Here is a 243793-nt window from a genome sequence, read left to right as displayed (position 1 = left end):
ATAATAATGAGAGTTAACATAGCCAAAAGGAATTAGAGAGGAAGCCCTGGAAAAAGCAACATTTAGCTGAGCTCTGAAGGATGACTGAGTTGGAATATTCTAGAAAAGGGAAATGGTGAATTTGAGGTTCTGAGGTGGGAAAGAGCTGGGCCCATCTGAAGAAAGGCTTTAAGGACAGAGCCACAGGAGATGAGGCCAAAGAGGCAAATAAAAGGCAGTCACGCATGCTCATGTAGGCATGTTAAGAATTTTGGATTTTATCCTTCAAACAATGAGAACCCACTGGAGGATTTTAAGCACCAGTCTAGCTGGGGATGGGGGTGGAGAAAAGACTGGAGAGTACATCTGGGAAGGGCATGGGGAGAATATAAGAGACTAGGGTTCAGAGCAAAGGTTGGGCCTAGAAACAGAGACTGAAAAGTAACTGGCCTGTAGAAATAAAGCACAGCCCTGGGTGTGGCTGGAGTGCCCCAGGTAAAGATTGTGGACAGAAGAGACAAAACTCTCTCAAGGTGGGGTTGAGTGAGCAAAGAGAAAGAAGATCCAGGGGATGCAGCATAATCAGGAAGTTACTTTGGACTATCTTCATTATCTGGCAAGACTGGCTTCCCTGTAGAAGAACCAAAGGCCTGATCAAAGCAAATCTATTCCCAAAGATAAATTCAAATTTCCAGGCGTGGCAAAGACAAGAACAGCATGAAGTTTTTAAAAAGGCAGCCGTACTCTCCTCACCATCCACTCACTTTATAGCCATCAAAACTAATCAGCCAGAGTTTCCTATCCTTTTCTAAAAAGTTGAAAATAATATTAGCTATAATCCCACTTCCTAGAAATACCCATGTCGTTATTGTCTCTGGTGGAATCTTTACTTAAATTACCCAAATCTAAACTCGAAGTAAAAGGTCATCCCCAATTCACCTTTTTCTCCACATCTCTTGGCACATAGAAGGTCCCCGGCCGTGTTTACAGAAATGAGTTTCATCTCTAAACTCTTTCCAGGGCTATGCAGTATTTCTGAGCAGGGCACCTGGGTGGCTCAGTTGGTTAAGTGTCTGCCTTTGGCTCAGGTAATGATCCCAGGGTCCTGGGATGGAGCCCTGCATCCGGCTCCCAGCTTATGGGGGAATCTGCTTCTCCCTCTCCCTCTGGCCCCTGCTTGTGCTCTCTCTCTCTCTCTTTCAAATAAATAAAATAAAATAATAAAATAAAATAAAATAAAATAAAATAAAATAAAATAAAATAAAATAAAATAAAATAAAATAAAATAAAATAAAATAAAGAGGGACACTGAGCTAATGACATCAACCCGCAAATCATCCCTGCCAAGTTCTATGTCAACAAAAGTTTTCTTAAAACACCTTTCTTGGGTGGCCGAGGTGGCTCAGTGGTTTAGCACCACCTTCAGCCCAGGGTGTGACCCTGAGGTCCTGGGATCGAGTCCCACGTCGGGCTCCCTGCATGGCACCTGCTTCTCCCTCTGCCTGTGTCTCTGCCTCTGTCTCTTTCTCTGTGTCTCTCATGAATAAATAAATAAAATTTTAAAAAATAAAATAAAACACCTTTCTCACTTTGGGAAGATTATTTTTTCTAAGTTGTGGCTTTTTGCTCCTTTTTCTTTCTTTCCCAGCACCTGAGGAAAGATGTCTTCCTGCCATGTAAAGTCTCTGCTGCAGCCTAGAACCCACTGACTACAAAAACAATACCACGCACACACACAACACCCCTCAAGAATGACTGTGTTTAATACATATCTCCACAGAGCTCAAAAGCAGTATTACAGCCTGTTTGTGGACAAAAATGAGGATTCCAGCAGAAGTTACTTCCACTAAGTGCCCTTCTATTACTTCATGCCCTTAACATTAATGGGCTACTGGCACTGTCCATCCCAGCAACCCCAGGATCTAGCAGAGAAGCAAAGACCACAATGGCTCCAGTCCAGCTGTCTCTCCAGCATCTGCAGGCCACTCTGCCAATGTGTCAGGCTAATTCTGGACAAGTTGAGATTTCTAGAAGTTAGCCTTTTCAAGGAAGGCCACATCTCTCCTTTCTGAAGATTAACTTGGTCACTTATAAATGGGTCTTTCCTCTGGCTGCTTGAAAACTTGCACGATTTACTTCACTGCATTTTTCAACTCCTGAAAGAAAGAAAGCAGTAGGGGTGATTATAATTCCAAATAGTTGTGTTTAACCCCAAACTCTAGATCCACCTTCTAGATCCATCGCCTTAAAATCATTTGCGTGTGTGTATGGTGTGTAGTTGAGAAGTAGAGTCATGCACTATGTGTGTGCTCACCTGCACACATGAGTGATGGATCTTCTTTCTCCTGGAATCAGTTTTCCTTCACACTGCCAAGTTCATAGGGCCTAACTTTTTTTTAAAATCTTTTTTTTCCTTTCTTTTTTTAAATTTTAATCCAGTGTACTTAACATAGCGTTATATTAGTTTCAGGTGTACAATATAGGGATTCAACAATTCAGTACATTACTGAGTGCTCATCATGGTGAGTGTATTATCCCCTTCACCTGTTTCACCCATCTCCCCACCCAAATCCCCTCTGGTAACTACCAGTTTGTTCTCTGTAGTTGAGTCTGGTTTTTTGTGTTTCTTTTTTTCTTTGTTTTATTTCTTGAATTCTGCATATGAGTGAAATCATATGGTATTTGTTTTTCTCTAACCTATTTCACTGAGCCTTATACCCTATAGTTCCATTGATGCAGTTGCAAATGGCAAGATCTCATCTTTTTTATGGCTGAATAATAGTCCATTGTATGTATACCACATCTTCATCCATTCACCTATCGGTGGACACTTGGGCTGCTTTTATATCTTGGCCGTTGTAAATAATGCTGCAATAAACATAGGGGTACATATATCTTTTCGAATTAATGTTTTTGTTTTCTTTGGGCACATACCCAGTAGTGGAATTACTGAATCATATGGTAATTCTTTTTTTTTAATTTTTTTTTATTTATTTATGATAGTCACAGAGAGAGAGAGAGAGAGAGAGAGGGAGGCAGAGACACAGGCAGAGGGAGAAGCAGGCTCCATGCACCGGAAGCCCGATGTGGGATTCGATCCAGGGTCTCCAGGATCGCCCCTGGGCCAAAGGCAGGCGCCAAACCGCTGCGCCACCCAGGGATCCCTCATATGGTAATTCTATTTGTAATGTTTGAGGAACCCCCATACTGTTTTCCAGAGTGGTTGCACCAGTTTGCATTCCCGTGAACAATGCACAAGGGTTCTTTTTCTCACATCTTAGGCAATACCTGCTGTTTCCTGTGTTTTTTATTTTACCCGTTCTGACAAGTGGGAGGTACTATCTCATTATGGTTTTGATTTGCATTTCCCTGATGATGAGTGATGTAGAACATCTTTTCATGTATCTATTAGCCATCTGTATGTCTTCTTCAGAGAAATTCTCTTCATGTTTTCTGCCCATTTTTTAATTGGATTATTTGTTTCTTGGGTGTTGAGTTGTATAAGTTCTTTATATATTTTGGATATTAACCTTTCATTAGATATGTCATTTGCAAATATCTTCTCCAATTCAGTAAGTTGCCTTTTAGTTTAGCTTTTCTTTTTTTCTTTTAGAATTTATTTTCCAAAATGTCTACAATGAACATGAATTACTTTTGTAAACAAGAAAAATAGTTACCAAAAAAAAAAAAAACCCTAAATATCATACTGAGCCAAATTGAACAGCCTTTCTATTGTTTTGTTTTTTTTTTTACTTTTTTTTAAATTTATATAAATTTTAGACAGTTAATATACAGTGCAGTATTGGTTTCTGGAGTAGAATTCAGTGATTCATCACTTACATACAACACCCTGGTGCTCATCATAAGTGCCCCCCCCTTAATCCCTATGACCCATCTAGCTCCTCCATCAACTAACTCTCATTTGTTCTCTATTGCTAAAAGTGTCATATGGCTTATTTCTCTCCTTTTTTAATTTTTCCCCTTCCCATATGTTCATCTATTTTCTTTCTTACATTCCACATATGAGTGAAATCATATGGTATTTGTCTTTCTCTGACTTACTTCACTTAGCATAATACACTCTAGCTCCTTCCATGTCATTGTAAATGGCAAGATTTCATTCTTTTGATGGCCAAGTAATATTCAAGTGTGTGTGTGTGTGTTTGTGTGTGTGTGTGTGTATCCCACATCTTCTTTATCTATTCATCTATCCATGACATTTGGATGGACATTGGGGCTCTCTCCATAGTTTGGCTATTGTTGATAATGCTGCTATAAACATCGGGGTGCATGTACACCTTCCAATCTGTATTTTTGTAACCTTTGGGTAAATACCTAGTAGTACAATTGCTGGATCATAGGGTAGTTCTATTTTTACCTTTTTGAGGAATCCCCATATTGTACTCCAGAGTGGCTGCACCAGTTTGCATTCCCACCAACAGTACAAAAGGGTTTCCCTTTCTCTGCATCCTTGCCAACCCCCATTGTTTCTTGTGTTGTTAATTTTAGCCATTCTGACAGATGTGAGGTAGTATCTCATAGTTTAGTTTATTGATTGTTTCCTTCACAGTGCAGAAGCTTTTTTTTTTATGAAGTCTCAGTAATTCATTCTTCCTTTTGTTTCCCTCACCTATGGTGACATGTCTAGTAAGAAGTTGTTACAGCCAAAGGTCAAAGAGGTTTCTGCTTGTGTTCTCTAGGATTTTGATGGTTTCCTATCTCATACTAAAGTCTTTTATCCATTTTGAATTTATTTTTGTGTATGGTGTAAGAAAGTGATCCAGTTTCATTTTTCTGCATGTTGCTGACCAGTTTTCCCAACATCTTTTGTTAAAGAGACTTTTTTAAAAAAGATTTTATTATTTATTTATTTATTTATTTATTTATTTATTTATTTATTTATTTATGAGAGAGAAAGAGAGAGCACGAGCAGGGGGAGGAGCAGAGAGAGAGGGAGACACTGAGCAGGGAGCCCGACGTGGGGCTCGATCTCAAGACACAGGGATCATGACCAGAGCCGAAGGCACATATTTAACCAACTGAACCACCCAGGCACCCCAAAGAGGCTATCTTTTTTTTTTACTGGATATTCTTTCCTGCTTTGTTGAGGATTAGCTGACCATATAGTTGTGGGTGCCTTTTAATTTTGTTGGTTGTTTCCTTTGATGTGCAGAAACTTTTTTTTTTGAAACTTTTTATTTTTATGTAATCCCAGTAGTTTATTTTTGCTTTTGTTTTCCTTGCCTCAGGAAACATACATAGAAAAAAGTTGCTATGGCTGATGCCAGAGACATTACTACTGCCTGTGCTCTCTTTTAGGATTATTATGGTTTCAGGTCTCACATTTAGGTCTTTCATCCATTTTGAATCTATTTTTGTTTATGGTGTAAGAAAGTGGTCCAGTTTCCCCAACACCATTTATTGGATATTTCCATTGGATATTCTTCCCTGCTTTGTCAAAGATTAATTGACCATATAATTGTGAGTTTATTTCTGAGTTTCCTATTCTGTTCCACTGATCTATGTGTCTCTTGTTGTGCCAGTTCCATACTATTTTGATTACTACAGCTTTGTATTATATCTTGAAATTGGGATTGTGATACTTCCAGTTTTGTTTTTCTTTTTCAAAATTGTTTCGGTTATTCTGGGTCTTTTGTGATTCCATGCAAATTTTAGGATTGTTAGTGCTAGCTCTGTTGGTATTTTGATGGGGACTCCTAAAGATTGCTATGGGAACTATGGACATTTTAACAATATTCATCCTTTTAATCTATGAACATGGAATGCCTAACTACTTGTTTGTGTCATTTTTACTTTCTTTCATCAGTGTTTTATAATTATCAGAGGTCTTTCACCTCTTTGATTAGGTTTATTCCTAGGTATTTTATTATTTTTGGTGTAATCATAAATGGGACTGTTTTCTTAATTTCCCTTTCTGCCATTTCATAAGTAGTATATAGAAATGAGATGCAAGTACATTGATTTTGTATACTGCAAACTTATTGAATACATTTATCAGTTCTAGTAATTTTTTGGTGGAATATTTAGGGTTTTCTATGTACAGTACCCTGTCATCTGCAAATAGTGAAACTTACTTCTTACCAATTTGGGTGGCTTTTATTTCTTTTTCTTGTCTGACTGCGATGGCTAAGACTTCCAGTACTATTTTGAATGAAAGTGGTGAGAGTAAACATCCTTGTCTTGTGCCTGACCTTATGGAAAAGCTCTGTTTTTCACCATTAAGAATAATGTTAGCTGTGAGTTCTTCTTAAATGACCTTTATTATATTGAGGTATGTTCCCCCTAAACATACTTTGTTGAGAGTTTTTGTCATGAATGGGTGTTGAACTTTGTCAAATGCTTCTTCTGCCTCTATGAAAATCATCATATGGTTTTTATCCTTTCTCTTGTTGATATGACGTGTCACACTGATTGATTTGCAAATATTGAACCATCCATACATCTCAGGAATAAATTCCACGTGATCATGATGAATGCATTTTTAAATATATTGTTAGATTCAGTTTGCTAGTGTTTTGTTGAGTTTGATGAGAATTTTTACATCTATGTTCATCAGAGATATTGGCCTACAGTTCTCTTTTTTGATAGTATATTTATATACTTGGTTTTGGTATTAGGGCAATACTGGCCTCGTAGAATAAATTTAGAAGCTTTTCTTCCTCTTCTATTTTTTGGACTAGTTTGAGAATAATAGGTATTACATTTTCTTCAAATGTTTGGTAGAATTCACCTGTGAAGCCATCTCGCACTGGACTTTTGTTTGTTGGGAAGTTTTTTTTTATTATTATTACTGATTAAATTTCTTTGCTGGTAATTGGTCTGTTCAAATTTTCTATTTCTTCCTGATTCAGTTTTGGAAGATTTTATGTTTCTATGAATTTATCCATTTTTTCTAGGTTGTCCAAATTGTTGGGATATAACTTTTCCATATAAATTTTTTGCTAATATTCTCTTACAATCCTTTGTATTTCTGTGGTGTTGGTTTCTATTTCTCCTCTGTCATTTCTCTCTCTGATGAGTCTAGCTAAAGGTTTGTCAATTTTGTTGATCTTTTTAAAGAACCAGCTGGTGGTTTCGTTGTTCTGTTCTACTGGGTTTCTTTGTTTCTATTTCATTTATTTCTCCTCTAGTCTTTAAAATTTCCTTCTGGGCAGCCCTGGTGGCCCAGCAGTTTAGCGCCGCCTGCAGCCTGGGGTGTGATCTTGGAGACCCGAGATCAAGTCCCACATCGGGCTTCCTGCATGGAGCCTGCTTCTTCCTCTGCCTGTGTCTCTGACTCTCTCTCTCTCTCTGAATAAATAAATAAATCTTTTAAAAAAATAAATAAATAAAAATAAAATTTCCTTCTACTGGTATTAGATTATAGGGTTTATTCTTTTTTTTCCTAGCTCCTTTGGGGGTAGGTTAAGTTGGTTGAGATGTTTCTTGCTTCTTAAGGTAGGCCTATTTAGCTCTAAACTTCCTTCTTAGAACAACTTTTGCTGCATCCCAAAGATTTTTGAGCCCTTGTGTTTTCATTTTCATTTGTCTCTAAGTATTTTTTATTTCATCTTTGATTTCTTAGTTGACGCATTCACTGTTTAGTAGCATGTTATGTAACCTCCATGTATTTGTGTTCTTTCCAAATTTTTTTCTTCTGATTGATTTCTAGTTTCATAGTGCTATGGTCCAAAGTGATACATGGTATGACTCCAGTTTTTTTTTTTTTAATTTGCTGAGCCTAATATGTGATCTATTCCAGAGAATGTTCCATTCTCTGCACTTGAAAATGATGTGTATCCTCCTGTTTTAGGATGGAATGTTCTAAATCTATCTGTTAAATCCATCTGGTCCAATGTATCATTCAGAGCCACCATTTCCTTGATTTTCTGTTTGGATGACCTCTGTATGGATATAAATGGAGTGTTAGTGTCCCCTACTATTATTGTATTACTATTGATTAGTTCCTGTATGTTTGTTATTAGCTGCTTTTTGGATTTGGGTGCTCACGTGTTGGGTGCATAAATATTTACAATTGTTATATCTATATCTTCTTGCTGGATTATTCCCTTTATGATTATAGAGTGTCCTTTTCTTTCTATTTTTTTAGATTTTATTTATTTACTCATGAAAGACACACAGGGAGAGGCAGAGACATAGGCAGAGGGAAAAGGCAGGCAGAGGGCTCCCTACAGGGAGCCTGATGTGGGACTCAATCCCAGGACTCCAAGATCACACCATGAGCCAAAGGCAGATGCTCAACTGCTGAGCCACCCAGGCATCCCTATAGTGTCCTTCTTTCTCTCTTATTATAATCTGTTTTAAAGTCCATTTTGTCTGATATAAGTATTGCTACTCTGGCTTTTTTTTCCACTGCCATTTGCATGAAAAATGCTCTTCTATCCTTCGCATTCAATCTGCATCTGACGTTCGCTCTAAAATGAGTCTCTTGTAGGCAACATATAGATGGGCCTTCCTTTTTTATCCATTCTGTCACCCTGTGTCTTTTGATTAGAGCATTTAGTCCATTTACACTCCAAAGTAGTTATTGACAGGTATGTACTTGTTGACATTTTGTTACTTGTTTTATGATAGTTTTTGCAGTTCTTCTCTGTCCCTTTCTTCTTTTGCTCTCTTCTCTCAAGGTTCACTGGCATTCTTTCTTTCTTTCCTTCTTTTCTTCTTTCTCTCTCTCTTTTATGTAAAGATTTTATTTATTTATTTATTTATTTATTTATTTATTTATTTGAGAGAGAGAGAAAGAGTGAGAAGGGAGAGGGGCAGGGGGTGAGAGAGAGAGGGAGAGAAGCAGACTCCCTGCTGAGCATGGAGTCCAATGTGGGGCATAATCTCACAACCCTGAGGTCATGACCTGAGCTAAAATTAAGAGTCCGACCCTCAGGGGATCCCTGGGTGGCGCAGCGGTTTGGCGCCCGCCTTTGGCCCAGGGCGCGATCCTGGAGACCCGGGATCGAATCCCACATCGGGCTCCTGGTGCATGGAGCCTGCTTCTCCCTCTGCCTATGTCTCTGCCTCTCTCTCTCTCTCTCTCTGTGACTATCATAAATAAATAAAAATTAAAAAAAAAAGAAATTTCATAAAGAGTTGGACCCTCAACCAACTAAGCCACTCAAGCAGCTTGCTTTTTCTTTCTTTCTTTCTTTCTTTCTTTCTTTCTTTCTTCCTTCCTTCCTTCCTTCCTTCCTTCCTTCCTTTCTTTCTTTCTTTTCTTTCTTTCAAGATTTATTTATTTTGAGAGAGAGAGAAAAAAAAATGGGGAGGGAGGAGATCTCAAGCAAAATCCCTGATCAGCTTGGAGCCCAACAATACAGGGCTCAATCTCACAACCCTGAGATTATGACCCAAGGTGAAACCAAGAGTCAGATGCTCAACTGACTGAGCCATCCAGGCACCCCATCCCTGGCTTTCTAGAGTGATAGAGTTGGATTATTTTCTCTTTATTTTTTACATATATCTATTACTGGTTTTTGATTTGTGGCTACCATTAGGTTTTGTATTTAATGTCTTATGCATATAATAGTTGATGGTTGCTTAAGTTGGAAGCCATTCTTTGGTCCTCTCCCACCATGTTTTAAGTATATGGTGTCATACTTTACATCCTTTTATTTTGTGACTTCCTTAACTGATTTGCATTTTTAATTTTTTAAAAAAGATTTTATTTATTTATTTGACAGAGAGAAACTGTGCCAGCAGGGGGAGAGGCAGTGGGAGACGGAGAAGCAGACTCCCTGCTGAGCAGGGTGCCCGAGATGGGGCTTGATCCTAGGACCCCTAGATCATGACTTGAGCCAAAGACAGATGCTTCACTGACTGACCCACCCAAGTGCCTGTGATCTTTATACATATAGTTATTTTTATTGCTTTTGTGTTTCCTACTTTTCTTACTCCTACTTATGGTATTTCCTTTACTATTTCAGGAGTCCCCTTTAACATTTCTTGTAGGGCTGGTTAAAATTCCTTTAAATTTGTCTGGGAAACTATTTAGCTCTTTCTATTCTGAATGATAGCCTTGATGAATAGAGTAGTCTTGGCTGAAGGTTTTTTTTTTTTTTTTTTTTTTTTTCCCAGCGCTTTGAATATATCATGCTACTGTCTTCTGACCTGCAAAGTTTCTGCTGAAAAATCAACTAATTGCCTTATGGGGTTTCCTTTGTATATGACTGTTTTCTTTTCTCTTGCTGCTTTTAAAAGTCTCTCCTTATCACTACTTTTTGTGATTTTAATTACTATATGTCTTGGTGTGGACCTCCTTTGGGTGATTTTGTTGGGAGTTCTCTGTTTCTCCTGCATCTGGATTTTTGCTTCCTTCCCCAGATTTGGGAAGCTTTTAGCTGTTAATTACTTCAAATAAATTTTCTTCCCCCTTTTCTCTTACTTCTCTTTCTAGGATCTCTGTAATGCAAATGTTATTGTGCTTGATGGTGTCACCGAGTTCCCTAAGCCTCTTTTCATTGTTTCTTGTCTTTCCTTCTCTCTTGTTCATCTTTATTACTTTCCATTACTATATCCTCCAGGTCATTGATTTATTCTTCTACTTCTTCAAGTCTACCATTTATTCCATCCGGTGTATTTTTAATCCCAGTTATTGAGTTCTTCATCTCTAATTTGTTCTTTTTTATGTTTCCTATCTCTTTGTTAAGGGTCTCACCAAGGTCCTTCACTGTTTTCTCAAGTCCCATTAAGTATCTTTGTGACCATTACTTTATATTCTCTATCAGGCACATTACTTATCTCCATTTTATTTAGGTCTCTTGTTATGATTTTGTCCTGTTCTTTCATTTGGGACAAATTCCTTGGTCTCATTTTATCTAACTCTCTGGGCCTGTTTCAATGTGTTAGAAAAGTCAGCTATGTCTCCTGTTCTTGAAACTAGTGGGTTTATGAAGAAGAGGTTCTGTAGTGCCCCGTGGTGCGGTGTCCCCTGTTCACCAGAACCTGGCACCTCAGGGGTGTCTCCCATGGGCATTGTATGTGCCCTACTGTTGTGCCTAAGCAGCTTTTGCCTTCAGACCAGCTGTCTGCAATAACTGGGCAGGACTTGGTCCCTGTGGATGTTAATGGGCCAGTCTGGGGCTGTCTTGGGTTTGAGCTGAGTCAGACCAGACATTTGCCAGAGATGTGTTAGCACCAAACTGCCGGGTGCTTTCTCTGTGTTGTCTCAAGAAGCTTTTGTGGGTGGGCAGACCCTGCAATCAGACTCAATGTCTGCTCCCAAGCTGCGGCTCAGACCTCAGCAGGACTGATGTATATGGACATCTTTCCCTCTTCTCAGGGTAGGAGTCACTTTACAGCAGTGCCGGCCCCTGTCAGGGCTGCCTGCACACTGCCAGGTGTGTGGCACGCTTTGGATGGGCTCCAGCCAAGTGTGTATTGGAGGGGGTGGGTCCACAGGAGAGCACAGCAGCTGGGCTTGTGGTGCCAGCAAGGTCCCCTGTTCCTGGAGAAGACTCCCAATAATCCCTGCCCATGCAGCACATGCTCTGAGCTTAGTAAACAAATCTCCTTCTTGTATACTTCAGGCAGTGTTTTTCAAACTGCTGTTTCTTTGCTGTATCTCCACAGGGCTGTTTGCTCTACTGTCTCTTTGAGTTAATTATTTCTGAATCAAATAAAGTATCTATTATAATGCTATACACCTTAAAGATGTCCAGTCAATTCTTGCTTACCAGATGGTTATATAGACAATGTTTATTTTCACTGGAGCCTTCAGCATAGGAAATGTGTTTGCTGAACACATAAAATTTCTGTGAAATGTAAGACTTACAGAACATGAGCATGGCTTTTCTCTCAAGTTTCTCTTAATGGCTCTGAGTTCCACTTTCTCGATTTCCTCATCCCCATGAAACTTGCCCTTGGACTTCATTACAGCTTTTCTGGTTGGACTCTTCCTGAATTCCTTTTACTTCTTCCCAACCCCATTCATTATAGTAAGACTTTTCCACTCTCCTGTCAGTAGCATTGTCTTCCTAACCTCCTGTTAGATACATGCTGCTGCTACTGCTTCTTACCGAAAGCACTGGCATGTGGGTTTTGGATGCAACAGTTCTAAGTGGGCCGGAAGAAAAGGAGAAACAGATACACTTCTGCTTGCTGACAAGGATAGCTTACGCCACATTTGAAGCAGAAGGTTGTTGGTGTGGAGTCATCTGACATATGGACAGGATCTTTAGAAGAGAAGTGAGCTTTTGAAATTTACCTAGAGAATGGACTTGGCAAAGATATTAGACTAGCAGCTTTCTCCTCGTAAGCAGAGCTATGAAATCATTTCAGGTATACTGGTGTATAGTTGAATAGGCACAAAAAGAGCTCCTCAAAAAGTTACAATTTGGTGATGATATACAATTTTAGGGCTTGGGTTTCAAAACTAGGGTATTAAATGAGCTAAAACATGACCTGGAGCTCAGATTTATATGGTTGTCCATTTTTTTTTAAAGAAAGAAAAAGTCTCAGGGTGTCCTATAACTATTATAGTGAACATTCATCAAATATGTCATATATGTCACCTATTTATGCATATAAGGAACATACATATTGCCATGTTGGTACATATAGACTTACCTGATTCTCTTAACAGCCTTATCCTATTGCATTTAAAAAAAGGAATTTACAAACTTTAGTGATAGAATGGAGAAATAATGTCATGTAGAAAAAAATTTGCTTTTTAAACTTTGTGTCTAGCATATAACAAATACTTATTGAATTAACAGATACAGAATGAATAACCCTTTATTATCTTAAGTTAGAGCAAGAATACCTTGAACTTATAGCTATTCATTCTTTTTTTAATCCAAACTTTCTAACCACAAACTTTAAATAAGCCACAAGCTTTAAAATCCAAATTTCAGGCTTTTAAATTAGATTTAGTTTTCAATAGGACTATTTATAACCTTTCCATAAGAGATTAGATTTGTATCATTACACTATAAGAAATAGGTTTCCATTAAAAAAGAAAAACAATTACATTAAAATTTTGTCTTTTAGGGACACCTGGGTGGCCTAGTGGTTGAGTGTCTGCCTTTGGCTCAGGGCATGATCCTGGGGTCCTAGGATTGAGTCCCACATCAGGCTCCCCACAAGGAGCCTGCTTCTCACTCTTCCTATGTCTCTGCCTCTCTCTGTATGTCTCTCAGCATCTGCAGTGATCTTCCAAAGGTAAAGGATTGACGAAATCTCTCTGCCCTCAATTTTTCTCCACTATGGTGGAGAATTCTAAAAATACTGCTATCTTACCATTTTTCCAAAGAGAAAAGAAAGAAAGAGAATATAGTGGTTGTCTACTCTTTATGCCTCTGGAACAGTTTGCTTCCTTCTTTACCCCCACCCTTCATCTCCCTCTCCCAAGAAGGTACAAAGAACCACATTTGTGTATTTTATTATTCCATGTCATTGGAATGAGAGTCCCTATTTTAAACAAGCAGCCCTGAATGCAGGAGACTACACAGAAGCTCAACGCAGGGGGCTGCTGTCCTGGCTTTCTCAATTATCTGCAAATATGTACTCCTTGCTCAGCAATGCCTCAAGAGAATCTATAGAACAATTTTGGTTCCTTTTAATGGGGTAGACCCAATTTGTCACCTGTTTAAGAAAATTTCTTTGTGGGAATCCCTGGGTAGCTCAGCGGTTTAGTGCTGCTTTCAGCCCAGGGCCTGATCCTGGAGACCCGGGATCTAGTCCCACGTCAGGCTCCCTCATGGGGCCTGCTTCTCCCTCCGCCTGTGTCTCTGCCCCTCTCTCTCTCTCTGTGTCTTTCATGAATAAATAAATAAAATCTTAAAAAAAAAAAAGAAAGAAAATTTCTTTGTTAAAGCACCATTTTCTATAACAAGAGGATATTGATAACTTGTGTGGAGTCCTAACTCAACTCGAAATTTAACTGGGAAATGCACCCACCTCGATTATTATTATGAGCCAGCAGCGCTCCTGTTGTTACCTGCTCACACGGAAACCTGAGGCGGTCCAGGTGTACCTCCTGGTGAGGGAAGTGGCTGGGAAATCTGCCTTTTGTCATTGCAATGAGGTAATGAGAAACATGCGAGGAGCCCTCTCCTGTCTCATCAGCACTGTCCCAAGGGCAAGCTGAGCAGCCGGGTGACAGACCACAGTGGTACAGACCATTACCCCAAATGCTCCCAGCTCCTGTGAAGAGTACATGAACAAGCAGCCCATCAGAGGGTCCCCCCGGGCCATCCACAGCCTCAGGGACCACCACCCGCTCCTGGAAAGTTATACTTTGCTCCTATTTTATTCCCAATCCAGCACAATGTTAGTAGTACAAAGGCTTACTAGTGGAGGAAGACAAAAAACAAAGTTCAAGAGAATGATTCCTTGCTACCTAACTCCCACCCCACCCCCCTCGGGGGCCGGCCCTGTCCACTCTCACCTGCCATCTCTGGACTCCCTCATCGTGTCTTCCTCCCTACCTTAGACAGCGGCCTCCATGCCTCCCACACCGCTCAGCCGCCTCTGACCCCTCCTGACCTTCACTCCCACAACCACTTGGTCTCCAGCCTTCTCCTTGTCACCTCCTAAGGCGTGTCCAAACCTCTCCTCCTCCCCACCATTCCCACCAGAAGCCCAATCACCACAAGTTCCTGGTAACCTACTGGAGTTTCGGGACCTGGCAAAGTGATGTCCGTCTGTGAACACCTTCCAGGGCCTGTCAGGGTGGAAGGAGCTCTGTGCTTCCACTGCACTAGGACTATTGCTTCCCCTCCCTAACTAGACAGTGGACCCTAGGGCGGGGGTATACTCCTCATCTGTGAAATGGGATGTTACTTGATGTTATTTTATTTCATGTCATAAGTGAAATGACAATAATGTTACTTGTCTGATGAGGTGGTTACAAGACGTAAATGATATAAATGGTCTGAATCACTGAGCTCAGCACTTGGCAGAGTAAGCGCTCGGTAAATGTGAACATGTCATCAGGCTGTGGATCTCCTCTCCCCAGGTTAGTATACACTGAGGGTGGCGGGCACTCTTCCTGAATCAGGACGCAGAACATCATAGCTCGTCTCACGAGTGGACTGTTTCCTCCCTCTGTGGAGCTGTGTCCATCTCTCGCAGGGCACACACGTTTTGCAAAGCCCTGTGGAAACTGGATGCTTTGTCCCCACGGGCAGGAGTCTCTAATTTCTTTCCCCTCTATCACACCAGCGTCTTCTATTCGTTAGCATAACTGGGTTCTGAAAAATCTCCTTCTCCCCTTTTCTGCTTTCATCTGGGAGCTGCTGGTGGATAACTCTTCCTTGCAGGCTCAAGTTCATCTTCATCAGAAGGTGGATGAGGAATGCTGTCGGAACTCTATAGAGATGACAACTCTCACCTCACCCTCTCTGCTTCCCAGGAGAAGCTACATGGTTAGTGGGGGCTCCTCTTTAATAAAAATCCAATGCCCTTCCTTTTCTGGCCATATTGTATTGTGTCATCCCAGATGTAATTACACTAGGAAATTTCTGTAAAGCACTGACCATCATACATTTTCAAAGAAAGTGAACGTCAATATACCTGGAAGGAGAAACCTCTGTGTGTCTGTGCAAACGTGTGTATGCATGCACCCGCAAGTGTGTTCGTGCACACCCACAGCCTAGTATAACAGCTAGCAGCCCCTGCTGGAGTCAGAATGTCTGGTTTAAATCCTGGCTCCATGTCTTACATGAGTTTTGTGACCTTAGGAAATGACTTAGCCCTCCAAGCCTGTTTCCTCATGTATAAATGGGGACAATAGAGTATACCAGATGGAATCGGATGGGGATTAAATGAGTTCATATCTGTAAAGCACACAGTAAGCACCACATGTTATAACAAGCCAAAAACAACTACAGAATTCCTTTATCCTAATGCTTTCTTTTCAACATATTTTCAAACACAAAAAATAAATACTATGTGGCACAGTGTGGGCTGTGTCCGATGTAGGTGGTCTTTATTGCTCTTTGATGGATTGATATCCGAATTCATATCAACAACACAGCCCTGGCTTACTCTGTGGAACAACACAGATGACTTTAGCACAAAACCAGCATTGCGTAAAGAAACTCAACTGTATACTTGCCTAGGGAGAAGAAATTCACAGACTGATGATAAACTAACATTTACTGAACATTTACTCGGTGCCATGCACTAAACTCAGTGATTCAGATCATTTATTTCATTTGCATCTTGTAACTACCTAATAAGATAGGTAACATTATTGTCCCATTTCACAGATGAGGAGTTACCTGGGTTGTAAGAAGGATGAGCCACCTGCCTGTGGTCAGAGAGCTGCTTATCAGCCGACCTAGGCTGGATGGGTCTGATGACCAATTGTATGGTGAAGACAGGACTCTTCATTTTACTAATGAACTCCTTTCCATTTTGAAAATATAGTTCCAGAGCTCCAAGTTAATTATCATTGTTACCACATGGATGTTTATTAAATATTGGCTGTTGATTATAATGACCAAGCCCTAGACCAAATTGGGAAGCTGGGCAAGGCCTTCTGTGCCCCTTCCCCAATATCTCCTCTAGGTCCCAGGATAGACATCACACAATAAACAACCACTGGCTGTTGCTAGGAGCTTAAGCCATGAACTTTCTTAGGGGATATTTGTACTTTAATTGAAAAACTGACAATGCCTTTGAGAATGAAAAGAATGATGAGACACCATGGAATCTCAGACATTCATATAAGCAACGAGGGTGATTTAATTGAGGAGACCTCCCCACAGCCCATCAATCACTCCAACAGATCGACCCTGATGGTACACATTCATATGAGATAATATTGTGACTGCACTGAGTAATTTCTGTAATTCCCTTCCTGGTGAGACCTTGGCCTGAGTTATCCTTTGTTACAAAGTACACATGGTTGGAAACTGTGTCTATTTCCTCAATTGGTGTCAATTCTGACTCAAACCAGTTTAGGCTAGTAATGAAGTAAGAACCAGAAAGCCAAAGCCCCCTGACACTTGAGGCAATTGATACCGGGGTAGATATAAACCTGAGAACTCCTACAGGGAGAGAGGGAGATCTCTACATGAGGACACAGGGTCGCCTGAATCCCCCTTGCAAGGAAAATATAGGTTCAGATCCTGAGTTGAATATGAAATGTGGGAACAGGTCCAGAGATCTAATTATCTTTCCTTTTCCATTATTGAACTCTACTCAGTACACTAGCCCCTGTTTCTAGTTAGTAGTTGTGTTAGTTTGCTAGGCTGCTATAACAAATGACCACACGCTGGTGGTTTAAATAACAGAATTTTATTCTCTAAAGATTCTGGAGACAGGGCAGCCCGGGTGGCTCAGCGGTTTACCGCTGCCTTCAGCCCAGGTTGTGGTCCTGGAGACCTGGGATCAAATCCCACATCAGGCTCCCTGCATGGAGCTTGCTTCTCCCTCTGCCAATCTCTCTCTCTCTCTTTCCCTTTCTGTGTGTGTGTGTGTGTGTGTGTGTGTGTGTGTGTGTCTCATGAATAAAAAATTGAAATTTAAAAAAGTACCTTCAATTTAAAAAGAAAAAAAGTATTCTGGAGACTGGAAATCTGAGATCAAGGTGTCAACAGGGCCGTGATCTTTGTTAAGGCTCGAGGAGAGAATCTGCCCCATGCCTTTCTGGTAGTTGCCTGCAATCCTTGGCATTCGTTGGCTTGTGAACACATCACTCCAATCTCTGCCTCTGCCACCCCGTGGTGTTCTGCTCCTCTTATAGGGACACTAGTCATGTTGCATTGGGGCCCTGTCTAACGACCTCAAAACTTCACTTGCTACCTCCGTAAGACCTTATTTCCAGATGAGGTCACATCCACAGATACCAAGAGTTAGGACATCAACCTATCTTTTGAGGAGACACAATTCAACCCACAACAGTAGCAGGACACTAAACCTCAGCACCAAAGAGATCCAGTCCCTTCCAACTTAGAACTCCAGTCTCTGTCAGACACTTACTTAGTTAATGCGAGATTCTCCCCAGTTCCCTGCTCCTTTTCTTCTCTCTGGATATAAAGTAAGGTCTAGGAGGAGGCTGGGTGGGGGCAGGTGAGGGGTTCTGAAGAACGAGGGCAGAGCTGGCCCAGTATGAGGGACATGTGATTGGCACAAATGCCTTAGTGCTCTGAGTCCAGCCAGCCTGGACCTGGGCATCATGCTTGGCCTTACAGCTGCACCAGCCCCCCACCAGTAGAACTCCATAGTGTTCTCCTTGCCTCGACCCGGAGTCCTCTTCCAGCCTGCTGGGCCATCTTTGGTCCAGCTCTGTGCCTTACTCTGGGGAACAGACAGATTTGGGAAGTCCACCTCCCACAGCACTTGGGGCCCTTGGGGTACACAGGACCTGAAAGCTGTCCTCTGGCTCTCAGTCTAAAGTTGGCTTTTTTTTCCCCCAGTTCACTGCTCCACTGGATGGGAGCTTCTCAAGAGGCCCTAATTCTCTGGAGGCTGACCCCCAGGGACACTGCTTTGGGATCTTCAAATCTTCTCTAGGTTATTTTATCCCTATCCTCAGGGACAAGGGCACAGCCCAGCATAGCAACCAACCAGCTAAACTCTCTGATCCTCTATGTACCCCAGGCCCCCTCACCCTGGCCCTGTGCCTTAGCCCAGGACAGGTGTTTATCTCCAGCCTCAAAGTACATTTGTGCACAGGGAGCTGCTGCCCTTAGGATATCACATAAGCTTCTCTATTCTACAGTTTTCCTTTGAAATGCCCAAAATGAACCAAATGGTTCTTAATTTCATGCTTCTCGAAACAGAGGAGGAGCTTATATTAGACCAACCCTTCTGAAGCAAAAAACTAGCACTAAAGCCAGATATATAGGCACATGCACTCTTATGTTTGGAGTCATTAAAGAGCTGCCCAGACACTGAAGTCTAGGACCAAAATCTCTGAGAAAAGTGAATTTTGGAGAAAGGAGCCCAATATTCAGCTTCCTCTTCTCCTAGAGGTGTTTTCCAATCACTAAACTGCCAAGACAGCCAGAGAGAAGGTATCTGCCTGAACTGGGCCCCGTAAAAGTCTAGCATCCAGATAATGTATAAACTTAGAAAAATCAATTAACTTTAAAAAAATAAGTCATTGCAATTAAAATATGGGCAAATGATTGGAACAGTTACTATACAAAAAAGATAATCAAATAGCTCATAAACATGAGAAAAGATGTTCTATCTCAGTCACCAGGGAACTAAAAAACTAAGACAACAAATAGACCCTACAGCACACCTCCAAATAACTAAAACTAAAAAGATGATAATCTCAAGTGTCAGCAAAGATGTGTCTAAGTCTCATAAATTGCTGGTGGGAGTATGAATTCATACAATCACTTTGGAAAAGCTTTATGACAGTGACTACAAAAATTAAATAGTTGCTGAATCTATGACGCTTCAATCCTACTCCCATGCATATCCCCAACAGAAATGCACTTAAATGTGCTCAGTGTAGGTACAAGAATGTTTATAGCATCATTACTTGTGTGTGATAATCCAAACAAGGCACAACCCAAGTGTCCTGCAACAGTGGAATGGATCAGGTGTGATAGATTCAAATTATGGAATACTATACAGCATAGTAAAAGATCAACCCTTGGGCAGCCCCAGTGGCACAGCGGTTTAGCTGTGCAGCCCTGCAGCCCAGAGTGTCATCCTGGAGACTTGGGATCGAGTCCCACGTCAGGCTCCCTGCATGGAGCCTGCTTTTCCCTCTGCCCGTGTCTCTGCCTCTCTCTCATTTAAAAAAAATAAAAAAATAAGTTAAAAAATCAACTCTTATATGAGTCTTACAAACGTAATGTGGAGGGAAAGAAGCCAGACATAAATTAATTGGTACTAGACAGTTCCATTTCTAGAAAGTTAAAAACAGGTGAAACTAATCTCTGGTATAGGCGTCGGGATGGTGGTTACCTCTGGTGACCGTGAAGGGATCAGGAAGGGAGGTGTTCTGGTAGTGTTTATTTGTTGGACTGAACTGTGGTTACACAGATGTGTTCATTTGGGTAAATCCACAAAGGTGTATCTTATAATCTGTGCATTTTTCTGTATTTATGTAATTTTAATAGAAATGTTAGTAAAACCATCATTTATCACACAGACTCTTGACATCAAAAGTCAGAGCTATAGCTTTTAATGCATGTGGTCCTTGTGTAAAATAGGACATAAACATCGTTAGGACTGGAATTCCTTTTTGGATCTAATCATTAGACCTGCTCATATTTGCCTGTTCGTAAGGCCTGCTCATGTTGCTCACCATCAAACCAAAGTTCTTGAGGTGAAATTCATAGGTCACACCACCTTCATGAGCTCACCTCCAGATTTTGCTTGTTTTAATTTGCTATGAATCGTCCTCAATTCCTGCTACAGTCCATCAAGCCAAGTAATCATTCTCCCCTGAAAAGCAAACTTGCTCTCAGTGTTCTTTTCTCCAGCACGGGGAACAGAAAGACAGCAAGCTCCTGTAAAGAGGAGTCCTGGAGACCAAGAACCACCACTCCCAGACCTGACCTCGCAGCCACCTTGGTCTTTCTTTATTTTCCTTTGCCACATAAAACTTCTCCAGTGTTGTCAGCCACCTTCTGATACTGCACCCTGTCTTGGCGACAGGGACTGTAGGTCCTCAAAGGCAGGACTGGACCTCACGCTTCTTTTTAAATGCCGGGGCCTTGGCATGGTATCTGAGCAAAGCCGCAGCTCAGAAGCATCTGCTGTGGATGGATAACAACACTTTCTTCCATCCTGGCCTCCTGAGGGGTGAGGTTGAGTAAAGAAGAATAGGAACACGCTGAGCTGAGTTGAATCCTTTTGAGACGAGAACCTGCCACACTCACATGACTCAGGCTTCATTGTACAAACCCGTGTGTGGGTCACAGAGGTAGGAGAAGTGGCAGAGAGGGGTGAGGCTGCGGCAGGGCTGCAGTCCAGAAGCAGATGGGGTGCCAGGAGAAGGGTCTCGGGCTTCAGCAGCACCTGCACAGCTGGGCTGGGAGCAGACGCTCAGAGCTCCTCCCTGATGAGGAAAGAGCCAGGGTCAAAACTTGGTTCTACTCAAGAGCATCATTACTGATGACAGAGGTTGACATCGGTGGTTATAGCATGCCAGGCATCATGCTATCTCAGTTCATCTTCAAATCAACCCAAAGGGTTAGAAACATTTTGCAGATGAGACAACTAAAGCCAAGACTGGAGAAGTAACTTGTCCAAGTTTTCATGGCTGGTAGAAGTAGTAAAGCCAGGATTCAACTCCAAGTCTCCTGTCCTCCTAGGCAAGGACTAGGGGAAACACGAGCATACAGAACTAGTAACTAGAGAGAGCAGCCGATAAGGATGTGATAAGATGTGCACACAACTAACTCTCTTCCCAGACAGGCTGATAAGTGCCACAGGAAGAGGACAAACAAGTGTAACGATCATTTTTTAGCTGCGGGGGAGTCCATCAGGAATACTAAGGTGAGAGGGGACATTTATCTCTACCTTACACGTTATGAAAGACTGGATTTTCAAATTGGGCCTTTTTCTCTAATGACACAGGGTGGGCCTGAACTGAGCAGACACTTTCAGAAGCAAGAGCTGTCTCTGGGATGTCCCCTCCTGGCCACTCCTCTGCTGGGTCTCTCCTGGTACCACGTCCAAGACCTACAAAGACCGTGGGGGGCCTCTGGGAGCGCTGGGGCAGTGCTGTGCATGCTGGCCAAGTGCCTCTCGGGCCACGGTATGGTCATGAATTTTTATGGCAGAATGAGCAACCACTTATCTGTTCGAAAGAAAAGCAAAATGGGAAAGACTGCTTTCATAAATGATTGTGGGGTGTATTATTATCTATAGAAAATAGTAATTTTCTTTCTAAACAAAGAAATGACTTCACTGCCATTACCATATGTTTATGATAATATACCATTTGTGGAAGTTGCTCTAAGTTGCCCCCCAAGACTTCAATATTTATATTCAGCCATTTAATATTTATTTTTGGGTACTGTGGTTTACTTAATTTAGCACACACCAAATTAGGGCTTCAAATTTTAGAGCAAGGGCTACAGATTTAGGGCCAGCTTAAAGTACCAAAATTTGGCAATGGGGAAGACATGAGGAAAACTCCTATTCAAGCAATATTTACAATTTATGTGTGCAGACCACTTTTTCTTAGAAAACTTCTAAATTTCCAGTTCTCTTATTGATGCCTTACTTGAAAGTCTGGCCCATGGGTTCCCAACTTGTGAGCTGAAGCATTTTTCTACTGTAACACTTTCACAAAAATAGTGTGATATCAAGAAGCAGAACCCATTGCATCTCCCATTTGCTCAAATAGTACACATTTATTTATTTGTTCCCACTCATCAACTAAGCATATACTCTGTGCCAGGCACAGCACAAGGCCCTGAAAATATAAGGACATGGCTGCCACTTAAGAGGAAATTTCAGAGCATAATGAGTAAGGCTTATCACACTCTCGGACATTTTGGGGGCTAAGGAAGTGGGGGCAGCTAAACCTAATACTTAGCATGCCATCAAACAAGACGGAAGCCAACAAGCCCAGCCTGGGGAATGGGAGTCATCTGTCCATCATTAGCCTGGTGACTTTCAGACAGCTAAAGCCTTAGCTTGATGCCCAGGTGACACAGCTCTATCTGAAGGCCTGTTTGAATTGCCATTAGACAGGACATGGGGATACTTAGTAAAATATTGAACTCTTACATCAGAGCCTGAATCAACTGGAAAACACAAAACTATGTTGCATTTCAAAGCTTAATTCTGTAACACAATCTCCAAAGTAATATGGTATTTGTGTTTTGTTCATTCAGTTTTTTAAAAAAGATTTTATTTATTTTTTCATGAAAGAGAGAGAGAGAGCGCCAGAGACATAGGCAGAGGAAGAAGCAGGCTCCCTCTGGGGACCCTGATGCAGGACTTGATCCCAGGACCCCAGGATCATGACCTGAACCAAAGGCAGATGCTCAACTACTGAGCCACTCAGGTGCCCCTTGTTTTGTTTTCTGATTACTCCCAAAAACATACAGACTTTTTTTTTTTAAAGATTTATTTATTTGAGAGAGCACGTGAGAGAGAGAGCACATGTGCCAGGATGGGCAGGGTAGAGGGAGAGGGAGACTCTCAAGCAGACTCCCCACTGAGTGTGGAGCCTGACTCTAGGCTCAATCTCAAAACCCTGGGATCATGACCTGAGCCAAAATTAAGAGACAGACATTCAACCGACTGAGCCACACAGGAAACCCTAGATATTAAAATGTAAGGGACAAATGTGGCTATTGATTCAGTGGCTGTGAAAATGGTGACAAAATTAGACATAAGGAGTAGAAAATATTCCAGATAATAAGAGGATAAGCAAGCAGCTCATGTTCTTACTAAAGAAATGAAGGAGCATTAGATCTAGTGGCATAAAAGTGCTAGTCAAAATAAAACACGGGCTCTAATCCTGCTTCCAATTAATTTTTAGCTGTTTGACTTCAGATAAATTCCTCATTTTCCTCCGGCTTCATCAGTTTCTCCATATGTAAAGTGGGGACAGTCCTACCTCACTGGGTTGTTGCGAAGAGTTATACCTGCTATGTTAAGTGCTTTGTCCTGCCAGTGACAAGTATATGTGTATATTGTAATATGTGAACATCACTAGTATTTAAATGTCAAATGTCCATAAGTATAACTTGTGTTATATGTAATTTGCTATATATTTATATATATATATATATATATATATACATATAATTTTGAGAATTTTCAAAGGTTTTGAAGGAGATGATTTTTAATAAAAAATATTTTAAAAGCTGGGCTCCTGGGTGGTTCAATTGGTTAAATATCAGGCTCTTGATTTTGGCTCAGGTCATGATCTTGGGGTCATGAGATCGAGCCCCGCAATGGCTCAGAGCTGGGCATGGAGCCTGTTTAAGATTCTCTCTCTGCCCCTCCCACCCCTGCTCAGGCTCTCCTTCTAGTAAAAAAAATTTTAAAAGCTGGCCTGTACTAGCTTTTAAAAATTGCACTCCACAGTGCTTTATGTTGGAGTTGCTGCGTTTCTCTGAGGAAGTGTGAAGCATTAGTAAAAAACAAATTTCTAAAAAGCAACTGCATCTCAAATACTGCTCTACCTCCCACACAAGCACCCATTTTTGTACTTTCTCCAGCAGTATGAGTCTAGGTTTAGTCTTTAGAAAAAAGCTTCCTCAATTAGACAAAATTAGTCATTCACCACATAGTAAGAAGGCACCAGAAAAGAGCATTCAGGATTTCTATTTCATGAGAAATGTCCAGAAAGGTCTGAAATCAGGAACAGGGACTGCATGTGACAACAAATGCCCAGGAGGACCCAAGGCAGGCTCTGGTGCCACCTGCCCAGAGTCACTTCTGAGTCCTGTAGTGGCATTTCTTCCTTACGGACACAACAGTTTGGCTGATGAAGTAAGAAGGAGTTCACATTTCTGCCATCCTTCTTGGGAAAATGCTTCCAGCTGCCCCAGGACAGGACACTTTCCTCCCTCTCACGGTCACCTGTGAAGGTTAGCTCCCCATTGACCTTGGACCGCACAGACCGCACATGGCTTTACGCAAACAATGAAGCCAAAACCTTTTTTTTTTTTACTTGTTTTAACTCAGTAATCATGACAGATGAGGTTCTCTGTGATGGGGAAATGCACATGGCAGTGCAGAAGAATCTTCTAAACCAAGGAAGAGGAACAGCACAGAATGTATGTCTCACATCTGAGGATGGGGAGGGAGCCTCCTACTGCTCACCCATGGCTCTTCATGCAAAACAAGGGTACAGTCTGTTGATGTCTTTCTGTGGGGGAAAAGGAGTTTGCATCACTTATATGGTGGCTTGCCTGTCAACCTTAATTAAAAATCTGTTGAAATTGTGTGAAGTGATCAATGGCTGAGTAAAACGGCTTCATGGTAGAGTTCTCTCCTGGATATAAAATTGATCAAGAGGATACGTGCAAGTACCTTTTTTCCCCTTAAATCCAAGATATACATAGAAACTCATAGGTCCAGGTAACTCCTTAGTTTAAAACATTTAAGTCCTATCAACTGAGCAAGAAGAATTTTTGAAACACAATAACCCTTTCATGAGTTTTGTCATGAAAAACATTCCAATGCAATTAGGGGAAATTAGCTTAAAAAACATTTTTTAGAGTGAGCATGCAAGAAGAGCATACTTGTGAGGACTGGGGAAGGGCAGAGAGAGATAGAAAAAGAGAAAGAGAATCTTAAGCAGACTCCATGCCCAACATGGAGCTTGAAGTAGGGCTCAATCTTACCACCCTGAGATCATGACCTGAGCCAAAATCAAGAGTCAGGCACTTAATTGACTAAGCCCCCCAGGGCCCTGAAATATTTTTAAGGGAGGATTCTTAGAGGTGCCTGGGTTGCTCAGTTGGTTAAGCATCCAACTCTTGATTTCAGCTCAGGTCTTATCTCAGGGTCACAAGTTCAAGGCCCAAGTTGGGTGCCACACTGGGAGTGGAGCCTCCATAAAAATAAATAAATACACACATACATACATGAATAAAGGAGGGTTCTTATAGGCAAAATAGGTAAAGGGGATTAGATATAAAATAATGGGGATGAAATAAAGTAACAGGGATGAAAAGTTCAGCATAGGAGAAATATAGTCAGTAATATTATAATAAGGGTAGGAAGACAGATGAACTGTTGGATCATTACAGTGATGCAGTACTGTACTGTTGTACACCTGAAGCTAATATAATATTGTATGGCAATTATGCTTCAATTAAAAAAATAATAAAATAATAAAGAAGGAAATTTCTTTACCTGTTATCCTCTGAAGATTTACTGCCATCCTCTGAAAGCTATTTACAAAAATAGGAAATGAATCCATATAGACTTACTATTTGGAATATAGTAGGTGTTATAAAATGAGCAGAACCATCTCTATTGCTAGAGATTGAAAAACTTAAAAAAGTTCCACCTGCCTAACTTTGTTCCCAGGGAATATTATTATGGATGATGGGAAAGGCTAACACATGATATGGCTATGGCTTTTATTTGTTCACTCATGTGGACAAGGGTGATAGGTGACTGGGTAGGATTTGTCTTTCGAAATTTTAGGTTTGAAATTTAAACAATTAGATAAGGATCCAAAAGGAACTAGTCTTAGGATGCCTGAGTGGCTCAGTCGGTTACATGTCCGACTTTTGGTTTCGGCTCAGGTAATGATCTCATTATCATGAGATTGAGCCCTGTGTTGGGCTCTGTGCCAAGCATAGAGTCTGCTTGAGGTTCTCTCTCTCTCTCTCTCTCTCTCTCTCTCCCTCTGCCCATCCTCCACTTGTCTATTGGTTTTTTTTTTTTTTGTCTTTATGTTTTAAAAATATTTTCTACATCACTCTTTCAGGAGGAGGAATCTAGAATTGAAAAGGGTGTCAATGGACTGTGGCTAAAGTACACCTATTTTAGGCAAGAGAAGACCGTCTGAGGTCAAACTATTTGTGCATTTCTATATCCTTAGCACATGGCCTTGTCCTGGGATATACTGGACACTTCTGCATGTTCAATGAATCAATACATGAATGAATCACTTAAAGTGATAAACTCAGTCACTAACAGAACAAAGACTATTATTTACTAGAAAGAAGATAAGACAAAATAATTAAAATTACAGTCTGGAGGCATAATGTACTTAAGACATGTTTCTGCTGTGTTTGTCCTGTTTCTTCTTTCTCTGTGTCTTAATCTCCTGGTGGCCGAGGAAGGTGGTATAGATAGGCAGAGGTAAAAGTACTGGCCACCACCGCAGGTATCTGCTCAGTGTGTTCACATTGACAAAAAAGGTGCACGAAGATCATTAAGTCTAAGTGCTCACACTGCAGGTGAAGAAAGTAAGAAACCAAATGACCCGACAAAGGTCCTTGGCCCAACCAGAGCTGAACATAAGCGATATCATATCATTATTTAATTGCTTGGGAGGGGAAGGGCTATGTGATGCCAAAGGAAACTTCATAGATCTATCTGATATCAGCTGCCTACCCCAAATGCTGGATTAGTTTGACCAATTGATTGATTCCTTTTGTGTTGGTTTTAATGAGAAAAGCTCAAAAAGAATACTTCTTTTTTTAGAGCGTGTGTCTGGGTGTGTGCATGTGCATGCGTGTGCATGCATGTGCATGCACAAGCAGGTGGGAGGGGCAGAGGGAAAGAGAGAGAGCATTCCAAGCAGGCTCCATGCCTGGTGCAGAGCCTAACGTGAGGCTTGATCTCATGACCCTGAGATCGTGATCTGAGGCAAAATCACGGGTGGAACACTTAACTGATAGAGCCACCCAGGGGCTCCTCAAGAATAACAGTCTAAATTTTACTCTGAACTAAATGACTGAGGGAGTCCTTGCCAGAAATGCATATGTCTGATCCCAACTCCTGAGATTCTAATTCTGGGGACCTGAACTGAAGCTAAAAAGTGGGAATTTTTACAAACACACGCAGCTGATTTGGACGTAGAAACTACATTGGGACACAGTCTTAAAGAAAGTGCCTTAGCTCAGCCAACAACTAATGCAACACTTGTGGGAAGTCCACTGACTGATTTATGAAGCTGTTCAAATGACGCATGACACGTGGAAGTAACATGTGCATATCATGCTTTGAAGAATACAGCTGTATCATCACTATTAGAGAGATATATTCAATTATATGTAATTAGATGCTGCTGACAAGTGCTATATCCAACACCATTTATTTTGCTTAACTGTCTGACACTTCGTGAAAGTTGAATTCACTTCCCAAGACCAAGCTGAATTCTGTGCTCTTAGCATGACAGAGAGACCGAGATGCAACACAAACACTTCAGAAGATCCTTGAGAAAAGGAGCCAAGCGGGTTAGTTCTGCTCACGACCGCATCCCAGCACCCCACATTTCTTGCACACTTAGTAGGTGCATGGAAAATAGACTCTTACAAATTAACCCAATACAAAGGGATATGAAACAGTGTGGACACTTGGGTAATGCCTCTGTATATGTAAATGCCAAATAGTTGCAATTATAAAATTGGTGAATCCTTTCTTAGAAAAATAATTGATACGTTTGAGAGGGAAGGAACTATAAGTCTGGGAGGAAATGGAAGGCAAAGAAATCCAGTGCTGGAGGGGAAATTGGATCTTTTTCCCTGGGATCAGTCTATGTTTCTGATTCCCTAAACTTTCCATTATTCCAAACCACAAGTTTCTGCAAGGCTCAGTGTATTTTAATTAAACCCCAGTGATGAACACAGACTTGCCAAGCTTCGTGCTGGTTTGTACCACTGTGCTTCAAAGCAGGGTTGAGAGAAAACAGTGAGAAGGGGATAACACCTGCACACTCGTGGGGAGCTTGCATCACCCTCACACAAAACAGAATCGCAGAATGACGGGGTTAAGAATGACCCTGAGTGTGTGTAATGGCTCTTAGCAATAATCCTTCCCCTGTGTTCCAGAATCGGCATTCTGTTCTCTACTTGCCTGTTTTGTGTTCACAGGCAATAGTCTGTCTGTGTGACTCAGGCTATGAAAATGCTTCATTTGGCAGCTGACGTGGGCATTCCCCACTCCAGCCTCAGCACAGGCCAGGGGAAACAAGGCCAGCAGAGTCAGCGTCCCCTGCTGCCGCCTCTAATGGTCCCGGTGACCTGTGCCAATGGCCCCAGTGGAAGGTGGAGGCTGGAAGGGAAAGTGTGGCCTGAGCTAAACTCTTCTCAGAGAGGCAGCCTTTTAAAGTGGGTGGGCTTGACTGGGAGATGGTCTCTCTTTCTTTCTTTTTTCTTTCTTTCTTTATTTCTTCCTTTCTTTCTTTCTTTCTTTCTTTTTTCTTCTCTTTTTCTTCCTTCCTTCCTTCTCTTCCTTCCTTCCTTCTTTGTTTCTTTGTTTCCTTCCTTCTTTTCTTTCTCTATTTTTTCTTTCTTTTCTTCCTCTTCCCGTTTTCTTTCTTTCTTTCTTTCTTTCTTTCTTTCTTTCTTTCTTTCTTTCTTTCTTTCTTTCTTTCTTTCTTTTTCTCCTGCCTTCCATCCTTCCTTCCTTTCTTCCTTTCATTCTTTTTCCTTTCTTTTCTTTTTCCCTCGATCCCTCCCTCTCTCCGCCCCTCCTTCTTTCCTTCCTTTCTTTCTCTGTGGGTGTCTTGTGAAAATGAAAGGATCAAAAATTTCAAAGAAATATTCCACTGGCAGAGATTTCTGTGAACAGCGTTGGCCATTCCCCACATCTGTCACTCTGACCAGCTTGGCCCTTTGCGTCGATGTGGGAGACACAGGTGCTCCTATGAAAAAGTACGAAGAAACACAGAGAAAATTCACCCACTAGCCCTTACAGGATAGCAGCATGTATACACTCATTTGCAAAACATCACCCGATGGGAACCTATAGGGTCCGTTCAGATCATGCACACGACACGCCAGTACCAGACAGCATCCTTGGCACCATGTAACACCCACAGGGGTTGGCAAGATAATCCTGGTTCAGGACATTGAACCATATTATACCTGAAATACATACTGCGAAATGATTTGTGGACTCTGAACTCAATTATGACATTCACCAACTCTGCCAAGTTTATCAGGTAAATAGGGGGAAGAAATAGGTAGTTTAAATTTAAAACACTTCAGGTTTTTGGACAATTACCTCCTAAAATGGGCCCAGAAACTAATTTTCAGTCTGCACACGTTCATTTCACAAAGAAGGGCGGGTCTCAGCTAGCAGCCATCCCAGGACTGATAGTCCCGAGGGACACACCAGAACCTGGATGGTGACAGTGCAGCCTGAGGGCCACAGAGTTAAAGTCCAGGAGGTAAGCTGATATCTTCATTGTAGTCCAGGTCAGCATTTGCTGATGAGTTTTAAACAGGAATTCAAGATTTGGAGACAGCTCTAGGCCTGCATTTCCATGTTTCGAAGTCATTTTGCTCCTGAGTGGCCATCATCTCAAATCATCCTCAGCGTCCCCGTGCTGCCATCTGTGAACAGGTGCACTGAATGGTAGCAGGTAAATGCCAAGCGCTCAGCCCAGAAAACTGTCATCTGAATGATTTACATGCACGCCTTGAGCCCCATCAGGCACTAAAGAGATGTATCTTCACTAATAAATCTCACATTTGTCAACATTAATTTAAGGCACTCTGAGTTGGCAGTTAGGAGCATTCTTTTCAATATGCCGCCAACTTTGCTTCTATTAAATCTTTAGGAGAATATATTACCAACTTCTGGGAAGTACCATTTCCAAGAAGCTGAGCTGGAGCAGGTTGAGGAATTAGCAGTGTAAAGCTGCCTATCCCAAACGTGATCAGACCATGGATACATGTGTGATCAGCAAGTCATGGCCTACAAGGCCTCCCTGGTAGTCTCTGCCCAACTGCAACCACTGAGATGGCTCAGGCTGCCCTGCAGATTGTGCCACTCTGGGAGGAGGACCGAGAAGCACTACTGTGACAGAGGACAGTTCAGAGTGTGTGCTCAGAGCAGGCTATGAAATGAAGAAGAAATTCCTGGACCATGAAATCTTGAAGCTCATAATCCAGCTGAAAAAGAAGTGGTGCCCATGAGAAGACGAGCAACACTGCAGAGCAGCAGGTGACCGTGTACCAAAATATGGGACAGAACTTCGAGTAGGGAGGGAGATCATGTTGGAGGGTTAGGCAAGGTGGTGCTGAGTCAAGCTAGAGGCCCAAGAGCTGCAGGTGAGGAGGAAGGGGCCCATGAGAGTCATCAGGAAGGACAATGACTTGATGTAGAGGTCATGGTGGGACATGGAGTGCCCCGAAGGTCAAGCTGGCAATTGGTCTGTACTCTGGGCAACTCAGAGCACCAAAGTTTTCTAAAGAAGGGGGAAGAAGAAACCAAAGTTTTATAAAGATTGATACAGAGGCTGTGTTATATTGGAAGGCAAAGCAGAAGCCTGGTGGCAGACAGAGCCATTAGGACGTTGTAGTTATCAGCTAGGCCCATGGATTTGAATGACAGGTGTGTCCTCCCCCATGTGCTCAAGGTGATCCACTAAGACAGTGGGAAGAAAATATGGGAATTCTTATTTACATTTATTTTTAAAATTCCCATATTTTTAGCGCATATTTTATGTATTTTAAAGTTTAATAGAAACTGCTTATGTCACCAACTGACAGGTGTCCTTGCCAAGTTCATGTGCTGAAGCTCTAACCTCATTTTTTTTTTAAGATTTTATTTATTTGTTGGGGTGAGGGGAGAGCACAAACGGATGAGTAGCAGGCAGAGGGAGAGGGAGGAGCAGGCTCCCCCTTCAGCAGGATCAGGACCTGAGCAAAAGACAGATGTTTAACTGACTAAGCCACCCAGGTGCCCCAAAGCTCTAATCTTTAATGTGATTGTATTTGAAGATAGGAGGTAATAAAGGCTAAACAAGCTCATAAGGGTGGAGCCATATTTTGATAGGACTGGTGTCCGAATAAAAAGAGAAGAGACACCATATCTCTCTCTTTCTCCTCTCTCCTGCACCCCTAGCCCCCCCACCCCACCCCTGCACACACACAGAAGAGCCCATGTAAAGACACAGTGAGAAGGTAGCTGTCTATAAGCCAGGAAGAGAGCTCTCACCAGAAACCAACCATGATGGCACTTTGATCTTAGATTTCTGGCCTCTGGAATTGTGCAAAAATAAGTTTCTGTTCTTGAGGCCACCCAGTCTGTGGCAACACCAATAGAGATAACATATGAGAGATAGCATATAAACAATTGAAAACTGGAAGAGTGAATTATATCTCAAATAAAAAAATCTTTTAAAATTTGAGGTCCATATATGAACCTATTTTATTAATGTGCATGATCCAAAGAGTTTGGAGGGGAATGCTCTAGGTGCTAGGGGCCTGAGTTGAGATGACAGTGGGTGTCAAGAGCTGCTTCAGAGGGAAGATAGAAACTCAGTCAGCCACTGGATGTAGGAAAGGAAAGAAAAAGAAGTATGGATATAATCTCTGAGATTTTCAGTCTAGGAACCAGGGGGAGCTCTCTGTATCCCTGGCAGAGAAGGGATGGTAAGCCTTGATCCCACAGGAGGATCAGAGAAGCTCACAGACCACAACGGCTGGTGGAATTCCTTGTGGAATGCCCACAGAATGACAAAGAGAAATATCACCAGAGCGGTGAAAGGAAAATGGGAATTTCAGGGCCACAGAAGTCAAAAGAAGAGAGATTTTCAAGGAGGAGGATAGTTTGGGCCACAGCATCAGGGAGGTCAATGGCAATGACCTGAGAAATACTGTTTGGAATTGCAGGAGGTCATTGAAAACTTTTAGGAAGTGAATTCATGGAGGGAAGAGGGTGCGCATTGGATGGTAGGGGGTTGAGAAAGGACAAATCGAGAGGAAATTAAGGCAGTACGTAGTGTTTGGATTTCAACCATGAAAATGTCAGTATCAGAGTCAGAACTGGGCAGAGTGGGAGGCTATAATGTGCAAGCTTTTCCCTTCATCTACACACAGATTAGCAGTCTGGAAATTTCTTCCAAATTTCACATTTTATTGGATAGTTAAATGTCAGAAGATCTAACATGAATGGTGGGATGAAATGGTGGGAAGAAGTTGGAGTTCATTTGGGCATCAGTTTTAGGGTCTCACCCGCCAGCACTTGGACACCCAGGAGACCATCCATTTCAGTATTCTGGCTTTGCCTGGGTGGAAGTGTTTACCATCCATTTCCCAGGTGTCCAAATGAATTCAAAGTCACACGTGTGAACTAACTGATGCCATAAAATTCTTTGAAATCCACAGATGGAAGGTGCCATTTAAATAGAGTATTATCAGCTAATTGTGGTGCACCCTGAACAAACCAGATTCTCCCAGAAAATAAATCGTGTCCTGGGAATAAATTCAGTAATTTTGGAAACAGCATTAAACATTTTAGGTGAGGGATCCCTGGGTGGCACAGCGATTTGGCGCCTGCCTTTGGCCCATGGCGCGATCCTGGAGACCCGGGATCGAATCCCACATCGGGCTCCCGGTGCATGGAGCCTGCTTCTCCCTCTGCCTGTGTCTCTGCCTCTCTCTCTCTCTCTGTGACTATCATGAATAAATAAATAAATAAATAAATAAATAAATAAATAAATAAGTAAAAAAGTAAAAAAAAAAAAAAGCATTTTAGGTGAAAAAGCAGTAACAACTGATAATGCATCACTAGCCAATTCTATCTCTAGAATTATCTTCCTAGTTCCACATCCTTGGACATTTCTGACCTCTTACAGAACATTTACATCTATCTGGTAGAAACATTGATTCCCAGGGCTAGAGGGATCTCCTAGTCCAGCCACCCCTTTACTCATTTAATCTGCTAAATCTCTTGTCATGTTCATCTCTGCTTACTTACTCTTCTCTTCCTGTATTTTTGTGCATCATTTTAAAATTGAATCCTACTAGCAAGGCCCCAGATTTTCTGGAATAACAGTTGAAAACTATTAATGGAAATGTGTGTGCAACCTACCCAATGGTTTTTGTGCATGGTGACTTGCCTGAATTTGGCAAATAAAACATGACACGGCTGTAGGGTCATGTGGCTTGTATATACCCTCAGAGAGTTGTACAACTGGTCACTGAGTGTTAGGTAATGAGGTCCTCTTTAGATCCATGAGCTCTGATGCTACAATATAGGTTCCTGGCTTAGGCCATTCATGAACTACTAGTATCAGAGCATGACAGGTTAGAACAAGCTAATGATGGGGCTCAGGGCTGGCTCCCTGTCCTGAGCTTAGCTTTCTCTTGCCTTGATGGTCCGATGGACTTGCCAGTGTCTCTGGTTATAAGAGGGAGGGGCAGAGTGTGGATGGCTCAGAATAATTGCTGGAAAAACAGATCACAGTAGCATCTGCATGAGGGATACCTCAAGCTGGACTTCTACCAGGAAGAGAAGACAGTGACAGGAGGAAAGACAGGAGCCGTATGAAATAAGGACTCATGGAAATATGTCTTGGCTAAGGTAAGGGGGGAAGGGTGAAGTGCAGAAATAAAAGAGAGAAACACTCAGAGATTACTCAAGATGTGCCTCCAGACAGTCTCTTTCCATACTTGGACTCTCCAGGCAGACATCCAGTGGATGTTTGAAGAGAGCCTTTTATAAACCCTCAAGTATGTGTATGCATGCTTGGGGGCAGATGGTTGCAGGCAAGTGTGTACATGTGTGCTTGTATGAGTGCCTGTGTGTATGTGCATGTTTATAAGCTAGGGCTGCCCATTGGGTAGGGTGGGTGGCACTTGTCTGTTTATTCTCTACTGGCTCAGATTTCAGGTGAGGGGAAACGTATAGGTGAGGCTGGAATGAGGAATGGACTAAGTGTGAAGCCAGGGATCTACCCCTACGTGCACTCTTGAAATCTCTCTTAGAGTTCAAAGAGGTAACAAAAAGTGTATGCACCCAGTGTGAGTTAGACACACATGAAAACATATACCCAACTATTTACCTTCTGGAATTTTCCAGCACAAGTTAGGAAGCTAGTCCTAACAGTGTGGCAACAGAGAACATAAAATGTTTAAGCTATGTTCTCTCAGCAGGCACGGGAAAATGGTTTATCTTGGGTCCATGGGCAGCCATTGAAGCAAGGAGAAAGTACTAGAAGGAAGAGCCATCCAAAACAAAAATTTCAAGGTCACAGAGAATTCTTCTTCTCATCCAAACACAACAGAATCTCATGAATGTCAGACCATGAGCACAGGCTGGGAAATTCCACAGAAATGGAATTCTCTTGATGTGAATTCTTCTTACCAGAGCTTTAGTTCAGAGAAGTTTTCACCTCAAATTTATCTGTGAGGATCACACAGGAAGCAGCTCAGGGGTGCTCTTAAAACTAGAGCACTTCATGGAAAGCACGCAAAATTGACAACCAATCTCACCTTACCTGAAACCAGTCATTTTTTACTGGTAATGGCATTTGACAGAAAAGAACTCATCTCCAAGGAGACTATTTTCATTTTACCCCAGTATTTGACTTTGATATTTATATAAAATTCAAAACCAATACAATTTAAAAGAGCTCGTTCAAAAATAGAAATTCAGGCAAAGTGTAGCCCCTCCCAAATAGTGACAAAAAGGCACATCCTTCTCAAACGACCTCAAAAATCAACTTGTTTGGGGGGAAAGTACTTATATTTTTTCTATTAAAAAATTATTGAATAATCTCGATTCCCAAGAATTGTTTAGATCTGTTGCTCAGAAACATTGATATGCCTTAAGAGACTATCAAAGCTCAGTATAGGATATGTCTACACCGACGATTCTCTTCCCTAAGTCCCCATATTACTTACTATACTTTGGACAATGTACCGATATTTAATTAGAATTTTTGTGCCTGGCAAACTCTCTACCTCCAATCTTCTACCTCACTGTGAAGGGCTCAGAGCAGAGGGCCTACCCTCTTCATCCTTTGATTCCTCTAGAAACCAGGTGAATTCCTTGAAGAAAGCAGGTATTCCATAAATGTCTGGAGAGGGTGTGGGAAATATGTTAGATGTGGTAGGTTGGGATCAGGTTACATGGCACTTTGGGATCTAGACAGAAGAACTTGGACTTGATCCATCACTGGCCAGAAAGAGCTGCTTACAATTTTTGAGCAGAGGGTGATATGAAAATTGTACTTCAGTCCTGCATTGGGGCACCAGGGTGGGAATCTAGTGTGGAAGATGTTGCTGGAGGCAATAACCATAGAGATTAAAGGCAAATCTAAAGTGTTCTTAAAGAGAAGAACTTGGTGACATTTTCAAGGGGATGGAGGACGTGAATATGTCCATAGTGGCTGTAGTTATGAGATCAGATGGCTCAGAGATCTCTCCTAACAGACATTGGGATGCAGACGTTGGGGCTATAAGGTTGGTTGGTCACATTGAAACTGAAAAGATCCTCCCGCCAAGCTAAATGGTCAGACAACAATTTTAACTCAGAAAAGGAGTCAGGGCTAGAGATTTGAATCTAGAAGTCACACTTGCCATGACTTCTCTGAGGAGAAAGATATCACTGGAAGAAAAGTAGTGAGTTCCTGGGCATGCCCTCAATCCACCTAGTGGGTGGGGAGAGAGAGATCTGCCTTCCAGGAGCTAAGGAAACCAGGTAAGTCTCCTCAGGTGAGTAGAGGGAGATCTTCCAGATGAAACGGAGGGGGAGGGGACAGAGCAGCAGGATATCAACAGTGACAGCCTTGAAAGAAAGGAAAAAGAGAATGAAATGTGAGGAAAGACATGGCTTTTTGCTTTTTTTTTTTTTTTTTTTAAGGAGGTCATTCATGGCCAGTTAAACACCAGCAGAATGGTGGGAGCAAACATCTTCACATGGCACGGAATTGTAAAGTGCAGGGGTCGGGGGTGCTTCGGTCTGAATGCCTCCAAGTTCTTTTATTGGAATCCTAACCTCAAGGTATTAAGAGGGGAAGCCCTTGGGAGGTTATTGGGTCATGAGGGTGGAGCCCTCCTGATTAGGATTAGTGTCCTTACAAAAGAGACCTGGGAGAGCTAGTTTGTTCCTTGGACAGTATGGGGAGCACTGAGAAGGCGACATTGTGAGGAAGCAGGCACTTGCCAAACACAGATCTGTGGTGCCATGACCTTGGACTTCTCGGCCTCTAGAATTGTGAGAAATAAAAGTGTGTTGTATAAGTCATTGAGTTTATGCATTTTTGCTACAGCAGCTCAAACTAAGACAGGCTTTAAAGGAAACTAAAAAGGGCTTCAGAGATCTCTAAAAGGCCTCTATGCTTAGAAGCATCTGGAATCAAAGCAGTGGTGATACCTTCCTAGCCTGGCAATTCTACTGTTTAATGAAGAATAACTGAAGAAACTCTGAGATTTTATGAAATATTATATTTCCATTCAGCTTCCTTCAGCCAAATGTTCTAAAATTTCCAGAAAAGATCCGTTACCAACAAATCATTGTTGCAATTTGCATGGCACTAATCTTCAAGGGAAAACACACAGTTTCATTGAGCTTTGTCTTTAGTAAATAATGGTGATAGACAAAACGTATGTATAGCTCTTACCACGTACCTGGCACTGTCTCTAGTACTTCCTATGCACTTGACCCACACAAACCCTGGAATATTTCAGGGAAGTAAGACAGGAGATGGAGTCTAACACAGTCAGAGAGTGATAGAACTGGGACTAGAAACTGGGGAGTGAGTCTCTAGGGACTGCGCCCTCACCACTATGCTATATCGCCTCAAGAGTGAGGGAATCCTTGACACGCCTGGGTGGCTCAGTGGTTGAGTATCCGCCTTTGGTTCAGGTAGTGATCCTGGGGTCCTGGGATTGAGTCCCACATTGGGCTCCCCACAGGGAGCCTGCTCTCCCTTTGCCTATGTCTCTGCCTCTCTCATGAATAAATAAATAAATCTTTTTAAAAAAGAGTGAGGGAGGGATGCCTGGGTGGCTCAGTGGTTGAGCATCGGCTTTTGGTGCAGGGTGTGATCCTGGAGTCCCAGGATCAAATCCCACATCAGGCTCCCTGCATGGAGCCTGCTTCTCCCTCTGCCTGGTTCTCTGCCTCTCTCTCTTTGTGTCTCTCATGAATAAATAAATAAAATCTTAAAAAAAAAAGAAAAAAAAAAACGAGTGAGGGAGTTGTTGACTAGCAGGAGGGAGAGAAAAGTAAAAGTGTAATATGAACATGATGTGGTGAGTGCAGGATGGAGATGTGTGCTGGGACCATGGAGAAGGCTGCAACCTGGTACAGTGGGTCCCAGAAAGGCTGCCCAGAGGTGCCATCAGATGAGGGAGTCTTGCAAGGTAGGGAGGGAAAGAGGCTGGAGGTCACATCAGAGCAAGGGAAGGAGGGAAAGAAGAGGCTGGAGGTCACATCAGGTAAAGAAAAACAAGAGCAAAGACATGGAGGGACCCAACACATGATGGGAGCAAGGGTGAGGAAGGGATGTGAGAGATGAGGCTGGGGCGGGGGTGGAGATTGCATCATAGAGCCCTTGAAAGCCAGATTGGGAGGCTGGGTTGACTCCTGTGGGAGATGGGAGCCATTCAGGGACATTCTCAGGAAAGAGACACAGTGGGACAAGCATCTTGTTTTCTGGGGAAGGTAGGGTAGGTCATCGAGACTGATGGAAGGGTCAACACAATGGGTGAGATGAGCATGGGAGAAACAAGCTAAGAGAAGACTCTTGCTTCTTTTAGTCTCTATATGAGCCCCCGTGTCACTGCCCCCCCCCCCCCCCGTTGTATGGAAGCTGAATACATGTTCATTTTGAAAACAATAAAGGTAAGGGAGTCCTTCCTGACATTTTTGGGGAAGAGCTTAGCTTTTAAGTTGAACCCACTTATTACCTGAATTTCTTCTCCATCAGAGTCTCCATAGAGAGCAAGGCCTAGAGAAAGCACATGAGAAGCTTCTGATAACCTCTCCACACCAAGTATTTTATTTTTTCTAGACATCTGAAAAAATTGCGAATTTCAAACCAAGGCAGTTATAGGGGGTCCCATGCAGGTCAGACGTTCCCAATCACCCTGCTAACTTCAGGAAGGCCTGCTCATTAAGAACCTGTGAACATGTGCAGGTACCAGCTGGGAGCAATGGAATTCACCACTGACCTTCTTAAATTTAATCCAGACAGCTGAAGAGGAGCGGACTTCATATTTTGCTAGAAGTAGAAGCTCCATTATATCCTCTGAGCCATTCTGTCCTAGAAGAAAACAGGTTGGTTTGTTAAATCGCCCACATGTGAATTATCAATTCATGCCACATTAGATTAAAAGCTCACATCTCATGGGCAGGATGAAGTATAATTCAAAACAAATTATTGTGACGATTCATGCAAAAGCTTGATTTCTGAGGCTTAATATATACAGATAACAGATAACCTGACTCTTCAGCTCTCAGGTCGTAAAACACCAGTTAAAGCTTCTGCGGGACACTAGCAAGAAACTTGTTAGAGAAAAGGTTTTAGGCATCGTGCTTGATTCAGACTCTGCAACTGAGATTTAATTTAATTGGAATATTGTCTCCTCAATGGTCAACACATTCCAGCGGATATGAAATGAGGGACTCCAGAGTTTGTGTTTGGGATCACAGAATTTTGAGGACAGGTGAGATTCTCCTCATAGATGAAGAAATGGTATCTGCAGAGGCTGCCCCGCCACCAGTTACTCCTGATGGAATCAGAGGGTCACCAACCAGGGCTCTTTCTGCTACAACTGACTTAACTTAGATGTTGTGCCTCAGAAGTGAGAGCTCCCATGAAGACTTTCGATTCACAAAACACTCCGTATTTCATGGCAAGCTTAAATTTGCTTTATAATCTTTTAAAATGTGGAAGTAATTTTCATTTTAGAAATTCTAATAAGCTCAAGTCTTTACTTTTCATGGTGAAATGAGTCCCAGGCCAGGGTAGGACAAAAAGGACTCTCCCTCGTGACCTTCCCATATTTTCAGGCTCTCCCGAAGGGTAATTTGTCCCTGGCTCCATGGCAACTCAGAAAGTTGTAAAGTACTTAAGCTGGCTGAGGCCTTAGGCTAATGGAGTTCAGACCCTCATTACACTTAAAAAAAAAAAAAAAAAAAAAAAACGGAGAACAAAAAACCAACAAGCTGCAGTGCAATCAGATGGTGAATTAACGAGAGGGCTAGTCTAGAAAAACCTAAAGAAACATATGTTAATTGAGCATCTGTTGGTGCTAAGCCCTGTGTTCTCTTCACTAAATACATGATCTCACTCAATTTTTAAAATTGCCAGGCAAGGTAGATACACATGGGAATAAAGACTCAGGCTGAGTTCTTCCCTTCAACAAATATTTACCTGAGCTTCCGCTGCATGCCAGGCACCAAATATACAAAGAGAAATAGACATACTTCGTTTCCTACCTGCAGTGAGGTCACAGTCTACAAGGGATGGGCCAGGGGGAGTCAGGTGCATTAACTAGCTTTCAGACAGAAGCTTGTGACTTGTTGGATGATCATGAAATTAATTTAGTGGGTCTTGATCAGCATTAAAAATAAATGAATGAACAAATAAAGTAGAACAGAACAACACAGAATAGAAAATATCAGCATGCATGAGGTACAGATGAGGAAATTTACTTGGATTTATGTCTGTTTATCTATATCAACAGTGTATATGTCTGTATATACTGGTTTGCAGTGTAAAATATATTTCTTTTTGTACATCGTGGTGAAAAAAAGTGTGAAAGCTCTCCAGTTTTAGAGCAAAGTGACAAGTGCCTATTAGAAGTTCACACAAAATGGTGAGGGCAAAGAGGAGTGAGTGTCTGCCTGGAGATCAGTTAGCATCTGGCCCAGGAGGGAGCTGGGAACAATTCTCACCAAGGAGAAGTTCCCTTAAGGATTGGATGCCCAAACCTAATCATGCTCAGTGTTAGGACAAGCTTGACAAGTACTGGTATGACGTTTCAGGGACTGGAAATTGAAACAAGGTAGGGGTCCCTTCTCCTGAAATGTTGGGAAGAGGATAGGAAACTCTGAAGCCAAGAGAAGGAACAATACTAGTCCCGTGTTTGTACAATGAAGGCAGGCTTGAGAAGTGGGAATGAAACCTCAAAAGATGGAAACCAGATCTAGCCCTGATTGTGAGGTGTGTGGAAACTGCTGGAAGGCCCACCAGCACCAGGTAGGTCTGGAATGAATTCCCCCCCGTCCCACTGCTGAGAGAGGGCAGGAGAGAGCCTCTGGGGTCTGGAAGACCAGGGGCTGGGAAGCCAGAGGTGGGGCCCTTCATGTGCTCTTCACCTCAAGAACAGCACCCCTCTGGGATGGCAGGTTACTGCAGTCTCCCTTATCTGGATAGAATCATTACGAAATATTCTCTTCTTTTACTAAAGCTTCCTTCAGACATATTCTAAGTACCATGTTTATCATTTGAGGGTTGGGGGCAATCCACCAGACTGCCATGCGGAGGTATTTTCTCCAGTTTTTTTTTTTAGATTTTATTTATTTATTCATGATAGAGAGAGAGAGAGAGAGAGGCAGAGACACAGGCAGAGGGAGAAGCAGGCTCCATGCCAGGAGCCCGATGCGGGACTGGATCCCGGGACTCCCACCCTGGGCCAAAGGCAGGCGCTGAACCGCTAAGTCACCCAGGGGTCCCCTTTTCTCCAGTTTTTGAGTGAGGATTCAGAGCAACAGAAATTAGACCTTCCTATAGAATAAGATGAGTCACTCACGTTGTGAGGTTCTGTGAGATGGGAATTAAGTGACTACAACATGAAGTAGCTCAGTGCGGTGGGGGGCGGGGGTCATCAAATTAATAATGTTATTTTGGTGATTTGGGTATAGCATATTTATCATTTAACAAGCAATGACATGCAATGATGTCAAGATTAATTATCATGTGTGTTATTTAATCCACATTTTCCCTTGTACAGACTTATGATCATAAAGTAGAGGTTTTTATTTTAAGTAATCTCTCCACCCAACAGGGGCTCGAACTTTCAACCCTGAGATCAAGAGTCGCATGCTCTACCATCTAAGCCAACCAAGTGCCCCCAGACTTATGACAAGAACTGGGTACTACACAAAATAAATAGCCCCCCAAAATATATAGAAAAATAACAACTAGATGTTTGTTTCCTCACCCATCATGTGTGACAGAACTATACAGAAAAACAAAGTCTTTCATAAGCTCCCCTTTACTATAGGTTATGGCTAAAGAAATATGAGCGCATGTTGAAAGGAGAAATAATTAGGGTATGAGTATTTATTCTATTAAGAACAAATTAAACAGTTCATGTAGAAGTGCTTCGTGAACTACATGGCATTCTGTAAGTATTGACCATTTTTTAGTTATTATCAATGCCAATAAGCTATTACCAAGTACAAAGTTAAAAAAAAATCAGTGCTCACAAGTAAATACAATTTATTTGGTGCTTCCTGATTATGTTTTTCACACATCTTTAGTTTTAAACCAAGGACTCAGGTTTCACTGACATTCTCAGGGGTTAACAATAAGGCAAAAAGTTAATAAATAATTGTTCTCAGGGGTTCCTGATTATGTTTTTCACACATCTTTAGTTTTAAACCAAGGACTCAGGTTTCACTGACATTCTCAGGGGTTAACAATAAGGCAAAAAGTTTAATAAATAATTGTTCTTCATAAGAGAAGGAGAGATTGACTTTGGTAAAAATTATCATCATTGCGCAGAGAGAAGCAGAGTGATTTGTCTGGCATCATACATTGGCAGAACCAGAACAGAAAGTCAGACCCCTGTGACACCAGAGCCCTTGCATTTTAATTCCTAACCTCATGATCTTGGTTGTTGGTTTGCTTTCTGCTTAGAGCCATGAGCTGTTTTCTATTCTTTGTCCAAGAATATAGATGATCATATATATATAATGATTATATATCATAATCACGCATGTCACAAAATCAACAGTATCGTAGAATGAAAAGCTCTCCCTGAACATGAGCAAGACAACTTCACCTTTTCTATCGCTAGGTTTAGATTCAAAAGATTTTTTACTCCTTAGCTTTTTTAAAAAAAATTTTTTTTGGTTTTGCTATGTTTCAATTAAAACGAGGTGTTACCGCTTTTATTAGGGGAAAAAAGTCTCAAAATAATATTTCACACAAGAAAGATAACTTTTTTTTTTTTTTTTTTTAAAGATTTTATTTATTTATTCATGATAGAGAGAGAGAGGGAGAGGCAGAGACAAGGCAGAGACACAGGCAGAGGGAGAAGCAGGCTCCATGCACCGGGAGCCCGACGTGGGATTCGATCCCGGGTCTCCAGGATCGCGCCCTGGGCCAAAGGCAGGCGCCAAACCACTGCGCCACCCAGGGATCCCAAGAAAGATAACTAAAGTGGGTGTGTTGTTGGTAGAATTTAACTTAAATAGTGTAAGTTCTACTTAAAGGTTGTTCAACAGGTAATTATTCAAGGATGGAGGAAGTATATACAGTTTTTAAAAGCAGTAAAAGATATACTCAATAGTTTTAAATGGGCAAGATTAAACTTTCTAATCTAAAGATGCACATTTGGGCGGTAAAACTATTAAAAGTTAAACAAATGCAAGGAAGGGATTAGCACAGAAGTTCAGCTGAAGACTGGTTACTTGTGGGAGAGGTGGGGGGGCGGTCTGTGATTGGGGTGGGACACACAGAAGAGGCTTGTGGGGTAGCAGAAAACTTCTATTCCTTGACTGGGGTGGTGTCCGCTTACAGTAATTCATAAACCCATGCACTTGATTTGTGGGGCTTTCTGTATCTGCAGGATTTTTTTTTCCTTTTAGACTAAAGGGATTTACATAAATAAATCATTTGTTTAAAACTGTAACTAACAATACAATGATCAATTACTTACTTGTTATTCTCAGGTCTGGTAGGACAAAGAGAATGAGAATGAAAGCCCATGCTCCCTTTAGGTTTTAATCAAGTTCAGAGCAGCTCAGCATTTCCTGTCCCAATAGGCTTGGTCAAGATAAACCCCAGGCAAATTCTGCTAAGCAACAGACCAGGGCCAGCAGTCCCATTTACAGCAGAGTACCTGGGTCTGGGCTCCCAGCCAGCCCGGCAAGGGCCTCTGCTGTACCTCCTGGCCTGGCTCCATGGACGAGGAAAGAAAGCACACTGCCGGGGACACAAGCCACGGCTCTGCGATTCTGGTTCTCCAGACTCTCCCTGCGCTCCTGTTTCTGCAGCTGAATAAAATGCTTCGCCCCCTTCTGTTTATTTGCACAGAGGGCTGTTTAACATAGGGGCACAGAGGGCGGGGGGCGGGGGGGAGCCACCACCATGTGGACTAGAATGATTTCCAATCACAATAAACACGCCCAAAGAGGGAGGGAAATGGCAAGTGATATACTTCCTTTCTAACATTCTTTAAAATAAATGCACGACCCTGGAGGGGGCAGCCTGACATGCTTCCACTGGATGAGTAAGTGTGGAGAAGCGCAGGGCTCTGTGCGCACTCCCTGCTATGCCAGGCTCCCAAGGGCCCGAGTCCGCGGAGCCGGGCCACGAATGCCAAGTCTCCTGGGCTGCTGGGAAACTCGAGGGGCTCCCAACTCTTCCAGGGGCCCTTGGCGCTCGACCTCGGGGAAGATACTCCTCCTTGACACATTCTGCAAAGCCTCCTGCACCTTCTAACGGAGCCCGGAGAAAGGCTGGCATGATCAGACACCCCAGCCCCAACAGGCCACAGCTGGGCGCAAGCCAAACCCCGGTTCTGGTTGGTAGTCACATTTTGAAACTATTTCCCCTGAAGCATGTGAGCAAAATCCACACAAATTTTAGGTAACATATAATTGTTGAGAAAGGATATAAGGGATTATATTTTCTTCATCTGCTTCTATGGATTCATCCCTTTGAAGGGCTAAGTCCACGTGTCATTCTGCATGACTCACTTTGAACAGCAGGCAGGGACACTGAGCACCACGGCACAGGACACGTTACACACTGTGAAGCCTTAAAACAACCGCCAACAAGAAGGTGAGTTCTCCCATTGCTGTCAGACCGGAGTATAAGAGCATAACCTCTCACATCCCGTGAAAGGAGAAAAGGTTCTCTCATTTTCAATATGAAAAGATACCCTAACCCACCACACACTGAACTCACCCACCACACATTGAACACCAATGATCTGGCCATAGAAGGGCTCCCATCTGATGATTAAACCTTGCAAGTCTATCAAATTCCCATCTTAGCTTATTTATTTTTGTTCAAAGCAACAGTCTATGGATATGTTGTGCTGAAGCATAAGAGGGATATATATAATAGCTTTACAGGGTGATCTGTTGCTATTATTACTGGTGCCCTCTAGGGTTGCGCAGTGCACAACCTGTGAAACTACATATGGCAGCCCTGATTACACTTAACAGCATCAGAATATACTTTTTACTTATACATTTGCATATTATGCATACTATAAAGGTAATATTGATATTACATACACTGTATAAATCTGTTCGTTCTATTACAGACCCATGGAAATCCTATTGGTTCATCAACTCTTATTCACTAAGATTTGTTATTCTAAACCAACATTAATAAGCTAATTGTGTTTAGTGCCTAAGTGTCAGGTTCTTCTTCATTTAAATTTTTGGGTATAAATCTACCTGAAAGTCAGACTTAGTTTCACCTGTTCAACTAAGTAATTGATTTTCCCTCCTTATTCCATTGGTCACCCAAACTGGTGCTGGATTCTAATTCTACTTTATAAATCTCTCTCAAGTCTCCACCCTCTCAAGCCTTCTAATATCTCCTCCAGACCATTACAGTAGTTTTTCAATTGGCCTTCCAACTTCCGGTGTCTTGCATCTCAATCTGTCACATTATATATTTTTTAAAGATTTTATTTATTTATTCATGAGAGAGGCAGAGACATAGGCAGAGGGAAAAGCAGGCTCCCTGCGGGGTGCCTGATGTGGGGCTCGATCCCGGGACTCTGGGATCACACCCTGAGCCAAAGGCAGATGCTCAATCACTGAGCCACCCAGGGGTCCCACAATCTCTCACACTGTAGCAAGAATTTCTTCCTCAAACACAGGTTTAGATCACTCTGTTTTAGAACATGCAGTGGCTCTATATTCCCCCAAGAGCTGAAGTCCAGACAAGTCTCTGTAGTATGTGACCAGTCTGTAGTCCAATCAGCTCATCAGCTTGGGTTCAAATGACTTCCAATACCAACCAACATCCACTCAGGCATTCATTCCATAAGAATCCATTGGGTCCTCTTAAAAACACAGTGGGATGGAGGTGTTATCTAACGTTACGTTGATGACCATTTTGCAATATATGAAGGTATCAAAGCAATACATTCTAAATTTACACAATGTTATGTATCAATTATACCTCAATAAAGCTGGGAAAAAATAAAGTTACCAATGAAGATGTCTTAAAAACGTACACACAGTAGGATTCAGAAGACCTGAAGAAAAGTAGTAAGAGCCCTTCCCAGACCTTGGGGTGTAAATACTTTGGCAGGAGATATCAACATGTAAATAAGCAATTATAATCGACCACGGTGAGTGCAATTTGGCTGCAATCTGCTGTGCCAATCTCATATCCCGTGAACTCCCCCTCATTCATTTTTCCTGTATTCTAACCATGCTGAATTTTTTGCTATCCAAAAACATGCCAGGTTCTTTGATACCTACATGTCTTAATTTCTTTACCATTTACACTTCTTTACTCAGCAAATCTCTATTCACTTTTCAAGACTCTGCCCAATATCCCCACCTCTGTAAAGCTTCCCTGATGCTCCTAGGCACAAATATTTCCTTCTTTTTTTAGGGCTGCCTATTCTTGATTTATACCCCCACCATAGCAAGCTCTTATATTGTGCTGCAATCATTTAAGTGTCTCTCCTCTCTGCTACACCGAGGACAGCCCCTATATTTTAAGGAGCTGTGACTTCTCCTGCTCCTCTCCTACTACTTGGCACACTAAGTCCAGCAAAGGAAAACCAGGCCCCTGGGGCAAGGGACTGGAGCCACTTCCCATCCAAAGCAGTCACTCCTTTCGTCCTGCATCAGCCCCTGTTTCATTCCTGGAAGACTATTTCCTCCCCAGTGTGAGGAAAGATGTTCTCTGGGTGGCTGAGCCCAGCCCTGGCCCCAGAGGGCTGCAGTCCCACTGAGGTAGAGGTAGGAGGAGCACAGGGAAGGACTGCCAAACTCATAACAAAGTTAATTTACTGGGCTGCCCTGCACAGCAAAGGGTTCCCTGCAGCTAACTCCAGTATCTCTGTTTCTTCAGTTCGGTAACTAAGATTCTGGGTTCCATGGATGTGGTTCCATGGATGTGGTTTCTGGAAGTGGTTACCTTTGCCTGAGGCCAATATATTAAGGCAACTGGAATAAATATGAAAAAGAAATGAGGAATCATACCTGAAATTAAATACAAATTCCTTCCTTCCTTCCTCCTTCTTTCCTTTGTTTCCTCCTTCCTTCTTCCTTCCTTCCCTCCCTCTGTCCTTCCTTCCTTCCTTCTTAAACATGGAGAACCTAACTTGCATGACTAGTAGGCATTATTTTTACATACCTGAATATATTATTAAACAGTCCATTTACAAAATCCATTTCAACTAACTGAAGTTAATTTGTCATTCATTTAGTCTTCATTTATCCCACAAAAGAGGGCAAGATGTGGAAGCTGCCCTTAAGAAATTCATAATCTAGTGGCGACATTCAGCTCATTGATAGTTCTGCTATTTCCCCCAAACTGAGACATTTCAATTCCAAAGACATTTATTCTGGGGGAAACACAACTCCCTCGAGGTTAAAATTAGTGCCTTTCCCAAGAAAAATTACTGGGACAAAGCCCCAACAATAGACAGATAGACCGGAGTGGGTTTGTCTGCAGAACAGCCTTTGTGTGTAAATATTCACGAATACTCACAAAGAGACGTGGGCGAATGTGGATGGAGACGTTGCCATTCAGATCAGCGTGGGGGTGGGGGGCAGGGAGTGGGCAGAGGTGGACATCCCCGGTGCTTGGCCCACCCAGAGGTGGCGGCAGTGCGGAATATGCTTTCTGGCCCAACAGCTGGGATTCCCTCAGCTCATCACCCCATGATGTGAAAGTTCTCAACTTGCTCTGCTTCCTTTCCATGGAAAGGGGTGGGGGTGGGGGTGAAGAACCTTACATGCCTGATCCAGCCCTCTACCTGCTGCTTTCGCAGTTTACTTCCTGGCATCCCCATTTCCCCGGCAAAGGCATAGCTATGAGCTTGCCCCTTCCTTGAAACAATCTGATGTGCTCATAAGACAGGCTTCTGAGACCGGGCAGGCGTCATTTGACTCCTTATTACACCAGCTCCATCGCTGCTCCTCCGAGGGGTGGGGAGGGGGGTGTCACAGCAGCCTCTGTTTGCAGGGCCTGTGATCGGTCAGGTTCTGAGGCCTAAGAATCCCGGGAGACCTCAGTAAGTGAGCTCAGTAAGTCAGGATCTTCATGTCACAAAAGAGAAAGCTGGGATTCTGAGTGGTTTACCCAAAAGATGTTCGGTAAGTAAACGCCATGGTAAGTTATGGAGAAAACCAAAGAAACGTTATTCAAGTTTGAGACGAGCACGTTCAGGAGCAGTGGCTTCCCCTCCGCCCAGCCAAGGCCCATCTGAAGCAAAATTTGCTTTCCGTTTCTTTTCTTGAATGAAGTAAACAGCCTCACTTTTAAATTCGTTATGTAGAATTAGCTCCAGAGAAGCAAGGAGCACAGACTAATAAAGTCTGGCTGGGAGAAAACAGTTTTAAATCTACCAAGCTGAGCAGCCCGGGTGGCTCAGTGGTTTAGCACCTGCCTTCAGTCCAGGGTCTGATCCTGGGGACCCAAGACCAAGCCCCACATCGGGCTCCCTGCATGGAGCCTGCTTCTCCCTCTGCCCTTGTCTCTGCCTCTCTGTCTCTCTCTCTCTGTGTCTCTCATGAATAAATAAATAAAATCTTAAACAAATAAATTAAAAAAATGAATAAATCTACCAATCTGCCATATTGAAAACCCACAGCCTTTCAAAAAATTAAAGGCAATGTTTGCCCAGAAAGCAATTTCATCTTGCAGAATAAAACAAAACAAAACAAAACAAAACAAAACAAAAAAACAACAGTGTGGTGGGGCAGGAAGAATGTGAGTAACAAGGTGCAAGCATCAGCATAAATTCCAACTTCAAAAGGAGAATAACCCCTGTAAACGCTGCCCTTCCAGATAAACAACTGGGTCCCCAGATTGAAGATGAGTCATGCCCATCCCCAGAGTCCCCCCAAACCACACATTCCTCTCCGGTCCTCCACAGGCATTTGCATACATCCTAACCTAAACCAGGGCCACTTATAAAAGGGCTTGTGTTTAACTTTATTCTATTTAATTCCAGTGCTTTCTTCCAGCTACCCAATCTGTACGTAATTAAAATCATATGGCAGCAAACGTTGAATGGTATGAAAAGTTTTACCATATGTATACAATTGACTTGCTGTAGAATTTGGCATGTCTCCGTGATCCCATTAAGAGGGGCGAGCCTGGCTTATTTTGGAGTATATGTTATATGTTTTGGATCAGCTCTGTTTTTCACTTCTACTAATGCTGTCCATGACGATTAACCCTTTGTCGACAGTCCCCATGTTGTGTTCCTGCTTCTCCACAATGAGGATCACTGCCCCCTTAGCTTTGAAACTCTTTGCCTCATGGAGGAAGGCTCCCTTGAAAATTTTCCATTTTCAAAAGCAAAATTTGCTTTCTCGATCTTGACAAAGGCCAAGCAGATACCATCAAAGCCTCTGGGATCGAGTGGAACTGAATAGAGAAACTGCAGATGAAATCATTGCTTCCAAATCCTAAAGGCACACTCCTGGAAGCTTGAAAGAAGTAATTTTAGGACAAAAAGAGGAAGTACTGTACTACTGCAGATAATAAAAAATATGAAACTTATGTCCCAAGAGGTAGCAGATACGATATAAAAGGAATTGAAGGAGGCAGCAAAGGTCATGCTGACAGATCCTCCTTTGAGAAACATTCCTGACATTCTGAGACTGACATGAGGGAGGGAAAAACATATCTTTCCAAACTGATCACACTCCCCCCTCCACCTACCTTCCTTGCCCAACAAAACAGCCTGGATGCCTTTGTCAGAGAAAGAATGCTAGGTTGGATGGGCCTCCAATCTGACTTTCTAGGTCACTCTCCTCAGACCTGAATAATTTATAGTTAATATAGCTCTACGGTTGCAACTTTGCTTTAAGACATTCTTCAATATAGATTTCAGAATGAGTTGAAGTCTCTTTTAACATGTGACATTAAGAGACACATGTTCTTAATCTGTGGATTTAATATTGTTTTAGAATTACATCAATGAGACATATCCTCATAAGAAGAATTGGGTCACCAATCCTCAAATGTGAGAGTATAAGAATAATCTAGAAGAGGAGCTCCCAGGCTGGTGACCACCACGTGGAGATGCAGGGAGATAGCGTGGCATGGAAGCTTGGCACCGGGGCAGCCTGGGTGGCTCAGCGGTTTAGCACCGCCTTCAGCCCAGGACCTGGCCCAGGAGACCTGGGATCGAGTCCCATGTCAGGCTCCTTGCATGGAGCTTGCTTCTCCCTCTGCCTGTGTCTCTGCCCTCCCCTCTCTCTCTCTCTCTCTGTGTGTGTGTGTGTCTCTCATGAATAAATAAATAAAATCTTTTTAAAAAAAAAAAAGAAAAGAAGCTTGGCACCCTCTCCCCACACCTCACCTTTTGCATCTCTTTCTCTGGCTGGGGCCTCATACCTGCAAGAGTGAAGCCTCTATTCTGGAGACCACTCCTGTTTTGGGAGCGTGACCAGATCAGAAGAAGCCTGCAAATCCTAAAGGCACACTCTGCAGTGTGCAAACCTGACTGGCCTCACTCTGGGACACATTTTCATAAGATACAATGATGACTGGATAGTGATTGATGACTAGATGAGATTCTAGTCATGTGTCGGGAACTTTTTGACTTTTATTGAGTGTTCCACTCTAAGGGATGCATGTTTGAAGACTAGGGGGTAGGCTGTAATATTGTGATTTGTAAGTGTTAAAAAGAAAACCACAGGCTAAAATGGGGTCACTTAGGCCATGTCACCAAACTGGGGCTTCACACCTAAACTAATTGCAGTTTCAGCCTCCCCCAGAGATGGAGAATTGACTGGCCAGTCAGGAACTTTCTGATCAGCACCAGCAAAGTAATTTGTTGCAAGGGTCCTCTCCATCCCTCAAAGGAAGATGTGATCACCTGCACAGTAAGACCCACTGCTCTTCCCCCTAATGGAAGGTGATTTTGCTTGAAACAATCTTGTTTTTTATTAATAACTTCCTTGTTCCATTCCCCTTCCTATAAAACTTTCCATTTTGTACTCCTCCTCAGGGTTCTCCTCTACTTGCTAGATGCAATGCTGCCTGATTGGTGAATCATTTAACAAAGTCAGTAAGATCTTCGAACTAAAAACAAAACAACAACAACAGAAACAAGGTAGGATAAAACTTCTTTCAAAATGAATGTCTTGCAATAAATCAGTTGTTAAAATTCCTTAACAAGGAATTTTTATCTGGAGGGAAAAGAAGAGAAGAGAAGAGAAGAGAAGAGAAGAGAAGAGAAGAGAAGAGAAGAGAAGAGAAGAAAAGAGAAGAAAGAAAAGAAAAGAAAGAAAGAAAGAAAGAAGAAAGAAAGAAAGAAAGAAGAGAAGAAAGAAAGAAAGAGAGAGAGAAGAAAGAAAGAAAGAAAGAAAGAAAGAAAGAAAGAAAGAAAGAAAGAAAGAAAGAAAGAAAGAGAATGGAGCTTTGGAAAACAGTTTGTTGCTGGAGGCAGGAGTCCTGCTAAACTGTTCAAAGAGGCGGGCGAAGGCAGAGGTATGCAGCATCCCCAGAAAGGGACTTGGAGAAAGAAATCTCAATTCTTCCATCAGATCAAGTTCCCAAACCAGAACTCAAATCCTGGTGCTCAGCACCCAATACGAAGGTATAGACCCTTAAGATTAGAAACATGAACCTGAAGAATTCATGCCTTGGGACTCCTGGGGGGCTCAGTCAGTTAAGCATCTACCTTCTGCTCAGGTCATGATCCTGGGATCCTGGGATCAAGTCCCACATCGAGCTCCTTGCTCAGTCGGGAGTCTGCTTCTCCCTCTCCCTCTGCCTCCCACTCATGCTCTGTGTCTCTCTCTCTCAAATGAATAAATAAAATCTTAAAAAGAGAAAGAATTCATTCCTTAAAATAGGAAGGTACTGTGAGGTGTTTAAAGATCATTTTGGAGATAAAATCTTCACATTTGTCACTGGGCATATGGTAAATAATGAAAAACATGGTAGTTGACCAGTCGAGTGAAAGAACAAATAGAAAGAAGGAAAGTAGGAAGATGTTATAGTGGGAATTATGGCCTGAACTCAGGGAAAGGAAAAATGGGTAACAAGAAGGCCTAAATAGCTGGAAAGAAGAACTCCAGATTATAATGAAGACTAGTAAATAGGACTGTCTGACAGCTCCACTGTCCCCCAAGCCCATCACCTGCATGGGCCTCTCACCTGTAGCAGGGCCTCCTCCTGCACCTTCAAGACACAGAGAGGAAAGGTCTGAACCTCTCAGTCTACAGGCCAGGAAACTGAGGCTCAGAAGAGAACCAAAGTCACAAAATTAGTAAGTGACCTCTTTGACTTGAGTCCTGTGCTCTTTTTCGAGTAAAGTGCCATAATTTTTTTTTCTCTTTGAAAAAGAGAGTGAGTGACACATGTGTGCACGAGTGTGAGGTGGGCGGGGGGGGGGCAGAAGGAAAGGAAGAGAAAGAATCTCAAACAGACTGAGTGCGGAGCCCAACATAGGGCTCTATCTCAGGACTCTGAGATCATGACCTGAGCTGAAACCAAGAGTCAGTCACCTAACTGAATGAGCCACCCAGGCTTCAAGTGCCATGATTCTCGACACATTAAACACTTGGAAGGGAAAAGGTAAATAAAAAAAAAAAAAAAAAAAATTGCCATTTTCTCCTTTCTTACATCTATTATAGAAAAATAAGTGGGTTCCAAATGTCTTTCTCCTCTTTGGAAAATGTAATTAAATCATTAGAAGAGGAGTAACTAATTTAGGTGATTGATCAGATTATTTCTGAAATGATACCATCACCTCTCCCCTCATCCCCCATTCATTATCTAGGTAATACTAAAAGTTTGGGGGAAACGGTAGAGCCTTTCAGAAGGCTAGAGTGAAAAGACTTTCTTTCAGGTTCTATTTTTTTCACGAAAGGCAAAATGGGAAAATGCCATATTCCATCTGGGGACCCACCACTGGGACCAGTAAGGATTTAAGGGAAACACAAAGGCTTTCTTTGGCATCAGGTAGAGTTACGGACCTATCTGAGGAAACCAGATGGAAAGAACAGTAGATGCCAAGTGTACTGTACAAAAGAAACAAATACTGCATTTATCACAATCTCGATTCTAAAAATAAAAGAATTGACTTGGGCACCTGAATGTCTCAGGGCAGGGTAGGTTGAATGATGCCATAGATTGGCCTGAGTACTTAGTCTTATCTGTTTTCCATGGATTAGTCCCTGATGTTTTTCTGACTTTCTCCTGCTCTGGGTAGAATCATATGTAATGTGTATTACTGGTTAGATGAGATGAAAGCTCATTGCAAATCAGCTCCCTGTTTATTCAATACATTTTAGATCTTCTTCCCTTGCCTATCAAAGCATGATATTTTGATCTTGGATATTTCCTCTCAAATCACCAAATATGCACAATTTCTTCAATTGGCTTCTTAGTTCAGCTTAAGCTTGTGTGCCCTTATTCCCATCTAGTCCATAGAGTTGAATAACAGGAGATCTTCTATTTTCCAGCTCCTTTTAAGTTAGAATATAAAGGAATAAGCTTTAAATTGAACTAAGAAAACATTAACTCAGAAATAAGGATTATTTCCAGACCAGTCCAGAGGGTCCGGTCTCCACAGCCACACGTGTCTTAACTGATACAGAAGCATACGATGCTTTAACCTAAATAACTACTCTGTATTTTCCTGATACAGTATCCACAGTTTTTGAATCCATAATTTCTGGGAAAACTGTTCAGCTGATCACTCTAGGAAATGGAAAATGTCCCTTCTCAGGAGATGGCTAAGACGAGAATGGGCAAGTGACAGGGGAGGGGGTGGCGGCCTCTGCCTGAAGCCAGGAGCATGAGGCTGCTCCTCATGTGCCATAATCTTATTAAGCAGCTCCTCCAGCAACAGTCTGGATCTTGAAGTGAGTGGCTGTAAGATAATGGGTCTGTGATTTTAAGTGTCACTTAACTGTGTAGGTAAAACTTCAGTTCGACACTCAAGGGCTCATCAGCATAATCAAACATTCAGCATGGAGGGTCCTCCAAGGAGTCCACTTCCCTGACAGCCTGGGTTCTAGTAGTTACAGAATGCTCCTTGGAGAAAGGGGCCTTGCCTTATTTGGGCAGAAGCAATTTACTCTGTTCGCTAGAAATGCACCCTGTCTAGACTGCGGGGTTGACTGAGGATGGAGAGGAGATCTTCCTCAGCTCACTTGCCAAGGTAAAGACCTCAGGTTCACTCTCACAGCAATTATAATCAATCTCAAGGCATCCTTCATGTAACAAAGGACACTGACACAGCTGCTTCTTCATTAGTCAAGAAAATTAAATAGAAACCTCTTGTGAGTAGAGCATCCACTGGCTGACTCCAGCTCCATCCCCCAGTGGATGGCCCATCTAGATGAATGGAAATGCTTTTTTTTGTCAGGTTATTCTGTGAATTACTGACAGAAAAATGTTAAAATCCCCAATTACAATTGTAGGGTTATTTATCTCTTAAATTCTGTCAATATTTTCTTCATGTATTTTAAGCTCTATTACTAGGTATCACATACTAGGTATGTTTGTGATGTGTTCCTGGAAAATTGTCCCTCTTATCCCTGGTGATATTTATCATTCTGAAGTCTATTATCTTGCATTAGTATGGCCACTCCAGTTTTCTAAAGCATACTGTTTGTAGAATATGCTTCATCTTTTTATCTTCAACCTACCCATATTTATATTTAAAGGCAGAGTATCTTTGAGTCTTTCTTTTTTCCAGTCTAACAATCTCTGCCTTTAAATTGGAATATTTAGTCCAATTACACTTAATATTCATTATGCATATGATTGAATTTAAATCTGCTACTCTGATTTGTTTTTTATTTGTTCCAACTGTTTTTTTTTTAATTCCTCTGCTCCACCTTTCATACTTTTCTGGAATAATTGTTTCTTTTTAGAATTCCATTCTCATTTCTCTCCTGCCTTTTTAGCTGTGCCTCTACATTTTCTTCAGAAGAGCTAATATGATTTTTATAAAGAACAAAAACAAATGCCCTCACACTCTCTGCCTTGGGATACCAAATCAGTACATCAAACCACGTATAAGGATGGCTATTGAGGAGAACTGAGAATCCTGCCTCCCGCCTCTCTACTGCCTCCTCCCCAAAGTATTTTACAATAAAGGCAATTCACCCTGCCTACCTTAGAACTGTGATTCTACATACTAAGAGAATTATAGAAGTTTTTTTCATCAAGTTTCCTTTCTAGTAATTTCTGTAGATTGTAGATCTGTAGATCCCTGGATCTTCATGGCCTCCATTCTAAGAATTCAAATCCCTGCACTTCTATTTTGTTTCCTCATACCTCTTCCATGAACTTCCTATAGGATTGTAATCCATTCTCTGGAAAAAAACATTTTTTTTATTGACGTATAATTAACACTCACTTTTCTGTTTCATGTGTATAACATAAGGAATCAGTATTTATATACATTGGAGGCTGATCACCACAATAGTCTAGTTACCATCTGTCACCATACAACGTGAATAGAGTATCAGTGACTGCACTGCTCATGCCGTACATTACATCCCCATGGCTTATTTATTTTATAACTGGGAGCTTGCACTTCTTGATCCTCTTCACCCATTTTGGGCCCTCTCAATCGTTCTGGCAAACACCACTCTTCTCTGGATTTAAATCTGAAAATATGTTTAAAACCAAGTTTCAGGCCTGAAGAACCAAATAAACCTAAGGCTTGCAAGGAGCTCCCTCTTGAGGTAGTCCTTCATAAAGATGTTGACAACGGCCTTCCTTTGACTTGGTTGTGTCACTGCAGCTTTCGGGAACTAATAAAATTAATCCAGAGGATATAGTGGCTAAATTATAGATGTAAATATCTCCTTATAAGAAATAATTCTAACTGCTAAGAGGCAAGATAACCTCCAGCAGAAAAAAATGAACACAGGGCCTCACTAAATACATTCCCCAAATATAAAATAATAAAACACAGGAAATACACTACTGACCACAATAAGATAATGTGATTTCAGAATTCTGGTGGGGTCTTTGTTGGTTTTAGATATTGTTCCTTATCATGAAGAAAAGCAAGTTTTCTGCAGAGAAGGAAGTGAGAGTAGGTTTGTGTGTGTAACACAGTGGAGCTTCTGAGTCTGAGGGACCAGGATTTGGATATTGGCTCTGCTGCTTTGAAGCCAAGTGACTTTGGGGAAGTTCATAAGCCCCCTTAAGTCATCTGCAAAATGGGGTCATAAGAATTTACTTCAGAGGGTGTGAAGAGTACCAGGTAGTGGGTTGCAGGCAGCCTCTTAGCAAGGGGAGAAGCGCATGGGAAGTACTCGTAGTGCTTAGTACTCTCACTACTATCCACGTTTGTAAGACTCTTAGATGAGGCAAAAAACACCAGGATGCTTCTGGCATCCCAGATTCCTGCACATTTTTTACTTTAGCTAAGAAGAACCTTATCCCTACATTTTTCACCGTCACTGGAGAGAGACATCACCTGCTAAATCATAACGTTAGCAACCACACACTTCTTTAGCATGCTGTGCATAAGAGGCTTGAACCAACTCAGTTTTGGAAGAGTCCGTCAAATCACGGGGTGCAGGCTGGATCCCCTCCATGAGCGTGGGGAGCCTGCCTTCCCCACAGGATGCTGGAGAGGAGGAAGGGGCCGTTTCCAGGTGGGTTCCTAAGGCTGTTCCCAATTCCCTCTAACTGCCCCCTACCGGCCCTTGGGACAGAGGTGGCATCTCTCTCTCTCTCTTTTTTTCTTTTTTTAAGATTTTATTTATTTATTCGAGAGAGAGAGAGAGAGAGAGGCAGAGACACAGGCAGAGGGAGAAGCAGGCTCCATGCAGGGAGCCCGATGCGGGACTCGATCCCGGGTCCCCAGGATCAGGCCCTGGGCCGAAGGCAGGTGCTAAACCGCTGAGCCACCAGGGCTGCCGGACACCTACTCTTACACACATGGCCACCAGCGGGAGGGATGCCTCTGGGAACCTCAGCAGCAGCTCCAAGTGCCCTGTGTGTGTTTGCTTGTTGGCTTGTCTGGTTAGGGCCCCGCCTCTGCCCGCGCAAACAGCGCACAAAGCTGGGAAACTGGCAGGAAAGTCTCAAGGGCTGAGCAGTCTCGGGCAGCGGAGAGATAATGATCTGTCTCACTTTCCCACAGATTCCACAGTGGGAGCTGGGGAAACACCCAGGGGGCGAGTGGAGATAATGGCAGGATGGTGAGGTTGGGGAAGACCGACGGGCAGATGGCGAGCGAGGAGCTGGAAGGCCCAGGGGCCCAGGGTGCAAACCACTGCGCAAGCTGCCCCGAGGCCCCGCAGCCGGAGAGGGCTCGGGATCCCCCCACGTGCAACCCGGCCACGCGGTCCACGCGCCTCCGACACACCCAACATTCTTCCGGAGCCTCAGAGGAGGAGCTGTAGTGGGGAGCCCAGTGGTTTGACAAAGCGCCAGCCGTGGCTAGTGGATTGAAACACACCGGTATGTTGGACTAGAGTGCAAAGTCTGCACATGTTCTCATCATCACACAGTTTTGTGATAAGACAAGATCTTTCATGGGCACCTGGGTGGCTCAGTGGTTGAGTGTCTGCCTTGGGCTCAGGGCCTGATCCTGGAGTCCTGGGCTGGAGTCCCACACAGGGCTCCCCACAGGGACCCTGCTTCTCCCTCTGCCTGTGTCTCTCCCTCTCTCTGTGTCTTTCATAAATAAATAAATAAAATCTTAAATAAAAAACAAACCCACAAGATATTTCAGTGCTTGTGACTGGCCACTGCTGTGCCCTCAGCCCGAGGGGGATGGCAATTTGCTTTTCTTCTTTGCTATCGAGGACACTTGGGTGGGAACAAATGAGACGAGCTGCCCTCAGAGCATTGGGAAAATGCACCCCCTGCCCACCCCAGTATGATTTTGTGAAACCTCTCTCAGGCTCTCTCGGTGGCCATTGAGAGTGTGCCTCTGACACACAAGTCTTTGGGCAATGGGTGTGCTTGAAGGGTGCGCAGAACCTTCAGGAAGGCTCTTGTTCTCCCCCTCACTCCTCTAACATCCCTTGTGCAGAGCAGGCCACAAACCCTCCTGCCTGGCCTGGCTCCCCAGGCTTTGAAGGTGGAGGAATCCAGGGCAAAGCAGGGCAGGGCAGCAGGGTAGGGTGGGCCCCGGACCTCCACGCAGGCTGGGCTTTCTTTGCTGGTAAGGATGGGCCAGAAGGCAGGGTAACCTGGGTGCTTTCCCACCTTCCTCTTGGGGCCTGGGAAGGTCCCAAATGTGAAAACAGAAGCCACGCATCATATTTGCCAGTGGCTTCTCCGAGACATCTCTTCAGATCTTGAGATGGCCGAGATGGAAAACTTGAAAGGGAAAGTGATAAGTGGGAAGCTTTGAAAGTCAGGAACACATTACTTAAAGCTTGCAACATCGGCCTTTGTGAAATCGCGGCCATCGTGAGCCCTTTTTGTTAGGATTGCTAGGGAACCTCGTGGAAGTATTTGCGGTCTCATGAGAAGGGAGGACAGTGTGCATGTGCACATGAGTGTCTGTGCATGTGTTAGAGGGAGTAAAATAGTCTGTAGTTAATAAGCACCTATAGAAATGCACACAGGGGGCAGCCCGGGTGGCTCAGCGGTTTAGCGCCACCTTCGGCCCAGGGCCTGACCCTGGAGACCCGGGATCGAGTCCTATGTCGTGCTCCCTGCATGGAGCCTGCTTCTCCCTCTGCCTGTGTCTGCCTCTGTGTCTCTCGTGAATAAATAAATAGAATCTTAAAAAAAAAAATGCACACAGGGGCAGCCACTCTGGAGAACACCATGGAGATTCCTCAAAAAGTTAAAAATAGAGCTACCCCATGATCCAGCCACTGCACTACTAGGTATTTACCCGAAGGATACAAAAATACTGATTTGAAGGGTCACATGCACCCCAGTGTTTATAGCAGCATTAGTAACAACAGTAGACTATGGAGAGAGCCCAAATGTCCCTCATTTGATGAATGGATAAAGAAGATGAATGGATTTGATGAATGGATAAAGAAGATGAGGTATATATATTATCAAATGTCACTCAGCCATCAAAAGAATGAAATCTTGCCATTTGCAACAACATGGATGGAATGAGAATATATTATGCTTAGCAAAATAAGTCAGAGAAAGACAAATACCATATGATCTCACTCATATGTGGAATCTAAGAAACAAAACCGATGAACATAGGGGGAGGGGGAGAAACGGAGCGAGGGAAACAAACCATAAGAGGCTCTTCACAAAAGAGAACAAACTGAGGGTCGCTGGAGGTGGGGGGAGGGGGTAAGAGGGGGATGGGCAGGAAGAAAGGCCTGGGACGGGATCAGCACTGGGCATTGTAGTAAGTGATGAATCACTGAATCCTACTGAATTCAATGGATTCATTGAATTAACTGAAGTCACTATTGCACTGTGTGTTAACTAAAATTTAAATTAAAAAAATAAATAAAAAGCACCCGTAGGGAAAACTCAAGTTCATTTAAAAAAAACAAACATTTAGCTTTCAGTGATTACAGCGCACATCCTCTGAAATGGATAAACGTGATAATCCCCATTTTCTGGTAGGGAGACAAGTGCTACCAAGGACGACCATTAGCCCTCCGTGATGACATCTGGCTGCGCTGCGCTTACTCAGGTCAGATGCCCGTTTCACGTCAGTGGAAAGCTACTTTGAGAGCAAAGATTTCAGCTCAAGTGCCACTTTGAATTTAGAAGTTTTAAAAAGCAAATGTTTAAAACTGAGTGTTTGGGAAGAGAAGGAATTTGGGGTCACAGAGAAACATCCGGGCCCCAGCTCTCGTTTGCTTATTGTCTCATTGTTGTGTCCTCACCACACTGTGTGTGTGGCCCGGCTGAACTGGGCGAGGCAGAGGGCTTGGGGGGACCAGGCGGGATGGAGAACGGCCAGAGCCACCAGGGCACGGCAGGGCGCCCCTCCTGCAGGAGACAGAGAGCAGACACGGGGTGTGCGAGGGCAACTGCTTGCCGATGCCAGCGTCAGGTGCCTGAGGACCTCGGAGCCAAGCTAGGCACCGTGTTCAAATGCTGCTGCAGTCAAGAGTCAGAGATCTAGAAGCTTCCAGCCCATGCCTTGAGCCTGGAGGATACATGAACCCCGAGGACAGATCAACCACTGTCTATGTCCCACCTTCCAGGTTTTCAGGGATGGAAATCCACTCCCTCCTTACACTGCTTCTTAGTTTTCCCTTGGTGACCCTAAGAGGACATACAGCATTTATAGGGCCCCCAGCCTTGCCCTGCCAGCCTCATGTCCTTTCCTGTTCTGTCTGTTTTATCCTGGCTCTTATTAGGGATCTGGCCTATTCCTAATGAAATAACAGCTCCCGTTCATGAGTCATCACGATGCTCCCAGCACTGTGCCAACGGCTTTATCTCACATCCTCATTGGATTAATCCTTACAAGAACTCCCATCTCTGCTTTTCCCCATATCACCCGTGACCAGTGCACCTGCCAGTGTTCCCCGCTCTCTCTTCCCCTGGCTCTTTAGGACCCTATACAGGCACCCAAGGGCCCCTTTGCTTTGACAACTATGTTCCCCATCTAGGAAATGTCTGTCCAGTCAGAAATCCCTGAGTGGTCCTTGACTCCTCCCTCCCCACCTCCTCATACCCAGGCCACCCAACAAAGTCCTGCTAAGGCTCCCTCCAAAAACATATACCCCCTCTCTCATGTCCAGTTGTGTCATCTTTGCAGAGCTCCCCTGACCTAGGAGGGAGAGCCTCCTAGCTGGACTCCCTGCTTCCGCACATGGTCTCCTTCGGTCTCCCCTCCGGGTGGCACCAGCGTGGTGATAGAATGACAGCCTTCTGCTCCCACTCCTCAGGGGCTGCCCAGGGGCTGCCCGGACACCTGCAATGCACACCGTCTTCAGTCTCAGCCGCAATGTCACCTCCTTAGGGAGAGCTTTTCCCTAGCAATACATTCCTTTCTCTCTTGTCACCCCCAAATTCTCTCCTTCAGACTCTCGCTCTCATCATTACATTTATTACAACTGAAATGATGTTGGCCATTCCCTTGCGGCTTTCTGTCTTAGAGCATATAGATCATGCATGTCGCTGAGCATGCATCCTATGTGGGCAGGTGCTTGTACTCAGTGCTGCAATAATTATTTGTTGAAGGTTGAATAAATGACCCGTCTGGTACTAGGAATTTTTCCTGCCCCTTCATTCCACCCCTACCTACCTCATTCAGCTCTCAACTTTTGAGCACTCTTGGTTTTAGGGGCATAATCCCCACAATGGCCTGCCTACCAGAGGAATGAGATCAGACATCCCATTGGAGACTTCAGTTCCTGGCTCCTCCCAGAGCACCTCCCTCAAAAACTGCAGCATCTAAAGCCTGATATGGAGTTCTTGGGCTACATTTCTGTCTAGCCAAAGTCAGCTTCAAGATGCAGGACAAGTTATTGGCAATCCTGAAGCTGGAAACCCCAGAGTGATAAAGGGCTTCCAATGATTCATTGGATTTGACCTTTCTTTCTTTTTTTAAACCAACAGCATATTCATCATTTCCTTTACCAGACTGCCAAAATATATGGCATCTTAGGAAAAAAGGGGAGTTAATCCTGGCTGGGAACTTGCCCAAGCACTTGAAAGCCTTACCCAGCTCCTGACCTGCCCTGGCTCTGACCAGGGAACCTGAAACCTTCATGTGTTTATCTGTCCTTCTCTCAGTCTCTGTCTGGGTGATGCTGGTAGGTGGGTGGATAGGTAGGTAGACAGATGTGGGGCTCAGCTCCAGGTCCAGCCCTACCACTTAAACTAACCATGACATTGGGCAAGCTGCCCTATCTTTCTCAATTCTATCGCACAGATGAGAGAGAACACTTGGTAGATCTGTTGTGAGGATTAAGTGAGAAAATGTATAGAAATCACCTTCTGTGGTGCCTGCCATACAGAAAGTACCTCCACAAGGAAGGTCTATTCCTTGTGTGTGTGTCCCTAGTTGGGTGTGGGTGAAGGCTGGAGGGGGAGAGGGGTACATCCTTTCAGAGGAAAGCCCCAGTACTGGTGACCTCCACCCTTGAATCTACTTCTGCAAGGGGCTGGTCTCTACTGAGGCCACTTATCCTAGGTGGTCCCACGCCCTTTTCTAGCTGCCTATGTGCTCTGTTCTCTCCCTTGGGATGGTAGCAGGGGGACTGTTTTAAAGCCACTGACCGCCTGGCATTTGGCCCAAGGAATTTCATTCTGGATCTGTGGCAATGTTTTATAAACTTGTTGAGGCCATTTAGATTTTTACCGAGGTCTTGAGTACTGAGGATCAGTGGTCTCTCTGAGCCTGTGACCTGGAGGAGCATACCTCACTTGCCCTCTCCAGAGGTTGCTGGTAAAGATGTGAAAAAGGACATGGATAAAGGTGGGTTTGACTAGGGTGACCTCTCTGGACAGTTTGGCTCCGCAAGAATAATAGCATTAAATTGGTGTGGGTATTTGTGCTCTGGAAACCACACCAGCCAGTAGGCTGGTTCTCTCTAGATGGTGGAACCTCCTTTTTTTTAAAAAAAAAAAAAAAAAAGAAAAAGTTATTTTTTCCTTTGATGGGGGTACAGGAGGAGCAGAGGGAGAGGGACAAGCAGATTCTGCACTAGGCAGGGAGCCCTACACGGGGCTCAGTCTCACGACCCTGAGATCATGATCTGAGCTGAAATCAAGAGTCGGATGCTTACCCAATGGAGCCACCCAGACACCCCAAGATGGTGGAACTTCTTAATCAAAGTTGTCAGGAGGCTAATGCATGAAAACACTGTATTCAGGCTGCTGTGTCCGTGGCTATCTGATTATTCCAACAGCCATGACTGAGGCCCCCTTATGTCTCCTCTCCTCCCACTTCCTGATTTCCCAACATCTCTGCAAACCAGGATGACTCAATACAAAAGGAAAATGTGAAATTCAATCAGCATTTTTTTCTTGATTTTGACTAAAAGCCAGGTTTTCAGCCTTCTCGGAGGATTATAAATCCCCGGGTTCTTGCTCAGTCCCTAACATACTAGCAGGCTTTGTTCAGGGAAAGGGGGGGAGGAGCTTGGCCTTTCTGGGGATGAGGAGCCACTCTGCACGTCCATTCCCTGCACACATCCACATCCTAAGTGATGCATGCACAACGGAAGCACGCTGCACAAAGGATGGCAAACTAGAGAACGCTGCCTTTGCTCAACATCTTGTGTAAACATTCCGATGACTGGTCCAGAAATGAGCAACAGCTCTCTCACCATAAGTCAGAGCCTTGTCAGAGTTTTGGTTAACATATGACTGTGATCATTCTGGCTTGAACGATAAGATCATCATGGCCTCTTGGATGATGAGCTCCTAAGATACTCAGACACTGGCTGGAAAAGGGCCCCTCTAATTCCCTAAAGGCTGTCCTCGAGAGGCAGTCATGAGGCCTGGCCTGTCTATGCGATCAGATCCTCTGTTTCAAGCCGGGGTCCCCATATGGCGAGGCAGCATCTGTCCCCTGATGGCCACTGCCTCAGGGCCACTGAGTTGGGCTCAGTGGTGGAGAGGTTAAAATCATAATGATAGGGTACCTTGAGTTCCCGTGCCACCCTTCATCTCAGAGTTCCTTGTATGTAGGGGAAATGGTAAAACCCTCAAAGGGGAGCCTGATCTTAAAGATCCCCAAGGCCAGTGGCAGGGCAAGAAACTAGAAGCTGACAATTGGAAAGAGGCAATTGCCTCTTGTCACTTGCATCCCCACTCCTGCCACATTGTGTATTTTGGTCAAATATGTGAGACCCTATAAGCTAGGCACATTTTACTGCTGAAACCCAGAGCTACTCTTAAAAAACAAAAAAAAAAATTGATTATCCTTGATCTCTGCAATGCTCCTCTAATTATTATAAAAATGGAATTTGAAGGCAATGACGAAGAATTTGTCAAGACAGATTTGAGAAAAAGAGATTCATTTCCTGAGACTTTGATAAGATAATTTTCTCTACTGGAAAACTTGCTCCACAGCCCTTTCCAGCTGAAGCACAGTCCATGATTTGCTTCTCCATTGAATACTTATTTCATCCTTACTGTGGATGGAATACAAGGATCAGGGTCCTATTTTGGCCTCGGGAATACCACAGGCTGTTCCAGAAAAGAGGCCCTAGACCACTGGGGAGTTGGGGTGGGGGACGAGCACCGGGGCCATAGACAGAACCAGGACCACGCATCCTCTGGGCACTGCTCTACTGCCCTCTCACTGCAAGCACTGGCCACGTCCACTGCAAATGTCGTTTGCAGGAGGCACTGCGCTGAGGGCTTCATACCTATTCACCTTATTGACCTCCACTTTGGCGATGGGAAAATAGGCTCAGCGAGGTTCAGCCACAGGTCTGGTGGCCCAGAGCTAGTCGGTGGTGGAGTTGGAGCTGAGACCACATGAGGATGACTCTGAAGTCAGGCCTCCTACAGAGTTACTCGCAGATGCACACTCGGGAGGGCAACAGCCTTCCCAGAAATGCCCGTGTCATGACGAGGCCGCTCTGGCCTGCTCAGCACAGCCTCCTGGCCAAGCTGAACTCTGAACGATGTATTTAAGACAGTTCTCGGGCATTGGAAAAGGAGACCCACACGCTGTCAACCACAGAAACAGACACAATGGTGTCAAACAGCAAACTTCACTTATTCTCCTCTAACTTTTTCTTTTCTTTTTTTAGGATTTTATTTTTAAGTCATCTCTACACCCAACATGGGACTCGAACCCACAACTCCAAGATCAAGCGTTGCATTCTCCAACTGACTGAGCCAGCCAGGCGCCCCCTCCTTTAACTTTTTCAGTCTGTCAACCCTGGCTTATTTCCTACATTGTCCTGATCTCTAGTCAAACCAGTGTCACCTCATCAGTGACGTCCTCCCTGACCACTACACAGGAAGTATGAGCCATGGCCTCCCCCCGCCTTTCCATCCCTTCCCCACCCTAGACTGTTCTCTTTGTAGCACCTATAACCACCTAGGAGATCATATCAATGTGTCTCTTACAATTAGATTTAAAGCTCTATGAAATCAGGAACTTTGTTCTGAGCATTGTTACATTTCTGGTACAAGACAGTGACTGCCCTATATTAGCTATGATCTTTTAAAAAATATTTGCTTATTTATTTGAGAGAGAGAGAGAGAGAGCACGTGTGAGTGCAAGCAAGGTTAGGTGCAGAAGGAAAGAGAGAACCTCAAGCAGACTCCATACTGAGCATGGAGCCCAGTGCAGAGCTTGATCTCACGACCCTGAGATCATGACCTGAGCCAAAGTCAAGAGTGGGATGCTTAACCACTTGAGTCACCCAGGCTAGATATGATTTTTTAAATGAATTGATACCTTTGTAGAAATCTTAAACAAATGAACAAAACGCTGCCCCCCAGGTGGGCGGAGAAGACAGAAGGTATAGATCACGAGTGCTCAGATCACGAGTCCTGTTACTCCACACGCGGACCCTGTCTTCTCACCGAGAGCTCCCTACTGCTCCCTGCTATGCATGTCCCCCTCTCCCTGCTTTTGCTCTGGTGTTTCCTTACCTTGGAAGCCCATTCTACCTCTATCCATTGTCAAAGCTCAGCTTGAAATGACAGCCCTTCCACGAATCCATCTCCATCCCTGTCCTCTGCCTTCAAAACACTGACTCTTCTCTCCACGGCACAGCACTTGTTCCTCTAGTAAACCACTGATTGCATCTTCCCTTGTAGAAGCATTACATTGGTCCTTCCAGCCATCCCCAGGACAAGTCCCTGTGCCTCATTCAGCTTTTTATTTTCTTCCAGAGCAAGCACAGAGTTCTTTGCTTAGTAGGAACTTAACAAATGTTTCTAGAATGAACAAGATTCATTGAACAAGATGCAGAGGACACATGATACCAGCTTCCACAGGGGAGGACCAGCTGGCCAAGCTTAGAGGAATGAGCAGAATGCTATTAGTGGGACATTCAAAGTTTGATAAGACGATTACCTAACCAAATCACTTTTAAGTCTTGTCTTTTTTCTAGAAACAATCAAAATGATCAATTTGGTCTATGATTGAACATTATTTTTTTATGGGGCTAGAGTCCAGATTACCAATCAAAGCTGAACAGGCATTCTGAGGCTCCCAGTGCTTATTTGAGCAACACAGACCCTGAGGTACCAAGTGACATGAGTAATGAGTGTCCTTGGGACTAAGTATCAGACATTCTCTGACTAACCCAATATTCCCATGATCTCACTACTAACTGCCTGACAGCTATGAGATCTGAAAACAATGTACTATCCTCAAGATATGAAAAAAAAAAAGAACCCTACAAAGTTGAAATGGCTGTTTAATAAAATGCAAACAAACAAACAAAAAACACTGTCCCCATTTTGAATTAGAAATGAGTGGTCATAAATATTTTACTGTATTTTTTTTAAATCAGCGCAAGTGTGGATGCCTTCCCTTTGTGAGACTTCTCAAGCACCCAGAGGTTGTCCTCTTAAAGGAGTCACTTGTAGTCACATAATTTCAAAAGCTGAAATACGAAAGCTTTTAAAATATCTTTGCACCAAAAAATACTTAATGAAGCAGATGGGTGCATCCTAACATGTTTGATAGGATAGGAGCTAAGAGCCTTTGAAATAAAACTATGGGCTTCCAAAGCCCTTAGAGCAGGGCATCTCCCCCAGACCCAGAGCACAGCAGTGTGGCTCGAGATCTGAGAGCTGGGGCTTGTACAGAACGGAAGTTTGGACAGATGGACAGAGCCAGATCACCACAGTGACCCCCTGTGTGGGTCTCCTTAGGGATCTGAGCTTCATTCTCAAGAGCAATGGGAACAGGTGTGTGGGTGTCTCTGTGTGTGTTGTGTATTTGCACAATGAGATTTACATTCAGGAATAATTCTTTTGCGGTGTGGAAGGAAAATGCTGGAGGCCTGTGAGGAAGGTGTTGTAATAATTCAGAGAAGGGAGGATGGTCGTTTGGATTAGGAAACATGGTGAAAGTAAGGAGGAAAGCACAGATCGAAGGATCTTTGGGTCTTCCCTACGGACACGAGCTTGGACCCTTAGATGGAATTCTGTTTTGTAGTCAGTGGTATCCTAGCATTGTTCAAGTGACATTCCAGAACACTTCATATTCTACTCAGGGCTGGTATGAAGGCACTGGCAGCCACCCGAGGGAAAAGGGGATAATTACATTCGGACATAATTCAGGCTTGGGATCATGGTGTGTTGTGGATTGCATGGTGGCCCCAAAAGGTATGTTTGTGTGCTAACTTCTGAAACCTGTGAATGTGACCTTATTTGGAAAAAGGGTCTTTGCAGATGTATTTTATGGCTTCTAGATGGGATCATCCCGGATTATCTGGGTGGGCTCTAAATCTGATGACGAGTGTCCTTATAAGGGACAGAAGGGGAGAAGATGCAGAGAGAAGAGGGGTAGCTTGTGGGGACAGAGGGAAACTAACACATGGCACATACAAAGCAAGACATAGAGAGGGGTGCTCTCAGAGGCACCCAAATCTGCATTTATTCCTCACATACCAGAGGCCGCCCAACATGAGGCCAGGTACCCATGACCTGAGATTTGGTGTTCCCCTGTGCCAGGCTCTAGATGAACCTCCTCCAACCACACCCATGAAGAGGTCACTCTGGGGCCCTTGGAAGCAAAGTCATGCTTCTAGGGTTAGGGTAGAAAGGGCAAGGCTTTTGAATGAGGAAGTGAGCAGATCTTGTCTTATGGAAGAATCTGAGAGAACAGCAGTAGGGAGGGGAGAGGGATTGGAGAAGTTGAGAACACCCACAAAGCCTCAGATACTTGAAGGAGATACATTCCATGATCTGAAAAGGAATGTCCTTAACCTCTCCATCTTCCCAGTACCTTCTTCTCCATTTCACCATGTGTCCAAAACCTGGGTGTAAGTGACCAGGATCCTGGCTTTTTGGTATTATTTTTGTTCTTCCTGGCTGGGGTAGAATGGCTGAACTCCTGGGTCTGTCCTGGGGCTGCTGAGCACGGTTGTATAAGTTGTGCACTGCACAAGTGCACCTGTGAGGGGGTAAGCAGGAGCTGAAAGGCAGCCAGCCGTGCTGCTCCTCTTGCCACTCTGTGAACCGTAGGAACCAAGGGGCCCCCTTCTATAATTTGCAGAAAGGCAATAGGCTGCGCCAGCAGCAGCCCAGCCCTCTCTGGGGTCAGCCTGGCCTTGGTCCCCAGTACCACACCCCTAATGGTTTCCTATTGAGCTCCAGCAACAGTAGCACCAAATTCTCTGCCTTCATGATGAAACACCGTCCCCAAGAACAGTCTGTATCTCCCCTCTCCTTCCTCCATGTCTTCTGCCAAAGTCAGACTCTTGCACCCAACACTGCCAGAGCTGCTGGGACACTCCAGCTTTCCAGAGGTGGAAACACCCTCTGCGGAAATACTATTTCCTGTGCAAAGTTGACAGCAGAATTCCTCAATCCCTTGTCACAAGAAAACCCTGATATTAGGCGAGGTGTATTGACATGTAAAAAAGCCCAGATGCATATCACAGACATTTTCTAGGCTTTACTTAGAAAGTTTATTACTAGTTGGCTTAGAAAAACATGGACTAGTCAGTCACCTTTTACTCTACAAACTTCTGTGCTCGTTATGATCATTCATAACAAGAATGTATTCTCCTTACTTGGGTAATTAAAAAACAGATCAAAGGTTGGAGGTCAGCCACATGAGAGCGACATGAAAGGGAAACAAAAGGCGATCATTCAAGATCTTTTATTTTCATCCGAGCCTCAGGACTTGAATGATGGGGCCTGATTCCCTCCTTCCTAATGACATCAAGTGTAATTTAAAGCGACATGATTCCACACTGCAGAGTACGTTCAACAACAGCACAGGTGGGATCCGTTAGACGCAGAAACTACTTTCAATCATCTTCTCATTTTGTCCTCAAACAATCCCGCTAGGGAGGCACAGCACAGCTGTCCCCACTTTACAGCAGGGGAACGAAGGCTCGAGGAGGTGAAGGCTAGATGCTAGCACGCGCTGGAGCAGGCACGCTGATCGGGAGCTGGGCTGTTGGCACTAGATCCACTAGATCGTACCCTCTCCCGGGGGGGGGGGCCTCCAAGCCTCTCCCATAAGTGTTCCCAGTGGATCCCACACACTCCCCCACCTGCAGCTCAACCACAGCAAGCCAGCCCCGCGTGGCTATGTTTTCTCTGTCATTGTTAAGGGGGTCCTGCTGGTGGCAGGGTTTAAGAGAGTCGGTCGTCAGATTCTTTCATCCTGCCCGGCCTCTTTTTGGCCAACGAGCCCACACGAAAACCAAATCACATAGAAGAAAGGAGAAGAAAAACCGTACCATCCTTCTTCCTCTCGGCCTCTGCCTAATGCTCTAGACAATGTTTGTGGCCCCCTCCCGCCACCAGATTCATAAATTGAAAACTTGATCCCCAACGTGATGGAGTCTGAGGCCTCTGGGAGGTGCTTCGCCGGAGGGCAGAGCCTTTGTGCACAGAGAGGCCCAGAGCCACCTGCCGGTCCCTCCCCCCAGGCGCGGGGCAGGAGAAGCTGGCCCTTACCTGCCCCCAGATGTGCCGGCGCCCGGATCTGGGATTGCCCAGACTCCAGGACTGATAGAAGTCCACGTGTGCTTTATAAGGCCCCCGGTGGGTGGTGTTCTGTTACTGCAGCCGAAGGGAGACCCGACCCTCCACAGCAGGTGGCCCCGACTCTTTCAGACCCGCCCAGATCCCTGCTGGGATTCTGACCCCATGATGCCTCCTGGCAGGTTAAAATAATGAGAATTTGCCGCAGCTACGGGGGTTCCACCTTCTTCCCAAGTGCCTTCAGGGGACGTGATGTCCTCAGTTAAGGGGAGATGGGCCCTGCCTTCTGCACCCCATCAGCGCGGCCGGACCTGGGCTGAACCTGTGGTTTAGGCCGTGGCTGCTTCAGCCCCGCTTAGAGCTGGGGGGCTGGGGGGCACAGCATGGTGTGGTCGCCCTGACTCTGTCCCCTAACGCTGCTCCTAGCTGCCAGTGTGGCTCTCAAGCTTCCTTATTAAGAAATTCGGTCCCTGAGTATTAGAGGATTACCAAGCTCTTTGCAAATCTGATGCAAAGCCATGGCCCTCATCAAAGAAACATTTCAGTACATCTATGATCTCACATACAATTTCAGCGTGTTCACTGTTAGGAACCCCTGGGGTTCAGATGGCTGTTAGTTCGGGTGCCTCTCAGCTCTGACACTCTGCCTTTCTAGGGTTCTATCAGGAGGGAACATACACCACTGACCTCCCTTCTCCTCCGCCACAAAAGATACTTCCCCAGGGTCACACTAGGCAAGATGCGATGGGCTTTCTGTCCCTCCACAAAGTCTGTGTGCAGGAACCACCTTCATCCCAACAGGCAGCGTGTTTGTGGTTCTTTTTTTAAAAGGAGTTAATTTTTCCTGGGCGCCTGGGTGGCTTGGTCGGTTAGGCAGGCATCTGCCTTCTGCTCGGGTCATGAAATCGGGGTGCTGAGATCAAGCCACCCATTGGGCTCCCCGCTTAGCGGGGAGCTTACCTCTCCATCTCCCTCCGAGTCCCCCTCATGCTCTCTCTCTCAAATAAATAAAATGTCTAAAAAACCAAAATCAATGAAGTTACTTTTTGCTTATTTCAGATGAATATAAAGCAATAAATAAGAATGGTTGGAGGAGAGAAGAGATGAAATATACAATTAGACTGTACTGGGCGAGGGCCTAGGGTAGGGTGGGGAGTGGGGCACGCATGGCAGCCCCACCCCTACTTCCCTTCACATCTAACCTTATGGATGTGCCTTGGGCTGTGGTGAGGAGCCATCAGCAAATGTGCCACCAACTCATGGACCATGCTGGCCTTTCAAAAGTGTCCACTTCCCAGATTTCCTCTGATTGCTCTGCCAGGCAGATCCTGTTCCCAAAGCCCTGGGCAGACTCACCCCATCCTGGGAAAACAGATGGACACAATAGCCCTATCTCTGAGTGTAACGCTATATCATTCTTTCCAACAGGCTAGCCATAGATGAACAACTCAGTTACCGGGGACTGGAGTGGGGTGGGGTGGGCAGGCGGGGAACCTCCCATGCGGCAGGGAGCCTGGCTGTCATCCTCCTCGTTTTCACTTTCATTAAGCTGACATCACTTACTCATCTGCAGCGTGCTTCCAAGTCTTGGGAATGCATTAAGCTCAATTGTACTCCGGGGATAAATAATGCCAACCACCACTTCCTGCGACAAGAGCGTTACATGCGCTGTCACTAATCAGTTAACATAAACGGCATTTTTCCCTATGCAGAGGAGAAAACTGCCAGCATGATTGTTGCCACGCCACAGATGAGGAAACCAGGGCTCAACAAGGTTAAATGGCCACACAACCGGCAGGAGGCCGAGCTATGATGCAGGACTAGGCGTACCAAGGCTTTCCTTTCCTTCCTGTAGCCCAGCTGTTCCCAAACTCATCCAAACCTTAGGATCCCCCCAGGAATCTTTTAAAATTCCCAATGCCCACCCAGCACACACCCAGAAATCACAATCTGTAGGGAAGGGACATAGGCATCTATCATCTATCTATCTATCTATCATCTATCATCTATCATCTATCTAACATCTATCTATCAATCAATCTATCTATCTATCTATCATCTATATATTTTTAAAGCTGCTCAGGTGATTCTAGTGTGCAGATTTGGGAACCACTATGAAAGCCTTGGAAGCATCTTCAGCTGCAAGCACTTACAAATAACCCAAGAGAAAGGAATGAAAAACCAGCAAATTGAAGAGCAAGCTAAGAGTAGCTGAAGAGATGCACATGAATCAAAGAATCTCATTTCTCTATGGGCAATGGAAGAAATCTGATGAGAAGAAGCTTCCCTGATGCAGGTGTAGATGACTCAAATGGGGGGCTGGTTTTTAGCGCCTCAGTGTTTAAGGGATGAACTGAAACACACTGAGTGTCATGCTTCTATTAAGTAGAATTCCTCTCTGCCCTGCCCTTGGGGAGAGAGTGGCTGTTTCGTTCATGTCTATCATAGTTAGAAGCTGGTTCTTGATGCACCAGGCTCTGTGGCGGGTGCTGCCCACCGCCTCCGCACCAGCAAGGGGAGGCTTCTGAGGGCCTTTTGCAACAGCAAAGACTGCTGGGGATATATGCAGTAGAACACTTGTTTTCATACCTTTAAGAAATATATTTAAATTCCTTAAAAACTGGAAGCTTGTTAAAGAAGCCTCAACCCTCCACTATGCTAGGAATAGTTTATTGTGATGTTATCTTGTGGAAACTTAATTTGAAAATTTTGATGGTCAAGTATACTGAGGAATTACTGCTTTTATTGGACTGTAGGGAGAATTTTGGCTGAATGGAATATTACTGCTATGTCTTGGCTGAAGTCCAAGAAAGGATAATTAACAAATGATTTAGTGATGGTTCAACACCTACCCTAGTTCATACTTCGCTTTATTTGAAGTAATACATATTGTCCACATGGGCCTCATGTTCATCATCATTTGGAAACATTTGAATTTCCACATCAAATCTATGTATCACAAGTCTTATATTTCAGTTAGGTAAAATTCCCATTCTTAGATTTGATGGATCTTTCTTCCTCCGATAAAGATACAAGCCAACAATGAATGAAATCCACGATTCACTGGTTTTCTACTGGTTTTGTTTTCTTCTTTTGGATTTAGTGGTAATATATCTAAGTACAATATAACTAGACCAGAAACACTTGTGTCAACTCTACTTCTGGGGTTCATCCAGTTCACTGTTACAGGGATCTAGGGGAACCTACCTTGTTGTTTGTGAACTGTTAAGATAGCCCCAGGAAATTCAAACTCACTTCAGAAAAAAATGTGGGCCAAGAAAAACTTTCTCTGTATTGATTCCCACTGTCTCCATATAGTCTATCTCTGTTCCATCGTCTTTTTTTTTTTTCTTAAATAAGAGCGATCTCTCAAGAAACTCTGATCTAGTGGTTTGATAGTAGAGATGGTGTCTCAGGTGTTCTATTTATAATTTTCCAAAGACTGTAAAGCCAAAGTCATTGTGCTTGAGATTAGTTTTTCATTCCATCCACTTACATTTGAAGCTTGTCACTTCTCATGTTGAATTCACTGCAGCATTTGTGGATGGTGGTACTTTGCTTCCTCACTAATGTTTATGGATTTAGAAAATGAGAGGGTCCTGTTTAGAATCTGCTGTGAGGAATGTCCACTGAGAACATATTTCTGTAATCTTACCCCAAGTAACATTGCTGCTAGGCCACTGAAAATTGGGTAGGTCCTTGGAAATACTATACTTTTGCATAGGAGTGGTTCACTAATATAAGTAAATATAATCCTACGATTCTGAAAACCAAATAAACGATAAACTTGTTACTGGCTAGAAAATAGCAAAAAAGAGTAACAGACTGTTTTTTTTTTTTCTACAGTGGAAAGTTGAGCTCATAAAATAGTCATTTTTAGGGAAACATGTGGTTTCTATCTGCCTATGTGAGCTCTTCTGCATTCATCTTCTGTTTAATATATGACACACATCTGTCTTCCTTTTCAACAGGCAGATCCTGATGATATGCCCAGGCATTATTTAACTCCTGGCACCACCCCTGCTCACAGCACTGGGCATTTAGTAAATACCAAATATGTGTTTGTTGGATGTACAAAGGAATATTGGTATTTGAAGACAAAAGTACAGCATTCTCATAAAAAGCCAGACTCGCAGGATAGAGTCAGAGGGCATTAAAGAGATGGGGCCTTGGCCATGGCCAGCCCTCTCACACAGAGATGAGAGCCCTGATCTGGGGCTGGTGTTCCCCCAGTTCTTGTCGCAGCAGCCGGGGCTGGCCTCTCCTTCCCCGTGGTCTCCCCAGCTGGCCACAGCTTTGGAAGTTACACTTCTTTGTGACCTGAGTGGATTCTGGTCACCCTGCTATGGCCTCCAGTCCCACGAAGTGTGTGCGTGTCCGTGTGCTCACGTCCACACAGGCAACACAGAACTCTTCTAATTTCTGGCAAAAATGACTTCCTTTTCTTCATCAGCTTTTTTCCTTTCTTTGTCAGTAATAAAAGAATGGGAACGTTGTAATAAGAGTGAGAGAAGTGCCAATGGATATCTGTTAGCCATGGCTTCTTTACTCAACGTGCTCAACATGGGAGGGGACGGACTCTTAAATATTAATGCAACTCTTCATGAAGGGACTTTTAAAATCATGTAAAATAAGAATGTGGCTCAGTCTTCATAAGAAATTTTAAAGAAAATCTTCTGAATAGCAATTACTTCCACTCACTAACAGTTTTGCTGTCACCCACGATCACCCAGGCAAAATCTATAAAAGGTGCATTTAAGCTCCTTCCCAACTGTGCATAACTGACAGTCTAAGCCATCTGAAAGCCACATTTATTTCTAGAAATGTGTATCCTTTGGTGGATTTTAAAATTTATATATAATGTCTTCGTAGAAAGTATATTTGAGCACGATGTTTGAGCTTGTATATAAAAAAAGCTTAGATAATAAATGTATATATATTTTCTTCTAGTTTATAATCTTCTTTCCTAAGCTGTCTATAATAAGAGTCATTTGATGCTTGTATATTTTTGGATTAAAAAATAATTTATTTTTGCAATAACACAAGAATGTGTGAAAATGAGCTTTATTTTATTTCCTTATTGCCAATAGGTAAAATCTTTTTCTATGAGACTTAAAAAAATGCTTTGAGAGGTGCCTGAGTGGTGCAGTCAGCTAAGTATCCAACTCTTGGTTTCAGCTCAGGTCGTGATCTTGGGGTAGTGAGATGGAGCCCTGGCCCAGGCTCTGCACTCAGCACAGAGTCTGCTTCAGACTCTCTCTCTGGCCCTTCCCCAAACTCTCTTTCTGTCTCTCTCTCTATCGCTCTCAAATAAATAAGTCTTTTTCAAAAATGCTTTGAAAGAGATACATATCTCAGAACAGAAATAAGAGAAGTAAACATAAAGTTTCTCACAGCTACTAAAAGTTCAGTAAGTATCTATAAAACAATAACTATGACCCAGTCCAAACACTGCAGTAAGCTCCTCTCCTGGTAATCCTTAAGCAGCCCTCTGAAAAAGCCCAGCTGTAAAAATGATGTGATTTGATGCCAGCCACAATCGTGTGGAATATTCCCCAATTTAAAAAATTGGATCAAGAAATAGCAGATTTAGGAAAATTACTAATAATGAATGGAAAGAAGCTTTCTTCTAAAGCATCAAACTCAATCACTTTCTTAACTGCTTGTATTCTTAAATCATTTAAAACACAAATCACTTTAGGTAAAAGTAATCATCTATGTGCAATTCCCAAGCAGAGACCATTCTGAAGCAGATGTTTCAGGCTTTTTCCTCTCTGAAGAATTTATTAACCTCAAAGGAACTGCTTGAGACAATCTCATTTGAATGAGATCTTGGTATTAGAATTCAAGGGAGAGGCCAGCGTTTACTTATAAACCAAAACAACCCACATCAATGATTCTTACTAATTGTGTAAACACCAAAGAGCTTCAGTTTGTCAAAGTCACCTAATATTATTTTAAAGTCTAGCTCAAGATTTTTTTTTTGAAAGCTTTCCTTTGCTGCAGACAGAAGGTAGGGGGAAGGGGGGTGCCCGTAAATATTCACGCTGATTCACGAAGAGAACTTGCCCAGATGTTCAGGCAGAGGGTGATAGAGGCTTTGGAAAAGGGAATTCATCCAGGGAACAAAAAGCATCAACCTCTGCCCTTACCATGGTGTCTCTTGGGGTTTAGAAAGCTTGCCTCGGTCAGACACCTCCAGCTAAGTGCTAGGACCCCACATGGACTCAGTTCCCAAAATAGGATCCTATTTTTAAGTTTGTTCGCTCTTCTACTTTTTCTCTTCCTGCCCCATCTAAAGAACCCCAGAATCTTCTATTTGTCTTTTTTCTCTAATGTAAGAATTCCAAAATCATTTGCTTATAGATGCCTAAGAATGTCCATATGAATCCCCAAATCCGGGCTGTTCCTTTTTGGTAGGGGTGTAGGTGGGGTGGCCGAGCATAGACCTAGATGAGTGGCAATATCTATCTGCCAGGCGCAGCTTTAGTTACAAAAGAATAGAAGGAAAGGTATCTTTTCTTACCTTCCTATCAAATTTAGTGCCAAGCAAGGTCTAAGTTATCTGAATAGGCTCACAGGTTTGGATTTCTTTCGAGTTTTAAAGTTTCTTGCCTGAATATTGTGAAATACGCAAAAATATACTCTAGAACACTGGGCAGAGAGTCAAACAAAAAAGCCGATAGCTGCGGCCAAGTTACCCACCACCTTCTCCAATTTTCGACTTATTTACTAAAAAATATCAAAATATATTATAATAATATTATAATCAATTTAACAGAAATGTAGGCAGAAAACAAAGAAAGCAAAGGTATACTATTTCTGAAGAGGAATTATCTTTAATCCATGTTGTAGAATGCGTAATCAAAACGACCTGGGCACTCATAAATAGCTCTGCCTTTCAACAAATGACAAAGGATGGTTGTTCAAACCTAAAAATCAACAATAATTCAGGGCAAAAGACGGAACGACCCAAACCATGTGTGCAGTTCTCTCTCTAGACACAGGGCCAGAGAAATGGGTTGGCTGAGAGCAAAGGTGCAGCACGGAAGATGCGCTGAGCTCCAAGACAAAGTAAATGACTACCAACCAAACTCAGTTTCAATTTTTATTATGAATGTCCAAAGTGACAGCATCCTGTGAAAGTGTCAGGTTCTCATTGATTCAATTTCAAGAGACCACAGACTACCACATGCCAAGCACTTTAATTTGTGACAGAGCCAAAACAAAAGAAGGATAAAAAATATTCTTTTAGGTGTAAAGAGTGCTCTCATTTGAGTTTTTGTCATTGTTTTTGGTTTTCCCTGCAGGTATTGTGAACACTGATAATTTCCAAAACACAAATCCTGGTCTAGATACTTGCAGCAAACTTTTATAATCTCTGCCTGAATAAGAAGCTCATAAGAAATGTACTTATAAAGTATGTGTATAATACAATGTAATATGCCTGTTCATTGTCGTTTCTTTCCTTCCTCTCCCACTAGGTTCTCATCTACCACCTGGGTACCTGCTGTTTGTAATAACTGGACACTGAAGGCTGGAATGAACCCGAAGACTACATTGAACCCTGGATCTTCTCAAAACTGCATTGTTTTTTCAATGGAAGCTCAAGACTTTCAATTTTTGAGAGGTCCAAGGAGATGATTCATAATGGATTAAAGTCACCAGTCAAGAACTACAGTCTATGCATCTTGTGTTCAAGAAAAAATCCGTGGTTGACTAACGCTATGGTTCTATTAATCTGTAGTTCCAACACAATGTGACTTTTTTCCCCCTCCGAAGGGTTTCCTCGCAATCTGCCCTTTCCATCACGGGTACTGGATGATGCTACAGATGGAGGTTGTTGCCATTTATATTCCAATCAATTCGGGTCTGTGGAAGAGCGTATCTCTTACAGATGCGATACTGTTCATCTGAGTGCATCCTCAAAAAGAACAATTATGAACTGGAAACTCATAGAGTTTGTTTTAAAATTTATAAAATTAAACCTGCTCCAACAGGTAATACAGGGAGGCATGCTTGCAACCTCTGGATTCAATCAGAAACAATGCCTGAGAGCACAGAGCCTTCTCAATAGGTAACGGCGGGTTCCTTTTAATGCTTCCTTAAACAAGATCCGATGTGATGCACATTAGAACTTTGAAGCACGTCTCATTTATTTCTACAAGGCCTGGGACACAGGAAGCTGCCAGAACTTCATTCATCATCTTGCCTGTTGACAAAAGGAACAATAGCTGGTCATCACTGGTCAATGGAATATAACTTTCCCTAGTTTTTTTTTTTTTTTTCCAAGATAATTCCTAAAGAAGAGATGGTGTCAACACAACAGCAAATGTTTCAATATTTGATGAATTTCTGTGCTCTACAAAGCCATGTCTTCTTCCAGGACAGCAGGAAGAACCAGAGTATGCCATGTTCATCTCTCTCCTCATGCTGGAATTATTCAGGAGAGACCCCTGTCCTGGAAGTCAGCATGCCCAGACTCCAGATGAGGTTCCACCAATAGCTAACAGTGTCACCTGACCTTGCTGGGATAGTCATTCCTTCATGTGTACACTAGGAAGACCCCAATGGATGAGTTCTAAAGAGAAGGCCAATCCAATGACATTAATGGGTCCATGAGGTCCTGCCTCCATAGCTCCATTCAGAGCACAACCAGGTGTAACCACTTCAGTCTGTAGCAGTCGTTAGACTTACAAGATACCTAAACCTACGGTGCTCTGGTCCTAGTTCTGCTTGGAGTTTTGAATCGGCTGATCTTTCAGAGATGTCACAAAATATCTGATAGTGCATGAAGTCGATTACAATCTTATGTGATGATGTCACTAAGCTATATGGGTATAAACTTCTGAAAATACCCATTTCCACATCTTTTGCTGTCTTAAGATCTAAGAAGTGCCTTTGGTGGTGGTGGTGGTGGCGTACCTGCTGGTTTTCTTAAAAAATAATTCCATAAAAGCCGAAAAACACATTTAAAAAGTAGAGGAACACAGAAGCATTCTATAAGAACCTACTACATAGTCATAAAATACAACTAGTTGAGCTCATTTAAGTAGTTATAACTAGTAATATTACCAAAGCACGCATTGCCAAAGTGAGGTCTAGACACAGGAAGTCTGACCTTAAAACTCATATGCTTTCAACCACAATACAAAATGACCTCACCATAACCTGTGAAAATGATAATGAATTGGGGCTGAAAAGTTTAATGGGACTTTCATAGATGCCATAGGTACAACCAGGAATGAAGTTAAATATTTGGACATTTAGGGCAATTAGTTTCCATTAGGAACAAAATCATAAGCTTCAGCAATCGAAAAACTCTATTTAGTAATTCTAATTTGATCTTTACGCCTCTGTGGCTGGTAAAACTTAGATGATGCCAGAACAACAATTTATTTATATTATATCATATTATTGTAATTATTTTTGAGGGCATCCCAGTTGTGATGTGGGATAAGAAAAATGCTGAATAAGTTTTTCATGTTTCCACTGTGTGTTTGGCATAAGGGGAGGAGACACAACTCTGAAATGCGTTAATGATCCACACGAAACAAAATGGGCACCAAAATATCGTCTGTTACTTCGGATTATCCTAAGCATTTCGCTAATGCGTTGATCCTTCAAATGCCATTTTAAAAGCTACTCAAGAGGAAACGACAATGAAAATCAGCTCATCTTGACTATCATAGCTATAGCCTCTCAAGTCACAGTCATTTCCCGAAGTCTGGATTAAGATTGGCCAGGGTGTGAAGAGGATAGGGTTATTGTCTGGAGCAAATCAGCATCCGCATGGTAAAAGGCACCAAGGCCATACTGGGAAACAAAACGAAAAAGACAGATTCACTCAAATTGTCAGGGAGACATACAGGAATGATCTACGAACACACGCATGTACCTACCGACACAGACCGAATGTGTCTTGTGCTGCCAAGTTAGAGAAGTCAAAATTTCTGTCTTGATCAACTTGAAATAAGCCAATAGTAAGTACATTTTTTTATGGGATTCTGGCAAGTATTTCTACGCCGTGCATGTTGGGGAGGTGTATGCATCCAAAGTACCCCTGGGAACCGCTGTCACAGCGTGTAAATGATCCATCACCGGAAAGGTGGACATTCACAAGTAAACACGTCAGGTACTTGTGCAAGTAACAATCAGAGGTGGAGAAAATGGTCACAGAGCTTATATATTTGGAGACCGCTTTAGTGCTCAAAGCGGTCTTCACATTTATGAACTCTCTGGCTCTCGTAACGGGGGACCCGGCCCCCAGCCTACATGTGGAGCAGCCGAGATTGTGAGGGCTTGGGTGACTTGCCCAGCGTCACCTGGGAATGCCGGTGGCCGGGCCACCCAAGGGGAATGAGACCAGGTCCCGCTTCCCTGGCCAGTGTGTGCTCTTCTCTACGCCATGGCTCTGGCTACTGACACTGATATCAACAAATTCATTATTTATTATTAATATTCATCTCTTCTGCATAGTTTTGTTGTTACTATTACCCCCCCCCCCCATTAAGGCCCTTGTGAAGCCTACCTCGCAAACAGATCTAACTGTCCCCACGACGAAACTGAGGTTTGGACCAGCGTCTTGCCCAGGGTCAGACGGCAAAGGGCAGAGCGGGAACCGAAAGCCACGTTGGCTCCAAGTCCCCAGCTCTGGCTCTTTCCGTTCACCGTGTGTGCTGTCGCTGTGTGTTCTCCACCCCTGGGCCCCAAGTTCTATGCATGCTATGGAGCTCCGTCTTTAGGTGTAGAGCCCACCATAAGCTGCTCTGTCTCAAGCCTTGTCACAGAAGACACCTGAGCACCCACTCCGCACAGGTGGCTTCTCCAAGCTCCTTAAAGAGCGAGTGAGCTCTGTTCCCAGTTACCAAAGAGCTTCACTCTCCCCCAGAATAATGGCTATAATTTCATTGTAAAGAGGAGGCCAAAACCCCCACTTATCAGTGAGAACATGGCACAAAAGATGACTTTTTTTTTTTTTTTTAATAAACTGGGACACAGTACCTGGAGGGGAGGAATAGTTGGAAGCAATCGTAAAAGTTATAGAACTGGTCTTCTGCAGCTCAAGTTGCCATGAATGATGCATTCGCTGCAACTTAATTTTGAAATGCAGTTATTCTTTTATAAAATGGGCATAATGAAGGCAAATGGACATGGAGGTGTCCTTCTATAGCTGTAACTCACTGGTGACTGGCGGGGTCTGCTGGTTCCTGGTAATTCATATACATGCCTCACTTCGAGGCAAACAGCCCTGCAATGCCGCGAGTTTCGTTATTCCCACATTACAAGCCAGAAAACTGAGGTTCAAAGAGCTTAAGTGACCTAGCCAAGATGATACAAGGTGTCAGAGACAGACTTCAAGCCAAATATGCCTGATGTCAAGTATTTTATGCCCTTCCTCTAACAGGCTGCTTCACCCCAGATATCCAGGTTACCAGACGTGCGAATGGCCACCCCATACTGTGACCTAAGTGCAGGACTGCTGATGAGAGGCCAGCGGTGACCAGGACAGCAGGCGAGGCCCACCTGCTTCCAGGACAGCCATATCCTTTCTTACTTGCTGAAACCCCGTTCTAGAAACAGTGGTCTGGTCTCCGGGTCAATTATTGGGGTGACAGAAGCGTGAAGGAGTAAAGACCAGGCAGTGTTTACTCACTGTAAAGAACCCACCCCAGGCAGGCCAGCTGCATGGAGGAACAGAAATTAATGTCAATTACAATGTAAAGGCTCTGTGGCCTAGTTCACATTTTACCCTGTTAAAGTACACTTGTTCTGATTTCCAAATGATCCATTAGAGCAGGCTGGAAACTGCCTAAAGCCTAAAGAATCATTTCTAAATTACAGTTGAGAAAGATAATCTATAGAGAGGCTCTGACCCTCTTTGCATTAATCTTCATTTCTACCTCAGCAAAACTCTCATCAGAGCTGCCAGCGATCAGCAAAGGTGACCAACCAGAATTCACTGCCTTCGTCTCTCCTGTTCTCTCCAAAGGGAGAAGGTGTGAGATTACGAAGCCAGCCGCAGAAAACCTACCCAGAGTGCGATCTGTTCCAGCACTAAGGCATGGGATTCATCACCACTGGGCTAAGGAGATGATGGAGAAATACCAAGAAAACTAGGTCCTTGCAAACAGACTTTCAGATCCAAGCCTCAGCCAGCCTGCCCTGCCACGTCGAAAAGGAAGTGCCAGAGTTATTCATGGATGCCAGACCCCAATCTGCCTCGTCCAGCTGATCCGTCTGGTCAGCCCATATGGGAGCAGGATGGCTGGCACAGATCTGAAAGTATCAGTGTGTACAGACATGTTCTAACATCATTTGCTAATGTTTCATTGTTCTGTAGTTAAAAACCTACTTAAAATGTGTGGAGTGACGTCCCATTAGATTAGAACAGTATGAAGTTGGGTCTTTCCAAGTACTAAGTGTAAGAATAATTAAAATAAAATAAAAGCAATTATTCCCTATTAGGGAAGTTTCTCTCTATGATGACGGATACCCATGGCTCCTTTACTAAACTGAGATCACATTTTCTTTCTTGCGTCATATCCACATACGTATTGTGCGTATAATCTGTGCGCATACTTAATCCCAACATAACAGAACAATCATACTCGTGCAAAAGCAGACCTTAGGGATTGCAGGGCACAACATTCTCATTCTAAACATTAAAAAACTGAAGCTCAAAGGGCTCTCATTTGCCCAAGGGCACACAAAGATTGGGAATCTTGATGACATTCTGATCTCTTGTCCTACAAAACACTCTATGTCCTATAATGTCCCTTTCTCATTAATATAAATGTATCGGATATTATATCCTGGAAAATTATGCCATTTGACACAAATCATCCAAATATAATATAGATCTCTGAATGGCCCAACTATAAGAGACTTCTGGACCATCACAGACTGAGCTGTTTCCACAGGTGGTGAAGTCCAGTCTCATGTGAACCAGTGGAAGGGGTCACGAGATGTATCAGAACCCTTCCAGCAAACTCACTTTCAGGAGAAGCAGTTCAGCCTCCTGGCCAAAAGGTGCTCTCCAGAACGGACTCATCAGGCTTGCATCTCTGATTCTACTTTTTATTGGGTAGGCAAATCTTGGGCTCCCACTAGTTTCCACAACTGTAAAATGGGGATCAATACCCACCACTGAGGCTAGCTATAGGGATTAAGTGAGGTCCTGTGTGCCAAATATCTATCACAGAGGAGACAGGAAGGATATGGATTCTTCCATCTGCCACCCATGTTCTCAGGTATCCCGGTCGACGGAGGGCAGAGCACAGATGCTCACCCATTCTTAGGTTACAGGAGCGAAGCTAAAGGTTTGCATTCCCTCTGCCTGGTATGCTGGTCCCCTCCTTCTCTACCTTGGATACTTAGCTACTGAAGACACTCTACTTGATGGCCACCTCCTCTGTGAGGCCTTCTCAAGTGGCTGGGCCTGTCACCAGCCTCCCTTGGTCCATGGGAGCTCTGCTCCCATCATTTTCTCCCTCCTATCATGACTCTGAGCTACTCTGTGACACACCAAAAAAGTCAATGAAAAGCCCAGAGCCCCTCACCTTCCTGATGAATCCGGGTGTCAGCGATCCTACTGGCCACACACTCTGGCCATTATGGAGTCAGGATCCTTCTCTTCTCCACTCCGCCCCAACAACCAGACTACCCTCCTCCTTTCTCTTTACTTCTCAGCATTCTCTCTCTGGGCCATTCCTGTTTGCAGGAGAGAATCACCACAAGTAACTAAGAATCAGTGTGTGTGTATGTATTTATTTATTTAAAATAGGCTCCACCCCCAGCATGGAGCCCAACCCAGGGCTTGAACTCACGATCCTGAGTACATCTATATTTTTTAAAAATTCAAAGTGTATGCCCTTGTTGAGATAAAAGGAAAACAAAGGATCTCTGTTAACAATTCACATATGATCTGGTAAGTCTGCGCTTTGACACCCTGAAATCTTGAACTTGGGTGGGGACAGGGGAAGAAGACCAGAAGCAGAAAGAGAAAGAAGAAAAGAGCAAATTGTCAAGGGCAGCACTCTATCACCTTGGGGCAGACCACCATGCTTACAGGATGGGAAGCCAGACTGCAGGCTCCATGCGAGCAAGGCAAGGTCTGTCTTTGCTGTTGTCAGAGCCCCACTCCTTGGCACAGGTGTCCCAACAGCTACTCAGCAAAGGGCAGAAGGAATGAAAATGAAATAAACTGAGTGCCATCTTGGAAGTTGAATAATCCACTTGTTACACCTCCAATCACCTAGACCTTCTGGAGTAAGAAACAGCCCAGTGACACTTGCTTCCTTGGCAGTAGAATCATCTCAATTGCATGCATGGAGGCTGTAGGCTCTGGACTGATGCTCAATGCAAATGAATTTTACACAGGAGCTTGCTTTAGGTAGCTCTCCTTCCAGCTTAAAGGTTAAAAGGTTTGATTTTGGGTTTCGAAGAACAGACACTCTAAGATTCATGAGGGACAGGTCACATGATGCATGGCCTTGGTTTTAATTTAGCACATTCAAACGGTCAGTAGTAGGATGTATTATTCTTCCTCCCTCCCAGGCTGGAGCAAAACCTATTAATATTTATTGGGTAAACTTGAACCCATCAGATAACATATTTTTCATAATTTTAAAAGCTAACTTTAAAAGGGTTAATATTTTTTATAGGTATGCTCCCATCACACATAAAATATACTCTGGAAACACGGGGCAGTGATTAAATTTCATTTTTAGAGTATTGCAAAAGTTGGTGTTTAAAGAAATCCTACTGTAATCTTTTTCATAAGGCAAAGGAACCTTTTGAAAAGTGAACAATCATCATTTTTTAAAAAGAAGTTCAATTTTTCATATATCCAGTTTGCTTAAGGCAAATTCAATCTGGTGTCCTCAGCTGTCATCACAACTGAATTGGAGAGACTATATGGCCACCCAGTTGAGCAGATGCTTTTCTTTTTTTCTTTTTTTTTTTTAATAGCTGCAGAAACTAATTTGCAAACTGAATCAGTGGCAAAGAATTGACAAAAATTAGTCAAGGAGATGACAAACTACTCGCTTTTCTTGGACGCCAGAAAACGCAACCCCAGGGAAGGTGACCACTGGAGTTTCTTAGGACAGGAACGTCCACCCCCAGCCCTGTGGACTGCAAGCCCTGAAGGAGCGAGGCCCCAGGGCTGGAGGGACAGGTGGCAGGAAAAGCATTTCCAGGAACCAGCCCAGCTCAGACACAGGCTGCCCCCCATTGTGGACTCAGCGATGCCTACATCAGATCTTTCCTTTTTACGTATATGCTTTATCTGCTTATCTAGAATAAACACTTAATCAGAAATTTGCTGTTTAAAAGAACCACCAGAAGGTTAAGTGAGTGAAATTAAAAGAAAATAAAAAGGGAGAGAGACTATTACTCTTCATGTGTGTGGAAGGATTGAAGAAACCTCCCCCCTTGTAAGTAGGGCCAGCCCTAACCCAGAGGCAGCCCATCCAGGCGTCTTCCTGAAATTTTAGCAACTAAAAGCATTCTGTTTACAATAAGAAAACCATTTCCCCCCACACCCTGATTGGAATGTCCCTGAATAGGTTCATGTTGACCCTCCCCGAAATCAACCTGGATGCTACGCGACTCCCGCGGTTCTTTTGTCTTTAGGCAGTTTCTTTCCTTTAGCCTTTTAAAAGATCCCTGTAATTGCTAATCGGGGCTCTTTTCCTCCTCGGAGGCGGAGAGCCCGTTTGCGCAAACGTTCAATAAACCCTCTTGCTGATTGCATCTGCCTGTCTGGGGTCTGGGTCTCTGGGGCGTCCACCGGGCCACGTTGGCACCCGTGAGCCAGGGTCCAACAGGATGCAACCAAGAAATGTGTTCATGCCCGTTTGGTAAGTTATCTGAGTTGCAGGTATTTGTCTTTGTACCACAGTCTTTCCTCATGCGCACATAAAATAACTAAGGCACTGGGGCGCCTGGGTGGCTCAGTCAGTTAGGCACCTGACTCTTGTTTCAGCTCAGGTCATGATCTTTCTGTCGTGGGATCAAGCCCAGTACCGGGCTCTGTGCTCAGTGTGGAGTTGGCTTCAGATTCTTTCTCCCTCCCCCTCTGCCCCTCCCTGCTTGTGCATGCGTGGCTCTCTCTCTCTCTCTCTCTCTCTAAATAAATGAATAAAATCTTAAAAAAAAAAAAACCCAAATAACTAAAGCAGTGGGGCTCCACATCCCCACAATGAACACAATGCAGTAGTAGCAAGTGCAACAAGCAGGGTCATCTTTATACCTAAACTGTAGTGCAGAGAGGACTTGGACCAGCTACCCCACGGCAAACAACCATCTGCCTGACCAGGCTGTAACCGAGGCCCCCTCAGCACACAGAGTAGTAACTCTGATGTCAGGGACAAACACTATATCTGAATTGCATGTCTTTTTTATTTTATTTATTTTTTAAACAGAATGATAGCTATCTGGAAAGCACAGTGTTCTATTTAACAAGCTCACAGAGGACTCCAAACATGACCCAAGTTAATGAACCACTAGACCATACTCTTTCTCCTACAAACAGCACAGTTTCAGGACACCTATCTTGGGTAAATGTGAAAACACAGAATAGAATGGGATACGACTTTTTAAAAAAATATGAATTGAGATTGCTTTTATAATCATATTTCTCAGAAGACTTGACCAGGATTTGGGATAAGAAAATCTCTTCATCTGCACTGTTTGAAAGCTGATGTACATCTGTTGCCCACATAGAAATCCCTCTATTGCTCTTGAGGTGATACGACACAGAACATCCCAGGACATACCTCATAACCCCCTGGGCTATGGCACCTGCATTTCATCCAGCTGTCCGGAGTCCTATGTCTTTCCCCAGAAGACCTTAAACATCAGAGGAAAGATACTTCCCAGATGTTACCAGACCCCCAAATCACAAATCCCATTGTAGTATTAATTTCCCCCTCAAACAGGTATGCAATAATGAGTAGAAAAAGGCCAGGTGGGCCCGCTCACCCACAAAGTGATACGTTGCTGCCTACTTGGCTTGCAATGAAGGTTAACTCGCATCTGTGCCTTGGCAAAATTGTAGATTATTACATGCCACGAGTCAGCCTGGAATAGCTGAAACCATACATGTTAGAGCCAGGAATGCTAAGGGACTTGAGCATTAGTTTATAATTAGCTTCCTAGTTCCAAGCTGTGAGAGTCCAGTGTGTCAGACGCATGAGTGCCAAGCAGCTTGGGTAGAAGCCAGTTTTCCCAGGCCCTTATAGGATCCTGCACACTCTGACCTCACAGATTCTGGCATAAGTTCGAAGGCCACTGATCTAACATATACACAACTTTTATTGGGAAAGACTTGTCCTACAATGATTCTAAGATGTATCAATGAATCAAGTCAAATTAAAGCCATGACAAATGCAGCCTCCCCTTGGATTCACTCTAGGGATCCACTCCTGGGGGATTCCCTAAAATGAAAGTCTCTGCTTATGAACTCAGGGACTATTTTTCTTGATTAGATACCTAATGCTCTTCATTTAGCATCATATTTTGGAAAATTGAATCCCTCTCTGAAATTATAATGCATACTAAAGGAAAGCCTGATCCACTTTACAAATAATAATTCAAGACAAAATCACCCCTTCCTTTCGGTGTTAGGTGTTCTAAAAATGTCAGGAACACAAGTCGATTCTAAATAATTTAAGTCTCTCCCTCTTTCCTCCCCCAGTCATATACACACTGAGAAATAGGACCCAAAACCCCTCTCGGTTTTTAGTACATTTATCATTTGTATAAGTTTGATAGGTTAGCTGTTAAAGTAATCTCCTTGGGTCCAGCAGAAGGATGGACCAGCAGAGTCTACACCCTTGGCCAGGCATCATGGTAGAACTGGATTAAAGGCAAGGATAGGGTTAGGTGTTCTTGGCATAAGTTGTTTGGCCAGGAGACAGGGGAGCTAAGGAAACAGAATTCCAACAGGTCCCAGGACAACACAAGCACAGCCCTGCCTGTAAACTATTTATGACAGAGAATTACACAACAAGAAAAATACAGCCATCATGAGATATGGACAATTTATTAAAAGTTTGCCACTGAGTTGCCTTTTTGGAAAAAAAAAAATTTTAAGTAACCTCTATGCCCAATGGTGGTGCTTGAACTCATGACCCCAACATCAAGAGTCTCGCATGTTCTACAAGGCCAGCCAGGCACCCCTCCTTTGTCTTTTTATATCTTCAAATGAAACTGCTACTTACTGTTCCAACCACCTGCCACTCAACACAATCAAAATCCTGTGTCCTTTCTGGCAATTTCAAAGAAAATACTTCCGCCTCTCCAGACAACTTGGCCTGTAACTATTTACCCTCTTCCTTAAGTGACTGCGTGAGTTTAGCAAGCCTTTGTAAATCCTGGCAAGGGGCCTACAGTGGGGGTTGCAGGCTTATCACTGTGGTGTGGAGGGAGAGAAATGAGGACCCAACTCCTGTTCCTGAGCCTCAAGCAGCTATCCTTAACCTCTTTTCACAGATGAGCACACCAGCCCCTGGAAGCTATGTCACCCTCTCAGCTCATGCTGCTCCTACAACGTAGGGCTTACATTTGCACCCAAAGTCTGTCCTCCTTTTTGGTGATGTTTCCTCAAAGGAAACAGGAAACATTTCATCCCCCAATGAGGGCCTCCAGCTTGGTGCAGGCCGCGTGAAAGGAAATGTCTGCGAGGCGGTACAATAAACCAGTCTGACAAAGTGCTCCTCTGCGTCAAGAACCCACTGTTGGGTTTAAGCTGCCAGCCAAGCGCATGTGAGCAAATCATCTCCGGAGAATCTAGCTGCCAAAAATGTTGTCAAAATCTCTGGCTTTCTTTCTCTCTGGAATTATGACAAGTTGCAGTTGCACATCCTTTCGCATTCTATAGCTCCCTCTTTGGAACATCTCCTGGGATGCTTAATAGAGTGCCATTCTGGAGAAGCGGTCCCAGGTTTACATAGTAGTAGCTGGACATGGACCAATATACCACGAAGCAACAAGGGCATGGGGCACGGAGCCATGACATAGGGAAGAAGGCCACCCACTTCTAGTAGTTTTAATAAATTCAACTAGGTGGTCCCAGGTGGCCGTAAGATGGGTATTCATATATCACTCTTTCATTTGCATTATGCTCAGCTCCTAACCATGCTTCTGGGATGTCACAAGCATTGACAATCGATACTTGCCAACAACCAAAGGGGCTGAATAACTGGTATGTCTCTTCATTTGTTTCTTAGGAAAAAGAAATGTAAACTCAAGCTATAATTTAGGTGTGGTACTATGTTAGGGTTTGTCTTTTAAAAAAGGAAAAAAAAAAGAATTTATATAGGGGCCCTGGGGTGGCCCCGTCGGTTGAGTGACTGACTCTTGATTTTGGCTCAGGTCATGAGATGGAGCACCATGTTGGGCTCCGTGCTGAACATGGAGCCTACGTGGGATTCTCTCTCCACCCCCCCCTTAAAAAATTCAATTATATTTCAAAATAATAATTAAAAATTATCTCAGTAGAGTGGCCCCTGGCTGGCTCTGTTGGCAGAGCATGCGACTCTTGTTCTTGAGGTCATGAGTTTGAACCCCTTGTTGGGTGTAGAGATACTTAAAAAAATATGGCCCAGTGGTTTAGTGCTGGCCCGGGGTGTGATCCTGGAGACCCGGGATCGAGTCCCATGTCGGGCTCCCTGCGTGGAGCCTGCTTCTCCCTCTGCCTGTGTCTCTGCCTCTCTCTCTCTCTCTGTCATGAATAAATAAATAAAATTTTAAAAAATTTAAAAAATATATGTTATCTTAGCAGCCCAGGTGGCTCAGCGGTTTAGCGCCATCTCCAGCCCGGGGTATGATCCTGGAGACCCGGGATCAAGTCCCACGTCGGGCTCCCTGCATGGAGCCTGCTTCTCCCTCTGCCTGTGTCTCTGCTCCTCTCTCTCATTCTCTCTCTCTCTCTCTCTGTCTCTCATGAATAAATAAATAAAATTTTAAAATATGTTATCTCAGTGGAAAAAATTATCTCAGTGGAAATATGGTATATTCTTTATTTTTGGTTTATTCCAATTGTGCTTTAGTCCACTGGCATATCTGCGATATTTCTTAAACTGCCAAGACAATTTTTACCGTTAAGGAACTAAACATTTGGTGGTGGATATAATACCAAAAAAGATACTCTGGCATACCTCACCTTATTGCTCTTCGAAGATACTTCGTTCTGTCCAAATTGAAGATTTGTGGCAACCCTGCACCAAGCCAGTCTATTGGTGCAAATTTTCTAACAGCATTTGCTCACTTTCTGTTTTTGCATATTTTGGTAATTCTTGCAATATTTCAAATTTTTTCATTATTATTATATTTGTTCTTGTGACCTGTGATCAGTGATTATGACTTGCTGAAAGCTCAGATAATGGCCAGCATTTTTTTTTAGCAATAAAGTATTTTTAAATTAAGCATATACTATTTTTGAAAATATAATGCTATTTTGCATACTTCATACACTACAATATAGTGTAAACATGACTTTTGTATGCACTGGGAGACAAAAATCTTAATCTGACTCATTTTATTGTGATACTCACTTTATTGTGCTGGTCTAGAGCTGAACTCACAATAGCTCTGAGATATGCCTGTACTCATTTCTCAGTAATATAGCTTTTTGTATAAAAAGCTTTTAACTATGACTATTTAAATGACCTTGTCAGTGGGGTTTGATGGATTCCAATTTTGTTTTGTTACATGTAAAAAGGAAACTGTCAACTGACTATTAATGATATCCATGCTTGGGGTATGTTTCTAGTAATGAGGTAAGCTTTTTACTCTTCTCTCTCTCTCTAAAGGTCTTCTGTCTTCTTGAGTCCAAGATAATTTTTCTCTTGCAAAGAAAGCAATACATCTCAGAAGTGAAATAAAATCCATAATCTTCATTTTTTTACCACTAAATTCTAGCCACTCACCCTCAATCTCAAAGTCAATCTGTAATTAGCTGCGAGAGGTGACAAGTCATTTCTAGGTTTAGTGACAATAATAAAGTACAAATCTGAAAACTATTTCTTGTAAACTATAAGTCTAAAGGATTCAAAGTTACTCCTGTAACAGTCACTATCATTTATAGTCAATGCTTTTTTGAGTGGGAGAAAATGAAGGAGGAGTTAAGAGGGATTCAGACATAAACGTCATTCGTCATATGTATTTCAGTTCAAGAAAGGTTCTGAATGAACCATGGCTCTAATCAGTGGTGCCAAATCTGGGGGGCAAGGCTGATACCAGAGCTGATTTCTTCTTGGGAAAACTGTAAAGAACACTGAAACATCCTACAATGTGACAAATCAATATATATATCAGGGAACTTGACGTAGGTTTGCCAAATATAGCAAATGAAAATACATAAGAAATAATTTTTGGTGTAAGTGTGTCCCAAAATTGTATGGGACATGCTTATACTAAAAGCTATTTGTTATGTATCTGAAATTTAATTGGCCATCCTGTATTTTATTTAGCACCCTACTGGGGAGTTAGATATGTGGGTACCTCAGGGACTCTGAGCTAACATAATAGGTTGTGTTCACTTCCGCAGCAACATGGTTAATCTAGAACCAAAGATGTATTTCAAGGATGTGTATCCTTTACTACTTATTCTTGGCTATAAGAATGCTCCTTTTACAGGTTACCTCCTTTTTTTCTCCTCCAGAGAATTCTCGTGAGCTTACCACATGCCTGGGATGTTCTGGGAGCTGGAGACAAAGAGGACAGAGGTACCCTCTCTGTCCTCGGCCAGCTTACATGCCCGGAGAGAGAGAATTAAAGCAAGTGGACAGAAGTGTGCTACAAAAGCACAAAAATGGAATAAGTGAGAGACGCTCACAGGAGCTGGGGCTGGGCACTGCTTTGAGGAGCTCTCCAGAGCTTTCTCTAAATGAAGAGAGAGAGAATGCGTGGGAGTGTGGAAGAGTGAGAGGGTATGTGCGTATGTGACAGAGAGAGAGACTGAGAGAGAGAGGAGAGAAAGGAAGAGAAAAGGAAGAGCAGAGGACTGATCACCTGATACTTTCAGAGCAAAGCACCTGGGAGCCACTTAGTGTCAACAACAGGCCTTTGGGCCAACCCGGCGTCACAGGAGACCAGCATCCTGGGTAATGAGGACAGCACCTTGTTGAACAACTCTGACCAGCTGCGGCACACTCTGGGCAAGCCCATAGTTAACACTGTTTACACGTTGGGTGTAGAAGGTACACCTGTGACCCAACAGCTCCCTCGTGCCCTGACCGCGCGCCCATCAGGAGTCAGGAGCAGCGCCTGACCACCCACTGCACTCCCTCTCACGTGGGAGCACAGTGGAAATAAAGTTCCCAGGGCTCCGGAATCCCTTCTCCTGTGCTAAAGGACAAGGGCAAGTATTTGATCTCCGGGCGTGGTCACGGTAGCACTGACCAGAACCGGGAAACTTGCCATCGATTATCAGTTATAGTTGATGACATCGTGCCTTTGGCTGGCCCCCAAAGCTCTCAGGAAGGACTTCCTTTTATCTTTACAACAATAAATAAGACAAATTTTTAAAAATGTAAACTATATTAAAATGTCCATCCTTAACAATCTGCCTATCTGGAAAAAAAAAAAGTGCTTGGTTATCATTCTTTTCTTTTAAAAAAAAAAATTAAGAAAAAAGCCCCGGCTCGCTTTGACGTGCAAGAATGTGCACCGCTCCCTGGCACCCAGAAGGGTAGATATGCAAATTAGGTCCTACCTGTACCTTTCATTTCAATCCAGTTCCTCCCTGAAGGATAATAACGAATGTTCTGGAATGAACCGGGTTGAAACAGATGCCTTTTTCTGACAAGATCACCCAAACCTTTTAGTTTTGAATCATACAGCTCAAAAAGAAGGGAACAGTCTCGAATAGCACATCTTTTACAGCAACAATTCGGAATTTGCTCACGATGCCTTTAGTAACCACAACTATACAGAAGAATAGAAGACAGGTGAGACAGACTTAGAACCACAGGATTTCAAGTTGTCAGACGGGTGCTTCCTTGGATCCCCGACTTATCTCTCATCCCTGAAAGTGCCTTTTGTCCAGGCTGCCTCTCCAGGGGCTGGGCCTCTCTCCTGAGGCTTCTCTTTCTTTTGGGGGCTTCCCTCAAGGGCTTGGAAGCCTGAAATCTATGCCCTCTGGTGTCACCAAAGATAAATCCAATCTCTCTACTGCACTTCACTTATTGTAAACCAGTGGCCAGAAAACCCTTCAAATGTTCTCCAGGGTGAGCATATTAATCCTCATCTGATTTAGACAGACTCCCCCAAATCTGGATCATTCTCCTATGGACACATTTGAAACTTGTCCTTTAAGGTACAGAAACTGTGGGACACCTGGGTGGCTTAGTGGTTGAGCACCTGCCTTCAGCCCAGAGCATGATCCTGGTCTGGGGATCGAGTCCCACATCGGGCTCCCTGCAGGGAGCATGAGGACACCGGTGCCACCGCAATGACACCCCGGCCCAGACTTGTCTGCACTGGCTCATAGGGCAGTCCAGCCCCTCCCTGTTCCAGGTGTCCTTGTCCCTCACTCCCCTCATTTGTGTCCTGGACCTTCTTTTGCATCCATTTGGCTTTGCTTTCTTCCCTCTGACCAGGCTGTGGCTTCTGATCCTGCTCCACACTGTCCAGATTGGCAGGCAACCCCTCGCCCCGTGTTCTACCGTGAGATTGGGGGCCACCCTCAAGCAGTCCCACCTCTAGGGTTGACGCTGGTCCACTGGCCAGGACTCTGAGTAGAATGGTGTGAGCCAGGCCCTATGTCTCCACTCCTTCCACAAATGAATCTTTAACAACTTTCTCAGCTACCTCACTCACCTCCTGACACAGAGCATCTGTAACATTTTTCATCCGCCAGTCTAATGACCCTCTTTAAAAGCTGCAATCTTATTTCTGGCAGGAATCGCCAGAACCTATACTAGTTCCTTTGGGGCACAGAATCCACACCCTCCCCCTTATTTTAACAACTGACAAACCTTTTAATTAATTTTTTTCAGCATCATGCTCAGAATGGTGACAAGTTCACTGGCCTATAGTTCTAGGAAACAAGAACATTGCTTGAAAATCAAAAACATTTGCCCAGTTCCAAGCACAGGAATCCTTTCCTGCTCGCCTCACAATTTCTGGATCTTGCAGCAATTTTGAGGTCAACCTATCCATTCTTCTTGTTCCCAGGGATGCCATTTTTCAAGGCCAGGGTTTTTCATTGTCCACCGACCTTCCTTAGACTTTTCCCTCTTCTGCAGGGTTTGTTCTAGGTCAATTAAGATAATGTCACCTGCCCCGAGGAGTCGCATCTCCCTTCCTCACGGTTTTCACTCTGAGCAGCACTGAAAAGACAACTGTTGCTGTCTGCAGTATTTTACATAAGCCCCAATCTCAAGCCGACCTGCAGCCTCCTTGCTGGCTTTCTAGAGTGCTGGACTACTCTTTCATGTCCAATCTGGGCTGTGCATCTCCTCTGAAGTGTCCTTTGTACAAAGACCTCGTTTCTTTTCCATCGGGATTAGGGTCACTTTGCATATATTAGCAGGGTTACATTGTTGACTTTATTATTCCTCTTGAGTCCAATTCCCTTTTTGAGACTCTATCCACTGAGTTTATCTCTGAACCCTCTGAAAGCTTCTTCTAACACTGTCACGGTACAAGCACATGTGCAAGGTGCCACAACTACACATGCCCATCCACTTAGGGATGGTAACAGGTACCTGGCTACTCTCCATGGTGCCTACACTAGAAACTGCCATCAATACCCCAGACAGGCATCATTATCCCCATTTTTGCAGAGTAACTTGGAGATATGAAGCCTGTGGCCCCAAGCAACCCATGAGTGAGGGGTAAAGTCATCAAAAGCACAGCTCTGAGTGACACCAGAACTCACATGCTTCCTCTACTCTATGCTGTCTTAAGCTCTCTAAAAAGTTTTTCTTTCCTTTTTAAAACTTTTAACATTTATTTTACTATTTTTTTAAAAAGATTTATTTATTTATTTTAAGAGAGAATTCCAACCAGACTCTGCGCTGAGGCTGGAGTCACAATCCAGAGTTCATGACCCAAGTGGAAACCAAGAATCTAATGCCTATTTGTGCCCCCTGGGAGCCCCTTTCCTTTTTTTTTTATTAAAGATTTTATTTACTTATTTGAGATAGAGGGAGAGAGAGGCAGCAGGAGTCGAGGGTAAAGGGAGAGGGAGAAGCAGGCCCCCCACTAAGCAGGAAGTCAGACCCAGGGCTCAATCCCTGGACCTTTGGGATTATGACCTGAGCCAAAGGCAGATGCTTAACTGGCTGAGCTACCTAGATGCCCCTGTTGGTTTTTTTTTTTTTTTTTAAGAGTATGATTTAACAACAGCTTTTCCTATGTTTACACATATTATTTCATCCTTTTCCCAATTACATTTTTTATTTTGGTCTTTCTCCCTCTCTCCATATATTTTTTGAGGCATAGTTGACATAACATTATATTAGTTTCTGATGAAAATCTTTTTAATTTTGCAGTGTTCTATTCTACAGTATCATGTATTCTATATGGCAAACAAAAATCTGCTATATTTTAAGGAATAAAAAAAATGCCCAGATTTAGAACTACAGGTGATTTTATTTCTTTCATACTTACCCCCATCATCTCCTTTTTTCTACCATATGCATTATTTGTATGATTTTTGAAATAGAAATAATAATAGAATCTGCATATTCTGAGACCCAGTTTTATCTATGTTATCTACACAATTGGACAGATACTCTTTAGTATTTAGCAAAAGTTAAAAAAAATACAAAAGGGACATTTTGAAAATTAAGAGGCTTCATGATTAGAATTTTATTATAAAAATAGGAGAAAGATACATTTGTTTGTTTTAAAGAGGCACCTGTGAACTGGATTGGGTGCAGGGTGTGGCGGGTGTGTATTAACTGAGGTCTCCGCTCCCCACTAGGATCACCAGTACAGGGAGTAAATGCCCTCCCCTTGTGCTCCCATTTTGAGTTGACTGGCAGCTCTGTCTGGAAGTGGAGTCTAACTCCTAAAGGACTTCTCTTTACCTTCCTCACTCTATTTAACTCTACATGGGAGTAAATATAATTAATATAAATGGGCATAGAGTGGGCCTGGCCCCATATACCTTAGTAAACTCATTAACTAACTGATGTGAATAATTGGGGAGTTTTATTCTAAATATTCTAAAATGTTCTAATTTTTTAAAAAGATTTTATTTATTCATGAGACAGAGAGAGAGAGAGAGAGAGAGAGAGGCAGATACATAGGCAGAGGGAGAAGCAGGCTCCATATAGGGAGCCTGATGCGGGACATAATCCTGGGACTCCAGGATCATGCCCTGATGAAGGCAGATGCTCAATTGCTGAGCCACCCAGGCGTCCCATATTCTAATATTCTAAATATTTTAACAACATATATAGATTATATGTGCTTGTGCAAATCTCAAATGCTCAAACTGGAAGCAGGGTCTTTTTTTTTTTTTTTTTAGATTTTATTTATTTATTTGGGAGAGAGAGAGAGAGAATGAGCAAGGGGGAGGGGCCAATGGGGAGGTGAGAAACAGACTCCCTGCTGAGCGGGGATCCCGATGTGGGGCTCAATCCCAGGACCCTAAGATCATGACCTGAGCTGAAGGTAGGTGCCCAACCAACTGAGCCACCCAGGCGACCCTGGAAGCAGGGTCTTAGAGGAACCTGGGCATTCCTTAGGCATGCTAAAGAACCTACCCAAGGTCACACAGTTAGTTAAGGACTAAAGAAGTCAAGGATTAAAATTTAAATGCTATTTTTTAAAAACTTAATGTGAATTGTTTTTAGATAAACTCTGGAGTTAATTTAAATAGCTAAATTCTAGTCAAAGCCAGTCTCAGTTTGGCAATCAGATGTTTACGGTAGATAGTACAAAGAGAAACGCTTTTTTTCTCAGTCGAATGGTTATGTAGATTTATATGCATATTTCATAGTTTTAAAAAGTTACATAGATCAATGGTTTGGTAGCTGGCTGAAATAATTCCATATTTTAAAAATCTGTAGGAGGCATCTGTTAGCAGTTTTGAGTTTCTACCACAGACTAACAATTTGGTGATAGCAAGCTGTCTTCCAATTAATGTTCCAGAAAACATTTTATTTCAAGATTTTCAGGACCAGAGCCAAGATTTTCTGGGATTCAGTTATATGAATCATCACTGTAGTTTTTGCCTTCAATAAATCTTTCATATCTAGGGTTAATAAGCAGTATGTCTTGAAAAATGTTTTGATTTCCTAGGAAAGCTTAATCGAGACTCTTTAATAGGTAACCTGCCTTTAATTGTTCCTAACCTAATGGATAAAGTAAAAAAAACACTTAGAATCACCATCATCTTATATTTACATCATTCCTTTCTCAAAATTATGCAATTTCCCTTGTGTTTTTTTTTCTCTCTCTTAGCAAACTTGGAATCAGACTTTACAAATGTTCACCCTCCCAAGGAAGCTCATTGATTTTTCTGAGGCTTGCTTCCCCCACAACCTTCTTTCTATGAAATCACACCCCCTATGGTCTTCAAAAATCATGGGACTAACCTTCCTTATGAAGCCTTTCAGAGGACTTCCTCTTAGCCGCCAGACCTGGATCCCATGGAGTCACATGCAACACACTGGGTACATATTTCGTCTCCATACTTTCCTGCCTTCTGTTACTATTATGCTCAGAGCTTCTAAATGGATGACGGCATTTAATTTCTCTAGCACCCAACACAGTGCCTGGCCACTCAGTTATCTGTTGGGTGAACAAATAAAACAAAACCTAAAGCCAAACTGATGACCAATATGTGCTCATTCTTTATACTTACAACTTTTTCTTTTCCTGTACTATTTCTTTTTTTAAGATTTTATTTATTTATTTTATTGAGAGAGAGAGAGAGAGAGAGAGAGAGAGAGAGTGGGGGAGGAGCAGAGGGTGAGGGAGAAAAAGCAGACTCGCTACAGAGAATGGAACCCAAAGTGGGGCTCCATCTCAGGACCCTGAGATCATGACCTGAGACAAAACCAAGAGTTGGATGCTTAACCAACTGAGCCACCCGAGCACCACTTCCTGTACTATTTCAAATAATAATATAGAACACCTGAAAATCTATACTAATGCACTTTTTTTTTTTTCAGTTTTCAACTGAAAAAGTCTCATGCTTTGGCACTTACTTTCTACCTTGTCCTATAGTTTTTGGTTTATAAATTCTCAGCTCTATGAGCATATGAACTTTATGGATATAGGACTAATGTCTTACCCAGTCTCCTACCAACTATAAAACCAGGGTATTGTCAGGCACAGGCACCCAATAGTTATTCAGAGGAAACGCCTAGGGGGCAGGACAGGACATTCTTCCTTTCCTTGGAAAGTAAAGAGAGAATGAGAAGCAGATAGTTTAAGAGAATATGTGTATATGCAAAAGATTTTCATGACTAGAATAAGCACAAGTATAAGCAGTGAAATAAAGAAGAAATGAGATGCATAGTATGTACATTAACCTCTCAAAAAGAAAAAAAAAACAGTAAGACTTTTTACATGTTGATCCAGGCAGGCCCCCATACAGATCACGAGGAACAGCACAGTAGCTTTAGGGAGAACTGGGTGGGAAGGCATTGCAGGTAACTGGTCATTTGGCCTCCAGAACAGCCGACACTCAGACCTTCTCTAGCTCTGTGAGTGCTAAACTTCTCCTGTGTGAAGCCAAATATATATGTGTGCATGTGTATGTGTGTGTGTGTATACATACATATATGTAGCTAAAAACTATAATCATTTTTACCAAGTTTACTGTTATAAAATTTGTTGTGTAACACCATCCACACTGGTTCAGAAAGGGCATTAGGTCAATTTCCATTTTTCTGAATTCAAGGTTAGGATGAGTATTTTTACCATTGCAGGAGAAGGAGCATCTCCTGGAGTGCCTGAAATATCTGGCAGGTTCGCACTACCTGTTGGGTGAATGAATCCTTTCTTACTAAGCCCTTAACATTCAGAATACTCTGGGACTACTTCAGGTTGCCACGATGAAGTATTCCTATATTCTGCTGCCAAAGATGCTCTGTCCTTGTTAACACTGATTATATAAAATACACGCTTGATGCTGACATGCTGGCTACACTCTAAAGCCTTGGTGATGATGGTCTCATCATGGGTGACATTGCTGATGGAACATTTTATAGAGCATATGCTAGGACTGTCTCTAGAACAAGGTCTCCGCATTTTTTATCCTCGCATTTTGGCTAGACAGGTATTAAGGGAGCCTCGTGAATCAGAAACAGGCTCAGGTGTGGTCATGGTGTAAGGCAGGTGTCAGATCCGGGACGTGCACCCCAATCTTCCAATGCTCTTCCCACTTTACCCCAGCTACCTGCGAAAGTCCAGGTCCTGGGTATGCAGAAGAATGTCACTTCCCACCTTTGGTTGTTAGGAAACTATTAACGAAAATTATACACTACCTCCTTGCCCCAAACTAGAGAGATTATAGCTACAATATTATTATTTGGGGAGCAGGTAGAGAGAATAATTCCCATAGATGAGTCACCACCCCCTTCCCTCGCCTGAGTGGCTGTTTCCTTCTAGAAGAATACAAAGAGAAGACTGCCACATACACATCTGCCAGGCGACATGAAACAAATGCAGAGCCTGCGCCCTGCTCATCCTCCAAGCCCCACCATCAGGGCTTTATCGTACCAGTGAGTGCTCCCCCCATGACCACCCGGTCCACACCTGCGCTCTTGGCCAGCACCCCCCACCCCCCTTACCTGTCCCCTGGGGGGGCCTGGGAGTTACTAAACCTGTCTCCTGGCAGAGCCTTCCTGACCTCGCCCACCATCACCTGCCCTCTGTCTGGCTCCTTCCTTCACTCCTTGCCCCTCTGGACCCAGTTTTGCATTCCACAAGGAAGGCGAACTAGCATTTAAAAAAAAAAAAAAAGGGAGAAAAATCCCCCCACCCCTGCCAGCAAACACAAACATGCACAATCCTAGCACTGTTTTTACAGTGAGTGGTTCGTCCTGGGAAGGGAGGAGTACATTTACTCAGTGCTCGCTTACACTTCATAAATACAGCCACGGCTAAGCCTTAATGTATATATAAATATTCGACCTAATTGAGCACTTAGGATGGTATGTGATGAATATTTTTAGCTAAGTCTAATAAAGAGTGGTAATTTTAAACAGAATTTCCTTAGGGAGTATCAGGAATGCTTAGGGCTTTCCAAAAAAGTGTCTTTCATAAACTGCTTGCTGCCAAGTGTTTTCCCGGTGAAGAGAATGCTGCCGGCTATGCTGGAGAGTCAGGGAGATCACTGATCGCCTGCAGGTCCTTGGGGACCCACTTAAGAGTGCCATCCACTTGCCATGTAGATTCTGGAAGAGCCATCAAATCTGATGGATACAGGGTGCCTCCTGTTTGCTCCTCGGATAGCAATATATAAACATAAACACATGAACCAGAAGGCTGCCATAAAACGAAAAATGAAATATCCACCCAAATAATTGTTGTCTAGAGCAATATAAGACCTAAAGGGGGGGGGGGGGAGCGATGGCTTCCAGACAGGATCATTGAAGGTCAGAAGTGATCTTTTAAGGGAAAACTCAAGTTTGCTATGGTGTTTTTCATCTTCCAAAGTGAAAACCAAGCTCCTTCCCTTTAATAGGTAATGTCAAATATCCATGGTCCCTGTCGGCCATTGACCTCTCCCGAATGTTCCATGGCTTTTCCTTATGGGCCAGATCCCTCACGTTGGAGGGCATCACAGTGACTCCCTTCCTCCTGTCCTCCCTCCAGTTCGGGTCAGTTTGTGGTGAGAGGGTGGATTTGGGCAGGCACCCTGGGGTGGCAGTGGGGGGCAGAGAAGGGGGAAGGGGGGGCTCCTAAAATGCTACTTACAGAGATTGGAGTCTATAGCCTGGAGGAGCCTTTGGAGAAACAATCAGAATAAAATAATAGTCCTGAGTCCTCAAGTGCAAACAAGGTGCTGTGCTAAGGCTCAACACACTTGACCTTCACGCAATCCCTGAATGGCCCTCTGCAGGACGCCCTATCCCCAGACTTCCTGGTTCACACTAGGAAATCTGCGCACAGACAGTTCAAGTGTCCTCCCTGCCACCTCAACACTGTTCCACAGGAGACACTGGATTTGAATCATATCCACCCCAAACGGTCATCCTTTAAACAGGACTGGATACCTCCTGTTTTACAAGAAACAATCTTTACACTTAGTTTCAAGGAAAATAGACTTGCTACTGTTTTAATTCAACAAAAATAAACTTTCTTAATTACACTGGAAGACCTTCAAAGTGTTTTCAAAGACAATTAAGCAGTGCACGATCAAGAAAGCCATTTGGTGTTGAGAGGAAAAATAATGGCACTCAGTGTTCTGTACATGAAAGAAAGAGCCAAGGTCATAGCCCACATCCCTCTTACGCCTAATATTAAAAAGTTGGTCCCTTGAAAATCAACCAGAAAAAAAAAAAAAAGGAAAAGAAAAACAGGTTTCAAAGTTAAATATGAATTTTTGGTTGTGTGAACTAACTTGGAAAGTAAACTGATGACTTCTTGTCTACAATAAACATTAAATCTCAGTTATCTACAATGTTGAGAAATGGGATATTCCACATAAGATAATTTTTCATTACTACAAATTTGCACACGGAACATAAATGTAGCTCAGCCTACAGTCGGGTATTTGGACACAGTACAATGCAATGCCTTTGGCTGCTTTTTGCTCTTCATGCAGAGATTTCTATCTTACCTCACAATGTAAAGCTACCAACTGTTGCTACTTCCTGCTGTCACCTGCACACACTAGATGCTCCCCTAGTTGTTGGACTAGAGAGTGGAAATTTCTTGCTCCACCAGGACAGCTTATCAGTTTCATCTCTGTAATGAATGACTGTGGACTAGAATGACCAAGAATCTCAGAGCAGTGTCTGCATTCCTTCTATGATGCATATGTGGGCTTCCTGAGACCTGTCTGCATTCACATAGACCAGGAGTAAGCTGCACCTGTAGGCCTTGCCCTTCAATCTGCCTTGAAACACACACATACTCTCCACCAACTCCCAGATGGTCTGATGCCTCCTAACAAGACACTGGACCTGCTTGCTTCACCACATCCACCTTGACCAATGGTCCTGGCCGTGACCTCCTGGCCTGCCCAAACCTGTCCTACTTGGCCTAGTCCCCCCAGGCCCCTGTGCTCCTCCAAAACAGACCTTGTTACAACTGCTTTGGCTGTTCAGGAGACTCTGGAACTCGCTTCCTGGTTTTTACTGGTTGTATTTCAGAACAGTGGGGGATCCTGCACAGATACCTTTAAATCAGTCAGGATTGCTTTCATTCTTTTTTTTTTTTTTTAAAACTTTTTAGGGATGCCTAGGTGGCTCAGCGGTTGGGCATCTGCCTTTGGCCTAGGGCGTGAACCTGGAGACCCGGGATCGAGTCCTGCATTGGGCTCCCTGAATGGAGCCTGCTTCTCCCTCTGCCTGTGTCTCTGCCTCTCTCTCTCTCTCTCTCTCTGTCTTTCATGAATGAATAAATAAAATCTTTCAAAAAAAACTTTTTAAATGAAAACCTTTTTAAAATTATACAAGTAATATGCTATGATTGTGCAAATACTACCACGAGAGAGTGAAAGTCCCTCTGTTCCCTCCTGCCATTTATCTTCTGAGACTTTCTTATATATACATACAAACATACCCTCTCTGTTGATTTTCCAAAAATCTCCATAAGGGATAATACTGTTCTGTAATTTGCTTTTTTTTTTTTCACCCCGTGGTATATGATGAACACCTTTGGGTTCAGCGTACACAGACCTAACTCATGTTTAGTGGCTGGATAGATCATTCGTATTCAGGTTTTACACATAAAATGCTAAAAATATATATTAGAGACGCATTTTTTACTTGCATGTATGCAAATATTTCCGTAGGCTTGACTCCTGGGTAAAAGGGAATGCTGTCCCCTCCCGCCTTTTCCTACATAACTTGTAAATCAGTCAGGATTTCGCAGAGGTATATGACCATGCAAATGGTTTGGGACGGAAATCATTAGTTTGTTTTTGTTCTCAGGTGTTTATGGCAATGGACATTCCGACAGTCCCTTGGCAGGGATTGCTGTGGTGCTGGCACAGCCGGTACCGGGCACCCCAGACACACCGCTGATTTCTCAAGGCTCAGGTCTTCCAGATGTTTCCTCACTGAGTTTATGATCTAATAAAGTAGCACACTAAGGCTATGAGGTTGGAGAGAACATAACTTAGTGTGCAAACGATGAACACCTAGCCTATGTCTTTGGTTTACAAAGTACAGTTTTACTGTGACCTGTTTGTGCAGGTTGGATGGAGCCAGACTGGACAACTCCTGTCAGCTCCTTGAGGGTATAGGGCCGGCTCTCTCGCCTTCGCTGCTGTATCACCGTCGCTGCTGTATCACCATCGCTACCCATGGCACCGGACCTACATAGGCACTCCAGAAATGTGTTGAGATAAATGTCTAACTGGAGGTTAGAGGCCCTTCTGGGGCATCAGCCATGTGCCATTGGTCCTCCTCAAATACAACAGCAAGTTGCTATTTCGGCTTTCCCCCTCACAGGTGGTAGATGAACTTGCCGAGCTCTGACAACTTCCATTCTCCTTCCTAAGTCATTCAAATTTCATGTGTTCTTGTATGACATGTGACTTTGTATTCATCTGATTTCACAGTTAAAGGCACGAGGACTATACAACTTATTGTCCGTGGAAGAACATTTCAAGATGGAAAAGAAGCAACAGGCATAAACTGGGGCTCTCTGGGGGCAAATGGGGACGTAGGGTCATGCTCACTGTAAGCAGAGCAATAAAGGAGCTCAGCTTAGCCAAAGTGAATTCCAACTACATATCCTAAAATGATAGGAGCATTTTTGAGGATAAGTTAAATGTGACAAGGGCCCAGCAGTGCCCTGTTCTATTTCGGTTACACCACCAGAGGCACAAATGCTAAAGGTAGCAAGACGGGCAGATTCTAAGGGCACTACTACAAGATTATTGAAAAAATAAAACAGTTTGCATTGACTGGAAGTATAAAATAGTTTTTAGAGGATTAAGTTACAAGGTCTCCTGTTCCCCTAATATATAACTTTATACTTCTCTATGTAACCAGGCAGGATTCCTGCAGCCACAAAATTCCCTGTACAGTACCCTAATTGTAGTTGAATTAACAGGAAGATTAAAAAGTCTGGAGAACTGGACTCAACATTATTAGTTACTATATAAAGCTTTGGAGTAGAAACACATTTGCCAAAATGCTTTTCTATTTATATTCGGTAGGTCTATCTTTTAGTCACATCACTGTATGGGCAGGACTCCCACTTAAGGGAATAAATTCTAGCAAAACCCATTACACCTCAAAAAAATTTTTTTTAAAGATTTTTTTTATTTACTCATGAGAGACACAGAGAGAGAGAGGCAGAGACATAGGCAGAAGGAGAAGCAGGCTCCATGCAGGGAACCCGATGCGGGACTCGATTCTAGGACCCTGGGATCACACCCTGAGACAAAGGCAGATGCTCAATCTCTGAGCCACTCAGATGCCCCTACATCTCACATTTTTATTTATTTTTTTTTCACTGATTCCAATGATAAAGGTGGGATTTCTCCTACTGGAAAAATATGGTTCTCCTGGTGGAACAAATGAAATATAGTGGATAACTTTGCTGGATGATTTTTATCTATTATCTATTATCTAAATATGGTTCTCCTGGTGGAACAAATGAAATATAGTGGATAACTTTGCTGGATGATTTTTATCTATTTATTTTATCTAGATGAACAAAGTTTTATTGTTATGTCACGGGGCATAGCATGTAACTTATATACGTGCCCAGAATAGAGATATTTACTGTTATTGCATTCAATAATAATGCCTGAATGGAAGTTTGAATACAAAGTCAATGCTAATCTATAACTCCTACTTTTAAGGGCAAATTTTTTTTAAAAGATTTTATTTATTTATGAGAAACACAGAGAGAAAGAGAGAGAGAGGCCGAGACAGAGGCAGAGAGACTCCATGCAGGGAGCCTGACGTGGGACTCAATCCTGGGTCTCCAGGATCAGGCCCTGGGTTGAAGGAGGCGCTAAATTGCTGAGCCACCTGGGCTGCCCTAAGGGCAAATTTTTAATGATAGAAGTTCTGACTTCTGAGAAGAACATTTGTCATTATACCATATAAAATTACCTAGAGAATTCTATCTTACTTGTTTTGGAAAACCAGAGCAAAGATTAGAATATGGGAAAAAAAAATAGTGGATGATGTAAAATAGGCTGATAAAAAAATATTTTTATGAATAAAAAGCACAATATAAGATATATTCGTATGTCTATTTTATCATTGTCTCTTGCATTGTTTTCTCATTTTTATAGGTACCTATGTATGAAAAGGTAAGTATATTTACATGTTTTTTGAGAAAAAGCCTCTTATGAAATATTAATATTTCTAAACTGTTATCTGTCTCGGTTGTTCATTGAAATATTTTAGAACCTCAACTGTTCTATTCTTACATTCCTTGACAATCAGGGGGGTGTGCAGAGTGAAATGGAGAAAAGACTTTTCATTTTACTGTTAAAGATAAATATAAACCCTTCAACCAGAACAGTTCATTTCAATTCACAAATATTTACTGAGAACTAGGCATGGCCTGGTGCTTTGCTAAGCACCAGAGATAAAAAGTTGCATACCAGCAATATCTAAACATTAGCTCATGGATATCAACAACTATATGCACTATCATTATTGACATATGCATGTGGTACAATTCCCACACTTGCCCTACTATCATTAATGTGCAAAATCCCTCTCCCAATCATTTCTGTCTTGTGATTATTAATTCTACTTAAGAACCCACAGACACAGGAGTTCTGCAAAAATGGTATCAAATATATATCTTAAGTAGATTTCAAACTTCAGCGAATTCAAATGTACAGCTATACATGGTTGTTGTATCAGTTTATATTGGAATACTATACTGAACTGCAGCTGAGTATTTCCTATGCCCCTTAGTACAAAATGTTCAAGAGATAACTTAAAACTGGGACTGTTTTGTTGTTGTTCATTCACTTTATTCCTTAGTTAAGAGATACTGAATGCAAATGCCTTCAGCTTAAAATTTTAAAAAGATGTGGTTTTCTTATATATTTAAATTGGCTACTAAACGTCAGCCAAATACAATTTTGAGAGCAATTTCCCAAATGTCACATGCAGCTGTCAAATGCAGCTTAAAAAAATGAGAAAGATGACAAAGACAAGGCTTTGCAGGACTCAGCACACACATAAGCTCTCAGAAGCTTTTAGCTGGATTGAAAGGACAAAATTATCTGGGGAGAAGTGGGCACACAGAGGAAGCTGGTCAGGGTTCACATTATTTTAAATTCCTGTAACTAAAATCTCCCTACAAATTAGGTCAAAACTTAATCTTTAATTGCTAGAGAACTGGAACATTTTCTAGACTAGAAGAACTCATTGGGTAGGTATTAATCCCATAAATGAACAGAACATGACATTCCTTTAGTTTGACAAACTTTAATCAATGATCTTGAATAAGAATAGATCCTACATTTCATAGTCGACCAACTGTCATCTTTCTAAAATCTTTGCAGCTAAGAACACAGCAGAAGTGAAATCAGATGGAAAAGATGGTTGTGTGTGACAGAGCTGAAAGAAAATAAAAATAACTTCAAACATAATTTGGTTGATAAAATATTTTTCAACAATGGATTCCATTCTTTATTGATGTCGCTCATTTTAAAACTGTCTGTCGTGAATAGATGGTTGCTGAGCCCAGACTAACTTCTGGGGCCCCCCTAATTCTTTCTCTAAGTTGTCACGTGCATAAGGCGGCTTGAGCTCATTTATCTCCTGCTGAGAGCTACAGATGCAAGGAGGGGACCTAAGCATTTCCGAAGGGATCAAAGTGCACTATTTTAATTAGCAAGATAAAATATTATTTTAGGCAAAGTGAACAAAGGCTAAATCTGAAAAGAAAAGTGACAGAGTGTGGAATCTGAACACACAGTGCAGGGATCTGAATAGAAAGTCCCATCAAGGATAGTGAAGGAAGGAAGAGAAGACAAGCTCTCAGTAATTTCCTGGCATGGCGTTGGCTACAAGTCATCTACATCCAGCACACGGGACGTGGCTGTTAAAGAACACAGGATTTATCATTAGACACCCTCGAGTTAGGACTCCTCTTTTACTCAAATTAGCTGTATAACTTGAGCTAACTCACATGTTTTGTCTGTGAAGGGAGATAAATAATAGGATAAATAATTGATGTAAAGGGTCAAGTGTATCAGGTATTCAGTAGAGAATAACCATCACCATTATCCAACAATTACAATAACATGACACAACGCTCAATAATGCCAACGCTCCACAATTCTGGGAATGAGGAGGAAGGAGAAAGAAAAGTAGGACAACAATTACAGGTTATCTAGAATAGTCTAAGGAGACCAAAACCACTGGTGAAATCCCTACACATTCTAGGACATCAAGCCATCAACTAATGTCTTGGGTCTACCATGATTCTAGGTTTGTAATCCATTAGGGATGTGAGATAAAACACAGGATGCCCAGGTAAGTTTGAACTTCAGACATACTTACATTAAAAAAAATCATTCATGGTTATCTGAAATTCAAATTCAACCAGGTGCCTTGTATTCTTATTTGCAAAACCTGGCAACTCCATTTCTACTGCCTCATTTCTCTTCACTTAATTCACTTACAGGGGGCCAGAGTAAATTCTATTTTGTTTTCAATTCCCAGAGACTGAGAATGGGGTTTCTAGAAGTGAGACAAACAGCACCATTCTTTTAGAAAGGTTTTTAAAGTTTCCCCAAACTTCCAAGGAATTTTTACCATGATGTCACCTGATGCTTATTCTAAGCAGCTGGGATCTGCACTCCCACTTTATAGACGAAGAAACCAAGGCAGAGGTGGGCAGTCATTACTTGGCAACTGCTGCTAACCTAAACCTACTATAGTCTTTGCCCATAATCAGATTCCACATATTTCCCTCTGTCCAGAGCATGTTATGAGAAAGTTTTAATTTGCCAACCTAAGAGTTCCTCAATAAGTGAATGGATAAAGAAGATGTGGTATATACATAGGATATGATAGATATCCTATCTATCATAAAAAGGAATAAAAAGAAACCTTACAATTTGCCACAATGTGGATGGACCTAGCAGGTATGATCCTAAGTGAAATCAGCCAGAGAAAGACAAATACCTATGATTTCATTTGGATGTGGAATCTAAACAACAAACAAAGCAAAATAGAAACACACTCAAAGGTACAGGAAATAAATTGTTGGTTATCAGAGGGGGCAGGGGAGGAGCGGGGTGGGCAAAAACTGGGTGCAGGGGATTAAGAGGTACAAATTTCGTTATAAAATAAGTGAGTCATGGGATGTAATGGACAGCATGAGGAATACAGTCAATAACATTATAACTGTAGGGTGACAGACAGTAACTAGACTTCCTGTGGGGATCATTTCATAATTATGAAAATATAGAATCGCCATGACGTACACCTGAAACTAACAGGTTTCATGTCAATTATACGTCAATAATTCTATGTCAATTATACTTCAATAAGAAAAAGTTTCATTGTGCATTGTGGAACAAAGAGCATTAAATATGCTTTTCAAATTCCCTTCTCCCCAGTTTGACACAGTGGAGTTCTTATTCATGGATTAATCTGTCACGTGCCTTCCAGCTCTAATTTTCTTTGATTGACGACCCATAAAAGTTGCTGAGTCCCAAGGCCAATATTTTTAAGAATCTCAAACAGAATCTGTTTCTCCAAATTCAGCCTCACAGCCTGCTCGTCCTCACACCTCATCATACAAGACAAACTACCAAACACAAGGATGTGGTGTCCCATGCAGCTTGTCAGAGGTGTCCCAACAACCATGTTGCCTGTGCCCTGTAATACTGCGGTGTGTTCTGCATCAGACTCCAGGTTACCTAGGGATGGTGCAGAGCTGGCTCAGCTCATTGACTCCCTGGTCACCCACTTCACCAGGGCCAGTTCTTTGAAGGTCATTTTGGCTTCCCTCTGCACAAAGCACCCTCCCTTTCCTCCAGAGACTTGTCTCTACCTCTGCCTTTTCAGACAGACTGAGAATGCATGAACCATGAGCTGAAATATTCTCAAAGAATATTCTTACTGCCAGGCCCATCCAGTCCTTGTTGCTTCATTATATCTTGAATGGCTGCCCTTTTGCTCTATACTTTCCTATACGTTTATATACAGTAAGAAATAAGATGGCAGAAAGGGGGGCTGGGCAAAATGAGTGCAGAGGAAAGAGAGACACCTGCCTCCAGTTATAGAATAAGTAAGCCATAGGAACAAAAAGCAGAGCATAAGGAATACAATGATATTGTAACAGCCATGTAGTGGGGCAGATGGTAGCTACACTTGTGGATAACATAGTATAACATGCCAAATCCCTAAGTTACATACCTGAGACCAATGTAACATTGTGTGTCAAGCTATACTCAGGTTAAATAAATAAACAAGATTGCAGAGGTTGTAGCTTTTCTTGGCTTTAACTCATATCCAGCACATTATCATATATATAGCTTGTAAAATGTATGCTTTTCTGAAAGTCAAGTACTGCTAAAAAGAGAGACTTTACATCTAAAGATATCTCCCTATTCCATTTCTCTCAGTATTTTTAGGACACTTTTTCTGAAGAATGAATATTAACAAGTAGGCCCTGGTTCTCCTAATGTCTGTGGTCCTAACATCTTTTTCTCTAGAATCAAGATAATAATGAAAATAATAATAGCTATCATGTGCTAGTCTGATTCTAAATGTCATGTCGCACTATCAAGTGCTGATATAAATCCTCTTAAACAGATGAAGAAACAGTAAGAGTGACATGCTTAATGTCACACAGCTAGGGATTTGCCCAATGTCAGAAGAAGAAACAGAGTAAGAGAGGAACTTGTCCAATGTCATAGATGGGCCTGGTTCCAAAGTTATGCTCTTCGCTTACACATTATTCTAATTCCTTAATTTAAAATAAAACTCTTTAGGGACGCCTGGGTAGTTCAGCGATTGAGCATCTGCCTTTGGCTCACGGCATGGAGTCCCAGGATCAAGTCCCGCATTGAGCTCCCTGCATGGAGCCTACTTCTCCTCCCTCTGCCTATGTCTCTGCTTCTCTCTCTGTGGCTCTTGTGAATAAATTAATTTAAAAAATCTAAAAAAAAAAAAAAAAACCTCTTTAGTTAAAGTTTTATGTGAAATATATACATCTGGGCAGAAGGGAGAAGATACAATGAAAAAAGAAATGCTGAAAAGTGATCTAACTAGTATTCTCAGCCATTTCCTGACCATCTATAACAGAATACAGTGTCATTCTGGAAAACTAAAATAAATTAGGAAACTAATGTTTCTTATTTATTAAACTTATAAAAAGCATAGAATACATTGATACATTGAAAAGTCATGAAGATTTTATTACACAAAAACAAAACCTGGTAACTTAGATTTACAAAATAGATGGTAACATAATCAAGCAAGAGTTTCCTCTGTCTCCTAGCCATTGGGCCATGTGGACAAATTGATTTAATTCAACGTTCTGAATTCACCACTCAGATGTTAATATAACTGAGAGAAACATACAGGACAAAGGCCTGCCTCCTTCTCTGTGGCTGGCTCACTGAACAGTTAAAATAGTTACATGGGAGAAATATTCAGCATCATGCTGTACAATGTGATGTTCCATAGTAGGATGGTGTGTTTGTGTGTGTAGGGAAGGGGTATTTGCAGATAGGACTAATTGAAAACTGTGAGTGCAGATATCTGGGTATTAATAAGGTGTGTACTTTCAGGGGATATCTTCATAAACATTGCATTTAACATCTTTTGGCAAAAAATACATGGTTCTTAAGTTAATGGAGAAGGCATTCTAGTTTATGGCCTTTTATCTTTTCTAGGGAATCTCTCCAGCCCCTACCCTAAAGAAATACCAGATGTTTATTAGACAACACATGGAATAATAATCCCCACCCCTCCAAGTTCATATATCTGTAATACATTGTGGCAAGCGGGAGCCAAAATGTCTTATTATAATTGATTTATCCCACCTACTAAGAGGCAATAATTATGTGAATAATTGCTTAGGGGCATGGAATTTAAAAGTGTATAGTGAAAATAAAATTTTAAAATATAAATACTGGTCTTACTTTTCAAGACCAAATCCATACCTATAAAAATGTGTCTATATATTTATGCACCAGATATTGTTTCTCTCACTCAGAATTGGTATGTAGGCAATAAATTTTTATTGTGGGGAATTTGAAAGTTAATAGAGAGATCTTTTATATAAATGGCCAGGTGATTGCTTTAAATTTTTTAACTGGGTTGAATTCAAATGCCTTATGAATGACCTAAGAGATTTTTGATATGAAATGGTGTAATAAATTTGGATGTTTTTTTTTTTTAAAGGAAAGCTTTTTTTTTTTTTTTAATTTTCATTTATTTATGATAGTCACACAGAGAGAGAGAGAGAGAGGCAGAGACACAGGCAGAGGGAGAAGCAGGCTCCATGCACCGGGAGCCTGACGTGGGATTCGATCCTGGGTCTCCAGGATCGCGCCCTGGGCCAAAGACCGGCGCTAAACCACTGCGCCACCCAGGGATCCCTAAATTTGGATGTTATAGAGAATTTGTTTTTTAAAAAAACCTTGTGTCTCGTGATTTTCACTGAAACTAGGGCATTTAAATGCAAAAAAAAAAAAAAAAAAAAAGGTGTCGATATGAGTCATTAAGAACAGCAACTGAAATGTGATTATATACTCCAGAGGAAAAATTCCAGAGCAAAGTATTACATCAAAAGAAGGAAACTCACTGAATTAATATGAGACCAATTTTAAAGAAAAAAATGAAGAAAGCTTAGATCATTAGAAATGATATACACATCTGGTTTCTTGATATAGATGTCATTAATTGAGGGTTAGAGAAAACACAATGGTGATCCTCAGAGAACAGTCAAGAACAGATTAAAGCCTAAGAATTTAGCTACCTTATCCCAGCATGGGTTCAAAAAAATGAGTGTAATAATGGCAGCCTGAGTATATACTATGTTCTAGGTACTATTCTAAGTACTTTATATCCACTAATTTACTGCATACTGCAGGTGCTATTCTCAACCCCGTTCTACAGAAGAAATGAAGTACAGAAGGGGTAACTGTAAGATAACCTGAGAATTAGCAAGTGGCAGACCAGGACTCAAATCCAGGCCCTCTCCCTGCAGGATCCATGTTGTTACACTGTAGTCCACACTGAGTGCTAAAGACTAAGAATGCTGGCACTGAGGGAATCTGTAAAAACTTCTAGTGCAATTTTCTCATTCTACAAACTGAGGCCCAGGCATGCTGTGCTATAGAAGAGTTCCTTCATTCCCAACTGCTTGCTCCATTCACAACATTCCTTATCACCTCATTCCTTTTACAACCACCTTAAAAGTAAATGGCATCATTGTACAAGGCTAGTTGAACGTTTACAGATCTGCTTGGACTCTGCTCAGGGCACCAGGACAGTATTAAGACAAACATGCATTTGCTTAGTTCTTGTTTACCCTTCTGTTATTAGCAGACAAATCTACAGCAGTAACTTCATAAAACAATATTCGCCTATGAAATATCTTGTTGATATGTTCAGAGGATGAAACACCCTGAAATACGGACATTGTGGTATAAGGGCATGAGCAGTTTTAACAAGTTAAATTCCATTATGTTAACAGCAGACAACTGTACTGGAGAGAATTCCTTTGGGACTATTTTGGATTAGAAAATTAAATATTAAAATTTTTGATGTTGCATCTAACGAATGTTAAAGTTCCTTCAAACACTGAGAGTCTATGTTTTTGTTTTTTGTAAAAACAAAATTTCTGGTGCTTCAGCTAATGCACCTAAGCATACTACGGGAAGGTGTGTCATGACACCATGAAGCATCAGGCTCCCATTAGTGGAAAAAAACAGCAAGTGACTATCTCTTAGATGAAGATAGGCAGGCAACTTTGTTAAGGTGGGGGAAGGAATGTGCTTCAATTCCCAGAAATACCAACGATGAATACTAGTTCTAAGATAACCAGCTCATCAACAGGAACACTAGGTTTCCTTTCATAGGTGCACAGCGACCTCTACTGGTATCACTGGAGAATCCCAAAACGCAATTTTCTCCATTAAGTGAATTTTCAGAGGCACAATTTAGGAATATCTACTCTTTTGGAACCTTTAAAAAAAATCTTTAATTGAAAAAATTCTTTCCTCTACTAGTATTGAATATTACAATTAAAATGGTCCACATATATAATATTATAGAATGGGAAGAACTAAACAGTACTTTAATCAAAAAAAATCCTGTTGGTGATAGCAAGAATACAGTATCATGGCATTAAAGCTATTAAAAAAAAAAAACTTTTTGGAAATACCCCTAACATGCCCGAAAAGTCACCAAAGATACCAATTATAGAACAGTAATTATATATTGAAAATTCTCAAATACTCTGAAGATTTCAGTTGTCAAATATCACATGATCCATTTTTCTCGTGAATATTTTGTTTTCTTGTTTTCAAAATAATACTTAAAGCTTTGGGTTTTTTTCAAGTCTCAAAGACGATCAGAAATAGAATTATCTGTAAGCAGGTTTATCATGTGTATTAAAACTTTTGGTGGATGAATTTTGCCTACATGTGAAGAAACATCAAAGACAGCCCTCACGTGCTTCATTATGTAACAGGCACATGCGAGTATGGCTGGAATACTGTTCATGAGTTCAACGGAAAGCATGAGTTTTAAAAAACCAACAGGAATATTTTTGATACTTGGAAGCTGAAATAATCTCTTTGAAATTTCATTTTCATGACTTTCCACTGCAGAAAACGATATATGAAAACTCCCAATGATAGCCCAAATTTGATTTCAACTGTGGGGAAACACAGCCTCTCTCATCTTGTTCCTATTCTTTCTTTTTAAACAAGCACAAAAAAAGAAAATAGTTGAGAATTAGTGAATTAGTTTGGTTTGCACAGAATATATACATAGATTAAATGCAGAGTTGGAGAAATATTTTAGAGTAATAGATTGGTGGGGGGGGCACCTGGGTGGCTCAGTCGGTTCAGCCACTCATTTCAGCTCAGGTCTTGATACTTGAGGGTGGGGAGATTGACCCCTGTGTCAGGCTCTGCACTGGGTGTGCAACCTGCTTGAGATTCTCTCTCCCTCTGCCCCTCCCCCCACTCCTTCTCTTAAAAAAAAAAGAGTAATGGATTAGGGAATGAAGACATTTCGACTTAACTTTGACAACTAGGATTTCAAAGTTTCTACACTTCCTTTTATTTTCGTTTATTAATTTATCTGTCAATATATGTTGCACTACCTGTAGGCAGCACCAGGTATAAAAGGGTTTAGAATAAAGCATTGTCCTTGCTCCGGAGGAATTAAAAAGCTGGTACAGAAAAAACAAACAAACAAAAAAGGAAAACAAAAAAAACCCCAGATGATTTGCTATACAAATAGTTATAAGGACATATTTTAAATAGCTTGACTTTAATATGCAGACTTTTCACTAAAAAGCTACCTCCCTACTCTCACCCCTTACAACAGTGTCTGCAGACCTGTACATTTCCTCTCTCCCCGCTCTTTTTCTGGAGGAGAGTGCTGTGGTTGGGGAAGTGACTCTTCTGGCTCAAGGACTAACCATATTAACAGTTGTTAAAGCAATTACCATCACAGAGTTCTCCTCCTATCCAACAGTACTCACAGAATAGGCCCTGGAATCACATACTGGATGGATACACAGCTTTTAATAAGGAAAGACTAAATAAAAAGTGAAAACCCGCCAAGTCCCCCACAGCCTTGCCTGGATGTTTCAGACTCTCTCTTCTGGCCTATGGGATAAGGCTTTACTCACGTCAGGAAAATATGATGCAACAAAACCAATTCTCTAAAAATTAACTCTAATTCTCTGAAAGAGAATTTTATTTTTTAAAAAAGACTTTATGTACTCATGAGAGACACAGAGAGAGAGGCAGAGACATAGGCAGAGGGAGAAAACAGGCTCCTGGCTGGGAGCCTGATGGAGGACTCCATCCTGTACCCTGAGATCACACCCTGAGCTGGAGGCAGACGCTCAACCCACTGAGCCACCCAGGTGTCCCAGAATTAATAGCTTTTATTTTTTAAAATTTCACTTATTTATTCATGAGAGACAGAGAGAGAGAGAAAGAGAGATTGGGGGGGGGGGGCAGAGACACAGGCAGAGGGAGAAGCAGGCTCAATGCAAGGACCCTGAGTGGGAATCGATTCCGGGTCTCCAGGATCATGCGCTGGGCCAAAGGAGGCGCTAACTGCTGAGCCATCCGGGCTGCCCAATAGCTTTTAAAAAAATAAAGTCAAGAAATTCTGTGTAAATACTGAAGCCTTGACAGTACTTCAATATGTCCAAAAAGGCAAGAACATCACTTAAAACATCACTGCCATGACTGCTTAAAAGAGAAACAGGAAACAACTGAAGTATTCCTTAGTAGAAGATTAGTTAACTAAATTGTCGTTTAATAAATATTGGAATATTATGCAAGCATGAAAAAGAGTGATAGGTTTATAAGCTCTGGAAGTCTCTAGAAGGGCACATGGGGACATATTAGTGGTTGCCCCTGCAGTAGAAGAACTGGCTGGCTGGTTAATTTTGAATTTTTTACTTTATAACCTTTGGTGCTTGTTGAATTTTTCATGATGAACAAGTACTATTTAAAAAATAAAACAGAGGGATGTCTGGATGGCTCAGGCAGTTAAGCATCTGCCTTGGGCTCAGGTAATGATCTCAGGGTTCTGGAATCGAGCCCCATGTCGGGCTCCCTGCTCATGCTCAGTGGGGAGCCTACTTCTCCCTCTGCCTCTCCCTCTGCCCGTCCCAGCTCTCCTTCTCACTCACTCTTTCTCAAACAAATAAATACGATCTTAAAAAAAAAAGATTAAAACATAAAATAATCATAAAATAAATACTATTTTTAAGAATTATTTATTTAAGAGACAGCACATGCATGAGTGTGAGCAGTTGGGAGGGGCAGAGGGAGAGGGAAAATCTGAGGCAGACTCCCTGCTGGGCATGGAGCACAGTGTGCGGCTTAATCCCAGGACCCTGAGATCATGACCTGAGCTGAAATCAAGAGTCGGATGCTTGACTGACTGAGCCACCCAGATGTCCCAAAATAAATACTATTTTGAATGACAAAAAAAAAAAAAAAACCCAAAAAACAAAACAAAACAAAACAAAAAAACAGCTGCTCTGTGGAGAATAGAAAGAAAATAGGAGTATTGCTAGGTCAGTGTGAGAGTTTTTCACACCAAAAAAATAAGCAGGATGGAGTATCTTTTTTTCTTTTTTTTTTTTTTGCCAAATGGATATTTTGAATAGTTCATGTGTCAAAATAAACTAAATAAATTTGAAAAAATAAACAGTGACTGAACTGGGTTAAGTGACGGTATTCCTAAAGGAAATAAACCTTTCCATGAGAGTTATTCACTGTGGGAGTGTTACAACATTTTAGAAGATATTTTCTATGTCCACAGTTATCCCTACAAATTTACTATTTGTTTGCTTTATTCAGTGCTTTGCTCTAAATGTTAACACTCCAAGAATTATTTCTGAGCAACACTCTGTTCTTTACCTGTGGAATCTTCTGTTGCATAAACAATGTGACAGCACAGGATGAACGATCTATACCACTCCTCAAGACCCTCAGATGACAAATTCTGTGCTTAGGACAGAATTCTCCATGGAGACTAAGAATGCGGTAAAAATAATTTTGAAAATAACCTCAGTTCTGAAACACTGCTTCAAATTGTACCGTTCCAGGGGCACCTGGGTGGCTCAGGGGTTGATCCCAGTCCAGGGACTGAGTCCCACATCGGGCTCCTCGCAGGGAACCTGCTTATCCCTCTGCTTTTCTCTGCCTGTGTCTCTCATGAATAAATAAAAGTTTTTTTTTTAAAAAATTGTAAGGCTCCACAATGTTATAAATGACAGATTTTTTTTTTTTTAAAGTAATCTCTACACCCAATGTGGAGCTCAAACTCACGAGCCTGAGATCAAGATTCGTATGCTCTACAAACTGAGCCAGTCAGGCTCCCCAGCTTTTCTTTTTTTTTTCTTTTTTTTTCACTTTTTGAAGTATTATAGAAAAAACCTAGTACGATCTAATATGAAATATGAAATTCTGCAATATAAAATTTCAATTTAATATCTAGGTAGGTAGAGGTTAACTGGAACAGAGCGGAGGTGGCAGGGTGTGGGGGGAACAAAACCAAGGTGCAGTTGTGGCTGAAAACTACTTAATGCTCACTTGTTTGAAGGTCTGAGACAGAAGATCAGGAATTCAATTTGGACTTATGACCTGATCATTTTTTAGTCATGCATTTCAGTTATGGGTAGATTTTGTTCTATATAAAAATGTGTGTACTAGAGAGTGATAGTGCATGGGGGGCTAACTTTTAATCCCTGAAAGGTGCCAGGGGTAGATGAATTTTTAAATAGAGAAAGGCAGAGAAGCAAGGTAGGGAAAGGCAAACACTTATTTTACACTATCACGTGGGCTGACAATGTATTTTCAGATTCAGATTGAGTTTCCAGAGTACCTGTGTGTCTATATGCATGTGTGTGTGTCTATACCTTGCAAATTATATAAAAATCTATACACGTAAAGCAAGCAAAAATAAACCTTTCATTGAGTCCTGTCTAGACTTAAAAAATAATGAGCAGTGAGGATAATTTTACAATGCAGATGTTGTTTTTGTGGGTATAATTATGATGGACTCCATTCATTTGTCCATTTTTAAAGATTTATCATTTTAGGAGAGTGAAACAGTAACATTCTTCCATCTCCATCAAACGATTAGTAAAGAATTTGCCCTTCATGACTTCATCAGAGTCAAAATCCTGCACCAGTGAAATCACCTAGCAATGGCAAAATCCTGTTGGAATTCACCAAGTGAATGTTAAGAACTCTCCAAACCAAGTCCTTTAAAATTAAATTTTTTTGAAAAACTTTAAATGAAAAATTACAGTATACTCCAAAAGGGATGCACCTAGCACCCTATAAAGTAGGAAAATGAATTGACAATACTGAAGACAGAAGGATTATCCTTTAAAAGAGTTTAAAATGTTTTATATTCAGCTAAAAGTTTTCGTACTACCAAGTCCAGATTTGAATGGTGACATCATCTTTTCTGAGCTTCAGAGCAGAGACTGCAGATCTTCTATTTTAATAACTAAAAGCACAGTGCAACCTTACAGATTTGAAATGATCTTTGGAAAACTGATAACTGGAAAAACAGAGTATTACACTTTTTTGCTATCCTGACTTTACTTTGTAGTAATGCTGTATCATGAGCATTTTATTTTTGAAAACTAAAATGTCAAAATCTTACTTTCTACATGGAAACTTACCGATTAGGCCTTTACAGAGAGGCTCTAAGCCCACCTTGATGGGATCTGTTTAGCTACTTAATTCCTCATTTAAATATACCATTAAATTGCACACTAAAGCCCTATATGGTCCACATCATACTAACTATACTGTATGGTTTGTTGAATAATGAGTCTGCATTATGATGGAGTCTTGAAACACCATCCACTACAAAATTCTTTTCCTTTTAGAAAAACATATGTTTTTAGGTCAAAAGAAAATAATCTAAATTAAAAACTACATTTATAGAAAAAAAAAGGTAGAAGTCAGAAACAAATTTGCCTTTTTAATGCTTGAATGCACATTTGCATCTCAGGTGCAGAACTAATCCACCTAAAAAGCAAAGTGCATTATTGCTGCTTATACGTATCTTCTTAAACAAATACAACTCGGGTTTTACAGGTTAATTAGAATATGGATAAACTGCTACCTACCTATTGTTGTTCTAATATTACAAATAAGAGGTTCTAGCTTTAGTATGATTATCAGCAGGGGCACATTAGAAAGGAATATTTCAGGGGCGGCTGGGTGGCTCAGTCAGTTGAGCATTTGACTCTTGATTTTGACTCAGGTCATGATCTCAGGGTGGTTGTTGGATCAAGGCCCGAGCTAGTTGTGGAGCCTGTTTGCGATTCTCTCTCCCTCTCTATGCTCCCCTTCTATCTCTAAAAAAGAAAGAAAGGAATATTTAAATTTCAGTGTTAACCAGGAAACTAGAATGAAAAGTAGCATGCTATATGCTACAGTGATGGGGAATAAATATTTCTGAGTTCCATTCCTAACTCCATCTGACATGAACATAAAGAAATTCCTTATCTGTCAAGTATTTAATATGCTTATCAGTCAAGTGAGTACTAAAATGGTAATATTAACCAAAGGTCAGTAAAGCTAAAGGGGAGCCAAGTGCAGTAAAACTACAAGGTCAAGTGTTTTCACTCAACAAGAAGTAAACTATACATAATAATTTCCCCCTTAAGGGAATAAAGGGGAAAGGAGAAAAAATGAGTGGGAAACATCAGAAAGGGAGACAGAACATGAGAGACTCCTAACTCTGGGAAACAAACTAGGGGTGGTAGAAAGGGAGGTGGGCGGGGGGTGGGGGTGACTGGGTGATGGGCACTGAGGGGGACACTTGACGGGATGAGCACAGGGTGTTATTCTATATGTTGGCAAATTGAACACCAATAAAAAATAAATTTTTTAAAAAAATAATTTCCCCCTTAATTCCCCCCCCCATAACAGGCTACTTTCACTTGTCTAGCTTCTGACTGGTCTAGAATTCCTGTTTTAACTTTTCTTTTAAAGCCTACTTACTAGAATCTCAAAATACAGGTTCACTGATCATTATAACACACTTTAAGGACAAGTCTAATAATTACGGGGAGTTTGAAATAAGAAGTCCAACAGTGTAATAGGAGCATTGCAACTCTAGATATTGGTAATACGGACATTTTTACAAAAAAGGAATTTAATTAGATTTGACAGATTAAACACAACACAGATGGGCTACTTATGCTGACAGTTATCAACACTTTAAGGAGGGAACTGTTGGTTTTACTATACAACAAGAAGTCAATTATACTGAGCTTGGGTGGCTCAGTAGATTAAGTATCTTTCTTCAGCTCAGGTCATGATCCTGGGGTCCTGGAATCAAGTCCTGCATCAAGGGTCCCTGCTCAGCAGGGAGTCTGCTTCTCCCTCTCCCTCTGCCCCTCTTCCCATCCTACTTGTGCTCTAAGTAAAAAAAAAAAAAAGTTAAAAAGGGCAATACCTGGCCAAATAAAATTGGTAGGTCATGTAGTGTTCATTTGGCTTCCACCTGAGAATAAGATGCTACCTCTAATATAGTCTACTGGGAAATATCCCACTAGGAAAAGACCTAATGGGAAATGGAATCTAATGGAATTTCCCTAATGGGAAATGGAATCTAAGACCACTTGCTAGAATAATTCTATAGAAAATGGCAATGCCTTAATCAATGGTTCTCTAAATTCAGTATGTAAGTGACCTGATAGCAAGTTAAAACTGCAGGTTTCCTCATCTACTCTCAGAGCTTTAGCATCACTGTCTTGAGAAGGGCTCAGTCTGCATTTTGAACAAACCTTTTGGGTAGTCTAATTCAGGTTACCCATGGCCCACACTTTGAGAGACACTTAATTCTACAAAGGGAGATAGGTGGTCCTGCTCACAGTATGATCCCACTGGGCAGTGTGCCCTGTCCAAAAGTTCAAATTCCCTGCCATTTCATCGTTAACCTCTAATAAAAAGCCAACGAGAAAAAGCTCTGTTTATAAAAATCACTTCTTAAAGTTAGTTTTTTTTAAAAGATATCTAAAATCACCAACTCAATGAATAAGAGGTAATTGTCTAGCATCTATGATGAGGTAATGAAAAGAAATAGGAGAGGAAAAAGTGGAGGAAAAAAAAAAAAAGCAAAAGGAAGGTAACAGCTTACTTAGAATAACTCTGCCCAAGACCAGTCTTATGTCACAGAAAGCATATGCTACCCACAAGGGCACTATAAACAAACCCACTGGTCTCTGCACTGACACTCTCCTATCCTACATAGAACTACCACATTAATCTCTCCAGAAACACCAATCCATCAAATCACTGGCTCTCCCACTGTCTAACTGATAAAATGTGAACTTCTCAGCTCCCAATGCTCTCAAGGTTCTATGTAATTCAGTCTCAACCTAACCAACCCAACCACATGCCACGTTACTCCTAAAGGGACCTTGCCAACTCCCGCCAGATGGGTCTTAGATCCCCCATCAGCCTCTGAACGGTTGACCCTTAGGCTTATACCTTTGTCCCAGCTGGGTCAATATTCCTTCCTGGAATACATTTCACCCTTTCTTTATCTTATGGCAGTTCTTCAAGGCCTGCGCTAAATATCATTTCCACCTTAACTGTTGTCTCCACTTTCTGATTATCTGTAGCATTTCATTCCTATCTTCACCAAATACTGAAGCACTGGACTATATTCCACCTTATGTTTTATTATACCATTCGTCATGGTGTTGGTATTTCACACTCTTCTCCCTTCCCCCCACGACTCTCCAAGTTTTTTTTTTAATTTATTTATAATAGAGAGAGAGAGAGAGAGGCAGAGACATAGGCAGAGGGAGAAGCAGGCTCCATGCACCGGAGGATTGACGTGGGATTCAATCCCGGGTCTCCAGGATCGTGCCCTGGGCCAAAGGGCAGGTGCTAAACCACTGCGCCACCCAGGGATCCCTCTCCAAGTTCTTTGAAGGCAATAACGTTTAGAGAATTTCTTGGTATCTCCATCCAAACCTAGACTCACACTCAAACCAAATGCTAGTCATATTGAAGTGGCTTGATGATAGCTATCACGATTTATTTTATTAACAAACTATATCCCCACAAATAGCTATAAATTAATGTACTGAACAAATATCTTGAGTAAACATTTTACATTATACATCAAGTGCTATTACTAGGCATTTACTATACTTAGTAAACTGTCTTTGTCCTCAACTATTTTCATGTCTTGAGTCCTTGAAATTGATACTTTTCTCTGCTACTAGCATTACATGAAGCTTTATAGTACCTCTTTATTATAGATTCTGAAGCTTAGAGATTTCTCTTGTGTAAGTTACTGACACTGATACTATAGCTGAGATGAAAAGCTGATGCATCATTTCCCCTCAAGACCAAAATCACTGAATCTTTACATTTTGAGATAAATTTGAGGTATGGAACTTATTTCCTGTGTGCCCTATTCAGCACCTGTTATATATGAACACGAAGTGTTAGCTGTTAATGATTTAAAAGCTCCAAACTGAATATATAATCTGCCATCATTAAAGATTTTTATCTGTGATTATCTGAATAAAAGAAAAAGACTAACATGGCAAATAAAGACTACTTCAGGATGAACAACTTTCTTTAGACTTAGTGTTTAAATTATCATCTTTTAAATTGTGGTAAAACACACCAAGACATAAAATTTACCATTTTAATGGCATGTATTTTTACATTAAGAAAACTGTTGAAAGGATATTACAATACTAACTAGAATGTGGGATTTTTTTCCTGCAAAAAGATTGCTACAGTTAACATTTGAATTTGGGAAACTAGTGTTGGTAAATCTCTTTTTTACATCATAAACACTGCCACAGATAACAAAAATAATTAAAATAAGCTATCAGTGGTTAAACCACTTGTAAGTATTTCAGGCAGTGAAATAAAATACTAAATATTACACTTCCTACATGTTAGGCATTATTTTCTTAAAATTCACAAATGGACCCTAATAGCAATAGCAACTAATCTTTTACAGAGAGCTAATTATGTGGTATATAATTGTTAAGGGGTTGATATGTATTACTGATTTTTGTTTTCTCTTTGAGGATTAATTCACATACCATAACATTCACCTTTTCCAGGTGTACAATTCGGTAGTTTTAAGCAGTTCCACAAAGTTGCACAATCATCACCGTTATTGAATGTTTTCATTGCCCAAAAAGAAACTGTCCCCATCAGCAGCCACCCTCCATCACCTCCTCCCCCTCAGCCCCTGGCAACCACTCATCTACTTTCTACATCTATTGGTTTGCCTATTCTGAACATTTCATATAAGTAAGGCATACAATATGTGGTCTTTTGTGATTGGTGTCTTTCCTTTAGCATAACACTTTCCAGGTTCAACTGTACTGTGACATGTCTGAATATCTTGTGTTACTTTTTCAGGACCTCAAACACTTGAGCTAGATGTAATAGATGTTTGACCTTAAAAAAAAAAACAAAAACAAAAAACAGATTGAGAGATGAAATAACTTGTCCTCTTTGAATCTCCTTAAATTCAAATTTGCTGAGTTTACATTTTTAAAAAAGATTTTGAGAAAGAGAGCATGAGCAGGGGGGAGGGGCAGAGGGAGAGCGAGAAAGATTAGCAGATCCTTGCCAAGTAGGGAGCCTGACAATAACATGGGGCTCAGTCCCAGGACCCTGAGATCATGACCTGAGCCAAGTCAGACATCAGACGTTTAACCAAGTGAGCCACCCAGGTGGCCCCATTCATTGAATTTCTGTGGAGATGTATAAGCTATAAATACTATTTAATTATATACACTCACTATATAAAGCAAAGAATATATTTAAAAACAAAAAACTGCTACCTAGGTCCATCACCATGGATCCATAATCTAAGCTTTGTCTTCTGTAAAAATACAGCCAATGATCTCTATGGTGTTTTCAAGCTCTAAATACAAGTTGTTTTTAAAAACACGAGAGGATTACCCCCTTTTTATTCAACTCTGATCTGATTCCCAATCTTTAGGATTAATTACTTGCCTATAATATTTCTATATATTATAGAGAATATATGGCTTCAAGTTATAAAGTATGCAGTAAATTGAATAGGGCGTCATGGTAAGAATCTATTTCGTATTATGAAAATAAATTTAGTATTGACTTACATATCTGTAAATGTGAATTTTTTATTGCAACAAGCCAGAAAATAAAGGACATCATTTTTAGGGCCACAGAATTAAAAAATAATAATAAAAGGTCTCTTTGGGAAGATCTTGATATATGCACTTATGAGGACACTTCAGGAATGAATTACAGATAGGTTCTTGGCAAACTCCTCTGGAATGTTTGTATAACTGAACAACACTTCCACTCACTGTAAATTTGCCAGCAGCAGTCTGTGCAGAAACTTTTTGGTCTTTTTACTTTTGCTGATTCATTCAAAATTATCTGTCAGCATGTTTGTTTTTCTGCCACAAGTAATAATGTAGATGTAAATGGCAGCTGCAGTATGGAGCTCCCTAAATGAACAGTTTGTATTTGGAAAACACAGGCTGCATTGCTCAGAAAAAACAAATGGCAAATATAAGATATGAAAGACTGAAGAAGAGAGGGATTGAAGCAGTCTGTTGAATATGTTTAATCTCATCAAACGTTATCTTTAATCATAAATAACATTTTAAAGATGTCTAAAATTGTTTCACAACTTCACTGAATTTTGAGAACTCGAGATATTTTAATAAAACTCTTCAGATAATTATCAATCCAAACATAATTATAAAAATAAGAACCAAAATCGTTCAAGCATTTTAACTCTTTCAAGTCAGCCCTATGCCCAATATGAGGCTTCAACTTATGACCCCAAGATCAAGAGTTCCTTGTTCTCTGAGCCAGCGAGGCATCTGCATTTTAACTCTTTAGTGGAAAAATAACCAAGGGTGATAGGCTTTAAAAAAAAAATTTTTTTTTTAATTTGGTGAGGGAGAGAGGATTTTGAATTGTAAAACTGCTAACAAGGTAAACAGCGCACTTCCTGGGTCTTACACTAACAGCAATAGCTGTTTTCCAATAGTGCTAGAAAATAGAACTTTGTGGAAATGTTCCCCACCTACACCATCCAATTTGGTGGCCACAAGCCACATGTGGCTACTGAGAATTTAAGTGTAGGCTGTATGACTGAGAAACTGAATTGCTTTTTTTTATATGTAAACTCTATGCCCAATGTGGGGCTTGAGCTCACAACTCTGAAATCAAGTGACTGCTCTCCCAACTGAGCCAGCCAGGAGCCTTGAGGAACTGAATTTTTAATTTCTTTTTAAGTTTAATTTAAGTCATCTTTACACCCCACGTGGGACTCCACCTCATGACCCTGAGTCACATGCTCTTCCAATGGAGCAGTCAGGTGCCCCCTGAAGTTTTTTTTAAAAAAAGATTATTTATTTATTTATTCATGAGAGAGAGAGAGAGAGAGAGAGAGAGAGAGAGAGAGAGACACACGCAGAGACACAGGCAGAGGAGAAGCAGGCTCCATGCTGGGAGCCTGACATGGGACTCTATCCCGGGTCTCCAGGATCGCGCCCTGGGCCAAAGGCAGGCACTAAACCACTGAGCCACCCAGGGATCCCCTGAAATTCTAATTTTTAATAAAGTTAAATAACCACATGTGACTAAGGAGGTCCATACAGGATGATGCAGGTGTTGAATGATGAGAGGCAACATCCTGTAAAAGGGCCACACCGAAGTCTTGGAAACTTTCAAAAAAATGAAAGAGTTATTCATAGTGAGAGTGGAGCAATAAGAGAAAATAAACTTACAAAGAGATCTAGATCTGACCTCCAAGATTTGAGCACTTCCTTCAAATCCATGTAGTAGGGCTATGAATACAAAAAGAAGGAAGGGAGGCAGAAAGCACTATGCTAGAAGGAAGGATTCTCTCCAGTTACACAGTAATGGCCACAGAGTAGGAGCAGTGGCTAACATTTATTAAACAGTCTGTTTGGGTACTGTACAAAGCACTGTACACATAGTTTCATTTAATCCTCAAAACAAGCCTTCCAGATAGACATATTTATCTTGGTTTTATAGATAAGGATATTGAGATTTAGGGAATTTGCTGAAATAAAAATGTAACTTCTGGGGCACCAGGGTACCTCGGTCAGTTAAACATCTGGCTCTTGACTTCAGCTCAGGTCACTATCTCAGGGTTGTGGGATCAAGTCCCGAGTTGGGCTCAGTGCTGGGCATGGAGCCTGAGATCCTCTCTCTCCTGACCTTCCCCCATCCTCTCATAAAAAAAAAAAAGGCAGCAACTTCTAACTGAAATCTACTACTAGTAGTGAAATCTACTACTATGATTTCTATTACTACTAGCGCATCCTGTATATCCTTCTGCTGAAGCAATTCACACATTAAACTGAAATAGTTTGATTCCCATTTGGAAGGTAAACTCCTTGATGTCAAGGACTGTGCCCTGTCAGTCCTCTACTATCTTTCCCAAATCACCAACTTTTACCTATCAAAGTACTAAATGTACATACTCTTCAATAAGTATTTGAATTTACTGTGAATTTGTTTTTCCATCCCAATGATAATCCCATGGAGTAACATGCTTTCTCCAACTCTTACCCCTCAAGCATTTATATTTGAGTTTTAGAATTAAGTTTAAAATTTAGCATTTAAAATAAACTTCTTTGGGGCACCTGGCTGACCCAGTCAGTAAAGCATGTGACTGATCTTGGGGTCATGAGTTTGAGTCCCATGTTGGGTGTAGAGATAACTTAAAAAACTAACAAATTTAGGGGTACCTGACTGGCTCAGTTGGTTAAGCATTAGACTCTTGCTCTCAGCTCAGGTCTTGATCTCAGGGTCATGAGTTCAGGCCCCATGTTGGGCTCCACCTCAAAAAATTTGCTAAGAAACTTGGAACATTAAATGTCTGATCAAAACACTTCATTTTGGGTCATTGGGTCATTTTTTTCAGACCCATTAACCAAAAAAATCAGATTTTCTGTGTCTTTAGAAATTACGTTATAGGAATTTAATAGTACAATTGAAACCCTCTATTTAATACACCAATGTTGTGCCATATAACAGCATTCACCATTATATGTTCATCTTAAAAGCACAGCTGTGTTATACTGCTTACAGTAACTTTTAAATAACAAAGGCTTGATAGTTTCCAATTTTTACATCTCATTTTTCAATGACATTTTTTAAAGCCTTTCACACTTTATTAAATTGTATTCACTCCACACAGGCACAATGTCAGTATCTCCTGGTAAAGTAGGACTTCTGCCTCCAAATCAGAAAGGACTAAAGTCTAGGCATTTATCTCCTTAATACAAAAATTCATAGCACCTATAACAAGATTTAATTTAACCTACAGACAAAACAATATTCACATGAGAAATGCAAAGTTCTTCTTACGTACATTATCAGAGGTATATCAAATGAAACTCTTAAAATACACCAAAAAGCACTTCTAGTTTAAAAAATGACCTCCCCTTCCTTGTTAAAAATAAGTATTCCATTGGGCTTCTGCTAACTGCTGTCTTAAGAGAAATACATTCGTCAAAGGTACTTATTCTAATCTTTACAAATATCAAAATATTCTAGGTATTCCATTTGGACATATGGAAAACCACATCTGTTGGGAGAAAGAAAAATGAATTGGAACTTTGTTTCTCAAATTTTATCATTCCTATGAATTACCAGAAGAGCTTTTAAAAATGCAGATCCTGATTCAGTAGGTCTGAGATGGAGCCTGAGACTCAATTTCTAACAGGCTTCCAAGTATGATGCTGAACTTTTTTGTAGTCTAAGTCCTTCTGTTGTTAAGAACAGATTTTCTTCCAGATCTCAGTTATCTTTCTGGGCTCTTCTGATTTCTTTTTAATGTTTATTCTTTAAAATTAAAAGAAAATTCTTGGGGCTCAATTAAGCATCTGACTCTTCGTTTCAGCCCAGGTCTTAATCTCAGGGTTATGCCCAGCATGGAGCCTGCTGAAGATTTTCTCTCTCCCTCTGACCCTCCCCCTGCCCTGCTCATGCATGTACACTCTCTCTCAAAAAAATAAAATAATAATTATTATTAAATTTTGGTGTGCCTGGGTGGTGCAGTTGGTTGGGTGACCAAATCTCAGTTTTCAACTCAGGTCATTATCTCAGAGTCACGAGACTGAACGCCATGTTGTGTTCCATGCTTAGCATGGGGTCTGCTTGGAATTCTCTCCCTCTGCTCCTCCCCCCACCCCACAGGTGTGCATGCAAGTACTGTCTCTCAAATAAACCTTTAAAACAAATTTTAAAAATTCTTTCAACAAATTTTTACTAAATGTGTATTGACTCAGGCAGTTCACCAGGAGCAGAAATAAGATCTGATCTTGGCCTCTGAAGAACATACAAGTCAACAAATAATTGCATTATAACCACAAAGTTCTATAACAAAGATACGTAGTGAGAAGAGGATGGCTACTCAGAGGAGAACAGAAAAGATACAGCTCTTGCCCTGAGTCTTGAAGACAAATAAGAGTCTGCACAGTGGAGAAGAGAAAGAGCCCACTTGAGGCAGAAGAAACAGCAAGACAAGCAGTGAAGCACTCTGCAGGAGCTGCAGATTATATCAAATTGCTGAAATACGACGTTTATGACAGAGATCAGATAGGACACCAGGAAAAGGTAAACAGTTCAGAGAGTCCAGCATGTCATGAGGACTTTAGAAAGAACAACTTTAGTGGATTGGTGAGGTCAAAAGCACTACAGTGCAGTAAGGAATAAGAGGAAGAGGAGATTGAGACCAATGGGGCAACCTGAGCGGCTCAGTCAGTTGAGCATCCAACTCTTGGTTTCAGCTCAGGTCATGAGATCAAGCTCAGTGTCAGGCTCCATGCTCAGTGAGGAGTCTGCTTGATATTCTCTCTCTACTCTTCCTCTGCTCCTCCATGAGCAAGTAACAAAAGGTCAAGGGTACACTTACTTTTTCTAAGTGTGAGAGACTGGAAACACATTAATGAGAAAACTTAGGGTAAGTGAAGAGGGAAGAAGGTTAAGAATACAGAAAAGAGGTAGGGAGTGACATCTGCTCCTAAGACTACAGAAAAATTTCTCAGCCCCAGCACTTTTGGCATTTTGAGAAATAATTCTGTCATGGGGCAGGGGGGGCCCTATGCATTGTAGGATGTTTTGACAGTGCCCCTGCTCCTGATATTCAATGGATACCAGGAGTACTCCCAACCCCATCCCAGTTACAACAACCATAAATGTCTCCTGGGGAAAAGAGGGGGGCAAAATCTCTTCTTCATTGAGAATGAATGGTCTAGAGGCAGAGACCAGATGATTTAAAGTAAGCTTAGAGAAGGCTGCCTGAAACAAAGCAGCTCCTGTCACTAGAAAAGAGGAAGGTATTCTGCTGAGGGGAAATGAACATGCTTTATGGGGGGTGGAAATGTTTTGGGATGATTCTGTGGAGAATGGAAAAGGCATGCAACTAGGGAAAGCAAACTGCTGAGTGAAAGAACTATTTTCTCTTCTCCCAGGCTTGAAAAGCAGTGTATTTCCCTTTATGAGTTCTCCAGAAGACAGTACGAGAAAGGAGCCTGCGCATCAGGATTATGCTTTATTAAAATACCTTAACAATTTAAGGGATTGGATCATCTTGAAAGATGTTCTGACTCTTGAAAGAACCACCTCCTTGTTTGCCAGAACAAAATTTTAGGGGTAAAAATTTATTTTTCCCCCGAATATGCAATTTTTAAAAACATATTTTAAGAAATCTCTATACCCAAGGTGGAGCTTGCTCCACTGACTAAGCCAGCCAGGGGTTCCCTGAATATGCAATTTTATCATAATTTTGTAAATTTTTTAAAAGAAAAGTTTCTATGTTTTATTTGTCCCAAACCTTACCCATTAAAATCAACACATTTTTGTTAAGACACAAAAGTAATATAATCTGCTATTTTAAGTTTGTCATCACATTTGAAAACGTGTCATATTAACTTAACATGCTTCTGGATATTAGTACACATTACAATTATGCTCAGGATAGAGAAAAAAACATTTGTATCTGGGTTCTGAAAGCTTCATTGTTGCATATTGTCAGAAGTGACTGGCCAGAAGACATTGTAACTAGCCATCTCAGTTAAATTTTATTTTCTAAATATAGTCTTCAAAACTTGAAAACCTGGTCTACATTTTAATAACCTTGTCATTTCCTGGAAATGTGTACATTTCAAGTGTACTTGTTCACAATTTAAGCAGCTGGCCTCATATCAAGGAAGAGACTACATGTGCAATAATACCCCCAATGTTTGTCAACATTACCAAGGGAAGTGATCTATAAAGAAATTTATCTCATTTTAAAATCTCCTAATGGGATGCCTGGGTGGTTCCCTTGGTTAAGGGTCCGACTCCTGATTTTGGCTCATGATCTCAGGGTCATGAGATTGGGACCTGCAATGGGCTCTGCGCTGGGCTGGAGCCTGCTTAAGATTCTCTCTCCCCCTCCTGGTCTAAAAATATCCTTTAAAAAAAATAGGGAACTTGTCCCAGAAATTTCTGTTTTCTTTTTCCTGAATCCATAAACTTATTAAAGCACCTTCATGTACAGCTAACAGCACTGGATTTGCATTAAGCAAGATCTTCCTCAAGAGACCAAATGCATCTCAATACAAATAGCTCATACTAAAATATGCTAACACAATAATCCCAGATATAGTAGGCAAAGATTCATGTCTTTACTAAATAATTTTCAACATAAGTGCATGTTTGAGAGTAGGAGAGAAACCACTAGAGAGAAACCACAGTGCTGGTTATAATCTTGCTATGATTATCTAGCTAAACAGAACTCCTTTAGGCTTTGAAACCATCTGAAATTGATATTGAGTAAGTGTTTTGGGTCTGTTCCCCATTCTCTTTCAAAGAAAGAAAATTCCAGTTGGATTCACTTTTGGATTTGCTATATAGACTGATATAAGGATGAAAAATTAAGCTGGAATTCCGTATTCTAAAGGCCAATGTGAACATCATTCAAGTCTATCTCTAATTACAGTCTGATTTGTACACTTGAGGCCTGTAATATGATGATCTCCAAGAGTGGGGATTTTGGAAAATCCCATGCACTTTTCCCAAAAGCTAGTTACAAAATGATATCTAGAATTACAACCAAGCAAGTAAAAGAATTTACTTAAGGCAAACTTGTTCATACAGAAATCAGGGTTATTCCTAAGGCTGTTAGGTTATGTCTATTCCTCCCAAAAGAAATGGAAATTGTATGTGCTTTAGAAACATGCTAAGAAGCATAAGAATTAAGAAAGAGAATATAAGTATAGTTAAAGAGCAGTCTAGACATCATATAATTCAATTATAGTTAATAATTGCAAATCTTAGTTAATGTAGCAAATCTAAGGATTTCAGTGTCTGGCTCAAGTCTTAAGCTACTCATAGCAAAACAACTCTTGGGGTGCCTGGGTGGCTCAGTCAGTTAAGTGTCTGCCTTTTGCTCAGGTCATGATCTCAACAGTCCTGGGATCAAGTAACACATTGAGCTCCCTGCTCAGTGGGAAGTCTGCCTCTTCCTCTGCTCTTGCTACCTCTCTCAAATAAATAAATAAAATCTTAAAAAAAAAAAAAAACCACAACTCTTTAACTATGTATGGTTGCATGTTACTAAATCAAATTACTTCAAAGCCAAACATTAGGCAAATCAGATTTTACTAGACATTCCAATCAATTCAGAATACAGAGTTCAGTCAAGTTCCAAAGCAGACAAATTTCTGAAACTGCCTTTATTTTTCTTGATATAAACAAAATGGATTTGTTTTTTTAAGGATGCTTGGTATTAAGAAGTCATCAAGGCCATATGCATTGATTTCCATGATCACTCATAATCTTAAAGTATTTTATTCTAACATACTTGGGTTACATAAACATGAAACAAGCTTTTTACATGAAAGCTTTATGTAAAACTTCATCTTTTCATTTCAGAAAAAAATCTAGGTTATTTAGGTGCTAAATAATTCTCGCTCCTTTCTTAAACAATCTTTGTATTGGCCTCTTACTAGTTTTACTTTCTCTGGGAAATAATCCAAATATACTACTCCTAATTCCATTCTCTGAGTTATTTCCAATTGTTTCCTTTTAAATAAACTTCCTCCTCTAATGTAATTCAATAAAAATAACTGTCCCCTTAATATTTTTTGAGATAAAATTTTAATATCCGTAACGATTAACTGGTTCAAAGGTCATGCCTTAATCATGTTTCTAATAATAAATCAAAAGTTTTATTGAACAAGGTTAAAGTGAACCTAAAACCAATGGCAAAAGAAAGAATTATTCCATTTAACATCTTCATTGAGGATTCTTTTCCCTATAAAGAGTTGAAATAAGGCCAAAATATAATTAGGGTGTTATGAAAAAAATGCCTATAAAATATTAAAAGCTAATAATTTTACCTGTAGTCTTTCATTTTAAAAATACTTCAAAGATTTCAGAATGAAACATTTAATTCATTAACTTACGCACAATGAGACTGCATCTCAAGGCCAGTGAAGGCAAGGAGAGGATAATGTCCTTACAGTGTTAATGTAAAAGTAACATCACAGAACACTACCTTAAGAAGTGAAAAACTGTATACTGCCAAGTGAGAGGACACAGGAACTGGTTCTTGAGAAAGACACACAATTTTAAATGGTCAAATCCTTCAGGACCAGGATGAAGAGGTTTCAGGTCTCATATATTACAACTGACTCATAGCGGCTGCCTGGAGAAATGTGGGACTTAGCAAAAAAGAGTCTGGGATAGCTCAATTAACGGTATCCATCATCATAGTCGTGGTGGTAAAAGTATATCTATCGGGGAGGGATATATATATGTTGGTACATACCTACATTTTTTAACCTTGCTCTAGATAAAAATAGAGTGCTGTAATACAAGATGATAAATTCCATTACTGATGGGTATTACTATGTTAACTTTCCTTAGGCTCAGAGTTCTATTGTTCAAGTAATAGTTAAAAAGGCATCCCAAAACACATGAGTGCACCTCCTATAACTTACAGATGAAAGCTGTAAGATTAGAAAGATATGAGAGCAAGAAGCAAGGGTGCTAAGGCTTTTAGCAGTTCTGTTACAGAAGTGAATTCCAGATTATATTATGCTTAGCAATCAGAAGGCTTTAGGAATAATTATGGTGGCACAAAGACATTGGGAATGCTACTAATTCTCATTTACTAGAGGGTTCAAGGGTGTACATCATGCTGTCTGAGCAGAAGGACCCGAGGGGTTTTCTTTCCTGGGCTAAATTCCAAAACTAGATAAATGTCTGGGGTTTTGTTTGTTTTTTTAATCACCATCCCAAGAGATCTACCACTTGGTATTTCAAAAATGTACTCTTAATCCATGGTAAGCCAAACATTCCATCTTTATTCCCATGAATCAATCCTAGCAACACTGGCTCAATGAAATAAAATACTTCATTTTAAATTTATCAGTTTGATAAAAAGGAGTTTAGAATAGTGGTTCATAAATTATAATCACCAAGAGTATAGTATGCTCACAAAGGAAAAAGGGAAAACAGAAGAAGAAAGGTCTCTGTACTTAAACATAAAGCATCTGGTCAAAGGCCAAGGGGGCCACATGCCTGTCCCACTGCAATCACTCTCACTGCTGCACACCTCTGGCTCCTCTCTCAAGCCCTGTTCAGTCTCAATTGACTTTTGGCAGCTTTGGACTCAGCTGGTCCATGAGAGATGCTGAAGCAAATTCAGATGAACAGTAGTGCTGATGACATTAAGAGCACTGAATAATAAATGAGTATTGTTAGGCTGTAATAAATCAGAAGATGAATAGAAAATGATTTAGTGCTAGTACTTTTTTAGTCAGTTGTCAGAAATACTATTTTTTTTTTAATCTAAGTAATCTCTACATTCAATATGGGACTCAAACTGAAAACCTCAAGATCAAGAGCATATACATACTCTTCTGATGACTGAGCCGCCAGGTGTCCTCATATTACTCTTTAAAAACCATATACGGCAGCCCTGGTCAGTGGCTCAGCAGTTTAGCGCTGCCTTCAGCCCAGGGTGTGATCCTGAAGACCCAGGATCCAAGTACCAGGTCAAGCTCCCTGCATGGAGCCTGCATCTCTCTCTGCCTGTGTGTCTCTACCTCAATCTCTTTCTCTCTCTCTGTGTGTCTCTCATGAATAAATAAATAAGACCTAAAACAAACAGAAACCCTATATATATGTAGTGACTCTGTTGGTTGCTCTCATTCTCTGAGAATATATTTAGTACTGAGTATACACTTAGTATTAATTTCTGGTTATTGGAGCATTTACAGGAGTCATATGTTTAATGAAGACTGAGTAGGTCCTGAAAAGAAAATATCAAGCTTTAAAGATCTAATTCCTACAGAAATACAAGTTTGGTAAGCAGATGTGAAACTCAGAGAAAGAAAAGATACTGATTGTATAAAGTATCTGAAACACTAAATTAAAAATGTAAACAGCCAAGCAAGAAACAAAAGTAAAGCCAGACTACTTACTGAACAACAAAAATATTTACCAAGAAAAATCAACCACATCCTGCCAGAATAAGTGCTCTGTTTAAGGTACCTGAGTAGATATTTGATGACAAAACAACAATAGGCAGAGCTCAATAATCACTTTCTTTTTCCACCACACACTTAGAGCTACAAAAAGAAACGAGAATCTAAACTGCCAAGAATGAAGGGAAAAGTAGTAAAGTATTGCTTTGGAAAAACTGAGAAAATTATACCTCAAAAGACTTGACTTAATCACAAAGTGTCAGCCTCATGTAATTCTCTGAACCTAGATATCATGACTGTATTCAGGACCTGGTTACACTATTCCTATACTCTTAAAATCTTTCCATCTGATGTTTAGTGGTTTAGAAAGAATCAAGGCCATACACTTGTCTTATAACCCATAGCTAGAGGCTCATGAAGAGCTAAAGACTAGTGCCTTTATCTCCAGAGTTTCTCAGGTGAACCCTCCATCAAAAATTTTCCTTCATGCAATAACATTTCCAGATTCCTTACTTTTACTATCAGTTAAACAGAATTGCTTGTGGAGTGAGGGAAGTCATTTTTCACCCCTTGAAAACCAATACTAATTTAGTGATTGATTTAGAAATCAACTTTAGTGTACCTTGATTAAAATGTGAACTACTGGTTTCTCAGTTGTCCAGACAGAGTATGAAAGTCATACTAGAAGAACCTGAAATACATGGCTTAAATAAAACAAAAGCCTTGAATTATGAATTTGGGGGCAGGTATATTACATATTTAGATCCTTCCATGTAAAGTCCTACATCTATAGCTTTGGTTCAACAAATACAATAACCAAGGTGACAAAGATTAGAGCTGTAACATTTTAAGGGACTGCCCCCTTCCATAATTAGCTTTCTATATCAAGGTAACAATTAAATTTTACATTAGCCCTTAAAGAGTCTAGCCGTTATTTTTGTAAAGCCCTAACGAAAAAATTTACTGCTTCACATTTGGAAGTACAGATAACTACAGTTACTGTCGCATTTTGTGGTTCCCAATGGAACCAAGATCCTTACTCTTATCTTCTTAAACTGGCTACAATAGGTGACTAGAGATTCCAGAATTGGCAACAATGAAGTAAGTTTACCTCTCTCCCGAAATAGATAAATCTCCTGGATCTCAAATTTTATTTGACAGACTTATTTTAGATAAAGTGTTTTTCAAATTCTCAGTGTCATATAGGGAACTCTAATAACAAATCTGAAAATCATTTTCCTAAATGTAGTTTCCCATACAATGGATTGAATCAGACACAATTTAAGTATTTAGTTTATTTTCAGTGATTAACAACATCTTTTAGCTTGAATATATTCATGGGAAAAGTATAGATCTTTTTTATTTCAAATGAGTCAGCCTTTCTCAAGTCCCATGAAAAAAAAATCTACTTTTAAAACTTGAATTCCCACTTTATTGAAAAAAAAATCAGGAATAATACTTTTAACCACTGAATTATTACTACCTGGAAGCTTTCTAATTGTTCTTCCTGAAATTCGATCACAGACAGCTCTCCATGAAAGGTAAGCCACTTGGGCCAGCAGGATGCTTGACACTAGCCTAATGCATCAGACAAATATAGGTCGAAAAGTTGAAGCTTTGGTGTAAAAAAAGCCTTGAAAGACCTATAAAGCTCCAAGAACCACACAAAACTCCATTCTCTGTCCTATCCTCTCCTCTCCCATTCTGAATATTCAAATCTGTACAGAGTCTTAATTATTTGCAACAAACACAAAACTGATTTGCATGTCCCAAAGTCTCTATTGGTCATTATTGACAATTACAATAGTGAGCACCTATGTTGTATGACATGCCAGGCAGTGCTTTAAGTGCTTTGGTGTTTTTCATATAAAAACAAAAAGAAATGTCCAAATTTCTCTACAGTTACAAGGAGCCTTTATTAAGATGCCTATTTAGTAAAGACCTATATTCATATAACTTGGATTTTAGTCATACAAAGTTGTGTTTTTTTACTTGATCGAATACAAATTGTACTGGCTAATCCTATGAAAAAATAAGAGAAATGTATTAAGGTTGTAACACTAAGTTAAAACAGTGAACAAATTAGTCTTTACTTTGGCAAATAAAAAACTAATTCTACAAACCCACTGAAATGGCAAAGTGATAGTCATATCACTTAAGGGAAAATTTTAATGAGTCGACAAAACAGAAAATGCTATACTGTTTAAAAAATACAAATAGTCCAAATGAAATGGAAAGACACACAGCAATTTTCAGAGTAGCTAAATTTTAAAGTTAAAAAATAAAAAAACCCCTCCACTGTTAAAAATCTACTTCTTTAATGCAAGAATTTGCAGTAAATAGATTCTTTGCTATATCATACTAATAGTATTGGATTTTCTTTGCAAATTCTTTTAGTTCAATTATTACTAAAGAAATTACAGGCATTATAAGCATTACAAATTCATTTAAAAGGTAGGCAGTGCTACTGTGTTTGATGGCTTGCAATACTTGTATTACGGATTTGAATAGGATTGTTATTAAGAACCAAAGTAATTTAAAAATAGAATTCTATAAAGATGTCTTATCATTCTGAAACATACCTTTCTTCCCACTGTATTCTAAAAATTTCAAGGTCTGTTTACTTAGATCTTAAATAGTTATAGAATTCAGTAAGAGGTTGTTATGAATCGTGTCCTCCAAAAATATATATTGAAGTGCTATCTCCCAGCAACTCAGAATGTGACCTTATCTGGAAACAGGGTCACTGCAGATGTAATAGTTAAGATGACATCACACTACAATAGAGTGGGGATTCTTAATCCAGTATAACTGATGTCCTTATAAGAAGAAAATTGAAAACATACACAGGCAGATGATATGAAAACACGTGATGGAAAACCACCCATTTGACAATAGAGGCTGAGATTGAAGTGATGTATCTACAAGTCAAGAACATGAAGGATTACGGAGAACTGCCAGAAATTTGGAAGAGGAATGGAGGATTCTCCTCTAGAGCCTTCAGAGAAACAGCGTGGCCCGACCAACACCTTGATGCAGGCTTCTAGCCTCTGGAACTGTGAGAGAGTAAGTTTCTGCTGTTCTAAGCCGCCCAATTTTTGGTAATGTTGTTACAGCAGGAAACTAACTGCACAGATCATAAATTAAATCTACCTTTCCAAAACAGCATCTTTTAAAGCAAAGCATACTTCAGAGTCAGCAAAACTGGAGGTCAGACACCTGTGCAAATAAAATGTAACCACGGCCTTGAATTTGCTTCATTTGTAAAAAAGAGGTAACAGATCCTACCAAGTGTATTTCTGAATATACATTATGTCCAATATCGACAAGAAAGACAACAAAGTTAAGTCTCTCTACCCCAACTCCCTTCTTTCCCTGTAATGAGAATGCATTTTAACCTGTGGTCATTTGGCTAACAATTCAGAAAAAAATATGATAAAAAGAGGGCTAGAATTAAAATATCATTAAGTACATTTAAAAAAAAATAGCGTCTTAAATTAAGTCCTGGTGGTTTAACTACTTAAATCCTTATTCTGGGTATGAGCACCATATCTAAGATGTGATGCTTTTCAAAGTTCCTGATATATTAGGTAAATGCTACCCTCTCCTATTTAAAAGGTTCAAAGTAATTTCAATTACCACAGAAAGATCAATTCTTAAATAGTAGTTTATCCTTTCAACTTTCAAAACTTTCAAAAGTTAATTTTATTCAACACAAGTCTTCTGTTTTACTAATATTCTTATTAATATGCAAACTGACCCGAGTTCAGTAATAAACACAAGAGTCTTGTTATTGAAAAGTCATTGTTCAAATGCAGGAACTTTTTATTTCATGTAATAATCATAACATAAGCAAAATAATAATTACCTTTGACAAGATTAGTAGAAATAGAAGTATAACTCACAAATATTATAAGCATATTCCCCTGACATGTGAATTAGCCAGTAATATGGCCACAATGTTTAGGAGTCATCTTTCCAAAGACTCTGGAAAAGGTGATCAGAGGCCAGCACCATGACATGCTGTGGAATCTAAGTTTAGTGATATGAACAGAAGACTTGAAGAGAAAAATCTAGAATCAGATTGTATATCTGAGTAAAGTAAAATCACTGCAATTTATCCACTGCCACCAAAGACAACAGAGCTAGACTCTAAAACTACTTGAATTCAAGTGGTGAATAAAGACTAACACTGAATGCTTACTATGTGTAAAGACAATTTTACATATTTAACTTCATTCAAAGCATGGAATATTCCTAATATAGGAGTTTTACACACAAGAACACAGAGTACAGTTTGGGCTATACATACAGTGTATAAATGCTGAATTTTAGATACGAGCTGCCAAAGCCACAATCTAAAATATAAATTTGCAAGCAATCACTGGCTCTGCTTTACATGTTTTAAAACATTTTTAAAAATAAGTAAGTTTTGATATTTTATTTGTGGGAAAGCTGTAATCAAAAAGAAATCTTATTCAGTATCAATGCAACATAAACTTGCCTCCAAAATTTAAAATTGTTAAGAGTTAACAATATTATATCATGGTTTAACCTTAAGAAAAACCTAAATCCTGAAAATAGAATCTAAGAAAAATGAAGCTGAAGTGATTGGCTATAGGAAAAGAAAACAGCCCCACACATACTTGTAACAAGGAAAACACAAATTCAGTTTGGTGTTTAGACTGACTGATTGTTCAAGTTTGTTTTTCTGCACAAATTTATTTGCCTTTTAAATAGAAGAGGAATTAATAGTTGGTGAGCCTCTGCCAAGTATGTCTGGCACTACAGTAGATGGTACACACTTAATTTTTGAAAGTGATAGACCTGGGCTTCAATCTTTGCTCAAATATTTACAAGTTGTATAACCTTGGGAAATAGCTTAAATCTGTGACAGGTTTCACGTTAGTAAAATAAATATTAAAATAATAATACTAAAAGACTGTCATTAGACTTATACAGGTAATAAAATTATTCTAGTTCTTGTCACATAGTACATGTCATTAAGTATTAGCTAACATCATGATCAATAATAATTTAAGAAGTATAACCCTGCAGATCAGTTATTAAGAAATAGTGCTTGGAAATACAGTAACTTGTCTTAAGACATGTATCTAGCAAATGTTAAAGATAGTTTTGAAAACCTAATGGCAATGAAATCTGTGGTCTTTTTAAAGTTCCAATGTTGTTTTAGTGACTCCCTCTGTTCCTCCTGCTTCCTCAACTTTTACAGTTGCATTTACAAATGCAACTTTTTGCATTTCATAGACTCAAGGTGTTTAAATTCTAGAAATGTCCTTAGAAATCACTAAGCCTAAGGGCAGCAACCTGCTTTCAACACAGTTCCATTCAATTGACAGTCCTTGTCTGAAATGAAGGGTCCAAAAGGAGGCTGGAGTGCTAATGATGAGAAGGATTTGAGAATTCTGAGAAAGGCAGGAAAATAAGACAAAATCTAATAGCTGCCCATGGAGGTTGGAGAGGGACAAACAACACAAGTCAACCAAGTGCTTCGTATCTGCCACTAACACACAAGTGGAATGGGCTCATTAAACTCATCTATTTCTCATCGTGACTTTGGGCTCAAAGTCACAAGTTCCAAGTTTACGGTCTACCATCTAGTGAGCACTGTGCATTAAGTGCTCACTCCACTTCCGTCACTATAGATCATCCTATTATCCCAACCACCTAACACCTCCACAATATAAAGTTAGCACAATTCTACCCCTTGATCTACTATGTACAGTTTACAAATTACTTGGAATATTAATTTTGTATCATGACAAAAACAAGGCCAAGTAATTCTAAGTGTACATAAAGAATGAAAAGACCACCCGGAAAGAGGGGAGAAAGGGGAGAATTAAGTAGAGGGCAAGAAAAATGTCTGAGCAAAGCTCATGCAAAATAAACCTCTGATTTGCATTAGTTTTGAATGTGCAACCCACATGTAAGTAGTCCTACTAGTAATATTACTAGTCCTTAATAAATTTAATGCTTGCAATTTTATCCCAAAGGGGCCTATAATCAATCAAATCATTTAATTCCATGCTATCGAGTAAATTTTTCTTTGAAGTATCCTATAACAAAGTTTCACTTGAGTCAAAAATACTTCCTAAAACCATCTCATACGCCTCTTTTCATCCTTTTCTTGAATTCATTTTTAGATTAATGCTTAATGCATTTTAATGAGTTTAAAACATCTGTGATAATGACTTCCCTATTTTCTATTCATATTCCAAAACCAACTGCCACAAATTAAGTATATACTTTACTGAAATATTAAAAATAATTTTTAGATCACCAAAGTATTTAAAAAAAATTTTTAAAGAATCTGAAGTACATGGTATATTAGGTATATACATGTTTTAATATATCTGAAGTTGTGGTATGTGGGGGGCTAAAAAGTATACATACACCCAGGGAGGGGTGTGTGTGTACAGGTGTATATAAAGTATTTACCTCCACAGGGGATTCTATATTAGTAAGTCTATGGTGACCTCCCCCCCAAAACCTCCTGGTATTTTCAAATAGCTCCAACAGGTGATTCTGTTACACATTTCTTGGGAGAGAACCACAGAGACAGTGTATTTCAAATTGCTTTCAATATGGATGCCTCTAAAGTATACCACCAATCTGGGCCATTAATTTTGAATTCTAGTTTCAGACAGTTTTGTTAAACCAAGGTATCTTGTTTTTAAATCTCTCATTAAAAAGCAGTCACCTTTTTCTCTTCAGAAGTGGAAAAGAAAACTTTTAGTGCCTAAAACTTAAGCTATATTTTTTTAAGTTACAGTTTAAAAGATGTTTTATATAAAACCGCAGCATCCTCAATTAAGGAAACATTTATAATTCTCTGCCACACTGTAGTATTTATGACTATTTACAAATATTTAGTTTTTAATTTTGCCTATCTTAAAAATGAATATAAAGATACTTGCTTCTCTTCTACATTATGTAAAATATTTAAAGAGAAAAATGTTAATGTTTTCTTTCTCTGAAACAGTTAAAAGCCCTTAAGACATTTAATATAGCACCCAATAAAGTAATGATAATAAAGGCACATAAGGTATAACAAAATTATTTTTAATTGAATATTAAAATTTTTCTTTAAAGTTGTGCCCATCTAAAATATATACAATGACAAAAAACATCAAAATGTTCTTTAAATCACTTAATGAGTAAGGGATTATATAGATATATAAAATTCATAATGAATACCACATTTCTTTGATTCTAAAACACTTTACATTTTGACATTTCTGAATTAGGATGGGTCTTATTATCACTGGCATGTCATCTTGGAAACATTTTTTATTCCTGTATGGTGCTTCTGACAATCAATGGCACCTTAGGTCTAATGAACTACAGTGTTTATTTAAAAAAAAAAAAATTCTTCAAATTAAAAGAGGTAACTTTTTCTTTCTAAATGTTACAAAACTGATCCACCCAAAACAACCTTAAATGTATAGCTCCATAAACTATAATCTTTTATAAGTGAAATGGCCAATAAACTTAATGAAGCAACTAAATTATGAGGGCAAAAGAAATTCTAGTAAGAATATAAGAGCTTAAATAATGAATAATTGTCAATTAAATACTGTATAAAGTCATTTTCAGATTTCTAAGCATATAATTTTATACTATTCCATCTCCCAATGCTAAGCATTTGTACACCCTACACACTGCAATAAATTTAGCATTTCACCTACAAGATGCTGCAGATAAAGACTGCTTTGCTGTAAAATAAATTTCTAATTTCAATGTAAATTAAAGTGCATTTTATGTATTTATGCTATGAACAGAAGCCAATGTTTAATGAAATGTTTAAAGACCAAAAAAACCAAAAATTTAAAAAATAGTATCTACTCAAACTGCAGTCTATGAATACACCTCAGAAAGTCTTATCATTCTCTAACATATCACAAATCAAAACACTATTGATTTGGTGGCTAATGTAGATACTGCCTGCAGCACTTTGAACAATTTTATTAAAGTGGTTAGGGTCATTCCTTGCATATTTCTAATGGCTAGCATTCTAGTGACAATACTGGGATCAAAAGCACAAAAATGTGATGGGTCCTGTGTCAAAGTTTCTCTCCATTATTTAAGAAAATGGTGTATGTAAATATCAAGTTTGGAAAATCATTATAAGGATGAATAATAACACCCTTTCACTTAAATACTATACTACAAAGTAAGAACAAAGTGAGAACAAGTACACATAATTCAACTATTTTAAGAGTGTCACACACTCCCAAAATGGGTTTCTAGATACAGTACTGACAACTGATTAGATTGACTTTCACCATAAAATCTTCAAACCAGTGCAATACCTGAAAGTATTTTTTTTTCAAGTTTGCACATGAAGGCCCAAAAGTGATAAAAAAAAAAAAAAAAACTTGGGATCAAAGGTCACTGAAGAGTCTTACATTTTTATTGCTACTCAATTCAAGTGAATGTCACTTATTTTTAATAATGGTAAATGCAACTAAAGTAGTTTGAAATCCCAGTCAATACAATGTCCGTAAGGACAAGGCTAATCATTCCTGAACATTAATACTTTGTACCAATGTCACAGTTTTTCCTGTTATCCGAAGGAAAAGACTGAAACCAATTCAAATCACTGGACTGAATTACTACAGAAATAAACACCCAATTTCCACTCTTACCCACTTGTTCACATAACAAAACAATGTACTGTTTCTGTTCAGAACCTATAAAAAGAAATGACTTGATTTTTGGCCAGGAACCAACTGTAAAATAGCTCTTACAAGCTTATCATCAAGAGGTAAGCAAAAACAATCCAATTTTAAATGGCTGGTGTGTTTCTATTGTTACTTTGGGCACGTTTGACAACTGTAGCTTACGAATTTTAGAGAAATAGAGCAATGATGAATAGTTGGGAATGCACAGGGAACAAAAATGACTATTCATAGGAGCAAATATAAGCCTTCATCAGGAATAAAAAAACACAATGGTTTTATATGTATATATATGTAAAACCCAAAGGAATAACAAACAGCAAATAAATGAAAATTAAAAGCAAAAATAAATAAATAAATAGAAAACCAATCCCCAATTTTTCTGCTACTCAGTTTACCTTGGAGGCTAATCTGAACAGTGTTACCCACAGCCTACAAAACACATGGTGGATGCTTTGTTTCTGATATATATAGTGTTTTTAAATCCACCAACATCTCTATACATTCTGTGCAATTAAGAAATTCACTTCAGGCAAGTGACCAGTAAGTACTTTAGTACTAGCACTATCTATGCAGAATAGCAAATATAATGTGAAACAAAACAATGCAAGCATTCACATGAATTTTGGCTCCATGCTAACTCTGGTTTCATGCCTAACTACATTAAAATAGAATTGCCAAACCGCCAATGCATTTCTTTACAATATTTCTTATTTTACCTTCATAAAAGCTAAGAAGAGTTTTGACTATGAGCATAATCAACTAGCCAAATTTCTCTAATTTTCTGATTTTAAAGAATATTTTATTATCTAAACTATTACTATTTTTCTGTATGTACATGAAGACATACAGAGAAACAGAAAAATCTACATATGATTTACACAATATATACAGATATTACATACATACTAATGAGACTGCATGATTTTTATATCAAAGTACATGTTTTTCTACCATACAGTTCTTCATTGTTGTTATTAAGAATAATAAAAAAACTTCTGCAACTAAGCACATGCTGCTAACGATCCAGGGTTTTAAGAATTTGTAGATTAAAAAAATACAATTCCTAGAACACTGTTATCAAACAAGTAAGTTTTATTGGCATCTAAAAACAAAATTCACCCAACATTGAAACGTACTTTAATATTTATGTTGTTTTCTTTTTTTTTTTCTTTTTTCTTTTTTACTCACTGCAGTATGAGGAACAAATCACAAACACTTACTTTGGAGAAACAGAGACCATAGTGTAGATTTTACAAAATCACTTTTTAAAATCTCTGTATTGTGCTCCTCAAATATCTAGAGCCAGTCTTTGCATAAAATATCACAGCTTTGTCTATTACCTTAAAATTCTGCAGCAGCCTAAAGATATGGATAAGATATACCACCACTTGCTATTTTGAAATATATCTATTACCATATCCAACCTAATGGTAGTATCTAAAAAATTCTTTCTTCCATAGGAAGTCTCTGACAAGCTGTTATTCATTTCCTTGAAGTTAAAAGAATCTGGGGGCAACATTTATATTTTATCAGAAAAATAAAAAAATGTTTACCTACCATGTTCATATTAAGAACAATGTCTATACAAGTCAGTTGTACAATTATTTTAAGAGAAAGGTGAACATGAACATCAGATTAACTTAATTCTGGCAGACAAAAGTGAACAACTATGGTCCAGTCAGCCATTAATCTATTACAGAGAGATGACAACTTTACAAAAGGTATCTTTTACCTACTGAGTGATGATTATGTCCCCTCAGTTTCTGTGCTTTCTACCACTGGTTCACTTTCTATATCAGCAACTGTGTCACTCTTCTCCTTGTTTATTTCACTTGAAGATGTCAGTTTTTCATAAAGTTCAGGATCATTCTGCACTGGTAAAGGTGGTGGTTGGGCATGTCTTTCAGTATTTTCACCATTAACCTGAGGCACGTTATCACCTTTTCGTTGAGAAGTGGCCCCTTCAAAAAAATCAAAAACCCGAGCATGAGGAGGGGGGACCCAGGTGTTTTGAATTCTATCTCGTCCAAGACGGTTTCCATTAATTTCTCTGCAGAAATCAAAATCTCTGTCATCCCTATCCCTTTGCCTCTCCCAGGGTCTTCTGCGGTCATCAAAATCTCTGTGAACTTCTTGTCCAAATCCTCTGTTCCAAGGACCACTTCTAGGATCAAATCGATAGTTTCCAGATCGAAATCTACCTCTTTCTTCATGTAAGCCTTTTGGACCACCATAGACAGGTAGAACCCGATGTTCTCTCTCATCAAAATCTCTATGCCCCCAGGGCTTCTCTGGATTAAAGCCAAAATGGTCTCTTCGACCAAGATGATCTATGCCTGGCCTCACAAGATTCTCTCTAATATCGACAGGAGGTCTTCCAAAATGATCCCTACCATCTAATGGAGGCCTTCCAGGACCTTCTCTTGGATCTATAGGCCGTCCAACCACATCCCTAACATCCACCGGGGGAGGTCTACTAATGCTTTCCCTGGCTTCAATGGGAGGAAACCGGTAATCTCTATCTCCTTCCTGTTGAATGTTATCATTTCCAAGTGGTATCCTTTTCTCTGGATTAGGAACATTGTCTACACTTTGTCTTCCAGGGACTAGAAAAGGTCTTTCTGGCTGACTAAAAATATCTCCTGGAGGAAAAGGACCACGGGGTGGTGGATGAAGAGCTGAATCAAGTACTGATGGGGGAGGGATTCCCCGTTGGGGTGGAATTCCAGGCTGCATTAAAGGGAATCTTGGTCCAGGTGTCTGTGGTATTAGTCCTGGACGAATGTCTAACATTGGCATTGCGGGCATCCTTTGACTAGAGAGATTTAAAGGGGGTAAGTTTTGAGGCCCAGCTGGTGGTTGTGTTCCCAAAAGTCCAGCAGCGTTTGGAACATTCGGTGGCTGTACTCCTATAAGTCCGGAATTATTAGGGATATTTGGGGGTAGCACTCCCAAAAGTCCAGAACTACTTGACACAGTTGGTGGCTGTAGTCCCAAAATTCCAGAGTTATTCAGAATATTTGGAGGCTGGGGTCCAATAATCCCAGAACTATTGGAAACATTAGATGGCCGGACTCCAATAATTTCAGAATTACTCGATACATTTGGTCTTTGGACTCCCAGAATTCCAGAATTGCTTGTCACATTTGGCGGCTGTCCTCCTAAAATTGCAGAGCTACTTGGAATATCATTTGGAATCACTAAAACAGAAAGAAAAAAAATAACACAGACAAAAAAAATCATTCTTCTATAAAAGTAAACTATATTTGTAATTACTAATGCTATAATTAGTTGGCCTGGTATTAATTGACTACATGTATCCGAGAAGAATCAAGATACACTAGATACTAAACAAAAATTAAAATTAATACCATGCCTGGTGAAATTTAAATATTAAAACATAAATGGGATGTTACATAAAATCTTTACATAGGACATTTAAAGAAAACTGTCAGGCATTATAGTCATCCTCCACCTTTAACAAAAATATTTCTAAAGCAGAAATGAGTCTTAGTATACTAACAATGGTGCTATAAAAAAGGACCTGCTACTCCCAAATATCATATTTATCTTTTAGATCTAGCTGGAGAATACTGGGTAGAAGTTATTCAAATCTAATACTTGCTCATTCTTATCTTTCTGTAAGTATACATATTTTGTGAAACTGTATTTTGACACTAACACTTTATGTAGTCCCAATAGGCCAAAAAAAGGAGTGGGAGAGGTCTTAAAAGAAAGGTGCCAAAATCTATTCTATCCTGAACAGAATGCCAACTTTTTTCTATGAGAAATTCTAGGAGACAGTGATCTCTTTTTAAATACTGCAACATTTTAATATTGGTGCTCTGAACTGGTTACAAATACATGACATCTCAGAATTAAGTAGTGCTTATGAATTAACTATGTATTTCTGGGGAATTTGTTTTACCTGATCTTGTGTTTTCACCAGATGAAATCTGGTGCTCTATAAGATGAGGTACTTTTTCTTCAGGCTCTGCTTGTTTAGTTGGAGGATTAAAAACATTTCCAGCTGGCAGAGTGGGAGTAGCAAGATTGCTGGCAACAGAACCACCGGGTAAAACAAGACTACCAAATCCAACATCTTTCACAGTTTCTGGAGTCATGGATAATGGTGGCTGCACTAAAGCTGTTTAAAGAATGAGAAATATATTTCAGATTTAATTAGGCAATCAATTCATGTGCTAAGTTAATATTAACCGTGACCAACACTGGCCTTGCTCAAGTTTTAAATGGCTTTCTGTCCTCTTTTCCAATTGTTTGGTAAGATGCCCTGACATAAATGATTCTCTTCTGGCTCCTCTATTTATTATGAAAACTAACTACTTACAGTTTGACTGTTTCATTTATTGGCATCTATTACCTATCACAACTGATGCTCAAAATGACAAGTCATCAAAAGAGGCTAAATTACATTAGAAAGCTTTTTTTTTTTTTATTCAGGGACACAATAATTTTTGGAAATGTTTTCATAGAAAATGTTTAATAAAATAAGGACCAGTACTGAAGATGAAAATTCCAGTAATACAAAAAAAAAACAAAAAAATCCTAATTTCCAAGAATGTCATGAATTTCTAAATATATAGAAATGATTCACGTAGACTGACAAATACATACAATGATACAAATCGGTTCAATCACCTTGAAATTATAATGTACTAGTCCTTTCATTCACTACTTCTTGTCAAATGAGGTTAGAAACCGATTATATAAGAAGAGGTAAAGTGGACTGCAAATAAAAAGTATAAACACTCCCATTTTGAAGAATTAATTTTAAAGAAAGAATAAACATTTCATTTTAAAGCATCCTAAGTGTATATGTAATTTATATGTTAAAAAAAAAAAGAACGAGAGGAATATAAAATCACAATTCAACCATCAGAATTTTTAGTTCAATTTATGTCACAATACAGTTACATCATTTACTTGGGAATTTTAAGAACTGTTTTATCCTCCCATTTAACTCCAGTTTACCTGGACATACAGTTAGCATACAACGGAGCTATAGAATAGGAAAAAAAACGACCTGCAATCACGCATGGGAATTATGAGAATTAAACAAGATAGTGTAAGCAACTGGCAGAGTACTGACACATGGCTGTTATTTCTCTTTCTCCATTCAAATGATCCCAAATTTTCTAAAATGAATAAACTATAAAGAAATAATTAGGAGGTAAGCTCTAGGATGAATCTCTCTGAATGCTGAATTCAGAAATGGCTTCTAATTTTCTAATTTTTAGGAAGAATAAAGAATTCTTCCTAATTAACCAACAACAAAGATGAATCCTAATCCTGTCTAAACACTAAAATAGAGAAGAGTTCATAAATAAAAGGAAAATGGACTATCAATAGGTAAATTCTGTCACATTTAATGTCTTTATGATAAAGTCCATTGAACCAATATTGGGACAGAAACCTACGAAGTTCTCCAAGAACTGATGTAGTCATCTCAAAAGGACAGAGAAGCAACTATGAAAGGTCTTACTGTCTAAAGATAAAACAAACTGAACTTCAAAAAGAAAAGTGAATGCAACTCCTCTAAAGTAAAACTCTATTATTCCATAAACACTAAAAATGGAGACAGAGATGAAGAGGAAAGGGAAAGAAAGAAGGAGAAATAAGAAAAAGCTTCTTCTCACTCAGTCACCAGATATCACTGGAAATACCCGTAGAACTAAACTCATTATGCTGAAAAACGGCACTTAAGAGACAAGAATTAAGCATCTACCATGGTTCTCCTATAAAAATGAACCTCAACTAACTACTACTAGCTGGTAAGAGGAAGGTTTTTTTAAAAGAAAAATTCTAAGTAAGAAATGTGGAAAAATTATAAAATTCAAAGGTAGACAGTATTTAAAGCAATAATGATCAATGGATGAAATCATCAGATGAAAATTCGAAGGGAAACTTTTTTAATGGCCAGGTTCAATTACCTGAATGTCTGATCCATCTTACCACCACTGAAAATAAGAGAAGAAATTCCATGGTCCTGATGTGATGTATCAAGTCTGTAGCACCCAACCAGTTAAATACTGTTACTAAAAATGCTGAAGCACATTCTAAGCAAACCTTTGATGCTAAAAAACTTCCTGCATACAAAAATCAGAAGACAGAGGAACAAATTTGATACCACAAAGAAGCAAAAGCCAAATCCATTGTTTGGAATCTTGCATACAGAAAGGAACGGTTTCTTTGACATAAAGGATTAAGAAATAAAGGGCAGTCTCAGCAGGTCTGCTCTTTATTAAGACATTTAATACACAAACAAACCAACCTCACAGATGACCCAGAGACTCTTCTTTGAATTTTGACTAAAACTAATTGTAAATAACATTTTGAGACAACAGAACAAATATGAATATAGAATGACTGTCATATAATTATGTTAATTTTTTAGAAATCACTTAACAAAATAAGTATTTGCCTAAAACTTAAAAAATTAAAAATAAAAAAATTAAAAATTCATAAGAATGAGAATCAACAGGTTAATAAAAAAAAAAGGAAAAAGAAAAAGAAAACTCTCAAAGTAGAAAACTCACATGTTGGTACTACTGGTGGAATAGTAGGTGGTGGTACAACAGGTGGTGGAACTGGAGGTGGCATGAAACCTACGGGGGGGGGGGGGGGGAGACCAAAAGTAAAATAGCATAAGAGTTAAATTCAAAGATTTCAATAGCTATAAATGAAACTCTACATTCTTAAAAGTCTTCCATTACTACGGCCTCATATTTGTGAATACATTTTCTATTAAAAAAAAATCACTTTTAGGGGCGCCTGGGTGGTTCAGTTGGTTGGGTGGCTGACTTGTTTCTGGCTGGGTGGTTCAGCTGGTTGGGTGGCTGGCTGTTTCTGACTTCTTATAATAAGTCTCATGATCTTATTAGGGTGGTGGGATCAAGCCTTGGGTCTGGCTCCAGACTCAGCAGGGAGTCTGCTTAAGATTCTCTCTTCCTCTGTACCTCCCTGACTCACTGGCACACTTCTCCCTCTCTCTAAATAAACAAACATTTTTAAAAATCACTTTTACAAACACTACCTTGTATTTGATCCTTAGCTTAGTAAGCTAAGTGAAGCAAAGAAATCCTTATCATGATCACATTCTATTTATTTGCTCATTTGTCTAAGTCCTGCAGCACTCTCTATGATGCTCTAAAATCAAAGATTAATACAAGCTAGGCAACCTGTTTCATGTTAGCACAATGACTGCATGGGGAGTTAAATATTGTATTTCAAACTGTTGATAACACTATACGCAATAATGTCATCTGCAAAATGTGCTATTGTATTTCTTTGATATATATGCTGTTTATATCTACTAGATTAAAATATTTTCATTAACCTTGGATGTTAGTTACTACATTATGTTTTGAACAGTAAAATAAACCTTTCATTTAATACTGACTGTTTAATATTTTTGAATATCAAATGATCAAAATATAAACCTGTTTCCTTACATTTTTAAGATATAAAGCTACCATTCAATTCAATTAGAAAAACAGTGGCTAAAGGGGCACCTGGGTGGCTCAGTCAGTTAAGCACATGACTTTTGGTTTTGGCTCAGGTCATGTTCTCATGGGTTATGAGACTGAGCCTCACATCGGACTCCATACTAGGCAGAGTCTGCTTGAAGATTCTCTCCTTCTGCCTTTTTCCCAACCCCAAATAAAATCTTAAAAACAAAAACCAAAAAAAACCCCCAAAAACAAATAGCTAAAAATAAAGATATGTGATTTCCTGATTTCCAACAAATGAATGCTAGACAATGACTTTACAAATTCTATGTGGTATGTTTTTAAAATAATCCTTTAAAATAATCTTCTGAAAGGCTGCTGGGTGGCACGGTTGGTTAAGCAACAGACCCTTGGTTTTGGCTCAGGTCATGATCTCAGGGTTGTGCGATTAAGCCCTACATCCAATCCAACTCAGTGCTCCATACGGAGAGTCCTGAGACTCTCTCTTCCTCTTCTCCTTCTTCCTTTGCCTCTGCCCCTCTCTAAAATAAATAAATCTAAAAAAAAAAATACCTTCTGGGAAAAATAATTTTAACTCAGATTCCAAATACAGAAAATATTCAACAAGAATAATTTTCTAATCTTTAACAAAGAAAAAATCAATTTCAAATTATGCAAGGAGTTCATGAAGTTCAAAGAAAGATAAAAATAGCTTTGAAAAACATGTATATCATTTGATCCCTTGTGCCTCTTCCTCATTCTTCTACTCCAAGGTCTAATATTAAAAGCTCTATCTCTAAGCTATATAAGCTATTATTTATATTTGTGTTAAGTAATCTACAGTTTCTAAATTAGAAATGCTGACTCCAGGAACTTTTATCAAAAATTTGTAAGGTAAAAAAAAATATTACAAATTCAATTTGCATTTTAAATTATAATTTATAATTTCTAAAATCAAAATGAAAACCATGATTTTTTAGGAGAAACAATCTATATAACTTAATGCATACTTCTGATGAATGGGTGGTAACTACAGATAATTCTGATATGAAAAATTCAACATAAATTTTAAATTATTTTGGAAGTATTTCAATGCTTTAAAAGAATTCCATTTTTTTTTCTCTGTGCTGATCCTTCAACCATCTGCATCAACTGGGAACTTGTTAGAAATATACTTGTCTTACCCCATCTCAGTCTTAGTAAAACAAAAGGAGGCCAGGCCCAGCACGCTTTGCTTTAACATGCCCTCCAAGTGATCCCTACACATGCCAAGGTTTGAGAATTAATGCTCTACAGCATTTTAACCTGGAAAAATAACCATTTAAATGATATTGTAAGGCACCTGGCTGGCTAAGTAGGTAGAGTATGTGACCTGATCTTGCAGTCATGAGTTCAAGCCCCACGCTGGGTACAGGACTTACTTAAGGAAAGTAAATTAAAAAAAAAAAAAAATGCTTTTTAAATGAATGAATGAATGACTGATATTCTAAGTAGAGTATACATAGTAATATGAAAATTACTGGGGCACCTGGGTGGCTCAGTTAGTTAAGTGTCTGCCTTCAGCTCAGGTCATGATCTTGGGGGTCCTGGGATAGAGCCCCACCTCATCAGGCTCCCTGCTCAGTAGGGAGTCGGCCTCTCCCTCTCCCTCTGCAGCTCCCCACCCCTCGTGCTCTATCTCGAATAAATAAATAAATAAAATCTTAAAAAAAAAAAAAAAGATGATTCCTTACCAGGCGGTGGTTGTGAAGGGTTAAAACTTGCTCTCAGAAAAGGAGGTGGAGGGATTGGACTGAATCCAGGAGGAGGAACTGGCATGGAGACAGGAAATGCTGGTGGGACTAAACTAACTGCAGGCACAGCTGGCGCTACTGGAATCTTTTGTGGATAAAAAATAAAAAGTCCATAAATCACTTTATCCATCAGCAATGATTAAATCTTGAACAACTAAAGGTAAATAATTTCTATTTCTTTCTAAGGAAGACAGCAAATACCACTATACTGTTTTGTTATTTTCCTTCTTACATACTTGTAATTACTCTAACTTGGGTTTAGTAAAAGCAAGGAAGTACTATTCAACAGATAGTATACATGGAGACTAAAATCTATCTTAGATTTAAGTGATACAAACTAATGGGCACCTACTTGAATAGTTATTATCATGATCAATTTTAAACTACCACCTCCCACTAAGTTTATAATACCCAGCTATGGTATGTAAACTAATCACTGTGAAGCATGTCAGTAACAGTTTCAAAATGACTTCAGTTTCTCCTAAGTTTATTTTCTACTCTAAACATCGATATTTTTTACCATCCTAGGAATAATTCCCAAGTATTCACTTGTATTATGGGTGTATCTCTTTCCTAAATTTCACATATTATCAATAATCTATTAAACACCTCAATTTCATTGTCTGAAAGACGCTCCAAACTTCATATGTGCCAAAAAGAACTCCCAAATGTCTTTCCCATTCTCAAATAAGGATAGCTTCATCTTTCCAATTTCTCACACCAAAAATCTTGGCTCTTCGCTTTCTCACAACTCAAGTCTCACCCTGCCACAATATCTCACTGGACACACAATCAGAGTACCCCTCATTATCTAACCACTTCCTCTTCTCTCCACTGCCATCAGTCTAGTCTGAGCCACCATTAGCTCTCATCTGGACTGCTGCAACTATCTCTTCACTAGTTTCCCTGAATTAATGCCCAGTAGTCTATTCTTAAAATAGTAGCCGTGCAATCCTTTAAAACCTGATCTTTTAAAACCATTAAAGCCAGATCAAATCATGCCTTTCTTCAAAATCATCCGTGTCCCATCTCAGAGTGAAAATCAAAGTCCTTCTAAAACTCTCCCTTCTACTAAGCTGCCTCTCATTCCCTTCACTTCTAGCCCACTTGTTATTCTCGGAACACATCAAATACTTGCCTGGCCTAGGACTTTCGCACTGGCTGCACCCTCTGCCTAGAGCATTCTTCCCCAGGTAGCCACATGGTTAATTCCCTCAGCAACTTTTAAGTTGTTGCTCAAATGTCATATTCTACTGTCTGCTCTGACCATTTTATTTACAATCATAAGCACTCATCCAAGCACTCCTGAAAACCCTCATACTCCCTTTTCTTTCCATAGTATCTTACGAACTTACTTATTTTGCACTTCCTGTCTCCCCTATTGAAAACAAAAGATGCAAAAGTTTGTGTGGTTTTCTTTCCACTGATGTATCCTTATCCCAGGTGCCTAGAACAGTGAATGTCATAGAAGCAGACCATCGATAAATATTTGTGTAATACATAAAAACATTTAAATATAAATGACACCATTTCTTAAAAAATAGTTTTTTCTCCAAAATTATTGGACTAAACTTGTATTTATTCTATTTTCAATTATTTTTCCTCCAAGCTTTATGAAGTAAATACATGAGTGAAAACAGAAATGTAAGACAACATGTTAACAATAACAAAACATCCACTACTAACCTGTAACATGGCAACAGGTGGAGGAAAAACCTCTGCCTGGGTTGTGACCACTGTCTCCTTTTCAACTGGAGTTGGGCTCTGAGTTGTCTGGACTGTCTCTTTAACAGGTTCCGAGCTTTTCACAGTTTCCCACTCTAAACAAAATATTTGAAATTGATTTCCTCTGGATGGCTGCAAAAGTTTTATTTCTATGTATATGTTTACTTCATCTCTACATCCTTCATCTATTCATCTACCTTGGCACATCTTTAAGATGTGTCCACAACTACAGATGCCAAGCTAGGCTTTGCCCAGTTAAGTCTGATAAGAAACCAAGGAGTCCAAAGAAGCATGAAGCGAGACAAAAATGAAAGATACTAAAATATTTAGAGGAAACAATTAGGAGGATAGAATAGATATACATCTCAAAAGCTATCTGATATAAGAAGATCCAATCTTATTCTATATTATGTCCCAAAGTACAAAGGGAGACCGACAAGGAAGGTTATTAACTCAACAAAGAAATATCTTTCTGAAAACACAGCTATGCAAAAATAAAAGAAGCTCTAAAGGTTCCTCCAATGGTTTTCCATCTCTCTCAGAGTGAAGATCAAAGTCATTATAATGACTAAACAAGACTTTATATGACTCTGTACATATCTCTGACTTTTATCTTCAACAACTCATTCCTCACTAACTTTGCTCAAACCACACTGGTCTCACAATTTTTGAATAGACTTGGCACATACTATTCCTCTGCATAGAATGCTCTTTCTCCAGATAGCTGCACTTCTCACTCCTTTAAATATTATTCTCTCCATTAGATTTTTTTCTTGTAAAACTGTAATAGCTCCACACCCATACTGCCAATCTCTCTCCCTTTTCCCTTTCTCTTCTTATAATTTATCAACCTAAGATCATTTGGTTATAAGCATTCTAGAATTGCGTGAATAGGAACTATAGCTCTCTAGATTCTATTCCTGCCATTCTCAACATGGATACTAATCAAAATAATCAAGGAAGTTCTTCAAAGAAACTTAAGTCCCTAGTTATTATTTAAATTCAAGTAACTGAACCTCCACATATACAACTTTTTCTAAAGGAGTAAAACTTGTTTTAAAAAACATACAAGGGGGTACCCCAGGCGGGTGGCTCAGCAGTTTAACACCACCTTCAGCCCAGGGCGTGATCCTGAAGACAGGGGATCAAGTCCCACGTCAGGCTCCCTGCATGGAGCCTGCTTCTCCCTCTGCCTGTGTCTTTGCCTCTCTCTCTCTCTCTGTCTCACGAATAAATAAAATCTAAATAAATAAATTAATTAATTAATTAAATAAATAAAAGGAAAAATGCTACATTAACAGACTTCTAAATACTATATATTGTGACACTTAGGAAATAAGACACATTAAGCATGTAATCTGGAAATAGCAGTGCTTCAGTTTTTTTCTCTTTCTGGGGGGTGGAATCCAGGAAATAAAATAAGTACAACTCACCTTATCATGCGCAACTCTTATCAATTACAATCTTTTAAGCATACTTTTTTAAACAAAACTACCCTTAGTGTTCTTACCAGTATTTACAGTTTCCTGGTCAATCATGCCTCCTTCTGCAAAACCTTCCAAATCATCCACTTTAACTTTTTCCCACGGTATATATGTAACTCCAAGATCCACATCCCAGAATTGTTTATATTCTGTTTTTACACCTTTGTTTAAAGCCCAAGCAATCTATCAGGAATGAAGAGGGAAAAAAAAGCTCAGCTATACTGTGAAAACAAGGAAAACGCTCAAAATTATATTGTAAACAATGTAAACACATAAAGAAAAGAAGCTGGACAAGCAACTGTATGCTAAAAATTATACGTAAACAATGTAAACATAAAGAAAAGTAGTTGGACAAGCAACTGAATGCTAGAAAAATAGTAGGGACGCCTGGGTGGCCCAGCAGTTGAGCACCTGCCTTTGGCTCAGGGCATGATCCTGGAGTCCCAGGATTGAGTCCCACACATTGGACTCCCTGCATGGAGCCTGCTGCTCCCTCTGCCTACGTCTTTGCCTCTCTCTCTCTCCGTGTCTCTTATGAATAAATAAAGTGTTAAAAAAAAAAAAAAAGAAAAAGAATAGCAGCCAAGAAGTTTTTCTATGTATTTTCTTCTTTTTGTTTTGTTTTTAAAATAAAGCCTGCATTAGACAGCAATGGCATTTATACCACAGGATTTATTTCCAGTTCTTACTAAAACAAACAAACAAAAAAAACCCAAGCACATTTCCAGAAACAATCCAAATCTACTTTTCACCATAAAAATGTGAGAGCAATAATTAGATAATAATAATTACATTAGCAATAATTAGAACAGTTATCATAATTTAAACAAATCCTTGGTAGTCCAGAAGACACTTTACACAGAGGAAGCTTTCTGCCATGAGATGACAAAGCACATACATATAAACCTTGAAAGTAATTTTTAAGTTTTTTTTTTTAAGATTTTATTTATTTATTCATGAGAGACAGAGAGAGAGAGAGAGAGAGACAGAGAGACAGAGAGACAGAGAGACAGAGACACAGGCCGAGGGAGGAGCAGGCTCCACGCAGGGAGCCCAACGTGAGACTCAGATCCTGGGTCTCCAGGATCATGCCCGGGGTGAAGGTGGCGCTAAACCGCTGAGCCACCAGGGCTGCCCAATTTTTAAGTTTTTAACTCAGTTACAGAAACTGATGGAATAAATTTCTTCAAGTAGCAGAAATAAAATGTAAATTTAGTCACATGGAGTAAAAATGAAAAAATACATAATAAACACTCAGTTTAAGAGGAAAACAAAATATACTTATTAATAAACCCTTCACAGTGGCCTTGCTTGTGTAATACAAGATGTTAAAAAGGAGAAAATAATAATTATATAATTAAGAGGTATGAATAGGAAGCATTGGGAGTTAGAAGTGAATGAAAGATAAAATTGCTGGGGTGTCTGGTTGGCTCAGTTGGTGAATCGTGTGACTTTTGATCTCAGGGTTATAGGTTTGAGTCCCACGTTGAGTGATTACTTAAAAATAAAAACTCCTCAAAAAAAAAAAAAAAAGAAAGAAAGAAAAAAGAAAGAAAGAAAACTCAACAATACTGAAATAATAAACTTTTCTAGAAGTTTTTCCATAACATTAAAAAAGATGATGAATGAATTATAGGAACATTTTAATAATCCAATAAAACAAGAGCATGGATTCCTCCCCTCCAATCTCACCTTAATGACCTTGGACCCAATTTTATATGATCCGGAACTAAGTTTCTGAAGAGCCCGAAAAGCATCTTGTCGATGAACCATGCAGACGTAAGCACAGCCCCTGGGAGGAATCATCTATTAAAAAAATTTTTTTCTTTAGAAAGGGTAAAAATAAGGTATTCATTCTGACATTTATGGTTTAATGAAACAGATCACTGACTACTAAGACAATAGTTTTTCCCTTCTCTTCCTTTGGCTGCTTGTTGGAATAATCCATGTACAAATAACTACTTAATTTTAAAAGAATTAAAAAAACCTAGTTGGATCTCACTCTAAGTCATAACATGAACAAAATCTTGAGTATCAGATGTCAATCAAAGTATTCCTAAAACAAAAAAAAAAGTAAAAAGACATGTAAATGATACCACCAGATAAAAAGAAAACAGTATTGTATGACCAACATATTTGAAAGCATACAATATTCAAAAATTGAAAGTATTTCAGTATTTCCAAGTGGCATACTGGAAAGATTTTTTTGTTTGGGAGAAGTATCTTATCCTTAATATAAGATCTACAATTTAAAACAAATGGTAAAACTTGTCAGTTGTATAAAACTTAATTTTGTCCAAGTGCTTCTGGACAAAAGTTTTAACACAAGAAAAAGAAAACAGACTTAGTGTTTTTTACTTTCACTGAGTTCACTTCGAGCTACTTTCTAAACTTAATACCAAACTTCTCAAAAAAGAAATCTATCTAAACCCCTTACAAACTTCCTTCCTCTTTTGCAAGATAGGCCTAACTCTATCAATGCACTGAAAATTTTTCTTCAAGCTCATTAATGACCTACTAAGTGCTAAATCGAACACTTTTTTTTACTCAGTCCTCAAACTCCCCCAAGACTAAGTGAAAAGTTTATAAATTTTCCATCAAATTTTCAAATCCTAGATTTTATCACTAGCCATTCAATACACTTCAATTCACAAAATTACTCAGTGCCTATAATTCATAAGTACGACGCTCCTAAATGTTAATACACAAGAGGGAAGAAGATAAGGCAAACTAATGCCCAAATGATTACGGAACAAGCAAGACTACAAATGTCACAAGTAATGACAATCCAAATGCTACTTGGATTCAGGATCCATTCTGAGCAATGATTCCTGACTTTGCATTAGAATCACCTTATAAATTGTGGCATTCTGATAAGAATCTAGGGGTATTGGGCATCCCTATTCTTTCAAATATCAACACATTTCTGACACGGCAGCTAGAAGAAAACTAAAAAAAAAATCCAGAGGTTAGGGGTGTGTAGGTGCCTCAGTCAGTTAAGCTTCTACCTTTGGCTGACATCAAGACCCTGGAGTCCCAGGAACAAACCCTGCATAGGGATCCCTGCTCAGCAGGAGTCTGCTTCTCTCTCCTTCTTTCCCTTCCCCCCTCCCCCTGCTCTCTCAAACAAATAAAATGTTAAAAAAAAAATTAGAGGTTATATGATTAAGGACTCCAGCAGACAGTTATGTTTTGATAGGTGAAATTTAAAAAGAAAAGAGAGTAATAAGAAAAGCCTAAAACATTCACAGTGTAGAAAAAGAAACAGGACTCTAAATTGAAACCCTCAACCAATCATCTATTTACTGTCTGTACAACTCAGGCAAATCACTTAGTCTCCTCACTGATAAAATAAACAATGGGAATTACTTAACCAGCTTCTTGTGAGGTTCCAATGAGATCATATATAGTTGAAAGTAGTATACGAAATGCTCAAACATTTCATATGAAGAGTGCTTTCATAAGGAAAAGCCAAGTTTAGTCATTTAAGGAATGTTAGGATCTAAGACTAGAAAGGAAAATCAGCCAATTTCCCGGTAAATAATGATAAAAGGTCTAACAGACATAGAAGTATAATAACAGTGAATAAAATCAGAGAGCTAACGAATTAGAAGGCTCCTCAAACAAATAAATTGCTATAAAACATTCCATTACTTAGTATTAGCCCCAAGGAAAAACGGCAGATCTTTGGGAAGAAGAAAATATCCAAAGAAAGAGACTAGGTGGAGCAAAAAGTACTGAAAAAAAATCAAGTTGAGGAGTGCCAGTTGTTTCACATTACTTGGGGTGCTGTGCCCACATAGGTTTTCCTGCCTCAGGTTTGCTTTGAGAGGGAGAGATGGGGAGATGAGGGAGGATGCTTGTAAAAGACTGGGATCCCAAGTCCAATTGGGTCTCCACTACCACCTAAGTGCTCCATGGAGGTGACTACAATTCTGTGGGACTCAGTTTCCTCATTTTCATTATAAAAAAAAAGGGAGGGGATGGAATTAAATTAGGTCACAGATAGGGTTCCTACTAACCCAAACATTTCATGACTTAAGGAACCAAGGGTCAACTACACCGCAACAAAAGCCTTAAGAACATTTTGTTAGAATTCCATTAAAAAAGAAAAATTAATTAGGGAGATAAATAGCAGCAGAAATAAACACAAATGATTAAAATCAAATAATCCTTATAAAGATGTGAGTTATTAAAGGCAGATACTGTGGGGGCTAATTAGGAACCAAAGTGATTCTTTTGTATAAGTGAAAATCCTCTATATATTATTGTTAACCTTAAACTCTTATATAAGAAGGGATACTTACATTAATGGATTCAATTTGTCCAAACTCTTCAAACAGATTGGTTAAATCTTGCTGAGTTGCCTTCTTATCCACCTGACCAACCCACAAAGTAGTACTACATACTGTTAAGACATAAAAGACAAATGACCTAAATCACACAGACACAGCTACTTCTTTCAAGCAGCTGAAGAAAAAGCACTATTAACAATAATAAAATTTAAGACAGATATTTAAAAAACTTAATGCCATTTTTATCTGTTATGCTTAAAATGAACTAAAATTCCAGGTACCCATCCACATCTATTATGTGTTTTCAAGCCTGGATGAACATTTTAATCATTCATGGATACCTGGGTCTTACTCTAAAAGATGAAGGGTTATGGGGTATGATAGACTGAGACTTGGGAGTTTTAAAATTCTGTAGGTAATTCTAATATGCAACAAGGTCACAAAAACACTTCACTGCAATCCTACCTTTCACCTTTAATCTTTCTGTGCTGGAATGATTAAGTCAATGTTTCTTCCTACCAACTGTTAAATCTAAAAACAGCACCTTATCCTTAAGGAAATAATTTGTACAGAGATACAAATGGGGAAAAGGCTGAATTAACTTGTTATGAAAAACTTAAAAGATATTTAAACTGTGGGAAGCACTTCTTTTTAAGAAACAGAGCTACACATAAGATCCTGCCTACTTTAAGCTGTACCATTCATGCTTCCATGAAAATTTCCTTTTCCTGAAAATACTTGTGAAAGATTTACAACAGCTGATATATTTGATCTAATATTTAGATTTACATTACTGTCATTTTTAAAGACAAAGTTTCCAGTCTTTAGATGGATGATCTTTTATCTATTATGGGGTAAACCTAAAGCAGGTTTTACTCTAGAGCTAATTTAGCCCAACACTAGCAACTATTACAAGAGCTCTACTAAACGAAGGTTTTCAACCAGGTCTCTATTCTACCTGGTTTGAACTCTAAGGTCTTCCAGACCTGTGCTAGCTTTTAGGAATCATTCAGCTAACAGCTAACAGATTCTCTGGTAATGTTCTGACCCTATTTGTTCTTTGCCTCACAGAATCTCACCCTACGTACACATAACTTAATATTCAACTGAAGTCTCAAGAAGCAATATATTCGTTTTACGCTCTTGCTGTAACAAAAATACCTCCAATGAATAGCTTCAAATACAAAAATGTATTCTCTTAAAGTTGTGAAGGTCTAAAATGGGTCAACAAAAGCCTACATTCTTTCTGGACACCCTAGGGGAGAATTTGTTTCCTTGACAAATTGTCTGCATTCCTTGACTCATGATCCCGACTTCCATCTTCAAAGCCAAGTGGAGTCTTTCTCCTTCCATCCACACATCACCTTTTCTCTCTGACCTTCTTGTTTTCCTCTTATAAGGACCCGTGGATTACACCGAGCCCTTCTAGATAACTCAAGTTAAATCTTTCCACCCCTGATCGATCATACCACGTGAGGTAACATAGATACAAGTTCCAATAATTTGGCTATGAACATCTTTGAAGGACTATTATTCAACCTATCACAAACCCTCAGCAAATTTCTAGACCTCTTTCACAGAATAGTTCCCATCGCTTCATTACTCTAATACATCACAGCTGCTTTAATCTTCCTGAAATACATCCCATGTTTCCTCTATTGTTTTTCAAGGTAGTCACTCTACAAATTTTTCCCACAGACTTTTTTTAAACCTAGAAAACAATAATGACTCTCCCCCATCCCATAAGGAGAGGACACTGATTCCTAGAATATTACTGCTTGTTGATGTTTCATATCCACTGAACTATTCATGAATACTCTTGTGTTCAAAGGACCAATGGTAGGGACATACTACTGTATGTGTTTAAAATGTGTTGCGGCCACATGAAATTGATACTGTTTTGGAGTAAGAAAGTTTTGAGGTAAAAAAATGAGAGATACACTTTTCACTCTATTTTCCTATGTGCTTTCTGAATTTTCTTTTTTACGCTTTTACTTGTGAACAAAAACCATAGCAATAAGAAATACATTCCATGGTCAGTAACTACATAAATGGTGGCAGCTATAATATGACAAGTAAAGTGAGGAACTAATGGAAAAGACTCCATAAAAGCTCTATGCTAAAACTGGTGATTCTGAATGTCCTAACAATAATCATGGGAGGGGATGCACAGCAGATAATTTATGGTCAGACCTTTGATGTTATTTATCAAATAGCACTAAAATGTTTGAATTTGGTCTTTGACCCTGAGGGGATAAACAGAAATTTTCAGAGTTAGGAATATCAACATTACTGAATTAACACTGGTTCTCATAATCAGGTAAGATTCTGGCAAGATAGCTACAGACTGCTGAAATTGCCAGAACTTAGTAATAAGTTGGATGTTGCCTTTAAATATAAGACTGGATTTCCAGGATGACTCAGCAGTATAAGTTATATACCAATTATTTATCTATCTCCATGGCAGAAAGAATTTATTTGGAGACCTTCAGAAATCAGACAACCTGATTGGTGTTCAGCTCTTGGCAAAGAATGAAAATTACTCCATTTTATGTACTTTACCCATCTGCAGCCTGTTCATTTTAAAAATCCTAACGCAGTAGGAATCCTTCAGGAAGAATCTGGCACTAATTATAACTCACATTTCTACCAAGTGAACTCTCCTCAAACTCTCACCACTACCAAATTTGTTCTAATTATACATTACATATTAACATATAAAGGAGGGAAAGTTTGTACAATGGGAATCTCTCCCTTGGTGCTGATCCAGTAAGTTTATAATTAGCTTTAAAATTTACAGGTTTTTTTTTTTAAAGATTCTATTTTTTTATTCATGAGATAACAGAGAGAGAGGCAGAGGGAGAAGCAGGCTCCATGCAGGGAGCCAGATGTGGTACTCGATCCCAGGTCTCCAGGATCAGGCATTGGGCTGAAGGTGGCGCTAAACCGCTGAGCCACCAGGGCTGCACTACATGCTTCTTTTAATAATTACTCCCCAGACCTGGTGGTCAGACTTGATTGGTTATAACACTATGACTAGAAATCACAGTGTTAAGAAGACATTAGGCCTAGCCCACTTTATAAATTATTGGTCAAGTTCTGTATTTTCTAATTTGCATTAAAAAGAAACAACTCTCAGCGATCTTAGTGTTTTAATAAAACATGCTCTTCCCTTTCCTTTTCTCTCACTTTACAAAAATCAAGGATAAAATTACTCACCAAATTACTTTCCAATTTCTTAATCTAAAAATATAGTTGACTTTAGCAATTAATGATTTTCTTACTATTTGTTGAAACCAAAGCTCTGTAAAAATATGTCACTTACCACTTAATGTTTTAGATCTAATTGGAGGTAATCCCTTCTTCTGTCGTTCTTTCTCCCTTTCTCTTGCTCTCCTTTCACTTGAGTATGAACGTGATGATTTCCTCTTTCTTTCTCTTGAGCGTGAGCGTGATCGCTTTCTGTGTTTACGCTTTCGAGAACCAGATCGTGACCGAGACCTTCGTTTTCTTGGTGATCTACAAAAAAATCTTATTTTACTTCTAACAACAATATTATTCTTCTGTTCAAATTTCTCACTTCTAGGTGAGGGAACACACACACACACACACACACACACACACACACACACAAAAGGTTGTCTTATATTTAGCTACCTCTTAAAAAATGTTTAAGTAGAATGAAGTATCAAACATGCATTTTGACAAATCTCTGTACTGCTCAGGCCCACAATGATTCTTACTAAGACCAAGGAGAATGAGATTCTATCCAGTAAAGGCCTTGCTTGCTTTCTTTAGTGTCTTGCAACTCATTTTCCAACAATAGTCAAGAATAGGAATGAAAGACTAAGGAAAATAAAAAGATCCTTAGATGATAAAGATACTGTAATCTTAAAATTTGGAAATAGAGAATGTTTCCAACAGAGCCATTAAGCTACTGAAGAATTCTCCTAAGTTTTCAACTTCTAAAATTTCAAGGTGCTTTTAAAATTTTCAAAGTGCCTAATCTTTAAATATAAGATAATACTGAAACATTGCTTTTTTTTTTTCTGTCAACCATATGCTACTGCACTGCTTCAAAATGCTTAATAAGGTGTTAAGACAAAGAAGCTGCTAAGATTTCAGCTCTAATACTGTAATTGCTTTATTAGCAAGATTACTCATTGACATGAGATGGGTTTAGAGAGCTGAACTCACAGGCTCTTGTTTACAAGAGGTAAATACAAAGAACTTCTTGAAACAAGTAATGACTGAAAGGTCATCAAAGATACTGCCCCTCTTCTAGCATACAATGCTCTGATTTTTAGGGGTATTCATGTGCAGAAAATAGGGTATATTAATATTAAAGACTAAGGACTTAAAGTTTTAATACAATTTATAGCAAAAACAATGTATATAAAGTACATTAGAATTACCAGGTTAAGGAAACTTCAACTCAAATTTGAATAAGTATATAATGAGATTCAGCCATGCTGAAAAGCCCACAAAGAAAACCAGAGAATACACTTTATAATAATTTGATACTATGCTTAATGTCTGTAACAATTCTTATAATTTTATTTTTATGATCATTTTTGGTATTATTATAAGATGAAAACAAAGTAAGAAATTAATGGAATTTCTTTTTTTATTAATGGAATTTCTAACACTTTCTCTATAGCTTGATTTAGCAGTTTTCAGAGGCAATAATATCCTGAGTGTAATCATATTAACTAAAATCATGTATAATCCCAAATTCATGGGATTATACGATATGACTGCAATTAATGTGTATTATTCAAATAAATGGCCACAGATATATCCAATTCAAAAGAGAACAAGGCATTTTTCTATTTTTGAGATTCTGAATTTCTTCTCTCCGGAGAATGTAAGATGTCATTCTAAGAAAAACATTTCCTTTCATCCTGATACAAAGAAACAGAACCAACTTTTAAAAGTTCACACACAGCTACTCTTAAATATTATTGTAGAACCTTGAACGAGATCGTGAATGTGTTCTTGATCTTGAGCGAACAGCCACTTTCTTTGCTTCCTGTTCAAAGATCTCCTCTTCTACTCCATCTTGTCCTTCATCTATATCCATATCCTTGAAAGCCAAAAGTACAGCAAACAAAATGCCTGATTGAGATTCAGTATATACCGGCAATTCTGCCTTACAAAATATTCACTATAGTAGCATTAATGCCTAACAGTAAAATGGTTATTAGTATAGAGCTTAAGCGTGAAGAAAAAATATACAAGAAATTACCATTACTTCACATAAAAATAACATATTTTACATAAAATAAAATGATTATATATTTTTCTTTAATTTTAGAAATTTATGACCCAGAAAAACATTTACTTTTTACCTGTTGTTGAATATCTATAGAATCATCCAAATTTGCTTCAGGTTCAAGGAAATGCTGTTGACTGCTCCCTTGTGAGGGTGATGCGGAATGCTCTGATCCAAATGTTCCCTCTTGACTATCCTGAGGGGTTGCCTGTTGAGAATGTATACAAACACACAAACATTATTAAGAAACCATGCATATTATTACAACAGAATTTAAACATGTAAACATCACAAAGTTTTAAAAAGAAGTCAAACACATATAGAAATCCCACGTTAAATTGTTTATGTAATCACCTAAAATACTTTTGTACAAATCCAAGTTTTATACTTAAGAGCATGGAATATCTACATAAAAGGGAGAGAAGACTATCTTAGAACGGTAAGATCAAGAAGGTCTTCAAATTTCTAATTTGGAAAATATAAACACTGTACCTTTACAAATAAAGGACTGCGTCATAAATGATATATAATGGCACTCAGTTAAATGAATCTAGAATTTAATGGCAAGTAGCATTTTTTATCAAATGCTATAAATTAAATGCTATAATATTTTCAATATAAAAATGTTTTATATTAAAGAACTAAGTCATACATTACATGTATAGAGGCAAAACAAAGCTCAAATACCACTATCAAATTAAATGATCTAGCAAAACAATTCTCAATTTGGGCTTCCTCAACCTCCACCTCTAGGCATCTGCAAATATTAGGAAGTTACTCTGGGGTATGTAATACTTTTCAAAAACTGATAAAAGTTAGGTAATGAAGACTAACTGAAGCATTGTTTGAAATTTGAATCTCCCCTCCTCTTTTTTTGCTGGGATCAGATTTACAGTAACTTGATATAGTGACACTACTTACGTGATACTTATTAATATGAACCTTATTTAACTGCAAATATTATGATAAATAAAAATAAGAAAATTAATTATGAAAAAGTCTCCCTATACAAACTTTCCTAAAACATCTTTGTATATGTTAAAGATTAATAAAAATAGTTCCTGGTAGTATAAAAGCTGGGAGCTACTGTAATAATTAACAGAGAAGAGTAACTCAAAAATACTATTTCTGCTACAAATTTTGTGATTGTGGAAAAATTACTGAATTGTGAAATTTGGTCTCCCTATCTATAAAAGGGATACCAGCATCATGACTACAGGTAACAATTATAAAGATCAAAGTTGCTATGAGACTAGATCTTAACTATTCCCACCACAAAAAAATGATAGTTTTATGACATGATCAAAGTGTTAGATTACTGCAATACATAAATGTATCAAATCATGATTTTGTACACTTTAAACTTACTATATTAATTATACTTCAGCAACATTTTAAAAAAAATCCTTACTCTAATGACATCTAATCTGAAAGAAAAGGCATAAAAATTAAGAGCCAAAAGGGCATTTAAAGAACTGTTCCAAGTCTCTTACTTTATGAAGGAACAGGTTCTCTAAGAACGAGTAACATTTTCAAGGTTTAGAAATGAATTAGAGCTATAGTAGAAAAGACCTCTTTGAGACACCTACTACATACCACGGTACTGGCCAAAACATCAGTGAGCAAGCATGTTCTTCCCAAACAAATCAAACACATTTTAAGCATAGTCCTTTGTGGCTTATGTCTTTAAAACAGACTAACAATAGCATTCTTAACACAGAAAGGGAATTTTCAGCTCCATCCTGAATCTATTTGGTCCTAATTCAGTATGCATATATGCTTCACATAATATTTTTCCTACTTTTCCATTTATCTTAAGCTTCGTATTCCTTTCACCCTTGTTTTTGAACCTTATTTTTCTATTTAATGGTTAACTCTTGGTATAACCACCAGGATCCACTGTAATTTTAGTTTTTGAGTCTTTTGTTGGAGTTTTACCCATCTGAAAAGACTGTAATTTCACGACCTTTATTCTTTCTTAGAGGTCTTATGAAGAAGTAAGAGAAAATGTACTTTAAAATTTCAACTAAGGGGTGCAGGGGTGGTGCAGTTGGTTACGCATCTGACTCATGCATTTCTGCGCAGGTCATAATCTCAGGGTTGTGAGATGAGCCCCATGTTGGGCTCCATGCAAGCAGAGTCTGCTTAGGACTTTCTCTTCCTCTCCCTCTGCTCCTCCCTGCAACCCTGTGCAATCAGGCACATACACTCTCTCTCAAATAAATATTTAAAAACTGAAAATATTTAAAAACTGAAAATAAAAATTCAACTAAAACTTATCCTATTATCTTGCAATTAGCGATAGGTCCACTGGACCCTTCCCTGTATCTAAGATATGTTACAGGATCTTAGAGATCTTACTATCCTATATGTTGAAACATTTTGCTATTTCATCATCCTAAGAATTATTCTGTTATTATCAATTATTCCCAATTATTTCAAGAAAGACTAAAATAATACAAAAAAGAAAAAGCAATATAATTGTCAAGAAGGGTGATTGAATAGTGAAATAGAATCATCATCATCCAGTTTTACTGCATTACAAAAAATACTGTGTATTTCAAGATTAAAATGAGATTGGAGACACTATCTTTGTAGTATACTTTCAAGCTTTCCCTGATATGTAGTTGAATATTTAGATTTCTCCATTTCTGTACATAATGGCAAAGAGAAGAAAGCTGACAGAAGAACATATTTCATAATTATTAGACAAAATAGAACATGAATACAAAGAGCAGCATTTAGACTCTAATGATGATGGTGAAATTTATATCTCAATGAAATATCAGACTATGAGTTTTCAGATGACCATACCCTAAATGTATTTTTCAAACTCCCAAACTGATGGCAGAAAAATGTGTCTTTAAGGACAAAAACAGGGTCTTTCCATCCACTCAGACACTTAATAGGAAGGACTTTATCTTGCAGTATTTTGTAACAAGAACCTGGACTATTCTATTTTGCTAGAAGAACATGTGTCATTTGAATTTCATTGACACAAAAAGGTTTGCTACATTTCAATTATGTATATTAAAATAGTTCATAAAGTTTTTTTCCCCTACTCCTTTTAGTCTCACTTGTATAAACAATCTGTGAGATGAATTCAAATACATTTTTTTTTTATTTCAAACACATTTTAAAAGGATCCATTGGACCCAGGTGGCAAATGACTATTTTTCTGATACACTGGTATACATCCTTAGTACATGTCCTGGTATACACCTCTAATTTCTTCAATGATGTCCTCATGTCAACCATCAATACTGAAAAAATAAAAGACAAAGATAACAGTAGCTAGCAGAAACTTCTTTCAAAGTTGGATTAACACTCATTAAGTGTCACATTTTTATCAGTTATAGATCCATGTTCCTCCCTTTTTTCTGTATAAGTGACAAGAAACACTTTGTCAAAAGCTTTATTAAAATCCACACATGCTATGCTATAATCTTACAAGTTCAGTACCATGAAACGCAATTTATATGAGCCTAGACATCAAATCACTTAAAGCAACTCAAGGGCTCTTAACACCCACCCATCTTAGGTTTTATCATGCTCAATTCTACTCTTTCCATTATATTCTCCGACATAAAGAAAAACGAATCAAAGTAAGTTACATATGACAGATCGTGAGAAATGCTCCTCAGAAGTGCTCTGTTTACAGAGGTTTTCTATTGTTAGGGATACTAGATATCAACTGACATGCAGGTTAGGGCTGCAATGAGTAGGGTGGCACCAGCAATCAGATTCCTTTCTCTAAGACACTGTTAAGGACTTTTAGGCAGCCATAATGAGTTCACTGATAAACAAAAATGCTTCATTTTTCTGCATATCTCACCTGTCTTATACAAACTAAGGCAACTGGGTTGGAAGAGCCAATTATACAACTTATTAAACTTAATGGTTACTCTGCTGATACACAGTTTCCAATTTGAAATTTGTCATAGGTTTTGAACACTATCTACTTGAGGTATTAGAAAAGTTTTCATCATTCTCTTTCTTCAACACTCAGGTTTGAACAAAAGCTTTTAAGAACATCTAATTCTTTCAAAAGGATCTAATTACTGTATCCTTTAAAATTTTGGAGATAATGTATTAACTAAGCCCAGAGCTCTATTTTTCTTTGGTTGGTGAGATTCTTAAGACAGAATAAACCTGGAAAGCAGGGAAGAAATCAGAGAGGGAGGCAAAACATGAGAAACTCTTTTAACTATGGGAAAGAAAGGTTGCTGGAGGGATAGTGGGTGGGGGAATGGGGTAACTAGATGATGGGACATTAAGGAGGGTGCATGCATTCTGTGCTAAGCACTGGGTGTTATATGCAACTGAGGAATTACTGAACTCTATACCTGAAACTAATGATGCACTAGTGTGGCTAATTGAATTTAAATAAAAAGAAAAGAAAAAAGAATAATCTTCTCTCAAGTTTCTAGGAATTTTCACTTCAATAAGTTGGTGCTAATTTTAAGAGTACTACACTGTGACTTTACTGCTCCTGCTAAACCTTCTGAAAGGAAACTGGAACAAGGACAATCAAAACTGCTACCTTTACAGCTGGACAAATCTTGTTTGCATAGACTCTTCCATCATGACTACCCCTTGCCTCTATAACAACTCTCGAATTTTTTATAACATCACTGACAACCGGTTTCTTTTCACTGATTTACAACTTGTGTTTTTCTTTAAACAACATCCAAATATTCTACATCATGTTCTTTCTTTAAAGCTCCTGAATTCTCAGGCAGATATACCTGCAAAACATAAAATACTACACCTACTCTAACCACTTCTACCAGAATGTTTCTTTATAAGAAGATATAGAATCCCATTCTCCTAATTCCAGGTATAAGTTCCAACCTAGCAAATACCATTAATGTCCACTTTATGATTACTATTTGATTTAAAAGGAAAAGTTCAGATCCCAGCAGTATCTAAGGTTTTCTATTCCTTAAATCTAAAGTAACTCTTCTCTCTTATTTCCACTATCGTTCACTTGTACCTCTATAATTGAAACTAGAATTCTGCCCTGTGTCCATACAAATATACGTGCTCTATTAGAGAAAAAGTTACTTGAGGGCCAGATGCTTTTTTGTTCATCTCTGTATATATCTTTTGTCTAACAATACATTGCTCATACTTAAAAAAAAATATTTGTAGCATTATTTTAGTGCCAAAAAATTTTGGATATTAGGAATAAGTATGATTGTGGGGCATTTGAAAACACTGATATTCTAAACAGTTTACACCTATAAGTATTTCTCATGTGAAGTAAAAATAGGCTTCATAATGGATTAACCCTGCCTTTGCAACTTGACATGTTTTATCAATTCTGAGGTCTGATTCTTCACATATCATCTCTGTAATTTATGATATTTTTTTTAACTCTATGAGATATTGTACTTTTGAAGTGATTAAAAATTCTTAGCTACACATAAAATAACAGTATGTCTTAAGACTAATGATATATTAGCTTTACGGTTTTGCAATGGATATTTAATTCCACTAAGACACAGTAGAAGTCAATTATATCTCATAGCATTAAATGTAATCATGACTCGTAAACTTCCTGCCACACAGTAATAGCCTAATTAAAGGCAATCTATTTTGCCCTCATCACCATCAACAAAAGCAAAATCATCATGATCTTGCTTGACAGGGAATTGAGTGGAGAGAAAAGCACATGAAGTTTTAAGTTGTAATACTGAAACACAATCTCTGTCTTCCACTGCTGGTGTATGTGTTCTGGGTTCTATAGACCTAGAACACATTCTGATAACAGAAAAGACTATAAACATTCTGAAAAGGCTGATCTTCCTAGTAATAAAATTGAAGAAAAATCACTGTTTGAGAAACACCATTTTATAGAATGCAGATAGCAGTAATTCTAAAGACCACAAGATGGAGTTATAAACCTTTTGAGGCTGTTGTTGTTCTAGGAGTTGCTGTCTGAGATGTTCAAGGTTTTGCTGTTGTAGTTGTTCTGCTATCTGATGAAAAATGGAATTGTTCACAGATTCTGAAACATGAGAACTAGAAGGAAAAACAAGTAGAAATATGTTTTAAAACCCAGTGAAGGTAATATAAAAATAACTGATTTTTCAACCCCCCATGCCAATTAAATGAAACATACTCTACTACAATGTTTACTTTTTAAATATTAACAGAAAATGGAATACCTCAGAACATTAATATGTTAAAATAGAAAGATACTCTTCAACAGTCTTTCAATAGATGGATAACATGTTAAAGATACTCTGATGGAAGATCTGTTATTATGGTCTCACACTATTAAATACATATAAATTAGTATCTTTTACATTAGCACACTTTACGAAAATCTCAATTAAATATATAAAAACAGTTTAAAGTATTTAAACATTGTCACTTTAACTCCTTCTCTATACAATAGTGGGAGAAATGGTCTATCAATCAATACATGTGAAATCTACAATTGTAATTGACCATAAACTTTATAAAACTAATCTGCTTTCTTTAGAAAAGCATTCACATTATTAGGTATGTTAACAGAAACAGTACTTAGATAAGAGGAAATAATAATTTAACTAAACTCTGGGAAATTCACACCTGGAATACACCTGGAATTCTGGGTGCCACAAGGTAAGACATGAACAAAAAAGAGGGCATCCCAAAAGGGGCAATCAGGATGGTGAGAAGTCTTGAAACAGTTGAAAAAAAGTGTACTTCATCTGGAGCAAATAAACCTAAGGGGAAGAATGATACCTAACTTCAAATATTGAAAGGCTATGTCTCAAAAGATAATGGATCAAATTTGTTTCCTTGCTTCAGAATGCAAAATGGATAAATGTGTATCAAGTAAATCAAACAGGATTCAGTAATAAAAGATTATTTAACTTCTCATCATAGAAGGCATTATAACATTATAAAAATACCCAATCAGAACCATTAAAAGAAGATTCTTAAATTGTTCAGGACACTGATCTACATGATCTCAAATGTTTCTCTTCTAATTTTATAATTTGTAATCTAAAATACAAGTTTTAATTTTTCAAGTAAAATCTTTTTTTTAAGTAAAATCTCTTTACCAAAAGGATATATATGTATTTTTATGTATTACATAAATATATTTTAAAAGATATTATCCCAGTACATAAAATTAATAACCTCTGCTTGAAATAGCATTCCCAGAGGCATCATCATCATCCTTCCTCCATCCTCCCACCTTCCACACCCCCACTCTCCAACATCCTCTTCCCCACTTGCCCTTTCTCAAACCCACAAGAAAAGAAAATCACTAAATAAAAATATGTAATACATATCTTTAAAAATAAAATCCCCTATAATCCCAATCCTGAGAGTCAGATACACTCCCAGAATTTGATAAAATTCCTAGAACTGGTCATTGACACTAGAAGCAAGCTTCTTTCCCATTATTTCAAATATTCTTACAATTAAATAACTTAAAGCCTAATACAGATATAGAAAATATCACAACTGTATCTACAATTCTTCTATAAAGGATTTTGATATATCCCAAATTAACTGCAAAGATCTGAGAAATTAGTCAAAATAAATACGGAGGCAACAAGACAGCAAATCTACCATCTTTCTGTAATGTGAGAGCTCAAGAGCCTGAAATTATATTCCAATTTATTCAAAGTATACTTGGTAGTTCACAGAAAACAATGTCCCATCCAATGTTTATAATAATAATGGGAAAAACGTATGGTTATAAAGAAAAACAACAATTCTTACAGTTGAGAAGCTGAAATTTCCTTTTTAGGTTCTTCGCTATGCTCAGAATCTTCCCCAAAATCAAACCTATCCATCAACTTCTAAGTGAGAAAGGGGGGGGAAAAAAAAAAGGAGAAAAAGATTAAAAGTGCTTTACACAAAAATAAGGTATAAGTGCTATTCTGAATGTCAGTGACATCCCATTAATTTACCTCTATCACATAATACATAAATGTTTTATATAATTTTGTTGTGCTATAATAAAGCATTTAATTTGAATGAATCTTTATTTTTAAAGTACTTTGACATACACTGTCTTATATAACAAATCACAACACAGGATAAATATTAATGCTCGTAGAAGAGAAGATTGGGATTAAAATAATTAAGTGCCTTGCCAATAGTAATAAAGCTTGATTAAAAACACCTAGGACTATAATCAACGGATCTATTCCTAGTACATTTCTCTTCTTAGGATGCTCTACTGTCTTCTAAATGATCAATTTGAAGTTTTTTCTTATGCGGTTTAGCTTTTTAAGTAGGCTCCATGCCCAGCATGGAGCCCAATGTGGGGCTTGAACTCATGACCCTGAGTTCAAGACCTAAGCTGAGATGAAGAGTTCGATGCTTAACTGAGTCACCTAAGTGCCCCCTATGTGGTGTAGCTATTAAATTTTCAGACTAAATTAGGCTGACAGCTAAAAAAGTCTTAATAACATAATAAATCAGTATTTTCCTAAAAAAAAAGTAGCAGAAACAAAAATATGGGTAATACTTCCAAGTATTTTAATTGTCTTATAATTAACAAGAATATTGAGGCTATTATACAATAAATTATACATGAAAAAAATTTCAACTTTAAAACCACTATCCTTTATAGATAGGCCTCAATTTATCATATTACAGTGAGAGAAGTTTTCCTGTGAATTTTCACATTTTCAACAATTATAATTTTAGATTTAAATTTTAGAATATAGAACATCAAAATTAGTATATTTGTAACATCCATAAAAGAAATTAGAAAATTCAGAAAATTATCATTTGCCTCAATGTTACCATATCCATCAGAAATCTGTAAACCTTTTGTAAAATTCATAATGAATTATACAGTACAGCGTATACTAGAATATACTATAATAAAATGCTATTTACAGAATTAGAATCCACATGATAGCATACAGAGTTTAATACTTCATACAGAACTGATCTGATTACTTAATGTCTACCTTGTTGAAAGCCACTCCCTGTTCTAAGGGGTTCAGGGTGTTGGCCGCTGCAGCTGCAGCGGTAAGCTGTGCTGTGAGAGCCTGCAACTGCACAACAAGACCAGCATCCAGGGCCTGCAGAATAGAAGGCTGAGGCTTTTGCTGTTGTAGTTGTAAAGTCTGTATCAACTGCTGAAGCTAGAGGAGAAAAAAGGGAAATTATTACAAACAGATGCAGAATTTATCTGTAAGAATGCCCATCTTTTCAATAACATTCACTGTTGTACAGTCTTTGGAGATCAAGAAAAAATAAGATACTAACTCAAAACAAGTTAATTTTTTAATAAAATATTTTTCGTGTGTCCCATATACAATAATCCTTAATAAGTTTGTCTTGCTTCTAGAAAGTCAGAGAACTTAAGCCAAATAAAGTGGTCATACCATGACAGATAAAGAACTCATCACATATAGCTCTTTTATTTAGAGTCCGGGTGTGAGCGGGGGGTGGGGTGAGGGAGAGCACCCTCTCAGAGCCCCAAAAAGACTGCATGCTGAGCATGGAACACAAAGCAGGGAACCTGAAGCAGAGCTCCCAAAGCAGGGCTCCACATGGGGTTTGATCCCACGACCCTGGGCCAAAATCTAGAGTTGGAGGCTCAACTGACTGAGCCACTCAGGTGCCCCTTCACTAAGCTTTTCATTCCTTCCTCAATTAACTCCTTAATCTCTGTAAAAGAACAAGCACTGACAACTGCTTTTGCTATCTTTCAGATTGACCATTGGACAACACAATTCCTGAAAGCAGAAAAACAAGTAAGAAATTGGGTCTCTCGGAGCAGTCTGAAACTAAGGAAATTAAAGGTGAATAGTGCCAACAGGAGTTGAAATAAATCCCTGTTCCCTCTATTCGTCTATCCTCAAAAAAGCAGAAACAACAAACACTAAGATCCTGAAGATATTTCATAGTTAAGTTAAACCCTATGTACATCTTAGAAATAATTAATACTTTCCTAAATCAAGACCCAAACCGGAGTATAAATCTGAAAATTATCAATTTAGAATAGAAACAAGACATGTGAACTGTTTTAAATAAAGATCAATTTATAGTGAGAGAAGGTACAAAAGCCATCCAAGATGAAAGTAAGTAATTTCATGCCTATCTAAAATAGCTACATTAAGAAACAAACTAGAGTCATTTGGCAACCAAATAAACAATGGCTACAAACTACTAATGTGATAGCAAAGAAAGTAATGCCAAAATATGTAACAGCTTAGTTACTACACTGAGGAGGTTCCAGAACAGATAGGGAGAGAGGGAGTGGGAGGAGGGAAAGGAGAAAAAAAAGGAGGGAGAAGAAGAGGGGGAGGAAAAAAGGGGGTAAAGAGTTAATACTGTATTTTCTTCTCTACACACTTTAACTGCTGCTTTTGACATCTCCATTTTTCCAGACAGCACTGTTACTGTTTCAGTCAGGTTCAAACCACTGCAGCATCCTACTTTTCCTTCTACTCTGACTTAACATTCTATCAATTACTACGTGTTCTTAACTCTCTTCTACTATCTGTTCTGGAAAAATCACTTTTCCTGCCAAAAGTATCTATTTTAATGAGTTTATTTTAAATGAGACCATGTGCTTTATGAATTATTTTTAAAATATTATCACAAAATGAAATAATTTGATAATTTTATCTAGTATCCAATTCAGTTTCCCAACTGCCCCCAAAATGGAGAAACTGGATCAAATCTAGAACTATAACTGAATTGGTTTTTCCATGTTTAAGACTCTAAAATGGTCCCTTTTATTTTTGAGATGGTCATTCTATTTAGAGAGTCTGCAACCCTACTATTTATCACATATTACTTCCCTTCTTTTATCATTGTTATCAAAACAAAGATACTTCCTATCTCTAGGTGTCCCTCCTCTCCCATCCACTGAAGTACTGTTCATATCAGTCACTTCAACATAAAAATCTCTGGCAATTCCCCACTGCTTAGCATATGAACCCTTTGTTTTTCATCCTACCATTTCTGTCTTCTGAAACCCAAGTCCACTTAGGTCTACCATGTTAACTTTGTCATCATGAACTTACACGCACAGGCCAATCTGATCCCCCAGACATCTCAACTCTAAAAAAATCTTTGTATACCCAACACTGTTACAACTCTGTACACTATTCACTCATTCTACAAAATGTACCAAACATCTGCTACAACCTAACACTGGAGACACAGAAGTGAACAAAATAGACGAAAAAAATTCTATCCTTGTAGAGCACACGTTCTGGTGCGAAGAGACAGAGAAAAAAATTATATAATGTAATAGAAAGAAAGGTGATATAGGGAGTAGAGGGGATGAAAGAATGTACAGTTTTAAATAGTGTTTTGAAGGCCTCACTGAAGTGATATTTAAACAAAAACTTAATCATGAAACCTCATGATTATTTGGAAGAAGAGTCTGGGTGGCTTTATTGCACAGATCACAATTAATTTGGTTTTTAAAGGACAGGTAAAAAAAAAGGAAATGCGAAGAATGGCCTATCTTCAAACTCTTCCACAACTAGTTCCACTTCAAGTCTCATTTCAAATACCACTTCCTCAAAAATACCTTCTCTTGGCTACCCTAATTCTGACCCCTCCTCCCAAATCCAATCATTCTAAAAATTTACCCTGTTTTAAGTCATGTATCACTACCTAAATAAAGTTTTAGACTTTTTTAGTATTTGTCTCAACACAGAAAGACATCTTTCCTAAGAGAGAATTACCTGTCTTGTTACTGGAATAACAATAGCATCTAATAATGTTTGGCACAAACTATGTGCTAAGTCAGTATTTTGGGATAAAATGAAGTTTTTACAAAACAGTGCATAAAATGATGCCTTACTAAATTAAAAGCAAGTTACAGAATACTACTTATAGTGTGATCTCATTTTTACAGAAATAACACATACTCTTTAGGTGGTACATTATGAAATAAAACATAAAGAAAATAATGAGTTCTAAATCATTATTATTTAACAAAATAAATGCTCACCTGTTGGCCTTGAGGACTTTGTAGGATTTGAGCTACTGCTGCAAGTGTATCTGTGTTTGTTATCTGAGATACCCATGGATCCGGTAAACCCTGGACTACATTGGCTGGAGTAACAGGTGTAACAGGAGTTCCTTTTAAAAAAGACATCACACCCACCCAAACAAATATTTAAGTAAAATAAGACTTGGAAAGATAGAATTGCTTTGTCACTTTTTAAAAATATATACAAACTTAAATAAATGTTTATATTTTATTAATTACAGAATTAGGTAAGTTGAAAAAAAATAACAGAAGGATCTGCCTATACTTGTTCTCATTAACTAAGCTGCTATTTTAAAGGCACCTACAATGCTTAGAAGTCACTAAAAATCTTACTACAGGGGCGCCTGGGTAGCTAAGTCTATTAAGTGTCTGCCATCATCTCAGGTCATGATCTCAGAGTACTAGGATCAAGCCCCAAATCAGGCTCCCTGCTTAGCAGGAACCCCGCTTCTCCATCTCCCTCTGCTGCTGACCCTGCTTTCAGTACTAGAATTAGTACTAGTATTAGAGAGTACTTTCTCTCTAATAAAGTCTTAAAAAAAAACTTACTAAAGAAGAAAATTCAATGATATGAAGAAATATTCAAAATATAATCAAAAAATTACAGGAGTAGGTATAATATAAAACTATTTTTGTTTTGGGGAATCCCTGGGTGGCTCAGCAGTTTAGCGCCACCTTCAGCCCAGGGCTTGATCCTGGAGTCTCAGGATCGAGTCCTACGTCGGGCTCCCTGCATGGAGCCTGCTTCTCCCTCTGCCTATGACTCTGCCTCTTTCTCTCTCTGTCTCTCTCATGAATAAATAAAATCTTTAAAAAGAGAAAATCTTAAAAAAAAACAAAAAACTATTTTTGTTTAAGAGGGATATATATGTGTATTGACACAGATGCACACAACAAAAACTAAATATATATCAGATGTTGATTCATGAACTATGATAGTATGTTAAAATGTCATTTAAATATACTTTAAAAAACAAGATTTTGAAATTATTACTGAAGCATTCTTGGTTCCATTAAATAATTTTTTCAGGGTTCCTTATAAATATTGTTCCCCTACCATACTACGAGTTGCTTTACATGCAGGACGCCTGGGTGGCTCAGCAGTTGAGCGCCTGCCTTTGGCCCAGGGCGTGATCTGGAGTCCTAGGATCGAGTCCCACATCGGGCTCCCTGCATGGTGCCTGCTTCTCCCTCTGCCTCTCCCTCTCTCTCTGTGTCTCTCATGAATAAATAAATAAAATCTTTAAAAAAAAAAAAAAAAGATTGTTTTACATGCAAGTTTATAGACAGCCTAAACCAGGAAAAAAACCTATGTGACATATCAGTTTCCCTAAGTTCATTATATTTAGGTTTCTAGGGATTTAAAACTTCAGCTTTTCAATTTTTAGGAAAGCATTCCACACAAATATAAATTGAATTTATTGTTCCTTCAAATTACATTTCCTTTCAATTACCTAATGCTCGATAATTCTCCCGCACTGTCAAACTATTACTTTATATATGAATAATCACCTGAAAGACTTAAGTAGAATATTTAAAAAACAAATCTCTATCAAAGTAACATACCTGGGGTGTTGCTCATAGCTGCAGTAGTACTGGCCAAAACAGGTGTAACAACTGGGGGAGGTATCCCTGCTGCCATATCCAAAAGAGGCTGAATAATCTCACTCTTAAACACATTATTCTTCTGCCATAGATTTAATACTCTCACTATTTTACTCTAGAGGAAAAAAGAAAAATGACATTTTGATTTTTTTGCTTTCAAAATTTAGCATTTATTTCACAGAGACTATTCAAATAGTGAATGGGAACGATGGATTAAAATATTTCTACAGTACTTTCCACCCCTGAAATCATGTTTCTGGAATTCTGATTTGAAAAAAAATGTTCGTTTTGATACATGTACAAGGTAAATGAAAGCTACAGTTAGCAGAAAATAGGAATAGCAACTAGGTTTCAGCTTCTATGTGAGAGCCTAATGAGATCGATGGTTATGGTTGCCTGGAGACTGTATTAAGGCTGCTGAGGTGATCAGGATTCATCTTAGCACCAAAGCTGTATTTACAGGTGATTTTAACTTTATGTTTTAAGCAAATAACAAACTTCAAGACAAGTCCTTACCTTAAGTAACTTTTAAAACATTTAATATTGCAATCAACCCTATCAGAAGAGTAAACTAAATCTCCAAATGACATCCAAAATATGTAAACTTCTAATACCTTTGAGCACACATAAAGAATCCTTTTTTATTCTCTCTCAGGATCCAAAGCCTTCTTTTTATGTAGTACAGAATATTTATTCATTCAGATCTAGCAGACTTAGTAGTGTGGTTTCCAGCACTAATAAAACTCTACCACAACAAAAGAATTTTAAAAATCTGGTTATTTTTTATTAACTGTTTAGCAAATCCATTTTCATAGACACTAAATAGGTAAATATCAGTTCAGGTCAAATAATCAAAACAGCAAATTAGTTGTGTGTGAGAATAAATAAGCTTTTAGTGTTATTCCAAAACTTACTATAGCACCAATTGCTTCAATAAATTAAAAAGTAGCCAAGTCAACTACATCTCTCCACTTCTGTTTAAGAGGATTCTAATAATCTCGGAATGTGGACAGTCTAATAACTAAATATCCAAATTCGGAATTACAAGGAGTAAAGGGTAACATAAAATCATAATTAAGATAATCTTGTCTCATTAAGACCAAAGGGTAACATTATCGACTTAAAAAAAAAAAAAAGCAGCATACCTTGTCATCCCCAGGGCAACGATATAAATTCTGGAAAGTGCTAATGATGTTATTACTAAATCTGGGTGCAAACACATCCTTTTCTTGACCAAACTGATGTCGAGATTGTCGTACAATGGAGTCAATAACATAAAGTCCAGGTACCTTGTATTCTGGTTTACACTAACGGAAAAAGGAATAGGAAGGGAAGGAAAGAAAAGATCGATTTCATTATAAATCCTATACAAATACAAAAACAATGCTTATGTAGACATAATAAATATTCAGACATTGACTATTCTACATAGTCTGTCTCTGGAATGGCATTTTAATCTACTTTGGCTACTCCATTCACCCAGTTCAACTGCCAGTCACCTAAGTTCCAAAATAGTATTGCATTACTGGCTTGAATGACAAAAACCAAAAGGATAAATAAGCTACTGTTATAACAAAAAAAAATTTAATGATTTTGAAAAGCCATATGGAAGGAAGTAGCAAATTCAGGAACGAGCTCTAGAAAAAAGCATTACCAACATGCATTAGACTTCATCTGAAATTCATAACAAAAGTGTTTCTGTACTAATGAAGGAACACTGGAACATTGTAAATCCACCACGCCCAAAGTTTCAAAGTTTTCTCAAATACCACACCTATAAGAAAGATAAGACATTACTATTCCAGGAGTCTGTCCTATGAAAACATTTTTTACCTACTTCACTGACAAATGTTTCTCAGCCTTCTCATCCACCACCCAAATTGAGGGCAATATGTCTACTTCCTTGCCACTAGCTTTTCTAGCCTATCTGGTTAGGTGAGCATGATGAAGAATCCTTTTAATATCAAGGTTACTGTTCCTGCTTTGTCACCATATACAGAAGGATAAGAAAACCTGCTTCCCAAGCTTATGTTAATTCACACGGAATTATGGCTACAAAAAGCAGATTTAATTTCTGGGTATAATTAGGTAAATATCTCACCCAAAGTAATTTCCTGGAAGTCACATATGGCACTAAAGCACAATTATATTTTTGAAAAATCCTTGGAAACCCCAGTACCAGTGAGAAAAGGATCCTTAATCCAACCCTAACATACACATACATGTTTCTAATGGCATTCTCAGCAGAGACAATGAGTGATTTCATTATGCAAAAAGTTAAGATGATGCTTCAACGATGATGCTTCATCTGTTCCTTCAAATACTTTTTAAGAACCTTATCCTTAGAGTCATATTTAGTTAAGAAAATGAAGAAACCTTTAGCATCAATTCACAAGTGTTTACTGCAACATTCTGTTAAGGACTTGAAATATTTCATAGGAAGGCAATGATGTTGGTATTTGGATACTGAAGTTTTAAGTTTAGCCTACTTAAAGGTTAAAAATATCTGCTCTGTTGAAAATTATGGTTTTTGAAAGCCTGAAATACTTTCCCTCCTGTTGCCAAATCATCTCACATACTCATCCTTCAGTTCTTATATCTGCCCAAGGCTATATCCCTTTGACTACCATATATCCAAAGAAATACCAACCTAGTTGACCAAATAATGTATCTCAATAAAGAAAACTTAAAATTTAATGAAAAGCAGGACATACATTTTGCTAAAATGTATCTATTCCCTAATGCCACATAGATAAGTGATGAATAATTATTTAACTTGATTCATTGACATCTTAATTTCACTAGAGACAAAATAATCTCACATACCTTATTTCATATAAATGATTATCTTGAGAGTAAGATTCAATAGAATTTATAAGTTGCTTTTAAGAGCTTTAGAAATTAATACTGAGGGGTGCCTGGATGGCACAGTCATTAAGTGTCTCTTGATTTCAGCTCAGATTGTGATCTCTGGGTCCTGACATCAAACCCTGAGTTGGGCTCTGCACCCAGTGAGGATTCTGCTTGAGAGTCTCTCTCTCCTTCCCTCTGCGCCTCCTCCCACCCATGCTCCTTCTTTCTCTAATAAATAGATCTTTTTTAAAAATTAATACTGAATCTAAGTAATGACTGTACCTTTTAAAAAATACATCTTTTTAATGACTTATAACAAAAACTCAGATTACAAAGTCACAACACAGAAGAATAGTGAGTGCACAATAAATGGACCTTTAGGGGCCTATTGTGAAGATTCCAAAGCTTCAAAAATATATTAGCAGTTTAGTGGTAAGCAATAAGCCTTAAGGAAAAAACATTTCTTCATCTACAGTATCTTTAGATATACTATGTATTAAGATGTTGTAGAACAGATTTTCCCCCACTTGTAGATTAGGTATTTCTGCCACATAAAATGGCAATAATTAATTAATTAATTAATTCTTAAGCATGGCTTAATGTTTTAAAATAACTCAATAACTGGTAAACTTAGCTAAGCCACCAACTGAAATATTTTTACAATTTCCTCTTTGAGTTCTACCAGTAATGAAAACACAAGAATTCCTAAGACTTTTCACTGGTATGAGGAATTTTTACTCTTTAAATAATAATAAAGTTATGTCATAAAAGCTTTCAGTTATATCTTCTTCAAACTATACAGTCTAGTAATTTCTAATTTCTACTGCTGCAGAAACAGCCCTTTTGGGGACAGAAAGGCAGTAAAACATAGGGAAAATGCACCTTTAAATACATTATGTGATTTTCATTCTAATGTTATCCAAGATATTATGTGAATACCATTAAGAAGCCAGTTTTTTGGCAAAAAAAAAAAAAAAAAGAAAAGAAAACTCTCTAGGTGACTTAGACCACATACTTTGCAATATATAAACACACTTTATATAATGATTCTATAATCAGAATTTATGCTGCCACTTTCAAGCTCTAAAAGTCAACGTTAGGGGCACCTGGGTAGCTTGGTTTGTTGGGCATCCAACTCTTGATTTCAGCTCAGGTCATGATCTCAGGGTTGTGAGATCCAGCCCCACAGGGATCGGTGCTGGGCATGGAGCTGCATAAGATTCCCTCTCCCTCTCCTTCTGACCCTCTCCTTGCTTCCCATGCATGTGTACCCTACCCCCACTCAAAAAATAAGTTACCATTGAGGAAAGCAAAGCTAGAATAGTAAACACAGAAGCATGTGGCTATATTTGCAAAGCACTGAATGATGCTAACAATAGCATATAAGTAAGGGTTGTTCCCAAGACACTGATACTACATGAGTTCTCAAAGTGAATACTGGAGAAAAATCTTGTTTCTGGGACAGGATAGAGATAGCCAGTAGCATTCTGTTTGTAACAATGTATGCCCTTAGGAGAAACTATTTATCCAGAGCCTAATCTGCTGCATTTAACCAGAGCCTCACTGACCTGGGGTAAGGACAATACCCAATTCCAGCCTACTATAGCCATCCTGTCCTGACTTAATAAGGATTAAGAAAAACTGAGAAGCATGTGTTAAGTCCATGGTCCAGAAGTAACAGGCTCTATTTAAAACAACAACAACAAAAACCTACAAACTAACATCACACTTACTGACAAACTGAAAAGTTTTCCCAATAAGACCAAGTATGGATGACACAAGGAATGGTTGCCCCCTCTCACCACTGCTTTTCAGCATCATCCTATAAGTTCTAATTAATGCAACAAGACAAGAAAAGGAAATAAAAGGGATACAGACTGGAAAGGAAGGTTCAACAAGAACTAAAGATATATTAATACTCTTGAATAAGCCTATGAGATCTCCACTGCTAACTCTGAACCAATCTACGTTATCTAAGGAAATAATATTTAACTATAGAACTTAAATTACAGATACAATAGTAGCGAGAATAAGTGGTTATTTTCTTTTAGATGGCAAACACATTACTTTTGTGTCATTTTTGAGACTTCTGATAATTCAAGTTTTTCCCAAAAGTGTGGAATCTCAGAAATTTCACAATAGCAATTTGATTTCCATGACACCTAAGCTGGAAGGAATAACAGGGATCACTAATTCCTTTCCTCTTTACACTTAGAGGGCTGCAGTCACCCAAGCAAAGAAGCCAGAGACAGACAAGGGTTTTGTTCTTCATGGACATAAAGTATCACTGCAAAACTATAGAAGGGAGATGACAAGAAGAAAGAAAAGTATTATCCAAGTTCCTGATGAAACAAACCTAAACAAATCCAAGTTTAATATACATCTTAGTAAAATATTTCAGATTAACCTAGATGTGATAATACTGAATCTGAGGAAAAGTGGTAATAGTTTATAACTAATAATTATCTAAAATTTTTTGGTTTGATAAAAGGACATTTTGCTCTTTGACTACAGAAATTCATTCAATTTGATGAGTCCTTAAGAATCTAAAAAACATTTTGACAAACAAGATTTAATGCTGATTAGAATTTAATCCCTTAGGTAAAGGTGATATAAGGGTGTATCTTTTAAAAATAACCTTTAAGACTCATTAGATGTATTTAAGTTTAACAATACTAAGTGTGGGTAAAGATGGGAGCAACACAAACTCACACACTGAATGAGAGTGGGAGTACGAATTGCAACCATTGTGAATTTAATTAATTTGGTATTATCTAGCCAAGTTGGAGAAATGCATAACCCAGCAATTCCACTCCACAGAAATACAGGAAAAGTAAAGACAAGTTAATATGTGGTGTTCTGGAGCTGGAAAACACCCAAAATTACAAGTCAACATCATTAAAACAATACTTCACATTTTTCTTAATCTCTCATTTGACCATATATAATGTGCATGACAAATGGACTTTTTCGTAAATTTGTTAAAACAGTATTTCCTACTATAAACAATACTCCAATTCAATGGTTTTATAAATTAGGCTCCACAGAAACCAAGCATCTAGGCAAGGGCAGCAATGGCTATGGCACAGAAAGCAAAACAGGTGGAGTGGGCTTCTGGTTCCCTACTATGACTACTACTGCAACACTTTTACTTATGTTTTAATCTGTCTCCTCTCTGCCCCATTTTAAGTTCCAGTAAAAACAGGAAAGAGGTATTAAGAAGTTATATTAATCTGGAACCTTATCAAAACTAAAAAAAAAATCTTTGTTCTACCAAAGACCTTGGACCTTGTGTTAAGAGAATGAAAAAACAAGCTACAAACTAAGAAAAAAAATATTTACAAACCATATAACTGATAAAGGACTTACATCTAGAATATTATTCAGAACTCTGAAAACCTGACAGTAGAAAACCATGCAATTAGAAAATGGGTGAAAACACGAAGAGATATTTCACTGAAAACGTCAAATAAGCCTGTGAAAATCAACATCAGCCATTAGCTGAATGCAAATTAAACCACAATGAGATACTGCTATACATCTATCAGAATGGCTAAAACCAAAAATAGTGGTACACCAAATGATGGCAAGAATGTGGAAATTGGATTAGTCATACATTGTTGATAGGAATGTAAAATGGTACAGCCATTCTAGAAAACAGTGGAAGTTTCTTATAAAACAAAACATGCACTAACTTTCCTAGAGAAATGAAAACTTTCATTCACACAAAAATCCACAAATGTTCTAGCAGCTTTATTAATAGCTCCCCCAAAATGGAAAGGATTCAGATGACCTTCAGTGGGTGAATGGTTAGATAAACTGTGGTATATCCATACTATGGAATGTTACTCAAAATTGAAGAAGCTATTAGACACATGCACAATTTAGATGGATCTAAATAAAATTATACTGAGCAAAACAAGCCAATTTCAAAAAGCTACATGTACATAATATTCTTGAAATGACAAAATTACAGATAGAGAACACATTAATGCCCCTCAGGAGTTAGGGGTGAGAGTTAGAGTGGTGGGAGGAGGAGAGTAAAGTGTGGCTCTATAAAAAGGAAAAGGAATACGATGGATCCTTGGGGTGATGGAATTACTTTGGATCTTGACTTCAGTGGTGGTTTTATGAACCAATACATGTGACTAAATTGCACAGAACTAAATATACACATACACAAATGAGTGCATGTAAAACTGGTAAAATCTGAGTAAGCTTGGTGGACTATATGAATATCCTGGTTGTAATATTTATGTTATCAAAACATTACTATTGGGGGAAACTGGGTGAAAAATATGTGGGATCTCTCTTTAATCTATTACAAGTATCATTATAATTATTGATTTAATGATGCACGAATATACAATTATCACAAAATAGTTTAAAAATGTACACACACAACTCAATTTAGCATTACACTAACCCACTGCCAAATTTCTCCTTTAAATAGGGGGCAGGGGTAAACCATTTACATTTCTGCCCAGACATTGACTGGCAATATCATTCCTCTTTGGTGTTCTAAGTCTCATACTCTCTGAGCCAGCCAGTAATCCCTCTAAGGCAGATTTCAAGATACAAAAGTAAGCTGTATGGGCTGTGATGGAAGAGTCCAACAGACTGTATACCTCACTATGACATAACAGAATGGCTGATGAACCAACCTCTTAACTATGAAAGATAGCAAAATTATTCTGGATGCCATTTCAAATATCCTTCAGGCTGCTTGAAAACTAGGCAAAACTCAGAAACTCAGTATAATGACTGAAGAATGTGGAGAGCAAAACTGAAGCTCTATAAAAATGAGTCTGCATACAAAACTTCACTAAACTTGACTGAGAAGCATTTCTCGTAAGAGGAAGATCAAAATACTGTGCCAGAATTTCCTCTGAAGGTTATACATTCTAAATGGAAGATAGCACCCCTGGGACTTTTAACCCTTAGACTGCACAGCTGGGGCATGAAGTTGTTTGCACTATGTTTGGTCTAAGTTTGTCATACTGTTTCTCTACTAAGAATTCTTTTGTGGCTACTGGAGCACTTTTTACAATGGCATTATACTTGAACAGCTCCAAACCATACATACTGTATGAAGCTTTTCCTCTCAACAGGTTTCTTATTGCTATGTGGAACTTTGTACCTTGCAATGTCCTACAATAAAGACATTCTACTCTTTTCTTTACTTCAGCTCCTTCTCCAATACTGACTCGCTTTTCCAGACTGATTCTACAGTTATTTCACAATAGAGATAATTTTTTGAGATAATTTCTATTTTATACTGTGATTACCTAAAACACACAGCATACTGAATTTTACTTTGTGTCTCAGCCTCAATTCATCTCAAAATATGCTTTACTAGTACTGAGAAAGCAAGACTTTAGAAAAAAAGTTGAGGGGATTCCTGGATGGCTCGGCGGTTTAGTGCCACCTTCGGCCCAGGGCGTGATCCTGCAGTCCATGGATCGAGTCCCACATTGGACTCCCAGCGTGGAGCCTGCTTCTCCCTCTGCCTGTGTCTCTGCCTCTCTCTCTCTCTGTCTCTCATGAATGAATAAATAAAATCTTTAAAAAAAAAAAAGTTGAATCATATAAAGGTTAAATGATTTACTCGAGGTTACCTACATGACATAGTCACCTCACTTTGATTTATATACCCTTCTCCTAGGCAACTATTTTTAAGAAACACTGCAACCTTGCTGAATCCTTAATGCCATATACCACTTATTCTCAAACTTACTTGTTCTGGTTACGTCTAGGCACATGAACATGGGCAGAATATCAAATCTAAATTCAATTACAGTAAGGTACAAACATAGTATCATTTCATAAGTTTTAAGCCCTATGTACTCCTGCCAAAAACTGCGGAATGAATAGGGCACTGATCACTAAGAGGGCAAAAAACTATAATCTAGTCACCTTGGACTCTGCTTATAAAAAGTATTACTAGGGTAGCCTGGGTGGCTCAGCAGTTTAGCACTGTCTTCGGCCCAGGGTGTGATCCTGGAGACCCAGGATCCAGTCCCACATCGGGCTCCCTGCATGGAGCCTGCTTCTCCCTCTGTCTGTGTCTCTGCCTCTATCTGTCCCTGTGTCTCTCATGAATAAATAAATAAAATCTTAAAAAAAAAAAGTATTACTAAATGTGTATAAGACAGCTTTTTTCAACTTCATCACCCTTTGCTTACTCTAGAAAATGGAACTTCAGGTCTATAAAATAAGATGTTGAGATGTATAAAATCCTAATGGATGAGACAATATGAATCAGCAGAAGAGAAGTAGCTGGTAGGCAATGTCTTAATCACATCTTATCTAGAGCTGTTCCTAGGTATTCTGCTTGAAATGACAAGCGAGAATTTCTTTAAAGGCTATTAAAAGCAACACATTTATAATTTTATTTAAAATCAATCATACAGGGATCCCTGGGTGGTGCAGTGGTTTGGCGCCTGCCTTTGGCTCAGGGTGCGATCCTGGAGACCCGGGATCGAATCCCATATCGGGCTCCCGGTGCATGGAGCCTGCTTCTCCCTCTGCCAGTGTCTCTGCCTCTCTCTCTCTGTGACTATCATAAATAAATAAGTTAAAAAAAATTTAATTAAAAAAAAAAAAGAAAGTAAAATCAATCATACATACACCATTTTTTTCAAGTGACAGATGCTCACTATGGCAGTACAAGTTAACAAGAACATCTACCTGAATGAGAACTATTATTTTTAGAATTATGGAACTATTGTTTTTAGAATTATCCAAAAAGCACTATCTTTTTATTTATTTATTTTTTTAAGTAGGTTCGACACTGGTGGAGCGCAATGTTCTGGGCTTAAACTTACAACCCTGAGATCAAGACCTAAGCTGAGATCAAGTCGGACCCTTAACTGACTCAGTGACCCAGGTGCCCATATTTCTTAATCAGAAAAGAAAATAAATGGAATTATTTTTGAATAGTCCATCAAAACAATTTAAACTTTAGTTTTTAAAGAACAGAGCACAAGGCATTATTCTATAACTATAGTACATTTAGCGTATATTTTGAAAATATTTATATACTTACTTTCTGAATGAATTTCTCAACGCTCTGTACCACATGTTTATAGAACTAAAAGAAAAAATATGATATGGTTTTAAAACTTGTTCAATACAGATTCGAATTTTTCTGTTAAACATAGGTATAACACTGTTTCAAAGGTCTATCAAAACAATGAATTTGAATCATGAATTTTGAGAAACATGTCACTCACCTTTATAAGCAATTAAACTATGATATTTAACTAGTAAAGGATTCTTGAAGTACATACATGGTCAGTACAACTGACCCTTGAACACAGGTTTGAACTGCATGGGTCCACTTACACATTCTTTTTTTTTTTCAATAAACAGTACAGTGCTATAAATATATTTTCTCTTATGATGTTTAACATTTGACTTAATTGTAAGAATACAGTATATAATACATACAACATACAAAATAAATGTTAATACAACTATTTATCTTATTAGTAGGGTTTCTGGTCAACAGTAGGCTATCAGTAAGCTTTGGGGAGTCCAAAGTTATACATAGATTCTTAACTGCATGGGGGGATGAGCACTTTAAGCCCCAGGATATTCAAGAGCCGACTGTATATCCAAAGTGTATTATGAGATATAAAAGAATGTGATCATAGTCCTTATAAAACCATACTTTCACAAATTGTTATGTTGACAGCAAAGTGTATGTAATAAGCACACTGGCAGATGTGTATTATTACTTTCATGGAAGGAAAAGATTTCCTATAATTTCCTATTATAAAATTAGAGTAGTAGTAGAAATATCAAATAACTAAACAAATAGCATTAATAAATGTATGCAAGGGAGTTTTTTCAACTTCATTATCTCCTTCTGCTTCTCCTGGAAAATGGAACAAGTATATATAATAAGATACAGAGATGTATAAAGTTCTCATGGATCAGCCAAAAATCAGCAGAAGTGAACATACAAATTAAAAATGAGCAATGGACTATTATTAATTATAAGAAAATATATGTAAGTTTTCGAAACATTATGGATAAACCTAAAAAGGAATAAATTATAAATCATAAATTAAAGCAAAAGGTATCTAAAATTTGTGCTTAATAAATTTTAATACCTCGATGGTAACTGCATGATTACCGTATTTGTTTAAAGACGGTAAACAAACAAACAAAAAAAAAAGACGGTAAACAAGGAGAGGAGAGACACAAAAACATTCCTCTGAACTGCATTTATGAAATTCAAAAGTCAAAATAAAGGAAAATGTCATTACTCATAGTCATCAAATCCAAATGTACAAGTTAAAGCTTAGCTAAAATTTTCATACTATAAAGGAACAGTTTACTCAACAGTGTAGGTCACTTTAACAAAAAAGTCAAAACTACTTAAAAGTACTAAACACTTCAACATACAAAATATTAATTACACACTAAGTTATTTTTATTAAATAATTCTCCTAGAAAACATCTTGACAGTGCTTTTGCTTCTAGCTACTTTACATATAATTCTGAGTAAAACTGCTACTAAACTTTAATTCAAAGTTCATCAATTCACATGGGCCTTCTTCCCCAACAGATTATCTGTGAAATTTTGCTGACAGTGTACAATGCCAATAAGCACCCATTAAAATAACCATGTCTCTAAACACTGATTAAAAAAAAAACAAAAACACAATGACTTAGCTCAATATAAAACACAGTATCATTTAAATCTGATTTTAAAAGGCAGCTCAAATCTCAATTTACATATGTACTAAATGGAGTTTAAAATAATACAGTACTGGCAAAGCAATTGGTCTGAGGTCTTCAAAAATATCAATGACATGAAAAACAAAACAAAAAGGCTGGGTAAGGCTGAGTGACAGGACAAAAAAAATGAATATATGGTCTTACTATATTTTGTAATTTCTTACATGTGATCAGTGTACAATACTTTCCTAAGTAACTAACTTAGGAAATGTCTATTCTTTGAAAGAAGATTCAAATTCAAGTATTTAGGGATTAAGTGCTATTATGAATGAAATCTGAAACTAACTCTCAAATGATTCAGCCAATAAATGTGTGTGTGTAGAAATAGACCAAATGTAGCAAAATGTTTATTGGCAAATAAATCTAAGGGAAGACTATGCATTGCTCATTATAATATTTTGGAACATGTTTGAATTTTCAAAATTAAAAAATTTAAAGCAGTAACAATAAATCAAAATAGTACAGTATATAATGTTTAGATGGACTGAAACTTGGGTTCAAATCTAACTGTATTTATTCTGACTACTGCAAATTAACTTAATTTTTCTTAGACCCTTCCTGCATCTGAAAAGTGGGAATAATGTTGATGCTACATTAACATCTTTACAAACTATTTTAATCAAAAAATATTCTGCTCAGAGAGAAGGGGGACAGAAAGAGGGGCAAAATAGATGAAGGGGGTAGACACAGGCTTCCAATTATGAAATGAATATAGATCATGGGGACAAAAGGTGGCATAGGGAATATAATCAATGATATTCTAATAGCAATGTATGGTGACAGAGAATAGCTACCCTTGTGGTGAGCACAGCACATAAGAAAAGATGTTGAATCACTATGTTGTATACCTAAAAGTAGAACATAGTGTTATCAACTATACTTTAATGAAAAAAAATTTTTTTTCTGCTCAAATTATATAAAAGGCATCAATTATTTCCAGACTAAAAACGGTAATACACATATTTGCATACTCTCAGAATCATAATCATAAAAATCAGATCAGAATGTAAAACAGGACAAAGAAAGCACAAGAGTGAGCATTCTATATACAAAGCCTATCAGACACCCTGAAAAATCACTCTTTTTTGAAGATCTCTTGCTTAAATGCTTCCTGGTCACTGTCCTTATCACTTTATCACCTCTTTGATACTATGCATATAAATACAGTGATTTTAATTATAATGCAAAAAATTAACTGCAAGTGTGAAAATTAAGCTTTGACCATCAGAACACTGAAAAAATGAACTATCTGAATTTTCTCCTAATGGTGATTCTCTCTGTAAATAAAAATTTGTTAAATCTAAGAGATAATGCTGTCATTCAAAGACAATTTATTTAAATAATTGGTGCCTCTGGCTATTTACAGTAGGGAAACATATCACCAAACACCCACAAGTTAAACCCTACTTAATTAAATATAAGCACTCATTCATTGTCTATTTTGACAGCCCTACTAAATAAATTAAAGCAGGGAGTCTTGGCTTTGTGGACAAGTGCCTCTTAGAAAGAGGTATTTATGGCTGAACTTAAAGGTCCTTAAAGTCCAACATTTTATGCAAAAGTTTATACATGTGTATATTTCTCTACAGAAAAGTACAAACTTTCTCTGAGATTTTCTGAAGTATCAATGAGTCAACATAGATTGGTTCAAAACCTCTGTATAAGAGCAATGGCTAAAGGCCTGTGGCTTCTTCTCACGGAGTTCAAATGTCCTATATATAATAAGGTTTAATTATTTCTCAAATTGGTTCATTTTCAAATCTATAATAGAATCAATAAGAAAAAAAAACACATTAATTTTTATTTAGAAACCTTTACCAAAATTCTGTAAAGTCAGTGTGACAAATAACAGACACATTCATCTCTAGGTGGAAGAGTACACAGGTGAGAATAGGATAATAGTTTATCATTTTTGTATTTTTAAGTATATGTATTTACATGTCTTAACCCCATAAAGAGGAAGAAAATACAGCTGACCCTTAAACAACCAATCCCCTGCAGAGTCAAAAATTCACATATAACTTTGGATAACCCCCAAAATTAACTACTGCTAACTGGAAGCCTTACTGATAACAGTTAATTAACACATATTTTCTATGTTACATGTATTATATGCTGTATTCTTATAACAAAGTAAGCTGGAGATAATATGCTACTAAGAAAACCATAAGGAAAACATATTCAGAGTATTGCATTGTACTTATCAAAAAAAGTTCACATGTAAGCCGACCTGTGCAGATCAAGTAAGTGGACCTGTGCAGATCAAATCTGTGATGTTCAATGGTCAACGGCATAATGTAATAATTATCCTCCCTCTAAAACAGCAGTATGGTGTTTTCTCCTGAAAACACAAGCGTAAAATGTATTACTCACCTTAATAGCTTTGATGGCTGCCTTAGTAATTTGGGTCATTTTTGCTTTAGAAATGGGTGGTTTGTAGTCATTCAGGGAATACAACTGATAAAAAGAAGAACAAATTTTAAATACAGCAAAACTAATGGTCTCTAAGCAATAACATGAAATCACTAAACATTTCCATTTTTATATTCTCAGTAAAATCAAAGTGTTGCTTTCTTTTAAAAATCCAGTTCAACATCATTAGCCCTTAGGAAAATGCAAATCAAAACCACAATGAGTTACAATGTCACACTTACTTGTTTATAATCAAAAAAGATAATAACAAGTGTAAGTAAGGAAGTGGAGAAACTAGAACCCTTATGCATAGCTAGTGGGAATGTAAAATGGTGCAGCAGCTTTGGAAAATGGCTTGGCAGTTCCTCAAAAGTGAAACACAGTAATATGTAATTTGACCCAGCAATTCCACTCTCAGGCATATACCTAAAAGATTTGAAAATATATATTCACATAAAAACCTGTACACAATGGTCAGTGCAACATTATTCATAAAAAAGTCATTTAAAAAGTGGAAACCGCCCAAATGTCCATTAACTGAAAAAATGGATAAAAAAGTGTTACATCCATTCAAAATATTAGTCATAAAAAAAGGAAAAAATACTGATATATGCTACAAAATAGATGATCCTTGAAAACATTATACTCAGTTTAAAAAGTCATAAACACACCAGATATTATAAGATTCCATTTATATAATATGTTCAGAAAAGGCAAATCTATTTGTGACTGCCTACAATTGGGGGAATTGGGAAGAAATGATGAATAACTACTAATAGGTACAACATTTCTTTTTGGGGGTGACAAAATTTAAAATTGTGGTAACGTTGTACAACCAAACTAACTAAATGCCACTGAACTGTACACTTCAAAGTGATTAATTATATGGTGTATGAATTAGATCTCAAAACTTTTTAGAAATCAAGAGATTTAAGGTTTAGCAGTAATCTTCTCCACCAAAAAATAATTTTATTTTGAAATTTCTAATTTAAGCAAAGGATAATAAAACTGCTCAAAGAGAAAACAGCTAAAGGGGGGAGAAAGAATCAGGCAATGAACAAATAACTAAGCTTAAATTAAATTAAAACTTCCTCTATAACTCACTGATAAGATTTTAACTATAATGCTAGAAGATAATAACTTCAAATCTAAAAACTAAGTTTTGGCCATTACAACACTGCAAAAACAACCTGAACAGACTTTAAAAGTAACTAAAACAGAACGTGTTGGTTAGTCAACTAGCAATTTAGGGAGTCCTCTACGGAGCTTTTGCTGTAGCACCCCTTATAACCCATCTATCAATGAATTCTACTGATTTCTACCAAGTTTTCCCCATATTTGTCTCCTCTTCCTCCTCTAACCACAACCCAGCTCCATTTTCATCTTTCACCCAGAGAACACCTCTAAATGGATGTGCATGTCTATCTTTTCAAAAACGAATCTGATCAGATCACTAATATTCCCTTAAAAAGGTCAATGATTTCCCATGCTTTGAATAAACACATAGTCGAACTCCTGCCAACCTTTTCAGTCTCATCTCACTCCATGCTCCTTTCTTAAGCCCTCTGCTCCTGGCACAATAATCTTTTTTTTCAGTTTTCCGCCACAGAGCCTAAATTTAAAATGGGCTCATTCCCTAAATTTGGAATACTCTTCACCAGGATCTCCTCACTAGTTAATGTGTACTCATCCATCTTAGTTTTGAGCAACACCTAATGAAGAAAGCCTTCCCTACCTTTCCAGCCAGATCAATAGCTCCTCACTGTATTGTCATTCACCTCTGAAGCACTCAACATAGTACTTTCATGTTTACTTGTCTGATCATTTAACTACTACTTGATTATTAAAAGGACCAAAAAAAAAAAAAAAAAAAGGACCAACACAGGGGCACCTGGGTGGCTCAGTTGGTTAAGGGGCTGTCTTTGGCTCAGGTCCTGAGGGATGGAGCTCCACACTGGGCTCCCTGCTCAATAGGGAGTCTGCTTCTCCCTCTGCCCCTCACCAGGCTCGTGTACATGTTCTCTTGCTCTCAAATAAATAAAGTACTGTCACTCTTTGTGACACCCAAGGTCAAAGGATTAAAGTTCCTTTAATACAGTTTAAGTTAATAAGATGTTAATGGTACAAGAGATATTCACGTGAAATCAATTGTGGGAGAAGTACAAATGTCCTTCCCTTTAAGTTCCCACAGAAGTGCCCATCTGTTAATATTGCTAAGCATTAGGGTCAAGATCCCATCAGATCATTTAAGAAGCTATCTTTGCCAAACTCACGGGGAATTTTAATATGTGTGGCTTCAATTCCTACCTGTATGCCAGTCTACTTTCTTTTATACTAGGTACAAAATAAAATCAACACATTCTATAGTGCTTACAAAAAGCTGTATGTATAAAAAGTAAAGGTCAATTTCTCAATAAGCCCTGGATGCTGCCCATCTGAGATCCACTCTTGCCCTCTCCTATACGAGAATAAGCTCTAAGAATAGAAACCATGTCTTTTTTTGTTTAAATTTTTTCCTTTTCTCCAAACTATCTTCAGTGTCTGGGAGAAAACAGATACTTGTTTAGGGACACCTGGGTGGCTCAGCAGTTGAGCATCTCCCTTGGCTCTGGTCGGGGGAATCCAGCCCCACACTGGGCTCCCTGTGAGGAGCCTGCTTCTCCCTCTGCCTCTCTCTCTCTGTGCCTCTCATGAATAAATAAATTCTTAAAAATAAAAATAAAGTAAAATCTCATTTCTTCATTAAATCTGATGATCAGAAAATAGGCATAGATCATTTTATCTACTTCTCAATGAATGCCTTAACTAAACTTTAATATTAAGTCTTCAACTTACAAAGATTGATGGAAGACTTGCTCTAGAACATTGTTTTACCCATTTGTTAAAGAAACAATCATCTTTAACAAAAAAAAAAAAAAAATCCCTATGCAAGAATTCCCAAAGTATATTCTCCTTGAATGCAGAAACAGGAGAATGATTCAGCTAGTTTCCACATACTTACGTTCTCTATGAAAGAAAGAAAAAAAAAAAAAGATGATTTAACATGTTTTTCCCTTTTTGTGCCTTAGCTTTTAAGTAAGCTTGCTCATGTTTATTTTACTTGTCTGAACATAAATCTCAATGTCTACTAACATCTACTTCTCTGCTATATTGATTAGTTTTATTGTAAATATAAAATATATTTTCACCAGTGCCTAATTTTTGTGCCTAACACTATTTCAAAGTTCTTTATTAAGTAGGTGAAGTATAAATCTATACATTTAATGAACTAATGTGAACTGAGCACAAGATTACAGAGATAGCTTGTCATCATCCACTTTTCCTTTTATTCAAATTCTTTCTTTGTTTTGGGGGGGGAGGGCAGAGGAAGAGAGAGAATCCTAAGCATGCCCCACACCCAGTGTGGAGCCCACTTTGGGACTTGATCTCAAAACCCTGAGATCATGACTTGAGCCAAAATCAAAAGTCAGACTTTGAACCTAGGTGCCCTTTTTCTTTTTTTTCCCTTCTATTCAATTTCTATCTCCAAATTTAAGTGTTCTATACATTCCTGTTGTCATCCTCAACATCAAACTCAGTCCTCCAGGACCTCCCTCAAAGACCATTTGTTGAGAATTGTAGGACCATCACTGTAACATTCAGTATTTTAGAAAAAGAAAACAGTGCTAAAATAAACTGCCAGACCATTCAGAGCTTTTTAAAAACTTCTGTAAGTAATAGAATGCGTATCAAGAGAATAATCTTTATATCTACAGGAGATATCAGAATGCCTGATACACAGTAATAAACCTGTCTTACCCAGCTGACAACTTATTCTGCTGTAATACTGACATTAGGAAGTGCCAAGCTTCATTGCAACCCTCATTCTAATCAGATGTATCAACTCCTCACCAAAAACTGGGAATGTAATGCTCCCTGTATTCTCAAAGTTTGATCTGGTTTTGCACTGGAAAATGTTAGAGAAGAATGGAAGTTTATTCTGGAACCTTTTTTTCTATTTGCCTGATGATTCCCATCTCTACGCTTCAGTGAGAAGATTAAGGCTGCATGCACTCTAAGCTTGGGCTCTCTACATACCCAGTTTTCTCATGTATAGTTTTGGTGGGTTTTCTTGTTTTTTAAGATTACTTACTTACTTATTTATTTATTTGAGAGAGAGAGAGGGAGAGAATGTGCATGCATGTGGGGAGGGGCAGAGGGAAAAAGAATTCCAGGGAGACTCCCCATTGAGGGTGGAGTTGTCGGAGGTAGGGGGCTTGATCCCATGACCCTAAGATCATGACCTGAGTCAAAATCAAGAGTCAGGTGCTTACCCAACTGAGCTACCTAGGCACCCCTCATATATAGGCTTTAATCCCACCCGTCTATTTCTTGGGCCTGGCTCCCTCCTACCTTGTTTTCTAAAGTAGCTGCTGATTCCTGTTAGTTCCATCAAATTATTCCCTCAGTTATGACTATTTCAACTTTTCCAGGTCTACTGATACGTGTTGTGTCTGAACCCTGCTTCCCAAATCTAAGCTTCTTCCCCTCAAATGCTATGTTCTAATGTATGTAATCTCATATGACAACCCTGTATTTATATAAATTCTTCATGTCCCTCAGACCTCAGGTATTGAAATGAAGTCCCAGTCTTGACCTGCCCCTTCCTATGGCTACTCAAGACTTACCAATTTAAAACAAAGGCACTAAACAATAAGCTTGGACTTCAGTCTAATTAACTCCTTAATGTTTCAACTTCCCTCAGGAACTTGCAGGCACATCAAATATATTCTTTTTAGATCTGAAAACAACCTATCAAATGAACCTATCAAATCAGTTTCTAGTAACTTTCACAAAAGTTTGAGGAAATTTTTCCCTGAACTGAGATATCTTAGTTGCTGCTAGCTACTCCAACAAAACAAACTTATTTCAAATAAAAGATTTTTAAAGTTGTCAGTTGTTAACTATTGACTGGGCCGAGGGTCAGTGAGCATGGCAAGTACTTTAAGGCTTTAGAAGCCACATGGTCTCTATCACACTACTTAGCTCTATCCCTGTAGCAAGAAAGCAACCAAGAATCAAGGATCAATTCACACGCGAATGGGCAGGGTATGTTCCAAAAGAATTTATTTACAAAAGCAAGCCAACCCTGAATTTGGGCAATATTTCTTAGCTCTAGAAAATGTACACTTCTTTTCTCTTTTGGATAAACATTGCAATCTCATGTCTCTGAAAAGTATATTCATGACCTCCCTCATCGGCCCTCTTCCACACAGTGACTCATTACTCAAAACTTAACAAAATGTTGTACTTCATGCTGTTATTTTAAGCACACTCATTTCAAAAATGTTAGTTTTGAGCATAGGTATTACATGAATTCTAGGACTACTTTGGAAGAGCCCAGTAACTCATTTTCTGACACACCCCAGAGAACAATCAAATTTTACTAATATCTTGCTCATTTACAGGTTAATGTTATGCCTTCAAAAGTTTGTGGTTCTATAATAAATGGAATTAACCCACCATGTGCACCTAAAATAATTAAAATAATCATCAACCCAATCCATCTATCCCAACAATGGTCCTCTACTGCCTCGAAAGTACTGGTCAGGATCCCTGAAATCTCCAAAATCAGAAAATCAAAAGTCACAAAAGACACTAGAATAAGCACAATCTCGATACTTTCAATTCAAGTATCTGACTGACAAACATTTTTCTTCTCTTTCTCCTACTGGAAGTAAACAAAGGAATAAAAAATTTAAAAGGTAAAAAACAAACTCATGATGAAAGCAGAATAGGGAGGGGAGTAAATCAGCACAACAAAATGTCACCAATTTCCAAAAAAACATAAATATGACTTAAGAGGATTAGTAACTGATGGCACAAAGAGAAAACCACAAGCCACAGTAAACACAGAAGATACAGCCAGAGGAAAATAATTTGTCCTACCGAATTCCAGAGTCCCACCACTCAAAATTAAGGTATTAGAGAGCAAAGGCAACACAACTGCAATAACACCACCTCATCAATTCTTGCAAAAAAGTCAAGTATCTCAAAATGACCATTCAAGAAAGAGTGTTACAAAAATACTGCTTACATATACGAATTTAACCATCAGAAAAACTAATGTGTTAAGAACTAAAACCTTTTTCTCCTTGGGGGAATCCAGCATGGTGTGAGAAGGAAGTGCTTCCAATAAAATCTCTTTGGTACTTAAAAAAAAAAAAATTACTTGCATAGGTTATTTTGAAAAATATAATAATTATAATTTAATACAATCTTGTTCTACAACTCTACTTGCCACAATGGCCCTCCACAGTATCTCTCCCTCCAAAATCCATATATGGAATTCCCAATACCTAATGTGACTCTATATTTGAAAACAGAGACTTCATGGAGGTATTTAAAGTTAAATGAGATTGTAAAAATGCAGTCATGATTCAACAGGATTAGTGTCCTTAGTAGAAGAGACACCAAAGAGCTAGAGCTCTCTCAATGCCATATTAGGGGGCCACATGCTCCTAGGATCTAAGGTGGTTGGTAGGAACTGAGAGCAACCCCCAGTCCATAGCCAGCAAACTAAACAGGTACCTGAGCCTTCTAACAGCAAGGAACTATATTCAGTCAACAACCTAAATGAGCTTGGAAGAGAAATCCATGTCTCAAATGAAAGCACACAGCCTGGCTGACATCTTGATTTCAGCCTGGTGAGCCCCATCTACAAAGGCAGCCAACTAGTGATTGGGTCATGACCCATGGAATTTATAAAATAAATCTGTGGTGCTTTAAGCCATAAGCTAAGCCTGTGGTACTGTGTTACAAAGCAACAGAAAGTTACTAACACAGTAGAAAAACTTGTAAATGACTTTTCTTCATTTTACCTTGACTATATAAATTTTTTAATTCTTGCAAATATTTTTGTGAAAATTATTTTTATAATTCAAAGTTGAAATTAAAATTCTTAAAAATTTCCATTTTCCTAAATAACTTAAAAAAACAGAAATTCAGTATTTTGCATAAAGGAATAAAAAGTTAGACATTTGTTTCACTGGTAAAGTAATTTTTAAAAGATTATTTTCAACTGTAATCCCTGAAAATATACTTTATTATGAATTTTACTTCAACAAGTCAAAAACTAAGTACTCTCTATATCTAAAATTTGTCACTCCCTAATATACAAGTTCTCCCTTCCTATATAGCAGGATCTTTCATATTATTTTTTGGCTTGGGATACAATATAAAATATTAGATACCATAAGCATGTATCAAAGTAACATATAATCAGATGCACTTGAAGTAACAAAATATGACTAGAGAACAATAATAGAATTAACGGTAGAAGATTCAACACTAAGAAAAAGCAATATTAAGAAAAAGCACTCAGGGACGCCTGGGTGGCTCAGCAGTTGAGTGTCTGCCTTCAGCCCAGGGCATGATCCTAGAGTCCCAGGATCCAGGCCCATATCAGGCTCCCTGCATGGAGCCTGCTTCTCCCTTTGCCTGTGTCTCTGTCTCTCTCTCCCTATGTGTCTCTCGTGAATAAATAAAATCTTTAAAAAATTTTTTATTTTTTATTTTTATTTTTATTTTTTTAAATATTTTATTTATTTACTCATGAGATACAGAGAAAGACAGGCAGAGGGTGAAGCAGGCTCCATGCAGGGAGCCCAACATGGGACTCGATCCCCAGTCTCCAGGATCACGCCCTGGGCTGAAGGTGGCGCTAAACCGTTCAGCCACCCGGGCTGCCCTAAAAAATTTTTTAAAAAGAAAAAGCATGTTCTAAAAGAATAATGTGACCAATAGTGACTTTATACTGAAGTAAATTTCTTTGTTAAAAAAAAAGTTTGAATTAAAACTCTAAATATATAAGCTTGGGTTACTTCTACTGAAGTGGCAATATTCTTGATCACCCAGAATTTTTTGAAGAGCAAAAGCCAAAAAGATATGTTGCAGATATTCTGCCAGAATTCCCAGATCACACTTTTTTTAACAGATTTTTTTTATTTATGAGAGACCAGAGAGAGAGAGAGAGAGGCGCAGAGGGAGAACCAGTCTCCGTGCAGGGAGCCCCATGTGGGACTGGATCCCAGGAACCCGGGATCACCACCTGAGCCGATGGCAGATGCTCAACCACTGAGCCACCCAGGCGTCCCCCAGATCACGCTTTTAACAAAGGCACAGCCCCTGATTTTACACTAAATAATGTGAGTATAAAAACTTCAAAACAAAGTTTCAAATGCATTTTTGAAATAAATCATATGTAATTGCAAACACTAAAGCACATAAAATCTGAAATGTTACATAAAAATCAGCAAAGAAAATTAATAATTGTTTTCCCTTTTAAAAAAATCCTGAAAACCTTTTTCTGTGGCTATAAAATACTTTAGTATGGAAAACTGGAAAATATTAAAAAAGCACAAAGATGACAGAAAATGCAAATTATCTAGTCTAACAATTCGTCACTCATTCCAAATATACTCATTAGTACCAGGCACTATGGATCCAATAGAAGAGGCAGACAATCTCTCTGTCCTCATGGAACTGAATATGCTTTTGGAGACAGGCAATATTCTAATAAGCAGTTTGCAGAGTATAGTTAAGCATACAATGAAAGTAAAATTATTTGGTGAAGGGTATGTAAAATTGTACATCTTTCTCAGTATCTCAAATCCAGAACCCCTTTAAAAAAAAAAATGTGGGCACTTGGGTGGCTCAGTCGGTTTAAGCATCTCTGCCTTCAGGTCTGGTCATGATCTCAGGGTCCTGGGAACAAGCCCTGTGTCTGGCTCCCAGCTCAGTGGAAGGAGCCTGCTTCTCCCTCTCCCTCCCACCCCTATCCCTGGCTTGTGCTCTTTCAAATAAATAAAATCTTAAAGAAAAAAAAAAGTATAAGATATTACCAGGGAAAATTATGCCTATTTTAAAATTATAAATCTGAGGTATGCAAACATCTGTCTAGTAAGATCAAACCTACACATTAAACTTTTGTTGGGGTGAGTGGGTGGGTAGGATCCTCTAACTTAAAAAAAAAAAAAAAGAAAACCAGAATTTGATATATTAAAGTGCTAACAAAATTGTTATAATAGAAATGCTTATTTATAACGATTTTTCCTATGGGCTTGTAACTATTGTTTCCTATGGGCTAAAGTATTTTCACATAAATAATTAACTTTTTATACTTTTTATATTATCAAGCAAAACATTCTATTTCTTAACCATAACAGGGTCTAAGGTTAATTAATATTAACAGTTTTGAAAACTGTTATGAAAAGGAAATCATTTACTTTAGAATTTAACTTTATAGTTTCAAACACTGTTAGTAACAAAGAAAAACTATAATCAACTCTCCCTCCAAAACTACTAAAGAACTAAATTTAGGCCACAAAAAGTTATTTTCATGGTCTGTAATTCAATACAAAAATTTATATATCCTTTCCAAATTCTTGGAATAAAGTGGATATATAGGAGTTACAGTGAGCCAAGATGGAGTAAGTCAACTACAGCCTCTCTCTCTCTGCCACTGATTACAACTAAAAATGCCAGACCAAATATAAAAAAGCAACTACCTGTGGACTGTGAAAAGTAAAAGAAGCTGACAGAAACGAGTAGAAGAGTAACCAATGATAGGGGATCACTGGGTGGCTCAGCGGTTTGGCGCCTGCCTTTGGCCCCGGGCCGTGATCCTAGAGTCCCGGGATCGAGTCCCACGTCGGGCTCCCTGCATGGAGCCTGCTTCTCCCTCTGCCTGTGTCTCTGCTTCTCTCTGTGTCTCTCATGAATAAATGAATAAAATTTAAAAAAAAAAGTAACCAGTGAAGGCGAGGGTTGGGATCCTGCGTTGGTGCTGAAGTGAATTTCAGTGTTTTGTGTTCCTTTATTATCCCTAGGTTTTGATCCCAGAGAGTGCAGAATCATACCACGCAGCCAACGCTAGAAGCAAAAGACCAGAAGAAACCCCTTTTGTCTAGCCAGAAGACTAGCTAAAGGACTCCTCATGCTACTGGTGGGCACCAGGAGGGGTCTCCTATTCCTCCTCTCTCAATTCTGTCAGGCCTCGCTTCCAGTTGGAGGGCAGCCACTGTTGCCAGCACTTTAAAACTCCCAAAGAGTACCAATTTCCAGACAGAGTAACTAGGAAAAGGGGCCCTTGTTATCCACAAAGTATGGTGAGGAATCCCAATTTTTTTCTCACCACTTCAACTCTAAAGGCTAAAAATGGGAGAGAAACCTGACTTTTTGGCCACAGGAAGAAAAAAGGATGCCCTGGAATCTACAAAAGATATAGGAATCCCACAGAGAGCAGAGAGGAAGATCTTTTAATTCTGTGTATGAACTTAAGTCTTGGGCTCATTCTGGAATTGTGCCTACATATATGCCATAGACCCAAATACATCTAGCAAAGGTTTTGAGAACTAAAATCTATGTAAATCACTAACTCCTGACTGGCAGATGTGCTAGGCACACCTAAAACAGCAAAACAAATGCTTGTAAAATTGAACTGACATTGGAACCACCACAAAAAGGCAAGACAGAACTTGCATCCTGAACCTAATCAAGTTGAATGCCTGCTAATAAAACAAACCAACATTCTTAAGAGGATTTGAAAGAAGTCCTACAATATAATACTGAAAATGTTCAGTATACAAGCCAAACTTACTTGACATACCAACACACACACACACACACACACACACACACACACACACACACACCCCAACCAGGAAGATCTGACCACACTGCTCAAGTGAAAGGACAATCAACAGATGCAACCCCAAAATGATGCTGATGTTGGAATTATCACAAACTGTTAAAGAAATCAAATGCGAAATTAGATGTTTTCATCAGAGAAAGGAAAACTACAAAAAAGAACTGGAAATTTTAGAACTGAAAAATACAGCATCTGGAACGAGAAGGTAGTATGGTGCTCAATACAAGAGCTATAAAATTTTTATGTGTGACCTTTATATATTTTAAGAAGCAAAAGACCATAATCATCAAATTTTTACATCAACATTTCACACAATTTAAAAAATGTTCAAGAAGAGATTTAGTAAGGTATACTAAGAGAGAGTTTATCTGATAAACATTATTAATGTAGAAATACGGAAGTGTCTAATATGTCACATGACATATATATTTGTAATAATTACTTTATAAATGTAAGAATTAAATGCAAAAATAAGACCAAGAAAAATGTTCAGAAAAATGTTAAAACTGAATGTAATTTATTAAGCATAGATAATTTTCTTACAATTAAAAGTCCTACCCATTTGTTTCTATTTCATGCAATTTTTTAAACTTTTTTTTTTCAAACCATAATCTAATTAATCCACTATGAAAACTTTTTCATTCTAGCCCAGTTAAAACAAAATAGAAAATAATGAAGTATACACTGACTAATCTTGGGTGAAACTTTTGTTCCTGTTATGTTTACAGAGGTGACAACTGGCTCATGACACAAATTGTATTTCTGATTGCGGGTGGTAAAGTTTCTCTGAGATACTGCTCTAGCCCACAGTCTTAAGTAGAAGGGAACATTAAAATTAATTATAAGGAAAATAAAATATTAAATTCTCTCGATAATTCTTGCCAAAGACTGAGTCTAAAGTGCAATCTCTGCTTTGTTCATTTTTTAAATGATTAGCATATATCTAGAAATGTGAAAGACAGTAGTATAAAACTCAGATTTTTTTCCTAGTTGTAATCAGAAAAATGGGAAAAGGGAATTAACTTTCACATCTGAAATCACATTCTGCAACTACTAATGTATATGCGTCCTCCTCCAACTGTTTTACCTTGCTTATGACCTTGATAGCAATCATCACAAGTAACATTATTTGGTCACAATTTGTTTTCCGTTTAGTCTATTTATCTACCTACCTACCTAGCTAACCATCCATCTCTCCATTCATCCATCCAGTTTGGAAAACACTGACCTCATATATTGTAAACCCTCAACAAATAGGTACCAATATCAGTATTCTTTTTTTCATATCCTCCACAATACCCAAAGCAGTTCCTTGCACGTATTAGGACTTCAAATATGTTGATTTAAAAAGAAGCTTACTGGGTTCCAAAGGTGATCAGGTATCAAATACAAGCTGGCAAAATAAATTTATCAGGCTTCTTCATATCTGAATTCACTTGTATGCAACAGATTTATTTTCTTCAAATAAGTGGTAGAATATGAAAGCCACAGGTAATGATATACATTTCTTCTATTTTTTTCCTCTCTGAACTTTACCTTTAATAATCTTTGCAGCCTTGTACCTATAATTCTGTGTCAAATATTCGTGAAAATAAGAAACTATTTCAAGGCATCAGAATGCTTCACTCTGAAATAATCCCCAATATCATTTATAATATTGTATAATAATCATTCTCGTATACTTTTCAAGCTTCCTTTAACTCTTAGGGTTAATCATAACCACAATATTCTTAGATTAATAAAGTTTTATTATCAAGGTATAATTAACTAAAAACAAAGAACTGAGGAAAAGTACAAAGTCAATTTCAACTGATTAATAGGTCAAAGCTAAAGAATCATTTAAATCTAATCAACATTCACTACCTACAGCAGATATGCAGAGTATTAAGCCCTTCAGAAAAAAAAAAAAATCTTGAAGAACTTCACCTCAGATATCTAATAATCTAGTGAGGTAGAAGGGGAGGGTCAGTGATATATCATTATTATAATATAGTAGATACTTAGCATTCTGAGATTTACCACTGTCAGCTTTGACAATTCACTAATAATCCCAAAGGTCTCTAAAATGTAATCACAGGTAATTTTGTGGAGACACTAATTTGAGGTGTGTATACTCAAAAACTAGTGTATGAGAAAATAATTTACTTAATTATGAGAGTGGTGGAGGATCTATGTTTCTCTTTTCTCATACTCTCCTTTGCATTTAACAGAGTAATAATACACTAAGGTGGTATTTAAAATTTGGGGGATCTTATAAGAACCTGAAGATTTTGCCTCAAGAAAACAAAAACACATGGCATACTTAGGTGCCAGAATAAAAACTGCTACATTCAAATAAATGAAATGGAGAAAAGGTTTAATAAAGAAGATGGAAGTGAAATGGGCTAACTTGGAAAAAGGGAACATTCCTGTTAGAGCTGTGATTCTGCTTCCACACTAAACATTCGTAACACACTTGTCAATAAATCTTTCTTTACAAATAGTAATTTTCAAGAAGGATCGTAGAAGAGGGCTATTTCCTAATGGGAATGCATTAGAATCTCAACACATCACTGTGCTTTCCTACTGGAAAATCACTGAGTACCAAAAAAACAAGACACATAGGTGAGAATATATAATGCATAGCTTCATATATAGAGTAAATGTTCCCATTTCAGAGTGTTGTGCATACAAAATACATATGGTAAGCATAATTTTATATACTTACTAATAAATATAAGCAACTTCTTTATTTCTAAAATAGTTTTGCATTAAAAGCCTTAAATCCATAGCTAGGAAAGCTGCACAGTTGAAGGCAAAGGTAATCTGAAATGTTTTAAAAGTATAAAGTGAATCAAGCAAAACAGTATGAAGAGACAGAGTAAAAATTAATCTAATAATCTAAAGAAAGCTTAGTTCTACTGTATAAACTAGAGAGAAAAGAGAATATAAATTAAAAGCCAATTCAAAACTAACTATAACAAACCAAGGGGGAAGTGATCAGGACCTGGACTAAAGTATCAATGCTTTATTTTTATTATTTAATACAGAGAATACAAAAGAAGGGAAGGATGCAAAGCACATTAAAAAAAAAAAAACAACTCATTGGATTTCATGACTCATGGATTTCATATAAATGAAAGTGGCACCCAGGAAAATTCCAAGTTTTCAAGTCTGAGTGTTTGGGAGTATGATTTTACTGTTGACATAAAGAAGAAGTCTAGGTTCGGGCTCGAGTGTCCAGGGTAGACAAGAGGAAAAGCAAACAACGCACTTCAAAGACCTGGATTACAGGGATTTCATCAGTTTGTGAGACAGGAGTCTGAAACGGCTAGAAGCTTGGCTCTTGAGAGATCTCTGAATTGTGTGTGAATGGGTCAGGACCCTGTCATGAGACAGGCAGAAGGAAGAAACCCAGTTGCACTATTTTCTGTAGTAATGAATGAAGGTGAAATGTACCAAACAAGTGACCATCAGTTGAAAGACAATATGGCACAAGTATCAGTGTTCCGAACAGGCCTCAGATGTGGCATATCGGTATGTGAATAAGGGGTCCCAAATTTATGTGGAAGGCAAAATAGACTATGCTGAATACACAGATAAAAATAATGTGAGGCGACAAGCAACAAGAATCATAGCTAGTAATACTGTATTTCTGAGTGACTAGACCAATACAAGGCACAGAGTGGACAATTCTTCTTTAGCCATTATTTAGTGGGGTTTTTTTTCCAAATCATGTACAGTTGTTATAGTTCCTAAGGACAAGAATTAAAATAGCCTTATATATAAAATGAGAAAAAAAGAGAGGAAGTCTAAGTTTGTGGAAGAAAGAGAAGTTTAGATTTAGCTGATAACACTACACTTTCATGTGCGTAAGGACACAAAACACCTAAAAAGTTGTGAGACTGAGTCCCATAAGAGAAAAGCAAAAATACACATCATTCTTAGAGCGTTAACAGTGGAAGAGATAAAGAATAAATACTGAAGACTAAGTATTGGAGAATAAGAAGAACAAAAGCCTGCCAGCCTCAGGGTAAAATCAATCCAGAAATAAGAGCAACAAATACAAACTAAAAACAGGAAAGGCAGTAGCACAATAAAGCAGAAAGAAAAAAAAAATATTACTTTTCATCTACTTTGTCAATTATTAAGTACTATCACAAATGCTGTATCACTTTTACCTTCAGAATGGCCCAATGTGATTAAAATTTATTGTAAACATTTTATAGATGCATAAACTTAGAGTAAGTGACCTAACTAAATTCAAATTGATAAACTACAGAATCATGCCTCAAACCCAGTTCTTCTGCCTACCCAGACACTGTTTTCAAAAACAAAACAAAAAAGCTCACCAGTTAGCAACCAACTAAACATACACAATTGAGTCACTGAATAAGATGGTCGATGACTAGGGAGTCATCGATGACTAGGATGACTAGGGAGTTAATTTTGCACATTCATATTAGGGGAGCCAGTTGGTTCTCTTTATTAGTCTTGTGGGTTTTCTGTTTGGAGGGAGTCATGGCATCTGTTTACATTTACCTTATCAAATCTAGAATGTGTATATTTGTAAATGTATGTCTTCCTAGGTACTAGTTTGCAAATGTCTTTACATATTTCAATACAGAAACTATAACATTCAATAGTGTGCTGTCAAAGTGTGCTTTAGCTCATCTGGATATATCCACACTGTTAAATAATGTCTAAACATTAATCATTAAAACGTTTTTGATTACCTGTGAAAAAAAAAATAGCATCAATCTAACAACCAAAAAAGACTTTAATCAAAAGAAAACAGACTATGAAATTTATACATCCACCGACCAAATAACAGCTAAACAAATTCCATTTAAATATGAATTTAAGGCATGCCTAGGTGGCTTAGAAGTTGAGCGTTTGCCTTTGGCTCAGGGCATGATCTCCGAGTCCCAGGATCGAGTCCCACACCAGGCTTCCTGCATGGAGCCTGTTTCTCCCTCTGCCTATGTCTCTCTCTGCCTCTCTGTGTCTCTCATGAATAAGTAAAATCTTTTTTAAACAAACATGAATTTTAAGCAACAAACAAATTTTAAGCAATCGCCTCACAGATTTAAGAGCCTTCCAACCTCCAACAAGGAAGCTCACTTTCTCTGAAGAATTAAAATAATACGAAAATAGACCAAATCCATTTTTTCTCCCAAAAGCTAAGAAACACAGAATTCTGGGTTTGAGGGAAAATTACTACACAGTAACATGGTAATAAACGTGAAAAATTCCAAATATTGAAAGCTCTCATTCACTGCACACCATCCACCTATTGCTCTCTTAAGAAATGACCACTGCTGGGGAGCTTGGGTGGCTCAGTCGGTTAAGCATCTCCCTTCGCCTCAGGTCATGATCCTAGGGTCCTAGGATTGAGCTCCCTGTCAGGCTCCCTGCTCAGCAGAGCTTACTTCTCCTCCTACTTGTGCTAATAAATAAATAAAAACAGGAAGGAAGAAAAGAAGAAAGAAAGAATGAATGAACCACTGTTAGACTGGGAGGCTGCCTCCAGAATTTTCTATACACCTATGTACAAATATAAGTATTGTTAAGTACATATATGTATCTATGTAAAATGAATATATATTCCAGTGCAAAATTATACTCCTAGTAACTGTTTAAAATTTATTTTCTTGCTGGATTCAGTAAAATACTGAAATTCTTGTAAATGATGACCAGCAATTATATGGGCCCAAAACCTACCAAATATATCATGGAATTTTGTTACATCATGTTCAAATGTTTTGTTCAACAATTTCTCCAACTTAGAAAATACGGAGAATATATTAGTACTTTCTTCATAATGCATAATCTCCATAACTTTTATCTCTTAAGGTATGTAATATAAACATACTTTTCTAGGGGGACATAGATGTCCACAATAACATTAAATGTTCCCAATTGCAGCTTTTTTAAATTTTAAACTCCTTTAGTTTAAGAAAACTATCTTAGAAAAACTTTTCTAAAACGAGGTTTTAGATAACAATATCAAGAACTGGTATTCTCCAGCTTTCCAAATACTTTACAAAATTTTCTAATTTTATATATTCAAAAACATTTTGAATATTTGAACACTTTCTTTAAACAAGCTTTTTTGAATATTCCAAAACCAGCCAATATTTTAAATATTTAAACAAATTCTGAGAGGTAGTCAAAGAAGGTATCATTATTTTTATTTTTGAAATGAGTAAACTAAAGCAAAGTAAAATTAATTAGAGGGGTGCCTCGCATCTGTCTTCAGATCAGGTCGTGATCCCATGGGTCCTGGGATGGAGCCCTGGGGACCAGGCTTCCTGCTTAGCAGAGAGTCTACTTCTCCCTCTCTCTCTGCCCCTCCCCCTTCTTGTGCTCACCCTCAAACAAGTAAATAAAATCTTTTTTAAAATTAGTTAGAAAACTTGTTCACTAAGGTTAATATTTAAGAGACCCTAAAGGTAACCTTGTGTAATCCCATTTTACAAATGATACAACTACTATCTATCTCCATGTCACCTATAATCTCTCACATTTTACATTGACAGCAACATACTGACTTTTGCAGCTTGGCCATGCTTTAAAATACTTGAACCAGGAGCCTTGTAAACAACGGTCAGGGATGACCTAAAGGAAGTAGTTACAAAGTAGCCACCATTACTAAAATGTGAAAATTAGAAACATGCTAAGGATACAGGCTAACAGAGCAACTGCACTCCTCTCCCACAAAAAAGGTACACCATAACCGAGCTTTGTAATTTATGGCTTTTCTCACTTTTCTGCAGAGGGCTGAACTGCTAGAAAACTGCCAGCTAAGGGGGGTGTTACTGCACAATACTTCTTTGCCAAAGGCCCTGGGCATTTTCCCAAGGGCCCTTATCTTACAGGCAGGAGAGCAGCAGGACAGTAGTTTGTTCCTTATTCTGGCCCAGGTGTAGCATGAAATAATACTCAACTAAGAATCCCCTCTTCTGGGGAATCCCTGGGTGGCTCAGCGGTAAAATTCAGCCTGCTTTCAGCCCAGGGCCTGATCCTGGATTCCCAGGATTGAGTCCCACATCAAGCTCCCTGCATGGAGCCTGCTTCTCCTCTGCTTGTATCTCTGCACCTCTCTCTCTCATGAATAAATAAATAAAATCTTAAAAAAAGAAAATCCCCTATTCCAATTCCTCCTCTACCTCCAACATATAAATACTACCAAAATCTCACTAAAAATATACATACTGAAAACAAAAACATTAAACTCAGACATGAACATAAATTTAATTTGGGCACTAAGTGCCTTTGATACTAAACAAGTTTCATCATCTCTAAGCCTAAATTCTTCATCCATAAAATGAGTCTGTTCCATGATATACTATCACAGGTCTTGCAGGTCTAAAATTTGTCAATTTCTGGAAATCAAGTTCAAGCATGGAAGTAAACAAGAATTCTAATCACAGAACCACTTACAGCTACAAATGTGTAACATGACTGTGATGGTCTTTAGCTGCCCTATCTAAAGTCAAAAGAACAGAAATGACTCTCCAAGGAAGAAAACAAAACCTATAAATATAAACAAACATGCACATATATAAAAATAACACTTTAGTTTAACTTTTCCCTGGAATCCAAACAATCCAACTAACTTCCTTTAATTTCAGTTCTTCCCTATGTCTTTTGTAAAGCATTAAAACTAAACGATGTGAATTTTACAAACTTTAGAAGTACTATTGATAATCAAATGGCCTAAATGAAAATGAGAAAAAATAATTCATTTGTAAATCCTCTCTATAACAAATCCCCACAAACCATATTAACAAATTTCTCAAATAAATACGGGTTCTATTTCTAATGAGATAGTCTTTACATTCACAATTCCGTGTTTATAATAAATTGTTTACTATAGACAAAATTAAGGTAAAGAATTATGTGACTAGGAGCTAATAAAATGTTGAATGGTATGAGTAGGCTTAATATTAAATTCTAATAAAATCTCAAAATTTAAATCTTTAATTTTACTCATAGATTATTCCATTTACAACTTAAATTATAGTGCATAGAAGAACAGTAATTGTATAAGCAGGATTTAAAACCAAGAATATTCCATGCAGTGTTGCTTTTAAATGTCCTCATATTCACGAATACAATATAACTGAAAGGATCAAAGCCTTATCTTAAAAAGTAAACAAAAAAACTAAAGAACATAAAGATTCTACAAGATTTTGCCCTAAGCCTGCTTCTCTTCTTTCTCTATGTCATCTTCCTAGACAACTATACCCTCTCCTAAATCCTCATCTCCATTCTGCTTAGGTACCTATATATCCAGCTAGGTATCTCCACCTTGATGTCCCACAGACACCAAATCTTCAAGATGTACAAAAATTACTACTATATTTAGCAAAACAGTAAAAGTAAATATCTTTGGGTGGTTCAGATATGGGTACTTCATACTAAAGATCTTTATTTTATTCCAAGTTATTAAAAATGATCCCACTCCAACCCAACTCACCAAATTATCTTTCTCAAGCCTTTAGCTCCTCCTGATTTGTCCACCTTAGTAATTAATACCATACCATTTACCGTGCCATGTAGCCAAAGCCCTGGCACGATCCTCGACCTCATATCCAGCTACCTATTATTACTAAATTTCTTTTGCATTCATCCCCTCTCCTATTATTACTGTAGTTGAGCCCCTCATCTTCTCTATACTAATTTAACACCCTTCCCCCAATCTCATCCCCCCCATTGCCCTGCCCTGCTCTCAAGATACCACTCATTTTTCTAAAATACAACTCTAAAACCCTTCAAGGGGGCACCTAAGTGGCTCAGTTAGTTAAGCGTCTGCCTTCAGCTCAGGTCGTGATCCCTGGGTCCTGGGACAGAGTCCCACATCAGGCTCCCTGCTCAGGGGGGAGCCTGCTTCTCCATCTCCCTCGGCCTGCTGCTCCCCCTGCTTGTGCTCTCTCTCACTCTAATAAAAATCTTAAAAAACAAAAACACCCTTCAGGATCTCCATTCCCTTTTGCATAAAACTGAGGTCTTACAGTGAAAGAAAGGCTTTTCTTCAGAAGATCCTTGACCAATTCTCCATCATTCCCCCCAACCTCATCCCCTACTCAAAGTTGCCATTTCCTTGAAAATGATCTTTACCCTCTGCTCACATAACATGTCCTTCCTTATTCTGTGTACATGATGATATTCGTGAAGAGCTTACACAGGCTATACCACTCACTTCTTGTATCATACTATTCATTACATTATCTTTTGACTCTTTGTGGCAAAACATTCCCACCCCTATTAGAATATGAGCTGAGAAAAAAGAACACAGATATCTAATTAACGCTAGTAACCACTGTGCAGAATATAATGCTTGATAGATGGCAAATATGAATAAAAAATAAAGTTCAACCAACCAGCAACTACATCCCAGTATCAATCATTCTTTCCAATCGCTAGTTGCTATTACATGAAAACCTTCATGGGCTATCATTACATTCTAGCAATTTGAAAATTGTAATTAAAATTGAATGAATAAACTAACAATCTTGAAGGACTAGCAAAATAAAGGAAGCCCTCACAGAATTATCTGGAATCATTAACTATTACAGCTCTAAGACACCTAACACATCTTAACCCTTTGATTTTGCAAAGGAATCAAAGTACTGATTGGAAAATTTTGTACAAGGAATGATGTGCTAACCTCTGTTCAACTCCTCTAAAATGTCAATACTCTTCAGTTGTTTCCAATCCTTGATCTTGTAATTGCCACCAAAGTAGAGATAGGCCTCTAAAAAAAGTTCTGAGTTCTTGTTTCTATTCTGTCCGAGAATTTGGAAAATTCTGCTCAATAAGAGGAATTGCTATATAAATAAAAAACACTTTTCTTGGTGTAAAAAAATTCAAAGATGTTAATCCTTACAAAAGCAGTCAGTCATATCTCAATCAAGTGTTTAAAAAAAAAAAAACGCTTATAGGAGCACCTTGATGGTTCAGGAGATTGAACATTTGCCTTCATCTCAGGTCATGCTCCCAGGTCCTGGGATCCAGCCCCACATTCGGCTCCCTGCTCAGTGAGGAGTCTGCTTTTTCCTCTCTCCCTGCCTTTCCTCCCCCCACTCCTCTCACTCTCTCTCAAATAAATTCTTAAAAAAAAAAAAAAAAAGCGCCTAATGGTTCATTAAATGCTTGTACAAGTACTCAAAGAAGACCTCTGCAACAAACATGTCACACAATAAAAAGTCGTTCTAATGATTTCTATTCAATATGTAGCCAGGGACAATAATGAATAAAAATCATCAAAATAGAAAACCTGCACAAAGTTCAGGAGCTTTTATTAGATAAATAAATACTGGCACTATTTTTTCCCTATTTCAAGAAAACTACGTAAGCAACTGCTTTCATCATGGTCCTCAGCTTTGGACAGTATTTTAAGAATAATTATGTTTCTATCATATTATTCATTAAACTGTTAAAGAAATAGCTGAATCACTATTACATATCTGAATAATATTTTTTAAAGATTCTGTAACATACATGTATTTATTTACCACTAAATTAAGTCTAGGTTCTTTTTCCCAACTAATGAGGTTTTAATTGTCATCCTCCAGTGAGTTAATGTACCAATACACTGAAAGCATCATGATTAAGATAATTTTCAAATAAAAATCACACTTCACAAAAAAGAGATGGGAAGCAATGAATCAAACTTTTTAAAATTTGCCCCTTTGGAGAAGATATTTGCAAATGACGTATCAGATAAAGGGCTAGTTTCCAAAATCTATAAAGAACTTATTAAACTCAACAGCAAAGAAACAAACAATCCAATCATGAAATGGGCAAAAGACATGAACAGAAATCTCACAGAGGAAGACATAGACATGGCCAACATGCACATGAGAAAATGCTCTGCATCACCTGCCATCAGGGAAATACAGATCAAAACCACAATGAGATACCACCTCACACCAGTGAGAATGGGGAAAATTAACAAGGCAGGAAACCACAAATGTTGGAGAGGATGTGGAGAAAAGGGAACCCTCTCTTACACTGTTGGTGGGAATGTGAACTGGTGCAGCCACTCTGGAAAACTGTGTGGAGGTTCCTCAAAGAATTAAAAATAGATCTGCCCTACGACTCAGCAATTGCACTGTTGGGGATTTACCCCAAAGATTCAGATGCAATGAAACGCCGGGACACCTGCACCCCGATGTTTCTAGCAGCCATGTCCACAATAGCCAAACTGTGGAGGGAGTCCATCGAAGGATGAATGGATAAAGATGTGGTTTATGTATACAATGGAATATTACTCAGCCATTAGAAACGACAAATACCCACCATTTGCTTCAACATGGATGGAACTGGAGGGTATTATGCTGAGTGAAGTAAGTCAATCGAAGGACAGTGTATGTTCTCATTCATTTGGGGAATATGAATAATAGTGAAAGGGAATATAAGGGAAGGGAGAAGAAATGTGTGAGAAATATCAGAAAGGGAGACAGAACATAAAGACTTCTAACTCTGGGAAATGAACTAGGGGTGGTGGAAGGGGAGGAGGGCGGGGGGTGGGGGTGAATGGGTGACAGGCACGGAGGGGGACACTTGACGGGATGAGCACTGGGTGTTATTCTGTATGTTGGTAAATTGAACACCAATAAAAATTAATTTATAAAATTAAAAAAAATTTATTGGCATTAAAAAAAAAATTTGCCCCTTTGGCTGCATTTTTGTCAGGTTTAAGAAAATGCTTGCTCTGGGGGATCCCTGGGCGGCGCAGCGGTTTGGCGCCTGCCTTTGGCTCAGAGTGCGATCCTGGAGACCCGGGATCGAATCCCACGTCAGGCTCCCGGTGCATGGAGCCTGCTTCTCCCTCTGCCTGTGTCTCTGCCTCTCTCTCTCTCTCTCTATCATAAATAAATTTAAAAAAATTAAAAAAGAAAAAAAAAGAAAATGCTTGCTCTGTATTGATATGAAAACAATTTTTAATAGATAAAATGTCACTAAATGAGTTAAAAAAAAAAAGAGATATGAATTTCCAGTATACACCCATACAAATACTGAATGTAAACTCCATGAGGGCAGAGGGTTTTTTGGGGTGGGGTTCTGTTTTCTTTTGAGGTCTATTTTGTATACAGTTAAGTCTCTAGAGGCTAGAAGAGTGTCTGTACTTGGTGGTAAGTACTCAAAAATTTTGAGTAAGTTATTTTCACTTAAGCAGCTTTTCAAATTGTATCTGTTTTTGACATTCAAATAAGCCTATTATAAAGCCTGTAAGGAATATATTTTCTTACTCATTTATAATTTTGACTTATAAGTAGTATGTTATCAATCAAGTTCTCAGTTTTCAATGTTTGCAGCAGGAGCCAGCAAAAAAATGGCCACTGGCCTATTTTCGTAGGCCCTTAAGCCAAGAGCATTTTTTATATTTTAAAAGAACTATGAGGATTGCCTGGGTGGCTCAGCGGTTGAGTGTCTGCCTCCGGCTCAGGGCGTGGTCCTGGAGACCCAAGATCGAGTCCCACATCAAGCTCCCTGCATGGAGCCTGCTTCTTCCTCTGCCTGTGTCTCTCTGCCTCTTTCTGTGTCTCTCATGAATATATAAATAAAATCTTAAAAAAAATAAAAGAACTATGAAAGACCAGTAAGAACATGTGTAAGAGACCTTAAGGGACTAACCTAAAATATTTACTATCTATCTGTCCTCTACAGGAACAGTTTATTGCCCCCTGTGAATGGACATTCCATTCACAAGAGAATAAAAGTTTTGCATACTCTCTTTCACTGATGAATTGAATCTGCACTATTAGAAACATATCTTTCACCTAAGTCCTTCTCCATAACTAAATTTCTGAATTTGGGCTGGTTATTTTAAAAATGTTAAGAAAAAAAAAATTTAACTATAGCATAAGTGGCTACAAATGGTGAAACGAATAAAAATATTAATGTTAATTTATGTTTAATGTTTTCCATACTAAAGAAATAACAAAAAAGATGAAGGAAAAAACAAAATGGAATACAAACAAACAAAAAACCCTGAATCTAATTCTATTTCAAATAAATAGCAAAACTACATTAAGGGGAAAAAACTAACCAAACCATGTTTGAACACAGCATTCTGACTATATACCCTCAGGTTAAACAAAACATGAACTATAAACAAGTATTAAATTCTAGTTAATAGGTTTTCAGAGACATATAGTCTAGCAATTCTGAAACTACTTTTTGCGTGTTTATGTTTGAACAAATAGATATAAATACATTGTGGATAACAGAAACTAGTTTTCTGTCAGAGAAAGGAGTTACATACAGAATTGGAAAGGGGAGAGATCAGAATGAACCCTACAGTTGTTGTAATGGAACTGGAGACATCAGGGTGAACTCATGGCTTTTCATATAGGCAGACAGTTAAAAAAAATTTATGTGTATATACATACATGTATATTCTTATAAATATATAAATTTTCTAGTTCAATCCATTAATAAATATCCACAAGAAGAAACCAGAGCTCCTTGAGAAATGGCTGATTCCAGTATCTTACTACATAAGAAAGAGAGTACTCAAAAGATATGTATCAAACCTCAGAAAGACACAGGGACAGCTTGAAGCATCTCTGACGGGTCAAAACTGAGTCTGCATCAAAAAACCCCAATGGATAAAAGGAATCCATGAGTTCATACCAATATGCATACATACACACATAAATGGAGAGAGGGAAAAGCTCTTACTGAATGCCAGTAATAAATGAAGAAATGATAGGCACAGAAAATCACCTTTTGGCAATCATCCTAGTACTGATTTGGGCAAGAACTAAATGGATACTTAAACCTGAAAATTTGATAAGCAACAAGGTATGTGCTTAGTTTCAAAAAAACCAGTTAAGATACTGGTTACAAATGAAAAAAATAGTAACTTTACAATGGAGAAATCTTGCAGAAAAAAGTTAACATCCCTATTAATGGGGATAGATAGACATCATGAGCTTCCTGAGAGAACAGTATCACTTCTGAGTATTCCTGCCAAAAATGCATAACCTGAATCTAATCATGAAGCAACAGCAGACAAGCCATGTTGAGAGAATCCTAAAAATAACTGCCTATTAACATTAAATATCATCAAAGATCATAAAAGGTCAAGAAAGAGTTATAAGCAACTACTTCAGATTAAAGGATACTAAAGAGACAAGATGAATGAAAGCAAGATGTGGTGCAGGATTTATTCTATTATTAAAGGACATTACTGATATAATAAAATCTGAATAAGATCTGCAGACAATTGCATTATACCAATGTTAATTTTCTGACTTTGATCACTGTATTATGGCTATGTAGAAGAATGTCACTGTTTGTAGAAAATAGTCATTTAAAAGTAAAAGGCATCATGAATTGCATTCTCGATCATAATGTCAAAAAAAGTTTGCATGTGTTCATGTTAATATGAAGAGTAAACAAAAGAGTAAAAATGGTTAATATAGAGAAATCAAGATAAGGTGTACATAAAACTCTATCATTCTTATACCTTTTCTATACATCTGAAGTTTTAAAGTAAAATCCAAAAGTGGGAAAAAAATAAAGCTAATTTATAATTAGTACCATGCCAGTAAAAAGGAATTGTGAAAAACTGAGTGACAGTTCCCCTTGACACAGAATGGTAAAACAACAACAACAAAAAAAAAAACAACAACCAGAGGTTGAGACCTGGGTCCCTTCTAGTCTCTGCGATAATACTTAAAAGTAGCATTCTGTTGGTAAAATCACAATGGTGGCCCTATTTTCTAGTCAATAAAAGGAAAGAAGCACCTATCCTACTTTTCACACAAGTTTATCCTAAAATTCCACTGAAACATGATGGTTAGGGAAAAGAGGGTCAGGATATAAAACATTACATATTATAAAGTGGCTCACTCTTAACAGGGTTTGGTAAACAAGAAGTATTTCAAAAATACATACGCCAGACATTTTTCATCACAGAAAGCTTCTATTATAGAAAGTAGATATCTGCTATATATGTTTCAGTTTGTAAAAATGTTAACTTATTCAGCATTCTTTTTACCCACATACCTCAAATATTTCAACAAATTCAAACACCCCTACATATATTTTTTACCATAAAATTTTATAGTGTAAAAATCTTACTCAAATTAAAAAAGCCATTAACTAGGGCTTGGATGACTTTTTTTTTTTAGTTAAACGCTAACTGATAGAACATTGTATCAGTTTCAGGTGTACCACTAAACCTTTTAGGTGCTGTGCCCCAGGATAAAAAGATCTTTAAACCATTTCCCAAATTCTACATACTAAGATATAAGACACGTGATCCAAAGTGTTTCATCTTTCACTCACAAGCTTCTCAAATTAGCCCTGAGGAATCCAATCAAATTTAAAGAAAAAGTGTTTATACGAAAGAGACCAATTTTTCTCATGTACTTAAATCAAGCCAGAGTTCATTTTAAAAATAAAAATACTAATATTCTTCCAAATTCATAAAGGTTTGGTCGCCACTTAAGAAAAGCTTTTTTAAAAATTATTTGCACCTGGGGACTAACATTTCACTGACAAAAGGAAATATTCTTAAAGCTGTTATCTTTTAAGCAACAGTTACGATTCCAAACCAAAGAGATTTTTTTAAACATGTGATAGAAAATTTCGTATAAAACCTCTTCCTTTGCCATTGTTGAAAACATAAAGTCCCATTCTTGTGTGAGCCTATTTGCTCCATCTCTGTCTTGAACAGCAGGTGAGCTTTCTAGGCTCTAAGGCAAAGGCTGAGAGAGAGCAGGCAGAACCCCGCCCAGACAAGCGCAAGGGCAGCGAGCAGCCCGGTCTCCAGCAGGCCGCAACCCTCAGCAACCCCTCAGCGATGCCCACACGGCCTCACTGGCTCCGCGGCAAGCTCACACTCACTGCACACAAAGCTGATGAAGCGACAGAAAAACAAAGAATACGGTATGCTTCCTGCTTGTCTTGCTTACAGGCAGAAAGAAAAACGCCTGGGACACCCGTAGGCCCTTCAGTATTGATTAAATGAATGAACAAATGAATGAATGAAATCTTAGATTTTTCAAATCAACCTATATAAATTAAGTTGTAGAAGTATTTTAAAGACAAGCTTGTCATACATTAACGTAAGTCAATAACTATCTTTAAAAAACAATATCCTTTATTCCTCATTCTGATTAAATGTAGTGACCATCAGTTACTAAGGTATTTTTTGACCTACAGCAGATACCAGAACGCATTTACATATCCTCCTCTCAGTTTAAAATGTGAATGAAAAATTCTTGTAAAGCAGAATTAGAAGACCAAATAAATGCATAAAATTAGAATCAAAGCACAAATGCATCGTTTATCATCAAACTTGAGACAGAATTAACTCACATAAAAAATTACAGGCTATAGAAACATTTCTTATCAGCATTTACATCTCATAATGTAGCAATACCAAAATCTGCTCCTCTATAATTAGAAAATCAAAAATTTGATTTAGTCCTTTTTTTGTTTCTCCATCCCTATAGCATATCTGTCAATGATCTGTCCATCTTATAGTTTGAATAAGTTCTTCAAACTATAAGATGTATTTTATTTCCAACCATCAAATTTTCAGGCTTACAATTTATTCACGTTAAATATGTAATCTTATATTCCTTTCACAATATAGTAAAATTATGCGGAGCACAATGCAAGTAAATGAAACAAGAATAATTTAAGATTTATGTTCACTATTAAGCACAATAACTTTTTCACTTATCCTATTTTTTTGTGAAGAAATTCAACTATTCCCTACATGCCCTTTTTAAGATTACTAATATATTTGAAGTGACAAACTTCATTCTGCTTCCCAATTACTGCCCATATAATCAAGACATCATTTCACTACCAATGTAAACCTAATATTTTCCAAAGGGCCTGCCTTATGTGCGTTATAATCATCTTACTATGCTTCTTGTGTCCATGCTGCTGGAAAAGCAGTCTGTACAAGCAGGAGTAGAGGCACAATCCTGAGAGAGAGGAGTAGAGAAAGATGTTGAGAAAACAAAACCAGATAAAATGAGCTCACTCGAGTTCAGGAGCTCAGCCAGTGTTCAAGGTCAAGGTTGATTACATTCTCTCATACCATTTTGAGTTAGAAGTTGTCCAATAACAGGAAAACTGGCCCTAGAAAGAGATATCTGAAATTCCATGTGCAAGTAGTAATATCATCACTAATTCTAAGCCAATTATACTTCTTAAAAAAAGCAGCAAGTGATCATAAAATATGACTATTTAGGAAACTGGGGAATACACATGTCCCCTAAATGTCAATCAAAATTACTGTAACAAACTCAATGCTAGCCTAGAATAAAAATGATAGAGCTATTTCAATCTTGCCAAAAAATTGTTATATTTATCTTGAATGATTAAGACTATAACACTCTCAAAGTAGAGTCTCAAAAATATAATTATCAATCTCAATTATCCTTGTTTTCTAAATTTTTAAAATATTGTAAGGAAAAAAAACCCACACCTTTTTACCATATGTTTTTTTTAAATTGAAAAGCAGTGAAGCAAAAAAATGGTATGAAAATAGCATAATTACAAAACGAAGCTTAAGATGGATTTAATCTAACTGGAACTTTCAAATGCAATAGTCTCCTCCCAACACTCCCTCCTTAGTAAATGAAAATTACAAACAGATCAGAGTTTTGATTTAAAATTTTCCAACTGATCTGGACTCCTACAGTGCCATAAAATGACCTTCAAAAAAAATCCTTAAAGGTACTGAGTCCTCCCCAAAATTATTTTATACTTAATCAAAGAATCTCCTAAATATAATCTCAAATCATTTACTTACATAGAGGAAACCAGATGTCTAGAAATGTTAACTACCTTCATCCAAGTCATTTAATCCCAAGTGTATCATCCATTCATTCATTCTCAAGAAATCTCTGACACATAGTATGTATTTAGGTACCCTGCTATGTACTGAGGATATGAAGCAATCAAAATATATGATCACAAAAAAAAAATATATGATCACTATCCTCATGAAACTTAAAGTCTGGTGGAAAAGACTATTACTATATTACTTACAGTAATCCTAAGAAGGGAAAGTACTTTTTTTTTTTAAAAGGATGGTATAATGGGAACTAAATCAGTGATTCTCAACCAAGGTCTATTTTGTTCCCCAAGGGACATCTGATGATGTCTGGAGACATTTCTGGTTGTCACAATAGTGGCACCTTGTGGGTAGAGGCCAGGATTACTGGTAAAGATCATATAATGCACAGGAAAGCTCCTCATAGCAATTATCCAGCCTAAAATATCAACAGTACTGAGGTTGAGAAACTCTCATCTAAACCACTGGGACAGTGACGGCTTAGTGAAGGGTTCCTTCTTTTATTTATTTATTTTATGGAAAAGACAAATGTAATCTATTTATCTACTTATTTTTTATTGGAGTTCAATTTGCCAACATATAGCATATCACCCAGTGCTCATCCCATCAAGTGCCCCCACTCTGTGCTCGTCACCCAGTCACACCATCCCCCCGCCCACCTCCCTTTCCACTACCCCTTGTTCGTTTCCAGGTTAGGAGTCTCTCATGTTCTGTGACCCTCACTGATATTTTCACTCATTTTGGGTTCCTTCTTTTATAACATTAAGTAAGTATGCTGTATCTCTAAGGGCTTCACAGGTTGAAACAAAAAAGTTTGATTGATACAATTAACCAAAACACCCACTGGAAAGTTAAAACAGTGAAGACTAAGGAAAGAAAAGGAGACAGACTCCCTGATAGGTGAAAATGAAATTTTAAAATGCAGCATTTTAATAGCTCCCTCACATAAAAATCCCTTTCTTGAACCACAGACAACAGGAAAACATACAAATAAAAAATGAATTTCACATGCTTTTATTATTCCCTCTACCTTTTCCCACTATTCACCATCCCATGCCTACTACTAGATACTGCTGGGAATATTATAAAAAGTCCTGTAGTTAGACAAATGAACATTCTGGAAACAAAAGAAATGGAGTAAAACAGAGATGGGACTTCACAAGGCATGGAAGAGGAAAAGGTCCTGGATGTTAACGGGACTCTGGAAAGTCTGCATCCTGGAACAGTTTAGAGTAAGCTATGTGATTGAAAAAGTCCTAAAGACCAAAAACACTGAGAATCCAGGCATCCCAAAGATGATAATCATCTCACAATTTATGAATCAAGGTAAATCCAAAATTTAAATTGTGATAATTTTCCTGACACATCTCACACCTACATATCTGGTCCTTCAGCTACCCACTCAATACTTTTCTGAGCAGCAAGAGAAATGGATCATGATGGAAAAAACTACAGTAATACAACAAGCTATACAAAGAACTTGGGAAAAAACCTGATCGCTGACTGATACTTGATTATGCTAAAAATGTTACCTTGTTGAAGTATAGTAACAGTTGAAGTACAGTAATGGTACTGATGTTATTTTTTAAGTCCTTAAAAATTAAAAGAATCTAATACACAAGTAAAATTCATCTCCTCCAGTTACTTTGCCAAAACATAACCAATGCATAACAGATTCTTCTATTATGCATGTATTAAGAGTTCCTAGATTACAAAAGTGCCTTCTCCAATTAAGATAAAATTTTCTAAGAGTCATGCATTGCTAATTCTTCTCTCTCTCTTCAAAAACAAAAATAACCTTACCCTAATGACCACTATACAGTGGCATTCTTAAGGACAGAGTACAGATATGCAGCTCACATACAACTGATACACTGGGGAAAAAAAAAAAAACTGATACACTGGAGTAATCAATTATTGTCCTAAAAACAGAATTTAAGCAGACCAATGAGACGACCCTTTTCACTGACCTGAGACCTCTAAACTATCATAACAAGGATATGCCACCATCTTAGAGCAGCTACAACTATGATACTTGTAACGATAATAATTCTTTTAGCGTTAACTGCTCAGGTCAAGCATAGACTCTCAGGGAGTCTTATTTTCCAATCTGGACTTTTTTTCATCACTTCAGAACTGACATTACTGCTCACTGGATTAACCCATCACAATGATGATGCTTAACTGTAAATTACGGCTTTCTCACAAAACTAGCACAGAGGGCACATAAACATCAATTCTCAGGCCTCAATTTCATTGAACTCACAATAATTAAGAAGAATTTACCAAATAAAAGGTCTTCTGACAGTGTCTTTGTACATAGGGAAGGAGGGGCCACAGACCCCTTTGAAAGATTATGATAGATGGGAGTGGGGCACCTGCACATGTTGACCATGACTCGCAAATATCAAACATAATAAGGTCATGGATTTTCAACTGAAACTCATCTGTGCTTTGCAAATTAAAAATCTATATTCTTAATTTGGGGTGCTTGGCTCTTAGGTGTTAAAGCATGCGACTCAATCTCAGGGGTTTGAGTTCGAGTCTCACACTGGGTATAGAGATTACTGAAAAATAAAATCTTAAAAAAAAAACAAACCTGTATTACTAGCTTTAAAATCTTTGGCACGTTCCTATTTTCAAGCCAATGTTAGAAGGGGGGACGGTCTTAAGAACCTGAGAATTAGCAAGCCATAAAACCTAAGCATTTCCTATTTTAAATAGGCCTTTAAAAGCCAAATTCACTATAAATAAACATTCTAAACTCTCCTTTTCTCCTAATACTGTAACTCAAAATTCCTTTATTTTTTGCACTTTGACATACACAATTTCATGGAAAATATCCATTACTGAATTATTCCCTATTATATGCTTACTTGCAACATTTTAACATCAGCAAGCACTACATTCATGGAAACTATATTCAAAATCAGAAAAAATTATGTATTTTGTGTTTAAAACAAAAAGTATATTCTTCTGAATCTTCTCTGAATGTATTTCCTTTCTGTATTCTGTCTGTGACTGTACTGCTACTATTTATAAGCTACTCCACATTCAAACATGAAGTTTGAGCACGTTAGTAAATAAAGAAGTAAAAAGATTTCCTTTCTTTGAAATCCATAGGAAGAAAGGGAAGAGGGCTACATATGCTAAAATGGGACTACTGCCAATCTCAAAGTCCTGTAAAGGTTAGATGAGAAAAGAGGTGAAATATCTAGCTAACCATGTAAATGTTAGGCCCCCTAGCCTTAATGGCAATGCTAAAACAAAAACCAATGTACCATTTCTACTCCACTGTACTCTATTGTGACAACCATGGTGTATTAATCCCTTTCTTCTATCTACCATGGGAAATCCTATTCAGAATTTGAGGGGAACAGAGGTGCTGAGAGTGAGGGAGGATACACATTAGGGAACCCCTAGACAAAAAGGAGAGACACCCATCAAAAAGGTGTGGGTTAGTAGCATCTTGCTGGCTCAGTGGGAAGAGCACACAACTCCTGATCTCCAGGTCATGAGTTCCAGGCCCACAGTAGGTGCAAAGATTACTAAAAAAATAAACTTTAAAAAAGGAGGGGAGAGGCAAATCAAATAACTGCAGTGGAAATTAGAGAAAGGATTTTCTTATGCAGAATTTTTTAAAGTAAACATTCTACAGTGCTGTACCACTATATGTAGCAAATAAAAAGGGTACATAGAGCTGTTTTCATTCTTGAACAGGAAACTAGTGCAGGAAATAATTTCTCCTGAAACTATTAACAATTAAATTGGAACACATATTGTATTGTTAAATACGTTTTTTCGGAATTTAAGCGCTATAAAGTTTTGCTGGGAGAACCAAATTTCATAATTATCAGCTATAAATTCATAAATAAAATGAAAAAAGACTCCTAAGTCTATTGCACTATTCATCAAGAAGTGGTTAAAAAAAAAAAAAAAAAGAAAGAAAATCCAATACCAAAGGAAAAAAAATCATTTACAAAAAGAGGGTCTGCTTTCATATAACTGTGTCACTACCATGTACTCTAATATGGAGAGTCCAATTCACATGAATGTTATCTAACAGAATGTTAGCCTCTTTGCTAAGCTTCCCAAGCCGCAATCCTTAAAAAAAAAAAAAAAAAAAAAAGAAGAGGAAGAAAAAAATAAAAGAAACAAAGCTGTGAAATAGCTTTTAAAAGTATTGTTCTGTTTGGATTATCAGAGCCATAGGTCTGATATGTTAAGTGGTGAATATTTAAAATTTTGTCAATCACGCTATCGAATAGAGTATTAGCCCTTTCACATCAAAAGTCCATAAAATGTATGCGACTTTAGTTAACATCAGATTAGAATATTTTCCCCCGGGCATACAGATGTTTATTATGTTTAATGTTTGCACTAAGGCCTACTTAAACCGGAGTTCAAAAATGAAATTCACGTAGTTTACCGAAACCTGTCTCCTTTCAGATCAGTAAATTCAATAGTGAAATTCAATTCAATTCAATTTCACTACTGGGGTAGTGAAAACTGGACACCTGCTTCTTTTCTAGGGTTAAGATCTTACATATGAATGAGCCCTTGGGACATGCTTCCCCAGCATCTTCCCCTCTCCAAGCATAGATCTCTGTCTACCATTTGTGTCTTTATGGACGTCCTGATGATGAGGGAAGGAGGGAAGGAAAAGTACAATAAATCGCAAAAAAAAAAAAAAAAAAAAAAAAATCTTGCCTCCCGATGCACCATTCTCTTCGCATAAATCCCTAGCTGGGCACGTCACCCAGCCAACAGTGTCTCGAATATAAACAGTACGTACAACGTGACCGGGGGTCACCCCCCTCGGCCGCGGCCCCACGGGGGCCACGGGGCGGCCTGCGCCGCGAGGTCCGGCGGGCACTTAAAATCCCGCAGGCCCAGGAGAGAGGTGGGCGGGCCAGGCCTCGGCGGAACTGACCCGGAGAGACCTGCCGGCAGCCTCCGGGGGGAGGGCCCAAGCGGGCCTTCCCTCCAAAGCCCCAGCCAGTGCTCGGGGCGCTGGAGGCACCGGAACCTCCCCCCGCCCGGGGCGGCCCTCCCCCGGCCCAGCCCTCGGGCTCGGGGGAGGGGCGCGGGGCGCGGGGCGCGGGGCGCGGGGCGCGGCGACACCCCTCCCCCTCCCCCCGCACGGCTAGGCCGCCGCTCGCCCCACCCCGAGCAGCCCCGCGGCCCGCACCCACCCGGCTCGCGCGGGCCCCGTCCCGGGGGCGGGGAGGGGAGGCGGGGAGGGGAGGGGAGGGCGAGGGGGGCCGACTGCAATACCAACCTCGCTATTGAAGGTTTTCACAGCCTCCATGTTGTCGGCGCGGAGGCCCCGAGCCCGGCGGCGGAAGAGGCGGCGGCCACTGCACTGGGTGGGGAGAGCGAGGCGGGGGCGGCGGCGCGGCCGCGAGCAGGGGCGCCGGCGGGAGCCCCGGCCGCTGCGACCCCGGGGCAGGCGCGGAAGGGCAGGCACGGGCGGGGAAGGGCTCCCTCAGGGGCAGCGAGGCCCCGGCATGGCCGCTGGGGCGGGCGGAGCGCCGGTCTGGGGAACACAGGCGCTGCCGGGGCGGGTCGACAGCGGGCGGGGGAGGGGCCGGGCCGCGGCGCCTTCTCTTCTCCGCCCCGCTCGGTCTCGGCCCGCCGCCCTCTAGCCCCGTCTCCTGCACTCTCCACCCCCTCTTTCTTCTTCCCTCGTCAGACTCCCGTTTCGCCTCCCCGCCGCTCGGGCCGCAGGAACCAGCAGCGCGCGGCGAAGACGGAGGAGGAAGCGCTGGCAGCGGCGGCTGCGGCATCCAATATGGCGGCCGCGAGTCGGGCCGCGCAGCTCGGAGATCCGCGGCGCCGGCCAGCGCGCCCCCTGGCGACTGGACCGCGCGGGCCCGAGCGGCCGCGCGGAAACCATCGAGCGGGCGCGGGCCAGAGCGTCGCCGCCGGGAGGTCCCGCTGCGCTGCGCTGCGCTGCGCTGCGCTGCGCTCGGCTCCGCTCCGCTCGGCCCGGGGGCAGCCCGCGCCTTGCAGGCACGGGAGCGAGCGCCGCGGCCGCGGCCGCGTGGGGCGCCCGGGCCCGCCCCCGGAGGCCCCCGCGGAGCGTTACCCCGAGGCGGGCCCGAGTGTGTCCCCGTAAGGTGACAAGCTGGAGAAGCCATGTCCACGCTCCCGCGGTGTCCAGGCGCACTGGCCCCTCACGGGAGCAGCTGGGGCCGCCTCGCCTGCCTTTCAGAACTTTCACCGCGCGGTGGCCTAAAGGGCCACAGCGACCGAAAGAAAAGTTCCTCCTCGTCCGTTGATGCGGTCACGACGACGCGTCCGTGCCTTTTCCTAGCGTCGCGAGGAAATGTGGGGGACAGAAGCCTGGGATCCGGGTGGGGGCAGGGGGACGAGGGAAGCGCGCCCGGGAGCCTCGCAGCTCCGAGCAGGAAACGCGCGCGGCGCGACCTCCAGGGGTCTGGGCCCGGGGCCCGGGGCCCGGGGCCCGGGGCGCGGACAATGAGCGCGGCGGCCTGTGCGGCGGGAAGCGGGACCCCACGCGCAGGACTCGGATGCGTGGGAGGGGGACTGTTCTGAAGGAGTTTGGCCCCGGGTTGCTGGGAGTTAGAGATCCTGCTAGCAAGGTGCCTTCTCTCGCTTTGTGCAATGGAAAACGGCCAACACCGAATTAAAAAAGCATGCGTTGGAATTAGAAGTCAGGCTGTGCCACTTGAACCGACCCAAACGCCGCTGTCCTCAAGCGACGAAAGTAACGGCATTTTGTGCTGGGGGGTTTGTTGGACCAGACCCAAGGTACACTGGTTAACGGTGAGCCCGGAGCCTATGAAACTGCGAGGTCAAGGCCCTTCTTGACTTCTTAGGGTCCAGGTCTACTTCATTAATGACGTTAGCACAGGGGCTGACTGCTTAAAAGGTAAAAAGGATAACTTCTTCGTCACTAAGAGTTTATTTTTCTACCTTCAGATTCTTAAATGTGGTCACAAAGTTCTCCATCACCATCGGCCTTCAGCCCTCGCAGGTGTACCCATTGTGATCTCTTGCCAACAATTGCTGTGGTCTCCTACAGCCTTCTGCTTGTCTTCCTATAGATCATTCTCCAGACTAGCCTGGAGGGACTTTTTTTTTTTTTTTTTCTGGTTAAGACACAAGCCAGATGAGATCTGACTTAAATCCCTTTAGGATTTTCCCATTACTCTTCAGATACTGTCATAGCCTCTTACCAGGGCCTGAAGTCCTTGCCTACCACAGCTCCCGCTCCTCGGCCTTACTCTCTTCCTTCAGGCCACACTGGCCTCCTTTCTCTTCCTTGGCAACACAAATCATGTTCCCACCTAGATCACTTGTAGGAGCCCCTGCCCCTGGGATACTGATGCTGCTGTTCTTTTCATAGCTGACTCTTCATCCCGTCCTCCTGCAAGAGGTGCCTTCCAATCAGTCCATCTAAAGCAGCATGTCAACGACTTGCACAAGTACCCCACTTGGTAATCTTCATACCAGATTCTAAAGCTCGACATTTACTGCTTTGGCCTGTCAGGGATTATTGATTCAGTCATTGATTAATGAATGTTGACCAATTACTTAGGCCTGAGAGAGTAAAATGCAATACAAGCTAGAGAATCAAATCAGTTAATACGTAGCATGACTTGATTTTATAAAGCTTCCACACCTGGAGAGATAACAGATGGCATACTTGGATCAAAGGAAGGAAAAGAGGAAAAAAAAAAAAAAAAAAGAGAGGACAGCCTAAGTACTCAAGATGAGAAGGAAGCAAAGCAAGAAGAAAAGTGGAGAAAGATCAGAGGGGCTATAGGGAGTTTCGAAGCCCCTAAGTACAAAGTTTATGCACAACTGCACATACCAAATGTGAAAATGTCAATTCCCCAGGGCAGCCTGGGTGGCTCAGCGGTTTTGCGCCGCCTTCAGCCCAGGGCCTGATCCTGGAGATCCAGGATAGAGTCCCACATCAGGCTCTCTGCAGGGAGCCTGCTTCTTCCTCTGCCTGGGTCTGCGCGCCTCTCTCTCTCTCTCTCTCTCTCTCTGTTTCTCATGAATAAATAAAATCTTAAAAAAAATGTCAATACCCATATCCATAGGATGTGTATATGTATCCATATCCTATGGATATGTATCCATAGGATGTGTATTAGGATTCTAATTCCCAACATAGCAAACCAATTCAGGCTAATTTAAGCATACAAGAATTCAGTATTAGGATGCGGGTAGGTTTTGTCCTGATTCCAGAGTCAGGAATGCCTATGGGCCTAAGGAACCAGAATATAGAAAGCCTAAAGCAACCTAATCTCTGCTTACCTGTTTTAATTTTCTTTCTGTTGCTTGATCCAACTGTGTTTTGCTAATGAGATAGGATTGGTGCTCCTGGTTTCGTAATTCTAGATACCTAGAAGACTTGACTAAAAACTTCACCTCCTGCTTCCAAATTCCTGAAGGAAGGAAAAGAAATTTGACCCTGCTTGAAATAGGTACCATCACCAAAAAACATAAGGCCACTGATTTGCATTTTGAAGAAGAGTGATATGGGAAAGAGCATGCAGAAGTATTCCTGCCCCCGGAGGAGATATGCCCAATTATAAATTATGAAACTCATATATTAGAGTTTATGACATTCTTTTCTGAATGTGGTTATCATTAGCCTGTCCCCTAGGACTAAATCATTTCTGGAAATAACTCATAAGCTCTAATTCACCCATAGCCAAAAGGTTAGCGTCAAAAACAGCCTGGAGCAGAACTTTCTGGGATCATGGAAATGTTCTATATCTGTGCCACCCAAGTCAGTAGCACTAGCTCTGGGTCACTATTATGTTCTCAAAATATGGGTACTGCAACTGAGAGAAAGAATTTTGATTTCTATTTAACTCAGTTGACTCAAGTTTGAATATACACTAGTATACACCTGATAGGAAAGCAGAGGTCTAGCTTAAGAAGACTTACTCCCATAGATAGGGCACTTCCTAGATATGGGAAAATAGTTGTAAGGTGACACTAAGCAAAAATCAACTTGATTATTAGCTATCAAAAGTAATGATATATTTATATATGTGAATTTTTTAAAACTGGGACAAAAACCTGGAGCATTGTCTAACCCAAAACTAATTTCCCTCCAATGGGGAAAAAAAATGAGAACTTGAGACATCTTTAGGAAACATTCTGGGATGGCTTAGGAAATTAAGGTATAGAAACAAATGGAATATTATACATCCAATAAAAATGATTAGATTGTGGGAAATGGTATAGTGGTTCCTTAAAAATTAAATGTTGAATTACCATATGGTCCAGCAATTCTACTTCTGGGTATATGTCCAAAAGAACTAAGGAAGGGACTTGAACAGATATTTGTAGACCCAGCGCTGTTCATAGCAGCACTATTTACGATAACTGAAAGGTGGTAACAGCCCAAGTATCCACTGATTGATGAATGGATAAACAAAATGTGGTATATTCACATAGAATACTACTCAATTTTAAGGTGTGACGACAGGACTTCTGGGTGGCTCAGCAGTTGAGTGTCTGACTTCAGTCCAGCGCATGATCCTGGAGTCCCAGGATTGAGTCCCACATCAGGCTCCCTGCATGGAGCCTGCTTCTCTCTCTCTGCCTATGTCTCTGCCTCTCTCTCTCTCTCTCTCTCTCTCTCTCTCTCTCTCTCTCTCTCTGTCTCTCATGAATAAATAAATAAAATATTTTTTAAGTGTGAGGAAATTCTGACACATACGACAACTTGCATGGACCTTGAAGACATTATACTAAGTGAAATAAACCAGACACAGAGATACGAATATGATTCCACTTACATAAGATACCTAGAATAGTCATAGATGGCTGTTGCCAGGGGAGGGCAGGAAAGGGGAGTTAGTATTTAATTGAGTATAGAGTTCATTTGGGCAGGATGAAAATGTCCTATGGTGATGATAGTTCCACAACAATGTGAATGTTCTTAATGCTACAGAAACATAAATGTAAAAATAGTCAAAATGGTAAATTTTATGTTAGGTATATTGAACCACAATAATTTTTTAAATGATTGACATAAGCTTAGAAATATGGGAAATGCACTTGATAGACTATTAAGCACAGAAGAGTAAGATCAACCTAATGTATTTTAGATCTTTTTTTAAATTTATTTTTATTTTTTTAACGTATTTTAGATCTTAAGGTATATGTGCAAAAAGTGAAAAATTATATTTGAAAAGTATATTATTAGTGTGCTGGGGTTCTGAGGGTTTTTTAAAAAGGTTTTTATTTTTAAGTAATCTCTACACCTAATGTGGGGCTTGAACTCACCAACCTGGAGATGAAGAGTCACGTGCTCTACTGACTGAAACAGCTGGGCACACCTGTGAGATTGTTTTTAATAACAATTTTGCCCCTTTTCAATAATTCAGTATTTTTATATCTCTTTTTTTAAAGGTTTATTTATTTATTCATGATAGACACAGAGAGAGAGGCAGAGACACAAGCAGAGAGAGAAGCAGGCTCCATGCCGGGAGCCTGACGCTGGACTCGATCCCAGGACTCCAGGATCGCACCCTGGGCCAAAGGCAGGCGCCAAACCGCTGAGCCACCCAGGGATCCCTATATCTCTCTTTTTTTTTTTTAAGATTTATTTATTTCAAGTCCCTCCTTTCATAGTATTATTTATTATGAACGTGAACATCCGGGAGGGGAGGGGAAGTGGGGAGAGAGAATCTTATGCAGACCCCACACAGAACTCAGAGCCCCACACAGGGCAGAACCCATAACCCCAAGATCATGGCCTGAACTGAAATCGAGAATCAGTTGCCTAACCAACTGCGCCACCCAGGCACCCTGACTCGTTTTTTTAAATGGGCACACTATAATTCACCAAACTTGATACTGAAACCAAGTGTTATTTCCCAAGAGAATCATAAGATGCTGAAGGTACAGAGTAAATGTTTTACTTTCACTAGCTTAAATTAAGTAGGAATTTTGAGTTTGGTAGTTGTGTTCTGTTTTCTGTTAAAGAGATAGTTCTTTAAATGGTTAAAGGTAAAACAGAAGACATCATTATTAGTAGTAGTACTACTAGTCAAAGATCAAGAAAAACTTCCAAATTTCTAGGCTTCATAATGGGAATATTGTTTTGAGCTCAACATTTGCTCCTCCACTCCCACCATGAATAAACCAGCAGATTCATGCCTTCCCCTACTATGAATTTTTCCTTCCCTCTAACACACATACTCCTGATCCAAATTATTTGACCAATATACAGATACAGCCTTCACTTGTTCCCCTAGACTTTCCAAATGAATACTACTGCAAGTTGCCTATCTGAAGGGGCTATTTTGCTTTCCTTAAAGTATTATGCTATTGCTATGAAATGACAGTTTCTGCTGACTACACAAATTTTTGTTCATTTCAGATCATTGAGGAAGTGACCAAATTATTTTGCTGTTATAGAGTGAGAGAAGGCTCAGATTGTGATAAGACAGGTTATATTGCCCAAAAGACATTTCCTTATATCTCTAGACTTGGTCTAACTTTCTGCTACAAACACCTGTAATAAGAGAGCACGATGATGGGTGGCATCAAGGTGGCCATCTAATTGAGGCCTCACAGGGTTATAATAAATTGTGATCATTGTGTTCTTCATACATTGGCAGATTTGCAAGCTAATATGTCCAGAGTAGATCAGTGCCTTGTAGACAAATTAAAAATAACCAAATGGGCATCTGGCTGGCTCAGTCAGAAGAGTATGCAACTCTTGATCTCAAGGTTGTGAGTTGAAGCCCAACACTGAGCTACTTAAAAAAAGAAAAAAGAAAAAAGAAAAAGAAATAAAGAAAGACAACCGAACACATTAGAGTCTGATATACACCCTCAGAATGCAAGTCTGTTAATTTACTATATCACATTTTTAAAAATTTTCTTTTTAAGGTTTTATTTGTCCACTCATGAAGGACACAGAGAGAGAGAGGCAGAGACACAGGCACAGGAGAAGCAGGCTCCGTGCAGGGAGCCCGACGTGGGACTCGATTCCGGGTCTCCAGGATCACACCCTGGGCTGAAGGAGGCGCTAAACAGCTGAGCCACCCGGACTGCCCTACTGTATCACTTTTAAGTGACTGAAATTGTCTACTATTCAAAACAAAGTTTTTCATATTGAGATACCTGGGAAAATAATAATCTGAAGGTTGCTTTGAATTATTAAATGGTAAAAAAGAACTTCAGTAAGTAAAACTTTTATATCCTTTCTCACAACATATACCCAAGCTTTAGTGCCCCTTTTTCCTAGACAATTGAATAAACACTGCAAACATCTCTCTAGTATCTCTTTTGTTTTTGGGCTGACATCTTTCAGCTGAATTTAATGCCCATAGTAAGATTTGCTGAATCATGGTCTTCTGAAGACCTAACTTTATCCAGTATATCTTAATCTGTATGGATTTTAATCTGAATGTGAAAGTTCTTGAGGTAGATTTTTTTTTAACCAGTTTTGAGTGATGCTTGAGATGAATTGTGTCTCCCAAAATTTATATGTTGAAGTCTAAATGCTCAAGTACTTCGGAATCTGACTGTATTTATAGATAGGGTATTTCCCCCTGCCAGCTTTATTGAGGCCTGATTGACAAATAAAACTTGTATATATTTAAGTGATACAATGTGATGTTTAGATATATGTATACATTGTGAAATGATTACCACAATCAAGCTAGTTAACATATCCATTACCTCTCAAAGTTACATTTGGGGGGGGGGGGGTAAGAGCAGTTGAGATTTACTCCCTTAGCAAACTTCTTTTTTTTTTTTTAAGTTTGTTTGTTTAAGTAATATCTACACCCAACATGGGACTCGAACTCACAACCCTGACTCCGAGAGTCACATGTTCTTTTGACTGAGCCAGCCAGGCAGCCCTCTTAGCAAATTGCAAGTATACTTTATATTATTATTAGCTGTAGTCATTATGCTGTACTTAGGCCTCTAGAATTTACTCCTCTTATAACTGAAAGTTTATGCCCTTTGATCAATACCCACCCCTTTGCTCCCCAACCTCTGGTAACCACCATTCTCTCTGTTACTATGAGTTCAATTTTCTTTTATTTATTTATTATTAAAGTTTTATTTATTTAAGTAATCTCTATATCCCACATGGGGCTCGAGCTCACAATCCTGAGATCAAGAGTTGCAGACTCCTCCAACTGAGCCAGCCAGGAACCCTCCACTAATGAGTTCAATTTTCTTTTAGATTCCACATGTAAGTGAGATCCTGTCATATTCATCTTTCTGTGTCTGGCTTATTTCACTTAGCATAATGTCCTCTAGGTTCATCCAGGTTGTCACAAAGGGTAAGATTTCCTTCTGTCTCATGACTGAATAAAATTTCATTGTATACACACACACACACACACACACACACACACACACACCCCACATCTTCTTTATCCATTTTCTGTCAACAGACATTTGGGTTATTTCCCTATTTTAGCTGCTGTCAATAATATACTGCAAAGAACATGGGAGTACAAATACTTCTTCTTGACAGTGATTTTATTTCCTTTGGACATACACCCAGAAGTAAAATCCTAGATCATATGGCAGTTCTTTCATAGTTTTTTTGAGAACACTCTATACTGTTTTCCACAAGGGCTGCACAAATTTACATTCCCACCAACAGATCATAAGGTTTCCTTTTTCTCCACATCCTCACCAACACTTCTAATTTTTTCTTTTGGATACCCAGGCTAAATGACCAGTGTGCGGTGATAACTCACTGTGGTTTTGATTTGCATTTCCCTTATGATTAATGATGTTGAACATCTTTTCATATACTTGTCGGCCAGCTATATGTCTTCTTTGGGAAAATGTCTATTCCAAATTTTTCTTTGGAAAAAATGCCCACGTTTTAATCAAATTATTTCAGGTGGTTTTTTTATATTAAGTTATGTAAGTTCTTTACATATTTTCAATATTAACCTTTTATCAGATGAATGATCTGCAAATATCTTCTTCCAATCAGTGGGTTGCCTTTTTGTTTTATTGACAATTTCCTTCACTAAAACCTTTTTAGTTTGATATAATCCCATTTGTTTATTTTAGCTTATGTTGCCCTTGCTTGAGGAGATTGGTGCAAAAAAAAATATTGCTAAGAACAATGTCCATGTTTTCTTCTAGGAGTTTGGCAGTTTCAGGTCTTAAATTCATGTCTTTAAAATTTAAATGGAATTTAATCTTAACTGTGGGGTCAGGGAGGGCTTCCTGGAGGCAGGATGCTTTGGTGCGTAGTTTAAAACTCCAGCCTTAGCCCCTGAGCCCTATAGCTCTTAAATTCCTTCAGACAGTTGGCACTTTAAAAATGATGAATTTTGGTAGAATGGCAGACCAGATTCCCTAAATACTTTTGTTGCATAACAACTACTAATGACGGTTAAAATACTTCAATTTTCTTTGCAAGTGCATTGCCGAGAGTGTATAAAGTTAAGCAATTGATATAAAATTAGCAATCCTCAGAAGCCAAAGCAAGTAGAAAAAGGAATGCCAAGAAATAACATAGCACTATAATGCTAGTCCATGATCTTACTAAGCTTTGACTTTGATAGCTATACAAGATATGTACACAGGACACGAAATGACCACATTACAGAGTTTTATAAGAGAAGCTTGAATAATGCTACATGTCAAGAGCAACATCATCAGTGAAGTGGTTAAAGATGTAAAGGGAGGAAAAAAGACAATCAAACAGAAACTTGTCCAAAGATGGGTGGGGAAAGAAGGAGTAGCAGAGAAATTTGCCTGGATCAACACTGGGGCAGAGGGAAGAGAGGGAAAATTTTCCCTGAGAATTCACAGCCATACATCAGACTTCATGTATGTTTGTGGTCCAATTCATCATACCTGGTGTTGTACAAACCTTCAAGCAAATTAAATTGGTGCTATGTTGACATTCCCCCAGGCAACTGAGAAAGTAACTACAAATTCTTTCTGGAGAAAAGCAACTTCAACCTAACCTACAAAGAAGTTTGACAAATAAAGGTCTGTCGAAAATAAAATTATACTTGAACAACACACACACACACACACACACACACACACACAAACCAGGAAAACACAGCATCAAGAATGGGAGCCATCAGAAACACAAGATAGCAGGACCAGACCAACATGAAGCTCAGATGGTAGAATTGACAGATTTGGAAGACAAACTTTAAAAAAAAAAAAGATTTGTATTTATTTATTCATGAGAGATACATAGAGAGAGGGGTAAAGACATAAGCAGGGGGAGTAGCAGGCTCCCTATGGGGAGCCTGATAGGAGCTCCATCCCAGGACCGCGGGATCACACCCTGAGCCAAAGACAGAGCTCAGCCGCTGAGCCATCCAGGTGCCCCTAGAATGCAAATTTTTTCATAGTTTTTTTTACAATACGATGGACTAGATTATTCAGACCAGTCGCATTACTGAAATCACAACAAATGCTATCTAAAAAAATTAAAAGAGGGGCAGCCCCGGTGGCGCAGCGGTTTAGCGCCGCCTGCAGCCCTGGTGTGATCCTGGAGACCGGGGATCGAGTCCCAAGTCGGGCTTCCGGCATGGAGCCTGCTTCTCCCTCTGCCTGTGTCTCTGCCTCTCTCTCTCTCTCTCTCTCTGAATTAATAAATAAATCTTTTTTAAAAAATTAAGAGAGCTTTAAAGCTATGTAAACAAGGCAAAACCTAAATAAAGTGAGAGCCAGAGAGGAACCTGAAATTGCTTTTGCCTTGAGGACTCTGTCTCTAAAATAAATAAGACCTTTTCCCTTTCACTGTTTCTTATATTCCCCATATAAGTGAAACCATATAATGATTGTCATTCTCCGATTGACTTACTTCACTCAGCATAATATCCTCCAGTTCCATCCGCCAAGTGTTATTTTCCAAGAGAATCATAAGATGCTGAAGGTACAGAGTAAATGTTTTACTTTTACCAGCTTAAATTAAGTAGGAATTTTGAGTTTGGTAGCTGTGTTCTGTTTTCTGTTAAAGAGATAGTTCTTCAAATGGCTAAATGTAAAACAGAAGACATCATCATTAGTAGTAGGACAATATATAATATATATATATACCAAATGAACAAGGGGTAGTGGAAGGGGAGGTGGGCAGCGGGATGGGATGACTGGGTGATGGGCACTGAGGGGGCACTTGATGGGATGAACACTGGGTATTATACTATAAGTTGGCAAATCGAACTTCAATAAATATATATATATATATATATATGTATGTATGTATAAGTAGACCTTTAAAAAATGTTCTCAATGGTACCTCTACTTCTTGCCTGGCAGCTCTTTAAGGACCACACAGTTCAGGGAGGGAAACTCAAACAGAATGTGCAAATCTTGCTGAGTTGAAGAGACAGAGATCAGATTTTGGAAAGATGGTGGAATTTGCAGAACAGGGTACTATGCAGAGAGGAGTAATCTATATGCAGAAAGGACTCCAGAAATTGGCAGAGAGGTCACCTTAAGTTTTACTAAGCACAAAGCAGCACATGCGCAGAGTAAAACAACACAGGGCCAGGCAAAGAAAAGCACTTAGGAGCTGAGAGCTGAACAGTTCCCAGAACCCAGGGATATTTGAATTCTCATCAGCCAAAGTGGAGAAACTTTATTGATCACCTTGAAAGTGCTACACATTCACACAGATACACACATGCTGATTTGTATGTCAAAGCAACACAGGAAGAAAATAAAGTAGTATTGAATTATAATACAAACAAGAGTGATAAACCATTCATGGAATGAAGATTCAATATGTCATGATAAGATGACAATTCTTCTCAAAATGCAATTTTTAAAAAGTAGATTTCCCTAGAAATCTACAGACTGGTTCCATTTTTCTATGAAAATGAAAAAGATTTAGAATACCTAAAACAATTTTAAACAGAATTGAGAGGATTTACACTGCCTAACCTAAAAAAGTGTTATAAAACTCCATCTTGAGGACAATGTGGTAGTGGAGTATCAACAAACTCCTATATGAAAAAATAAGAATAGAAAATCTACAAATCCATCCATCTATACATACATATATACATACATATCTATTTCCACACAGATATAGTTTATTAATTTTCAACAAAGGCACCAAGGTAATTCATAGTCTTTTCAATAAATGGTAATAAAAAGGCAATCCATACAGAAAAATAAGCATGTGCCTCAACCTTCGCAACACTCTCTAGAGGAAAATTAAGAGGAGGAGGAGCGGTACATAGAGGCAGATGGGATTGGGGATAATGAAGATCATGAGGATCATAACCGTGGCTACTTCTGATTAATTCTCTGGTTTCACTGTTTCCTCTGATTCCCCCGTCCATACTTGCAGTTCCTTGAATGCAATATTCTATGGTCTGATGCTAGACATCACTCTGCTATTTCATTTTACTGAAATGCCTTTTACATAGTTGCATCTCCTCTTTATTTGGGTAAGTTCTATTCATTTTTCCTTTCCTTCTCCTTTTGATTAACTGGTAAATACATACAATATATGTAATACATGAAAGATATAAAAATTTAAAAATGAACACCCATATAACCCACTCTGGAAGGGATTCCTAAGGCCAATGAACTCAAGGTTCAATATTAGCTAGGAGTACTCACAGACTCAGAATCTAGTAAAATTCACAGTATGATTTATTACAATGAAAGGATACAAAGCAAAATCAGTAAAGGGAAAAGACACAAGGAAACCAGGTGTAAGCTTCTAAGAGTCCTTTCCGAGGGGTATCAATGAGATGTGTTTAATTCTTCTAGCAAAGAAGCTTACACACAAGGAAACCAGGTGTAAGCTTCTAAGAGTCCTTTCCGAGGGGTATCAATGAGATGTTTAATTCTTCCAGCAAAGAGTGTGACATGTGTTGCTGCCTATCATGAAATATTGCTCATCAGGAAATCTCATTAGATACTCCGTGCCCAGGATTTCTACTGGAGGCTGGACACATAGGCTCCAAGACTTCTGAAAGAAAAGCAGGTGCTTGGTATAAATCATCACATTGTTCGGCACAGGGAGCCACTCTTATCAGGCAATGGTGGGAACTCTTCCAAATGAAATCCAAGCTCCCAGACACCAGCCAAGGTCTAAACTTGTAAGGAGGTTTTTCTAAGGATAGCAGTTTCAGACGTGCTGTCAGTGTATTCTCCACCCACTTCCTGTTTATCCTCATCCCAAATCCAGTCACTGTTCATCCCAAACACTTCACCCTCATTCACCAAGTGACCACCACATTAAATGTGTATTTATTCTCTCGCTTTTTTCCTACAGATTTGTTAAATATGTATATATACTATACAATTTGTTTTTGATCTTGCAATGTTTTGAACTTCATAGAAATGGAATAATACACTTTTCAAGTTTTCATTAATATAATACTTGTGAGGTTCATCCATGTTGACCCTCGTGTATCTAGTGTGTGCATACATATTTAAACTTTATTATATGAATGCATGCATGTAGTGTGTTTGTATATATATATGTATATACACATTTGTTGAAGGTACAATACAATCGTCAGCTTGATAAGGCATTACTTTGAAATTTGCTTATTGATGCATTATTTATATTAATGGAAATTCAAATTCCATTAATAAAGTAATGGGTGATTAAGTTATCAGGTAGAGGTAATTTAAAGGTATAACTTTACTCAATTGAGCATTGTATTTTATCTTCAACAGACACCTGTAGAGAATCCATTACTTTCTTGGAAGGGATGAACATGAATGTAGATACACTTGTCTGTTCGTGTATCAAGTCCATAGTTTTTAGTTACCATAGATTTATATTGTTTTAATATCTGATAATGCCAGTTCCTCTAGCTAATATTCTTACTTTTCTGAATTTCTTGACAATTCTATTTTTTATAAGATTTTATTTACTTATATGACCCACAGAGAGAGAGAGAAAAAGAGTATAAGCAGACAGAGCAGCAGGCAGAGGGAGAGGGAGAAGCAGACTCCCTCTGACTAGAGAGCCTGTTGTGGGACTCGATTCCAGGATCCCAGGATTGTGACCTGAGCCAAAGGCAGATGCTTAACGACTGAGCCACCCCCTTTCTTGACTATTCTAACTCATATAATTTCCTATTTGGAATTTAGAAACGTACTACATAGTGGTAATCAACAAAATTGCTTTTAGGGATTCTTATTAATTTACATATTGCTTTGGATTCAACTTTATTTTTTCCCAGATGGCTACTAAATTGTCCCAAAACATTTACTGAAAAGTTCATATTTTTCCCAATGATTTGAATGTTTCTCATATGTGAAATTTCCATATACTGTCCTATTCTATATTTTGTTCATTAATATGCCTATCTCATACTTTTTAAATACTTTAGCCTTTTATAATATATTTTATGACATGGTATGGTTGGTTCCTCTTTATTGCTCTTTTATTTCAGAGATTTCCTATCATTCCTTGATTCTTTTCCCATATGAAACTTAAGAATTCATTTGCCTACTACCATATATAGGTATTTTTATTGGGATCCTACTAATTTATAGATAAATCAGGGAGAACTGACATCTCTTTGAAGTTGAGTCTTCTGTGAAGAGATAGACAATAATAAAAATAAACAAGCTAAACATATGATATGTTATTTGATGTTAAGTTCTAAATAAAGCAACTGGAAGGTGGGGGTAGAGCTTGCTATTTCGAACAGAGAGACTCATTGATATTTTAGTAGAGACCCCAAAAGGTTGAAGGAAGAGTCATGCTTTAGACAGAGGGAGTGGCAAGTTCAGAGGCCCTCAAGTGTTGACCTTTGCTAGAAGCACAAATAGCTCATCCACAGTAATAGGAGAATATGCTGGGCCTCCAAGCTGGGATGCAGTTTGATGGGTAGATGTAGTGGTTGGCTGGTGCAGAAAGGCTCCTGTTCTCTCAGTGAAATAGGAAGCTGTGTGGAGTGAGGGTTTGGAAGGCAGTGTAAGAGGAGAAGGGGACTATGGTATTAAGGACAGAAAGCATTAAGGGACTATTCAAGGGTAGTCACTGAATTCTAAGTGAGAACCAGCAACATGATTGTGCATCTTTCCCTAGCCAATTCAGCCATATGGGTAGAGGCACAGTAGAAAAAAGAGCTGGACTTACTTGTGCTGTGATTTAACCAAGCAGGAACCACAAAGAAAGAGAAGGACAAGGCAGTTGAGGATGATATATTTGGGGATGATGATGGTGCCTATGAATTTCAGCTGGATATGGAGAGAAATGAGGACAGAAGAGGGCTGGTTGCACCTACAGCTTCCATAAAACATGCACAAGTCACTTGACTCTGTAAAGGATGAAATGTCTATATCTTGAGTATATCAAAAGAAATAAATGTAAAAGTAGTAACAAAAAAGTTAATATTTAACAAAAAAGATAAACATTTAACATTTCTTTTTTTAAAAAAAGATTTTATTTATTTATTCATGAAAGACACACAGAGAGGCAGAGACATAGGCAGAGGGAGAAGCAATGTGGGACTCAGTCCCAGGACCCTGGGATTATGACCTGAGCTAAAGGCAGTCAACCACTGAATCACCCATGTGCCCCACATTTAACATTTCTTGTGGAATGTCTCCTTGGGTCTTTTAATCTCGAATACCAGGATTATTTTGTAAAATTTATATAAAACCAGCTTTTTAGAGATTATACCTCAAACTATCAATCAGTAAAGAAACCACTTAATTATTTTAATTAATTAAAAGAAACTAATTACTAGTATTCTTACAAACCTGAACATTTTTATATCCCTAGAAGTTATCAGGGATACTGAATGCCATGAATGCAGCAATGGTTAAAGACTCTCATTAAATTTCAACATCAATGATAAAAGAAGTTCAACCCTTGTAGAATTCATGTAATTCTTGATAATCTATGATATTAAAGACAGGAATGGCATGAATAATTTAAATTCTCAGAAAATGGAGAAAGTTTAGCTAATAGCTAAGATAATTGTTCTATCAGAAGCCCAAGCCTCTTTGGTTTTTGTTATCCCAGAATAGCAAATCTGATTAATCACCATTTATATTCTCTTTCTTCCCTTGCAAAGGATATAAGAAGTAGAATGGTATGCTACAGGACATATCCTAGGCCTTGCTGAAATCAAAGCCACAATTTGCAGAGCACTGATTAATTCTCTGGTAATAACAAGTTGGCTTTTTTTCGTTTATAACTTAATAAAGCATCAAACCCATATTTCCTTCCTCTTCACTCATATTTCATAAAATCTCAAGGTTGAAAGGAATATAAGCATATGCCAATGCTTATATTGACAAGGGGTCAGTTAGTTTTCTGCTTTTTGGAGTGCCAGTGACAGGGAAGTGCAATTTATCATTCAATTTATTTCAGCTCTGTTTGCCATTAAGTTCCATCTCAAAATGAGCCCTAATCTGTTTCTCTATTACTTTTGCCTGCTTATCCCAGTCCTGTAGCCCAAAGTCACTCCGTGTAAGTTTGGCTTCTCTTCCACAGTATAATCTTTCAAAGAACATTTTTAAAAAATGGTCATATTTTTTTCTCAACATAAACAACCATATGTTTCTCCACTTCTTTTAGTTTTCCTTCCTATGATCATCTCACCAGCTAAACCACTCTCTTCAAATCCGCTTCACAGGAAAATTTTCCTCCTAAATAGTGGTGCCCCAAACTGAATATAAACCTACGAATAAAGACTGCCTGATGCAGAGAGGACCAGACCTATGAAGAGCACAATTCTGTGTCTATTTGGATGACTTAAAATTCCATTTGCTATTTTTAACATCTATATCACATCACATTTGTGCTCATAAACTGTGCTCCTGTGTGGTTGGTTTCTTGGACAAAGTTCTGGATGTTACACTTGCCCATATTAATCTTTGTTCTTTTAGATTAAATCTATCATTCCAACCTAGCACCTTTTTAAAAATTTTGTTTCTGGGGCACCTGGGTGGCTCAGTCGGTGAAGCATCTGCCTTCAGCTTAGGTTATGATCTCCGGTCGAGGGATCAAGTATCAGGCTTCCTGCTCAGCAGAGAGTCTGCTTCTCTCTCTCTCCCTCTCTCTTTCTCTCTCTCTCCCTCTGCCCCTCCCCACTGCTTGTTCTCTCTCTCAAATAAATAAAGTCTTAAAAAAATTCTGTTTCTGTCAAATCTGTTAGTCTTCTAGGTTTACCTCATTTGAAGAGGTGAAATTTGTCATTATATAAATTCTTATAAAAACAGTCTAATTACTAAGGACTCTGTTCTTCACCTGTAAAGCCCTCTCCCAGCTTAAATCAAACAGCACTATTTCAATCTTTTCTGATTACTCCATTGAATACAAATCCACCCCTGTCACATCATCTTGTGATGATGTGACATCATGCAATGCTTATACATTCCTTCGAATTGCTAGTATTCTTCTTGTGAATCATCTTTAAGTGCAACTCTATGGTGGTGTCACGGCTTTAAGACTGCAGCTAAAGATCCCTCCTTTATGATTTAAATATAGCACCACAAAATATCTTAAAGGCTTCTGGCACAAGATAATGGACCAAGTATAGAGATTCACCTCATATCCTTTCCAAGACTCCACTGATAGGACACTATGGAAATGTACAAAGTTATATAAACAGTCTAAGAGGGAAGATAAGGGGACTTCTCAGCAGGTAGAAGAGTTCAAACAAATTCTGGAAAATAAACTAGGTGACATGGAGCTCAAACTATAGTTCTGTGGAGTGGCAGTATAGTTGGGAGACCAGCAGAACCTACAAATCAGAAGGTGTGACATGCAAAGTAGAACTAAACATAAAGAAAAGCTATGCCAGTCGACTCCCTACTTTCCTATCTCACCCATCAGACAGGCTGCATCACAAAAAAGAAAAAAAAAATCTGATTCCTAAGGAAGATATTCAAAGATGTAAGTTTTCCAAGGGGAGTCCTGAATTTGACTCCTTGGCAAATGATGAAGTACAGCATGCTCCTTAACATGTCCTATACAATGACTTCCCATTTAAGGAAAAAGGCCTATTGTTAATTTTTTTCTAAGAATTTGTTTGTTTATTTATTTATTTGTTTATTTTAGAGAGTGTGGGCAGGGGGGATGGGCAGACGAAGCAGGAGAGAGAATCCTGAGCAGACAACACACTGACTGTGGACCCGCACTGGGGGTTGGGGGTTGGTGGTGGTGGCTGCTGGATCCCATGGCCCTGAGATCACAACCTGAGCAGAAACCAAGAGTCTTACACTCGTCTGACTGAGCCACCCAGGTGCTCCAGCTTATCATTCTTATGTAGCTGAAGGAGAAACCCATAGCAAATACATGAAATAAACCATATCTTTTTTTCTTAAATATAAAGAAACTATCGAGGATCAACAGATGTATAAGAAAAAAAAAACATGAAAG

At 39.1% G+C, this 243793-nt stretch overlaps 1 protein-coding gene and 1 pseudogene across 10 annotated transcripts; one reads left to right on the top strand and one right to left on the bottom strand.

Moving 5' to 3' along the window:
• Positions 1 to 1724: 1724 nt before the first annotated feature.
• On the bottom strand, positions 1725 to 226306 carry SCAF8 (SR-related CTD associated factor 8). Of its 10 annotated transcripts, none has more exons than XR_008662477.1 (24): positions 225740 to 226305; positions 219518 to 219580; positions 191906 to 191989; positions 187830 to 187874; positions 179074 to 179235; positions 177890 to 178043; positions 176282 to 176412; positions 173271 to 173447; positions 172066 to 172145; positions 170244 to 170361; positions 164411 to 164542; positions 164033 to 164145; positions 162385 to 162578; positions 159072 to 159172; positions 156457 to 156570; positions 154791 to 154947; positions 153242 to 153375; positions 151496 to 151640; positions 148851 to 148919; positions 146222 to 146440; positions 144026 to 145493; positions 38481 to 38572; positions 38217 to 38257; positions 1725 to 2135 (listed from the first exon to the last, which is right to left on the bottom strand). XR_008662477.1 is itself a non-coding variant. In XM_055309756.1 (22 exons), the coding sequence occupies exons 1-21, from the start codon at positions 225767 to 225769 to the stop codon at positions 144040 to 144042; spliced, it is 3876 nt and encodes a 1291-aa protein (XP_055165731.1). In that variant the 5' UTR covers positions 225770 to 226304; the 3' UTR covers positions 76334 to 77450; positions 144026 to 144039. The 10 variants fall into 10 exon arrangements, 6 of the variants coding, with proteins under 6 accessions (XP_055165731.1, XP_055165736.1, XP_055165734.1 ...); XR_008662476.1 differs by lacking the exon at positions 1725 to 2135 and adding an exon at positions 29045 to 29209; XR_008662479.1 differs by lacking the exon at positions 38217 to 38257.
• LOC129499745 (single-stranded DNA-binding protein, mitochondrial-like) lies at positions 197024 to 206280 on the top strand (annotated as a pseudogene).
• Positions 226307 to 243793: the final 17487 nt, after the last annotated feature.

This window comes from Nyctereutes procyonoides, unplaced genomic scaffold, assembly GCF_905146905.1.
Source record: "Nyctereutes procyonoides isolate TBG_1078 unplaced genomic scaffold, NYPRO_anot_genome, whole genome shotgun sequence".
NCBI lineage: Eukaryota > Metazoa > Chordata > Mammalia > Carnivora > Canidae > Nyctereutes > Nyctereutes procyonoides.
Note: the sequence above shows the minus strand (reverse complement) of the source record. Positions and strands in the feature narration are given on the sequence as shown.

Excerpts from the sequence above, each read along its gene's own strand:
- SCAF8 (XM_055309759.1), bottom strand. The coding sequence starts at position 226,247 with ATGCCGCAGCCGCCGCTGCCAGCGCTTCCTCCTCCGTCTTCGCCGCGC. Across the intron at positions 164,146-164,410 it reads CTATAGATATTCAACAACAG|GATATGGATATAGATGAAGG; the intron begins GTAAAAAGTAAA and ends TTGGCTTTCAAG. Across the intron at positions 156,571-159,071 it reads GACAAATTGAATCCATTAAT|ATGATTCCTCCCAGGGGCTG; the intron begins GTAAGTATCCCT and ends TTTTTTTAATAG.